The sequence below is a fragment of the Spermophilus citellus genome (genome assembly GCF_964194105.1).
Source record: "Spermophilus citellus genome assembly, chromosome: 5".
In the NCBI taxonomy this organism is placed as follows: domain Eukaryota; kingdom Metazoa; phylum Chordata; class Mammalia; order Rodentia; family Sciuridae; genus Spermophilus; species Spermophilus citellus.
Window position 1 is genome coordinate 98,087,196 of NC_138186.1, and position 278,296 is coordinate 98,365,491.

Here is a 278,296-nt window from a genome sequence, read left to right on the forward strand (position 1 = left end):
AAGAAAAGCCTCAGAGAGACAGTATCAGAAAGGCCTGGATGACACATCTGAGACTGAACTTCAGCAATCAATAAAATGAATATGAATTTTCACTAAAATAAATAAATAAAATATCCTCATCTTAACATGTGATAAAGCTACCTCCCAACACAATGTCTCCCTCCTGACTGCAGTCCTATCTTTCTGTTTCCTTTATTTATTTATTTATTTATTTTAAAGAGAGAGAGATTTTTTTCAGCGGACACAAGATCTTTGTTTGTATGTGGTGCTGAGGATCGAACCCGGGCCGCACGCATGCCAGGCAAGCGTGCTACCACTTGAGCCACATCCCCAGCCCTTTCTGTTTCCTTTAAACAAAACTTGAAGGCATTGTCCATACATGCTATCTCCAATTCTCCTCCCATTCTCTGTTGACCCTATTCCAGTAAAGTTTTTATCCCCACTTCTATTATCAAAGTCACCTGTGAGGTCTGCATTGTTAAATCCAATGCTCAGTTCTGAGTCCACATCTGATTTTCATTAGCTTTTGCCTTTATTATTGCATTTGCCTCCTAACTAGTCTCCTTGATCTAAGGACCTCATCTTAACATGAGAATAGCTGGATGACGCAAGCAAACAGCTAAACTGTATAGAGCTTTGCTAAATTTCTGAGGCTGAATTTGTGATTTTCCTGTCTCAGCCTCCTGAGTCAATGGGATTATAGGCATTACAGCCACACCTTTTTTTTTTTTTTTTTTTTTGTGGTGCTGGGGATTGAATCCAGGGCCTTGTGCATGTGAGACAAGCACTCTGCCGACTGAGTTATATCCCCAGCCCACTCAACATATGCACTTTGAGAGGACACAAACATTCAGATTATATCAACACCTCTTCCTCTAGGTGGTCCTAAGAAGATGTCTTCAAGCTGGGTGTGGTGGTACACTCCTGTAATCACAGCAGCTCAGGAGGCTGAGGCAAGAGGAGTAAAAGTTTGAGGCCAGCCTCAGCAACTTAGTGAGACACTGTGTAAAAATATTAGAAAGGTTATGTGCCAGGGGAGGGGGGCAATAGCTCAGGGATAAAGTGCCTCTGAGTTTGATCCCCAGTACCCCTCTGCCCCCAAAAAGGTGTTTTTTAAGAAGGAAGTGATCAGTTGTGTCAAGTGCTACTGAGAGGTGGAGTAAACTAAAACAGAAAATTATCATTGGATTTGCAATGGAGAAATCACTGAGAAAGAGGTTTCAGTGCAGTGGTGGGCAGACAGAAAGCCTGATTACAGTGGGTTGAAGTGATCAAACAGGCTCAGGATCTAGTAGTTCTAACTAATTACAGGCCTTGGGCGCATAGTTTAACCCCTTTGCCTTTCAATTTTCTTATCTGCTGAAAGGGAATCATAACTTCTTCCTCATAAAAATGTGATACAGATTGAATGTGAAACTAAAAATTCTTAAACTACATGCAAAATTAACTTGAATATTTTAATGTTTGTTATCATGTTTAATGATATATATTTTAAAAATGGGAAAGACTCTAATATGTATGAAAGGCCTTCTGTAAAATCCTTATGTGAGTGTGTTTGTTTGTTTCTGTGGTGCAAGAGACTGAACTCAGGGCCTGGTGCATGATAAACATGTGCTGTACTATTGAACTACATCCCCAGCCCTATATGCTTGATCTTATTTAGTTTTGACTATTCCAAACATAAAAACACTAAAGTGTTGTCACCTCTTCTTTAAAAATATAAAACCATGGCTGGGAGTGTAGTTCAACTGTAGAATCCCTGCTTGGAAAGTAGGAGGCCCTGAGTTTGATCTCCAGAACCAAAAAAAATTAAAAATAAAATAAAATAAAGGGCTGGGGATGTGGCTCAAGCGGTAGTGCGCTCGCCTGGCATGCATGCGGCCCGGGTTCGATCCTCAGCACCACATACAAACAAAGATGTTGTGTCCGCCAAGAGCTAAAAAATAAATATTAAAAATTCTCTCTCTCTCTCTCTCTCTCTCTCTCTCTCAAAAAAAAATAAAATAAAATAAAATAAAAACACAAAGAAACAAAAAAACACCTCACCTCTTGGGCTAGGGATCTGATGGTACCAAGTTACAGGTAGTTAAACAAGTTCTGGTATGCTAATGCACATAGGATAACTATATAAAAAACAATAATGTGCCATATATTAGCTTCAAAAAGCTAGAAGAAAGGTTTTTTAATGTTGGTCTCTTATTTTCTCCTTTTGCGGTGCACATCTACCACCCTACCACTGAGCTATATCCCTGTCCACAAAGGATTTTGAAAGTTTTCAGCATAAAGAAATCATAACTGTTTAAGGAAATACATATGTTTATCCTGATTTAAGCTTTGCACAGTACATTCATGTATGGAAACATTATATGGTATCCCATTAATAAGTACCAAAAAAAAAAAAAAAGGATGAAATTGAAACAAAGAAATACCTCATTTAATTTTCCTTATGCGACTTTGAACATTTCTCTTTTATTATTATTAAAATAATCTGTGCTCAATTTTTTTCTAAAAAGCTTCATGTCTAACTGCAATCTAGACCTCTGATATTCCCGTTAGAGAAAGTGAACACCCCACTTTGCAGGGTGGAACCAAGATTTTTTTTCCAAGATGTGTTAACCAACCTAGCTACTTACACAAATCACACTGGAATCCATTTGTGTACAAAGCGCACACTTGTTTCTGTGACTTTTTTTCCTAGTCAAAGTTCTTGAGAGCCCTCTCCAACTGGGCGGAGGAGTCTGGAGTCCGCTTCTCCTGAGGGGGCGTAGCCTACCAGCTGGAGCAGAGGTCCTGCAAATCACCGTCTCCCTTCCTCAGGACGCAGAGGCTGTGCTTCATTTTAAAATGTAGTCTGTTTTAATCAAGGAGAGAGATCTAATGATCATTGTTTTATTTTATTTTCATTTTATTTAGCGATCCTGGGGATTGAACCCAGGGGCGCTCTACTCAGCTACATCTCCAGCCCTTTTCAAATTATGCATAACTTGGGACATAAAGATGAAACTTCCTCTTGCAACATCTGAGCTACTCTTTGTTCCAAGGCTTCTTTTTTTTTTAATTTTTAATATTTATTTTTTAGTTCTCGGCGGACACAACATCTTTGTTGGTATGTGGTGCTGAGGATCGAATCTGGGCCGCACGCATGCCAGGCGAGCGCGCTACCCGCTTGAGCCACATCCCCAGCCCCCTGTTCCAAGGCTTCTTACAGCTAGCCTCACTTTTCTTTGGCGCCACCCACATGGATGGGGTAGGTTTATAGTTGGGAAACCAGATTGCCCAGGACTGAATCCTCTGAGCCCCACCTCTCACGGCTTCCAGTGTGTGGAAATTGTGCTGGCCTGAATGGCAACTGATTTGGCTTCAAATCCCAGCTCAAAGTCAGTATCCCTCCCATGCTTTTGTGTACTAGTGTAAAAAAAACAGGGACCAGAAGTGCTGCCAAGTTCCCACTAACCTTGTTCCTCAATTGAAGACACTGAGGCATGAAGATGGAAAACTTTAACGACTATGGATTCCTCTGAGGCTGTGTCAGAGGAGAAAAGAGTGGACTGAGAATGATTCATTGTTCGATTGCTCTTAGCAAAGAAAATTATACGTGATGACTAAAAGTCCATCTACTTGGGTCCAAATTCCTACTGAAGCAATCTGCTAAGTATTGAGGATTGAACTCAGGGGTACTGGACCACTGAGCAGCATCCCCAGCCCTATTTTGTATTTTATTTAGAGATAATGTTTCACTGAGTTGCTTACTGCCTCGCTTTTGCTGAGGCTGGCTTTGAGTTCGCCATCCTCCTGTCTCAGCCTTGGGAGCCGCTGGATTTACAGGCTTGAGCCATCGCACCAGGCAAGAGATTTATTGAGAGTCATTTTTAAAGTGGTTATATCTCTTGGGTCTATGATTAATGGGTAATTTCTATTTTATCTTTGTATGTCCTCTCTGCATCTTTTACTAATAATTAGTAATATTAATAGAATTAGTATTATTAATTCTGAATCAGAACAGGTAGTTTTAAAAAAGGTTTTAATTGTGCAAAAGGAAGAGAACAGAGTGAAAGAAACATTAAAAAATTAATGATGAAAATTGACATTTACCGAATATCATGTAATATCTGGTGGACAGTAACCGACTCATTTATTCCCTCTCAACTCTGAAAAAGCTATTATCCCCATTTTATATATAAGAAGAAAAAGAAAGAAGGTCAAATAATTCTTCCAAGGTCACAGAGCTAGTAAGTGCAATCACAAGGACTTGGTCTAGGTGGTAAAGTTCGGGGGCCCTGCTTTTTGTAATAATGCTCTATTGCCTCTGAAATGATCTAAAAAATAATGGGGCTGGGGCTGGGGCCCAGTGGTAGCGTGCTTGCTGAGCATGTGTGAGGCACTGGGGTCCATCCTCACCACCACATAAAAGATAAACAAATAAACGTGTCCATTTATAACTAAAAATATTTTCTTTTAAAAATTTTTTTTTAAAAAACAAGCAAACTTGGCTTGGGGGAAAATATAATTTTTGAAAACAAATTTATCATGCAAACTATATTTATTAGGTTCATATACCTTGAATTTATCTTAATAAAAGACTGGAAGAAAGTACTTTGAAACTGAGGTAGGATTGTGACTTTAAATTTCTCCATGAACAAATAAGATTTGATAAAACAACTCTGTGCTAGGGGTAATTGTTTAACAAGTACTGCTCTATGCTGAGATCTGGAACACTTTGTATAGTATCTCAAAGAAATTTGAAAGAAAAATATGAGAATTTCATAGAAAAAGGTTGGGAACGTTAGGAACTGCTGATTTTTTTTTTTTTTTTTTTTTTTTTTTTTTTTTTTTTTTGTACCAGGGATTGAACCCAAGGGCACTTAACCACTGAATCACATCCCCAGCCCTTTTATTTTATTTTAAACAGAGTCTCACTAGGTTGCTTATAGCCTCCCTAAATAGCTGAGGCTGGCTTTGAAACTGTGATCTTTCTGCCTCAGCCTCCTGAGCAGCTAGGATTACAGGCATGCACCATCATGGCCAGAAGCCAATCCTTAAAACTGAATGTTTCAAAAGGCACTGTCCAAGATTCCTTCAGCACAGAAAACAGAGAAAAGAGGTGGGCACATGAACACATCATACACATCATACACAAATGAGTGAGTGCATAGAGTCACATACATGCTAAAGAAGAGACTCACTGTCACCATTTCATTTTGTATAAAAATAGTGCCTGACCTGCCCTCAATCTGCAGCATCAGCTACTGGCTTAGAAACCTCAGCTACTTTAAGGCTTTTTCCTCTCATCCTGTATTTCCCGACTTTTCAATCAGCTCTCCTTCTGTGGCTGGATCCATTTAACCGCATATTGCATTTCAGGAAATTGGATCAATCACAGAAGTGATTTCAGGACCGAGAACTAAGGGCAGGTCTTATACTCAATAAATGTTTTATGGGTAAATGAATATTTGGTTTAGGTGTGATCCTTCTGCACAAGCAATTTCACCTAATATCCCAGCATGGGGAAGGACATAGACTGCAAGATACAAGAAAAATAACCTACACTAACCAAATTAGGTTTTGACAGGAAGAGGGATGGGGGCTTGAGGAAGCAGGAAAAACTGGTTATACTTCACATCCAGACAAATCTGGTTCTCCTCCTACTTAGCATATGACTTCAGTTACTTTTTTCTTTATTCTTTTTAACCCAGAGGCTCTTAACCATTGCACAATATCCCCAGCCTTTTTCTTTTATATAGGATCTTGTGTTGCTTAGCTGACTTTGAACTCACAATCCTTCTGCCTTAGCCTTTCCAGCTGCTGGAATTATAGGCACACACCACTGCATCCTGCCAATTTCTTTCCTTCCTTCCTTCCTTCCTTCCTTCCTTCCTTCCTTCCTTCCTTTCTTTCTTTCTTAATATTTTTTAGTTGTTAATAGATTTTTAAAATTAACATATTCAATGTGTTTTACTCAATTGCAGTCATTATACTTTTTTTTTAAAGAGAGAGAGAGAATTTTAATATTTATTTTTTAGTTTTCAGCGGACACAACATCTTTGTTTGTATGTGGTGCTGAGGATAGAACCTGGGCCGCACGCATGCCAGGCGATGGCTTGAGCCACATCCCCAGCCTGTTAATAGATTTTTTTTACTTTATTTGTTTATTTATCTGTGGTACTGAAGATCGAACCCACGGCCTTACACACGCCAGCAAGTGCTCTACCACTGAGCCACTACTCAAGCCCCTCAATTTCTTTTTTCTTTTTTTTTTTTTCAATTTCTTTTCTTAACCTGAGACTTAGTTGTTGCATTAGAAATGCCTAACTTTCACGGAATCTTGCTGTTATGGTTTGGATCTGGAATGTTCTCCAAAGGCTCATGTGCTAAAGACTTGATCACCAATGCAGCTATGTTCAGAGGTGGGAATTTTAGGAAGTAATTGGATCACAAGTGCTCTAACTTCATCAATGAATTAATTCAACAGGGGATTCATATTTTATGGCATTATAGAGAAGTGGTGGAAACTATAAGCAGTGGGCCCCAGCTGGAGGAAGTAGGTGACTGGGACAGTGCCCTGTAAGACAAAATCCTGTCCTCAGCCCCTTTCTCTCTGTTTCCTGGTGGCCATAAAATGAACAGCTTTTCTATGCCATGCACTTCGCCATGATGTTCTGCGTTACCTTGGGCCCAAAGAAATGGAGACAGCTGAATGTGGACTGAAACCTCTGAAACTATGAGCCAAAGTAATTTCTCTTCTTTTTGGTTGTTTATTTTGTTACAGTGTTAAAACACTGACTGACATATTTACCAATTTAAGATTCTCATTCTTCTGACTTAAGGTGGTTTTCATTCCCCCTAATAACTCCCTATGACAGCTATTTATCTACTTTTTTCTTTTCCTCCAGATGGTGTTGGAGGATGGTGTTTAGGTGACCTAGTGATGGCTCAGAGCTCATGCTCTTCTCTTCTGGATAGTTGCCAGCCTGTGTTGCTGAGACTGTTGAGTTCTTGTCCCTGAGCTTCCAATCCTAAAGTCTGATCTGATTCTCCTCCTTACTCCACTCTTAGGACTGGAAGGAACTTTTCATCCATCATATCTTTCTCCTTATCAAGAGGACATTTGTGAAAACCCACTTCCCAGAGATCTGAAGCAAAATGGCTCTTGGGGAATATAAATGAGAAACATGAGTAAAATGCATATGTGTGTGTGTGTGTGTGTGTGTGTGTGCGCAAACACATTTATAATCTTTGTCACATTACCTTAATTTCTTTTTTCTTTGTTGTCTGAATATCACTTTTGGTAACCTTGAAGGAAAAGAAATATAGAATTTGCAATTATCTGAAATGCTTCATTAAGTCAAGATCTTACAGATAATTTCTTGTGTTATATCTACATAAAACTTTATTTCCCATTATAATTTTTATGCTTTCCCAGTGTTCCTTAGTTTTTCAGGACTCCCAGGCCATAGTATTAGGACAGAGCCCAGGTTCTCATTCTCCTGACCTCCAACCTTTTCTGCTTAAAATGCACAAATTCAACAATGAATAAAACAGCTGGCAGCCTTGAGCAGTAAGATTAGATAAGAGGCAGTGCTTGGGGAAATATGTTGATTTTAAGTAAAGGGGGGTGGATTTGACCTCCTGGAACAGGGATGAGATAGAGAAAACACTTCATGCATTTTAAATGAGGAGAGACAAGTCAACAAGGTATAGTTCAGAGGTAGAGTGCTTTCCTGGCTTGCCTGAATCCCTGGGTAGATCCCCAGCATTACCCTAGGAAAAAGAAAAAAAAAAAAGAATAAAAAAATTTGTGTACAACTTTGTCCATGCACATCTTTTTTAGTTCTCTTGAGTATACACTAAGGAATGGAAACTGTTGGGTTATTAATAACTGTTTTAACATTTTGAGAAATTGAAAAACTATTTCTGAAATTGCATGATTTTAAAACACACAAATGAAGGATGAGGGTTCTAATTTTGCCACATCCTTACCAACACCTATTATTCTCTGTCTTTTTAAAACTCTAAGCAGCCTACCAGATATGAAGTGGTCTCTCTGTAGTTTTTTTTTTTTTTTTTTTTGGCGGACACAACATCTTTGTTGGTATGTGGTGCTGAGGATCGAACCCGAGCCGCAAGCATGCCAGGCGAGCATGCTACTGCTTGAGCCACATCCCCAGCCCTCTCTCTGTAGTTTTAATTTGCATTTTCCTAATAACCAATAATATTCAGCATCTTTTCCTGTGCTTATTTACCATTGCATATCTTCAGAGAAATGTCCATCCAAATCATTTGCCTATTTTTTAAATTGGGTTATTTATCATTTTATTATTGAGTGGTAGATTTCATTATATATCATGGATATCATATATATATATATATTAATTTCTTTTATTCTGTATGCCAGGTTCTATCCTTAACTCTAAACCTTGGGCAAATTATTTCCCTTTCCTCATCTGGAAAATTTGCCCGTTAAGAAGACCCCACAATTTACAGATTGTGGTTCACATACACTGGAAAGCAACTGTCAGTGACCCAGGAGTATAAGACATCAAGGAATTTATGTAATTTAGCTAAATTGTCAATGTCACTCAAAGATTTGTGGTGTAAACAGAATCTTACTTTTCCATGTGTTAAGGTCTGGAGAAGAAAAAATAACCAGTATTTGTTGAGAAAATAGAAACTTTGATACTTTGAGAACCTAGTGGGAATGGCATTGCTGTGATCCAAACGGCATTACTGTCAAAGTAATTGAGTTGAGTAGGCTTTGGAAAGATAAATTATGCTTGACCCTTGGAACCTGTGAACTTAGCATGTGGCTTAACAACAAGCCTTCAAAAGTGATTTTTTTTTTTTTGATTAAAGAAAACAAGCCAGTGTTTATTTTATGATAACTCAAAAATCATTAATTCATAGAATTTAACTCAATTTCCTGCGGCGAACATTTTATTTACAGATTCTGTTTAGTTCCACTTCCTACCAGTTTGTTAGTTTCCTCAAAACAAAAAAAATCAGGATGGGCATGATGGTGCATTCTTGTAATCCAAATGTCTCAAGAGGCTGAGGCAGGAGGATCACAGTTCAAGGTCAGCCTTGGCAATTTAGAGTCTCAAGCTAAAAAATAAAAAGGACTGGGTGTAGCTCAGTGGTAAAGTACTCTTTTGGTATGTGCAAGGCCCTGGGTTTGATCTCCACCACTACAAAAAAAAAAAAAAAGAAAATCAAAGATTCTGATTTTCCTAATTGGTTTTGATGAACCCAGTCTAACTCTATTTTAAGATTGGGAGCCATCTCATTACAAGTCATGAAAAGTTAATTTCTGTTTTACTATAAATTACTGCGATTTCTAAAATTGCTTGGAATGCCTGCCCATGCCTTAAACTCACCCATGCCTGGCTTTCCCTGACCAGATAACAACCCTCTCTGAAACCTTAGTGGTGCCTCATAAATTCTGGTGTTGGGATCTAAATTTACTCCCTAACTTGAAATGTTGAACCATTTAGATCATTAACCTACTATCTGCCTTTGTATTATGCTTGTCAAAATCCTGTTATCTGTAAGTTCTCAAGACACCTTCCTTTTGCAACTTTTTGTGCTATAAAACCATGCTCCTAGATGTAAGGGTCCGGCGAAACGTCGGAGAAGGAGAGACCACACGAGACTAGCTCCATGCAATGGCAAGGGGGATTTATTAGGGATCCGTTCCAGCGCGCTGGGGCTCCGTGCTCACTCAAGAAGGGAGAGCAGCCCAGAGCCCAGAGCAGAGGTCAAGCAGAGCTTAAGTACACTTTTTGGAGAGGGTGGGGGGCTTTGCATACATCAGAACAAATCATCATGAGGCGCGGGAAAATTGAACAACAATACATACTCTGATACATGATTAGTCCATTCATTGGCGGGAACAGGCTGGGCAGGGGTGATTGGTCACTTCTAAACTGGGTACACATTCAAACTGATTGGTTCGGGCCCTGTGACAAACTGCACAGGGCCCTAGGCTGAATGGCCAGTAGGGCGTTGTCTTAACTATCTCAGGAATCTGGGTGTAACAGAGGAACTTAATAATACCTAATCTTTTACATTTTAATTCAAGCTTTCCAGCTTAGAAACTTTACCCTTTCATAGAGAGCTGGGTTACTATTATCTAACCCAAGGATTTCGGGAGAGACAGTCCTGGCTGGGCGGAATTTACAAGCTTGCTTTATTTAATTTGACTTAAAATTGGAGTTGGTGGTCTTTTCTTTGCGTTGTGGTTTAACACTTTACCACTGAGCTACTGAGCTATACCCCCAATCCAAAGATGAGGTTTCTTAGCCTTGTTGTTACTTGGAATCCCATCTATAGATATTTACATATATGTATATATTCTTTTTTCCTATCTTCCCAGTATGCCATAAGTTTGGATTCTCTTGATATTTGTGTGTACATATAATGAGTTGTACCATGAAGGAGTCTCTTTCTTACACTTTTTTCTTCTTTGGAATTGCTCTGCTTTTTTGCTTGACTTCATTTTTCATTTATCCAACATTTACTTATCCCCAAGCTCTGCCAGAGGAGTACATCTATTCTCAAGACCTTCAAACATCTTTGTTTTTGGAATCTCCTTCTGCCGCCAACCCTCTCAGTATCATCCATCCTCCACTGAATTCTGAGCTGGCTATTCTCTGGGTCACCTGTCTAACTGTTCCACTAAGATCGCCTGTCACCCTTAACCCAGCAATCTTTTCACTTGTCTCCTGAGTGGACTCTCATAATCCCAAGCTTTTCCCTGTTTTGGTCTGCTCTCTCTAATGAAGCACTTTTTCCAGTAACTTCCCATGAAAGATTGTATTTGGGTAAATTTCTTGAGATATTTTCTGTTTGAAATATTTTTATCATATCCTTATGCTTAGTTGATAGTTTGGGGAGGAAACAGACTTCTAAGTTGGGATTCATTTAACTTTAGAATTTTGAACTCATCATTCAATTATCTTGTAGCTTCAGCTGAAATATGGATGCTTTGTGTTGACCTTGTTTTCCCTAGAAACATTTTATTATTTATTTATTTTTAAACTTTTTTTCTTAAAAGAGACAGTAAGAGAGAGAGAAATTTTTAATATTTATTTTTTTAATTTTCAGTGGACACAACATTTTTGTTTGTATGTGGTGCTGAGGATCGAACCTGGGGCTGCACGCATGCCAGGCGAGCGCGCTACCGCTTGAGCCACATCCCCAGCCCACTAGAAATATTTTAATGACCACCTTGTTTTTTAATTATTGCATTTCTCATTGTAGGCTTATTTTCAACCCCTGTGCTAAGCACACAGTGAGCCATTTCAACCTGCAGGCTCATGTTCTTCATGTACTATACCCCTGATGCTCTGAAGTTCTTAATCAAAGGGTGTTAAAGTTTGGATCTTGAATGTCCCACAAAGGCCCATCTGCTAAAGGATTGGCCCCCAGCCTGTGGCACTACTGGGAGATGGCAGAGCCTTTAGGGGGTAGGGCTAAGTGAAAGGAAGTTTTGTCCTTGGGGATGTCTTCTTGAAGAGAATAGTGGAATCCTAGTCCCTTCCTGATTCTCTCTTTGCTTCACAGGCACCTTGAGGTGAATAAGCTTCCTCCACAATGCACTCTTGCCATGATGTACTGTGCTATAACAGATCCAAGGTAACAGGGCAAGCAGCCATGGACTGAAACCTCTGAAACTATGAACCAAAATAAACATTTCTTCCTTATCAGTTGATATTCTCAGGTATTTTGTAAGAGTGATGGAAGGCTGACCAACACAGACGGGCTTTTAAAATTTTTTATTTGTTCTTTTTAGTTAGACATGACAGTGGAATGTATTTTTGACATATCATACATACATGGAATACATACATACATGGAATATAAGGTCCCATTTTTGTGGTGGACATGAGGTGGAGTTACACTGGTCATATATTCATATCTGAACATAGAAATGTTATGTCCAATTCATTCTACTGTCTTTCCCATTCCCATCCCTCTTCCCTTCCCACCACTTAAATTTTTTCTTTTGCTGGTTATATGTCCTATAAGTTTCTTTTATTCCTGCTTGATTTGATTCTGCTGGTTCTTTATTTTTTCTTTTTTAATGATATAACTATTTTTTTTTCAAAGAGAGAGTGAGAGAGGAGAGAGAGAGAGAGAATTTTTAATATTTATTTTTTAGTTCTTGGAGGACACAACATCTTTGTTGGTATGTGGTGCTGAGGATCGAACCCAGGCCGCACGCATGCCAGTCGAGCGCGCTACAGCTTGAGCCACATCCCCAGCCCCCAACCTACTGATTCTTGCCTGACTGCTTACACCTTAGGATAGAGCAGACAGTAGGCTCCGCATGCACGGCATGAATTATAGGCTTGTGGGAGTTATTAGGGATGATCTTTCTGGCTGGGCTGTATTTTTTGTTCTTTTTCTTTGTCTTTTTGGTACCAGGGATTGAACCCAGGGGCTCTTAACCACTGAGCCACATCCCCAACCCTTTTTATTTTGAGACAGGGTCTTGCTAAGTTGCTTATAGTCTCACTAAGTTGCTGAGGCTGACTTTGTTTTTTTTTTTTTTTTTTTTTTTGAGAATTTTTTAATATTTATTTTTTAGTTCTCGGCGGACACAACATCTTTGTTGGTATGTGGTGCTGAGGATCGAACCCGGGCCGAACGCATGCCAGGCGAGCGCGCTACCACTTGAGCCACATCCCCAGCCCGCTGAGGCTGACTTTGAATTTGCAATCCTCCTGCCTCAGCCTCCCAAGCACAGGTGTGTGCCACTGCACCTGGCAGGGCTGTATCTTAAATAATATTAAAATTAAAGAACATAAGAAATTAAATAAATATGGATGTCAATATTTAAGCTAATCACATTATAGGTGCTTGTACATGTTACGAATAACTGTAATAAGCTAACTTACTTATAAGGCTATAGTATCATCCTCTTTCTCCTGAAACTCAAAAAGTTAATGACATCATTTTAGATATAGCATTTACAACAGTGAGTCATATTTGGCTGCAAATCACAATCAATATCTGAAATAAAACTTGGCAAAATATCAACATCATAAGTTCCTCTGAGCCTCTCTCTGAAGGTGGCCATGCTTGTTCTTCAGCTCTGTAAACCAAACATTCTTTTGGTCTTTCTCTGTTGAATTTTTTTAGATAGTGTAATTTGCCAGGCATAGTGGCACACACTTGTAATCCTAGAGATCTGGGAGGCTGAGACAGGAGGATTGCAAGTTTAGGCCAAGCCTCAGCATCTTAGCAAGACCCTGTCTCAAAATAAAAAGTAAAAATTAAAAACGCTGGGGTTGCAAAAATAAAATAAAATAAAACAAATAAAATGGTATAACTAAGGAAATACCAGTTTCATCTTCTTGTACAAACCTTAAACCTTTTTCTTTCTTTTCTATTTTCCCCCCCAGCTTGGGATTGAACCCAGGGATGCTCTACTATGGAACTATACCCCCAGCCCTTTTTGTTTTTTACTTTGAGACAGGATCTCTGAATTGCCTACGCTGCCCTTGAATTTGAAATCCTGTTGTTGGAGTCTCCCAAGTTGCTGGGATGCAGGTATGTGCCATGGCACCTAGCACAAACCTTAAATTTCAAGAATGAAATAAGGACATGTTTTGAGGACATAAATATCCAGAAAAATGAATGAAAATCACTGGCCAACTCTCAGTTTTCATTTTATGTTTTGGGGTTACAAACTAAAAAAATAACAACAACAAAAAAAACCCTCTCTATACAATCTCAGGCTTAAAAATCATAGGCATTTCTCTAAAACAACTATTAATTTTGTAACCTTCTAATATCACATAGTTGAAAGAACCCTAGTGTCTGATATCCAACTTTATCATACCACTCTAAAGTTAAATACTGTAAAAACTGGGGCGCTGCAGTATTTTGTAAAAATGAAATATGCTATTCTCCTTATGGAATTTTAGCTGATTAGAAAGAAGAATTGAATTGACTGTCCTGGGACCTGAAAAATAAATGAGATTTGACAGAGTTTCAATCTGAGGAAAACCTAATTTATTTTAAACTTCTTGGAAGTAATTTTCCTCTTATTTTCTAGAGATGTCAAGTGAAATATCCAAAGATAACTATAACAATTAAGTCAATAAATTTCCATGTTTTTCACTGAACAAGGGTAGGTAGGAAGGACAGTTTTGTGTCAGGGATTCATGTTATTACCTTATTTATTTATTTACTTATTTTTTTAAAGAGAGAGTGAGAGAGAGAATTTTAATATTGATTTTTTAGTTATCGGCGGACACAACATCTTTGTTTTGTATGTGGTGCTGAGGATCGAACCCGGGCCGCATGCATGCCAGGTGAGCGTGCTACCGCTTGAGCCACATCCCCAGCCCCAACCTTAATTATTTTGAGATGCTTTTGTTTTTAAGAAATAAAACATTGCCAGGCACGGTGTAGCATTCCTGTAATCCCAGTGACTCAGGAAGTGGAGGCAAGAGGATCTCAAGTTCAAGGCCAGTCTCAGCAATTTACTGAGGCCCTAAACAATTTAGTGAGACCCTGTCTCAAAATAAAACACAAAAAGGGTTTAAGGGGCTGAGGTTATAGCTCAGTGGTAGAGTGCTAGCCTAGCATGTGGAAGGCACTGGGTTCGATCCTCAGCACTACATAAAAATAAAATAAAAGTATTATGTCCATCTACAACTTAAAAGAATATTTAAAAAAGTTTAGAGATGTGGCTCGGTGGTTAAGCCCCCACCCCCACCCTAGTACCAATAATCAATAAACAAACAAATAAATAAAATTAAAAATAAAACGACTGGGGATGTAATTCAGTGGTAAAGTTCCCCTGGGTTCAATTACCAGTTTAAAAAGAAAAGTGTGTTAATATTCTAAAGTACATTGTGTCACACACAAAAATAGCATGAAGATAGTTTGGTTTTTCTTTTTTTCTTTCTTTCTCTTGTGCTAGGATCAAACCCAGGATGTTGCACTTAAAGAGCCCTACCACTATGCCACATCCACAGCCACAGTTGAGTTTTTGCTGATTTGATCTAGAGTAGGGTATCAGCATGATTGGTGAAGGGCTTCCTCAGTGTTGTAGACTTCTAACTAGGGGCTGGCCTGGGTGTTCCAGCTTTTAAAAGGAGCATAAATCATGAGAAAAACAACTCTCCAGAATCATAAAAAGTTCTGCAACTCCATGCTCTGAATATTTAAGGTAAAGGAGATGAAATAAAGATTATGATGACATTATTAAAAAATAAAAAGATAATGTTGAGTGTGGTGGAACACGCCCATAATTGTGGTGGTTTCAGAGGTTGAGGCAGGAGGATTGAACTCAAAGTCAGCCTCAGCAATACAGTGAGGCCCTAGGTAATTTAGTGAGAACTTGTCTCAAAACATAAAGCTGGACACAGTGACACATGCCTGTAATCCCAGCAGCTCAGGAGGCTGAGACAGGGGAATCATGAGTTCAAATCCAACCTCAGCAATGGTGAGGCACTAAGCAACTCAGTAGGACCCTGTCTCTAAATAAAATACAAAAAAGGGCTGGGGATCTGGTTCAATGGTCGAGTATCCCTGAGTTCAATCCACAGTACAAAACAAATATAAAAAGAGCTGTGGCTGTGGCTCAGTGGGTAAGCCTTTCTGGGTTTAATCCCTGATGCCAAAAAGAGGGGGGGGGGCTAGAAAAAGATATCACAGTCAATGGAGTACATAAAAAATAACAATAATGAGCCATATAAGAATTATACATGGGGGCAGGATTATAGGTGAGGGATAAAATATTTCAGATGGGCATGGCCCATGCTTGTAATCCCAGCTACTCAGGAGACTGAGGCAGGAGAACAGAAAATTAAAGGCCACGGACTGGGGTTGTAGCTCAGTGGTAGAACACTTGCCTCGCATGTGTGAAGCTCCAGGTTTGATCCTCAGCAGCATATATATATATATATATATATATATATATATATAGAGAGAGAGAGAGAGAGAGAGAGAGAGAGAGAGAGAGAGAGATATTGTGTCCATCTACAACTGAAAAAAAATTAAAAGTCCAAGGCAAGTTTCAACAATTTAGCAAGACTCTGAGCAACTCAGGCCCTGACTCAAAATAAAAAGGGTTGGGGATGTTGCTCAGTGGTTAAGCACCCCTGGGTTTAATCCCTGGTATCAAAAAAAAAAAAAAAAAAAGATGAAAAGATGGCTTCAAGAGCAGAGAGCTATATTTTACCTCTGCCTTCACTCTTTGGCCAGTTCCTCATCTGCAAAAGTTGAACCTGCACAGACTTTCTGTATCCCTTAGGAGAGTTTAAGAAATAACCATGTGGTAAAAAAATTACTGCAACTCCATAAAGATGTTAACTATAGGGAAAATGAAGACATTAATTTCAACCTATGGCAATAAAGCTTAATAAACATTTCATCACTATAAAATTTGTGATTAATGTAAAAAGTTGACTTGTGCACACTTGGCTTTTTAACACAAACTTTGTTATTTTAATTAAATGGTTCAAAGTGTGTTTATCATAAAAGTTTTGTGTTCAATGCTTAAATGCTAGGGAAATTATTGTTAAACATTTTGATTTCCTGGTTGTGTTCAATGTTAAAGGGATATTATTTCATGATTGGAAAGATTAATAATTTGAGAATTAAGCAAAATATAAATTGGATTACATGTTCTTTTCATGTAGGTATCCCTCAGACAGACATTGAATATCTAAGCAACAGTAGATATGTTGCCAAAAGCTTGGTCCTTGTGTCTGATGCCAATCCAATAATGAGGATACAGTTTTGATAAAAAGGAAAAAGAAGGTTTACTGCTTTGCTAAAAAAGGAGAAACACAGGAGACTCCTGTCCCAAAGGCTGTGATTCTGCCCATCAGCAGGAATAGGGGGGTTTTAAAGAGGTGTTTCAGAGAAAATGAGATTAGAGAGGAGAGATTAGGAAGGAGAAGATCAGGGCAATGATCAGGGAGGAGGAGGCTAGGGAAAAGAAGATCAGAGAGGAGAAGAACAGGAAGGAGTCGTTTGGGAAAAAGTAAAAAAACATGTAAGTTTCAAAGCCACAAGGAATATAGTCTAAGCATCAAGTGAACCCTGTTACAGGTGTTACAAGTAGAGGATTGGAAATAAAGTCAAGATGGTGGGGGAGCAGGAAAAGAGAATGATGATGGTCAAGGTAGAGAGAGGGAGAGAAAAAAGAAAATGTAAGTGTTGCAGATGCCAGTTAATAAAATCCAGCTGTAAATCATGATTAAATGTATTACAAGTTTTACATAAAGTTATTAGAAGGCATTATTCTAGATATTCAATCTGCCCAACTTTATTATCAATTATAGACACTAATCTTTTTTTTTTTTTTTTTAGGCACTAATCGTTTACCACCTGAAAGCTGAAAAACAGATTGAAAAAGAGCTTTGAAGATAAAGAAGTGTAACTTTATCATGGGTTTTTCTTTCTTTTTGTTGCAATGTTGGGGTCCAACCCAAGGCCTGGGAAATGCTGGGCAAGTACTCCACTGCTGGGCTACAGTTCCACCAGCCTTTGTTGTGGTCTTCTAATAATCTCCAATCTAGTATTACATCTATTATGGATGCTGTTGAAACGCAAGTCTTGCCAGAACTGCAGTTCAAAGTTCTGCCAAGTTACTGAATGAGCTTTGACAAGTCCTTTAGCCTCCGAGTCTCAGTTTCCTCTCCTGTAAAATGGGGATAAAATACAACACCTATTCATTAGGGTTGTTCTTTCAAATGAGATTTAAGAAACAGTTCTTGGGGTGTGTTTGATAACTGAAGGGCACAATTCTCTTGTGTGTTAGCGCTGTGGAGGAAAAAATGAAAGATTTCTCTCAACGCGCCGCTAGCAAAATAAACCGTATATTACAGAGCTGTTTCACTTTCTCCCTTTGAGATCCAAAGCCATTCTTTTGTTGCCTTTCAAGCGTCAGGCACAATGTTGTGATCCCAAAGTATCACAGTCCTTCAAGTATGAAAGCAGTAAAATATCCAAAGTCTATTTATGGAGAACTTTATATTAAGGAATCAGTTTAATCAACAAAACCTCCTTTAATTCTTATTTTGGTCACCAGCGCTAATAAGCAGCAAACGGAGTGAATGAAATTTTTAGTGTTCTTCTAAAAATTTTTTTTAATGATAATGCTCTTAATGTTGGGCTTGAAATAAAACGAATACTTGACAAGGTCAGTAGATGAGAAAGCACCAGTGGCCTTGATATTTTCTAATTCCTCCTTTGCCCTGTTCTGTCCCCCGTCCCCACCCCCACCCAAATCGCCCAGACCTCTTAGCACGACCGTCGCCTACCAGGGCGACGCGTGGAGAGGGGGAAAGGGGGGAGGTGGGGCCGAAACCTAACTTCATTGTTCGCGGTACCGACTCTACCCGAAAAAGCCCGTTGGCAGCGCCTGCGCACTGCGCGCTCTTTGTGCCGGGCTGCAGCAAGCGGCTTGTTTGTGTGTCTCTCTCCCAGAAGCTGTGGAGGCGGGGCCTGAGAGGCGTGGCCTGCCCCTTCGAATTCGGATTGGATTCCCGCAGGGAGGTAGGCGGGCACAAGGTGGAGCTTCCGATAACAACACTCGGAAGCCGGGCTGGGGCTATTTGTTGCTGCGCCGCCTCCGCCCGAGTCATAGTCCGCGCTCTTCTGTGGCTCTCTTAGCAGCAGCAGCCGCCGCCGCCGCCCTATGATCACTGCCTTCACTTCCTCTTTCTCTTCCTGCCGAGCTGCCTGCCTCCTAGCGCTATGACTGTCGTCTCTGTCCCGCAGCGGGAGCCGCTCGTCCTGGGCGGCCGTCTTGCCCCGCTTGGCTTTTCCACCCGCGGTTACTTCGGGGCCCTCCCGATGGTGACCGCGGCACCGCCGCCTTTACCTCGGATCCCAGACCCCCGGGCACTGCCTCCAACCCTCTTCCTCCCTCACTTTCTAGGGGGAGACGGCCCCTGTCTGACTCCCCAGCCTCGCGCTCCAGCAGCTCTGCCCAATGGTAGCCTGGTCGCTGCGGGAGGTACCCCGCGGGCAGCGCCAAAGAAGCGGCGAAAAAAAAAGGTGCGGGCCAGCCCGGCGGGGCAGCTACCCAGTCGCTTCCATCAGTACCAGCAGCACCGGCCGAACCTGGAGGGCGGCCAGAGCCCGGCGACTGGCCGGAGCGGAGCGCAGGAGGTCCCGGGCCAGGCCACCGTCTCGGTCCCGAATCCTGCAGCCGCAACCAGAACTGAGGAAGCGAGCCCAGTCCTCGGGCCGCTGCGGCCCGCGGTACCCGGCCAACCCCCGCTGAGAAAAGAGGTGAGGGCTGCGAAGCGGGTCTGGGGGGCCGTTGGGAGTTTCGGCCCAAGACGGCCACTGGCGGGCTCTCGGGCTTGGGGCTCGGCTGTGAGGGGGTCTGGAGGGTGGGGGCTGGGCGAGGGGCGGCTGTTTACTCGGGAGGGAAGTTTCCGTGACGCCCGCTTGGTTTTGCTGGGGGAAGAGGGGGAAGGGGAGGCATGCGCTGGCGCTGCCGATTGGCTCCCGGGAGTCAGCCAATGAGAGGAGCAGCTGCGCCCCAGCAACAGCCCGATTTAGTAGGCTGGCGGCGTTCCAGGGGGTTTCGGCGTTCCGAGCTCGCGCGGTGGTGGGGGAGGGCAGGGGCCCGCGGGAGGGCTGACGTCAGCGCGCGCTACGTGCCGAGCGCTCCGGCGCTCATGAAGGTGGCGGGGCGGAGTGGGGGTGGCCCGGGAAGGGGTGGGGCCGGCTTTGGGCTTCTACGGGCTCTAACGCCCTGCGTGGGCGCTGGACCCGGGCTGCAAGCGGCTCGATTTCGTTTGGCTGGCCCTTTGCCGAAGTGTGGGACTCCCAGTCCAATTGGGGCTTTGCTTACCGCGAGTCTGACTTACTACTTTGTGGGACTTTTAACGTTTCAAAGTTCGCAAGAATGGCATTAGTTCTTATCTTCTTGGAAGAGGTCAATTTTGTGGGCCACTCTTAATGTTGAACTGAGTTTATTGTTCAGCAGTTCCCATCGTGTACTATGCTGACATTGAGTAATGGCGGGTAGTTTTACTTGTTCAGAAGTTTTCACTAATATAGTTGAATGACGTTATGTTGACCAAGTGCCGTACAGTTTGATTTGGATAAAATATATGAAAATTCATACGGAATTAAATGTCTAAAGTGACTTATAATCTTAGCAAATTATAATTTCAATGAATCATAGTTACGTGGAAACCTGCTCTTGCCCTTGGTTGGACTGAGATTTGGAGTTCATCTAGCTTATCTAGCTTATGCCCTTGGAAAAAGTTGCTAACTTTAAATTATCTTCTCGGGTTTCAAGTTGTAAAATACCACGACTGAAAATATTAGCGATAATATAAAAGAGCCTTTTGTATTTCGTTTGCTGACCAGTAAGATTTCTTTCTTCTGAACGGATATTCAAACGCCCGGGTTTGTTGGGAGTTACTGACATGGAATGTGTTACATTGTACTCTCCTGCTTTGTTTTTGAGTGCTACTTACAAGTGTTGAAAGGACTGTAATCTAATTATACTTTTCCTTGACAATTTTTTATTTTAACCTTTTCCATCACAACTTCCTGGAAGGTCCACTTAAGTTAGGAAATTGATTTGATTGAATGAAACAAGTTCTTGAAATGGTTGTTAAATCAGAAGGAAAGAGGGGGCAGAAAGGAAACATTTTTTTTCCCTCTGACAAACATTTGGAAGAGAGCTATTACAGTTATAGCTAGATGGACCAGAGGTTAGTTTGGATTTTTTTAGTTAGACATTTTAGAACTTGCTGACGTTGCATACTGGTTACAGCGGTGATTAATTGCATAATTTTTAGTGGCAGACAATAAGGTGTATTTGGACATCCAACTGATAAGTGTAGCCAGTTTAAAAGTATATAATCAAAATAGTGAGCTGAAGACTAGGGGGGAAACATTTTAGAAGAAAATATGTAAAATATGTGAATTTTATAAATGATTTTTATTTTGAAACTCTATTCACTTTTGTGTTCCTTATCTTTGTAGGTTTTAAAATCAAAGATGGGAAAATCGGAGAAAATTGCCTTTCCCCACGGCCAGCTTGTTCATGGTATACACTTGTGTGAACAACCAAAGATAAACAGACAGAAAAGTAAATATCACTTGCCACTAACCAAGATCACCTCTGCAAAAAGGAATGAAAATAACTTTTGGCAGGATTCTGTTTCGCCTGATAGAATTCAGAAGCAGGAAAAAAAGCCTTTTAAAAATACTGAGAACATTAAAAATATGCATTTGAAGAAATCACCATTTCTAACTGAAGTGAGCCAAAAGGAAAATTATGCTGGGGCAAAGTTTAGTGATCCACCTTCTCCTAGTGTTCTTCCAAAGCCTCCTAGTCACTGGATGGGAAGCACTGTTGAAAATTCCAACCAAAACAGGGAGCTTATGGCAGTACACTTAAAAACGCTCCTCAAAGTTCAAACTTAGATTTCAGATTTCACTATGTGTGTAAAACAGTTTTCCCCAAATCTTTGGACTCTAAAAAATTGGTACAGAAATGGAAATTTGCCTTGTTGCAACCTATAGGTTCAAAAGATGAGCTTAAAAAGTTACATACAAACAGCTTGTATTATATTTTATATTTTGTAAATACTGTATACCATGTATTATGTGTATATTGTTCATACTTGAGAGGTACATTATAGTTTTGTTATGAAAGTTATGTATTTTGACCTGCCAATGTGGTAGGTGTTTTGTATATATACAGTGGAGAAATTTTAAGTGTGTGCTCTAAGGCACATGGAAGACTGATTTATTTGCACAAGGTACTGAGATTTTTTTTTTTTTCCAAGAAACAGCTCTCAAATCTCAAGTGAAGATCCAAATGTGAAGTTTACTAATGCACTACTGAAGTTTAAATCTGTTGCACAATCATTGTAAACATGGGTTTTGTCTGTTTTCCCAAAATTGATTTCTGCCTTCTGATCTGTAATTACTGGAAAACTATTCCCATTTTTGCCAAACTTAATTTCTGAGTTTTGGTACATAAGCCATTATTCAAATTTAAAATGACTCTAATTTTAATGCCAACAAAATTGGTTGTAATCAAATTTCAAAGTAACAATAATAATAATTTGGCCCCCCCCTTTTAAACTAGTCTTGGTTCTTTATGTGTGACTGTTAATGTTTGTGTGAGATTATTTTGTGGTTGGATTTTGACTTTCCTCTTTGACTTTATGCTCATCCTACAAAATTTTAGAATTTAATAGTAATTTAAGACTTCTACCTCTGAGGAAGATTTACCCATCTACACATCTCACTAGAGGAAATGAGTATGTTAGTAAGTATATAACTTAGAATATATTTTTATGTGTGAATTTTTTTTTTTTTTTTTTTTTTTTTGTATTGGAGAGTTTACCTGGGGATACTTTACCACTTTACCCCATCCCTTCTCCCCTTTTTAAAAAAGTTTTGAGATAGCAGGGTCCTAAGCAACAAAGTGAGACTGAGTTGTTGAGGATAGTTTCAAATTTGCAATCCTCCCTCATACTCATGAGTCTGAAATTATAGGTATGTGAGAGGTTTTATAAAGTACCATTCTACTTAATTGCAATGTTTTTCAGCGAAAGTGATATGATTGGCTTACTAGATTTTGGATTTTTTTTTTTTTAAAGAGAGAGGAGAGAGAATTTTTTTTTTAATATTTATTTTTTAGTTCTTGGCGGACACAACATCTTTGTTGGTATGTGGTGCTAAGGATCGAACCCGGGCCGCACGCATGCCAGGCGAGCGCGCTACCGCTTGAGCCACATCCCCAGCCCCTGGATTGGTTTTTTGAACCAAAATAAGTATTGATGTTAAGATTATTAGATGGAGAAAAATCTAAATCCTAAAGCTTGCTTGAGGATAAATACGGCTGTGCTTGTACTTTGTCAAAAGTAGAGACATGGAACCTTGTTTCCAATAGTGTTTGTGAGTGCATGTGTGTATATTTCCAACTGAGAAATTCGAAAAATGCGACTCTCCCTTATGGGTTTTAGTTAATCTCAACAAAAAGGAAGTTTTTCTAAGTGGGTAGTAATTAAACATGAAAAGGAAAAAAAGGAGCTAAAAGGGTACATGAAAGCCTCAGCAATAGTAAGGCACTAAGCAACTCACTGAGACCCTGTCTCTAAATAAAATACAAAAAAGAAATAGGGCTGCGGATGTAGCTCAGTGGTTGAGTTACCCCTGAGTTCAATCCCAGGTAACAGGAAAAAAAAGTACATGGTTCCTGAAAAATGGTATAGATGAGGAAAGTGTTTCTTGGGAGGGAAGAGATTTCTGGCTGCATAAAGGGTGGAGGTAGTAGTATAGGCATAACTTTAGAATAACTTCGTAAGCAGTGCTGGGAGGGTATGATAACTCTTAGGCTGTCACCACAGAATCTGAGAAATAGCCATAGATCTGTATCACAACCTAGCACATGTGTCATTTGCCACTGGCTGTAACATTTTATATGCAGAGAGATTAGCTATACACAAAATTACATATACCTGGCTTTTAAAAATGCACTTAGAGAAACAGGTGATTAAAGTAATGAAAATAGTGAACCTGGTAATAAGGCTTCCTGAAAGCAATAAGTTAACACTTGATTAAAATTTTGAAAAGAATGGCTTAAGGTTGCTGACTAAGATACTTTAAGATAAAGTATTAAAATAGGTCTTAAACTTTGAGCAAAATCAGTTGAGTTGCACTGTAGATATATATTCAGTGACAATATATTAGTGAATTTAAAAGTTAAATAGCTTTTGGTGTAAAATGCTCTATAGTGGCCCATTATTTTCAGGCACTTGGATTTTTCTCTTGATAGAATGAATGCCTTAACATTTCTTCCCTTGTTTTTGCAATTTGTTTGGTTTTGTGGGTATGTAAAGTGAAGGATGTGTCGCCAGCTTCAGAACTAAATTTAAATTAGTGTCTCCAGTAAAGGGGCTCAATTGCAATGAAGTGAAAAGTTTATATGAGAATAAAAATTGTTAAATTCAGGGGCACGTAGGTATAGAAAAAATAGCAGTATGGTTAGTACTTTAATGAAGTTTCTAGATATTTATAATTTTATACTGAATTTATTCAAATCATTGATTTAGTGGTATTATGGAAAGAGCTTTTTATTTGCATTAATTTTGGTACCAAGCATTGTTAAGTATCTCCTTGTAGGTAAAGGAAAAGGTAGTAAAAGATCAAAGTATATTCTTAAAAGGAGTAGTTCTTTACAAGGTACTTCTTAATGCAAATTTTAGGTTGTTTTATATAGTTTATAAATGAAAACAGTATTCAGGTTTTGGGCATGGTAATTTGTAACCCTTTGCTTCCCTTTATTTGAATGTGAAGCTAGCATGTTGTATAATTATGGAATTTGAGTTGAATCCCATCATTCCATGCTTGAGGAAAATAATTTGAATTTTGTCTAGTACTTGACTTCAAACTACCTTTTAAAAGTCAGTTCTTTCTCTTATCTTTACCTCTTTGTTGAAAAGACTGAGCTCAATTTGTAATGTTGAGAGGGAAGAAAACAAAGACACCCATCCCAGTGTTTCTGCCTCTTAGCACCAGGGCCCAGAATGGACCTGGGAAAGAGGGCACAGCTGGTATAAACTTGGTTAGAGGGTAGAATGAGTACTGTGCATTGCTCTGGCTACAGTGGATTGGCTAGGTTCTTTGATGTCCAGTCACCTCCAGCAAGTTCTCATGTAAAAACATAAAAGTGTTTTTAGATGTCTGAAAGAAGATCTTGGGCCATCATAGCTCAAAGCCACCCACCCCTGCCTTATTCCTAATTATTCCAGAAGTAGTGCTGGAGAGAAGCCTAATTAAGTGGTTTGACTTTACCAAGAGGGGGAGCTGATTTTGTAACTAAGAGAGCTAAAAGGTGACAAGGGAAGACAAATTTTGTAGACTTCTAAGCATTAGGGCCCAGGAGAGAAAGGGAAAGGAAACTGAGAGCTGAAATTCTGCTCACAGATAAAAGTTGTCCTTAAATAGGTGGAAAAGTTTTTTTCTTTTGTGGTGGTGGGGTTCAAATGCAGGGCCTTGACCCTGCTAGGCATGTGATCTAACACTGGCTTTGTCCTCAGCCCTGGAAACTTAGAAGTTTAGATCATAGTTAGAAAATTCTTTAAACTTTTAGTCACCAATTTTACCTTTTTCTAATGACATTATAAGAACTAATGGGTTGGTTTGGGTGAATTGACATTTCCCAAATATCTGAAAATGACACATTCACAGGTTTAATAATTTTTGCACTTGATTATAGAGTTCTTGCAGTTTGGATAATAAACTGCCTTAACCATCCCTTCCCCTTGTTTGCCATTTGTCCAGCAGAATGTCTGCAATTTAGTGTGAGGATTTATTAAGTATGTTCAGGAAATGAAAGGATAAATAAAAGTGAAAGTTCACTGCAGGTAGTGTAGGGAGAAAAAAGTGACTAAAATACTGCATTTTTCTCTCCTACAACTACAAATACCTTAGGAAGTAGTGATTAATTCTGGTAACTAGGAATTTTCTCTTTGGGAATCTGACCCCTTAAAAATAGTATTGAGTTGGGCCTTAAAATAGTCAATAATGAAATAAAACCTAACAAGATTAGCATAAAAGAAAGGAATTCATTACTACTATGCCAGCATTGCAGAAGACACTTAAAAGAATTTTACACATAGAAGATTCAAGACAAACAAGATATCTTGCATAAGAATAAATTAATTAGAAGTGTGGATGAATATGTAACAATTAGGATAGAACAAACGTTAAATGTAAATCAAAATGACAAAAAATAGCACATTTTCTATAATAACGCTGAATATTAAAAGAAAAAAGTCAATAGTATTTGACACAGAAGAGGAAAATATAGAGGTAAAAGTGAGTAGATAATATTAAAAAGATGTAGAATGTCCAGCAGCTCAAGTAGAGAAAAATTAAGTGTCTTTGAAAGGTATATTGGGGTAAGAACACAGGCCCTTGAACGACTTTTTTTTTTTTTTTTTTTTTTTAAGAGGGAGGGAGGGAGGGAGAGAGAAAGAATTTTAATACTTATTTTTTAGTTTTTGGCGGACACAACATCTTTGTATGTGGTGAACCCGGGCCACACACATGCCAGGCGAGCGTGCTACCGCTTGAGCCACATCCCCAGCCCTTGAACAACATGTTGAAGAGCTTCAGCTTTATTATGTAAGCATGGCAGAATCATCAGATTTGAGGAAAGGAATGAGATTCTTCAAAAACAAAATTGTTATGAAAAGGTGGGAAAGGGAACAAAACAGGAAGACCACTTGAACATAAAAGAGAAAAGGGCATTTAGAACATTGTCAGAGGGAATGTAAAGACAGCTTGTTTTGGAGCATTGGAATGAAGGGTGAGGAAAGAAGCCTTTTTAGGTCTAGTGACTAGACAAATTACCAAGTAGGGAACTGGGCCGGCAGATTGGAATTATACAGGAAGATAATTTTGATTTGGTTTGTTGAACTTTTTGGATGTCCTGTAGGTAGTGCACGTGGAAAGGCATAGCAAATAGAAGATAGGTCAGACCTAGAGATACAGCTTAGGTAAATAGTGCACAGAAACAATAATCATAACATTAAAATGGAACTGAAATATGTCTTCCCATATCCTATTTTCTCTCATAAGGCTTAATGTGTTTCCTGGTACTCTTCATCCTTTTCGCTTCCTGTGGCAACTTCAACTATGGTAGTCAATTAGTTGTTGAATTGGAATGTATTATGAAACAGTTTTACACAGGGATTGGTTCTTTACCTACCTGTAAAAGTGACTATTAATAGACCTAATTTAAGTTTTAAATTTGATACCAACTACCTGTTGGTGAAAAGGAGCAACAATGTCACCTTCCTTTTCTGTAGTCAAAGATAACATTTTATTTATTTATTTTTTTTAAAGAGAGAGGAAGAGAGAGAGGATTTTTTTAATATTTATTTTAAACAACATCTTTGTATGTGGTGCTGAGGATCCAACCCAGGCCGCATGCCAGGCGACCGCGCTAACCGCTTGAGCCACATCCCCAGCCCCCAAAGATAACATTTTAAACCACCAACCCAGTATGCCTTGCTGAGGTTTTTTTTTAGGTACTGGAGATTGAGCTACATCCCTGCTGGGTTCAATGCCTGGGACACTCTTCCCCACTCCCTCCAAAAAAAAGTGGTGAAGCAGGTATTCTCGGTCATAAACTTAGTGACATCCACTCCTTCATCTTCCATGCTAAGGCTGGTGCTGCCCTCAGTGATGACTTTTGTCAGGCTCATTTTCTGTTCTGACAGTGAATTTAGGTACAGCAATAGGACGGTGACATTATGGCCTCCAAAGAGTAGGAGCCCCTGGACCACCAGCCCCAGTAATATCTTTTTTTGTTTTTGTTTTTGGTACCCTGGGGATTGAATCCAGGGGTGCTTAACAACTAAGCCACATTCCCAGACCTTTTTATTTTTTATTTTGAGACTGGGTGTCACTAAGTTGCTGAGGCTGCCCTTGAATTTGCAATCCTCCTGCCTCTTGAGTTGTTGGGATTATAGGCCTGCATCACCATGCCTGGCTCCCAGTGAGATCATGAGAGGAAAAGAGAGGCCTCTCTGCTGCTGTGGAATCCCTGCCTTAACTCAGTCATCAAACACACTGAGAACCACCGTCCCCTCCTCCCAGTTTCCATCTCAGATCTTCTGAATAAGGGAAGGGATTAGGGAATCTACTCTTTTAGGTACCATCAATAAAGTCCACTGCACCCATCTCCCTGTGCTCCCCCGAAAAGAGTCGGGGATGATCTGCTTGTTGAACCTAACCCCTTTTCCTTAAATCTCTTGGATTAAATAGTCTGGAATTAATCTTGACAGTTTTCAAATTGTTACTTTTCATATCTTTGTAATTATCTTGAGGTTCTAAATTAAATATACTAAAATGTATCTAAGTAATATTCCCAACACCCAGGAATTGTATTGGCCAAATTTAAGTTGGAATTAAAAATACCCCAGGGCTGGGGTTGTGGCTCAATGGTAGAGAGCTCGCCTACCATGCTCGAGGCACTGGGTTTGATCCTCAGCACCACATAATTGTAAAATAAAGATATTGTGTCCACATAAAAAAAAAACCCAATACAATTTAGCATTTACAAAAGGTGTACATTTACTGAGGGTTCACTGTTAATATTTAGAATTATTTTCCCAAGCAGAGTTTATAATAATGTGTCTAGAACTGGCTACACAAATTTAGAATTCATTAGAGGACTAGTTTTTCATAGATTATGTGGCATTAATTATAGTTTTTGAATTAAGTAATGGTAGAAATGGACAAATGGGAGAACTGGTAGCATCTACATGGGTAATTTTTTAAAATTAGATGCACATTTGTAAAAGAAGCCACTATGTGAGTGTGGCTTTCTGGTTATAAAGGTACCGGGAGTGGTTCTTGAGTTACAGTGGTTCCACTTAACCATTTTCAACTTTACAATGGTGTGAAAATGATTTGTAGTCTATAAAGACTAGATTTGGAGTTTTGAAATTTGATCTTGGGCTAGTGATAGTAGTAAGATGCTTGTGATGCTAGGCATTGATAGTGAGCCACAGCTTCCAGTCAGCCAACAGATCTTGAGGGGAAACAACTAAGGCTGTTCACATATTTGGTAGGTTACCTATGTTAAATGCATTTTCAACGTACAATGGGTTTGTCATGACATCCCCATCACTATCGAGAAGCATCTGTGGATACTGATCACATTCCTCATAGCTGGTTTTATATATATATAGTTTCTCATAATTATGGAGTAATGCTCTAAAATTAGAGCTTGTTAATCTGACTAGTTGTCAAGTCTGAATTATAGCTGTACTCCTGACAGGCTAAAATCTTGGAAAAGGATAGCAGTTACAACACATTTTCCTTTTTTTTTTTTTTTTAAGCAAAATAAGCTAAATGTTTTTTTTTTCTTTTTCATTTCAAACTTTTTATTTAAATAACAAGCTGTTTTTTTCCTTTTAATAAACATTTTGATGCTTTTTGGTTATTTCTAGCATGCAAATGTTTAAATTAAACCCCCAATTTTCTAACAGTAAAGATCTTTATAAACAGGAAGATTTTTATTATGATACTTTTTACCTGGCAACATGGAATAATAGAGGGCTTTGATTCAAAACCTTTGATAGAGTACAACTGGGGGGATTTTTCTGATATAAAACAAAGGCTCACAATCATCCCTTCCAAAGTTGAACAGAATTAACCTTATTTTTCAAATAAACAGACATTTACTACTCTCAAATTTTAGAAGGGACTGATATCAAAGATAGGATATCAATCTTTGATAGGCCAATCTTCCAAGGCTTTAGAGTTGTTATGCATTTATGCCAGTTTACTTAACCCCATGTATACTTCTTTTTTTTTTTTTAAAGAGAGAGAGAGGAGAGAGAGAGAATTTTTAATATTTATTTATTTTTTTAGTTCTCGGCAGACACAACATCTTTGTTGGTATGTGGTGCTGAGGATCGAACCTGGGCCGCACGCATGCCAGGCGAGCGCACTACCGCTTGAGCCACATCCCCAGCCTCCCCCCCCCATGTATACTTCTTAAATTCCTGTAATCGTTTGATGTCTTGAGACCAAATCTTGAATTTCAAGAACAAAACAGTGATGTTTATGAAAGCTGTTCAACCAAGGTCTTCTGACTGCTCTTTAGCTAATTTAGAATACCCAATTATGAACATTCCATTTTTTAAAACTATGTGTTGAACTCAAAATAATTGGGATAGATGGATAGATATGTGATAAGGCAAGTATAGTTTACTGTTACAGAATTTAGATAGTGGATATATGGGTGTTGACCATAAAATTCCCACTGAAGCATTTTATAATAAAATATTGAAGAAAACAAAATTGGAGAAAACTAAGGCTGCTTTACCTAGTTACTCCACTATTATAATTCTAAAGTTCATTTACAAGTAGCATGCAGAACAAATCATCTTTTGTGTTTGTAAATTCCCAATCTCCTTAATGTTTTTCTTTGCACTTTCAAGTATGTTGGTTAGTTGGTTATGTCTAAAACAATAGAACAACTCTAGCCAATGGCTGAAATACCAAAGCTATTAAGAACATTAAGACAAATTAGAGAAAGATTAGAAAAAGTATTAGTTTTGAAAATGTGACAGATGATATTTAATGTTAATGTTGATAAGCATTAATGCTTGAAGAACCTTTGAGGGAGTATAAAGATATAGATGGGGATTATAAAGATTCTGAAAGGGATTTCTAGTTTTCCATGGTTTGAGAGGAAAGCTAAAGATATTAAAGTGGAACTGAAAACAGGGAAGAGATAAGTATATGGGTTTATGAAATGTACGTCTCTAAAGCAATAGTAGCACTTAAGTGACTAGAGGGCAAGGCAATGAGCAACATTTGATTGTTTCCTACTCTTTAAGTCTTTGTTTTGTGAGATCCTGTCTATATTGCCCAGACTGGACTTAAAATGATAACTCCTGATAACTTCTACCTATGCCTCCTAAGTAGCAGGAATTAAAGGCACATGCCACTGCAATTGGCCAAACCAACGACAACAACAACAAAAATCAAACTTTTTTTTTTTTTTTTGCTGTGGTGGAAATCCAATCCAGGACCTCATGCATGCTGAGCAAATGCTGTACCGCTAAGGTACACCCTCAGCTCATTAGAGCCTTTAATGCTGAATTAATACCATTAGAGCTAATGGAAAACTCCAAGTGTTGTTTGAAATTATTCCCTAAATGATGTGGTTCTATTTTCCATGAGACATTCATATAAAATCACAAACTTTTGGTCAAAATAAAGAGTGGGTATGGTGTTGTCAAAAAAAAAAAAAAAAAAAAAAAGCACCAATTTGTTGGGTGTGGTAGTACATGCTTGTAATCCCAGTGGCTTGGGAGGTTAAGGCAAGTTCAAAGCCAGCCTCACCAATTTGGCAAGGTTCTAAAGCAATTTTTCAAGACCCTGTCTCTATAAAAATGCCTGGGAGGGCTGGGGATGTGGCACAAGCGGTAGCAAGGCTCGGTTGGCATGCACAGGGCGCTGGGTTCGATCCTCAGCACCACATAAAAATAAAGAAAAGATGTGTCCACCAAAAACTAAACAATAAATATTAAAAATTTCTCTCTCGCTCTCTTAAAAAAAAAAAATGGCTGGGAATGTGGCTTTAAGTATAAAAATGGGCCGGGAATGTGGCTCCGGGTGTTCATCCTGGTACAAAAAAAAAAAAAAAAAAAAAAGCCAAATTGAATTAGTCACAAGCAGTGCAAGAAGTCTGCTATGTGCTGGTCATATGTTACTTTAGAATAAAACTTCACCCACCATGGTAAGTGGCATTTAAAAGAATCCAATTTAATAGGTTATATGGCAAGAGTAGGGAATCGAAAAAATACTGGAGGCTGGGGTTGTGGCTCAGTGGTACAGTGCTCGCCTAGCATGCACGAGGTACTGGGTTCGATCCTTAGCACCACATAAATGTAAAATAATGAAGTTTTTCTGCATCATTGAAAAAAAAAAGATATTGTGTCCACCTAAAACTAATAAGTAAATATTTTAAAAAATACTGAAAATGGTTAGTACACATATACACACATCTAAAATTGTAATGAAGCCAGCCATGGTGGTGCACACCTGTAATCTCAGTGACTCAGGAGAAGGGAAGATGATCACAAGTTCAAGGCTAGCCTCAGCAATTTAGCAAGCCCCTGTATTAAAAAAACAAAAAGGATTGGGGATGTGGCTCAGTGGTTAAGTACCCCTGGATTCAATCCCCAGGACCAAAATAAATAAATAAATAAAATTGTAATGAATAGCCTAATAAATCATGAATATTAGTATTGCTAATTTATCTACTCCCCCCTCCCCCTTTGGTGCTGGTGACTGAACTCAGAGACATTCTACCATTGAGCCACACCTCCTGCCCTTTCTATTTTTTGAGATAGTGTCTTGTTAAATTGCTTAGGGACTCTCTTAGTTCCTGAGGCTGGCCTCAAATTTGTGATACTCCTGCCTCAGTTTCCTGAGTACCTGGGATTACAGGTGTGTGCCACCAGACCTGCCTAGAAATTGCAATTTTAATTAATATGAGGATTAAAAAATATATCTAAATTTGTCTTCCTTTAACTTTGGCCAATTTTGCCTCTGGCAATGGGATCAGAATAAAAGCAATTCTTATTTGTAATGCAGCCCCATACCTTAGAATAGATATCTCAAGCAAACATTACAAATAAGTTCTGAAATTAATTAACATTGAAAAAATAACAGCATAGTGTCAAAATTAAATCCTAGGCTCCAAATACAAACTTCAGCAAATTCCTCCATCATGGTAACAGCTACAAAATATCAGTTCCTTTTTAAAAATTATTTAGGCCTAATTCATTTGGAGAAAGGAAACAAACAGCTATAGTGGGCATCTTTATTTTCTTTGACCTTATTCTCTATGATCCTGAGAAAACAGTGGTAGGTAGTAATCCTGTACCAAACTTGACAAGTATCTAAGTAAATATATTTTCTCTAAAGGAACTGACCACAGGTGTCTAAAATGAAGATGATTGTTAATAGAGAATCCCTAAGTATCTCTCTTAAATGTCCCAAGAAACAATTCTATGACATAATGAATGCTAGAATAAATATATTCCCAGAAGATTTTCCAAGAAACCCGGCCATCAGTTGTCATGCAACCATTTTCATTGAAGGCATTTCTTTACCAATTCCATTCTTTCATTTCCCTCTAAAATTATCTTAAGCTTTTGCAGAAGACTTTTCTGTTCCTAAAAGACATAGATGGCACAGTAGTCAGGAAGAGGCCTCTGGAGCCCAGCCTTTCCCTAGCTCTTCACTTAGAATGGCTATGTGCCCTTATAACTTAGCCTTTCTGCATCTCAGTTTTCTTCAATGCTATTTACCTTATAAGGTTGTTGTGATGATTTATAGATTAGTAAATAACTTAAAAATTTATACAGCAGTGCCAAGCACATAGTGAAAACTCAAAATAGTTTGAGCTCTTTATCACTCCACCTTTTCCATCAAACCAAATAGTATCTTCCTAACCAGCCTAAGGGATTACAATGGAAAACCAAGTCAAAGGTACACAAAAGAAATATGTTGGGGAATATTGCCTTATTAACTTTTTGCTAAGAGATAATGATTTGTGAATGCAGAGTAAAGACAGTATAATCAATTCCTAGTTGTTATATATTTATTTTTTGCAGTACTGAGGATTAAACCCAGGGCCTTGCAAGTGCTGAGCAGATGTTCTACCACTGAACTACATCCCCAGCCCCCCTAGTTATTATTTAATATGACTGTATATGTTTGGATCCATTTAGAAAATATTTAAAATTACTATTAATATTTGTTTTCTTTTAAATTTTTTATAGTACCACATAATTTTATAACTTTTTATTACAGCTGAACTCTTCAGAATTGTAGTTCTGAGATAAATAAATTTGGAATGATTAAATAGAGAAAAATCTACTCAGAAAGTACAATATACATGAATTTATGGTACCTGTCTAAATATTATTAGCATACAAATTATTTTGTTGTTTCTCACATATAGAATCTAAAATGCAAAGAAAAATGGAATTTCTATTCAAAAGAAATAGAAGCAAGACTGGCTCCTATATACTAAAAATATAAGGTCTTTTTCTTAACCACTCTAGATATAAATATTAACTGTATGGGTTGATAACTTTTAGTTTCAGTAATATAATTCGATAAAGTATACAAGTAGACCTCTATAAATATACCCCCTATAATATGCAAAACCGTTTTATTACAAAGCTACCAAAACCTTCTGAAAAACAAACTACAAACATAGTTTAAAAGAAATTTAGTTATAACAACTATAAAAGCAATTAATATCAACAAAGTTATTTGGCTTAAAAAATGAAGAGCAGTGTAATGTAAAATTTGAATATTATAATGCTGTGTTTTGAAGATGTAGTTTTGAGTTTTTTAATACAAGATACTAAACATTCTTTCAAAAATAATGTTATTTTATATAATCTAGAATTTTGAGCTAGAGCTCTAAAAAGAAAAAAAATTAAGCAGCAGATGAATATAGGTATGTAGAAAGAATGGTGTAAAATATGAATTTTTACAAAATGCAATACTCTTCATATGTGTAAGGCTTAATATGAATATTTTTGGATTGTGAGTGTTGCATACCATGATTTTAAAAAACAAGTAGTCTCAACTCAAAATATAGTATTTCTAAAATGTTTTCACAGTTTTGAAGTGAACATGGTATAGGATACATTTTCACATCAACTTTTTTATACTGTTTTCCTTTTTCCAGTACTGGGGATCAAACCCAGTGGTGCTTTACCACCACCGAGCTATATCCCCAGCCCTTTTTGGGAGTCTTGTTAAATTGTCAAGGGTAGCTTGGAGCGTGCAATCCTCCTGCTTCAGCCTCCCAAATAGCTGGGATTACAGGCATGTGCCACCATGCCTGGCATCTATATTATTCTATCCAACAATTAAAAATACTCTTTGAGCTCAGAGAAGACAATGTGTCTTTTGAATGCTTGATCTTTATATAAATTCTGCTTATGGGGATTTCAGACTGTTCTAATTTGAAATAGTACCTAAACTGACCTAATTTAGGAATTGACCTAAACTTGAACCAAAGACACAAGAGACAGAGGTTTCAAAAAGTTTAAGTCTACTGTATGCAATTATATAGCCATAATTACTTTTTATATGAAAAGTGCTTTAGAGTAAAAAATGTTTTTGTAAAAGGTATTAATATTACTATATTTAATATCCAAGTGGAATTTTCTAAATTGCTTCCATTTTTACCCATTACCTTTGAAAAGTACCCTACTGCTACACTGTAAATAAAAAATGGTCCATAAAATGGTGACATTAGATAGCATAATTTTTGGTGTGGGCCCTTAAAGTGAGACCAAATCTTTATTATTCCAAAGCTAGATTTTATTTCTTCACATGCCCAGAGTAACTAATATCAACTCACATTTTCTATAAGCCTTGAAGAATTTTTATTTAACATAATGAGACGTTTAATAACTTATATTAAAGACTATGTAGTATTCTTCCATTGCTGTTCACCAACTGTTTTTATGACGATAACTCCGAGATCTAGAATGTGACCGAAAATGAGAATGTTTTGCTGCTTGTGCTTTAGTTTCAGAATTGGTATACCCTTTGGGAGATTTACATGGGGATCTTGCTATGGAGTCAGAATGTCTTCCATGTGATCTTGATTTTGTTCCTGAGCTAGTCTGCTTTTGAGGTGAACTTGATTGTGATTTTCCTATTGACTTGGACCTTTTTTGTAAGGACTTGGACCTTGACCGTCCTCTAGAACCAGAATTCCTTCTTGGAGTTCTTGACTGCCTTGCTGAGGTAGACCGCCTTGGTAATGATTTGGAACGAGATTTAGACTGGCTGTAAGAAAATCGCCTGTGTCGAGACCTGCAAACATCCATAAAGTTAGAGCACATATTCAGACAAAACAATAGATTAAGAAACAACACTTTCAGGAACTTATATGCTTTGCATTAACATTAATTATGTTTTTAATTGGTAAGCTACAAGACACAATTCTTTTTTACTTTTGTGATGTTAAGGACCGAACCCAAGGTGTTTTGCCTACTAGGCAAGTACTCTACCACTAAGGTACACCCCCAGTCCTAAAAAAAAAAAAAAGTTCTAATTTTATTATGCATTCTTTTGGTTTAAACACAAGTAATAAATTCATAATGTTTGTTACAGTAGAATATATGATTTTTACTTTGCTAGTTACATCTTACAGATCAGTTCTGAAAAATATCCTGCATATTTAGTCAGGGTAAAACAACTTTTTTTTTTTTTTTTTTTTTTAAGAGAGAGTGAGAGAGGAGAGAGAGTGAGAGAATTTTTAATATTTATTTATTTATTTTTTAATTCTCGGCAGACACAACATCTTTGTTGGTATGTGGTGCTGAGGATCGAACCCGGGCCGCACGCATGCGAGGCGAGCGCGCTACCGCTTGAGCCACATCCCCAGCCCAACTTTTTTTTTTTTAATATTTATTTTAGTTTTCGGCAGACACAACATCTTTATTTGTATGTGGTGCTGAGGATCGAACCCGGGCCGCACGCATGCTAGGCCAGCGCGCTACCGCTTGAGCCACATCCCCAGCCCCTAAAACAACTCTTTAGAGGTATTAAAATCTGAAGGAAAAAAGATGAAAAATAGAAAAAAATAATAATTATTAAAGTTTAACAAATAATGCTCATTAAAAACAAAACCTAGCTGGGCGTACATGCCTGTAATCACAGCTATTCAGGAGGCTGAGGCAGGAAAATCATATATTTTAGGCAACATAGGCAACTCAACAAGATTCTTTCTCAAAAATTTAAAAAAGGCCTGGGGATGTAGCTCAGGCATAGAGTGTGCCCCTTGTTTCAATCCCTGGTATTGAAAAGCAACAATAAACCCTGGATACAGGACCTCTGGGTCCTACCATGATAGAGCAGCTTGTGTTACATCAATTTTGTTATAAAAAACATCTATCAAAATGCTTCACAAGCCAGGCATGGTGGTTCATGCCTGTAATCCCAACAACTCAGGAGGCTGAGGTAACAGGAGGATCAGAAGCTTGAGGCCAACCTCAGCAACTTAGCAAGACCCTGTCTCAAAATAAAAAAGGTCTGGAGATGTAGCTCAGTAGTCAAGTGCCCCTGGGTTCAATCCCCAGGACAAAAACCAAACAAAGTTTCACAACATTTATAAAACAATTATTTGAAGGCACTGGAGAACAAGCCTCAGCTGTTTTACCAGGGCCACTGACCAAATGACAGCATGGGGGAATTAATCCTCAAAATGGCTGTTTGACAAAGCTAATAAGACAGAAGTTAGAATTCAGGACTACCCAAATAGCTAGGATTTGAGAGAGAAAAATTCCAGAAATAAAGAAATTATAGACTAAAAAGAACCTCTAAATCTACCTTCAAATTCTCCTGAAGTCACTGGCTATGATTAAGATATCAGCATGTAGGATGAGGCCAGCCAAAAAAAAAAGCACTTAGGATATTCAAGAACTGAACTGAAATTTTATCAGATGCACACTGCTGGAGAAACAGGAGTTCCAGTGACTAAAAGGTCAAGAATTCTTGCACAACAACCCAGACTTTCTATTTTCTTTTGCAGTACTTGGGACTGAACTCAAGAGTACTCTACCACTAAATGACATCTCTAGCCCTAATTTTGAGATAGGGTCTCCCTGAGTTGCCTGGGCTAGCCTCGAACTTGTGATCCTCCTGCCAGTCTCCCAAGAAGTTGGGATTATAGGTGTGTGCCAACCATGCCTGACTAACCCAGATTTTCAATACTACCCAAAAGGACGACATCCTTAGAGGTAAGGACCATATCCTTGGGTAAATCAAAGCCAAAACAGATTAACTTTCATAATGCTCCAAACCATACCTTAACAGGATCAAGGTGATATGTCAGTATAGTACTCTCAAGAAAGAAGAACTTCTTTTTTTGAGGATGACATGTAATGTCTCTATAGTTTTTCATCCACCATTTCCAACATTTTTTATACACACACACACACACACACACACACACACATACATATATATATGTGGTATGTGGAAAAAACAGACAAAAAGTAAATAAAGTAAGGAAAATAAGACAAAAGAAGACTCAAGTGATTTAGATATTTACATTATCAGACAGGAATTTAAAAAATTACTATGACTCATATACTCAACAAAACACCAGGAAAACATAAAACAGGTGAAAAGATGGGGAATTTCAATGGAAAACTATGATTTATAAAAAGAAAGAAGTGGACTTTTATTTTTTATTTTTATTTATTTATTTATTTGAGAGAGAGAGAGAGAGAGAGAATTTTTTTTTAATACTTATTTTTTAGTTTTCGGCAGACACAACATCTTTGTATGTGGTGCTGAGGATGGAACCCGGGCTGCACGCATGCCAGGCGAGCGCGCTACTGCTTGAGCCACATCCCCAGCCCCGAAGTGGACTTTTAGAACTAAGAATATATGATGCCTAAAATTAAAAAGTCACTAAAATAGACTTAACAGTAACCTGGATATAGCACAATAAACACTAAACCAAAAGGTCATTAGAAAAATTCCTACTGAAACACATTGAGAACTGGGTGCAGTTGTACATTTCTGTAAACTCAGTGACTTGGGGGCTAAGTCAGGAGAATTGCAAGTTTGAGGCTAGCCTGGGCAACAAGAATACCCTGTCTCAAAGTAAGAAAGAAAAGGGGCTGAGGATATATCTAAGAAGTTTATCACCCCTGATTTCAATCTCCAGTACCAAACAAACAAACAAACAAAAAAGAAAACATAATGAGAGAAAATAAATTTTTAAAAATCCAGAACAGAGCACACAAGATATATGGTACATAGACACACGGCCAAGAGGAATTACTCAATAAGGCAGAGCAATATTTGAAGAGATAGTGACCCAGAATTTGCCAAAACAAAGGCATTAATTTGCAATTTCAAAAATTTCTATAAATCCCAGTCAGAATAAATACAAAGGAAATTATGCTATTCACTTGCCAGCGAAAATGCTGAAATCCAAAGTCAAAGAGAAAAATTGGAAAAGCTGCCAGGGAATAAAAGACAAATTACCTTTTGCTCAAAGGAGTAACAATAAGACTGACTGCTGACTAGAGATATCAGAAAAGATAACAGAATGACATTCTTGGGGGAATGAGGAGGGAAAATGTCTGCCCATCTAGAATTCTATCCTCAGCAAAAATATCCTTAAAGTATGTATGTAAAATAAAGATGTTTTCAGACAAATACAGACAAACAATTCTGAGAGAATTCACTGACAGCAGACCTGAACTCTAATACTAAAAATTCTTCAGACTGAAGGAAAATGATCCCAAATAGAAATGAGTAAAGGAAGAAATAAAAATCACTGAAAGTATAAATATAATTGATGAAGAATATATAGAGACTTTCAGAAGTCACTAAATTTCATTCATGTTGTAGACAGTTGTGGAAAACAAAACTAGTACAACTAGTCCTAGGGAAAAAAAATCCTAATATAGAAATACAAAAGAATGCTATATTCGATCTAAAAATAGATGGCTAAGGGCAATTTTAACTTTCTTCAGGCATATTTAGAGTTCTGATATATGTATTGATTGACATAAAGTCAACAAAGATTTATGGAGTACCTAATATGAGCTAGTATTTCTGCTAGGTAATGGGGATATAAATAAGGCGAATAATTCATAGTCTAATAACAGCAACAAACTAGTTTTCTCTATATCTGCTGAAGGCAAAATAAGAGATCTTTTTAGTTCAAGGTAATAGCATATATGTTGTATACACTTACAGTGTATGTTAGTCTCATATATATCCCAATCCATAGACATACATACGTACCACATATGAGTATACATATATACTCAAACACATAAAATCTGATGCTTATGAATAATTTGGGAACTAGACTAAGATTTGCTCTATAATTTTTAAAATAAGAAAAATGGGTTGAGGAGGTTAAGCAATGTTCTTTTAACTAGTACAAGCAGAAAAACACTGTCTTGAAGGATGTGGCTCTTTATACTCTACCCCTTATACTCTTAAGATGATTTGGGACAATTAATAGTCAATTTTGTTATTGTTTTTTCCCCAGCTAAGTGTTACAGACTTTACTTCCACTGGAATGCAGAAAATGATGTCAATATCTGCATATTTAAATTAATCAAGAGAAAAACTAGTTAACCAAGGCTCTAATGCCTTTGGAAACAAATTCTTTTTTTTTTTTTTTTTTTTGGTACCAGGGATTGAATTCAGGGGCACTCAACCACTGAGCCACATCCCCAGTCCTATTTTGTGTTTTATTTAGAGACAGGGTCTTACTGAGTTGTTAAATGCCTCACAGTTGCTGAGGCTGGCTTTGAACTCGTAATTCTCCTGTCTCAGCCTCCTGAGCCATTGAGATTACAGCACCACCTCTCCTGGCTTGCTTTTACTATTTTACATTCTATAAATATAACATTTTATTTTGAATACAGAAGCGATGTATTGAAGTCTCAATCTCAAGTGGCCATCCAGGTTCCTTAGCCATGGGGCAAAATGGATCAATCTGCATTAGATGCAAGGGAGGTTTATAATGTTATTAAATCAGAGAAAGGATAATAATAAAAAAAAAAATCAATCCTGACCTAGATTCTCTTGGCTTATAAAAGGAACTTAAAGCTTCCCTACTTTAAATATCTACTCAAGGATGGGCCAAAATCAAAGCATTTGATTTATACCAGAGAAAAGATACCAACATAGTATGTAAGATTTGAGGGTTCTGACCAGGCCACAATCAAGTGCTGGCGAGGATGTGGGGAAAAGGGTACACGTGTATATTGCTGGTGGGACTGCAAATTGGTGCAGCCAATTTGGAAAGCAGTATGGAGATGCCTTGGAAAGCTGGGAATGGAACCACCATTTGACCCAGCTATTCCCCTTCTTGGACTATACCCAAAAGATAAAAAAAGAGCATACTATGGGCTGGGGATGTGGCTCAAGCGGTAGCGTGCTCGCCTGGCATGCGTGCGGCCCGGGTTCGATCCTCAGCACCACATACCAACAAAGATATTGTGTCCGCCGAGAACTAAAAAATAAATATTAAAAATTCTCTCTCTCTCCTCTCTCACTCTCTTAAAAAAAAAAAAAAGAGCATACTACAGGGATACAGCTACATCAATGTTCATAGCAGCACAATTCACAATAGCTAGACTGTGGAACCAACCTAGATGCCCTTCAATAGATAAATGGATAAAAACAATGTGGCATTTATACACAATGGAATATTACTCAGCACTAAAAAATAACAAAATCATGGCATTTGCAGGGAAATGGATGGCATTAGAGCAGATTATGCTAAGTGAAGTTAGCCAATTCCTAAAAAACAAATGCCGAATGTCTTCTTTGATATAAGGGGGCAACTCAAAACAGAGCAGGGAGGAAGAGCATGAGAAGAAGATTACCATTAAACAGGGATGAGAGGTGGGAGAGAGAAGGGGAATTGCACAGAAGATGGAAGGAGACCCTCATTGTTATACAAAATTACATATAAGATGGTGTGAGGGGGAAGAAAAAAAAGAGAAATGTGTTTATAGTAGATGGGGCAGAGAGAGGTGATGAGAGGGGAGGGGAGGAGAGGGGGGGATAGGAAGGGCAGCAGAATACAACAGACACTAGTATGGCAGTATGTATAAACGTGGCTGTATAACCAATGTGATCCTGCAATCTGTACACGTGGAAAAATAAGAATTCATACCCCATTTGAATCAAATGTACGATATGTCAAAATCATTGTAATGTTTTGAGCAACTAATAAAAGATTCTTAAATATTAAAAGTCTAAAATGTGGATGTGTTTCTCTCTTCTTGTTTCCCTTCCTTGTGACTGGATAGGAGCCATTCTACTTCACAGTTTTGCATTTAGAATTAGAGACTTAAGGCAATCACTAATTAGTTCTTGTATATATACACAATATAAGACTTTTGCTTGTCTCGTGTCTGGGGGTTGAGGAATAGAGGGACTGGAAGTGAAAGTGAACAACCCTGACAACCAGCTTTAATTTGAAAGTATATAGCTTAGATATACTAAATGTGGTCCAGGCCAACCAATCCAGTCAGAGAACAGGATGTTGTTTTAAATGATGATCCTCCTTCTTTTCTTTTGCAATACTACAGATTGAACTCAGAGGTGCTCTACCACTGAGCTACATCTTCCCCAGGCTTTTTTATTCTTGCTAAATTGTAGAGGCTAGCCTTGAACTTGTGGTCATCCTGCTTTGACCTCCCAAGTCACTGGGATTACAGGCATACACCACCCTTCCTGGCTACACTGATCATTCTTTTAGAATTCACCTTAAAATTCCCAAAATGCCCATGAAAAAATTAAAGCATTAAAACTCAAGATAAATGAGATAAATATTCAAGAACTTAAGAATGCCACTACATTTTCAGTTATATTTCAACAGCTTCACCATATAATTAATTTCACTGCAATTTATTATTTAAATTTTTTTTCTTTTAGTTGTCAATGGACCTTTATTTATTTATATGCGGTGCTAAGAATCAAACCCAGTGCCTCTCATATGCTAGGCAAGCATGCTATCACTGAGCCACAACCCCAGCCCCTGCAATTTATTATTATTCTATTAGAAATCAACTCCTAGTTAACAAAATAGATAACTTGCAAATCTTTCTCCCCCAAATTTACTATTTTGTTAATATCTTATAATATTGCCATACTTGGAATTTATTCTTGATAATAATTTATCTTTTGTAAGTAAATTGGTTTATATTAATTTAATTTATTTATTTTCTAGTACTAGGGATTGAACTCAGGGGCATTCTACCACAAGGTACATCCCCAGCCCTTTTTATTTTTTATTTTGAGACAGGTTCTCAATAAGTTGCTGAGGCTGGCTTTGTACTTGTGACCATCCTGCCTTAGCTTCCTGAGTTGCTGGGATTATAGGCATACACAACCACATCCAGCCTATTCATGTGTTTTCATAAACCTCCTTTCACAAGTGGTTGCATTATATTTCTTAAGTCTTTATTAATTTTTTAGAACTCAACATTCTGCATTTTTGGCCTTATTGAGGAAAATTTTTTTTATCTAAAATTCTTCCCCTTGTTTGCCAGGTAAGTATTTTTTATTTTTTGTTTTTTTCTTCAGTACATGGTGTCTTTCTATTTTAAAAGATAAATTTTAAGTCTGTCATGAAAAAAAGAAAAAAAAACACTGAGGTATCCAAGACACCATGGTAAATAACGATATATGATAGAAAAGAGAATATATTTTTTCACAAAAGTTGATTATTTATATAAATTAAACAAATTGGTTCAAGTGGCTTGCTTAAAAAGAAAAAAACTTTTGTTTTCCATCTTCTTGTATTTGATACTCACTCTTTAAGGCTATCTGACCGCCTCCTATTTCTTCCCCATGAAGAACTTCTACTTCTAGTTCTCCTTTGGCTGGGGCTTCTTGATCTCCTATGATCACTTGGAGAACAAGGATGACGTTCTTTTGATTTCATTTGGCCTGGTGCTAGAATATGAAGAACAAGGCTTATAACACAATTCATTACTTGAAAACCATAGTAACAGTCACTCAACTAGTATAATTTTCTGAAAGAATTTTAAATTAAAAAATCTGTCATTGTTGAAACTCATTTTGCTGAATAAACAAGATCTAATGTTTAGTCACACTTACTTTTGCGATCACCTTGTGCAAACTGTATTTCAATTTGACGGCCACATACCCACTTTCTATTGAGGTTATAAAGAGCATCTTCAGCATCTCGAACATCTTCAAATATGACTCGCTGTTAAGGACACTTTGAACATCAGATAGCATGTGAAAATATTTTTAAGGTGTTATTTAAATGTGAAATGAAATTAATCGGAAAAATAAGTTCTAGATATTAAGCTTATCTCTCCCATATGAATAATCAGAAAAAAATACTTTCACTATTTACTATGAAACAAATGTCCCATTATGATTTAGAGTGAATCCAAAGAATAGAAATGAACATGTTACTGTCCTTTTAATGTATACATTAGTTAGCTACAATATGCATTTATACTTTCAAACATTATGAGAAAAAAAATTAATCCAAAAAGGCTAGCATTATAAAATAAACTGTTTAGAACTCATTCCCTTCTTCAGATAAAGGATCCATCATATTTTCACTGAAAATATCAGCTTGCAAAAGCCTTTATTCTGAAATTAAAATTACTTTTCCATTAAAAAGTTTTCCAATTATGACATTTGGGAAAAATTACTTATTTTAAACAAAGTTGTACACATACAAGTGACCTAAAACCCTTTCAAAAATAATATCCAGGGGCTGGGGCTGTAGCTCAGTGGCAGAGCGCTTGCCTAACATGCATGAGGCACTGGGTTCGATCCTCAGCACCACATAAAAATAAACGAATAAAATAAAGGCATTCTGTCCATCTACAACCACAAAAATAAAAAAAATAATAATATCTACCTTTGAATCTACCACTTTAAATAATGCCTTATGTTTACACTACTTGGAAAATAAACAAACATACTTGGAATAGAAATAAAAGAAACATAAAAGCAATTTATAGATATCTGAAATTAAAAATGTTGGTTTGAAATAATTCACTAATCTCCCTTATCTATATAAATTATATAATTTTAAACCTAAACTATAATGAATATTAGCTATATAAAATTATTAAATAGCTGTATTTCAGGAGGTTGTTGACTAGTTTTTTGTTTTTTTTAAATAGCAAACAAAATAGCTCAAGAAATACAATATAAAATGAGACTGGCAATTACCTCAAAGTCACTTGATCTTGAACCTTGACCTTTACTCTTTAAGACTTGCAAGATGGACTTTATAAGAGACGCAGAACCAACAAAATCAGACTTGGCTTTGACTCTGGAACTCTGAGTAAATGTAGGAAAGCCGAAGTCTCAAAGTTGGCTTTGTCTTTTGCTTGATAAAGACTTCCCCTCTTCCAGGTCTTTATATCTGTGTCCACCCTCCCTCTTTACTCCTTGATGCTTGAACTTTAGGTGCCTTTTGTCTCGCCTGCTCGGTTTATGCTTGGATTCTAGCTAACAGGTTGGTTCAAACTGGGGGGCGCTTGCCAGCTACTGTGGACTGCTTTAGATTTTCTGAGATAAAGAAATAAACACATTTAATTAGGCAATGTTAACATCGTAACACAGGCTCCTGAATACATATATGTATAAGCACATGTATGCAATATATTCACATGCACATATTAAAATAAAGGATATTGAACATAAGCAAATCCTCTTGGGCGGCGAGTGTAGAAGTCAAGTGGAATGTAAACGTCTACTATAGGGCCATATCGACCAAACTCACGGCGCAAGTCCTCAGGCCTGAAGTATTTTAGAAATAAGGCAAAGAAATATGAATGGCTGGATTAAAATATTTTGCCTACAGAAATCCAGTTGAAACCTTCAAAAGAAATTACATCATCTAGTCTAGCATTATCTCATACTATCTTTGTTAGAATCAGTCAAAGTTTTGAAAAGAAGAAAAAAAGATAAGGAAAAAAACAGATTCTCGGTCCTCTCTCTTAGAAGCTGATTCAGGAAGTCTGGATTAAGCACTGGGAATCTACATTTTTACAAACACCCCAAGTGGTTGTTATGCTTAGTCAATTTTGAGAAACACTGACCCAGCATATATGCAACTTTGAAAGTCATTCCCATAATAAGGCAGTTTCATTAAGAATACATTCATTTGCCTCACTATAATTTCATGTTTATGTTAATCTTTGTTTTCAGATAGCAAGAATTAGATTCTAAGGAAGTCCTAAAATTATTTCTTAGGCTTTAAGGAAAAATGGATGTTTTACTATTAAACACAAGGCAAAATAACTACTGTATTTTCAAATTTGATGGGTTATTTCAAGTCTTTTTTATGCCTTCTACTGCAATAGTACTCAGGAGGGGATACTAAAGAAATATATAGCATATTTGTCTTCATGGAGTTACAATTTAACTGAAGAGACAAAATATTTAGCAGTAATAAGTTGACTCTTATAATGCATTTATATACAGTCACTATTCATCTGAAGACTACTAATTCTTACAACTCTATGGTTGTTTACAGATGAGGATACAGACAAATTAGTCCTCCTGTCACTGAGCCTGCAAGTGACAGAGGTGGAACCTAACTTCCCATAGTCTGATACTAATCTGTATTCATTTTTTTCTCTCTCTCTTCATTCATTCAGGTGCTTGGGATTGAACCCTGAAGTGCCACATCATCAGCCCTTTTTATTTTGAGACAGGATTTCACTAAGTTGCTTAGGGCCTTGCTAAATTTTGGAGGCTGGTCTTGAACTTGCAATCCTTCTGCCTCAGCCTCCTGGGATTACAAACATAAGCACGACATCCCACTACTAGTCTGTGTTCTTTTTTTTTTTTTTTTTTTGTTAGAGTAGAAATTAGAAGTTTATTAAAGGACAGCAGAAAAGACTTCTCCTGGAGGAAGAAGGGGACCCAAGAGGTGGAATCCTAGTCTGTGTTCTTAATTACTACACCATATTGCCTCATGGAGATCATAGGGATTCAGCATCAAGCATTGAGCATAAAGCATGACTCAGAAGAAATAAAAATACTTCAAAATATATCGTATAACTTCTAGTTTGGGCAAAAGGAAGAGATATGTTGTCAACAACAAAAAATAGATGGTTGGAAAAGACACCTAGAATAAAGAAGAAGAGACAAGCAAAAGAAGCAGCTTTCAGGTTTAGAAATGCAGAATTTAGGATGACAATGGAACATTCATTAAGAGTTTTGTAAGTAACTAAAAATTTTGATTATAGAGATTCTATTATTTTCTCCAAAACTAGAAGACAAGTCAGTGATTAAGGCTAGATATTGGACTTTAGGAGTTAATACATAAAGATTCAACTAACAGTGACTAAGTATCCACTATACACTAGGCAGCCAATATTATGACATACTGTATTTAACATTTACAATAAAAGGTTTGTTTTCCCTGATAGACTATTAGTTTTAAAGGACAGTGGCAATGTCTTTTTTTTTTTTTTTCCACTAATTCATTCAACAAGTACTTATTGAGTACCTATTATGTGCCAGGCTCCAGGAATATGGTAGGGAACAAGAAAAACACAATTCCTATGCCCACAGAACAAACAATGGGAATAAAGAATCTCAATCCCTCTGAATACTGGAATCATTTAATAAGGGGATGTTAAGGAAACAGCTACCCCAGCCTGATGCATTAACTCTGAACCTAATTAGTGTTTCCCATAGTGAGGCACAGTTAATGTTTAATTTTTAAAGACTTTCTTAGGCAATTCTAAAACAGAAAGTTGGGAATCATTGATAAAGCAGGTGTCTTCACCGGTGTACTTCTGGTGTTTAGTTGATGGGCACACAGTAAAACACTTAATATATAGTTGTTTATTAATGAGCAAAGAACACAACTATTATTATCATTTAAGGGTAAATGAGACTTAGGATAACAGAAGTTACATTACCCAGACCAGTACAACCAGTAACAAAGCTAGAATTTAAATGAAGCTCTTCTAAGCACCTAATCCCATCAACCAAATGTGGGTAGGTAACAGGAAAGGGATTCTAGGGGCTGGGGCTGGGGCTCAGCGGTAGAGTACTCGCTTAGTGAGGCGCTGGGTTCGATCCTCAGTACCACATAAAAATAAAGATATTGTGTCCAACTACAACTAAAAAAATTATTTTTTAAAAATTTTCAATATTTATTTTTCAGTTTTCGGTGGACACAACATCTTTTGTTTTTGTATGTGGTGCTGAGAATCGAACCCGGGCCGCACACATGCCAGGCGAGCGCGCTACCGCTTGAGCCACATCCCCAGCCCTAAAAAAATTATTTAAAAAAAAAGGGGATTCTCTAAGTAACTTAAAGAAAAAGGCTGGGCTGGGGATGTGGCTCAAGCAGTAGCGTGCTTGCCTGGCATGCGTGCGGCCGGGTTCAATCCTCAGCACCACATACAAACAAAGATGTTGTGTCCGCCGAAAACTAAAAAATAAATATTAAAAAAAAAAAAAGAAAGAAAAAGGCTGGAGGGCTAGGGTTGTGGCTCAGTGGTGGCTCAGTGGTGGAGCACTCGCCTAGCACGGGTGAGGCATTGGGTTTGATGCTCAGCACCACATAAAAATAAATAAAAATAAAGGCATTGTGTCCACCTACAACTAAAAAGTAAAATAAAATAAAAAATAAATAATAAATAAAAAGCTGGAGCTATATGTGTCACAGAGGCTTAGAATCCTAAAAGCCAAGGGTGATAGTCTAAAGGAACAGATACCCTCAAAAACAAAACAGGACTGGAGATGCAGTTTAGTGGTAGAGCACTTACCTAGCATTCATGAGGCCCTGATTTTAATTCCCATTCATTGTCTCCACTCCCTCACTTGTTGGCTATAGTTTTATCATTATTTTTGCATTTATGGTGTAATTTAGTTCAGCATACTTAGAATTTAGAATTTACTTCAACATTTAGAATTACATATATTATCGAGGAGTGCATTCTATACATTATAGAGGCATGTAACAGAATTTTTGGTGTGATTTACTTCATATTTACAATTATACACATTATAGAGGATTAGAATTATATACATTTGGAGGAATTTACTGCAAAATATTTATAATTATATATATTTTAGAGGATAAAACAAGTACCCAGGTATCCATCAAGATTTATTTTATCTAAATACTTGCCACATTTGCCATAATTTTCAGTATTTTTTGTATTTATATTGCAGTGTTGAGGATCAAACCCAGGGCTTTGTGAATGCTAAGCAAATGCTCTAGCATTGAGCTATCTCTCCAGCCATGTGTGTGTGCTCGTGTACTTATATACTTTTTTCTTTTTTTAGAAATCAGACATTCTACCCTTCTATTTTAGAAATAGTCACTGATGTTCCTCATTACCCTGAATAACTATATTTTTACTACAAATGTTTTTATCCATAAATGTTTATATATATTCATGTTAAATGTTGTACAGAAGTTGGACTTGGTGGCACACGCTGTAATCCCAGTGGCTACAGAGGCTGAGGCAGGAGGATTACAAGTTCCAGGCCTGCCTCAGCAATTTAGCAAGGTCCTAAGCAACTTCGAGAGACCTTGTCTCAAAATAAAAACTAAAAAGGACTGGGGATGTGGCTCAGTAGTAAAATTCCTCTGGGTTCAATCCCCAGTACCAAAAAAAAGTCAGTCTTGTTTTAAATCTTGTATAAATGGTACCAGATTATTTGTCTTGACTTTGTTCCCCTTGAGATTTTTCCATGTTGCTTTAGTTCATTCATTTTTAACTCTTTATGATACTGTTATGAATAAAAACAACTCAGCCACCCCAATTTAATCACCCATTGTTCTGTGGATGAACATTTAAAATGCTTCATTAAAAATCCCCCCCCCCCCCCCAGTATTGGAGATGGAACTCAGGACTTTACACATGCTTACACATGCTAGGCCTGAGCTACATCCACAGTGCTCCTCCCATCTTTTTTTAAAAATTTGAGACATGGTCTCACCAAGGTGCCCAGGCTGGCTTCTTCTTCTTATTATTTTTTTTGGTACCGGGAATTTAGCTCAAGGGCACCCAACCACTAAGCCACACCCCCAGCCCTATTTTTAGTTTTTTTGTGTGTGGGTGTGAGTGGTGCTGGAGATTGAAACCAGGGCCTCATGCAAGTGAGGCAAGCACGCTACCAACTGGGCTATATCCCCAGCCCACCTTATTTTGTACTTTTTATTTAATGACAGGGTCTCATTGAGTTGCTCAGTGCCTAGCTTTTGCTGAGGCTGGCTTTAAACTGTAGATCCTCCTGCCTCAGCCTCTCGAGCCACTGGAATTACAGGCATGGACCATGGCATCTGGCCAGGCTGGTTTCTTGCAATCCTCTAGTATCAGCCTTTCAGTTAGTTGAGAATACAGGAATGTGACACCATGCCCAACTAAAAAAATGTTTAATGGGAAACTGTGCTTCCTAGATTTTGCTAAAATTTTCAGGTATGCATCACTAGCAAAGGAATTGGTAAGTTGGACAGTACGCCCTTCTTCAGCTTCACTACTCCAAAGTGAGTAAACCAATTTATACTCACCTAAGACATGTATTAGAATTCCCCTTGTGCCCACTTTTTCATTAACACCTTTTAATCCCTGCCATCCTGAAGGATATGGAGTAAATGGGTATCTCATCATTTTTATTATTATTATTTTTTAAAGAGAGAGTGAGAGAGGAGAGAGAGAATTTTTAATATTTATTTTTTAGTTCTTGGCGGACACAAAATCTTTGTTGGTATGTGGTGCTGAGGATCGAACCCGGGCCGCACGCATGCAAGGCGAGCGCGCTACCGCTTGAGCCACATCCCCAGCCCTATTATTATTTTTTGAGACAGGTTCTCACTACATTGTCAAGGCTGGCCTTGAACTCACTCCTGGGCTCAAGTAATATTCCTGCCTCAGCTTCCAGACAGCTGGAAGTACTGGCAAGTACTACCACACCCAGCTTTTTTTTTTTTTTTTTTTTGGTATCAGGGATTGAATTCAGGGGCACTCAACCACTGAAACACATCCCCAGTCCCATTTTGTATTTTATTAGAGACAGGGTCTGAGTTGCTTAGCACCTGACTTTTTTTTTTTTTTTTTTTTTTTTTTTTTTTTACTTGTAGGTGGGCACAGTTCCTTTATTGATTTATTTATGTGGTGCTGAGGATTGAACCCAGTGCCTCACACATTGCTAGGTGAAAACTCTACCACTGAGCCACAACCCCAGCCCCAGCAGCACCTCGCTTTTGCTGAGGCTGGCTTTGAACTCGTGATCCTCCTGCCTCAGCTTCCGGAGCCACTGAGATTACAGGCAAGTGCCACCATGTCCAGCACACCTAACTTTTTAAAAATATTAATTTACCTAATGGTCAGTATAGTACAACATCTTTCTGTGTTTATAAACCATTTATTTTGTTTAAATACCTAGGAGTAAAAATGCTGAGTCAAAAGGGATATAAAGAATTAATATTTATGAAATTGTCAACAGTTCTGCAAAGTAGATATATCATTTTATACTCCTATCAGCCAAGTATGAGTTCCATTGGTATCCAACTTTGTCAGCATTTCTGTCAGTCTTTTCAATCTCACTATGGTTTCCATTTTCACATGATGTTGAGCACCTTTCCATGTGTTAATGGCCGCATGTGTGTGTGTGTGTGTGTGTGTGTACTTTGTGAAGTGTTTCAGGTTTTTGCCCATTTTTAATGTCTTTATTGTTGAAGTTTATATATTCTGGTAACAAAGCCTTTGTCAGACGTTTCATGAATATTTTCACTTAAGTCTGTGATTTGAAATTTTAATTTTGGTGCAGTCTAACTTATCAATATATTTCTTTCTTTTATGCAGCTTTATTATTTGGGAGGGAGTACTGGGGATTAAACTCAGGGGCACTTGATCACTGAGCCACATCCCCAGCCCTATTTTGTATTTTATTTAGAGACAGGGCCTCATTGAGTTGCTTAGTACCTCACTTTTGCTGAGGCTGGCTTTGATGCTTCTGCCTCAGCCTCCCGAGCCCCTGGGATTACAGGCTTGCACCACCATGCCTGGCCATGCTGCTTTTTTGTCCTTTAAGAAATCTCTGCCTGACCCAGAACAGTGGTGCATACCTATAATCCCAGTACTTGGGAGGCAGAGGCAGGAGGATAGCAGACTCGAGATCAGTCTTAGCAATTTAGTGAGATCCTGTCTAAAATTAAAAAAAAAAAAAGTAAATAAAGGGCTAGGATTGCAGCTCAGTGGTAGAGTGCCCATAGGAAAAGGAAGGAAGGAAGGAAGGAAAAGGAAAAAGAAAGGGAGGAAGGGAGAGAAGAAGAAGGAAGAAATTTTTTTTGCCTACCTCCAGGTCATGAACATTTTCGTCTATATTCTCTTCTAAAACCTTCCTTATTTTTACATTTGATCCCCCTCAAATTATTATGTGAGGTAGAGGCTACAATTTTAGTTCATTTTTTTCCCCATATGGATATCCAGTTGCTCCTGCACAGTATTTGTTGAAAACTTTTCTTTCTCCACTGGATCACTTTCTTATCCTTTTCAAATATCAATTAACTCTGGGCTGGTGATATACCCCAGTGGTAGAGTGCATGGCTAGCATGCATGAGGCTTTGGGTTCAATCCGCAGTACCACTAAAGGAAAACAAAAATCAATTAACTCTATAAGTGTGGATTATTTAAAGACTTATATTCTATTCTGTCCTATTGACTATTTGTCTACTGTTAGGCCAATATAACATTTTCATTACTGCTACTATAGTCCTGTGTGAGTGTGTTTCATACTGGGGATTGAACCAAAGGGTGCTTTACCAGACTTTTTTTTATTATTATGAGACAGGGTCTTACTAAGTTGTCCAGGCTGGTCTCGAACTTATAATCCTTCTGTTTCAACTTTCTCGGTCACTGGGATTATAGGCAAGTGCTACTGCACTCAACTACTCTAGATCCTTTGCATACAAATCTATATTTAAAATTAACATGTCAGTTTCTGTTTTTGTTTTTTTTTTAATCCTTTGATCAGGACTACCTTGAACTGATTGATCATCTGGAAGAGAACTGTAATAATTTGTCTTACAATGGATGTATATGGTATACATACCAATTTACTGAAGGTTTTAAATTTTTTTCTTAGTAATATGTTATATTTTCAGTGGAAAGGATTTTATTTATTTTTTATTGTTATTGTTAAATTTATTCCTAAGTTTACTATTGTGTTTTGAGATGGGGTCTCACATGCTATGTTACCCAGGCTGGACTTGAACTTGTGTTCCTCCCAGCTCAGTCTCCCAAGTAGCTGAAATTACAGGCCCATCTCCTAAATATACATTTTTTGGAGGGGGACTGAGGATTGAACATAGGGGTCTTTAACCACTGAGCTACATGCCCAATCCTTTTTTTGGACTTTATCTTGAGACAGAGCCTTGATAAGTTGTTTAGGGACTCACTAAGTTGCAGAGGCTGCCTCAGCCTCCCAAGTTGCTGGAATTATAGGCATAGGTTACTGAGTATACTTTTTGAAACTAGGATAATGGGATTTTTTTTTTTTTACTATTTTCAACTGCTTGTTGTTAATATATAGAAATAAAGTTTTTATAAGTTTAATTTGTATTCGGGTAACTTATTTATTAGTTATAGTAGTTACTGTTGATTTTTTGGTATTTTCTATGTAAAGAAAAGAAAAAAACATGTTACCTATGAATAGGGACTGGTTTTACTTCTACCTTTCCAATTTTTATGGTTTTCATTTCTTTTCTTGCAACAAACACTGGTTAGGACCTGCAATAAAATGTTGAATGGAGATAGTGAGAGTGGGCACCCTTATCTTGTTCCTGCTGAGAGGAAAAGCATTTATTCAGTCTTCCACTATTAAGTGGAAGAGATATATACATATATATGTGTGTATATATATATATATATATACACACATATATATTTGTAGTTGGACACAATATGTATATATTGTGTGTATACACACACACACACACACACACATATATATACACACATATATATATTTGTAAAGCATTCATTCAGTCTTCTAGTATTAAGTGAAGATATATATACATATATATGTGTGTGTGTATATATATATATACACACACACACACATATATATTTGTAGTTGGACACAATACCTTTATTTTATTTATTTATTTTTATGTGGTATACGTGCTAGGATAGCACGTGCTAGGCTAGGCAGCGCTCCACCGCTGAGCCACAACCTCAGCCCGAGCTATAGGTTTTTCACAGATGCCATTTGCTAGACTTAGGAAGTTCCCTTTTATTCCAATTTGCTAGGCCTTTTTATCATAAATGTTTTCTTTAATGCTTTTTCTATATCAAAATATACAGTCTCATATACTGTAACCAAAGAATGCCGTTAAACAGTTCCAGAGCTGGGCTGGGGATGTGGCTCAAGCGGTAGCGCGCTCGCCTGGCATGCGTGCGGCCCGGGTTTGATCCTCAGCACCACATACCAACAAAGATGTTGTGTCCGCCGAGAACTAAAAAATAAATATTAAAAAAAAATTTCTAAAAAAAAAAAAAAAACAGTTCCAGAGCAACTTGATTGTTGCTCCCCAACCCAATATGATATTACACATCAATATGGGAATGCTACATTTGAGATTTGAATATTATTACTTTGTTACATTAATTAGGATATTATATTTACCATTTAAAAACTATTCCTCTACATAATAAACAAAGATATTACCAAAGTTAGTATTTTTCTTGATCCACATTTTGTTTCACACCTGAAAGAAACCTAACTCAAAATTTAAAACTTATTTTAAAAATCTCTAACAATTATTGCGTTCAGTGTCGTTCCTATTAAATTTTACACTAACCCTCAATATATTTTTTTTCTTTTTAGGTATACACGACCCACAATATCTTTTAATGTCCTGTGCTTTATAGTTTGTATTAAAATGGCTACTTGCAGCAACTTGAGGCCGGAGGATCACAAGTTCAAAGCCAGCTTCAGGCATTTAGCAAGGTCTGAGGCAACTTACTGAGACCCTGTCTCAAAATAAAAAATAAAAAGAATGGGGATGTGGCTCAGTGGTAGAATATCTCTGGGTTTTATGCCTTGTACCAAAAACAAACAAGAAATCCTAAAATATTCTTAATAAGTGAAAATTGAAAAATACTTAAAAATAGGAAAAATCAACTAAGTCTTACCACCCAAATGAATTTTTTCAAGTCGTATTTTCTATAGTTTTCCCTTTTGTTTTTCATTTAACTGAAATCATACTGCATATAAAATTTTACACCCTGTTTAAAAATTTTATTCCAATTATTTTATTTATAGCTAATACTAAAATATAAAGTTAACTTAAAATATGTCCAGGTATCACAATACTAGTTAATTTACACTATATACCACTTGCACAAAAAGGTTACTGTAGGTTAGATGTAATGACTTGACTGTCTTAACACAACTCACCAGCTATGTACTTTTAGGCAAGATACTTAATCTCTCTAAACTTTATCTATAAGTGTGGTCATAAAAACTTACAAGATTAATACAAAAATTTAATAATATATTAATTTTTTAGTATAGCACATAGCAAATACTTAACAAATATTAGCAATTATTATTTCATTAATACAGTATAATCTCCGAGATTGTGATTGCCTACCCAGTAGCAGTACTAAATTGCAGTGAAAGAATGAAAAAAGGAAATCAGTAAATCTCAAATATCAATCTCAATATTTGATGGTGGATTACCTAGACCAGAAGTTAGTTGTCACATGTAGATGTGTTTTATTTAGAATTTTTTGTTCTCCTCTTTGTGGTGCTGGGGATTGAACCCAGGGACAGATGCATGCTAAGAAAGCTCTTTATCACTGAGCTGCCTCCCTAGCCCTTAAATTATTTTAAAAAGGCTGTCCTTGAATTTGCAATCCTCTTGCCTCAGCCTCCAGAGTTGCTGGGATTACAGGCTTGCCCCATTGTGCCTGACAAAATCTAGATTTCTGATTTCTCTTGAATATTAGATGTGACAACAAGGAGTCCAAATGTCTACAGGGCATCTATCAGCTGGAGTTTAGTAGCAGATGCTGTTCCCTTTAGATGGCACATGTCCTTTTTCATTTGCTTACACCATCCTGTTGTGCCTTTTAACCTGATGGTTTTACTCATTTATATTAACTGATTGGTTCCTGTAGTCATTCCAATTGAAAATCTCTGGGGTTTCTTTGGTTAGTTGGTCGGTTGATTTCGTTTGTTAGTTTTGCAAATATGCTAGAGAGACTTGATTCTTATTCAGGTTTTTTTTTTTGTTGTTGTTGTTGTATATGGACACCAAATCTTTATTTATTTCTATGTGGTGCTGAGGATGGAACCCAGTGCCTCACAAGTGTGAGGCAGGTGCTGTACCACTGAGCTACAGCCCCAGCGCTTATTCAGGTTTTAAGTGGGCTATTTAATGTGTAATGCTTTTTACCTTGCCTCACAAAATTTGCTTTTCTATGTAATGTATGAATAAACAGATAGAGATAAATGTAAACACAGACATCTTTTAAGATGTTAACTAAGATATATTCAATCAAAAGTCTATAGTTGTGACAAATTTTAAAACTACTTAACATTTACTTCTCAGAGGTAAATTATTATTACTCCAGATAACTAGGAAGTCAAGACCGCTCTATATTTGTGGCTGTCTAGCCCTCAAGTCAGTCATTACAACTGTTTCAATTGTCCCTTATGCACAAGATAATATTGCATAACTAGAAAAATGGGGGTGGTCCAATGCAATGAAATGTCTATGTTGTCTAACCCACCCTCCCCCCCCCAATTCCTTCTGGCTCCTATTAGAGGGAAAAGTGTTTCATGATAAGTCATTCAGAAAGGCGGGGGGAGGGAAAAGTCATTTCTTAAGATTTATGTCTGGACACTATGTAGACAAAAATTCTCAAAGGGGGATGGAGGAAACGAGGAGGACTCAGAGCATCAACAGTTAGGTCCATCCAAATCGTTATAAAGGTGTTAGTACTATCCTCAGAACTTTAAATGAAAAAGATGTAAATCTCATTCACTGGAGTCATCTTAAGTATATAGTGTAAAGCTGTGTAAAGGATATAATTTAGCCATAAGCACTATCTGTATGTAGACCAGAACTGGGGTAACGGAAATTGTAAGGCCCAAGGTACGCATTATTATTTTATGATACGTTCTCAATCATCCCCAATTCCTCTTCGTCTAGGAGGGGTGGGCGCGCGGCTGTACCCGGGCACGGCGACAAAGAGGCTGAAACGCAGGCACCCGCCGGGGGAAAGCACTCTGGGCTAGAGGCGGAGAGGGACGCGGCTACCGGGGAGGCGCCCCCTGCGATGCTCTGACGGCCGGGTGCGGTGCGGAGACGCGTAAAACGCAGCGGGCCGAGAGTGCGCCGCGCCAGGGCGGAACGCCCGCGGGGAGGCGGAGGCGCGAGTCCCGCCCAGGCCCCGCGTAGCCCGGGGCTCACGCCGCCGCCTGGCAGGCAGCTCGGCCGGCGCAGGCAGGGCCCGCGAGGAGGCTCCGGGCACGCCCGCCGGGCCTCTGCCCGGCACCGCGGCGCGGCCGTTACCCCGCCCCTCCCCCGCGTCCCCAACCTGCGGCCGCCGCCGCTCACCTGGTGGCGTCCGCGACGTTCCTGACGAACAGGGAGGTGTTGGGGGGCCTCGTGTAGCGAGACATGACCGCTTCCTACGTTCCCTCCGGTCTGCCCGCCGCCACTGGGCCCGCTCGTTCTCTCGCTGCCGCCACTGGGCCCGCTCGTTCTCTCGCTGCCGCCGCTGCCACAGCAGCTCCGACGGCCCCCGGCGCGACCCCCTCCCCTCGGCCTCGGCCCCGCCAGCGCGCAGCCGCAGAGGCCGGCGCGGAGGGGGCGCTGTGCGGCGCGAGCCTGTCCACACGGACAGCGTGGGGCGGGGGCCGCGGGCCGGGGATCCCGGGTAGGGGGCGGGGGTCCCCAGGGCCGAGGGGAGCCGGGACGGCCCGAGGCCCGCGGAGTCCCAGAAGACTGGGGAGGGGACGACGGGGCTGTGCCAGGAGGGAGAGGGTCTGGGGGCCGAGGTGGCGAGCCCGGGCTTGGAGAGGATCCCGAGAGAGGAAGGCGGTAGTGGAGGTGAGAGTCAGCGTCGCCGCCGCTGGGGCCTTCGTTGCAATATTCTCAGGCCCAAACCTGAGCAATTGTTAGGCCTCTCGGCCCTCAGGTTTTCGAGGTATCTTCAGCGGGAGGGAGGGAGGTAGTTCCTCCATCCCCGCTTAGCGTTTTGATCCATTATTCTCTTAGGGCGTTATATTCAGCTTTGAGAACATTTATTCAGATGTTTGAGAGCCTGTTATGCAGCAGGAACTATTGTAGGTGTGGGATAGAGCAATAACCTAGCAGTGGAAGTCTCAGAGATTACATTGTAGAGAGGGGGACGTGGAACAAACGCATACACTGTAGAAAAAAAAGCAGTTGATGCAGTAACAGTTAAACAGATTTAAATGATACTCTCCCCATTCTTCAAAATGTTGTAGTCCATCTCCTTCTAGTTTTCCTCTTGCCTTTTTGTTTGCTTCTATTGTGGGATGGCCACCAGGTAATTCACAATTATTACCCTGTTGTAGGATAGAAGCTCCCAAGGTCTGTGATGCTTCTGGAAAGTGATTATTTATTCAAAAAGGATTGTTATGCCACAGCTGGCACAAGGCTAGACTAGGAATATAATGGTGGGGAGGAGAGGCAGGGTTCCTTTTCATGAAGCTTACAATCTGGTAGAGAAATTTTTTTGTTTTTAAATCAATTAATTTTGCTGTGTGGAGAACTGAACCCAGAGGCTTACTTTTGTTAGCATTCTATCACTGAGCTATTCGGCCCGCCATGAAGACGATAGAATCTGATATACTGGTAAAGATACCAACTACAATAAGGACTATTGAAAAGAACTATATGCTACTGAGAGGGAACCTTATGGTGATGAGCACGGCTAGAAAATCACTTAACTTTTCCCTGAAGAGAGAATTGAATGGAGAAGATCAGTTGGTGCATTGGAACACCATGTGCAAAGGCCCTGAGGCAATATAGGGAATGAAAGGAAAGGCATAGAGCTAAAAATGAGAAAGTAAGGCTGGAGAACAAAGTTTCATAGGAAACTTTGGAGTGCTGACTGTTAATAGTTTGCTGGAGCTGTAATAACAAAATGCCAGAAATTTGGTGGCTTAAAACAACAGAAATTCTTTTTTCTTACAGTTCTGGAGGTTAAAAGTCTAAAATCAAGGTGTCCACAGAGCCATATTCCCCCAGAAGGCACTAGAAGAGAATCCTTTCTTCTTCTTTCAGTCTCTGGTAGTCCAAGACATTCCTTGACAATAGCTGCATAGCTCTAGTCTCTATCTTTGTCTTCATACCACCTTTACCTCTGTTTTCTCTCTTTTTACTTATATGAGGATGCTCGTCATAGAGTTAATCCAGAATGATCTCATCTATAACTTAATTATGCCTTCAAAGACCCTTTTTCCAGACTAGGGATTATAATTTGGACATTCTTTTTTTGAAGGTCTCTATTTAGCCCAATGCATTGACTTTGCACATAAATGAAACTTAATTTGCTGATTGGCCAGTTAGGCTATATATTGTTAAGTAGAGGAAAAATAATTTGCTAGCCTCTATGTAAATTATGAACCTAATTAGTTAAAAGCCTGTTTATCTGTATGTTATGTGTAAATAGAATTTTCATGTGAAAGCATCATAGTTTGATTTTTACTTTCTTTTGCTTACCTTTTGAAACTTTCAGATTATTGCTAAAGTGCTTTTATAATTAGAAAAAAACAAAACAAAACAACCACAAAGTGCTTTACAGTTAAAAAGAAAAAAAAATCTAGGAAAATGTGAAAAGACTGGGTGGCCAGGCCTGGTTTCTTAAGCCTAAATCCCCACAGTTTGGTAGGCTGAGGCAGGTGGATCACAAATTCAAAGCCATTCTTGGCAATTAAGCAAGGCCCTAAGTAACTTAGAGAGACTCTGTCTCAAAAAATAAAAAGGGCTGGGGATGTGGTCCAGTGGTTAAGCACCTCTAGGTTCAATTGCTGGTATAACCACACACATCCCCCCAAAAAAGGCAGTGTAGATGGCATCTCTGATAGGATCTCTGTCCCTATAGATGAAGTATCTGAGGAAAGAGTCAGACTGTGAAAGGAAGTTCCATTAGAAACTTGAAATGTAAAGATAGTTGTAACTGATTTAAAAGTTGTGGAACCATAATTATTTATATTACATTAAAATGTCTGCTCTTCCTATATTCAGATATGATTTGAGGCAAAAAAAAAAAAAAAAAGTTAGTGGGAGCAGCTACAGATGTGGCTCAGTGGTTAAATGTCCCTGGTTTCAATGCATCGAACCTCAAAAACATTCACATTTAGCCTATGTCCTAGAACTTTAAATCCTATTTAGCAGTGTTACTTTATTGAATCATTACTTTAAGACACCAAATGGTACTCTATAGTCTTTCTAAATTCCCAAAGGATTCCCAAGGAATGTACTACTAGAAAATCTGAGAATTATTTAATAATTGTAGCTCTTTCTTTTTCTTTTTGATCCTGGACATTGAACCCACTGAGCACTTTATCACTGATCTATATCTCCAGTCCTTTTTATTTTTTGTTTTGAAACAGGGTCTCACTAAGTTGTTAAGGGCCTCAGTAAGTTGCCAAGGCTGATCAGGCATACTTGTAATCCCAGTGACTCGGGAGGCTGAGTCAGGATCACAGGTTTGAGGCCAGCATTGGCAATTTAGGAAGACCCTGTTTCAACAAATTAATTAAATAAAACAGCTGGGAATGTAGCTTAGTGGTAAGAGCCTTTGGGTTCAATCACCAAGGCTGGCTTCTAACTTGCAATCCTCCTGCCTCAGCTTCCCAAATCACTGGGATAACCGGCGCACCACCATGTAGTTTTATATTTTCTTTTTTTTTTTAATCTTTTTTTTTTTAGTTGTAGACAGACACAATACCTTCACTTTATTTATTTGTTTTTATATGCTGAGGATCGAACCCAGTGCCTCACACATGCAAGGCAAATGCTCTACCAACTGAGCCAACCCCAGATGTAGTTTCTTTTTTACAACAGAATTCAATATATTGTTCTTTGCAGTTACTGTTATCCTTTTCTATTTAATACACTTTAAAAATTACAGCCTATTTCATGCTTCTTAAATTTTTCCCAAAGATTATATTCAAATATATTTTAGGAAAATTGGTGTTCTTTTCCATTTAAATACTGTCATTACTTTATTTCACTATTCAAAAGTAAATAAATTTCATTATTTTCATTGAAACCACAGTTGTATAAAGTGTTGAAAATGAAATTCAGAATCTTTTTTTCTACTTGTTAAAACTTGTCTTTAAAATAGTAGTCTAACTTCTCATAAGAGATATACAAGAGATCAACAAATATATGAAAAAGTGTTCAACATCTTTAGCAATCAGAGAAACACAAATAAAAACTACTCTGTGATTTCATCTCACTTCAGTTAGAATGGCAGTTGTCAAGAATACAAGCAATAATAAATGTTGATGAGGATGTGGGGGGAAAGGTACACTCATACATTGCTGATGGGACTGCAAATTGGTGCAGCCACTTTGGAAAGCAGTGTGGAGATTCCTCAGAAAACTGAAAATGGAACCATTGTTTGACCCAGCTATCCCACTCCTTGGTCTATACCCAAAGAGGACTTAAAATCTGTATACTATAGTGACGTAGCCACATCAATGTTTATATCAGCTCACCTCACAATAGTTAAACTGTGGAAGCAACCTAGATGCCCTTCAAGAGATGAATGGATAAAGAAACTGTGTATATATACACAATGGAATATTACTCGGCATTAAGAGATCATGGCATTTACTGGTAAATGGATGAAGTTGGAGAATATAATGCTAAGCAAATAAGCCAATCTCAAACAACTAAAGGCTGAATGCTTTCTCTGATTAGTGGATGCTGATCTATAATGGGCGGGGCATGCCATGGGAAGAATGGAGGAACTCTGGATTGGGCAAAGGAGAGTGGTGAGGCATTATGAGGATAGGAAGCTTGTGGGATGAGATGGACATCATTAACCTAGTACATGTATGATTGCACTAATGGTGCATCTCTACACCGTGTACAACCAGAGAATTGAAATGTTGCACTCCATTTGTGTAAGATGAATTGAAATGCATTCTGCTGTCTTGCACAACTAAGTAGAACAAATAAAAAATTAAAATAGTAGTCTATGCTGGGCACAGTAGCGCACACCTGTAATCCCAGTGGCTTGGGAAGCTGAGGCAGGAGGATCAAAAGTTCAAAACCAGCCTCAGCAACTTAGCAAGAACCTGTCTCTAAATAAAATATAAAAAGGGCCAGGTTGTGGCTCAGTGGTTAAGCTCCCCTGGGTTCAATCCCTGGTACAAAAAAAAAAAAAAAAAGTAGTCTACTATATTTAAAATAAAGGTACATATGAAGTTATTTTGAATGTTTAATTGCTTAATCTTGAGACCTGTCTCTGGGAAAATTGCTGATAGCAAAATTATTGTCATTTAGAATCCGAGTACTTAAGACCTTTCCTCTTATTCTCTACCTCATTGCCCACATTCTAACACCCCCCACATGGTGGCTTGAATCCACTGACTGTCTCTTATACTCTTTCTGTCACTTACGAACAACTATTGTAAATGTTCAGGACAAATACAACCGTCTCAATTTCATCAGTAGATTCTGGAGAGAAGAGTTTGAGAGTAGAAATGTATTGTTTGGGGGTTCTTAGTAAAGTTCAAAATCCAAGGCTATTCCTATTTCTAATTACCATGGCTAACCAAGACTTGCCAAGCCTGCTTTATAACATTGAGCAACATGTATTTGTTATTCTATTTATTTTTCAGTATCAGGATTGAACTCAGGGCCTTGCACATGCTAGGCACATGTCCAACCACAGAGCTATATTTCCAGGTCATATTTGCTATTCTAAAGCAATCTAAATGTGTGTGTGGTTGTATAATACAACTACCTTTCTTTCATTTCTTAACTGGATCAAAATGGGCTAATTGGTAGGTCTGAAATCAAGGAGTCAAATCATGAAATGCCAGTATATTTTAATTAGGTTAATTAACTAGTTTTGGTTTTGAGTGTCATTATGGGGAAATGGAACTAATTGAAATGTTTTGGGGGTTTTTGTTGTTGTTTTTGGTACCAGAGACTGAACCCAGGAGTGCTTAACCACTGAGCCACATCTTTGGCACTAAGTTGCTTATGGCCTTGCTGAATTGCTAAAGCTAGCTTTGAATTTGTGATCCTACCACCTCAGCCTTCTGAGCTGCTGAGATTACAGAAGTGCACCATCTCTCCAGACTCGATTTGAAAGTTAAATTATGCTTGGATATGTATGAGTGTCTTGAAATTTGTGTGATGGAAAGTACATTGAAGAAACAAAGATCAGGATCCATAAAATCACCACAGTGGATGTCATCTTATGCAGTGAACTCACTCCCCAACAGGTGGTGCTAGCTTTCCTCTAGCGAGAGTTGCCCTGGGCCACCCTTTCCTTCCTCCCTTGGTCTCTTTCTCTCTCCCTTCCTTCCTTTTTGTCCCCTTTTCATTCCCCAAGACCTCCTATACCATTTCTTAACATGTTCCATGACATTGAAGTTGAAAAGTGATGTATGGATTTATATGGAATGATAGAAGTCTCCTCCGCCCCGCACCAATTTATAAAACATTCCACTCAATCCTGTTGGAATATTTACAGTTGTATGCTTTTATGAATTTGATCTCCTATGCTGTGGCTAGAGGAAATGTGTAAAAAGTCATTTTTATGATAATAATGTAAATAGAAAGGAACAAGCTAATCTCTTTCAGAAAGTCAGCTTGGAGAAGACTTGTCACTATACCTGTATATTCCCTAAAATGAAATTAGGTTTTTGAAATGTTGGAGGTGGGTGTTTCTTCTTATTTTGTCAAATGTTCAGTGTTAATCTCCTATTAAACATAGTTCTAGGAGCTAAAATGAAAACAGAAGTTATGCTCTCTAATTCTCAAGGACCTAGTCCAGGGTTTCCCAGACATAAGTAATTTTTATACATTCTCTGAGATTTTCACCATAATGTTGTACCTCTTTACCATAATGTTTACTTAAAATTAGCTCACTTTTATTTTAAAAGCAAACTGTCACCAACATTAATTTTAAATATTTCATAGGCAAAAGGTAGTCATTAGAAAGTATCATGAAAAAAAATGTTTATCTACAAAGTTTCCAAGCTTGAGGTCAGCTCTCTTTTATAAAAGGAAAATTAATTACCCAATAGAGAGATGTTGAAGACATACTGGCTCCCAACTAGAACTTCCTCCTTAATATAATGTGATAAATTAAAAGGAAATAACCCTCACACCATGCAATTCCACACTTAGTGTTGCATCAGTCTAATACATAAAACTGCAGTACCACCACTGGTAAATGTTTTTATTCTGGGAGCCAGTGTAGCTGAAGGTACACTCTCATGTAAACAAATCATCCTAATACAGATTCATTAGTCTACAAAAAGATATTTTAGAGTACTGTGGAGGACACAATAGAAACGAATTAGTTTCTTCTGGGGGAGGGAGACTGGGGGTTATATTAGAGGAAATCAATATTCTAGCTATTTATTGAAGGCTAAATATAAATTCTAAGAATAGAAAAAAAAGCATTTAGGCAGAGTGGAGTGGGTGAGCAAGTACACAATTGCAGGAGCAGCGGGGTATTGCTGAGCTGGGTGGGAAGGAAGGCTGAGTGCTAAAGAAGCTGGAATGGAGGAGGTGCAGAGGCAAGTTTGGAGAAGCCATGAATGTATGTCATGCTAAGAAGATTTGGCTTTATTTTGGAGTAGGGAATGGGAGTCTATCAGACACTTTTAAGCAGAGAAGTCAGAAGATTAGATCTGTGTTTTGTAAGGATGATTCTGACAGGGATGTGGAGGATTAATTGGAGGGAGTAGTGGAGACTGGTACAAACACATCAGTTGAAAGGTTCTTGCATGTGTTATACTTGCTCTTTTAAAAAAAATATTTTTTAAGTTTGAGGATGGAGTTGTAGCTCAATGGTAAAGGCCTTGCCTAGCATGTGTGAGGCACTGGGTTTGATCCTCAGCACCACATATAAATAAATAAAATAAAGGTATTGTGTCCATCTATGAAAAAAATATTTGTTTTTTTCACCAAAAAGGCTTTAAACATGGGTGCCCACCCCAGTAGCATTCAGCATCCCTAAGAGCTCAGACCATAGACTCTAAATGTTATTTCCTCTTAAAAGAAACCATGACTCTTTATAGGCGTGTGCCACTGTGCCTGTACATATCCTTTTACAATTGGAAAAAGTTCCATGTTTTAAACACTTATTACTCAATCTTGTGAGTTTTTTTTTCAAAATTGTTTTCTCTTTCAATCAACTCCCTACTTCATTGTAAGTTACCAGAAGAAAGAACAATGGGATGTTGGGAATTTGATATGAGTACAGGAGGCTAAGGGTATGTTATGGTTTGAATCTGGACTGTCCCTCCAAAAGTTCATGTGTTGAAAGCATGGTCCCCACTATAAAAAGGTTCAGAAGTGTAACTTTTCAGGCAATGATTGGATCATGAACATTCTGCCCTTATCAGTGAATTAATCCAGTTGATGGATTAATAATTTGAATGGACTTAATGGGAGCTGGTAAAACTATAAGCAGGTGGGACGTGGCTGGAGGAAGTAGGTCACAGGGGTGTGACCTTCTCTCCCCTTCTGCTTCCTATCTGCTATTATTCCAGCAACTTACCTCTGGCATGTTGTTCTGCCTTTGTGTCTTCTGACCTTGGACTGAATCTCTGAAACTGTAAACCAAAATAAACCATTTCTCTTCTAACTTGTTCTTGTCAGGTATTTTGGTCACAAGGTCAAAAAGCTGGCTAACACAGGGTAGAATCCATTATAGCAATGTATTTCCCCCTTATAGGCCAATCAATATTTTGTATAAGATATTTCCTCCACATTATACTGTCAGTTTTTAAGAATTTTTGACTTCCATAAGCTTGCTCATATGTCAGAATCAAGGCTTGGTTAAGCTGATTCTCTGTAAGTGAAGTAATTTCTTTGCATACGCATGTCTCAGTTCTTTATATTCGATATATATATATATATAAAATATTGATGGATCTTCTTTTATTCATTTATTTATATGTGATGCTGAGAATCAAATGTTAGGCAAGTGCTTTACCACTGAGCCATAAACCAAGTCCACACAGGTCTCAGTTCTACTGAAGCTTACTCAAAATTCTTTTTCTAGATTGGATAACAAGACAACACAAGTCAACTAACAAGTGCTCACTGAGTTTTCACATTAATTTATAAATATTCAATGAAATTAATGGAAATATTAGTCCTGAAAAGTAAGAAAAGGGACATAAGAAGCATTTTGGAGTCAGAAACTAGAATCTAGATCTAAGTATATATAATTTATTTATTTCACAGCCTTAAATATTTGAAGATCAGCTTCTCTTGGATTAGTAGCTACAGTGGATGATCCTAGAGTGCAATGTAGAAACCCAGTTTTCTATGCTAAATAAAACTATTTAGCCATTAATTGAAAACAAATAAGCTAGTTATGAGTTAGCAATTTGGCCTTTCTATATATTTACTTAGCTAACCTTGTTTGCTTAAATTTTGCCTTTAATATGTAATACTTGTTCTAAAGATGCATGTTGTAGTTTTGTGGTTTATTGTTTAATGTAGACTTAATTTTTAAAATTTAAAATAAAAATATTTAGACCAGACTGCAACACTGTAAAAAGTTTGCAAATGTATGCTTTTATTTCTGCTCTTTTTCATTCTCTCCTTCATACACATTTTGTTATTAGTTTCCTTTGGTAGCTTAATACTCTAAAATTATGTTAATTTAAGTTATAAACTATTGGGTATTCCAGTTAAACTACTTTGATGTTAGGCCTTTGTCTGGTGGGGGCTCAATCTAGGTCTAGGAAGCAAGGTTTGGGGCTCTGGTAGTTGAAAGAAGATGTGAGGCACAGTTGGGATAGTAAAGGTTCTTTATTTGGAGGGGGCAATAGACCCTACTCAGCCCCATTCAGCTGAGACTTTCCACAGGTCTTTTTTATATGCAGGCCAAAGAAGGCTCATTGCCAATAGGTTACATAAGTGGGCACATGCTCACAAGCAAATGTTTATAACTTTGAATGTATACATTGAATCAGGGTGTTCATGACCTTGACTACATAGCCTGCTGGAAGCCTGGGATAGGGAGTCTAAATATAGCTATCATGGGTCTGCCCTATAGACTTTTATTTCCACTTGGAATATAATTTAAGTTCATTCCATTTAAAGGTATACACTGTTGCACAGTTAGCTTTGTCCTGTGCTAAAACCTGATATTGACTGCTAAGTTCAAATCTGGGCTTTCAAACTTTCAAGAGCAATATGATAGACTCATATTGGATGACCTCATGGCTGGAGACCTCTGCATGGTCAAGTGTTCCTGGAGAAAGAAATTGACCTCTCACTTGGCAACACCTTCTGTTCTTGGGTAAAATTATAAACTAATTTTAGACAATGAAAACAACAACAGAACATTTGCTGCCATTTGGTATGAATTAGTAAATAAAATATTTGCCTTTCCTTAATAATAATAAAAGTGGCATTCTAGATATTTTAAAAATTGGCCAGTTATCAAGTTTTTAAAAATAAAAAATAGAGCTGGGGATATAGCTCAGTTGATAGAGTGCTTGTCTTGCATGCATAAGGCCCTGGGTTCAATCACCAGCATCACAAAAACAAAAGAAAACAACAACAAAAAACTATTGAATTAATTATCTGTTATAATTCAGCTTGAATGAACTTTTCTCCTAAGCCAAATTAATTTTTAACCAAGGAAACTGGTTTTAATGAAGCAGCTTATTTTAATGAAAAAAATTTAGTTGACATAAAAAACAAAGTGAGGATTGTTTTAATCTGATTCATATTTATCACTGAGGAAAAAAACATGAAATTTCAAGAAAGGTCTCTCTCTCTCTCTCTCTCTCTCTCTCTCTCTCTCTCTCTAACAGAGATTACTTAACTACTGAGCCACATCCCAAGTCCTTTTTATTTTTTATTTAGAGACAGGGTCTCTCTAAGTTGCTTAAGGCCTCACTAAATTGCTGAGGCTGGCTTTGAACTTGCAAGCCTCCTGCCTCAGCCTCCTGAACTGATGAGATTACAAGTGTGAGCCACCGCATCTGGCTCAAGGAATGATTTCTTAAGAGGAAATGAATGTTTTCAATTCTAATGCTATCATAAGTGTCTATTAAGAGCTTTTAATTTCTCAAGGAAAATATTTGGAAAATCTTCATTAAGAAATTGTTTAGAGCTGGACATGTGGCTCATGTCTATAATCCTAGCTACACAGGAGTTGGGCAGGAGGACTGCAAGTTCAAGGCCAACCTGGATAAAAATGCGAGACATCCCTCCATCTCAAAAACAAGTTGTGTAGTTCTGTGCTTGTGTGTGCCACAGATGCCTCTTTTTTATAGTCTTAGTATTACAGGCTATAATGAGACCTTTATTCAAAATAAATCCTCTGCTTTGCTGATGTGTAATCATCTTGGGCTGCTGCTATTCGGCACATGTTAGGTACCAAATTGTGTCCTCCCTTAAAATTAATGGGTTGAATAAAGCCCTAACCCCTAACATGACTATATTTGGTAATACCTTTAGGGAAGTAATTAAGGTTAAATGAGGTCATAAGGGAGGGGCTTTGTGGGAAAAGAGAAATGTTTGAAGCATTTTGAGGAAATTTTACAGTGCAGAATTAGACAAGATGTTCTCTTTTATCTCTTTTCAAAGCAGTCTGTCAAATCATCAGTGGTGTAGATTTGAATTTAATGCATTAAGTCTGGCCTAAAGATGAAAGGAGGCTGGAATAAGGGGCCCAGCCATACACAGATTAATCTAGTTACATACATGTGAGCATATGCACATACAGAGAGAGAGAGAACATCTGGAAATACATGTAGCCAAATATTAATAGTTATTCATTTGGGCATCACATCTGGTCACTTCTACCTGTGGATGTCTCTGGAAGCCTTGGACTTTGCAGGAACATCTTATCTCAGGCCTTAGACTTTTCTTTTTCCAATTTATTGCTCATCTAGTCATCAATTATTCTTGTAGAACAAAATTCTGATCTTACCTCTCTCCTGCTTAACCACATCCAATAGTTTGCCCATTGTCTGGATAGTTAATATTCCTAAGCACTGAATGTATTTTTTCCATGTCCCTTCACCCCCAATTAAGTTTTGTTTTGTTTTGTTTTTACCAGCTCTTTTAACTTCTTAGCCAAGGCTGATTTCTTAATATGCTATCAAGTGTGAGGTACATGTTATTTTAGCTGGAGAGCTTTCTCAAGATAACTATAATTTCTGGGTGGGATGTGTTTACTTAGGGAGTATTGTAAATGGTCAGTACACTAGAGTGACACAGCATTTTGCTTATTCTGCTTGTTGATAGTAGCAGCCCCCAAATCATGTAGTATGCCCTGATTTATTTTGGAGAAAATTAATCACATTCCAAATATACTTAAGCTGAAAAAAAGTAATCAAAATACAAATGTACTTTAGGAAATACCTCTTATTCTGCATTTTAAAGGTTTTAATTTAAGTTTGTGTGTGTGTGTGTGTGTGTGTGTGTGAGAGAGAGAGAGAGAGAGAGAGAGAGAGAGAGAGAGATGCACTCTCTCCAGGGATCAAATTATTTCATTCCTTTCTCCCCCAATATTTCTTTATTCTTAAAATATCGATTTTTTTCCCTCTTTTAGGTCATACTTTATCCATTTGTGTTGGGAACTTTATTTAATTATTATTTTTATTCAAGGATTATAAACCATATCAAAGCCTGTTGTCACAAGATGGATCTGAAGGCCAAAATGCAATGTACTATATAGTCTTGTACAATACAGTAAGGTACTTAAGCCATGAGTAGTGTTATTTTTCTATGGTAAAGGAAATTTTTTCCTCTCCTCCTTTCACCAAAGCACACAACTAATTTTCATAAATTTCCTGCTTCAAAGTTTTTAAGTCAGTTGAATTATTGTTTGTTTTTTTTTGTTGGTACCATCGATTGAACCCAGGGGTGCTTAACCGCTGAGCCACACAGGATCTTTCTACATGTTTTTTAATCCTAGTAAAAATTACTATAGGCTCTTTAGTAGCAGCACATAGATATGGCAGACAGTTGTAAGAATATTATGGGTAGAAATAAAAGTAATAGTAAGCATTACTGAACTTATTAGTTTCAAAAATACAACATTTCCAATTTCAGCTTTTAGAAGCCATGCTTCCTGCACCCTAGTTCCAGCTAAAGGAATGAGAAGTCTAGGAGGAAGCATGATATTTACATACACAGTGTCTGCATGTAGTTTAACGTAGTTTAGAAGTTAATTGTTACCATTACTCAATTAGCTTATTAGATTCAAGAAGAAAAACCAGTTAACAAATATTTATTGACACAGGAAGGACTGTATCATGAATATATAATGTTAGGTGCTGGAAACAAAGTGGGAAAACAAAAGAGTTTAAAGACTGGAGGAGATGTTATACATTCAACAAGTAATCACAATATACTAAATAAATGAATTAAAGGCTACAGTATACCATGAGCAAGAAATATAGGGAGGGTCAACACTAGAAATCTAATACATACATGCATGCACATGCACACATATTCAAAAGGACCAGAGCTTAGAATTTATCTTTTCTCTACCTTAAGTGACAGCTTTGTTTATTTGTAACAAGTAATATAAATAGAAGCTTGTATATAAAATTTATATGTACCTTTTTTCTGCTGCTGTTTATTGCTGCTTGATGAAAACAAACAGGTTCTACTGATGCTGGTAGACAGAGTCACTGCAGTAAAATCTATTCGAGATGTGTGATTATTGTGAGTTCTAATATAGATGAGTGGTAGATTCACTTATGAAATTTGGATGACTGTTTACCTAAGCAATTGAGCATGGTGGCTAAAGACTCTGGCTTCTGTATAACACTGGCTCTACTACTTAATAGTTGTGTAATCTCAGACTTTAATCTGTAAAATGAAGATATATAATCACATTAACAACCTCAAATTTAGGATAAGGATGAAATGTGCTAATACATGTAAAGCACTTGGAACAGTGCCTGGTACAGAGTAAGTGCTATATAAATGTCATCTATTGTTTTTCTCTAACACAGTCCTGGATTTTTAGCCAACTAACTGAGCACAATAATATTGAATCTCATGGATACAGGAGATTTTTGTCAGGGGTATACCAGAAAAGCTCTATTAAGCACAGCTAAGGGAATCCCGGAATTTAGTACCATATTTATTGTCTTTAATATTGAGTATCAGGGTGTTAAATGATAAAGACAGTGTTTTCAAGTTAGAATATGACATTTTATTCTGTCACTGTTAGATAAAGTAAAAACAGTAGTTGATTGTCTTCACATGTTAGCTTCCTTTAGACTTTTCAAATGATACATTTGGCTTTTTATACAAATATATTGTGTCTTAGTTCAGTTGGACAATTAAGAGCATAGATAGGAAGAGCTGATAGAAGCTTTTAATATGTGAAAAACCTCAGACATAAACCTTTACAATGTTATTAATAGGCATATCATCAACAACAGATTTTCAGATTTTATGCTTCACTCTGGACAAAAACAAGAGCATGACATCTTGAAGTTGTTCACTGGGTAATTTAAAACTCAGTTATAATGTGAACACCAGCTGCACATATCATGTTACTTGAGTTCAGCATCAATTAAAATTGTAAATGAAACTAGTCATATGTTCCCTTTCAAAGATGTTACTGTCCAAATCAACAAACTCAAAGCAACTGTCCAAATCAATAAAGTAGCATGAATATCTTTACCATAAATATTTTGTTTAATTGTGTTTTCTAAATCCATTTTTAGTGGGGGGCAGGTACCGAGGATTGAACCCAGGAGGGTTAACCACTGAGCCACATCCCCAACCCTTCTTAAATTTTTTTTTCTTTTTTTTAGTTGTAGATGGACACAATATCTTTATTTATTTATTTTTATGAGGTGCCGGAGGACCAAACCCAGTGCCTCATACATGCGAGGCTGGCGCTCTACCACTGAGCTACAGCCCCCCCCCCACCCCCTTTAAAATATTTTATCAAGAGGCAGGGCCTTCCTAAATTGATGAGGCTGGCTTTGAACTTGCAATTCTCCTGCTTCAGCCTCCCCAGTCGCTAGGATTACTGTGCCACTGCTCCTGGGCTTAAATCTATTTTAAATTCTGATTTCTATTCTGTTCAAATGAACTATAGTATGATAGCTAATACACATCAAGAGCTTTCTATGTAATCCAGGTGGCTTTATAATTTTGTTCTAACCAGAAAATTATTTAAAGCAGTCGCAACTTTTAGACAATACAGCCTCAAGGAGAAGAAAGAGAGGGCAGCACCGAGAATTGAAACGTGTCGTCTTGAGGACTGTGTTCTTTATACAGCATTTATACTGACGTAATCTTTTAAAAACTAAAAATCTTGTATCACTTATTTAGAAAAGAGAGTGGCGTTTTTAAGATGAGTATCTCCAGCTTGCCCGCCTCCGATGATGGCTATTAACCAAAAGAACGTACTCTTTTGGCGGCTATGGAAAATAAGACGGAAAAGTAAGAATGAGTTTTGGAGTGTAAATCAACCTCCCAGACAGCCAGTAAGACCGTGGATTCCCGGGCCCCGCCTTCTTCACAGCCACCCCCCCCCCCCGGCGGGGTGGAGCACCGGCCAGGGCGCGCAGGGCGGGGTTCAAGTGAGCAAGTGCGGCGGGGCGCTCGGTGCAGTAGAGCGTCCGGGCCGAGTCCTGAAGGGTTTCGGGACCTGGGCACGATGAAACCCGAAGGGGAGCGGCCGACGGTCGGGGTTGCGTGCGATAGCTTCTCAGAGCTGGAGCTGCTGAAACTGCGCGCGGCGGAGCGTATCGACGAGGCGGCTGAGCGGCTGGGGGCCCTGAGCCAAGCCATCTGGAGCGAGCCTGAGCTGGCCTACGAGGAACACCGTGCCCACCGTGTGCTGACGGGCTTCTTCGAGCAGGAGCAGCCGGCCGCCTCCTGGGTGGTGCAGCCGCACTATCAGCTGCCGACCGCCTTTCGCGCGGAATGGGAGACACGGAGCGCCACGCGGTGCCCGCTGCACTTGGGCTTCCTCTGCGAGTACGACGCGCTGCCCGGCATCGGCCACGCCTGCGGTCACAACCTCATAGCCGAGGTTGGGGCGGCGGCCGCTCTGGGATTGAGGGGGGCCCTAGAGAGCCTCCCTGGGCCTCCTCGGTCGGTGAAGGTGAGGTGGGGCCGGTACATCCCTTGCACCTTAGTCCCTGGGCCGGTGTAGGGAGTGCGCTCGACGTGTGGCCATCCCTTTGGCAAAAGGCAGAAAAGAATCCCCGAAAGAAAGTCCGGACTAAACGTGTTGCCGACTAGCGACCTTCTGCAGACTTTTTATTTCCACTTTTGTAGTTATAAACAACTCAGGAGATTCTTCTCTTGGAAAGAATTGAGAACCAAGCCTGGTTTTTGTTACGGGTTATTTTTGGTGACTTGAGAGGCAACTGCAATTTGCTGACAAGTAATTCCTCCAATTACTTCAGGAGAAAGTAATTTTTGTAGGAAAACATATATATATATATATATATATATATATATATATATATATATATATAGAGAGAGAGAGAGAGAGAGAGAGAGAGAGAGAGAGGTGTGTGTGTGTGTTATGATTTGCTTGGTATTTGAATAGGAAATTTTCAGCCATTAGAATCCTCTAACTTCTAGAATTATACTAATAACGGAAAAGCAAATGAACATTTAGTACAAAGATAAGTTCATCCTTAAGTCTTAATTTTTATTTCACAATTTTAAGAAATATACCAATTCCTTAAACGGGAAATGTTGTTTATGTTTGTCTTAGGCAAGTTTAATCTTGTGTTATTCTGTTTTTCCAGATGTTATATTATTCTTCATTCTGTGAGCTAATATTCAATCATCATCACTCAGGTTAAAGGGAAGACAAATGTTTTAATATTATTTAGCCCATTTCCCCCCAATGTCAGTAACTTTTCTCTTTTGTCCTAACAGTTCCATCTCTCTAGGCTTTCTCTTTAGCTACCTTCTATTTTCAGCCGCTGGGGGCTGGTTTTTGCCTTAGATTAGCTTTTTTGTTTTGTTGGGAAGGGGGAATATCCTTTGTCATTGCATAAAACATTGGAGAGATTTAGTTTTAACCAGGTTTATGAAAGACTCGGAGCTGTCAGCAATAGACCATCAATTTTATAAGTCTAGAGTTAAGAATAAAGAGCAGCTTGTTTAAGAGTGTGGACACTTTATGGTTTCTAAAGAAAACTGGAGTTTGAGAAATGTACCAACTTCACATTCCAAATGATTGTTCTCAGTTTCAGCAAGGTTATCTGTTCTCAGTTTAGCAAGGTTTTCTGTCTTAGCAAGGTTATCTGTCTTAGCAAGGTTATCTGTTCTCAGTTTAGCAAGGTTATCTGTGTTATCTGAAAATGGAATTTGAGCTGATTCTCTTTGCAAGCCAAGATTTTTTTTCCAGGTTGTTCTATTGTGTTCAAAGACATGACCTTGAAAGTATGAGTTGTTTATAGATAATTTTCCTTTGCTTTTTAAAATTGAAGAAGTTAAGCTTAAGTTTCAAAGTAAAATGTTTATTCTGTAAAGTTTTCTTTTGTTTAATTAGGTGTTTGGTGACCAGTAAATCTGCCTTGGTTGATTAGTAAGTTTGTGTAGTAGTTGGCCATTTCTTACCATGGTATTAAGATTTGTTTAATGCTCTTTATAAGGGATTAATGAGTTAAGACTTTTTAAGTAGGTATCTTAGTAGGGAATAGTTCAGGCCAGCAGGTTAGGGCATCTAAGGTAATTTAGCTGTACCCGAAGATTTGCTCTTTGACCTGGGGCAAGACACTTTCAAAACCACCCTCCCCAAAATGATGATGCTGGTTACTCATCTACCTCACAGGGTTGTTGTGAGAATGATTAACAAGTCACTTGAAAAATTCCTTACCAGTAAAATGCTGGTGAATAGCTCTATACGTGTTCTGAAAGTCTAAGTCATGAAGAAGCTTTAAGAAATAAGTCCTTGCAAATTTTGAGGAACTAGGTATGTAATATTCAACTTTTTTTCATATTTGCCATTCGTTATACAAATTTGAGTTATTACAAATAACTATTAATAAATATTGGGAAAGTTTCTTATAGTGTCCCTGGTACATACATTACTTCAAATTAGTATAATAATGTAAATTAAATTTTGTGATTAATTTAGCACCATATATTTTATGCCCACTGCATAAATCCTCTGTCTCCATAGTTTAAGAACCTTAATATAGATTGTGAGTACATGTTTGAGGGAACCTGTTTGATATTTATTTTCCTATTAGGACTTTTTGTTGTTTTGCTCTGAAATAGGTATTTCCCTCTAGATAAGTGTCCTGGGAACCCCTGCAGAAGAAGATGGTGGTGGCAAAATTGATCTAATTGAAGCAGGAGCTTTTAAAAACCTCGATGTTGTTTTCATGGCCCATCCATCCCAAGAGAATGCTGCTTATCTACCCGATGTGGCCGAACATGAGTAAGTAATCAAGTTGCAGATAAACTTCTTAGAGGATAACTGACTATAGAATACTTTTATGTCTAAGGGCCCAACACTCCAAATTTTTTTTCATTTAAAAAGTAAATTGATATGTATGAATATGGTATAATGAATCCCACTACTATGTATAATTATAATGCTCCAATTAAAAACAAAACAAAACAAAAACCCAGTAAATTGAGTCAGATGCAGTGGTGTGTGCCTATAGCTGCAGTTACTTGGAAGACTGAGGCATGCGTGAGGAGTGCTTGATCCTGTATGAATTTGGAGACCAGAATGGGCAATGAATTGAAACCCCAGAACAACAAAACAAAAAGTGTATTGTAAGGGCTGGGGATAGAGTGCTTGCCTCCTATGCACAATGCCCTGGGTTCAATCCCCAGCAACCCCCCATCACACACCCACACAAAAGTATATTGTAAGATAATATGATGTCTTAACTTACATTGAATGACATTTGGTAAGACTCCAAAACAAAACAAAAAGTGTATTGAAAGATAATGTGATGTCTTGATTAACATTGAGTGACATTTGGCAAGACTCTTCTAATTGAGATTTATTATAGTATTCATAATAGGGCTGCTAAAATAGTGCCTAAAAAACAGGAGTAGCAAACAGAACATGGTGACATTTATGTTCTGTTTTGAACTCTGAGAGGAATCTGATTTCTGTTCTTTGATAAGGAGTTGCCTTTGCAACTGAAAAGATATGTAAGAGATGGTTTTATTAGTCAGCCTACTTGGCCCCAGGCCTGTTTCAATGTCTGGCTTCTTTGTTTTTTCATGGGTCATCTTTTTAAGATTTCCACAAAAGAGGAACAAGATGAAGAATTTAAAGAAAGTTATTAATTTATCTCTTTAAATTTCTAATAATGAATAAGATAAAGCAAGTTTTTCCTATTGGCCACCTTTCCCATATCCAGTCCATTCTTTGCTGTTGTTGTTTTCTCCAGTGCTGAGGATGGAACCCAGATCCTTACACGTGCTAGGCAAGCACTCTACCACGCAGCTACAGCACTAACCCTCCAGTCCCCTCTTTAGAGGTGTATTTATAGCACATGCATAGGTTTATAGGACATGCATAGGTACATGTATAAATTAAATATTGAAGGAAGGTTGGTTTTTTTTTCTCTCTCTGAGGAATTCAGCTTAACACACACACATACACACATTTTATTTTGTTTTATTGAGGTACTCAGGGTTGAACTCAGGGGCCTTCTACAACTGAGAAACATCCCCAGCTCTTTTTTTATTTTTTGAGACAGAGATTTCCCATGTTGCTAAGGCTGGCCTTGAATTTACAGTCCTCTTACCTCAACCTCCTGAGTCACTGAGATTACAGGCATTCAATATATTGTTCTAGCTAGTTGCAGTGGCACATGTGTGTAATCCCAGTGACTCAGGAGGCTGAGGCAGGAAGATTGTGAGTTCAAAGTCAGATGCAGCAATTTAAGCCCTAAGTAACTTAGTGAAACCCTGTCTCAAGTAAGAAAGGAAAAAAAAAAAAGGGTGGGGATGTGGCTAAGTGGTTAAGCACCCCTGGATTCAATCCCTGTTGCCAATAAATAAATAAATAAGTAAACAAACAAACAAACACACACATTGTTTTGGCCCTATTTTTTAATTTAAATTTTTTTTTTTTTTTTGAAGTGGGTCTTTCTGTTTTGCCCAGGCTGGCCTTGAACTCTTGATCCTCATGCTTCAACCTCCAATAGCTGGCACCAGAGGCAAGTGCCACCATAACTAGTTCAGAGGCCCTTGTTTTGTTAAAACAAAATCAAACAGTTTGTTTTGAAAATAATTTCATATTATTTTGCTTGAAGTATGTTTTTAAAGGCCAAAATATTAATGCTGATATAAAATAACTTTTAATATTTCTTTTCCTGTAGTTTATTGTTCTTTAATTGTATATTTAAGCGCTCAATGGAAGAGCGCTTGCCTGGCAAATGTGAGGCACTGGGTTCGATTCTCAGCACCACATATAAATAAATATATAATGATCAGTCAACAACTGAAAAAAAAAAGAAATGGTACTAGAGCCATTTTCATAAAGGACTTCCTTTTCCATTTTATACTCTAGTTTCAAGGTGATGGTGAAAAGATATATGTCAAGGAAATAAGTATCTTACAATCTTATAAATGTGTTTGAATGTTTTTACTTATCTTTGTTCTGCTAACAGAATGTGAGGAATGACATAAGAATTGGTAGCATTCTAAGAACTCCTGAATGTCCAGAATGGTTTTTTAGTCTAAATGTGAACAATACTAGTTAATTAGGTTTAAAAAGTGTTAACTAAGTAAGTCAATCACTTAGTTACACTATTATTTAGTTATAAAGTTATAAGTATTTAATTCACAATCTGAGAATATGAAAACCATGGAGTGAAGTAATGATAATTTATAGAATTTTAAAACATTAATGAAGTATGGGGATATAGCTCAGTAGTGGGGAGCTTGCCTAGCATGTATGAGGCCCAGGTTTCATCCCCAGTGCTGGAAACAAATTAAGTTAAATAAAATGTTAGCCACCTAAAGTATTTGGAAACATTAAAATATTGCTAGGGTATCTTATGATAAAATTGTGAGTATAAAGTGATTTTCAAAGATTATCTTAGCCCATTTCAAATGTTACTTTCTAATAAAGAATTATCTGAGGTTTTTTTTTTTTTTTTTTTTTTTTTTTTTTTTTTTTTTTTTTTTTTTGTGGTGCTGGGTGCTGGGATTGAACCTAGGGCCTTGTGCATGCAAGATAAGCACTCTACCAACTGAGCTATTTCCCAGCCCTTATCTGAGTTTTTGCAGACTTTTGATAGAGAGCTATCATCATACAGTGTAAAAGGATGCAAGAACTCCTATTTTATAATTGCATCATGTAATACAGTATTGCATATGTGTTCAAGTTGAATTGTGTACAAATTTAATCTGTAGGAGGTTGGTTGAGCAACATTTTCTTTCTCTATTTAGAATGCTTTCTTTGAGTTAAGTACTATGTCACATAATAATAAGTTGTAACTAATGCAAGTAAATGTAGTGCTTTTACTGCAAATAATTTGCAAGTAAAAATTTCAGCAATGTGAATTAATTTTGAATAATAGTTTGGTAGTTCTAACTACCTGCATTTTTTTTTTTCTTTAGTGATACTGGAGGGAGTAATTTTCAATGATTTTTTTTTTTTTTTTTTAGTTGTAGATGAACACAATACCTTTATTTTATTTTTACATGGTGCTAAGGATCCCACCCAGAGCCTCATGCATGCTAGGCAAGTGCTGTATCACTCAGCCCCAGCCCCAGCCCTTTCAATGATTTTTTTTATTTCCTAGTGTGACTGTGAAATACTATGGAAAAGCATCTCATGCTGCTGCTTACCCCTGGGAAGGAGTCAATGCCTTAGATGCTGCTGTTCTTGCCTACAACAATTTGTCTGTGTTAAGACAGCAAATGAAACCAACCTGGAGAGTTCATGGTATTACTGTCATATATTTTGTATAATGGTGCCTAATATATTTCAGTGAAATATAACTAATATTTGATTTTTTAAAAAACTGGAAACATAGTTATGTACTTCATATGAAAATTCTAAAATTTTGAACATTTTCAGAATTCATGTGACAGGGTACTAGGATATTTATATGCGGATAGGAAGATATTTACAACTATTGTACATAAATGGAATGGCCATCTATGAGCAATAGAGCTGAAGTCTTATGTGGGGAACTGTTTTTTCTGTCAGTGTTTGAAAGTAAGAACTTGATTTTCTGGTTATCCCATTGTCTCTTAATGTTAACAACATTTTGTCCATTCCTCAAATTTAAAAAGGTGTAAGGATTACTGGATTTTAATAAAGGTTGTTACATCCTGAAGAACTTCTTTTTTTTTTAAGATGTTGATGGACCTTTATTTTATTCATTTATTTAAATGTGGCGCTTAGAATTGAACCCAGTGCCTTACACATGCTAGGCAAGCACTCTATCACTGAGCCACAGCCCGGCCCCATTAAGAGCATCTTTTAAAATTATGTGTTATCACCATAATATAAATACAGTAATAAAGTATACTGTCTTAAAGGTACATATTTTGTTATAGTTTAATATCTATTTTTTTACCTGTTAATTTTGCTATAGGCTGAAATCAGTTAGTAATTGCACTTTTGTCAATTTCCTGCCTTATTTTCTTTAAAAGGAAAAAAAATAGGAATTTTTAAATAATAGAAATATATATTTTTTAAAATGTATTTTTTAGTTGTAGTTGGACACAATACCTTTATTTTATTTATTTTTATGTGGTGCTGAGTATTGAACCCAGGGCCTCATACATGCTAGGTGAGTGCTCTACCACTGAGCCACAACCTCAGCCCCTAGAAATATATTTTTAAGATGATGGAATGTGCTGGACATTATTATCCAAAGTACATGTATAAAGACAGGAATTGGTGTGAATATACTTTATATACAACCAGAGATATGAAAAATTGTGCTCTATATGTGTAATAAGAATTATAATGCATTCCACTGTCATATATAAATTTTAAAAAAATTAAAAAAAGAAAGACATTTTTAAGTAGGTCATATAGAATTAGATTGTGCATATCTATTTTGTTATTACTTTGGATAAATCTTCATTCTGTGTAGTTCCAAATGTGTTTGTTTTGACAGTTTATAGTACTTAGGATCCTGACCTGAGTGATTTCTTTTTGGTATGAAAATTATTTTCCCAGAGCTAAATACCATTTAGAGGATTTATGGAATTCTTGAAGTATGAGGGTAATTATAGAACCTCAAACATTGTTTTTTTTTTTAATGTCAAAATTTTATCAAACAGTACAACTGTAGTAAAATAATGAAAAAATTTCCCAGATAGCTTATGATATTACCACATTTTTTATAGTTATACATTTTTAATTTTTTTTTAATAATGTAGATTATAATTTCTTTCTGAGGTGCTGGGGATGGAACTCAGGGCCTTGCTTATGTTAAGCTAGTGCTCTATCAATGAGCTATACCCTCAGCCCTGAATCATAATTTCCTAATGTTATATAGATTCCTTAGAATAAAGTACTTATAAGCAATTTTTTCCCTCTTAGCTAGGAAATGTCACTCTCTCAGTAGAAACTTACGCTGTATAACTGTTAAAATGTTTGATTTTGGTATATCAGTGAAGTAAATAGGTTTAGATTATTTTTCTTTATGTACATATTGTCTAAAAAACTTATGGATTATATTTAACCTTAAAGTAATGATCACAGGCTTAATTTCAGTAATTTGATTCTTTTTATAGGTATAATAAAAAATGGTGGTGTAAAACCAAATATCATTCCCTCTTACTCTGAATTAATTTATTACTTCCGTGCACCCTCATTGAAAGAACTTCAAGTTTTGACCAAAAAGGCAGAAGATTGCTTCAGATCTGCAGCTTTGGCTACAGGGTGCACAGTAAGAACTTTTCAGAGTTAATTATAATCAGAGGTATATATGTGGGCTTGGGCTGTTTATGTTAAATTAGATTGAAACCTAACTTGCTTGCCTCCTTCTCATTTGATGATGGTAATATTTTGGTGCTGGGGATTGAACCCAGGGCCTGTACTCACTGGTGATGTCTGGAATTTGTAAAGTGAGTTGGTCTAATAATTAATATGAAAGCCTTTATTAATTCTTATGTATTTTACTCAGTGTCTGAAAAGGGAAGACTACACATCTTTTTTTTTTTTTTTTTTTTGGTACCGGGGATTGAACTCAGGGGCACTTAACCACTGAGTCACATCCCCAGTCCTATTTTGTATTTTTATTAGAGACAGGGTCTCACTGAGTTGCTTAGCGCCTTGCTTTTTGCTGAGGCTGGCTTTGAACTTGTGATCCTCCTGCCTCAGTCTCCCCAGCCATTGGGATTACAGACATGTGCCACCACTCCTGGCTTACACATCATCTTATAGAGTAATTTGGATATTGCTGCTCTAGAATCCCTGCCTTTTGGCAAATTACAACCTTCATTGTTGGCAATTATGCTTTTAGAAATGCTTACAGTAAATGGAACTTAATGTCAAAATCTACAAAAGCTGTTTTTGTTAAAATAGTGATATAAATACTCATAGATGGCTGGAATGGAAGTTAAACACAGAAGTTAGTCAAGAGAATTTGCTGATTTGCATTTAAGTATCAGTCATGTATGGTATAAAGTGGGTGAGTTTTAGGATTATATAAAATAAGAATTTTGCACATAGTCTAGTTGGAGAGACAAGATCTTGACTTGTGCTGCTCAGCCTCGAAACATTATTTGTATCTCTGAGTCTCCATTTTCTCACTTGAAAATAGGGATAATGACACAATATTAGAGTTCTTTTGAGAGATAAATGAAATAGTGTTTGTGAACAGGTAAGAGCATAACCTTCACATGTATTAACATTTTTTCTGTCCTCCGTAGTCTAGTGATGTATGATTTGTTCACATGGTAGCAGTGTTTCATGGTAGCAGTAATTCTCAGACAGTGTATGTTAAGTGTAGTAATAGTAATGTGGATAGTAAGTGTTAGGAAGAATCTGAGACAGGAAATCACTGGCCTGGGGGTGTAAAAAGGAAGATTTTATGGAAGACTATAGATCTGAATGGAGCTTTTAAGGATGATCATACTTTCAGGTATGTGAAGGACAGAGAGTGAGAGTGCACAGATGGGAAATGTGATCAACAAAGGGAAGAATTCTGTAAAAGCTCATGTGTTGTTATGAATAGATAAATAGATACATGGACAATTGTAAGAGAAAGTACATAGCCTCAAATGCCATTACAGACAGTAGGTATAGAATTAGTATATAATTATAAAGCATCCATAGTTTAGGGCAGTACAAACTAAGCTTTTATTCCCTTACTTACCTATAAATATTTAAATATTTGTTTATAAAATATATATGTGAACTCTTACCATTAGCCTATCTCTCAAAGTGTACAATATTCCCTTAGTAAAGTTTATTGTTATAGTATTTAAATCTATTTAAGTGATGTTTTAATAATTTCTTATATTTTGACTGACTTGAAAGATGTGACTAAATTGTCATTGTTTCTACCTTAGATGTTACCAAGAAGAGAAGAAATGTGATCTCTGCTATTTCATGATTGGCATTTGCTATCATTTTTGATATTATATTTAGTCCAAGGGAATTGCCGATTTGAGTTAGTCCTGAATCTATAAATCCACTTAACTGGGCACATACACACCCCAGGCTAGTGATTTCTTGCCTCAGATTCTTCCTGACACTTACTATCCACATTACTATTAGTACACTTAACATACACTGTCTGTATCTTTATACACTTAAATTAATAAATGAGGACCACTGTCAACCCCTTCTCATTGTGAAACTTTGGTATTTCTTGCAGGGTACCTTTCGGACCAGGCAGGGGTATCAGTGTCATTTTGTATGTTGAATGTTAGTGAAGCTCAATTTTTTTTCTTTTGGAGACTGAAACTAGAGTTGTATTCCTCAGACTGTTTTTTTTTTTGGCCACCTGCATCAGAATTACTTGGGGATGCTGGTTAAAATAGTAATTTCTGGGTTCTCCCTACACCTTCTTCAGGTGACTGAAGTTGACACTTGCTGGCTAGTTTAGAGCTTGGTGACATTATGTGGTTTAGATAATTTAAAACATTAGGGAGATAGGGTCTTAAAAACTTTCATTATAAGATACATTTTTTTTTTTTTTTTAAGTTAGGGAATTTGAGTAAGCTTATGTCTAGATGGAAAAGTGCCCCTCTTGGCTGGGCATGGTAACATGCCGAAATCCCAGTGGCTTGGAAGGCTGAAGCAGGAGGATTGCAAGTTCAAAGCCAGGCTCAGCAATTTAGCGAGGCTCTATCTCAAAATAAAATATAAAAACTGGCTGGGGTTGTGGCTTGGTGGTTAAGCACCTCTGGGTTCAATCCCCAGTACACCCCCCATCCCTGGCCAAAAACAACAAATCTGTTCCTGTTAGAGAGAACCCTCACTGGATTGAAAATTAGAGAATTTGCATTTTTTTAAATTTTAAGATTTGTTTTGTAATTTTTTTTATTAGGTAGAAATTAAAGGTGGAGCACATGATTATTACAATGTTCTACCCAACAAGAGCCTATGGAAAGCTTACATGGAGAATGGAGAAAAGCTGGGAATGGAGTTCATTTCAGAAGATACAATGCTGAATGAAACTTCAGGTAATTAAGTTCTTTTATTGTATTTCGAGCTACCTGAGGATGAGTAATGCCATCTTCAATTAAATGGTTTTGGAGGTAAGGAAGGACTGCTGATGTTTTTAATGACATTTTCACAAACTTAATGGTTGGGGGAAAACTAATGGATTCTTCAGTGAGTATTGACTGTCAAGTTAGCAGACTTGTTTTTATAAGTAGCCAACCTAATTTTTGATCTGTTTTCTGAATATTTCTAGTGTTTCAGTTTCCTTAGTTCTAATTTTTGAATAAGCTACTAAAATGGGATGTAGAATTTTAATTTATTCTCAGTTATTATAATGAGCAGGTTATAAAGTATTTAGTTATTTGGGGCATTTTCACATTCTGAAGAGTCACAGACAGCTGTTAGGATTTAAAATATATATGCATGCATTAAATAGCATAATTAATATGTTAAATAATATTTGGACTATTTAGATTTTTTCTTTTTAAAGAATATTATTACTAAAGAGACCTGCAAGTTACAGATGTACCTCCTAAGATAGAAAAATAGATATTGTGAAGTAGAACCAAAAATACATCATAATAAAAATGGAGTACTGATATCATTTATGAGAAGAAGTTCAAGAGAAAGTGTAGAAATTCTGAAGTGGAGCTATTCAGAAGTCTTTTGAATCTGGAACCACAAAAGTTGTCCAGGTAGGAGATTTAGGGAGGTTGTTGTTAGTAAGATTGCCCAAGTATGAAGAGGGAGAAGATGCCCGAAGATGGAACACTGGGGTCAACAGCTTTTAAGAGATAAGCAAGGACACATTGTCTCCTTGATGGAGAACTCTTTCTCCATCAAGGAGACAACATGCTCAGAGAAGATAATCAGGAGAGAGTGAGGTCATGGTAGCCAAAGGAGTAGAGAACTTGTAGAAGGGAAGGAGGAATAAATCATGTCAGGTGCTTATAGAGGTTGAATAAGGTAAGTATAGTCTAGTATTCATTGCATCAGCAATTAGAAATTTGTGGATTGTTTGAAAGAAAATAATGGGTGGCTGGTGAGACCAGATGCTAGATCTCACATCTTTACCCACTACATTGACTGGTGAGATAGTAGAGATAGCAAAGGAAGATTCTTCTTTTTTCAAGAAGGTTAGCTTTAAAGGAAAGCAGAGTGGATGAAAACATAGAAAAGGTTTTTAAAAGAAATAGCTGAGAGAAGTAGATGCAGGTGAGTGTTCAGGAAGGAGGGCAGGAATTCAGAGATGCCCTCCCTAAGAGGTTCTGCCTTCACATGGTAAGCCTTGAAGTGGCAGCTGGAGGACTGAAAGAATTGCCACTGACAGGAGTTGGCCAGGCATCAGTTGTGTGTGTATGTTCTGAACAGCATCAAGAACTCAGCTCAGTATTAAGACCATGAATTCATTGTCAAGGCTACCTTCATGTTCCTGTACTTTTATGCTAGCATGTTTATGCAGTCTAGCTGTGGGAGGGAAGATGCATGGTCAGATCTACCCAGAGATTGGATTTTATATAATAGACAAATAGCATGTGCAGAGATCCTGTGGTATCCAGATTGGATTTTATATAATAGACAAACAGTAGAATAAAGTGGCTATAATTTGGATATGGTTTGCAGGCTCTAGGATCTAGCTCCACAAGTAAGATATTAAAATACTTAGCAGGCATTTGACCATCTTGTCCACTGATGTGCCATCACCATGTATCCTGAGTGTCTGGAGCCATTCCTGGTACTACTATGTGCTCAATGAATGTTTTCCAGTGAATCATTTTTCCAGAGCTCCAAAGCTTGGCCTTGGTCTGCCTTTACTACATAACTAGTAGCTATGAGATTATGGATACATGACTCTACACTTTGGTTTCTTCCTGTGTAAAATAAGAACTTTTCAAATGTTAATGAAGCATTAGAATTTCATTTGGAACATGGTAATTCCAGATAAACATTAACTGCTGTTAAATATTTTGCTTTCATTCTCTTACCACTCATTCTTGTATAGTCTAACTTTGCCAGAAACAGTGTTTGACACATAATAAGCATTCAGTAAATATCTATTGAGTGAACAGAAGGCTTTGTTTTTACTATGATTTATTTAGCAGATGTTAGTGTCAGTCAAGTGAGAGGCTAGAAGCATGGTGATTTAAAATATTGCTTTTTGCCTTAGAGAGTTTCAGAATGTGTTTTATGAGAGACATTAACCAAATAAGCCAATAAATGGAAAATGAAGCCAGGTACCTCTGTGCACACCTGTAATCCCAGTGGCTTTGGAGGCTGAGGCAGGAGGATCGTGAGTTCAAAGCCAGCCTTAGCAAAAGCGAGGTGCTAAGCAACTCAGTAAGACCCTGTCTCTAAATAAAATACAAAATAGGGCTGGGAATGTGACTCAGTGGTCAAGTGTCCCCAAGTTCAATCCCCAGTACAAAAAATAAAATAAAATGAAACCTGGAAAATTTTATGGAGGATTGTAATACAATACTGTGAGAGCCTTTGCTAGAGGACCTTACCAGGGAGATAAAGTAAGAGTTCACTGAAGAAATGATGTTTAAAGCAGGTGGAGAGGGGACTGCATGTGTAGAAGTCCTATAGTGTCCAGAGTGGCTGAGGTGGAGCAGTGGGAGTGTGGTCTGAAACCAGGGTTAGGAAGGTGAATGGAGTCAGACCATATTAAGATTGAAAAAATTTTTTAAAAAATGGAAAAAATATTGGCAAAGTAGATGCTGCTAGACCAATTAGGAGACCGTTATATCAGTTCCAACAAGAGGTGGTAATTATGTAGACTAGGGACAGGTGATGGTGATGGTGATAGTGAAGGGAAAAGTGTTAGGCTTCTGAGGCATTTGGAAAATAGTATTGATGGGTAGGGTTGAAGAACAGGAAGCTTATGAATTTTGATTTTAAAAGAAATAGTTGAACAAGGTGCTGGGTTCAATCCCCAGCACCCCCTACACACACACACACACACACACACACACACACACACACACACACACACAAAGAGTAGTTGAGAAAAGTAGATGCAGGTAAGCGTTCAGGAAGGAGGGCAGGAGTTCAGAGATGCCCTCCCTGGAAGTCCTCCCTCACATGGTAAGTCTTGAAGTGGAAGCTAGGGGACTGCAAAGATTGCCAAACACTTTGGCTGTGTTTGATCTACTTTGAAGACATCCAAGAAGAGTTAACAGTTGGGCTGGGGATGTGGCTCAAGCGGTAGCGCGCTCGCCTGGCATGCGTGCAGCCCGGGTTCGATCCTCAGCACCACATACAAACAAAGATGTTGTGTCCACTGAAAACTAAAAAATAAATATTAAAAAAATTCTCTCCCTCTCTCTCTTTTTTTAAATTTTTTTTTTTTTAAAGAGAGAGTGAGAGAGGAGAGAGAGAGTGAGAGAGAGAGAGAATTTTTTTTAATATTTATTTTTTAGTTCTCGGCGGACACAACATCTTTGTTGGTATGTGGTGCTGAGGATCGAACCCGGGCCGCACGCATGCCAGGCGAGCGCGCTACCGCTTGAGCCACATCCCCAGCCCCCCCCCCCTCTCTCTCTTTAAAAAAAAGAGTTAACAGTTAACAATTGGATGTACAAGCATGGAGCTCAGAAAAGACCAAGTTAGAGTTGGTGGTTATTTGAAGCAATATGTATGAACAAAATCTTGAGCAAGAATATGGCAGGATGGTTGTGAGAGGAATGGGAAAATAAACAAGGAGAGAAATGAATTACAGTAGATGGGGTAGAGAGAGAAGATGGGAGGGGAGGGGAGGGAGGATAGTAGAGGATAGGAAAGGTAGCAGAATGCAACAGTTACTAATGTAAAAATGTGGATGTGTAACCGATGTGATTCTGCAATCAGTATTTGGGGTAAAAATGGGAGTTCATAACCCACTTGAATCTAATGTATGAAATATGATATGTCAAGAGCTTTGTAATGTTTTGAACAACCAATAAAGAAAAAAAGAGAATATGGCAGGATAAGAGGAAAGGGCCTGGAATTGAGACTTGAATAGTAATGTTTCATGGTTGCAGAGAGGAAGTTAAACCTCCAAGGGAAACAGAGGAAGGGACCATCATAGTTCACAGAAGGCAGGAAAGGGAGCAGCCCACTGTGGAGGCTGCTAGGAGGGCAAGTGAGAGTAGTCTTGGTTGGGAGAGAGTAGGTCTTGGGAGACCTTTCTGACAGCTGTGTGGGGACTGATGCAGGTGAAAGGGGAGGCAGTGAGAGCATGAGCCTGTGGCCAACTCTACAGGGTGTTCACTTCACCAGGTCTAACAGGACAGAGAACCATAATCAAGTTCAGGTTACAATTTCATCATGCAAAGTATTTAACCAAATATATCTTTCTTTATGCATTCCAAGGATCTACCGATTTTGGAAATGTTTCTTTTGTGGTCCCTGGAATTCATCCATATTTTTACATTGGATCCAACGCCTTGAATCATACTGAAGAGTACACTAAAGCTGCAGGTAGGCTGTTGAGAGTGCAGGTTTTCACATGTGCTCCCTCTTTTCCTATCAGTAGTGCCTTTCTAACTATTTAGTTTAGCTTGTTATTTCAGAAATAGATTCCATGGTGGGTAGTTGGAGAGGCAACTTAGGGATTGGGGGACTTAACCTGAGGAATTAATAAGTTGATTTTTAATAAACGTAGAAATATTTTAATTCATTTTCTCTGTCCTTTAGGATCACAAGAAGCTCAGTTCTACACTTTGCGAACAGCCAAGGCTCTAGCAATGACTGCATTGGATGTTATTTTTAAACCAGAATTGCTGGAAAGAATCAGAGAGGACTTTAAATTGAAACTTCAGGAAGAACAATTTTTAAATACAGTAGAATAAAAAGGAGACTTAGGAGTGGTTTATGAATCATTAAGAAGTGATGATTTTTTTTTTCTTTAATCTTTTTTAATGAAGAGAACATGCTTGTTTTGAATCTTAAAGGAATCAAATTCTTCTTACCTGATATGTAAGAACAGGGTATGGTGAAAACATATTCACTCATATCTAAAATGAAATTTTTGGGTGAATCTATACTTGATGGAATTGTGATATTTCAGGAGTTGGTAGGTGATACTGCTGCTTAAGATGGATGGTACATGATGTGTCAAAATAATACTGATAAAATCTGTATAATAATTTACAGATTTATATATTATATATTTTAAAAGGTCCAAGAGGTTTCAAACCTTATATACAGAATTGACACCCATGAAATGGTTTTGTGGTACAGAGTGGTAAACTTATTTAATGTAGTTTTAAAGTTCATGGTCTAAATTTAGGTAAAGTTTGTTTCAAATATTTCTGTTTTTGCTTCAAAAAAATCTCTTCATTTATAATAAAAGTAGCTTTTAATTAGAAATGCTTACGGGTAACAACTAGAAACTCAGATACAAAAAATAACTTTAGTTTTACCATTTGAAGAAAAATGAGAATGTTCTAGTTTTTACACATGATCAACTCTGGGAAGTGGCATTAAAGTAATTGGTAATTCAATGTTACAGTAAGAGGGTAAATGTTGGATGGTCAGGATCGGACTCTTCCTTTAAGGAATTTGAACGGTAGCCCTGTGTGTTCTAGGAGAACTCGGGGAGGAGCATTGGCTGGCACCTACTCTGCTCTCTGGAATGTTCAGAATCCTGCACTGCCCCTCCAGCCAGCAGCCTGCTCAGGCTCCCACTCAGAAGCCAGCTTGCCCCACCTGGCTGCACTGAATTCTGAGCCTCCTTAAGCTTCCTGCTAGCCCAAAATTTTAAAAAAATTATTATAGATTTTCCATGATTCTTATTTTAGTGTGAATTTCTTGAACATGCTAAAAAGAATGTGTGAAAAAAATATTTGGTTATACAGATATTTTAAGCTGCGAATGCAGTAAAGCTCCAATGTACTTTATTTTAAAGGAAGTCCTCAGCTTTGAACAAGCATTCCAGAAATGGAAAGGGAAGGAGAGAAAGTGTCCATTTGGCTTTTATGGTATAATAAGCAAGTCACTTGGGCCCTCTGAGCTATCAACTCACTTTTTGAAAAGTTAGATCTTCTACTTACAGTCTTTTGAACCCCTAATTCCTGCTGTATCTGAAATTATTTAAAATTGCAAGAGAGGTGGTTGTGTTTGGGAGAGTTAGTAGTTAAGAACTGCCTTTCTTCTGTATAAGGGTCTGTGGATTATGTGCCTGATTTTGGCATATAGCTGCCTTCTTTTAAAGCCTGCCAAGAATGGGTTTATATTTTTTAAAGGGTTGCTAAACAAAACAAAACAGAGACTAAATAATATGACCTGCAAAACCTAACATCTTTGCTGTCTTGCCTTTTACAAAAAAGGTTGCCAGCCCTGGCTGTATATAACAGTAAAATAAAATCTGTGTCTCTTTGACTTAGGTCATATGGTCGGATCTTCTGGAATAAAACTTCATAAAGAAACCCCATATCTTTTAGCAATGACTTCTAATGCTGTGATTAGAAATAATTTCTTTCTTAACCCTCACATTTCAAAGGTATTTTCATAAATCTTTACTTAACTGAAATTACCATTGGTTGGTTTTTACAACATCAAATTTCTAAATATTTTAAAATGTAAAGAGGGAAGTGTTAAATTATATCTAAACAAAGTGTTCCTTTTAGAAAAGGAAGGATTCTGTTCAGCTCCTCCTCCTCCCTTTTTTTTTTTTTTTTTTTTTGACACCAGGACTCACTAACCTTGAACTTTTAGTTCTCTTGCCTCAGCCTCCCAAGTAGCTGGGTTTGAGGCATGTGTCATAGCACCTAGCTTTACCTCTTTATTCTTACAAGATGAATGTTAATTCTTAGATGGTTAGCAAATAAGACTCATTTTTTTTTTAAAAGACTGAGTGAGAGGGAGAGAGAGAGAGAATTTTAATATTTATTTTTTAGTTCTCGACGGACACAACATCTTTGTATGTGATGCTGAGGATCGAACCCGGGCAGCACGCATGCCAGGCGAGCACGCTACTGCTTGAGCCACATCCTCAGCCCAAGACTCATTTTTTTAAAAAAATATTTTGTAGTTGACGGACACAATACCTTTATTTATTTATCTTTAGGTGGTGCTGAGGATCGAACCCACTGCCTCACCCATGCTAGGCAAGTGCTCTACACTGAATCACAACCCCAGCCCAATACTCTTTTATTTAGAATATTTATATTGTTTTTGAAAAAGGAGATAACCAAGTTTTTGTTCATTAGTTTCATGAAATTTTATTATCACTAACAGATTCTGTGATTATATATAGTTTTCCTTCACTGCCTATATATTTGAAGCTGGTGTGTGCATATTTTAAATTTTATTCTATTTTATTTTGATACTAGGAATTGAACCCAGAGGTACTCTACCTTTGAGCTATATCCCTAGCCCCTGCCCCCTCTTTTTTTATACCAAGGATTGATCCCAGGGCCACTTAATCACTAAGCCACATCCCTTTTTATTTTTTGAATTTGAGACAAGACTTGCTAACTTGCTGAGGCTGGCCTCAAACTTGTGATTCTCCTCCCTCAGCCACTGGAGTATTTAGGATTACAGACATGTGTCACCGTGCTTGGATTCTTTTTAAATTCTTAACAGTATCTAGCATAGTAGTTTACCTGGGAATATTCAGTACTTTTTGTTTTGTTTTGATTGGAGTACTGGTGGTTGAACCCAGAGGCACCCTACCACTGAACTACATCCCCATACCTTTTTAATTTTCAAATGGGGTATCTTTAATTTTCTCAGGCTTCCCTTAAACATGATTCTCCTGCCTTCTGTCCTTTCTGAATGAGAAAGTACTGCATCCTTGCTTGAAATCATTAAAGTTGCTCTGTGGAGAGATCATAGGTACAAAATATGTTTTAATTTTGTGAACATAGCATTCTTTTGTACAATCTGGAGTAGAAATAGATACCTTATATTACCTTGCTTCAGATGCAGGAAAACAAGATTCATTTTTGAAAAAAGCTGCACTGGTTTAATGCAAAGTTTAAAATTAAAAGATTTTAAAGAATTAGTTTCTGATCTAAAATTAGTTTCTTGAGGTGTCTGTTTTGTGGAAAGGTCTTTTATTGCATGCATTTATAATCTTTCATGCTCATACCCTACACTTTAAGCTTTTTCCTCAAATACCAACTTTGGGCTGTGTAAAATTAGTATGCTTTAAAAGATATAATGTAAATTAATGGTTTAAATATAATTACAAACTGAAGATGCTTTTTCTATAGTGACAATTTTAAGCAGGCTTGAATATGGGACCCTGTAAAACAATTATGTGTTATAGGCTGAATATCTCTTATCTGAAATGCTTGGGGGCCAGAAGTGGTATTTTGTTTTTTTGTTTTTGTTTGGTACCAAAGATGCATAGCCACTGAGCCACATTTTCAGCCGTTTTTTGTTTTTTTATTTCGAGACAAGATCTTGCTAAGTTGCTTAAGGCCTCTCTAAATTGAAGAGGTTGACCTTGACCTTGTGATCTTCCTGCCTCTGTCTCCTAAATCACTGGGATTACAGGTGTGTGCTACCACACCCAGCCAGAAGTGTTTTGGATTTGGGAGCTTATTTGGATTTTGAAATATTACATATCCATAATGAGATATCTTGGGGGATGCCACCCAAGTTTAACCACAGAATTTTTTCATGTTTGCACATATATATATATATATATATATATATATATATATATATATATATATATATATTATACACTTGGGCCAAAGATAATTTTATAGAGTATTTTTAGTGTGCCTGCATTTTGACTGCAACCTGTCACATGAAGTCAAGTGTGAAATTTTTTTTCTTTAAATTGGTTGTTCACAACATTACAAAGCTCTTGACATATCATATTTCATACATTAGATTGAAGTGGGTTATGAACCCCCAATTTTACCCCAAATGCAGATTGCAGAATCACGTCGGTTACACATCCACAATTTTACATAATGCCCTATTAGTAATTGTTGTATTCTGCTACCTTTCCTATCCCCTACTATCCCCCCTCCCCTCCCCTCCCATCTTCTCTCTCTACCCCATCTACTGTAATTCATTTCTCTCCTTGTTTATTTTCCCATTCCCCTCACAACCTCTTATATGTAATTTTGTATAGCAATGAGGGTCTCCCTTCATTTCCATGCAATTTCCCTTTTTCAAGTGTGAAATTTTTCACTTGTATAATGTTGGCATTCAGAAAGTTTGGGATTTTGGATCATTTTGGGTTTTCAGATTAGGGATATTCAACCTGTTTTATTAATTATCAAGTTGCTATATAAGATTGAATGCAGTTAGTATTTAGCTTGTCTCTTAAAATTTTGGTCTGCTTTTTAGTCTTGCAAATTCTCCTTATTTGAACTACTCAGGACATTTTCCTCTTTTCATTGCTTCTCTCTGTAGCACTCAGAAGTGCTGGGGCATTTAGGATAAACTAGAACATTTTGTATGTTTATAAATATGTATGTGAACTTAAAGCATTTTGATTTTCCACAAAGTTATTTTCTTTGATATTTTATCTTGTAATCTTGACATTTGAGCTCAATAAACATTTGTTGAAGAGTGCCTATTTCTAAGAACTTGGTGAAAGAATAAGACAAAGTCTCTGCTCAGAAAGCTTGCTATTGGTGGCAAATTCTCACTTCTTAATTCTTTCTTCATCTGAACAACACTGGGGCTGAAGCAACAACTGAAAGCTATTGTCTTGGAATTTTTTGAAAAAGTGTTTCTAAAATATTTTAAAATATCTGAGTTTCCCCAATCTGTTTGAACAGAAGAAATTGATGTGCAAAATTTTTTTTAAAAAAAAGGAATGAATGTCTTGTTTGATAATATATTCTGTAAAAAAAAAAATTAAAACCTTTCTGATAGTTTTTGTGCAGTTCTAACTTTTTACCTTGAGAAGTCTTTTGGTAAATGTCCTACATACACCGGCCTTTGCAGAAATTGTCTAGCAATTTTTGTAAGGCTGCAAGCTATGACAAAATACTTTTTTTTTTTTTTTTTTACTTCAAGCATCTTGTAGTACAATTAAGGTTGAGGGTGGTGCATTTTGATGTGTGAAGTTGAAATTTTCAAGTAAGCAATCACTCTACTACCATCAGATTATGATAATTTTTGTAATATTTTAATATATATTAAAATGTGTATGAAATATAAAATGTTAAGTATGTTTAATAACACTTGTTATTTTTAAAATGATGTATATGAAAATACATGAAGATAAAGCACAATTACCCAAATGCACTATGGTAATACTGTATTTTATTAATTTATCAGTATTGTAGGTGTTAGGTTGCCCTTCAACTGTATAAATGCCACATATTATTCATGTAATGCGATTTTAAAAGGACAGTTAAATCTTTTATTTAAATATGAATGTTTTACTAGTCTCAGCAGCTGAAAAACGATAATTTTACCTGGTAGGAATTGAATACACAGGAATTAGAATTTGAATTTCCATTTTTAAAAAAATTCCACCATGTAATAATGCAATAAGTATCTCATGTGAGTAACATAATATGGGTCCAAATTTATTTGTTTAAGTTGGCTTTTAAAAGAATTCATACTTTTTTTCTTCAGTGATTAAAATGTAAGGTTAGTTTTGGTTAGTTAGTTTGGGTCAAAGCATCCAATAACCTGAGAAATATAGAATGAAAAGAATCTAGATCAGAGTCCTAAATGGACAAGTGCCGCAGTCTGGCTGGGCACAATTCAGGAACCACTTGTCAAAAGAAACGAACTTTATTTTTAGAACCACACACTGGCACCACACAGCTCCTCAGGAAAAACCCTCAGAGCCCAACTGCCACCACCAGCTTCTCCCAAGCCTCTCAACCTCTCCCACTCCTCCTGCTCTTGAGGCCTATTGGCTGGGTCACGTGGGCGGAGCCAAAAAATTCCCCCAATGAGCAGCTCCGTAGTCTGAAAGGGCGGGGAAACAGCCCAATGAGCATCACCTCAGAGGAGCCAATCAGCTAGAAGTTGCTGGGGCTGCTGTGAGCCAATCATCAGCTGGCAGTCTGTAGTTTGCTGGCAGCTGGAAGTTTGCTGGGGCCTCTTCGGCTGTGGCTCTCAACAGACAAGCATCTGTTTAGTTTAAAAATCAAGTAGACATTGCTCCACTGGATGAACAATTTCATGATGTCTATGTGTCTTCCTTTCTTGCAGTGTGGATCTGAGATGTTACAATTTCTTCCCTATATTCTTGTAGTACCCGTGCAGATTGTGTATACCTCACTTTGATGTTGGGCTTCCAGATCCTGCCAGTGTCCTTCAATGTATGCTATTGCATCTAAGGTTGGTGGCAATAGCAGAGGTAACTCAAGATAATAGTTAAGGTGCCCCAAGATGGAAGCAAGACTGGGCCTCACACTCCCTTTGGGAGTGCCTGCTCTGAGATGCTGCTGCTTGTAGGCCCTGTCTGTTGTCAAAAAGTTAGGGGCTACTGTGTGGGGAAGGCTATGGATGACTGCAGTGTCCCAAGATGGAAGTAGGTTAGGCTTAGGCTCCCAGGTGTTGGGGGGTGGTGAACTTGGACCTACCCTAGGCCTGGGTGGGTCCTTCGCAAGTCAGTGTGGACAGATCTGGGCCTGCCTGCAGATCTGGGCCTGCCTGACTCCGCAGTAGTCTGCTGGTTGGAAAGGGTGGTCCTGCACCAGAGGCTAGGCTCTGGCGGGTGACTGACTCGCCGGTGGAGGGGTGGACCAGGGCCTACTATTAGCCTGGGTCCTGCTGTGGGCTGGTGTGGGCGGTCCCCACCTATGGGTTTTTATTTTTTTATTATTTGAGAGAGGGAGAGAATTTTTTTTTTAAAGAGAGAGTGAGAGAGGAGAGAGAGTGAGAGAGAGAGAGAGAGAGAGAGAGAGAATTTTTAATATTTATTTTTTTAGTTCTCGGCGGACACAACATCTTTGTTGGTATGTGGTGCTGAGGATCTAACCAGGCCGCAGGCATGCCAGGCAGGAACGCTACCGCTTGAGCCACATCCCCAGCCCCAAACACCTATGGGTTTTTAAAGAGAAAGTCTCATTTGAAATTGTGTGTGAGTGAGTGTGCGCGCATGCGCACCCACACATTTATAGAAAATCTTGGGCAGGAGATTGCAACCATGATTCTCTTGGGTTTTTATCTCCAGGTATTTTCTCTAAGCACATTTGAATTCATGTTCCTCAATTCTGATGTTGTTACTAACCCAGCCTGCTCTCTGCAATTTTGAAATCTGGCCATAATATAATTTCTTTTGTTTCATTGAATCTAAATTTGAACAAAAAGAATTAAGGCAATCCAGAGGAAAAATTACAAAAACAAATTGATTCACAAAGCACACATTTCTTAACCTAAGATGACAATAATTTGGTTAATAAAACTTACAGTTTGGAACTTGGAACTGGAATGTCCCCTAAATGCCTGTTTTTTGTTGTTATTGCTATTGTGGGTTTTTTTTTTGTGTGTGTGTGTGCTGGGGATTGAACTTGGGGGGGAGGGGGAACTCACCCACTGAGTCACATCCCCTATTTTGTATTTTATTTAGAGACATGGTCTCACTGAGTTGCTTGGTGCCTTGCTTTTGCTGAGGCTGGCTTTGAACTTGCGATCCTCCTGCCTCAGTCTCCTGAGCTGCTGGTATTACAGGCGTGCGCCACTGAGCCTGGTAAGGCCTGTGTGTTTAAAAGCATGGTTACCAGCCCCTGGCACTGTTGAGAGGTAGCGGAACCTTTAAGGTACAGCCTAGTGGAAGGAAGTTGGGTCGTTGCAGTTGTGCCCTTGAAGGAGATATTGAGATGCAGCCCCTTCTTCTCTTTGCTTCCTGGCTGCCATGAGATGAATAGACCACCTCCATCACCTGCTCCTGTCATGATGTACTGTACTGCCACAGGCCCAAAGCAACAGGGCCAACCACAGACAAAACCTGAGATCATGAGCCAAAACAAATCTTTTCCCTTATTAAGTTGATTATCTCAGGTATTTGGCACAGTGATGGAAAACTAACAAAAAATGTGTTTTTAGTTCTTACCTCAATATATTACCACCATATTCACTTGTTTATTTTTTATGATCAATGTTTTTTATTATATAATATTTATTGGTCATGCACGTTCAATCAACAAGATCAACAGAAATTTGTAAATATAGCACAGTATAGCATACATTATTTTATGTAGTACATTAAAATAATTCCTTGTCTTTTATATAATTTTAAAAACTGGGGAATAAATAAAAGACATAAACACACAAGACTATATATGTAAATTTTTTTTTCTTTTTTTCTGGAGATTGTACCCAGGGCCTTGTGTATGCTAGGCAAGTGCTCTGCCCCCGAGCTATATCCAGAGTCCTTTTTTTAAAAAAAAAGTTTATTTTGAGGCAGGGTCTTGCTAATTTTCCCAGGCTGGCCTCAAACTTGGGATCCTCCTGCTTCAGCCTGGGGAATTATAAGTATGCACCACCCCTGGCTGTATTTCTTATTTTTCAATTCTATGCCTTGATCTATGGCTCCATTACCAAAGAAATATATTTTCTGCATATTTCAAAAGCCTGTCCTTCATATTGAACCAGTTGCTGATTTTTTTTTTTTTTTTTTTTTTTAAGTCTGAAGGGTTTCTCTAGTTCTGGCTATTGTTGAGCTCATAGTCAGCTAGTAGGAAAAATCTTGACTGGGTTCCAGTTACTTATTCCTTCTAAGTTCCCTGGAGGTCCATTTATCCCTCTTTCAGCCCTTTAGAAGGCCTACCACAAACTAAAATAGAATTCTGATAAAGGTGGGAGTTAACTCTACTGAGAACTTAGAATTCAGACAGGATCATTTAGGTGATGATGAGCCCTGGAATTCTGAGGTTAATAAGCCTGGAGCTGAATGTTATATTGGAGGAGAGAAGGACAATCTTGAAAGCATAAGGGAATCACCTATCAAGAAATAAAGGAAGGTACTACACAACTATACTGTTGTGGAATCTTGCTACTTTTCATAAGAGCCAGCTGTGCTTCCCTTTAATTCCTTAATTTCATATCTGTGAGACTCTCCTGTCTTCTCTCTTTCTTAAGTGGGTTACTGGCCCATACTATTTATATACAGGTTATGGATTCAACCAACTGCAGATCAAAAATATTCAGGAAAAATGTATTCGTGCTGAGCATGTACAGACTTTTTTTTTTCCTTGCCACTGTTTTCTAGACAGTACAGTTTAGCAGCTATTTACATAGCACTTACATTGTATTAGGTATAATAAGTAATGTAGAGATGATTTTAAATATACAGGAGAATATGTTTAGATTACACACAAATAAAATACCATGCCATTTATAGGAAAGATGAGCATCATTGGATTTTAGGAAAGATTTAAAAAATACAAAATTTGGGGGTCCTGGAACCAATCCCCTATGGATACTAGGGAATTACTGTATTGCTGAGGTATAGACTCATATGGGTTCCTGATTATTAGAGTGTAATAAAGCTGGGAAGCTAGAATTAGACTATTGTAACATAAAGAACTAGATCTCGGTGTTGGGGATATAGCTCAGTTGGTAGAATTCTTGCCTTGCACGCACAAGGCCCTGAGTTCAATCCCCAGCACCACAAAACAACAATGACAACAACAACAACAACAAAAACCCCTAGGTCTCCAATTACCATCCACTCTATGCATTCATTGTTAATATAAGGAAATGGAGTGACAATGTATGCCTCAGATTCTTCATCATAATGCTATTTTTTATCCACTATTAGAGGAAATTTTTGACTTGTATATCCATAGTATATAGTAATTTAAATGGCTGTGATATATCTTGGGAAGTTTAGTAGAAAAAGGTCATGATATGTTATGGAAAAGAATCAAAAGCAATTTGCACAGAAAGCATGATAGCAGCTATATAAAAATTTGTAGACACAAAGATAGGAAATAATACTAGTTACTGCTGACTAATAGGATTATGAATGAGGGTTTTTGTTTGTTTGTTTGTTTTTGTTTTTGGCAGTGGGTTATCAGGAATTGAACCTAGAGTTTTTTGTTGTTGTTGTTTTAACCACTGAGCCATATCCCCAGGCCACCCTCCCTCCTTTTTTTTTTTTTTTTTTTTTTAAGACAAGGTCTTGCTAAATTGCTTAGGGCCTTATTGAGTTGCTGAGGCTGCCTTTGAATTTGTGATCCTCCTGCCTCAGCCTCCTGAGACACTGGGATTACCGGTTTGCATCACCACACTTGACCCATGAAAGAGTTTTTTTTGACTGTCTTCTGTAACTTGATGAACTTCACAAACTACTCCTTCTTTCCCCCCAAAAAGGGATGGGCAGGGAACAAAAGGAAATTCGCCTTCCAAATTAGCACTTACACCCAAGTAACTCAGATGCATACTCTCTCAGAATTAAAACAAGTTTTTAAGCTTGCCTGAGTGTTGTGGCAGAGGAATATTTTAAGAATATTCCTGGACAAACATTTCTTCATATTCTGAAGAGGCATTTGTGTTCTTTCAGCTGGACCTTGAGAGGGTGTCAGGGAGTACTTCACCAACTTCTCTGAGATCAATAAATCAGTTTAAGACTTACAGTTATTATATACATAGCTGAATGGGTAAATGCAGTGCTCATATCACTTTTAGTGAATGATACTGAAAGGTGAGTAGTTCTGAGAACTTAGTTCAGAGCTTTGCTAACAAAAGTGCATATAAATCACCTGGGGAATCTTGTAAAATACAGGGTCTAATTGAGTAGGTCTCAGGTAGGGCCCAAGATTCTGCTTTTTTGTCATGTTTTGGAATTATATTCATCCCTAGTAAGGCAATGCAGAGGTTTTTTTTCTGGGATTACGTCTAGGAAACTAGTTGCATTTATTACAATTAAAAATAGGTGCAATGATGACTCAAAGATCAAAATCCAACTTGGGGAATGCCATGGTAATTAAATCCTGTTATGGAACAGTATTATGAAATGGCAAAATAGTTCTGATTGCTATATTTCAATCTAGTTTTGAGGTGAAACTGCTAGATATATGCAATCATGCCATATTTCACAATTAAAGACCACTTTTCACAGATTTTTGGCAAGAAGCCAGAACATTAAAAAGGATTTTAAAATAAGGATAACTATGTGCAGACGCATAACATGAAAAAATGGTGCACTTTTGGATGAAGATTGAGACATTTTTTTGAGAGGGTTTTTCTTCTGTCATCATGTTTGAACTGTTTCTTTGGGCATACCATTAAATTGGGCAATATAAGTTGATTGCTTTCCAATAGAAGGCCTAAGAAAAAGAAACCGCTGGAAAATTACAAGTGAAATCCTATTAAGACATGCCTGAATAAGATTTGAAACTTGGCCTTTGCCAAGGAAAATTTTGGCATTGTATCAATAACATTTCCTAAATCAACTTTAAAAAAAAAAAAAGAATTCATTTTTTAGTTGTGGATGGACACAACACCTTTATTTTGTGTATTTATTTATTTTTATGTGGTGCTAAGGATTGAACCCAGTGCCTCATACATGCTAGGTGAGCACTCTCCCACTGAGCCACAACCCCAGCACCCCCTAAATCAACTTTTGCTTCTTTAATCCTTTAACCAAGTAATTCCATTGAGCTCTTAGCCTGCAAAAATTTCTTTCCCTTTGGAATCCATTTTTTTCAGGGACATTGTTTTGGAATTACATTCATTTAGGTTTTACATTGCAATTGAAACTTAAGATTATATTTTTATTTTTGTTGCCAGTCTTTTTTTCTTGCTTTAGTAGTTTTTTTTTCCCAGTGTGAATGAGTACTTTTAGAAATGTCAAAAATTTTAAACCAAAGAAAATGGAGGGAATTGGAAAGACTTATTATTATTATTATTATTATTTTGGTTTGCTTTAGTATATTGAACATCTTTCTAAAATAAACTATGAGAAAGCCATTCTAATTCAATGGAAGAGATGCTGAAGGATTCAAGATTAACATCCATTATTAGCAATGTAAAACGGAGGGAAAGATCCGTGAATTGGGCTCGTAGGATTCTGCCCCCATGGGAGACGGAAGGGTCAAGCCGAAAGCCATCCATGGGAAAGATGAAGAAAGGTGGGCTCTCAGGACAGGGGTTTCTGGCTAGAAGCTGTTCCTTGCTCACTGGGTCAATATTTTCTCCCAGCCCCCTCAGGCTGATTCTCTAGGCTAAGATGGTGGAGATGGTGTTTGCTGTAGTCGAGAAAGAAAGTGGCGGGCTGAACCCAGGGATAGTGCTGAAAAGCTTCCTGAGTCACACTTGGCTCAGGCTCCTCCAGGGAAGATGGACAGAGGGAAAGCTTGGTGCAGGGCTCTGGAAAGTTCGGAGGAGCTGGAGGTCCAGGTGGCAGGACACACCTGGATAGCAAGGAGAGAGAGTCTGCAATGCTCATACAGCAGTCCAAACCCTATCTTGCATAAGCAGATGGAGTCTGACAAAGACTTTCCCTAACCTGTCTCCCATGTGGGACTGACCTAGCCCTATTAAGCCCTTGGTGGGCAGCGTGGGAAAGCGGGGGTCACGGTAACCCAGTGTTGGACAGGACACCGTGGGAGACAGACCCCATATGGTTTCTGGCTCATCTCCATCTCTCAAAGCTTTTGGACATGCACACAGCTGAAGGAGGTCTCCCTGGCGGAGAACTTTGGGCAGCGGTGGCAGGGTGGGGGTGGGGACTGCCTTGAGAAAGCAGCTGAGGAATGGAGGGATCGGGATTTTCCAGAGACTTCAGAGATGATGCCTGGTCTGATAGGAACCATGATTCAATGCTCCGACTTGGGGCTAATTTGCCGAATGAGGTAGTTCCATCCTGACCTCTCTGGGCAGGGTTGGTCAGGGAAGACAGAAAACAGGCCTTCCCAAGACCCACGGGAATGAAAAGTGGCCAAGAAAAGCCAGATTTGGGCTCCCAGAACTCAATGAGAAAAATAGAGAGGGGGCCGTAAAGGATTCTAGGTGCATGCTGAGCTGACGGCGCCTGCTATCCATGACTCTGATCCTGACATTGGCTTGGAGGCAGAGACAGCCCTTCCCTGATCTTCCAAAGCCCCGGGAGATAAAGGGACCAGGTGAAGGATGGGCTTTGGGGCATCCAAGGGCACAAGTATTTGACGGCCACGCCTATGGAACTCAGCAGGGACCACAAAGTTCCAGCCTCAGTTTGTTCTCAGAGCAACAAGCACGGCACGGGGTTTGGGGGGGCTTCAGTTTTGGAGACAAGGGCAGGGTTGCAGGTCTGTCTTCTTGGCCTGGGAATATTTGGGATTCCCCAGCTGAGCCATCCAGATCACCCTTCTGGAATTGCCAGCTCTCTCCTCTCTCCTCAGTGGACAGGAGAGTGGGTGGGAGGACAGCTTCACCAAGCGGGAGCCACCACCCCCTCTCCACGGGACCCCCAGCCCCTCTCCTGGGCAGGACCCCCAGTGCCGCACAGGCGTGTCTAGATCTCCATGTCCACGGGGCGAATGTTGCCCGTTTTGTGCTCTCTGACCCACAGCTCTCTGTCTTTGGCCGGGTCCACTTTTCGAAGCAGTTGGTCCACAGGCTCGACTGTGCTTTGGTTGAACATGTCTGTCTCATGCCGCAGCTGTGTGTACTGACACAGATGTTGCCGGATCATCTCCACCCTCTCCACCTCCAGCTGCTCCAGCTCCAAAGTGGTGGTCACCATCTCTTCAAACCACTTGGACTGCGCCTGGTTGTAGAGGTCCACACAGCGCATGAGGTCATCACCAGCCTGTGTGGACTTTCTCCGTGCCTTCTTGATGTCCTCCTCTGTCTTGTTGCTCAGCTTGATCTCCAGCTGCTGAGTCTTCATCTCCAGGTCTCTCTGACGCTCTGTGAGGGCTTTCCGGGCCTTCTCCACCGACGCGTAGCAGCTGGCGAGCTGCTTGTGGAGGTCAGCGATATGGTGGTCACACTTTTTCATGTCTTTCTTGAAGTTCTCACGAAAGTTCATTAGGGGCTTCTCTACCTCGCTGTGAAGCTTGGCGGAGAACTTGAGATGAACCTCTGCTTCATCTGCCAGACTCTTCTTCACCTGGGCCCAGGCTTCTCCCAAGGAGCCTTCCTCCTGTGCAGCCAAGGAGTTCTGAGAGAGCTTAGCCAAGTTCTTTGCATATTCTTCTTCAATCTTTATCCTCTCTCGGACGAATTCAGACATTTCTTTCTGCATTTGTTTGCCCTTCAGTTGCTTTTGGAGCAGCAGTTCAAACCCAGCCACCGTGCCATTGCCTTGGGGATCCTTCTTATCAGCCCAGAAGTAGTCACAGTAGCTCCACTCGGTTGGCTTTAACAGTTGCTGTTCAGGCATGGTGTCTGGGTGAGGGAATGTTACGCAATTTATCATCTTCTCTGTGGGGTCAACTTTATTTTCAAGATTAAATATTTTGTCTTCATTGCCTGAGGTTCTATCTTCCAAATGGTCTTGTCTGTGGGTGATACTTTCCATTGAACTTTTAAGTTGGTTTAGTGATTCCTTCCCTTCAATGATTTCTTCTTTGTTTCTTCTCAGGACCTCTAATATATCTTTACAGAAGTGATCTTTCATCTCCTGAAGAGATTCTGTTATTTTACTGCAAAACTCCTGTGCCTGCTCTCTTATATAATTCTTTAAGTCGTAGAACATTTTTACTAAATACATCCAGAACTCCTTCTCTGACATTTCTTCGATGGATTCTCTTATGGGAATAGCTTGGTTTGTTTGGAGCACTTTATTCCCTTGTTTTTTCATTTTGTTTGTGCGTCTTCCCATCTAGCCATGTGGTTCTGAGGCAGGATAGTTTCTACTCTGTCGATTTGAAGTGTCCCTGAAGGTTTCCAGAAACTCACAGATCTAGGCTCCGGTTTCAGCAGACTCTACCACACTGCAGGACCCAGAAGGCTCACCGACCGAGGGCGATGGATGAACTCCGGGAGAGAGTCTGCATTTTTAAAATAGCATTCTAGTCCTCTTATTTTTGCTTTTCAGGATAAATTAGATTTATCAGTTTAAAAAGGCTCTTATTTATTGGAGAATCACCAGGTTTAGATAAAGTCGCAAATGTACGATCTTTTTTTTAAAAATATCTTTATCTTTATTTATTTATTTTTATGTGGTGCTGAGGATCAAACCCAGGGCCTCATGCATGCAAGGCAAGTGCTCTACCACTGAGCCACAACCCCAGCTCCCACAAGTGTACAATCTTAAAAATGCCACAGCAACCATTCAATTCAGCATACCAGTCAAACTGTTGGGCATTATTATAGACTGAAGAAATTGTTTGCAGTTTATCTTGCAGTCATTGGGGGGTTGTGTTTAACTCACATTTGGCCCCAAAATGGAAAGTGTTCCCCCCTCCCCCTGCCTCCCCCTCCAGTAACCAGCTTTAAGATTTTCATCAAGAGTTTTTATTTAACTTCTTCCTTAACATCTCAGTCCATGTTTCTTAATATGCATTCTCCAGTCCATTATTATTAAATGAAAGGTTTCTGTACTTAAGGGTTGGAGTATCGAAACATGGAAGTCATGGAAAATGAAAAAGCTAGAAGCTTCTCCTTTTCTTCCTCCTGTTATACATAAAAAGTATCACATAAATTAGCCTCACTTTGGCATGGATTTGATTCTCAAGGAGACCCAGTTACCTTCATTCAGTTCTCATGGTCAAGACCTGTGTACCAGCCAGGCACCCTACAAATGCAAGTTATGTACAATAGCATCCAAGTTTCCAAAAACACGCTAAATTCACCAATATGTAAATTGTTTTTTAGGTAAATCAAAGGGCACTTATAAAATACTTTGGTCTCAAAAAGGGTAAAGATGTCCCCTTCCACCCAAAGGTACCAGCAAGAATTGAACAAAAATAGATTAAAAGTAAATTTAGGGGGCTGAGGTTGTGGCCTAGAATGTTGCCTAGAATGTTGCCTAGAACGTATGAGGCACTGGGTTCAATCCTCAGCACCACACAAAGAAATAAATAAAGGTATTGTGTCCATCTACAACAAAAATAGATTTTTTTTTTAAAAGTAAAATTTAAAATAAGGAATTAAAAAGTTGGAGCATCCACTTTTTTTTTAAAGTTTCTGACAATATTGAAGTGAAATAACCAGTGTACTTTAAAGTTTTTGATTGAGTATAGGATAATGTGCTTATTACTGCAGGTACTGAAATTTATCATATTTATAAATTTATCATATAAAAATAAAATTCAGTTGTAATATAGTTGTTCTTAACTTCAAAATGAAATATTTCTTGCTGTACATGGTTTATTGTGATAAATTGTGATTATATCCACATACAGTAGCAAGCTCCATAGTTGAAACTCATAAATTCATGTTCCTAGAGGTAGAATGCAGGTGCAGAACTGGATCATGTTAGGGAGTGCACTTCAAAACACTCATGATGTAAAAGCTGATGGGTTGAAAAAAAAAACTGGCCCTTTAGTGCATATAGTTTGAGAAGCATTGGTCTAGAATGTTATTTACTACATAATAGGTACCATACATTACTTGATGAATGAACAAGATGGTGCCACTGCTTGGTAAAAAATATTTCCTTGTATCAGTGCAATGTAATGTGTATGATTATTTGCTTGTCCAGTGGTCATCTATTATATGATAAGATGAATAAGCATTGGGTTAGGAGTCTTTTACTTACTAACCTTGTGATCTGCCTCCTGGTCAGCCGGTCTTTCTCAACTTCATTCAAGTTTGGATGAAACAGTGAATGTGAAAGTGCTTTTTGTAAAAGTGAATTTACAAATGTTAGCTTTTATTGTTCCTAACATTTTTTATTCTTCTCCATAAAATATGAATTATGAAAAACTAAAGAATACTGATTAGGAATACATAACACAGAAAGAGAATATAGTCATTAAGTAAAAGTTGGTTTGACTTAAATCCCAGTTCTCTCCTGGCTAACACTTCTCCACATTATTGTTATTTTCACATTGTATTACAACAAAATCCTGAAGTACCTTCTGAACTATCAGGTACAGACTACATTACTTTTAATATAGTTTTAGTCAAATACTTTGCAGTATTTTAATTTTTTAAAAATTATTAAAAGTGGGGCTGGGGCTGGGGCTTAAAGATAGAGTGCTCACCTGGCATGTGTGAGGCATTGGGTTCAATCCTCAGTGCCACATAAAAATAAAATAAAGGTATTGTGTCCACCTACAACTAAAAAATTTATTAAAGATTATAAAAATGAATATGGTCACATAATATCAGACAATAATATTAACCAAATCTTTCTACTCATACCAATAAAAGTTTAATAAGTACTATAGATGCCCACATATATGATGTTTTCTCCAAAATTATCCACTAGAAAAGAGGGAGATGCTTTATATTTCTTACCACATCATTTCAGAGCTCTCTTTCAATTACCTATCTTTGACAGCAAAGCATTGCCTGGAGGAAAAAAAAAAACAGTAGCATGGTAATTATCTCAATCAATGCTAGTCTTAGATGCTTTAAAGGTCACAAGAGAATTGCTAGAAAAGGTACTAAAGAGGGGCTGGGATTGTAGCTCAGTGGAAGAGCACTTGCCTAGCATGTGTGAGGCACTGGGTTCGATACTCAGCACCACATACAAATAGATGAAATAAACAAATAGATAAAATACAAGGTCCATCAACATTTAAAAAGTATTAAAAAAAAAGAAAAGGTAGTAAAGAAATTTAATATGACAGGGACACAAGGTTGGTTCAACATAAGGAAATCAATAAATGTAATTCATCACATCAATAGACTTAAAGACAAGAATCACATGATTATCTCAAAAGATGCAGAAAAACCATTTGACAAAATACAGCATCTATTCATGTTCAAAACACTAGAAAAGCTAGGGCTAGTAGGAACATACCTCAACATTGTACAAGCTATCTATGCTAACCCCAAAGCCAACATCATTCTAAATGGAGAAAAAATGAGAACATTACCTCTAAAAACTGGAACAAGACAGGGATACCCACTTTCATCACTTCTACTTAACATAGTCCTGAAAACTCTAGCCAGAGTAATTATACAGAAGAAAAAAATTTAAGTGATAAGAATAGGAAAAGAAGAACTCAACTATCCCTATTTGCCAAAGACATAATTCTATATTTAGAAGACTCAAAAAATTCCACTGGAAAACTTCTAGAACGAATAAATAAATTCACCAAAGTAGCAGAATATATTAGCGATTAATCAACTGAGTGAGAAATTAGGAACACTATCCCATTCACAATAGCCTGAAAAAAAATCTTTGGGAATCAATCTAACAAAAGAAGTGAAAGAATTCTTCAATGAAAACTACAGAACATTAAACAAAGAAATTGAAGAAGACCTTAGAGGACAGAAAGACCTCCCATGTTCTTGGATAAGCAGAATTAATATTGTCAAAATGCCCATATTCAGTATGTAAAAATGTGATGTGTAGCCGATGTGATTCTGCAATCTGTATTTGGGGTAAAAATGGGAGTTCATAACCCAATTGATTCTAAGCTATGAAATATGATTTGTCATGAGTTTTGTAATGTTGTGAACATCCAATAAAAAAAAATTAAAAAAAAAAATTTAAAAAAAAAAATGCCCATATTACCATGGGGCTGGGGTTGTGGCTCAGTGGTAGAGTGCTTGCCTCACACATGCGAGGCCCTGGGCTCAATCCTCAGCACCACGTAAAAATAAATTAATTAATTAAATAAAGATATTGTGTTCAACTACAATTTAAAAAAATGCCCATACTACCTAAAGTCTATAGAGATTTAATTAATCTTATTAAATCTATTAAAATTCCAATGACCTTCTTCATAGAAATAGAAAGAGCAGTCATGAAATTTATTTGAAAAATAAGAGGCCCAGAATAGCCAAAGCAATCCTCAGTGAGAAAAGTGAAGCTGGAGGCATCACAATATGACCTTAAATTATATTACAGAGCTATAGTAACAAAAATGGCATGGTATTGGCACCGAAACAGACATGAAGACCAATGGTACAGAATAGAAGACACAGATATAAACACACATAAATACAGTCATATTAGACAAAGGCGTCATTAACATACATTGGAGAAAAGATAGCATCTTCTGTAGCAGAATGAAATTGAACCCTTATCTCTCACCCTACACAAAACTCTGGTGGATAAAGGAACTAGGTATTAGACCAGAGATCCTGTACCTATTAGAAGAAAAAGTAGGCCCAACTCTTCATCATGTTGACTTAGGAACCAACTGCCTCAACAAGACTTCAAGAAGTAAAATCAGGAATCAGTAAATGGGATGGTATGAAACTAAAAAGCCTTTTTTAGAGCAAAGGAAACAATCAAGAATATGAAGAAAAGAACCCATAGAATGGGAGAAAATCTTTGCCACCTGCATCTGAGATAGAGCATTAATCTCCAGGACATATAAAGAACTCAAAAAACTTAACACCAAAAACCAAATAACCCAATCAATAAATGGCCAAAAGGACTGAATAGACACTCTATGGAAGAAGAAACATGAATGGTCAACAAATATATGAAGAAACGTTCAACATCTCTAGAAATTAGAGAAATACAAATTAAAATTACACTGAGATTTCATCTCACTTCAGTCAGAATGGTAATTATCAAAAATAAATGTTGGCAAGGATGTGGGGGGAAAGGTACACTCATACATTGCTGGTGAGACTGCAAATTGGAAAGCACTTTCCACTCTGGAAAGCAGCATGAAGATTCCTTAGAAAATTTGGAATGGAACCACCATTTGACCCAGCTATCCCACTCCTTGGTTTATACCTAAAGGACTTAAAATCAGCATACTACAGTAACACAGCCACATCAATGTTTTTGGCAGCTCAATTCACAATAGTTAAACTATAGAACCAACCTAGGTGCCCTTCAACAGATAAATGGATCAAGAAAATGTGGTACATATACATAATGGACTATTACTGAGCCTTTAAGAAGAATGAGTTTATGGCATTTGCCAGAAAAAGGGTGAACTGGAGACTATCATGCTAAGTGAAATAAGCCAATCCCCCCAAAACAAAGAATTTTCTCTTTGATATGCAAATACTGACTCACAATAAGGGGCGGGTGGATAGAAGTTCACTGGATTAGACAAAGAAGAACGAAGGGAAAGGAGAGGAATGGAAATAATAAAGACAGTAGAATGAATTGGACATAACTTTCATATGTTCATATATGAATATATGACCAGTGAAACTCCACATCACATACAAGCACAAAAATGAGAAGTTACATTCCATCTGTTTGATATGTCAAACACATTCTACTGTCATGTATAAATAAAAAAGAACAAATAAAAAAATTTTAAGAAAAGAAACAAAATATAAACAAATAAATAAATAAATTTAATATAAATTTAATCATTTATTCCTTACAATGGCTAGCATGGCTATCAGTGTAAACAAACTTTTAAAAAATAATACTGTATGTACTTGTGTTGTAAAAGTCAGGATAAATATCTATAAGATGTATTAGAGGGCTAGGAGTGTAGATCAGAGGTAGAACACTTGCCTAGTACATGAGTGAGGGAGTGAGGCCCTGGGTTCGGTTCTCAGTACCACACACCCTTACCCACACACAAAAGCATCAGATGACTGGGTGTGGTGGCATATGCCTGGGCATATGCCCAGTGGCTCAGGAGGCTGAGGCAGGAGGATCATGAGTTCAAAGCCAGCCTTAGCATAGTGATGCCCGTGGTAACTTAAGGAGACCCTGTCTCAAAATTAAAAAAAATAACAAAAGGGCTGGGGATGTGGCTCAGTGGTAAAGCACTCCTGAGTCAATTCTTGGATACCAAACAAAACAAAATAAAAGCGTCAGATGTATTACTGAGCAAACAGATAATTTCCACGAGCATGTTATTTTGTCCTCCTGCTCCCAAAAGTTATATGTTGAAGCCCTAACCTCTAATGTGTCTGGAAACAGGGACTTTAAAGGTGGGCCCTAATCTAATGTGACTAGAGAAAAGGAAATCAGGACACATGCAGGTACAGAGGAAAGACCTAACAAGGAGGTAGCCATTTGCAAGCCAGGAAGAAAGGCCTTTGAAGAAAACAGATCTGTTGACGCCTTGATCTTGGACTTCAGCCTCTAGAACTGTGAAAAAAAAATTTCTCTAAGTCACCCAGTTTGTAGAATTTTGTTATGGCAGTTTTAGCAGACTAAGAAATCATTCTATATGCTGGTTTAAACGTGGAGTATCCCGAACAAGGTACATGGAAAGTCAGATGGTCTGCCCTGGAAAACTTCTAGATGATTTGGTGGCCCTCCTGATGAGGAAGAAGACAGTGGCAAAGATGTCTGTGAAGGATTTGACTGAAATTATTTCATAAAATAAGAGTAGAAAAAGCAGTGTTTTAAAAATAATGTTGTTAAATATCAAATGTTAACGTTTTTTTCCTGGCGCTGGGGATGGAACCCAGAACCTAGGGCCTTGCTTATCGTAAGCAGGCATACCACCACTGAGCTACACTTCTAGCCCCCAAAGTTAACATTTAACAGTTTCATCTAGATTTAAGTTTACCATTTGAGTTTGCCAAAAATCTTCTGATGAACTTTTATTGAGGGGAATAGAGATTTTCTTATAATTAGGATATGTGCAAATAGATTTTTTTTTTCAAGTTAGAATAGGCCTACGGGGGAAAAAAATAACCATGATGCTATTTAGTGTCAATCGGTCAAATTAATTTAGAAATGAAAATGACAAAGGAAAGAATCACTTTTTAAAGTGAGTTTCAAATACGACAAGTGTTGTTTGGGTGGTGTTGGTTGGAGTTGATCTATACAGTTTATAGATACATAGCGTAAAGAATGCCTTTTGAATAAAACATAAAATGAACCCACTCCTTTATCCTATGTCCTGACATCAGTTTCTACTGGGTATCCTTCTGCCGGGTACAGAGGCTGCCTAACCTAAAATCTAAATGACAATTGTTTTGTGGTTCTTAGAAAATGTTGGTATCCTAGCTGGGCGTGGTGGTATATACCATAATCCCAACTACTCAGGAGGCTGAGGCAGGAGGATCACAAGTTTGAGTCCATCCTGGGCAAATCAGTGAGACTCTGTACCAAAATAAAAATTTTAAAGGCTGGGATATAGCTCAGGGGTAGAACACCCCTGGGTTCAATCCCTAGGACTAAAAACAAAAAAAGAAAATGCTGATATTCACTGAATGTAAGTGCAGACATCCAGGGATGTCTTCCCACTTCTTTTGATTTTTGGTGTTCTTTTCTCTTTAAGAAACCAGGTGAGTACTTCTCATTCTCATGAGTTATATGTAGTCCTGAATTTTGCATTTTCTTTAAATGCTGTTTATTTAGTCTCTTCCCAAGTTCCTCAGTGAAGATACCATGTTACTGAGCAGTCCTTCGTTTTGACTGAAAACCTGCCCCAAGGCTTGAAACAATGATTATGTAAAGGGAACAATTAAATACAAGTGAACACTTAAATACAAGTTTTCTAGCCTAGTTATCTCTATGACAAAATAGACAAAAGGCATGCATACATCCTCATCTTCAAAATTTCCCTATCAGAGATGTTTCCACCAGAAGCTATTAAGCTATTGCTCCAATCTAAAGAGCTTGTGAAGAGGCAAAGTCTTATGAAGTGCAACTTGTAAATAAACTGAACATTGAATATTATTGCCTTTTATTAAATACAAGGAGATGCATAAGAAATAGGTAATAGACTATAAACTGAAGCATGAGTTTCTGTTGAAGTAGGGATTTAGGTGCATGTGGGTTCCATGCAAGTGAACTGTAAGTGTTTTCCAATTCCAACTAGCCCAAAGAATATAATGACATTCATTCCAAGGAAAGCATTCAGGTGAACAAGCATCTGGGATCTAAAAGATGTTGAACTACAGTGTCCACCACACTGGTACTGTGCTTTTCAGGGAGACCAGGGTAACAAATAACATCAGTTGCTGTAGCACCTAATATGATGCTTTGTATACAATAGATGCTTAATAAATGCAAAAACTATCTTGCCAATGAAATTTTGGAAAGCTGGAGAAGGGATAGTGAAGATGGTACTGGGAATTTTTTAAAAAACCAAAATCTTAAATCTTTTTTCATCATACAGGTATTTCTGTAGTACATACCATGAAAAAAAATGTGAAATTTATAGAATTACAGGCATCTATGAAAAAATAGACCAGTATATTAAATTGAATAAAATATATGCTGCTGGAAAAATGATCCTGGAATATTTATCAATAGCGTGGGTGTTGATCTTCATGCTCACGTAGCTGCTTCTTGGACTTTTCCTTTGGGGAGAGCTCCTCTCTGAGGCCAGGGTCAGCTGCACCATCATCCTGTCGGGCTTCTCTCCATTCTCTGGCATGTAGTTGCCCAGGTCGTTCACTTCGCCATCACTGTAGCTGCCATCCAACATCACAGCCCGCGACTGCGGTAACCCACAGGCGCAGGGGAGCTGCAAACATAGCAAACACTCACTGGCTTTCGAGCTCAGTGTCATTGCTCGGAAGGAAGCCCTACCAATGCAACTGCATGATGATGTTGCATTTCTCCAGTTTCTTTTATTCCCAGTTTGGGGGAAAGGTGGGAAAACGACAGTGTTTTCACTATCAACAGTCTAAAAGAGCAGGTATTCATTTTTGTTGAATCAAAGTCTACAAATTGACGCTTAGGAAACAGTGCTGTGTCATGCAACAGACTATCAAGAAGGTTCACGATTAGAAAAATCACCCTGTTCTCTGTGAGATTATAAACATACTGAGCCTGTGGTTAAAAGTGTTTATAAAATCACATTATTATGTGCGTGTGCACGCACGTGAGTGGTGGAGGTAGGAATTGGAAAGACGTGGCAAATAGGTTGTGGAAATAGGTTAGTACTGTGTGGTAAGATTTTTCTGGAGGAGATAACTATCAATTTGCAGACTGGATGAAGAAAGGAAAGCCAGACTGGGAGGAAAGATAACCTGGGAAGGGGTATGGGACATGTATGAGGTCATATGTGAAGGAAAATTTCCCAAAATGGAGGAGCTTCATCCCTGGTGTGTTCTTTTATTCCTCCTCTGCATTCATAATTTGTTCCATGGTGTTAAATTGCCATTTATTTTTCTCCTGGGATTCTCTCATTAAACTCTGAGCAGCAGCAAGATTAAAGAAACCATGCCTTAGTTAAGTTGGCTTAGTGGCCCATGGTGAATGGTAGCTGCTAAAGAAAAGTTTCAGTGAATGAAAGATGTAGTCGAGTAAATGTTACACTGTTATGATACACATCAATTTGTTTGTTCTTTACTACGACCTTGTGAAGGAGGAGGGGGAAGGGGTATCACAACCCCATTTTACAAAGAAAGTCTGACTTACCCACAGTCCCACAGCCAGACCAGGCTCCACCCTGACCCAGCCCCATTATGTACATGGGAAAGTCACCTTCTCTCGCAGCTTCAATTTCCGTTCCTTGCGCTCCTGCACCGTGGTCAGGTAGTTGACCGCTGCATACTCCAGCACCGAGAGGAACACGAACACAAAGCTGACCCAGAGGTAGATATCCACCGCCTTGATGTAGGACACGCGGGGCATGGAGGCGTTCACGCCCGTGATGATGGTGGACATGGTCAGCACCGTCGTGATGCCTGAAGCAGACATTGAGAATGAAGCACATGGCTCATCTTCACCAAATACTGGATGGCTCTGTGCCTCTGCTTCTTTGTCCCTACTGCTCCCTCAGCCTACAAGGTCTCCATCCAGACCCTCTGTCTAGCAAACACCTACTCATCTTTCAAGATTTAGCTTTTATGGAAGTTTTCTTTTCCCTCATCCCCACCTTTTCTCTCCTCTGTGTACCTTACAGGTTCATCTTAGCCCAGGATCACTTTATCCTTTTGCAAAGAATCCCAGACATTTTGGCATTGAGACATTTCTTTCAATTCAATTATTAAAAAGAAATTGCCTACTTAAGCAGGTATGTACATATGCTTCTTGTAAGTACCGCTCAATCTAGGCAATGAAAGTGCATGGGATTTATTTTAATATTTTTGTCCTTGCTGCTATTGTAGAAACCTATGGTCCTGAACCTGCCTTATCAGCTATTAGGCATCTCTGGCAGCCCCTTTTACACTGGACCTGGCTGCCCACTTGAGAATCTAGAAGTCAATTTTATGAAGTATGATGTTGTTAACTTCATTTATAGGAGACACATTTAAAAGCTGGAATGTATATTTGTTTAACACAATAACAGTTTTAGCTACCCAACAACCATTAGAGGACAGGGCATCTGTCTGTGGAAATTTGCCCAGGATTTCAAATTAAGCTCAGAACATTTGCTTGGCAAACATCAAATCACAGGGGATTGGGGTCATCCTAGAGGCCATCTCCAATCCATTTTCACTAAAACCTGGTGGGTCACACTGTCCCTAGCAGCCCCTGCACTGTCTGCACAGTGGTGGTGTGTGTGTGGTTAAATGGGTCCAGTATTTACTTGCCATCCATGGAATGCTTATGGAGGGGGGATTTCTAGCCTGGAGAATATACAAGCTGGGATAGCTTGTTAAAAATGCAGGTTCCTTGTCCTTGTTCAGAGAGTCAGATTCTTTCAATAAGATAATATTCAAAAGTTCATTTTAAACCACTTCCCTCAGAGATTCGGTCACAAAGATCCCTTAGGCCACCTTTTGAAAAAAACTTCTTGCTATGTAGAGTCTTAATTATGAAACTTTGCCTGTGAATTAATACCTTGAAGTATTTTCAAGCACCCAAAGGAGTATAGGACCAATTTGAAAAGAATGATTTTATCTGGAATAACTTGAATTTTCAGATGCTTAAAATGTGCAGTTGAGATGTTCCTTACCTAAGGGGACTCTGGCAGGCACCGCTCTACGGTCAATCCAGAAGGACACCCAGGACAGCATGACCATCAGGGTGGCAGGGAAATAGGTTTGGAGCAGGAAGAAGAAGATGTGACGACGCAAAGTGAAATTAATGTATAGACGATTGTACCAGCCTGAGAGACATAAGGAAGAAAAGAGCACACGTCATAGCTACTCGGCAACATCAAAAAAGATTTTTTTGGGGGGTAGCTGTGTTCCTTTTTATTCCTTTTCTAAAATTGGTGCATTATAATTATATATAATAGTGAGATTCATTTTTATGTATTTGTACATGCACACATGTAACAATATAATTTGGACTATTTCATTCCCCAGTACCTCCCCCTTCCCTTCTGCCCGCCATTTCTTCTACTGGTCTCCCTTCTTTCATGAGATTCCCCACACCTATACATACACCCCTCCCTTTTTTTCTTACTAGCTTCTACATGTCAGAAAAACATACTTGATTTTCCGAGTTTTGCTTATTTTGCTTAACATAATGGTCTCAAGTTCCATCCATTTTTCCTGCAAATGATATAATTTCATTCTTCTTTATGATTGAATAAAACTCCATTGTATATACATACTGGGTTTTCTTCATCCATTCATTCACTGACAGATACCAAGGCTAGTTCTGTAATTTGGTCTTATGCTGCTAAAGACGTTGAACATTTGTTTTCATATATTTGACCATTTGTATTTCTTCTTTTGGGAAGTGTCTGCTTAATTCATTTACCCATTTATTGATTGGGTTATGCATGTATTGCTATAGCATGCTGACTTTATCTTTTGTTTTAGAATATTTTAATCACATAAAACAAGATATATTTCATATAGCTATTACTCCACAATCTCTAATCCCATTAAACATTTCAGGTCAGAGAAACTGCCAAATTGTTTTTCAAAGAGGCTGCACAATTTTATATATTAACCAGCAGTGTGAGAGCTCTGTTCCCACATCCTCATCAGCATTTCTTATCTGTTGTTTTGACTATAACTATCCTCCTAGGAATTAAGCAGTATATCTTGGAGACTTTGATTTGCATTTCCCTGGTGATTAATGATGTTGAACATCTTTTCACATCCTTATTATCAATTTGTACATTTTCTCTGGAGAGATGGCTGCTAATACCCTTTGATAAAAATTTTTCCCACATTTTTATTGGTGCATTGTAGTTGTTCATAACGGTGGGATTTGTTGTTACTTATTCATAGATGCACATAATTTAACAACATAATTTGGCCAATGTCATTCTCTAGTATTTCCCTTTTTCCTCCTTTTCTCCTTCTCCCTTTATTCTATTGATCTCCCTTAGATTTTCATGAGATCCCAGCCCTCCCATCTTTCTTTTCTTTTTTCTTCTCAAGCTTCCACATATGAGAGAAAACATACAACCCCTGACTTTCTGAGTTTGACTTATGTTGCTTAACATAATGGTCTCTAGTTCCATCCATTTTCCTGCAAATAATATAATTTCACTTTTCCTTATGATTGAATAAAACTTCATTGTGTATATATACCATGTTTTCTTTATCCATTCATTCGTTGATGGACATCTAGGCTGGTTCTATAGTTTGGCTATTGTGAAGTGAAACGTGCTGCTATAAACATGGGTATGCAAGTGTTACTATAGTATGATAACTTTAATTCTTTAGAATAAATACCAAGGAGTGCTATAGCTGGGTCATATGGTGGTTCCATTCCTAGTATGTTGATAAACCTCCATACTGATATCTGTAGTGGTTGCACTAATTTACAACCCTACCAACAGTGTAAAAGTATTCCTTTTTTTCCACATATTTTCCAACATTTATTATTGTTTATATTCTTGATGGCTGCCATTCTAACTGGAGATGTAGTTTTGATTTGCATTTCTATCGTTGCTAATGATGTTGAAGAATTTTTCATGGATTTGTTGGCCATTTGCACTTTTTCTTTAGAGAAGTGTCTATCTAGTTATTTGCTCATTTTAAAAATTGGGTTATTTGGGCTTTTGGTGATAATTTTTTTTGAGTTTTTTATATACTCTGGATATTAATCCTCTGTCCAAAGAGTAGCTAGCAAAGATTTTCTCCCACTTTGAGGTTCTCTCTTCACATTCTGAATTGTTTCCTTTGCTGTGCAGAAGCTTTTTAATTTGATGCCATCCCATTTATTAATTCTCAGTATTCATAAAATAAATTTTATTTAGGGAAACATAAATGACTTTGGTATTCCTCTGGAACCCTATCATCCCTTTACAAGGTGGAAGTACACAAAATCAGGGAACAGAGGATTATGTAGTAATTCATATCATCTGAATCCATGTCAAGAAATCTTTGGACTTCATCCTAAATGCAAAGAGGTCTTCTTAAGAAGGTCATATAAAGGCTGGGGTTGTGGGTCAGTAGTACAGTGCTTTCCTAGCACATGTGATGCACTGGGCTCGATTCTCAGCACCACATAAAAAAATAAAGATTTGTGTCTATCTATAACTAAAGATATTTAAAAAAAAAAAAAGAAGAAGAAGAAGGTCACGGGGCTGGGGATGTAGCTCAAGCGGTAGCATGCTGGCCTGCCATGCGTGCGGCCAGGGTTCGATCTTCAGCACCACATACAAACAAAGATGTTGTGCCCGCCGAAAACTAAAAAATAAATATTAAAATTATAAAAAAAAGAAGGTCACATATAAGCTTTTCTTACTCAAAATATGGTATAGGGCCCAGCACCAGCAGCCTCACCATCAACTGGGAGCTTGTTAGAAATTCAGACTCTTAAACCACAGCCCAGATCTACTAAAGCAGAATCTCTACTTAACCACACTCCCTGCATGATTCACATGCATTACGAATTTTTGAGAAACACTGATTTAAATAACCCCCTTTGCATTTCTTTATGAGGAAATGTGTTTTAAGATGAGATAAAGCTAAACACAATATTGTATTTAGGAACAGAGTGCACAATCCTTGGTCCAGCTATGCTTTACTTTGCTTTTGTGTTCTTTACAAGGAAAAAGTATGCAAGGAGGAGGTGAAGGGAATGGAAGGGTGATAGAATGAAAGGGAAAGGCAGGATGAGCATGACATGCCCAGGACTTGGTAGGATTAACTTAGAATTTAGCATCCTGGGTAACTGTGATTCAAGGAATGTGCCTCTTGGCCCCAGTAAGTTATTGTGGAAGAACTGTCAGAAGGCTGAGAGTCAAAAGAACAGTTCCCATCCCCTCCCATGAAATTGGGCTTGTGGGTGATGGATATGGAAGATATGCTTAAAGGATTTTGAATGTCTTCACCATAAAGGACTGGTAAATGTTTCAGGAGATAGATATGTTTGCCCTGATTTAAGCATTACTCAATGTATACATGTATTGAAACATAACATGGTAACCCACAAATATGTACAATTTTATGCTTTATGTATCAGTTAAAATAAATTTAAATGAGAGAGAGAGAGAGAGAGAGAGAGAGAGAGAGAGAGAGAGAGAGAGAGAGAGAAACACTACACTGGAATTAACTGGTTCTCTTGTTTGCAGATTAGAGAGAACACTTAAAAGGCCACACTTCCCCATACAGCCAATAATCATGCAAGGTTTTAGCAATATAGACTGCATAAAAATTTGAGCAAAACCATCCTGAAAGGTGATTTTGGTCAAAAGACAGGCAAAGGATGGAGAGTTGACCTCAGCTGATCCAGCAATACAGGCTGGCAGCCCAGAGGAAGGCCACAGAACATGCCCTCAGGAAGCAATGAGGGGGCAGACCTGTTTGCCTGAACTCCAAAAACAATGACCAGGCCCATAGGGGAATGACCAGAGGTTCCTGCACTGCAGTTCAGAAGAAGATCATCCAGAAGAAACATGTAAGCCATGTAGCAAGAGGGGATTGGCCAAGAGTGGAGCATCACATGGGGACTGACTGGAGCAGGGAGAATGTGAATGGAAATCAGGGCAAAGCGAACTTCTTTCTTGCTGTATAGGAGAATTCTGGTGAGTATATTGGGGGTGATATGCCATCTACTAATCTGGCAATGTGAAAGTCTCAAATAAAACTACTTACATGTTTGAGTCCTTAATAGTATTTTCAAGGTTATCACTTTTGGTGCATTGGTGGTATTAAAAAAAAAATCACCTCCACCCAATGCCTGACACCCACTAAACTTCACTTAGGACTGTCATCTTTAGTTTCAAATGCAAGTGAAACAGGCTCTGCTTACTTGACAAGCAAGTCACACCTTTTCTGAAATAAAAAATGAACCACCACAGCCAAACCAAAGCCTCCCCACACTCAGCCCCCACCCCATGCTCACCTGTGCTGCTGTAGAAGGCTAGTTTAGTGGTGGTGTGGAATTCTTGAATGAGGAACTGGGAGAGTGAGATCCGCTCATCTGTCTTTAAGGAGTCATTGCCCTTTTTCCAGTAGAGCATGAGGTCATCTTCTGTATAGGCATCTGAAAAGATGGGAGCCAGCATCAGGCAGGAGGTATGGCAAGGCAGGTCTGCCTACCAGGCTACATGGAAACTGTGTCCTGATCTCCCACACAAATCTCTAGGATTGTGCTAAGATAATTTGAATAAACAAACTGCAGTATAAACAATGCAAAAAAAGGCAAAAAGACAAATATAATTCTCTCTAGCCTTCCAAAAGTCTTCAGAGAAAAATACTCAAGCTTAAGGCCTCCTGATTCCTGCAGAAGGGCTCACACCAACAACCCAGCCTACCCTTATAAGATTAAACCAAAAGAAATTGCTATTTTGTGGTCAGAAATGGCTAAATACTGGCATATTTTCACATGGTTCAGCCTCATAAGCCAGGAGTGCTGATCCTTTCCTTCTTATCCTTGTTTTGGGGGGTGGGGGGAGGCTGGTACTGGGGACTGAATCCAAGGATGCTTTATTGCTGATGCTTTATTTCATCCTCAGTCTTTTTTATTTTTTGTTTTGAGACAGGGCACACTAAATTTCTAAGGCTGGCCTTGAACTTGAGATCCTCCTGCCTTAGCCTCCAGAGTCACTGGGATTACAGGTATGTACCACTGCACCCAGCCCTATGTGTAAACCATTCTTGCTGGGTCTCCCGACACCATTTTAGTCCCATTTTCTAACCCTTGATCTGTGATCATAGATTTCTTGTGTTCGCTTAGCTTGACTCTAGTAGACAGTCATTCAATCAGACACTAATCTGTGAAGGTATTTTATGGATGTGGCTAGTATCTACCACCAGTGGATTTTAAGTAAAGAAGATTATCCTAGATAATCTGGGTGGGTCTGATCTAGTTATGTGAAAGGCCTTAAGAGTATAACTGAGGTTTTCTGAAAGAAGAACTTTGACCTGGACTGTGGCATCTGCTCCTGCTAAGAGTTCCCAACTTTCCCTGCAGACCTGGGAGAACAGAGGAGCCCCTATAATCCTTCGAGCCAATTCCTCACAATGCATCTCTTACCATATGTAATGGATTGGTTCTGTTTCTCTGGCAGGACCCTGACTGCTACAACCTTGAAGAAGCTACATTTACAGACGGAGGCAGAAGCTGCCTAGTATAGTGAGGGTAGGGGAAGCTCTGGAGCCAGCAAACTTGATATTTCAGCCCAGCTTTGCCATTCATCTCTGTGTCCAAGGCACAGGCCTTGTGCCATGAATGATGGAGATAACATTCTTGTAGGGATTTTGTGATGGTTAAATGACAGCACAGAGATAAAGACACTGTGCACTTAGTAGCCACTAAAGGCTACTAAGGCCTCGCCCTTTTCCCACATTCAGTGCCTAACAGAGGGTCCATTTGTCCCAGCTATGTGTGGTGTCAACATCCCCACACTCCCAGGTTTCAGTTAATTACAGTCAGGAGCCACTTGATCCAACACCATAAGCCCAGATTTGGCTTACAAAGGGGCCCAAGATCAAAACAAGGCCACACTAGGACTTGGATGCTGCAGGGATTGCCAGTGTTCAGGAGGAGTGTGCAAAGTGGAGTGATGGAGGAATCCAGACTATGCCCATCAGAAGGAGTGCTGTGGCAGAGAGAACAGAGCGGGAGAGTAGAGAGCAAGGCGTGTGGTGGCTAGCTTGGCTATCCTGCCTCAGCCTGGCTCTTCCCGGTGCCTGATTTGGGTGGTTGTTTTATTGTGGTAAAACAAGAATAACATAAAATCCTCTTAACCATTTTTAAGTATACAGGTTAGTGACATTAAATATATTTATAACGTTGTGAAATCATCACCACTCAAACAGTTTCTCATCTTAAACTGAAACACTGCACCCATTAAACAATAGCTCTTTGTTTTCTCTCTCCCCCAAGATCCTCACAGTCACTATTCTACCTTCTATCTTTATTATTTTGACTACTCTAAGTACTCATAAAAGTATAATTGTACAGCATTTATCTCTTTGTGATGGACTTTTTCTTATTTAGTACGATATCCTCAAGTTCGGTACATGTTGTAGCATGTCTCAGAATTTCCTTGATTTGTAATGCTGAATAATATTTCATTGCATGTATACAGCACATTTTCCTTGTCCATTCACCTATCACTGGACACATGGGTTGCTTCTACATTTTAGCTATTGTAAATAATACCTTTTCAAGGCTTTGCTTGCATTTTTTGGGTATATGCTGAGAAGTGGAATTGCTGGAACCTATGGTTATTTTATTTTTGATATTTTGAGGAATTGCTGAATTGTTCTCCACAGTAAGTTGCACCATTTTACATTCCTATCCCCAATGCACAAGGGTTCCAATTGCTTCACATCTTCACCAACACTTTTTTGTTGTTGTTTTTTTGATAGTGACCATCCTAATAACTGCAAATGGGTCACTCACTGTACTGATTTGCATTCTCTAATCATTAGCCACGTTGAGCATCTTTTCATGTACTTCTTTTTTAAAAAAATTATTTTTTAGTTATAGTTGGACACAATACCTTTCATATATATATATATATATATATATATATATATATATATATTTTTTTTTTTTTTTTTTTTTTTTTTTTTTAATGTGGTGCTGAGGATTGAACCCAGAGGCTTGAGCATACTAGGCAAGTGCTCTACCGCTGAGCCATGACCCCAGCTTCTTCATGTGCTCCTTTGTAAAATTACTCTGGACTCAGCTTCAATCTAAAAAATCACTTTAAAAGCATAGCCATGAATGAGGAGCACATACTGTTCCTGCTACTCTTTAGAATTACTTTAGGAGCTGTGTGCCGACGCCCGGGAACAAGTCTACTCACAGCTTTCAATTTCAAGCGAGCACGTTTGTGTGTCCAGGGGAAATCGGCTGAAGTCCATGTTGCACATTGCAGTCACTGTAACCCTAGAAACAAAAGACAAACACCCAGTTTTCAGAGCTTGCAAAAGACAAGTGCAAAATGACAAAGCAAACAGAAAAGGTCTTTGCTTCCTTGCAGTATGATAACTGCCTCTTATAATTCATAAGCAAAGTGTTGGGATTTAGATAAGAAGCTTATGAATGACACCTCTGGAAAACTCTTAGGTATTTATGTCTAATCTTAAGAGCAGTGTGAGGCACATAGAATGTCTCTAACTGCTAGCACATTCAAGCATTTTAAAGAAGCAATGGTCTCAATCAAATAGCCATGTGAAATAAAAACTCATTCAATATGATCTCTTAAAACAAGCTTTAGGAGCATATATTATTTCTCATGTTTTAGATAAATTCAAGTTCTTCTGTTCTTTTATTGATTGTCTTGATGTTCAACATTGTTTACAATGTTATGTATACTTAACTCCAGTTGCCAAATTTGGCATTTAAAAAAATATACTAATATTTTTATATTGATAATAGTGTTTATAATTCTATGGCAATCATAGTGACAGAAAAACACTGAGAGAATTGTTATATTAATATGAACACATTAGCTGGCATTGAATGGTTCTGTTCCAGAGTTTACACAGCAAAAGTGGCTTCTGCATCAAAGAACAAACAAATATAGGTCATTAGTCATAGATGAAAATCTCCTAGTCAGTGGGAAATTTCATGGCAGGATACAATACTGGTTGTTGGCTCATGCTGGATGTACCATTTTTCCTCCAACCATACAAAATCTGCTCTGCATAAATTGTGGAAATGATTTGGATAATATATAGCTAAAAAGAAAGAAGTACTATACATTTGAAATTTAAATAGAAATTTCAAGGAAGAGTATTCAAGAAATGCAATTATCCAGATATTTGCCTTATTTCCACCCCACTCCTTTATATATGGAATGGCTGTGTTCTACAAGGTATTTGGGATCATGAGCAGCTAGGTAGTCTCATGACCCCTGGAAATTCTAATAAACAGGGTATATTAGAATATTGACGGGAGCGAGGATTCAGGCAGCAGTTGCCGGGGACACCTAATGGGTGGGCTTCCATTTCTGTGGTTCCGTCATCAGCATAACTATGCCTAATGGCATCAGTAGTGAGGAAGAAATAGGAAGTTTGGGGATACTTGGAGCTAACTTTAAGAACTTAAAATATCAGATGCAGGATTTTTTTTTTTTTTTTTTTTTTTTTTTGGTTATGAACAAGAGGACTGAATATCTCCTGTCTTTTTACTAGCCAGTACAGAAGCAGATCTTTTTAGAATCACAAACATCATCAGACTGGCCCCTCCTGGCTTGATGCTTTTCCATTCAAAACCTTACATCACACAAGCATTTGTGGTGTAATCAAAACCCATGTTTATCTTTGTTTCTCCAAGTCTTTTTAATTAGTTCATGGAAAGGGATCTTCCCTTGCCCTGGATGGAATGGGTAGAAACTTAGCAGGTCCTATTTTGTTTATTTGTTTGTTCTCTGCTCAGTTTCACCTGATAGTCAAAACTCTTTTGGGTCACAAATTATGTCTCAATTCAGAAATAAAGCATTTTAGTCTGAGATCTTATTAATCAATGCTTCAAACTTCATTCAAATTAAGATTTCTGCTCCTCAATGAAGATACAAGGCTGGCATTTGAGTGGTTGGTTTCTACCCATGTCTAGTGAGAGAAGAGCAAGAGGGCAGGATGGGTCTCAGGCTGAGTGGCTTCATGGCTCTAAGGACCTGCTATCTGGTGGAAGCCACTCTGATCATTTGGTTCCGTGCCTGTCCTGTGGCCATTAGCCTTCAATCACACTAAGGACAGTGGTTTTCTACCATTCTCAGTAATTTAAGCCTTAATCTTTTTTTTCCATTTAAATCAAGAAAACCCATGATTTTATTTGTAATGAGAAATCAAATATTCTGCTTTCAGGCACAGAGATGGAAAGAACGTGTTTCTGCTGGTAAGGCTGATTGAGGTTTCCTGAACACACAGGAGGTTTTCCATTCTGTTTCCTTTGTTCTGCTTCCTGTGGTCACAATCAGCGGTGTGCTGGACTAGCTGTCTATAAGCTCTTGAGAGCTGATTGTTAGATTTTCAGAAAGTTTGTGAGCCATTTGTTAAACACAGCTATTAATAAAAATTAAAATTAAGTAAGTTCCTGTTATGGTTTGAATATATGTGTACCTCTGAAATTCTTGTAATGGAATTTAAATACCAACATGATAGTTTTAAGAGGTGAGGCTGTTGGCAGTGGGTCAAAAGGCTTTGCCCCCATTGATGTGATTAGAGCCCTTAAAGAAAGGAATTGAAAGGAGCTAGCCTTTTCTTGCCCATGTACCCTCCCATCATGTGAGTACACAGCAAAAAGTCACTGTATGAGGAACAGGCCGTTACTAGGCACCAAATCTCCTGACCCTTGACCTTAGATTCCCAACTCTAGAACTATGAGAAAATAAATGTCTGTACTTTATAAATTACCTGAACTGAGGTATTTTGTCATGGTGGCACAAATAAATTAAGCCAGTTACACTAAAAACAAAAATAAAAAATATTCAAAACTCACTCCTACTTATGTTATTACATTTTACTATTATCTGTGCTCCTAAAGTTCTTTATGCCTGTGTATGTGTCTGTGTGGTGGAAATACTGCCAAGTGGTGTGCTGCCTGCTTGTGTCCCCAGCTCCCCATTCAGCAACAACAGGTTGGAAGCTTGAAATCATCCATGATGGGAGTATTTGCAGAAATTGAGGCTTCATTTATTGTTTTGTTGTTTATTTAGACTGAAAAAGTAGATTAAACTAAAAGTGTTTTGTGTCCAATGCTATTCATTTTTTAATAGTACAACATATTAAGGACATATTCTTCCAACATTTGAAAACTATTATCTAGTTTAGCTAGGAGGTTGCTTATTTATTGATGAGTGAGTAAAGTTCCTGCTTAGTTCTTCATAGTTTCACTTTGTCTCACTAATGTAGCAAAAATATCACCAACATTCATCAACATTCATTCATCTACACTAATTTGACAGTTATATAAGGGATCAGGTATTTACAAACACTTATTCATTGCTGACTCTGTAGAATGATTATTGGTGGTTGAATTATAAAAAACTGACGAAAGTTTTAACAAGAAAAAAATAAGAAATAATGCTCAAGTTATATATACACAAAACTTACAAAAATAGTATAAAGTTTTATTTAATTTTATAAATCATGTGCTATACATACTTTCTAACAGTAATGTTCATAATAAACTTACATAATGCATGTCTGCATACTATGTCTCAAGACAAGTAGTCATTAGCACACCAATGGTTGTATGTGATTTGGTCTAGTTTTCTGCAGCCCTGGTGTATTGTGAAATTGTATTTTTGGTGGATTTTGAACCTTAAGATACCTTCACAACCCTTCAAAAATGAATATTGCAAGGAGAACCTGAGCAATGTGGCTTGGGAAAGAGTTGTCTGTCCTTGATCCCTCAAGTACTTCCTATAAGAAATGGCATTTTAAGCTTTGGAGATGAAAATTCCATAACCCCACTCTCAGTTTGGAACCTAATTGCTTAGATTCCAAGTCAAGATGAGTATTACAAATATTGCTTTTGAACATGGGGCAGAAATTTAGCATTGACATTTCTGGCTCTAACTTGTTGTCACTTAATGGGGAGCTGGAGAGAAAAGTGCTCCACTCTGCAGAGTGTGCCGGGCATGCCTGTAATCCCCACTACTCAGGAGGCTGAGGTAGGGGGATGGCAAGTTTGAGGCCAGCCTCAGTAATTTAGTGAGAAACTGTCTCAAAATTTAAATAAATAAATAAATAAAGGGCTGGGGATATAGCTCATGGTAGAATGCCCCTCTACCAACCTGTAAATCTGTGTGTGTGTGTGTGTGTGTGTGTGTGTGTGTGTGTTTCTTAGATAATAGAATGTGGATTCATCTTTACCATTAATCAACATGTGAACCAAAGCAAAGTTCACAAACTTGAACTGTACCATCTGCAGAGTAAATTACGGAGAACTCAACCACAGCCAATAACCATGTCCCTCTCCATGTCCACCTCCTGGGGAGGTGAGCACCAGGACAGAAGCGGAGGCTGTGTGCTGTGTTTAGGAAAACCTTCCACAGGTCAGTGCTCCATGAGCAATTAAAAACTTCTAAGGCATTTGAGCTCATGAGAAGAAAAAATTTTATTCATTAATTTGTAAAAGTTGTAAAAGTGATATATTCAAAATGTCATTGAATGTCACAAAGTAGCCCAGAAACCCATAGTTTCTCAAAACAGAAAATATGTTTGTGGCCTGCAGGTGGAACAAAAGAATTTTATTTTTTTAAACGAGGTTCTAAAATTTACCCCCCAATGGGAATCAAACAGATCAGAGGAGGCAAGACTTGGAGAACACATTATCTATTTCTCTGACTCCCACTTGAGGAGTAAGCATTTCATTAAAGTAAACTTTTTTGTTTTTTCTTTTTTTGCAGTGCTGGGGATTGAACAAGGCCATGTGTGTGAGGCAAGCACTCTACCAACTGAGCTATATTCCCAGCAGTCACCTCAAGTAAACTTTTGAAACTTAAAATATAACATTCAAGATGCAGCATAAGCCACAACTGACCAGCTTGAGAAATTTCCCCAAATGTATGTTCAAAATTCCATAAAATTTCTACTCATGTGTCAAGTTAGGTTTCCTTGATGTTGATAAGTTTGGCAGCTATGGAAAAGTTAGAAGTTATTCAGAGCCCAAAAGCAAAATTACTGATGCACAATCCACGCTTGTCCAGTGAGCTACCTGTCTTCCTACCTGAGGCTGTAGAGCACCTTGCCATCCGGCTGGACCCGCAGCATGACATTGTCTGTGGTGGTATCGTGGATGAAGGAGCGCTTGGAGTGCACGAAAAACATATCCGGGACCCAGATCTTCTTCACCAGCCGGCCATCAAATGTCATGCTGAGGTTATTGGTGCTCGGAAAAGACAGCCTCTCATCCTTCCAGTAGTGCCTCAGGTAGAGGGTCATCGTAAAGTCCTGCGGGCAAAGAGAGAAAATCCAGACACACACCCACCTGCTGGAATGTCAGCAGGAGATTCTGTACCCCTGGGGAGCAGTCACCTTGCTGGGGAATGAAACTGAGCCAGGTGAGGTCTTGCTTTTGCTACAGCAGGAGAACACTTTCAGGGAGGGGGAGCCCAGTAAAAGACCTGTGGCAGACAGTGTCCCTGAGTCCCACCCTGTCTCCAGCATTTACATCTGTGCTGGGGAGGCTGCTTCACCAACTTGTGAATTAAACAGAAACGTGGCCTCAGAGTTGATGCCTTCGGGCTTCCCTCAACCAGAGAGGAGGGTGGTGGGTAAATAGTCCAGCTCTCTCACCTTTCGGATGGGACAACCCTGGGTCTTTTCTGATTCCTGAAGAACCACAGTGGGACTGAGTCCTCCAGGAATGACTGGTTTGAGAGCACAGTCCTTTTTGCACCCTTCTCCTTCCCTGTCTCACCTCTCCACTGTGTTCCTGTGTTTCCCAGGATCAGCTCCCCAATAAACTTATGCTAGAATGCTTGATTCCGACTTTTTTTTTTTTTGATACTTAACTCCTCATCCCTTTTTTTTTTTTTTTTTGTATTTTATTTGGAGACAGGGTCTCATTCAGTTGCTTAGGGCCTCACTAAGTTGCTGAGGCTGGCTTTGAACTCATGATCCTCCTGCTTCAGACTTCTGAGCTACTGGAATAAAGGTGTGCACCATCATGCCTGGCTCAGGTGTGCTTCCTGAGGGACCCAAACTAAGATAACATCCTAAAAAGTTCTGTAAGTTAAGTGCTGTAAAATGTTCTAATATTTTATCAGAACCCACCAATAAATAAGTTAATTAATTCAAATTAAATGAAATGGAAGGGCACTCTTTTGCTGCTTCTGCATTTCTGGAGCCAAGCATAGAATCTGCAGGAGTAAGATGTGTTGGGCTACTTGGCAGCTGCAACCTTAGACCCTGCAGTTTATATTTGACAGTCTTTGTCCAGAGAGTGCATTCTGGCCTCAAGAGACTATGTAATAAAGGGAGAAAGGTCAAGTTTGTCATACCAATGGGGTAGCCTTGGGCAAATGTCACAATCTTCCTGATCCGTCAGTAAAGTCAGCTTGGGAATGCCCACTTCCCAGGAATGCCCACCTCCCAAGGAAGCTGTGAATTCAGGTCCCTGTGAATGTCCTTGCTCACATTCCTGGTCAGAGAAGCACTTACCATGTCGACCTCTGAGATACTGTCCAAGCTCTCCACCTGCACATCCACGCCAACAGGAATGGCTGGGCCTGGGGACAGGGCATAACAAGAGCATTTATTCTTTTAACTTAAACTTTTACTATGCAATAGTTAAGCAAAAGAAATATTTTCTCTGGATCTTCAGAGTCAAGTCAGATTTGAAGGTCTGGTTATGCCAACCTGAAGTCAAACCTGAGATAAAAGGAAGAAATCATGGGCTGGTTCCCCATGATATTCCAGAAGGAAAAAAAAAAAAAGGTGGGGGGTTGGGTCTGAATCATTCAGGTGATTCTGAAATGATGAGGTTAACCTATAGAATTTTTCTTTGGTACATGCTCATCCAAAGCTATGATAGACCCAGGTCAAAGGCTGGGTCAAACCTGAGAAGTAAGTGATTTACTCCTTAGCATGAGGCCACCCACTTTATTTTCTATATGCACTTCCTAATTTTGCATCATCATAGAAGCCGGTAGTTCTTGTCTGACCACGAGAAAGGCATAGCCTGGAAATAATTCCCAGAACTGAAGTAATTTTCAGATCATTTATTTGTCAGATCCACAGATCTGCATCTTGGCTACATGGAGTAGCTTTTAGGGGAACAAGATATACCAGGATGGCCTTTGAAACATTAGACTTGTTATCATTTCTGAACCATGAAAACTTAATATTGATCAAGAAAGCATAACAAAGGGGATAGGTGGGCTGGGGTTGTGGCTCAGCGCTTGTCTAACATCATGAGGCACTGAGTTTGATTCTTAGCACCACGTACAAATAAATAAAAAGTCTGTCAACAAAGAAGTGTGTCACATTAGATTGAGTAGAGAGAAGTGATGGGAGGGGAGGGGAGAGGGAGGGGGAAAGAAAGGAGAGCAGAATAAAATAGACATTATTATTGCTGTGTGTATATACGTGACTGCATGACCAATGTGATTCTGCAACCTGTACACTCAGAAAAATGAGAAATTATATCCCATCTGATTCAAATGAATGATATGTCAAGATCATTGTACTATCATGTGTAACTAATTAAAACAAATAAAAAATTATTTAAAAATAAATAAATTATACCATGACAGTAAGTATTAAAAAAAAGTTTGTCAACAACAACAAAAAAAATTTTTTTTTAAAAGGGGGAAAGATTTCTACCTCTTTCCTCTCTGCAGGATGTGGGTCAAGCAGAGAGCCCACTAAAATTATCACAGAGTAAAAAGGTAGACTTGAGTCCAGGAAGGTTATAGAGATTATGGAAAAGGTAGATTGTGGAGTGAATAGAAATATCTTTCTAGAACCTGCAGAAGAAATAAAAGGAATAAAAATAATTTCTTTTTAAAAAAGCTTTTTTTTTTTTTCAGGAGAAAAGCCTATTTGTCAAAGAGGAAAACTCTATTTGTCACTAAAAGGGCTGAAACCGGCAGCTGCAGGCTAAGCTTCAAAGGGCTTTCGCATTCTTCTGCACTACATCATTAATTTTTAAGCTATTTTCATGTAATTAAACCAAGTAGACCACACTCTTCCCTCAGATATGTACTCAGAGTTCATCTGCCAGCTCCCAGATGAGGACAAATTTAGTCAAGGTTGTTGGAATAAATCTCAGAGCATTTTCAGAAGGCAGCTTTGGGCTGCAGCTGCCCCCACCTTAAACAGCCAGCTGTTGGCCCCACTGATCCTGAGCCATCCTTTTCAGGAGCAGTGGCCCAAGGACAGCTGGCTGGTCTAGCCTGGCTACCCACTAGCAGGCGTTCCTGAGAAGGTGTTCAGGAGAGCCCCGGGTGGGGAGGGTGGATGCTCAGAAGATGCTGTGAGCGTGGTGCTTTATGCCAACACAGCTGAGGCCAACTCAATCAGGACCTGAGCAAAGCCCCTAGGCTTGGTTTCCTGGATAGAAGGACCCTAGAAAATAAGACACCCCGCAAGAGGGCTCATTTCATACCTCCAAAGCCAGGTCTCATGCTGAAATCGTGGTCATCTATCCTCAGCAGCTGCTCCGACTTTGTCAGAGGTGATTTGGTGATGTCAGGGCTGCGTTTCAGAATTGGGCTGCTGAGGGGAAGAAATAGGTGGATCACAAATCCTAACCAAGGCAGGTAAAAACTATTCATATTCTGACCATATTGACAGGTTTGATGGGATGTGTTATTTCTTCTTCTAGTCACTGGATATCCCCTCTTCCATTCTCCAGCTTTTTGGGTTAAATAAACTGACCCTGAAGGTCTAGGACAGTGGTTCTCCAAGGAGTCATGGTAAATAAAGCTTGGGCCCTGCCTCAAAGATGCTGATTTGGATGATCTGGGAATAAAACCTTCTCAAGGCTGGAAATATTGTTCTGTAGTAGAGCTGTGTTCAACCCCAGGCACCACATCACCACATGCTCTCTCTCTCTCTCTCTCTCTCTCTCTCTCTCTCTCTCTCTCTCTCACACACACACACACACACACACACACACACATACACACACACACATACTTCCCAGATGATTTTTATGTGTAACCACGACTGAGAGCTTCTGTCCTGGTCTTATTAAGAAGCCTAAACTCCTCCCAAAATACCCCAGTCTTCTTGGGGGAGATTAAAGCCAGTGGGTGTGATTGAGCTTCATGTCCTTGACCTTTTGTTGGACAGTGCTGGGAGGGTGGACTCTCTTGAAAATTAACCACCCTTTATCCATGGCAGGCAGCTTCTGAATTACATCTAAATTTTTATTTATTGTCACTTTCTAAAAAATAAGTAAGATAATTGCAGAGTTTTGCAATTTAAAAAAATGCAACGAAAAGTTGGTTCCTACCTTTGCCTCTACCCATCCCTTCCTACATCCACAGGTACTTCTCTTATTGGTTTCTTGTATTCTTCTAGATATAAGTAAATAAATACAGATATATATTCTTGGTTCTCTCCCTCTTTTTTTGGGGAAGGGGGGACAAGGTTTTCACTAAGTTGCTTAGGTCCTTGCTAAATTGCTGAGACTGGCCTTGAACTTGCCATCCTCCTATCTCAGCTTCCTTAGCCATTGGAATCACAGGTGTGCACCACAGCGCCTATCAGCTTTCCCCTTCTTTATACGATTTACATTATATAATCTCTTCTACACCTTGCGTTTCCCTTATTTAATATGTCTTGGATTTTTTTCCACGCCAGAGTGCCCCAAGCTTCTTGTTCTTTTTACAGAGCATAACATTCCAAAAACAGATGCACCATAATCCATGTGACCAGTCCTCTACTGGCAGACACTGAGTTACCCCAGTCTCTTGCCATTACAAGCAATGCAGCAGTGGCCTTCACTATTCTTCATTTACCCATCAACACCATCTTTAGAATCCTCAGAAACAATTAACCATCTTCCTAGCTCTGTCTTATGCTGTGTCCTCTCTAGGGGACCATCACACACACTTCCTTTCCATGGCATTTGCAGGTAAATGGATGCAGCTGGAGAATATAATGTTAAGTGAAGTTAGCCAATCCCAAAAAAACAAATGGTAAATGTTTTCTCTGAAATAAGGAGTCTGACTCATAGTAAGGTAGGGAGGAGGAGCATAGGAGGAATTGACGAACTCTAGATAGGGAAGAGGGATGGGAGGGGAAGGGAGTGGGCAGGGGTTAGCAAGGGTGGAGGAATGTGATGGACATCATTATCCAAAGTACATGTATGAAGTCATTAATTGGTATGAACATACTTTATATGCAAACAGAGATATGAAAAATTGTTCTATATGTATAATAAGAATTGTGATGCATTCCGCTGTCATGTATTTAAAAAATAAAACCAATTAAAAAAAAAGAAATTGTCATGCTGCTGCTTTGCAGCCAATAAAAAATTTTATGTATGCTCTGGGGAAACACACACACACACACACACACACACACACACACAATTAACCATCTTCCCAGCTCTGTCTTATGCTGACACCAGGTTGTGTCCGATCTAGGGGACCATCACACACACTTCCTTTCCCCAGTGTAGACTCGGGCATGAGTCAGCATCTCCTGGAGGGCTTCCTAAAACCTAGATTCTGGAACCTTCACCCCCCCCCCCCCTGCAGTTTTGATGCAGTAGGTCTGGGCTGAGGCCCAGGAATTGCATCTCTAACAAGGTCAGGGATGCTGCTGGAGCTGCTGGTCAGGAGAGAGCAGCTGGAGAGCTCTGCCCTGGTGCCTGTTATTCTCAACCCACGTGGGCTCCTCCCTGTGACTGGCTCGATCCACCTTTCAGTCCGGTTATCGGCTTCCCTTAAGAAACCTGCTAACATTGAGGAGGAAAAAAAAAATTAAGGCTGGGAGTTAGAAAAAACAGGACTCTGTCCTAACCGCCTACTGGGTGCCTCTGGGGAGTCTGTTTGCCTGATTGATAAAGTTTGGTTCCTGATTGCTAAAAGGGACAGGTGAGAGGGTTGAATGGGATAAAGTGTGTGAAAGCTTTATTAAACTATAAAGCGACACACAGAGGCAAGGAGCCTTTGTTCCCATTGTCAGCTGAGGAGGGAGTGTCCCTTAAAAGGAAAGGACGGAGTTTGTAGCAGAATTGGCCCAGGAAAGAATCTGAACAGGGAATCAGGACTGCGAGGGAGGAAGCTGGAGCACAAAGGGAGGAAAGCCAGTCCCCTCTGTGGTGAGTCCACCCTCACCCCCCACCTCCTGGCCCCTTACATCCAGGAGCCACTGCCATTTCCTTCTGGGCTTCCCTTCTTCTGGTCCCACCCTCTGCTTCCAGGTCCTTGGGTGGCGGGTGGGGTGGGGCAGTTGAGGTGTGGGAAGAAACCTCTTTAGAAGGGTGCGTGTGCTTTTATGACCATACCCGCCTTGCTTGTGGACATCTTCATGTGCTTCCCGTCTCTGTCTTTGAGGCCGACTATGAAAATAAAAAATAAAGACATTCTAGAGACAGTCTGGGTACTCAAATCAACCAAGCCCCCCCCCCCCCCCCCGCACACTTCAGATTGCTTCAAATCTAACCAGAATCAAATATGGGGGAAAAAAACTGAGATTCAAAGCACTAATTTAGGCTTTCAATAAGCTTCTTCCAAGTACCTACAGGGACTGAAAGATTAATTATTTTAAAGAAGTGATTAAAAAAAACTGACTTAAAATCTCTCCCCCTCTGGTCTACCCAAGGCTGAAATTGATGCCATTCTTTCAAAGGGTTCTTCTTCTTCTTCTTCTTCTTTTTTTTCTGATACCAGGAATTGAACCCACAGGCATTTAATCACTGAGCCACATCCCCAGCCCTTTTTTATTTTGAGACAGGGTCTTACTAAGTTGCTGAGTCTGGTTATGAACTTGTGATCCTCTTTCCTTATTTAGATTGCACATTTTTTTAAATTTTTTTTATTATTAGTTGTTCAAGACATTACAAAGCTCTTGACATATCATATTTCATACATTTGATTCAAGCAGATTATGAACTCCCATTTTTACCCCGTATACATATTGCAGATTCACATCGGTTACACATCCACTTTTTTACATACTGCCATACTAGTGTCTGTGTATTCTGCTGCCCTTCCTATCCTCTACTATCCCCCCTCCCATCCCCTTCCCTCCCATCTTCTCTCTCTACCCCATCTACTGTAATTCATTTCTCCCCCTTGTATTATTTTTCCCTTTCCCCTCACTTCCCCTCACTTCCTCTTGTATGTAATTTTGTATAACAATGAGGGTCTCCTTCCTTTACCATGCAATTTCCCTTCTCTCTCTCTTTCCCTCCCCACTCTCGTCCCTGATTAATGGTGATCTTCTTCTCACGCTCTTCCTCCCTATTCTGTTCTTAGTTGCTCTCCTTACATCAAAGAAGACATTTGGCATTTGTTTTTTAGGGATTGGCTAGCTTCACTTAGCATAATCTGCTCTAGTGCCATCCATTTCCCTGCAAATTCCATGATTTTGTCATTTTAGTGCAGAGTAATACTCCATTGTGTATAAATGCCACATTTTTTATCCATTCATCTATTGAAGGGCATCTGGGTTGGTTCCACAGACTAGCTTTTGTGAATTGTGCTGCTATGAACATCGTTGTAGCAGTATCCCTATAGTACGCTTAGATTGCACATTTTAAATTGGATCCACCATAAATAAAACTTTGGAGAGTAATACATTGTCTGGTAAGCTGTTTTCCCTTGGTCCTTACCCTCTAGCTATGGTTTCAGTCAAATGACTATGGGAAATGATGAAGAAGAAGGAGAGAGAGATCAGAGTATATGTTACTCCTTTCTTTGATGCCACGAACTAGCAATGCCTGCGTTGTTCTGCCTGGGGGTAGTCAAAGCTTCCTGCTCTTCCTAGTTCTTGGGAACAGGAGGATGCCTGGTTAGTTCCCTGAACCCTACCCATGTCTCTGTGAGTATTTCTTTAATTCCTTTATTATTGTTTAAGCCCTTGGTGAAGGCGATCCCCCGCTCACTGTCTTGACAGGGTCACAGTGAGAAAAAGTGTTGGCAAAGCCGCTCTCCCACTGTCTTGACAGGGTCACAGTGAGGATGAATGCTGGCAAAGCCACACTGGTTGGTGGGTAACCGAAACCATGAGACCCTTTTTTATGTAATTGGGACTTTGCATTTTCATGCTTATGTTTCTCACAGGAGGCATGAGTATGTTAAATGCCAAACAATTAAATTTCAGATGGCTAGAACAGAACAGGTAGTACATGCCTTGGAAGCTGTTCTGCTACCCACCCCTCAGCATATCAAGGACAAAATAAAAGGCTATTCTTCTATCTTAGTACATTGTGGACAAACCTAATAACAGACAGCAATCATCCTCTGAAAAACAAACTCTTTGAAAACTAGTACACCTTGACTGAGAAACAAACTCTTTGAGAACTAGTGTACCTTGACTGAGAAACAAATTCTTTGAGAACTAGTGTACCTTGACTGAGAAACAAAAGAAACTCTCTGAGAAAGCAGCTCAACCAGTTTTATGAAAATAAATTTAGAAATTAATTAAAATAGCTTTATAAGACACAGTTTTAGAATAATGTTAAAAATATTATTTAGATTCTTAAGTTTAGAAATTATTAAGTCTTTAGTTATATAGGTTTCTGATATACTTTAAGGATGATTCATAAACTTTAGGACATTTTAAATATAAGATTTAAAGGGACTTTTTTAGATGGGAATTTTAGATTAAAAATAAAGTGCAGGTGTACTTTAGGTTAATGATTAATTAGGAGACTTAGAGTCTGGTTACGTAGCTTGACGTTAGTTAATAAGGAAATAACATCTTGGGAAAAATAGTAAATCTTGGGAAAATCTGAAGGATGTAAATTGGTGACATGTTTTATTGATGAATCTGTACTTTGATGATTGTATGGCTGGGGGTCATATCCTGGAAGAATGTAGATCGGTGTGCTCTCAATCATGGTTAAGGAAATGTCATGTCTTGGCAAAGTTTTAAGTTATATAATCAATGACGTATTGTGAATCTATAATGATGAGAAAAATTGTAATAAAAGGGGGACCCAGAGAAAAGCTGCTTTAGCTCTCTCTCTGAAGATTGCTCAAAGGGAACGACTCCTGTCTCATCATTTCGCCGACGCCACTCCTCCTTCGGGACTCCCTGGACCCCGCCGGGGCTGGCCCCCGGCAATTGGCGCCCGAACAGGGACCTTCATGGAATACTCCTCAAATACGAATTATTAGGAGCGTTCCACTTGAACCCACAGATAAATGGTTCACAGATGGATGGATTGCCCCTTTATATTTTACTAAAATTAAACAACATTATCAGATTTATACAGAACTTTATAGATTATTGGCTTCTTTAGACATAATATATATGAGTAGGCCTTCTTTAGTATCTGAGAGTCATTTTGTTACAGCTTGTGTAGGATCTCCTTATGCAATATTACTTAAAAATCAAGGAACACTAAAGATTTCAAAATTAGAAGATGAAACTTATGATGTTGTTTGTAAAGGTTGTACGTTAACAAATTGTATTGATTCTAGCATATCAACATCCAACCATATTTTAATTGTACATCAACCTTCTTATGTTATGTTGCCTGTTAAATTAGATTCTATTTGGTATGATGATCCTGGGTTACAAACATTAGATTTAATTAATCAAGCCTTAGTTAGACCTAAACGTTTTGTAGCTACCTTAATTTTAGGAATTTCAACATTAATTGGTATAATAGGGTCCATAGTTACTTCCACCACTGCATTAGTTAAAGAAGTTCATACTGCTCATCATGTAAATCAGTTGTCAAAAAATATTTCTACTGCACTTAGCTAACACTTTTGTTTCCAAATTAAATTCTTTAGTCTCCAACAAAACTTTATTTTCCATTTTAATTAATAGTGGCTTAAGTATTTTAATTATTCTTGTCCTTATTTCCGTCCTTCCAGTCCTGTTCAGATTGCTGAGTCGTGGAATTCGTTCAGCCCATCTGGAACTAAAGTTACTTCATTTAAAAAATAAAAGAGGGGGAATTGGTGAAGGCGATCCCCCGCTCACTGTCTTGACAGGGTCACAGTGAGAAAAAGTGTTGGCAAAGCCGCTCTCCCACTGTCTTGACAGGGTCACAGTGAGGATGAATGCTGGCAAAGCCACACTGGTTGGTGGGTAACCGAAACCATGAGACCCTTTTTTATGTAATTGGGACTTTGCATTTTCATGCTTATGTTTCTCACAGGAGGCATGAGTATGTTAAATGCCAAACAATTAAATTTCAGATGGCTAGAACAGAACAGGTAGTACATGCCTTGGAAGCTGTTCTGCTACCCACCCCTCAGCATATCAAGGACAAAATAAAAGGCTATTCTTCTATCTTAGTACATTGTGGACAAACCTAATAACAGACAACAATCATCCTCTGAAAAACAAACTCTTTGAAAACTAGTACACCTTGACTGAGAAACAAACTCTTTGAGAACTAGTGTACCTTGACTGAGAAACAAATTCTTTGAGAACTAGTGTACCTTGACTGAGAAACAAAAGAAACTCTCTGAGAAAGCAGCTCAACCAGTTTTATGAAAATAAATTTAGAAATTAATTAAAATAGCTTTATAAGACACAGTTTTAGAATAATGTTAAAAATATTATTTAGATTCTTAAGTTTAGAAATTATTAAGTCTTTAGTTATATAGGTTTCTGATATACTTTAAGGATGATTCATAAACTTTAGGACATTTTAAATATAAGATTTAAAGGGACTTTTTTAGATGGGAATTTTAGATTAAAAATAAAGTGCAGGTGTACTTTAGGTTAATGATTAATTAGGAGACTTAGAGTCTGGTTACGTAGCTTGACGTTAGTTAATAAGGAAATAACATCTTGGGAAAAATAGTAAATCTTGGGAAAATCTGAAGGATGTAAATTGGTGACATGTTTTATTGATGAATCTGTACTTTGATGATTGTATGGCTGGGGGTCATATCCTGGAAGAATGTAGATCAGTGTGCTCTCAATCATGGTTAAGGAAATGTCATGTCTTGGCAAAGTTTTAAGTTATATAATCAATGACGTATTGTGAATCTATAATGATGAGAAAAATTGTAATAAAAGGGGGACCCAGAGAAAAGCTGCTTTAGCTCTCTCTCTGAAGATTGCTCAAAGGGAACGACTCCTGTCTCATCATTTCGCCGACGCCACTCCTCCTTCGGGACTCCCTGGACCCCGCCGGGGCTGGCCCCCGGCAAGCCCTTTTGAGTGCAATGCTCTTTTCTGCTAGGACTTCACTGATGCAGTAGGGCACATTAGGATGGACATGCAGGGATTATGTTGCTAGGAGCCACAAGCAAATATACGATGTATGGCACCTTTGGTTGTAAAGTGACGCCAGCTAGCCACTGAGATATGATTATGTTAAGATTTACATTCATATGGAAATTGGACTCCCGCTGTTCACCCTGGCCTGCTACTCATGTTACGGGACTCATGGAGAGTTCCCATTGGTTGGGGAAGGATAGTAGGAGGAAATTCCGGGGGAGGTCCGGGGGACCCCTGGTTGGGGGAGACGGGAGGTTCCGGTAGACGCCCGAGTGGGAGGACCGGGTTTGGCTTGCCGGCGCCTACAGAGTCTTGGCGGCTTTTTCAAAGTAAAGTGGAGCAGAGGCAGGTGTGAGCTCTGCAGAAGGGCGAAAAGCTAAGACTGGAGGGCAATAGGCCAGGAAGGGCAGAATCCTCAGCACATCAAGCACCTTGGGCAGAGCTGGTCCCACAGGTTAGTTGAATAAAGGAAGGCACCATCCCCTTTACATGGGCACCCGGAAAAAGAGATAGGCAGGACTGAACACAGGGGTCACAACAGAAAACAAGTTTGGTCCAGTACTGACTCCGACTTTAGGCCAGCCTGCAGAACTGGACACTGCCCAAAAGGAGGTTTGTCACACTCTGAGATGCCACCAATGTTGCCTCCACGAAGCTCAGGGTCTAGCGTAGGGAAGACTGATAAACAGGACCCTTAAAGTCTTTTTATTGTTGATTAATATTTTTGAATACCCGTGTAAGAAAAACTGGAAAGTAGGTTAAGCATAAAGAAGACGAAAGCAATTCAGAAATAACCTGTCATTCTGTAAATATCTTTACAGTCCGCAGAGACAGATGGCACTGTAACTTGCTTTTAAACTCAAATTATAACACCATGAAATACTTTCTCATGTCATAGACATCTTTTTACTGGTTGTGGATATGATTATCAATGTTGAAAATAGTAGGAACACAAAATAGTGGGAACAATGAACACTGCTGAGCACTTAGGACCTGCTAGGTACTATTGTGATTCATATGACATGTATTCAGCTCACATATTCCTCTCAACACTCTGTGAGGCAGGCCTTATCATTACCCCCCAATTTAAATATGATAAAACTAAGACACAGAGGGCTTACATAACTTAAAATGATGGCACTAGGAGTCAGACACAGGGGGTCTGATTCCAAAGGTTGGAAGCAAAATTGGTCACAGTGTCTTTTTGAAAGATCTGCCTCCCCACTGCCAGGAATTTGGGTCAGAGGCGAAGGTCTTTCTCTCATGCAGAAGTTAGCATGGACCTTACAAAAAATTGGTGCCCAATAAGTTTTCATTGAATGAGCCCTCAGGGAGGGCTATGAAAAAAGAATATACATGTTCCAAGTTACTTTTTTTGAATGCTTATTTTCATTTTGGATAGAATAAAATTCCCACCTATGAAACTTGGTGTCTGTGTGCTATAGTTTCTAGTCAGCTAGTGTGTATTTTTTCCCACAATAGGTCTCTAAAACTTCTCCCAGGTTGACTGGGTGGTGGTGGTGGCGGCAGGCGGGGGGGGGGGGGGGGGAGGGTGGAATGGGAGACCTTTGATGATGGAGGACTATGGAAGGCTCAGCCAGCGCACAAGAGTGCACCTGATAAGTTGATGACATCCTCTCTGAGAAGATAGGGAAATTAGTTTTGACAAGGAAGCAAAAATGAACTAGCAAAAACAGTCCTGCTTTCTTGGCATTCGTCAAAACCAAGGAAAGAGATGCTTGTTTGTGGTCCAAATACTGGGATATGGTCCTGACTTCTCTCCCTACTTCCTCACTGTGGGAACAACTGGGCATGTCCAGCTCTAGCTGCACTGTTTGGAGGTAGGTCTGGCTGTAGAGATACCCTTTTCTGATGTGCAAAAAGTCTTTGAATAGACCAGCTGGGGCCTTACCCACACCACCCATCCCACCAATCCTGAACCTCTTCCAGATTTCTTTCCCTGCCCTGCTCCCACTGCCCTATGCATCATTCTTTCTCACAAGGGAGGCAGCAGGCTTTCTTGCTTTTGCCTTGCCTTTCTCTAATCCAACCATCATATCAACACCACATAATGAGAATTGTAATCATCACTCCCCCTCTTAAAAACCATCACCCTCAAAGTCAAATCCATAGACATTGGGCATGCACAGCCCATAATAAGTCTCTACCCTCTGCCTTGGCTCCCACTCTGGTCCAATTACTTACAGTTTGCAATTATGTCTCTACACTCTGCTCCTGATGTCCCAGGTGTCTGCAATGTCCTTCCCACCATTCTTCACCCCCTCCCTGCCCAAACAACTCCATGTGCTCCCAGGTAGAGTACTACTGCCTCTGGAGGCATTTCTGGGCCTTTCTCTTTTCCACTGAATTCTCTACAGGCTTTTGTTAGGATGTGTACCATCCTGTATGGCAATGAGCTTTCTGACCACCTCCCTCCACTCTGAGCTCAGTAAAGGAAAGCCTCTTCCTTATACAACTCGTAGGCCCTTAGCAGTGTGCACAGCTTATTTTATGAAGACTTAACAGAATGCGGGAGGAGAAGCACAAACCCAAGGGTGTGTTCTAGAGAGTTTAATGAACCTATGAGGCCTCCTTGGTGCACAGGAGCAGACACACCTCCAAGCAGTGGAGCTGGACTGGACATGCCCAATTGTTCCCACGGGTGAGGGTGAGAGACAGGAGGATTCAAGGATAATATCCAGGCATTTGGACCACAAACAAGCATTTTCCCCCCTTGGTTATTACAAATGCCAAGAAATCAGGATTGTTTTTGCTAGCTAGTTCTTACTTCCTTGTCAGAATTGATGTCTCTATCTTCTCAGAAATGATGTCATCAATAGGACTCAAAGACATGATAAAGTAAAGCAAAATTTTATAAAGTTGAGTTCTAGCTGGGAGAGTCCATAGAAGGAAAGAAGCTGCTTGAAGAAGGGACCATGTTAGTAAAAGATTACAGTGAGGCTAAGGTTCTGCTAACAGAATCCTGCTTTACTTTGATATTCTCCCACAAAGAGAACAGCCTTCAATCTGGAAAAAGTGAAGAGAATTCGTTGCTGCCCAGGAGAGTGAACATGACAGCATGAGATCAACCAACTCAATGATTCAGCCCTGCTTGTGCATCCGAGGAATCACCTAAGGAGTTAAAAACAAACAAACACACCATATCCCAGAGCAATTAAACCAGAATCCCTGAGCATGGGACCCAGTCATCAAGTCATCAAACCCCATATTTTGAAATTCTGATGTTGTCAGAACATCAGAGCCTGGTGTTATGACAACATCAGAATTTCAAAACATGGAGTTCAAGTCTGCAGACCCAGAGGAATGACATCTCCAGAAATTTAAGGATAGTGTAGCAAAGAAAACCTGGAAGATGGGAGAGTGGCCAGACAACTAAAGATGGGGAAATGCTTTCTCGATATTCAAAAGATGGAACAGGGTCCTGTGGAAACTGCTAAGGTTATGTTCCAGGTTGATTCCTGACCATGTTCTAGAACTTTGGTTACAAAAGGACTTAGGAGCATTACTGCATTGGATCATGTGCCAGTAACATAAACCAGTGTGAGTTCAATCAGAGCAAAACATCCTATACTGATCTCATGTCGCTAGGTGGGGCCTCCAGGTTAGCAGACCAGGGAGCATTACTGGGTGCTGTTCATAATGTGAGTAGGCCTCCTCTAATCAGTTGAAGAGAAAAAAAAAGACTGAGGGTTTCCAAAGGAGAAGGAATTCTGCTTGCCAACTTGCCTTTGTACTTAAGACTGTAGCATCAACTCCTGCCAGAATTTCCAGGCTGCTAACTAGCCTGTCCTACAGATTTCAGACTTGGCAACCCCTACAAATGGTCTTTTTTTTTTTATTAATTTTTTTTAGTTGTAGACGGACACAATACCTTTATTTTATTTATTTATTATTATGTGATGCTGAGGATCCAACACAGTACCTCATGCATGCTAGGCAAGTGCTCCACCACTGAGCCACAACCCCAGGCCCCTCTACAAATGTCTCGAAGCTGATTTCTTAAGTCTCTCTTCCCTTCTCCCTCTCTCATTGATGGATGGATGGATACACACATGCATACATACATACATATGAACATGTACATATGCATGCTACTGGCCTGTTTCTCTGGAAGGAAAGGGATATAGGTATGCAACTGAGGAGGGACAGAGCACTACTAGCTGGAGATCCCTCAATATACAGTGTGAACACTCCTTGGCTTCTGAGGTCTGAGCTTGGAGCCAAAGAATAGCAAGGGTTGTGGGTGTGGGCAGAACTAACCTGCCAACTGTATTCTATCTTGGGGTCATCAAATCAAGCTATCTTTCTGCCATCCATCACTGACTTTTGTTCTGCCAACCTGGTGGGTCCTTGACTCACAGACTTGGCCTGCATTCGTCTTCCAGGGAGTGAAAAGGGCACTTTTGTCAACTTGCTTCTCAGGCAAAATCTCAGTCTAGCCCATTCCTTATTTTCTTGTAAGTTTGGACATAAGTTCCCTGTGCCTTTCTCCTTGAAGGCACTGGTTCCTTTTAGGAATTTAAAGCTCTGAATTTCTTCCTACCTATTCTCTTTGATAGATTCTCAGATTGTGCTTTTCCTATTTATTATAGAAAAGACTACTTTCTAACTTGTAGATCTGAAACATGAAACAGCTGACAGTGAACCATTTTTGACTTGCAAAAGCATTTCCTCATGATTCGACTTGAGGTTTATATTTGTCAACATAACTTTGGGTTTTCATTTTATGATGATGAGAGGAGAACCCAGGAAGTGGAAAAAAGTAGGCTATGGGACTCAGGGTAGGCTGTGGGACTGTAACATAAGATTTGTACCTTTGGGGACCTTACCCTTCTCATCTTTAATATGAGATGGTTTCTAAGGTCCTTGAAGTCTGAGATTCTGCAAGATTTATTTGATTAACATCCACCCTGCCCCCAGACTGTGATCACCTTGCGGGAAGGAGCAGGTCCATGTTGCCCATCATTGTCTCCCAAGCCATGGGCATGGTGCCTGGAGCAGAGGGCCCTACATACATATTTGTTGGATGGATGAATGAAGAAACTAATGAAGTACAGGAATAGCAAAGGGCAAGAGGAGCCACTTATTTATTTATGTCCAGCATTTTTTAAGCATTCACCATAAATCAGATGTTGTACTTCAACATGAAGAAACAAAGATAAATGGTGCAGGTTGAGAGGAGGCGATAGCTCTTAAATATTTCAATGGGCCGAAATCAGAAGAAAGAGAAGGGTGTCATGAGCATGGGAGCAGCATGTGTAGAGGCCTCAGGAAACCTTAGAGAAGGGCAGATCTTAGGCAGAGAGAAAAGACCCAGAAAACGCAAGGTGGGGACTTAACAGTCCAGGCAAAAATTTCTGGAGAACAAAGGAACAAGATGAAGACAGAGCACTACTAGTTGAAGAGAAAAATCAAAGTTCAGGGTATTTAGGATGATCAGAGAGATCTATCTCATAATGCATTGACTCCCACTTAGTCATGTGTGACAGAGATTTGATAGCAACATCTGATGCAGCAAGGTCAAAATCTTATTGTTGCGCTCTTATGGCTTCTACCCTTCATCGTCTGACCCTGTCCAAGTCTCTCCTAGTTTAAAATTCTTGCCTGGTTCCCTGTCTTGTCTTCACTCAAGCTTAATCTTTCAGTTCATGGTCAAGTTTCTTGTAAGTGTTGTCTATAGTCATTCCATTTTCTCCTGTCCTTGCTACACTCTATTGACACCTGTCTCTTCTTTTTAAAGTATTAACGGTATTTAATTATTTTATCCTATATCTTTTTAAATTATTTTTTAGTTGTGGTTGGACACAATACCTTTATTTTATATATTTATTTTTATGTGATGTTAAGGATTGAACCCAGTGGCTCACATGTGCTAGGTAAATGCTCTACCACTGAGCCACAACCCCAGCCCACTTTATCCTATATCTTAAGGCTCACTTCTTACTCCTCTGCCCAATGGATTTGGACCTTGGTGTGATCTGACCCTACTGATCACTCCCTCCTGGAAACCCTGGACCCCTCACTGGAATTCCTCCCAGTCTGTAAGCCTCTTGAGGCTGTATCTGATTTAGTCATTGGTGAAGAACCCATTGCCCAGGATGTTAACTGCCATTAGAAATATTTAATAACTGTCAAATAAATGCCTTTCTTAGTGCCTTTCTAATCCAGCTCTGTACCTATTTCTCTGTTCTCTTTTTACTAGTTTCCTCCACTGAGTCCTCTTCCTCTAATTTCTCCTTAAATATTGTTCTTCCCTAGATTCTAACCTTGATCCTGCTCTTATTTCTTGCTACATGCTCTCTCTGGATACTTCATCCACCATGCCTATAGAGACTACCTTGGAATCCATATCTCCAGCCCAATATCCCTCCTCAGTTGCATACCTATATCCCCTCCTGCTACTGGAAAGGTGTCTGTTGGTATCTTGCAGGTACATCCAGATCCATATGTTCTACTGAATTTATCATCTTTACTCCTGAAACTCCTCCTCCTGTTTGCTAGTTCCCACACCACCATCTACCCAGTCATACAATCCAAATACCTAAACTTCTCTCTCACCCTGAAGCCAATCAAATTCTGGAAATTCTTGCTCCATAATATTTCTCATCTCCACCTCCTCCATCCTTGTTTATTCCATTATTATTATCCTAAATCATTCTCTCTCCAAATGGAAATCTACTGGTCAGATCCTCTTTACCTTCATTGTATAATAATTGTTCTTCTGGCTTCTGGTATGGTCAGTTTGCTCTCCTAGAGCCTGAGCTGTCATTTTTCCTGGAGCCTGTGGTATGAACAGGTTATGTTTCCTTTCCTTCAGGGAGGAGGAGAGACAGTAATGTTGAATCATTCTAGAAACACTTTCCAATGCTGTGGCATTCTGATCTTTACCATCTGATTTGTGAAAGTGAGCCCACCTGGATATGCCTTCCCTGGAGATTTTGTGAAAACATATGAGTTATTTGCCAGAGTAGAGACTAGAGTTAGAAAAGTGAGGTGCAAAATCTAAAGAGACAGTCAAAAGTTAGGGCAAAATTGAAAGAGACAGTCATTGTCAGGGCTATGCAAGCACCTCCCTAAATTTTGCACCCTAGGAACCTCAGCTTCCTCACCCCAGGTATGTCTGTGTTTACCTTGTTTCCTACTTTATTAGCATGAACCATGAAAAGAAGACAAGCATGAATTATTATCAGCAGCTTGTGGGTTTAGAGTCTGGGAGAAACTAAGTGGGCCATTTAAAAGTTTAGGCTACATAAAATAAAATTTAACCTGTCTGATGGGTTATAAATTGGGTCCACTTGACATTTTGGAAAGAAATTTGGCCAAATATACCTAGAACTTTAAATGTTCTCATGGAATGAAAGCCATCAAGAATACAAATAATAATAAATGCTGGAGAGGGTGTTGGGGGAAAGGAATACATTTCAGTCCAGAACATACCCAGGAGTCTCTCCTAATTAAATATTCATGTATACAGATAACTACTTTTATGTGCAAAGATGTACATACAGAATATCTATAGTTTCAACTAAATATACATAAAGGAAAATGTTTAAGTAGTGGCACATTGTGTATTATTATACGTATTTTACTTTATTGTGCAGCCAATCAATTGAGAATTCTATAGACTTTTAAAATAAGCAAACATGCAGGTAGTATATTAGATACAAAAAGGTTACAAAACTATAGACATAGAATAACCCCAAACCAGTCTATATTCAATATATGATTAGAAAAAAGACCAGGAGAAAATACACTAAGATGCTAACAAAGTTCCTTCCAGGATTGAGGATTATGGGTAATTTGTGTGTTTTAAAGTTGTTTTCCCATAAATTATCACTGTTGGCATATGATATGATCCTATACTTAGAAGATCCAAAAAGTTCCACTAGAAGATTGATAGAGCTAATAAATTAATTCATCCAAGTAATAGGTTACAAAATCAGCATACAAAAATCAAGTTTTCCTATACATCAATAGTGAGTCTGCTGAAAAAGAAATCAGGAAAATAATTCCATTCACAGTAGCCATTAAAAAAAAAGAAAAAAATACCCTAATAGTAATCTAACCAAGGAAGTGAAAGACCCCTACAATGAAAACTACAGAAAATTGAAGAAAGAAATTAAAGAAGACATTAGAATATGGAAAGACCTCCCACGTTTATGGATTGGAAAAATCAATCAATATTGTTAAAATGATAATACTACCAACAGCAATATATAGATTCAAAGTATTCCTTTCAAAATACCAATAACATTCTTCTCAGAACTAGAACAAATAATCCTAAAATTCATTTGGAAGAATAAGAGACCCAGAAGAGTCAAAACAATTTTAAGCCAAAAATGAAATGCTGGAGGCATCATAACTCCTGACTTCAAACTATACTACAAAGTTATTTTAATAAAAACTGATGGTACTGGCATAAAAAAATACATAAACCAATGGTACAGAATAGAGGACACAGAGACAAACCCACACAGATACAGTCATATCTGATCCTCAACAAAGGTGTTAAAACACACTTTTTTTTCAATAAATAGGGCTTGGAAAACTGGTTATCCATATATAGAAGAATGAGACTTTCACCCTATATAAAAGTCAACTCAAAATGTATAAAAGACCTATGAATTAGATCAGAGACTTTGCAACTCCTCAAAGAAAACAGGGTCAGCACTCCAATATATAGGTGCAGCCAATGACTTCCTCAATGGGACTTCTACTCCTCTGAAAATATTATTGAGAATTAATAAAAGGGGTGGCATAAATTTTAAGAATTTCTGCACAGCGAAGGAAACAAGAATAAGAGTAACTATAGAATGAGAGAAAAATCTTTGCTAGTTACTCTTCTGACAAAAGATTAATATCCAGAATATAAAAAGAACTCAAAAGACTTAACACCCAAAACAAAACCAAGGAAACCAAATAACTCAATTGATAAATGAGCAAATAAATTGAACAGACACTTTTCAAAAGAAGAAATAAAAATGGCCAATAAATGTATGAAAAAACATTCAACTTCTTTAGCAATGAGGGAAATGAAAATCAAAGCTACTTCATCATTCCAGTTAGAATGGAAGCCATCAAGAATACAAATAATAATAAATGCTGGAGAGGATGTTGGGGAAAAGGAATACATCTCACTCTCAGTGGGATTGTAAATTAGTACAACAACGATAGAAATTAGTATGGAGTTTCCTCAAAAGACTAGGAATGGAACCATCATACAATCCATCCATACCATTCCTTACTGTCTATCCTAAAGAATTAAAGTCTTCATACTATAGCCATATATGCATACCCATGTTTGTAGTAGCACGATTCACAATAGCCAAGTTACGAAATCAGCCTAGGTGTTCATTAGTGGATGAATGGATAAAGAAACTGTAGCATACACACACAATGGAGTTCTATTCAGCCTTAAAGAAAAAATGGCATACACCTGTAATCCCAGTAGCTTGGGAAGCTATTTGAGGCAGGAGGATCACAAGTTTGAGACCAGTCTCAGCAATTTAGTGAGAGACCCTACCTCAAACTAAAAATTTTAAAAAGGGCTGGGGATATTGCTCAGTAGTTAAGTACCCTAGATTCTCTCCCCAGTACAAAAAAAAAAAAAAAAAGGAGGAGGAGGAGGAAGAGGAAGAAGAAAAGGAGGAGGAGGAGAAAATTATGTCATCTGCAGGAAAAATGGATGGATCTTGAGAACCTTACGTTAAGTGAAACAACTCAAACTCAGAGTCAAGGGGCGTATGTTTTTTCTCATATGTGGAAACGAGATAGGAAAAAGGAAAAGAAAGGTATGTGTGTGTGGAGAGAGGGAATCTCATAAAAATTAAAGGAATATCAGTAGAGTAGAGGAAAAGGAACCAGGAGAGGAAAGAGAGGAGGGAAAGCAGAATTACTAGAAAAGATACTGAACAAATTATATTGTTAATTGTGTGCAAGTACAAATATGTAACAATGATTCTCACCATTATGCCTAAGGCACCGATAAAAATGTGGAGGGTTTTTGGTTATATGTGTTGACATAATAAAAAAAAGAAAATTTGAAAAGTAATATTTAAAAAGGAAGTCTATTTCACTAAGATCAGAAATAAGAATGTCTACTCTCAGTATTTCTATTTAACTATAGAACTAAAAGTCCTTGCCAGAGCAATTATACAAGAGAAAGAAATGAAAGATATCCAAAGAAAGGAAGCAAAGTATGAAATTGTTGCTATTTTCTGACAATGTGATCTTTTTTCTTAATTTTTTTTAGTTGTTGATGAACATAATACACCCATTTTATTTACTTATTTTTATGTGGTGCTGAGGATTGAACCCAGTGCCTCATGCATGCCAGGCAAGGGCTCCATCACTGAGCTACAACCCCAGCTCCAATAATGTGATCTTACAAATGAAAACTTAGATTTCATCCCCAAACTGTTACATTCAACTACTATTTGAATGTATTAAGTTGCAGGATACAAACCAACACACAAAAATCATTGGGGTTTCTATATTCTAATAATGAAGTAAAGAAAACAGCCCCATTTATATATTCTAATAATTAAATACAGAAAACAGCCTCATAGCTAAATTGAAACATGAATAAAATATTTAAGAATAAATTTAACCAGGGAGGTATCAGTTACACTAAAAATTATAAAAACTGATGAAAGAAATTGAAGAAGACACAAGTAAGTAGAAAGATATTCCACATTCATGAATTGGTATAATTTTTTTTTTTAGAGAGAGAGAGAGAGAGAGAGAGAGAGAGAGAGAGAGAGAGAATTTTTTAATATTTATTTTTTAGTTCTCGGCGGACACAACATCTTTGTTTGTATGTGGTGCTGAGGATGGAACCCGGGCCGCATGCATGCCAGGCGAGCGCGCTACCGCTTGAGCCACATCCCCAGCCCCATGAATTGGTATAATTAATATTATTTTTTTGGGGGGGTTGCTGGGGATTGAACTCAGGGGCACTTGACCAATGAGCTACATCCCAGCCCTATTTTGTATTTCATTTAGAGACAGGGTCTCACTGAATTGCTTAGCGCCTCACTTTTGCTGAGGCTGGATTTGAACTTGCAATCCTCCTGCCTCAGTGTCTCGAGCTGCTGGGATTATAGGTGTGTACCTCTGTGCCCATCTAATTAATATTATTAAAATATCCATAACTACTCAAAGCAATATATAGATTCAATGCAATTCCTATGAAATTTCCAATGGTATTTCTCACAGATATAGAAAGAACAATCCAAAATTGTTCATGGAAACACAAAAGACCCCAAATAACCAAAACAAAATCTTAAGCTAAAAGAACAAAGCTGGAGGCATCATACTATTTGATTTCCAACTGTATTACAAAGCTATCGTATTTAAAACAGCATGATCTTGGCATAAAAATAGACACATCAACCAATGGCTCAGAATATACAGCATTTCTAGTTGTGCATTTATAGTCAGTTGATTTTCAACAAAGGTCCCAAGAACACAATGATGGAAAAATGACAGTCTCTTTAATACAGGGTGGTGGGAAAACTGGATCACATACAGAGGAATGAACTTGGACTCTCATCTCACATCCTATGGGAATCAACTCTTAAAGGATTAAAGACCTAAATGTAAGACCCGAATCTATAAAAATATTAGAAGGAAGCATGCAGTAAAATTATAAGACATTGGTTTAGGTAATGATTTTTTAAAATCTGACTCCAAAAGCTGAGGTAACCAAAGCAAGATAAATGGGATTATATCCAACTAAAAAGCACAGCAGAGGAAACAATTTGCAGAGTGAAGAGCTAACTTATAGACCAGGACAAAATATTTGCAAGGTGTACATCTGAGAATGAATTACTGCCCTAAATATATAAGGAACTCAAACAACCCAATAGTAAAAAAGCAAATAATTAGATTTAATTTTTATGTATTTTTTGGTGGCACTGGGGATGAAAAACAGAGGTGCTTTACCACTGAGCTACATCCACAGCCCTTTAAGTTTTTTATTTTGTTTTGTTTCAAAATGGAGTCTTGTTATGTTGCTGAGACTGCCTTCAAACTTGTAATCCTCCTGCCTCAGCTTTCCAAGTTGTTGGTGTTACAAGAGTGCACTACCATGCCTGGTGAATAACCTGATTTTACAAAGGGCAAACCAGAAACAGCAATATATGCTTATAGTCCCAGCACTCAGGAGAATGAAGCAAAAGCATTGCTTAAGCCTAGGAGTTTGAGACCAACTTGGACAATACAGTAAGACCCCCTCTCCCCAACTATTAAAAAAGGGCAAGGGGCCAATTTGTTTTTTCAAAAGGAGACATAAAAATGACCAACAGATAAATGAAAAAAGAAAAAAGCTCAATAACATTAATCACCAGGGAAATGCAAATTAAAACCACAATGAGATATTACATCACACCTGTCAGAATTGCTGTTATAAAAAAGATAAATGCTAAGCATTAGAGAGGATGTTAAGAAAAGGAAATTTTTGTACATTAGTGGTAAGAATATAAGTTAATACAGCTATCATGGAAGACTGTATGGAGGTTCTTAAAAAAAAAGAAAAATAGAATTTCCATAAGATCCAGCAATCCTACTTCATAGTATATACCCAAAGGATCCGAGTTCAGGATGTTGAAGAGACACCTGCATTTCCAGGTCCACTGAAGCACTATTTGCAATAGCCAAGATATGGAAGCAACCCAGGGGTCCATTGTTGGATGAATGGTATGTATTCTCAATGGAATACTATTTAGCCTCAAAAAAGAAGGGGAGTCTGTCATTTGTGACAGAATAAATGAACCTGGAAGATATTATTCTGGGTTTAACAAGTCAGGCACAGAGACAAATACCTAAAGCCAATGACTCTGTCTCCTTTCTAAGCTCCAACTCCAATAGACTAATTGTTTCTAAATGCCTAAAAGAGATCTCCACAGACTATCTGACCACTTTCTTAAATTTAATGTCCAAAAATAGACCTGTCTAAATACCACATGGTGTCACTTATATGTGGAATCTAAAACAACTGAACTTTTTGAACCAGAAAGGAGAATGCAGTTTCCAGAGGCACATGGGGAGAGGGATTGGGAGGAGATACTGGTCAAAGGGGACAAAATTTCAAATAGACAGAGGTATTAGTGGGTTTTTTTGCAATATATTTCACAGCATGGTTACTATAGTTATTAACATTACATTTCAAAATTGCTAAGAGAATACATTTCAAATGTTCTCATACACACACAAAAAAACCCTGAAATGTATTTGAGGTGATGAATATGTTAATTAGCTTGATTTAATCATTTTGCATTGTGTATGTATTTATACACATATAAATATATGTAATACATAAAAATAGCATGACTTTATACCCCATAAATGTATAGTTATAATTTATGAGTTTATAATAAAATAAAAAATTAATAAATAAAATTAAAATCTTTACTTTTAAAAAATTTTTTAAACAAAAGTCTAATTAACTGTGACTTCTTAATCACCAGCATTTGCTAATAGGTTTTTACTCTAACTTGGGAGAGAGGATGAGAAGTTTTTGATGACAACCAATATGGTTCATTGCTATTGTTACTTTTAATTCCTATGAGCATATTTGGTTCAAGCAATCTCTATGGTTGTTTCACTCCACAAATTACACTGTTTGCCAAGCTGATCCTGGTGGGCACAGTGGGCTTTCTCAGTACACCAGGGCTCATGGTAGCCTCTAGATATTTAAGCTCCTAGTTTTATGTTGTTGCAAAGCAGCTTGAAATAAGTGCTATGAGCTATACTGGCTGTGTAGGAGCCCATTCGTATAAGTGTCTCTCAAATCCCAAGAGGCAGGGCACTGAGAAGCAAGACAGCCCCCAGCCCTAAACTTCCAAAAGCTCAATTTCCTTTCATATTCATTGGTGTTTCCAGCTCTTCTATAAAGCCAAAATCAGACTTGGAGATAAGGCTAAGGATCAAAAATCAAAGATGCCCTTACTGACTCCATTTCCTTATCAGTCAAGAAAGAGTGCTGGACTAGGTTGTATCCACAGTCCTGCTTTATTGACTAATGGCATCCAAGCAGGTGGGCAGTGCACATACATGCAACCTTGCCATCAGAGCACCCAGGTGAGGCCAAGCGCAGAAGGCCCAGTGAGGAGTCGCTCCCTGTCTAAGCTCCATCTGCACAAGCTGGTACAGCTGGGGCGGCACGTACTGTGTTGGCAGCTCCATCCCTGCCCCCTCCCAGTTTACAGGTAGGCAATGATCAAAGGGTCCTTCAAGTCACACAATCTACCTTTTTTTTTTAAGATTAAGAAGGGACCCACATATCTAATAGAAATAATAAAATAATTCTATGAGATTAAAGGTCCAATAGGTGATTTGAGAACTCACAGATTTGTTCTAAACCTAGGATACGGATATCAAAGAATTGCCCTTAATATTTTAGAAAATGTGCATATATTCTTTTTTCCAGAATCTCTGTCACTCAGAACAATTATTAGTTAAGAGTTTAAGAATATAGGATGATAATATCATCTAATCTAGCATCATTATAAAAGAAAAGGGGAGAAATGGGAGAACAAAGGGAAAGGGCATCCACACAGAACACAGAAACTGAAAATGATGCTCGGTTCCCAGAACAATGCCCAAGCTTGCTCTGCACACCCTCGTTCCCTAAAATCCTCTGTCGCTCAATGTTCACTCACCTGCCTTTCTTAGACATCTCGTGCACTTCTCTTCCTGGCCAGTGCACTCTGCTTTCAGTGGCCAAAACCCATCCCCACCACAAAAGGAAGATACCAAATTTCATATTCTGGACAGCCAACATGGGTTTCAAAATCCAAACACGTCTCTCAAGAAACCACAAAAAGGAAACGGATGTTCTTTTCTCTCTTAAGACATTATTGGTCTGTTCATTATTGGAAGGATGTTTACTCATGCAAAAAGAAAAAAAAAAATCAACCAGCAGTATGTAATCTGGCAGGCAGGAGAAAGCAATTTCCACTAAACCTATAAATCCTCCTACGTCAGATGTCAGGGATTTTCTGAACTGAGGTTGAATTCCTGTGTCCCTGTGGAACAATTATTTTGGCTGGTCTAAATTAGTTCATCATCAAATGGGGCAAATATGTTAGTCAACGTCTGTATTTTCTTGTCCATTGCATAGAAGGAAGTAAAAATGGACCACAGCAATTTCCAAAATGAAAAAGTCCAGAGGTGCTGAACTGCTTCATATGCCATGTTAATAGCTCCTCCCCAGATCTATTTTAAGCTTCCAGCCATTACTATTTGCTTTGCTGAGGGCTGGATTTGGACAGCTCCCGGCCCCCACTCCTTCTTGTGGCTGAATCCCTAGGACCTCAGACATTGATCAGCACCTGGGCAGGTCATCTCTGTAGATATTGGGAGGGTGAGCAGAGTTTTTAAAATCCTTGTTCTGCACAGAAAGAACTAAATTTCCTTGTCAGTTGCATTATTCTTACTGCAAACCTCATTGTACTTTTCACATTTGAAAAATGCCAGTAATAAATGAACTGTAGCCATCAAGTCTGTGTTAGCTACAGATAGGTTTTCTTTTCCTTTGATGCTTGCTCAAAGACTCTGCTCTAATCTGTAGGCCTGAGTTTGTGTCTTCATCAAAGGACAGTCTCAGAGCCTTGCGGGAGAGGACTGTACTCTGTACTCCAGACCACTGCCTCTTCAAAGCTGAACTTTGAGTCTGTATTGGCAGACTTGAGTCACGATTCCCAGAACTCTGTAGTTGAAAAGCAGACAGTTTCACAAAACTACTAACCCAAGATCCAGCAGAACAAGAATTAATTGTTGTGCTTTGGATACGGTTTGAACATGTTCCCCAGTGGTTCGTGTCCTGGAAGTTCAGTTCCCAGCATGGTGGTGCTGAGTGGTGGAACTCTTAAGAGGTGGGGCCTAGTGCAAAGTAATTAGTTCATATGGAGGTTCTGCTTTCAAAAGGAATTAAAGGGACCCTATTAGTGAGGGAGTTGTTATGAAAAGAGCAAGCCTGGCCCCTGATTCATTCTCTCTCTCTCTCTCTCTCTCTCTCTCTCTCTTCTTTTCTTTCTTTTTTTTTTTTTTTTTTTTTTTGGTACTAGGGATTGAACTCAGGGGCACTCAACCACTGAACCACCTCCTCAGCTCTATTTTGTATTTTATTTAGAGACAGGGTCTCACTGAGTGGCTTAACGCCTCACTTTTCCTGAGGCTGGCTTTGAACCCACAATCCTTCTGTCTCAGACTCCCGAGCTGCTGGGCTTACAGGCATGCTCCAGCATGCTGGGCCTTGATTCCTGTCTCTTTGTATGACTGCTCTCTCCCTCTTGATATACTCCCAAGATACCATCTGCCTGACTTCCATGTGATCAGACCTTCACCAGAGGCTGAAACAGTGAAGACAGCTGATCATGGATGCTTAGCTTCAAAAACTATGAGCTAAATAAACCTCTTTTCTTTTTACATTACTCAGGCATTTTGTTACAGCAACAAAAAATAGACGAATAATTACATAGGCTTATGTAATTGATGAGGGAATTTTATCTAGATTGTTTGGATTATCATCAATTTGTTTTAGATTCCTATTTCCTAGATATGTAAGAATTTTTTTCTTCCTTCTTATGCTATCTGTAATTAACAATAATTTTTAAAATTCTGCTTTTGTAAACCATGATGAAGCATTTTAAAATGATATGTGATTCCCACTGATATAATTCCCCTCCTTCAAGTTCAGAAACATTCCATCCATTTACATTTCATGGCAGTATAATTGTTTGCTTAGGTTCAGTAAAAATCTGTCTTCTTTTGTGCCAGGATATAAGTGGAAGAATCAATTATGCAATCAAGGCCTTGCCCTGGAATGTCTTATTTGAGACTGATGTTCACTTAACTAATGTGGCAAGCCATTTTAAGGAACAAAGTTTAGATGTACTTATGAAATCAATGTCTGCAAAGTCCTCCCTAGAAAATTGATCCTGGGGCCAATTTATAGGGTCCAGGCTTATCGCTTCCTGGCAAGTTCTTGGGGTAATGACTTTTAACCTGGTACTGAGATTAAATTCAGGGCCTCACACATGCAAGGTATGTACTCTAACACTGAGCTACATCCCAGTCACCTTGGGGTAACTTTTTAAGCCTCAAGAAGAAAATAATTCACCCAATGTACAGGTACAGGTGGAGTTTCTTGGGCTTGGTTTCTTAGTCTCAGTAAATAGCAAGTGATAAATGCTTTTAAAAGTCCAGTCTAGGATTCCTTATGGTAACTTCTAGACAGAAGCTAATTTGGAATTGTTCAAATACCTATGGTTCTAGATTTTACAAAACAAACTGAAAGAGGTCTCCATGGTAAATAATACTCTCATGAATTTATGAAAGTAATCAGCCAAATCTAAAGAGACCAGCCTTTTTTTTAAATCAAGAATAACCTTTCTTTGAAATGATATATAATCAGTCACAATGAAAATGAAACTGGTCAGGAAAAACTGTCATACGTTGAGTGGGCAAATGAGATTACTGAGTGTCCTTTCAATAGAATGCTGAGCCCTGTCCAGTGAATCCCCAGGGGATTATCTGATTTTATAGGATGTGTGTCTCTGATTGTCTTTGACTAGGCTATTTTATAATTCTGTAAAGGTAGAAAACTGATAACATGTAGAAAACTGATACTGATGAATATCTTTCCTGTCTAGAGCTATACAAATTATTGTTTTTGTCTGGCAGAAAATATAAATCTCTGTAAATCAAATTCTCATTTGAACTACTTGTAGCATCTTATTGGTCCCCTCACTAATTGAGTTAAATAAATCTTTGATGTCTATTCATATGTTAATCGTCTTTTCATCATTGTTACAAAATACCTGAGATGAACAACTTAAAAGGAAGAAAGGTTTATTTTGGCTCATGGTTTCAGAGGTTTTGGTTGACTGATTTCATTGCTAAGGGCCCACAGTGAGGCAGAGAATCATGGAAAAGAGAGCATGGTGGAGCAGAGTGCTATCTCATAGCAGCCTGGAAACAGGGCAGAGGGAGGTGGTAAGAGGCCAGGCACAAGTTATAATCCAGAAGGCACACAGCCACGGAAATACTCCCTTCAACTAGGTCCCTCCTCCTATAGTTTCTACCACCTCCCAGCAGTCCATTCAAATTATGAAGCCATTAATGATTAATCCACAAATAAGGTTAGAACCCTCGTGAGTGAACTAATCATTTCCTAAAGTCCTACCTCTGAACCTTTCTGCATTGGGCCAAGCCTTCAACATATGAGCTTTCAGGGGGCATTCCAGAGTCAAACCATATCAGTGCCTTTTGTAGGTCTATGAGAGTCTTGTTTATATCCTGGTGTATAAATCATCCTTCAACAGCACTGCCGATACATAGATGTTGAAAATAATCCAACACATAGAAATAAAGGCAGAGCATGTGTTGTCTCCAGACTCTGTGTAACTCAGCATGGTTAGATACTTCTTTGTCGTGATTTGCTGATCTGGAGAACCAAGTGGCAAAGAGGAGATATTCTGGGGCTAAGCACATTGAAAAGTCCAGGACAATAAGGCCTTAAGTTGGGGGGTAGGGGACATGAATGAACCTTTGATACCAGATTGGAAAATGCCTCTCTTTCTTGTTTAGAGGATCTGGACTATCTCCAGGGGCCAGAAACCTGGGCATGACTAAAGGGAGCAAATTCAGAAAGCCTCAAACATGCATTTCCTGCCCTCTCTTAGCAGAGCTGGCTCAGCAGGTTTGAGTTAGACCAATGGGAGGACAGGCTAATAAAGCCTTTGCAACAAGGCTGCTTCTTCCACCAGGAAGCTCCCAGGCAGAGGCTTGAGGGCAAGTGCTAAGAGCCACAGCCAAGTACTATGATGCATGGCATTTTTGGTTGAAAGGTGACGCCAGCAAGCCATTGAGATGATATGATTATGTTAAGATCTGCATTCATATGGATATTGGACTCCTGCTGTCCACCTTGGCCTGCTACAGGACTCCTGGAGAGTTCCCATTGGTTGGGGAAGTGTGGTAGGAGGGAATTCCGGAGGAGGGACTTACTGTTGGGGTCGGAGAGATTTTTACCTTGAGATGGAGTCTTATTAAGTTGCTAAGAACCTTGCTAAATTGCTGAGTCTGGCCTCAAACTTGTAATCCTTCTGCCTCAGCCTCTTGAGCCACTGGGATTACAGGCATGTGCCACCACGCCCAGGCCAGACCAATTTTTAAAACAAGGCATTTTGACCCAACTCTCTCTTTCCTTTGCTCAGTGTAGCAGTTTCTTCTGTCTTCTCACTTTTTATTCTTCACCCATCATGGCCTTCCCCTCACCAATGCGGGGTATGCAGGGTAAAAATTCCTTCGGTTGGGGGCTGGGGTTTGGCTCAGTGGTTGAGCACTTTGCTCGCATGTGTGAGGCCCTTAGTTCCATCCTGAGGGAGGGAGGGAGGGAGGGAGGGAGGGAAGGAAGGAAGGAAGGATATTGTGTCCATCTACAGCTAAAAAAAGAAGGAAAGAAGGAAAGAAGAAAGAAGGAAAGAAAGAAAGATATTGTGTCCATCTACAGCTAAAAAAAATTTTAAAAACAACCCTCCTTCCGTGGAGGAAAGACCAGGCAATTATTGACTCTAACTGACTTTTGCATGGCCTTTGAGTGTCCCTTCTAGCCCTCCCAACCAGCAGAACATGACACACAAGACATAATGACTGATAGAGTTAACTTCAGATACCACACTCCACCTGCTCCCAGACAACGGCCCCAGGTGCCCATGAACTGTTTTCACACCCGTGTTTTTTTTCTGACTCTGAACTTAGTTTTTAAACATGGTCTCTCAGCATTGGACTGAACCTTCCCAGGCAGGGAATTAGGAATGAGTTAGAGAAAAACAAAGGGATTTGATGAAACAATGACCAGAGGAGTCATTCCTGAAGCGGCTGCATCACCGAAATGACTAGCATATAATTTAAGCTGCTGCTATAATCAAGGCATTTGTGCTAGATTTCCATTATCCTAATAAATACTTGAGATAATCAACTTGTAAAGGGAACACAGTTCATTTTGGCTTAGAGTTTTAAAGGGTTCAGTCCATGATCAGTTTTCCCCGTTACTTTGGGCCTCTCATGATACATCATGGTGGAAGAACATGTTGGAGCAAAACCACTCCCTTCATGGTTAGGAAGCAAAAGAGAAAGAAAGAAACTAGTTTCCACAATTCCCTTCAAGGTCACATCTCCATCTATCTAAACCTCCCACTAGACCTCAACCCTTAAGAGTTCTGCCACCTCCCAATAGAGCCATGTGCTGAGAACCCAGCCTTTAATACATGGACAAATACTTGAGATATTTGGTATCTGGGAGATATTTAAGATGCAAACTATCACAACAAAGATCAACAAATAAGATAGAACATTGTTTATTTTTCATTTTCATGGGTAAGTAGTCCAGGCTAATAGAGATACCTGCTCCAGGGTGAAGTTCTTTCCATCTTGTCCCTTCTTAGGGCACGATTCTTATGTAAATAGTTAGAGCTGGCTGCCACCACAGCTGCAGCACAGGCCATGGGAAGGAAAGAGCAGAAATAAAAGGCAAGCAATTTCCTTAAGCAAGGGATACAGGAGCTACACTCACCACTTCTATTCACACTCATTGGCAAGAATTTGACCTCATGGCCACTCTTAACTATGAAGGGTCTAAGAAATGCAGTTTCTAAAGTCACCTGCTGCCTGTCTAAAACTCTATCACTATGAAATAAAGGAGAATAGGTTTGGGGGCACAATCATCAATCTGAAAAATTCTCCAATTTTGTTTTCCTTCCTGATCAGGCAGCAGTGACTTGAATCCTAGATTCTGTTCCTATAAATCTCCTTTGCTTGGTTTTTGTTCCCTTTGCCTCGTTTCATGTCTGAAGCTAAATTCTCAGGTCAGTGAGAACCTCCAAATTAAATGAAGAGAGGACAAAATGTTAGTTAGACCATGCATATCAGGCAAGGCTGTGGTACTTATAGTGTGCTTCCAAAGTAGCCACCCCTGTTCCATCTCTGCTATTTTAAGTCAGGTCAGACTCCGTGATTTCTAGGTCCTTTAATGCCCATCTGTAATGTACTCTCTTTATCATTTCCCTGTCACCCCTTCCCATAAACCAGCCAGTGTCACACTGAAAGCACTTAACTTATTTAACTCAAGTTATTGAATATGATGATGATGTGAGGCTATTTGGAGACTGATCACCATCTGTACTGAAATTTTCATGGTGGATGGGAAATACAGATGAAGGAGAAGATGCAATTAGCTTCTATTAGCTTTTTAAAGTCTAAGCCTTGTCTGAACACATCAAGCCTAGTGTCTAAGACTGCTCCAATCACAACTACAGTGCCAAGGATCAATAGTCCATTAGACTAAGACCTTTTGATAACAGAGCCTTAATTTTATCTGCACTTTTTTTTTCATTATAAGCACCACCACCAGCTTGGTGGAAATCAATAAATATCTGCTGCATGACTAAAAGCGCATAGATTTTAGGTTTGCACGTGGGCATGTGGGTATCTGGTTGTTCCAACACTGTTGAAAAAAGAAATAAACTTTTTGTATTAAAATTGCCTTTGTTCCTTTGTTAAAGAGAAATTTCTAAGTTTATTTCTAAGATCTCTATGCCGTTCCATTGATCTACTTCTGCTACCCAGTATTACACTGTGTGGGCTCTCATAGCTTCATTGTAAGACTTGAGGTTGGGTAGTGTCAGTTCTACAACTTTGTTCTTCAGTGTTGCATTGGCTAGGCATTCCCCCCCCCCACTTTTTTGTTGTTGTTGTTGTTTTTAATATCTTTTATTTATACATGGACATAATATCTTTATTTTTGTTTATTTATTTTTATGTGGTACTGAGGATTCAACCTAGTGCCTCACCTGCGCGAGGCAAGTGCTCTGACCCTGAGCCACAACCCCACCCTGCATTTCCCCTTTTTATATAAATTTAAGAATCAGTTTGTCAATATTCATAATATAACTTGCTGAAATTGTGATTGGGATTGGATTGAATCTACAGAAAGCATTGAAACTTTAACAATATTGAAACTTCTTATCCATTAACAAGAGCTATCATTCCATTTAATTAATTTTTCTTGATTTCATAGTGAATGAAATAAATGAATAAATGAGTTAATTATACTGCCACTAAGATATCATGTTTGAAATTATTTGTGGAAGTTAAGAGCCTGAGTCCTACCACAGAATTTTCTTATTTTCAACTTATCTTTTAATGAATGATGAAGGAGGCAAAATAACAAATTTCTGAGTACTTATGTCCAATAAATAATTTCAATGAGCTTATGTCTTCAATTGCACTGATTAACTCTCATCCTGACCCCATCAATTCCTCCCTTGACAACCACATTAGCTTCTTTTTGTGTGAGTGTGAGATGATCATTTAATTAGATTTTCCCATGAGAGTAGGAATGACATCATCAATCACAATATAAATAACAAATGTAAGGTTACATATTGCATACTATTATTTTTTTTCTCTAATACTGCTTGGTTATTAGCAATCTCCAGGATTAACACACACATACAATAGCTTTTTTTTCTTTTTTTTTTTTTTTTTGAGTACTGGGGATTGAACTCAGGGGCACTCTACCATTGAGCCCTATTTTGTATTTTATTTAGAGAAAGGGTCTCACTGAGTTGCTCAGTGCCTCACTTTTGCTGAGGCTAGCTTTGAACTCAAGATCCTCCTGCCTCAGACTCCTGAGCTGCTGGGATTATAGGTGTGTGCTACCGTGCTCTGCCACAAATACTTTCTTACCTGTCCCCCCATCCCAAGTCTACCCTTGACTCTGCCAGTTATCAGCTTATTTGCTCTCCATCCACGCCCACTTTTCTTGGCCCTACTTTGTGATACTAGAGCTGACTCTGTAAACCATGTTTTCCTTAGTCAGCCAACGTGGTGCCAGGCTCTTCCTATAGAGGGTGAAAGTCAGAGTTTGCCAGGCTGGCAGAGAGAAAGGAGAATTTTCTTCTCACTGTTTTAATTTTTTAAAGGGGGGATAAAGAGCCCATGTGCAATGGCTTCCTTTTCCCCAAAGAGGTTGGGGTTCTTGGGGTTCCAGCAAGCAGCTCCCAGGGAGTTCTTTCTTCTTCCCAGTGTTGGGCAGCTTGTTCCTGCAGGAGCCACATTCTTGTTAGAATCTGGGTCTCAGACCTTACAGGACTTCCTCCAAGTTCCGAAGTTCCTTCTCTGTTTGTTCCTCAGCCCTAGAAAGGCTCCCTGCGGTAGCTACCTTTGCATACCTCAGGGTCCTCTGCAGTCCCTTACAGGTCAGCTCCTTATTCTAGTTAACAACTCATATTTCAATGTTCCCTGTTCAAATTGCTGGTGTTGTTTTTGCCTTTTGACCAGACTGTGACTGACACACTCCCTATGCTATTTTTTTTTTTTTTTTTGATCCACTGAGTGTCTACTGAGAAAATTAAAATACAGTTTCTGTTTGTTTTAAACAGGGACTCACTACATTGCCCAGGCTGGTCTTCAATCTCCAGGCTAAAGCAAGCCTCTCACCTGCTGGGACTTACAGGCCCGTGCCACCATGCTCAGCTTGAAAAATAGATTTTTGGCCATAAGGTGACTGTGCCCTCCGCTCCTGCTGATATACTTCTGTGGTTGCTTTGAATTAAAGCTAAACTCTACCTTAGCTTCCAAGACCTCTGCCAAGCTTCCCAAATGTATCTGGTTTTCTTGCCCATCTTACTATTCCTGATGCAGTAGTTTCACATGCCAGGTGGCAGGCCATTGTACCCAGTTATTTAATCAGGTCCTAATCTAGGTTTTGCTATGAAAGTGTTTTGTAGATGTGGTTAACATCTACGATCAGTTGCTTCATGTAAAGATTACCCCTGATGATGCAGGTGGCCTCATCTAATCACTTGAAAGCCCTTTAGAGCAAAACTGAGGTTCTTGAAGAAGGATTTCTGCCTCAAGACTACGGCACCAACTCCTTACCAAGAATGGCAGCCTAGAGGCCTGCCCTGCACACTGCTGATTGGCAGCCCTAGCAACCGCACACTAAAATAGGCTATGCAGAACATATAGGATCTGTATCTATGTCTTGCTATCTATTCTACATATATACCCTAAGACCTCAAACCCCTCTGGCCTTGCCTGGAGTTTCACTCCCCACTTTGCAGGGCTGGTTCTGCTCACGCTTTAGGTCTCTACAAGCATTGCCTTTTTGGAGAAGGCTTCCCAAATGACCCCTACATAAGTGAACCTTGTAGATATTCAATGTCTTCTTCTCCTGGGCTGGGGATGTGGCTCAAGCGGTAGTGCGCTCGCCTGGCATGCGTGCAGCCCAGGTTCGATCCTCAGCACCACATACAAACAAAGATATGTGTCCGCCGAAAACTAAAAAATAAATATTTAAAAAAAAATTCTCTCTCTCTCAATGTCTTCTTCTCCTTTGAAGCCTTTCAAACTACTACTTTGTTGTTGGCCTCCCCGATCAAGATGTTAATGGTCAGTAAGGCATATCTGTTTTGCTTACCACTTAGAACCTTACCTGACTTATAGTAGTTGCTCAATAAATGTTTAGTGAATGAATAAATAGACCTATCAAATGCTCACAGCTTTTATTTCCTTTTATTCATTTTATTTTTGTTTAATAAAACTGTAAATAAGCAGCACAATTCACAATAGCTAAACTGTGGAGCCAAACTAGATGTCCTTCAGTGGATGAATGGATAAAAAAATGTGGCATATACATACAATGGAATTTTACTCAGCATTAAAAAAGAACAAGACCATGGCATTTGCAGGTAAATGGATGGCGTTGGAGAAGATAGTGCTAAGTGAAGTCAGCCAATCCCCCCCCCAAAAAAACAAATACCGAATGTTTTCTCTGATATAAGGAGGCTGACTTATAGTGGGATTGGGAGGGAGATCATGGGAGGAATAGATGAATTCTAGAGAGGAAAGGTGGGTGGGAGGGAAAAGGAGCGGGCAGGGGATTAGCAAGGATGGTGGAATGTGATGGACATCATTATACAAAGTACATGAATGAAGATTTGAATTGGGTGTCAATATACTTTATATACAGAGATACAAAAATTGTGGTATATATGTGTATTAAGAATTGTAATGCAAAAAAAAAAAAAAAAGAATAGCGTTACCTTAGATGATTAGGTAGAGGGAATGAAAGGAGGGGAAGGCAGGGGATGTGGGGATAAGAAAGATAGTAGAATGAAACAGACATTATTACTGTATGTATGTATGTGACTGTATGACCAATGTGATCCTACAATATGTATACTCCAAAAAATGAGAAATTATATCCCATCTATGTATGATATATCAAAGTATATAAGTGCATTCTACTGTCATATGTAACTAATTAAAACAAATAAAAATTTAAAAAAGAAAATGCAAAAAAATCTCAAGATTAAAGATGGATTATTTACAATATAAAAAAACTGTAAATAAATAGAAGAAAGACCAGTAAAGAAAAGGGAACAGGGGAGGGAGGAGGGGAGAGAAAGGGGAAGAATTAGGAACTGAATTGGAGCAAATTATATTCCATGCTTGCGTAATTATGAACTCCAATATTCTGTATGTCTATAATGAACCATAAATACATAAGTAAATAAATAAACAAAATATAGGAGATGAATGTCCGTGTGTTACTTAATATATTTCAGAAAAAATTCAACAAAGTCTAAATAAAAACTGTTTCTGATTAGCATTGATCTTATTTTTAAAATATCATACCATAATTACTCTAATTTTTCTCACCTTGAAAAGTCTGTCCAAATCTTAGCATCATGTGAAGCTCCTCCTCTACAAAACAAGCTCTCCTGACACAATAGCCCTTCCTTGGTGTAATGATGGCACTTACTTACTATGTACCACATAACTTTAGCGTTCGATTTACTGCTGCTTAAAACGGTTGGCTTCTGTTTCGCATACACAAGCCTCTTTGTCGAAGCACAATGTAAATATCATCATTGTGTCTTATTTGTCTTTTCATTACACACAGCATCCAGCACAAGATTGTCTACTATTGGATGAAATTTTGATTTGTTTATGATTCATTATTTCACATAATTGTGGTCAAATAATAGATCTTTTATGAATCCTGAAACTAATTATCTAGTGATTCTTTGAGTAATTCATTAAACACTTGGCCAAAATCCTTGTTGGCAAATTGGGCACTGTGGTCTACTTTCTATGAGTCAACCCCTAATCCTTGATTTTGCAGCTCTTTCCACGGAGAGCCCAAAGTGGCTTTAAAAATGTGGTCTCTACAAAAGAAAGTCTAGCAGACTAGAGGAGAACAGGGGAGGGGAGGGTGGACAGGAGAGAAAAGGGAGGATGGGAACAGTAATCAAATTGCATGCATGTATGATTTTGTAGGATGAACCAAACTACCATGTAAAACTGTATTTTAAAAATAAAATGTGATCTCCTATCTGGGCACAGTGGTGTATGCCTGTAATCCCAGCAATTCAGGAGGCCGAGACAGGAAGATTACAAGTTTGAGGCCAGGCTCAGCAACTTAGTGAGGCCCTAAGAAACTTAGCAAGACCTTGTCTCAAAAATAACAAGGACTGGGGATGTGGCTCAGTGGAAAAACACCCGTGGGTTCAATTCCCAGTACCCCCCCAAAAAAAGAAAGTGGTTTCTAGAGTAAGTTAATTAGAGGTTTTAAATGTGAACTAGCAATGAAGGAAAAACTGATATAGTCCACCTGAGGAGAGAAGGAAGACAGAATCAAAGATTTCTATTTACAGAAACTTCCATGACTTGCTATCTTAAATGACTTGATTTTTCCCCCTCCATCAGGCTAGAACTAGAAAAGAGAGGAGCATTTATGAAGGACATGGTATTTCCAGCACTACCATGGGCATCTTGGGTGATTCAGGGTAAGTATTGACTTTCTGTACTATAACCTCTTCACTTGGAAACAATCCTTCTGAATTATAGTTCCATCTAGGATGATGCGTAAATAGTAACTATTCGTAGAGGGCTGTGTCAATGAAACAGAACACCACAGAAATGATATGAACCTCATCCTCAACAAGTGAGCCATGAGAAACAACAGGTAGTTTAAAGTGAAAAGTAGCAGGACTGACAACACTGGGTAGTCAGGGAAATGGAAGGGGGACCATCCATGCATGCAGGTGCTGTATCTGCAAGATACTTTTATCTGTAAAAATAAAATAGAGGCTGTCCCAAGGAACTCCACTCAAACTGTCTTAAACAGAAACATATTCTCTCATACAACAAGAATTTCCGGCTACAGAACATGTAACTCTGAATTCAGATTCACCCTGTCTTCAGAATCTCTGTATAGTGAGTCAGTGGTGTCATAAAAAAAGCACAGGCTCTTTCCTTTCTTCCTTCTTCCATGTATTCTCTTTTCCCCTCCGGCCATTTTGCAATATGGCTGCTAACAGTAACCATTTCCTCATTTATATCCAGTGGGAGAGGAAGGGAAAACCTCTTCCCACAGCATGGAAGACAAGCCCTTCCCCTCAGTCTGACTGGGTCTAGTAAGGTCACAAGTCATCTCCCTACCTTTACCAGGGGGAAATGTGCTCCGATTGGCCTGTGCTAATCAGGATCTCACTCTAGACCAGGAATGAGGCAGATGTAGAGCAAAACTTGCTCTGATCAGGAAGAAGACAGGGTGGATGACTAGTCAATCACGAGTGGAACCCATCACAGGTACAAAGCATTGTCTGTAGGCCGAACATGTAACATGTGCTGCTGTTTTCAAAGTCCTAGTGTGTTTATGATCAACAACATGCAAACCTGTTTTGGAAGTCCTGCTGGATTTGTCATGGCCTTTAGCCATGTGCTTTCTCAACCAGGAGATATTTAAAATATGGCTACTATCATCTGATATGGAAGAAAGGAAGCTTGTTTCCTCGTAATGTCAACTTTTAAATTAAATTGCATTTCCAGTGGAAAAGTGCAGCCCTGTCTCCCTCTGCTGGAATCCTAGTGAAAATCTCTAAGGCAACCTTTTATTTATTTCCAACTCTGACTTTAATTGAAACCCATAGGCTTTTAGGCTCAAATATAACTTCACAAAAAGTCCCCTGATTTCTCATTGATGGGGTTTGGTATGCTTGTCACATCTCCAGGGAGTCCCTGTGGCAGATATTGTGGTGAAAAGAGGAAATGCTGTGAGATCCAGCTGGTTCGTGGTGCGTGACTGAGGAGCCCCCCATGGGGTTGCCGGAATGAAGAGGGGGTGCTGAGGCGGTTCCTCTCAGCAGCATTGCAAGTTGTCTGAGGACCGAATGCAAAACACAGACTTCTTTTCTTGTCTCCCAAAGAAACCCAACTGCTGCTGAATAATTATAGCTTGCAGTCGAATGTTTTTTTGGCATTTCACAAATTGTTTTCACATCCATGATTCCATTCGGTCCCAAGAACAAACCTTCAAATGAGGCATAGCAGGTTAGCACCACCACTTCATGGTTAAGGAAGCTCAGGCCCCAAGGCATGAAGATATTTGCCCAAGACATATGATTAATAAATAGGAAAATTGGTAATTTCCGTCCCAGAACTGGTGCTTTTTCATGGACTCTATACTCCCTTCCTGAGATGGCTGATCTGTAAAATGATTTTCTTTATGACAGTCTTCTCACTTACCATGTTACCCAATAAGGTGCTTTGATGACAACCCAAATCTTTTAGTTAATTAATTACAGATTATTCCCTGCTAATTAAAGGAGCTGATTCATTTGAATGAAGGAGAGGCATTTTGGCAATGGTAAGAATGAATTCTTTGAATAAAAAGCCATATTTGGAACTGTCAACTCTTGAAGAAAAGATTATAGTTTAATTTCATGATAACAAACAACAGATTTAATTGGAGTCAGGTTAATGTACAATAGAAAAGAACCACATAAGGTAAGAACAACATAACACAGTGTTAAGTTGTGCAATTTAATGTATGACTATTCAACTTTTAGAGTACAGAGTTATCTTGACTCATTTAATAAATTTGTCAATAATTTTTAAAAGTTGGTCAATTTAAATTCCACTTTCTCTTCAGATCTCTTGGAACGTAAAAACAAAAAAGCAAGTCTCTGAGTGTTTTTATTAGTTTCTAATTTTTCAGATGACTTGGTTCTTCATTTTAAGGGAAAGAGAAAACATTAGGGATATTTATGAGCCAGTGAAAGTAATGATTTCTGTAGATTTGTGCCCACTGAGGCTTAGGGTGAATCTCTCCCTAAAGAGAGGTGTTACCTAGCGGCTTCTGAAATCACCTTTCTGCCATCCTGGGGGACATCCAGGACACCCATGGACATACATTGCAGGCTTTGGGAAGTTGCAGGTAGTTGATCACTGGTGGCTAGAGCTTACCTTAGACATCCTATAGAATCATGACTATTTTAACTAGAGAAAATTTTGAGATTCCCCAGGTTAATCTATTTTATTTACCATCAGAAAACTGGTCTAGATGGGTTACTTGATTTTGGTTGCTTTCTCCAAGTGCACAGGAGGTTCTTGTTTTATTGGTTCCATGTAGATACAATAGGTAATTTCCTGTCTGTTTAGTCAATGCTGGAGATAGACTTGGCTGATCCCTACTGATGTGATCTTTAAAGCTCTAACTTCTGCATCTGATTGTTCTATAGAAAGCTAAAGATAGAAGCACAGGTGGTTTTCTCAGTTGGTTTTTCTTGAGTTGAATACCACGGTTCCTGCTTTGAAACCTCAGTAATAGGAACATGTAATTTTTTTTTTTTTTTAGTTTACTGTGATCATTTTGCTTAAAAACTGTGCTTATTTAAGTCAATTTACAGGTGTTACTTAGTATTCCCTGGTAATTTTTAGATTAAAAAAAAAAGCTACTGTGTCTGTCTTACCTGCCCCACCCAGTCATGTAAGGTGCCTCTTGAACTCAGTCATACATCACATTTCAGAAAAAGAGGCAATCCTGAGGCAGTAGAGAAGTTACTAAAGAGCAAGGCCAAACTGTCCAGGCAGTGAGGACAAAGAGATTTGAGTCAATGACAAGTCCTCGGATGTAGGAATGCTCCTTTGTTAGCATTCCATGCCAAGAGGCATTTCCCACCTCAGTCGGACATGACACTAAGTATCCTGGGAAAGACAGCCATATGGAGGAAAGACAGCCATGTGCAGGGGCCCATGGAGTCTTTTCCATCATGCTGGTGGTTCTGATTGTCCTATAGGCACAAAGGTTGTCATGGTGTGCACAAAGAATACGCCTGACTCACTAATCTCACTACAAACCTCTGAGAGGACCAAAATGGGAAATCATTAAGATTTTAGGCAAACTTTCAGCTTTCTTCTGTTATGTCTAGTGGATAATACTCCAGAGGGTGTGAATATAGCAACCCTCCCACGATTAACAAAGGTGGAGGGAGTTACTGCAAAGTGGGGATGCTAGGAGGAGAAATGACATCATCTTAGAGAAGCAGATGGCGTGATAGTAACAGCTCAGCCTAAGCCAGTTCCACCCACTTCCAGATCCCAGTTATGTATGCCATTTACAGCTGTGTATCCTCTGGGAGATAAGTCTGTCCAGACCTTAATTTCTTTATCTGCAAAATGGGAATGATAGTGACAGTACTGATTTCTTAAGTAGGTAAATTAGTTAATACGTGTAAAATCATGCATGACACATGTAAAATGTTTGCTATGGACTGAATGCTTGCAACACCCCCTGCCAAATGCCCCAACACCCTTCCTCCTCCTCCCCCCCTCCTCCTCCCCCTCTTCCTCCTCCTCCTCCTCCTTCATTTGTACCAGGATTTGAACTCAGGGACACATAACCAACACTTTTTGTATTTTATTTTGAGACAAGATCTTGCTGAGTTGCTTAGGGCCTCATTAAGTTGCAGTGGCTGACTTTGAACTCAGGATCCTCCTGCCTCAAGTTCTTCCAAGCCATAGGGATTACACAGATGCACCGATACACCCAGCCAACAGATGCTCTTCTATGCATTCTCTCATTTGCTTCCCACAAAGATTCTGTGAGGTAGGTGAGGCAGGATCAAGTTCCCCATTTTACACATAGGAAAACAGATTCCAAGAATATTTTTTAATATAAAATGGAGCAATAATAACCAACCAGGAAGGGACAACTAATTTCTAAATTGTAAACATGCATCTCAGACTAAACCCATTTTCTTCATTTGATTGCAATTGGTATTTAACAACTTTTAAATACTGCATGGATTCATTCTGGGAGAGTTATTTTGTTGTTGTTGTTTCATGCTATTACCTTCTTGCACAAATTCCTCACTCAACCCAGTATCCATCCAAAGCAAGGTTCAAATTTTATGTTTGCTGCATCTGAGCTTCAGTCAAGAGTATTTATCTCTATTGGGCATGTTTCTGTGCTAAACAACTCACACATACACCTGCTAGTTTCTTTAGAAAGTTAAATTTACACCTGACTTAGATATGATCTCAAAAGCACAAAGAAAATAGATAAATTGGGCTTCATCAAAATTAAAAACTTTGGTGCTTCAGTGGGCACCATGAGGAGAGTGAAAACAGAGTCAACTGATTGGGAGAAAATATTTGCAAAGAACATGTCTGATAATGGATTTTTGTCTAGAATATATAAACAATTCCTACAACTCAATCATAAAAAGAGAAAACCAAATTTAAAAATGGGTAAACAATATGAATAGACTTTTCTCCAAAGAAAATATATAAGTAACCAATAGGCAGATGAGAGATATTTAACATCATTGTCACCAAAGAAATGCAAATCAAATCCACAATGAGGTACCACTTCACACCCCATCATAGGTTGACTAAAATAAGGACAGACAAAAGTAAGTATTGGTGAGGATTTGAAGAAATTGAAACCCTCACCTATCAACTGGTAAAAATGTAAAATGAAGCCTTAACTTTGGAAAATGGTTTGGCAGTTCTTCAAAAAGTTAAACATAGTTACCATATGACTCAGCAATTCTACACTTAGATTTATACCCAGGAGATATGAAAAATTTGTCTACACTAAATCTTGTGCATGAATGTTCATAGACGCATGATTCATAATAGCCGAGAGTAGAAATAAACCAAATGTCCATCAACTGATGGATGGATAAAGAGAATGTGGTATATTCATATAACAGGCAATTATTTAGCAATTAATAAGGAACCAACAACAACATAGATAAAACTTGAAGACATTAGACAAAGTAAAAGAAATCATCACAAAAAACCACATATTGCATGATTTCATTTATATGAAGTGTGTGGAATAGGCAAGTTCACAGAAGCAAAGTTAACTAATGGTTGCCTAGGGCTGGGGTACGGCAGTAACAGGAAAATTAGGGATAATAAGACAAGGAGTTTCTTTTTGACTTGATGCAAATGTTGTAAAATTGATTGTTTTAATAGTTAAATGATTATATGATATACTAAAAAGAATTAAATTGAAAACTTCAAGTAGGCAATCTGTATGGTATGTGAATTGTATGTCAATACAAATATTTCTGAGGAAAAAAGTACTTTGACTTATAAACAGGTATAAATACTCTGATCTTATACCCATATGCCTAGGAGAAATGACAGCATTTGTTCATACAAAGTCTTGCACACAAATGTTTGTAGAAACTTTACATATAAATTTATAGTTTATTTTTACTAGTTATAATTTACTATAAGAAACTTAATTTCCCCAAATGAAAACAACCCTTCAGGGCTGGGGATGTGGCTCAAGCGGTAGCGCGCTCACCTCGCATGCGTGAAGCCCGGGTTCGATCCTCAAGCACCACATACCAACAAAGATGTTGTGTCCCCCGAGAACTAAAAAATAAATATTAAAAATTCTCTCTCTCTCTCTCTCACTCTCCTCTCTCACTCTCTCTTTAAAAAAAAAAAAAAGAAAAGAAAACAACCCTTCAACAGGAGACTGGATTAAGAAACTACGGTTATTCATACAATAAGATACTACCCAGCAGCAAACAGAAAGACATTACTAATATATGTAAGCACATAAATTAATCTCAAAATGTTGTGTTGAGTAAAAAGAAAAAAGCCAAACACAGAAGAGTACACACCTTATGATTGCATTTGGATGAGGTTTCGGAAATGGCAGAACTAATCTGATAGTGACAGAACTAAGAACAGTGGTTGTGAGGTAAGAGGGAGGTAAAGGGAAGGACTGACCTGAGGCTTGAGAGAAGTTCATGAGGTGTCGGAAGTGTTCTGTCTTGATAGAAATAAGGATTAATGGGCATATACATTTTTAAAACTCACACTTATGTCTGTGGATTTCCTGCATGCAATTTACCTTAATAAAATTATCAGCTGTAGATAGTTATACAAATTATCTAATAATAGTTTATTAACTTGTAGCTTTTTCGGAAACACAGATATGACTACGCATTTCATCCCATATTTGTGTGGAACGTGCACATGATATGCAATAGGTAAGAGCAGAGTAATACTATGGAAAACAAGAGATACTTTTGGGGGCTGGAACATGGCTCAGTAGTAGAGCTCTTGCCTTGCATGTACAAGGCCCTGGGTTCAATACCCAGCACCATAAATTTAAAAAAAAAAAAAAAAAGATCTTTTTTCCTGGGTATGATGACCTTAAGTCATCTCACATCTCAGGTATACAAATGGTCTAGATTACTAACCCATTTAGTGACACATTATTATTCACATTCCTTATAAATGTCTATTTCTTTTATAAAGAAAGAATATCTAGAACTTTAAACTCTAGCTATCTATCCCTGTATTCTTCTCTCCTAATGTACATATTTCATATGTGTATAGTGACTCAACTTCTTCAAGATATTCAAGCTCGGGTGAGCTTCTCTGCGGGCATTGACATCCTTTTAAGCACATGACACTTAACAACACTGCACTATTATTCACTAGGAGGATGAGGCAACTCAGGGCAAACTCCTCACCCCTCCCAGGAAAGCAACCTAAGACTTGAATCACACAGGAGGTCATGAAAGTATTACTCTCCGTGTCTTGCCCTTTCCCATTGGTTAGTCAGGGCTCCCTAAGAGTGTGGGGAGGACAGCATAGTTCAGCCTCAGGAAGGCTGTGTGGGGCAGTGGAATAGTTAGTGGAATGGCCTTCACAGTCTACTCCAAGGAGAAGACTTTGGGCTATCACCATCTGTCCCAAAGAAAACTGTCCTGAATTCTCTGACTCCATTTGATTGCTCCTAAATAGGCAGAGTTGAAGGGAGAAAGAAAGAAATTCTGTGCTCTTTTTGGAATAAACCGTGGCCAGGATTCAGTACTCAGGCACAGAAAGGTTCTGAGCCTCTGAGTCCAGTTGCAGTAGGCTCCAGGCATCAGTGCAATGCTTTAGAAAGACCCATTCGTCTCTGACCTGTCTGCTTTACACTTGAGATAGGAACAGGAAGGTATCTGAGTGAGAGGAATGGAGGAAGGAGGTGATGGCTGACCACCTTGTCCTTAGACCTGAGCTTCCTAATAGGCCTCAGATGGTGAGTGCGCCATAAAAACAACTAGCTGTGTTCTTGGATGCTCTGTCAGGAACTGCTCCTTCCTCCACTGGATGATTTTCCTTTTCTTCCAGCATCCCCTATTTTTATGTAGGTATAGGCCTATTGAGAGCAAATACTTTCCCCAGCATTCTTTGCAGCTGATGTGGCTGAAGAGGAGTGTGGTGGCCGTGGAATTTCACTTGAAAGTTAGTTGGCATGCTCCCTTTGCCCATCTTTGTCTGTTTAGCCACAGTGCTTTCTCAAATGCAAAAATGATGACTAGAGCTGCTGCCACCCTCTTGGATCACAAGGTCAAGGACAACCTAACCTTCTGGGGCAGGAAGTTGTGAGCTGGTAAATGCCTGAGCTTTAGGCCCCTGAAGACTTTGTGGAGCAGAACCACTGTACCACCCTCATTTGTCCAATTCCAGACTTCTATTTGATTTAACCGTGTGTGTGTGTGTGAGTGTGTGTGTGTGTGTGTGTGTGTGTGTGTGTTGTAGTGTGCCAGCGATTGAACTCAGGGCCTGGCCAAGCTAAGCAGGCACTCCACCATTGGACTACATCCCCAGCTCCCTCATGTTATTTTTATTCCATTGTAGCTGAGTCTAATTAAAACTGAAAAGGGGGTCATTCAGCAAGTCACTGAAAGCAACTGCAAAATCTGGTGACACTGGATGACATCAAGCAAATATTTCAAAGGGTTTTTTTCCTAAGGTCAAAAATATGCTTTAGTTTACTCAGGAAAAAGAATGATTCAATGAAGAATTTTGAAAGCTGATCCATCTTTAACATTTCAGCTTCCGAGAGAATACTCACAGATGTCCCAGTGGGTCTGAGGCTGGGAGAATAAAATCTCTAGCCAAACCAAGAAGTCCCAACCTAGCTCATGTGCAGTCACCAATTTCAAGTAATTTCAAGTATAACTAATTTTAATCCTAAAAAAGTAAATGGCCGAGGAGGGTAAATGGGAGAGTACCTTTCCTTTAAAATCTAGCAGTCTGACTTTAGATAAGTCACTCAGTCTTTCTGGATCTATTTTCTCATTTGCAAAACAAAAAACAAGTCCTTTGTTCCATAGGTGGTCCCCAAAAGTACCATGGGTCTGTGATAAAGATTTCCTCTGTGCTCTTGATGGAAATGTCAGGGATAATGCTGGGGCGTAGTGGACACATGCCTATAATTCCAGTGGCTTGGGAGGCTGAAGCAGGAGGACCATGAGTTCAAAGTCAGTCTCAGCAACTTAGTGAGGCCCTAAACAACTCAATGAGGCCCTGTCTCTAAATTATATATGTATGTCTCTAAATTATATATGCATGCATACATCTGAGCTACAACCCCAGCCTTTATTTTTTCATTTTTACAGTCTGAATATGATAATTTATTAACCTTGTCTTCAAGTCCTGATATCTTTTTTTCTGCTTGATCTGATCTATTAGTGATGATTCCAAATTAGGTTTTTATTTGAATTTTCATTTCCAAAATTTTTGCTTGGTTCTTGTTCAGAATCTCTCTCTATATTGAATTGCTCTTCCATATCCTGCATATTCTTCCTTAATACATTCAGCTGTTTATTTGTAACTTTTTCAAAAATTCATTGGTCACTTTTAATGTCATTCTTCTTAATTACTTGTCCAGCATTTCATCCACTTCACTGTCTTTGGAGTCAGTTACCATATAATTTTTTTGGGGTACTAAAGATTGAACCTAGGGGTTTCATAACCACTGAACCACATCCCCATCACTTTTTATTTATTTTTAATTTTGAGACAGGGTATTGCTAAGTTTCTTAGGGCTTTGCTTAGTTGCTGAGTTTAGTCTTGAATTTATGATCCTCCTGCCTCAGCCTTCAGACTTGCTGGGATTACAGGTGTGTGCCACCATGCCCCACAAATACTATAAAATTTCTGTTGTTTTGAAAATGATGACAAGGTCAGGTGTGGTGATGCATACCTGTAATCCCAGCAACTCAGGAGGCTACAGAAGAAGGATAACAAATTTGAGGTCAGCCTGGGAAATTTAGCAAGGCCCTCAGTAACTTAGCAAGACCCTGCCACAAAATAAAAAAATAAAAAATAAAAGGGCTGGGGATGTAGCTCAGTGGCAAAGCATCTCTGGGTTCAATCCCCAGGAAAAAAACCAAAACGATGGTGATAGAAATAGGAGTACTGTTTTGAGTTGTGGATAGCTTTAAATGTTTTTATTAGGCAACCGTTGCCCCCACCCCCCACACGCCATCCCCAAGATGCTTCTTTTATCTCCTATTCTTCTCCTCCTCTTTTCTTATATTCCTCCTCCTCCTCCTTCTTCTTTTTTTTTTGGTGGGGGGGGGTACCAGGGATTGAACTCAGGAGCACTCAACCACTGAGCCACATCCCCAGCCCTACTTTGTATTTTATTTAGAGACAGGGTCTCACTGAGTTGCTTAGCACCTTGCCATTGCCGAGGCTGCTTTTGAACTCACGATAATCCTGTCTCAGCCTCTGGAGTCGCTGGGATTACAAGCATTCATCACCGCACCTGGCTCTCCTCTTCTTCTTATACTATGTATTTTCTCATGACCAGGCACAGGAGTGAGTAATTTAGACATATTAACTCACTTATTCCTCACATCCACACCAAGAGGCAAAAATTACCATCCTTATTTTTTTTTCAGATGGAGAAACTAAAACTCAAAGAGATTAAGTAAACAGCTCAAGATCATATAATTAACAACGTACATTCTCTGGCTCTCAAGGCTCCTGCCTCCAGATTGAACATGAATGAGATATTTTAATAGCTAACAAGAAATGACATGATATAAGCATCTAGCATTGTGTATAGTACTTACTAGGCACTTATATACAGGAGTTGTTCATTCATTTCTCTCATAAATATTTACTGAGCATCTACCATGTGCCAAGCACTGTTACAGACCCTGAAATACAGCAATTAAGAAAAAAACCACCGGCCATGATGGCATACACCTATAATCCCAGCAACTTGGAGGATGAAGCAGGAGGTTTGCAAGTTTGAGACCAGCTTCAGCAACTTAGTGAGGCCCTAAGAAACTTAACAAGACCCTATCTCAAAATGAAAGGGTGTGGGATGTAGCTCAATGGTAAATCTTCACTGGGTTCAAGCCCTAGTACCAAAAGAGAAGAAAATTCTTCTAGATCTTATTTTACATCTGCAATTACATCATCTGCTTTAGCTTCACCCCATACATCCTCCCTGATCTCAGGGGAATGAAAAAGGTCTGTAGCCATACTCCATGCTACAGCCCCTCAAATGCACAGCAGAACTCAGAGGAGAGTAGGAGGAATGGTGTCAGGGACTGCCAGCTTCCTAGTGGAGGGAGTGGTGCTCTTTGATGAGAAAGGAAAGGTAGAAGGAAAAGGAAGAAAGTGGGAAGGGTTAGAGGCCTGAAGAGGACAGGCAAATAGAACCAGGACCCTGGGCTGGAAGCTTCTTCAAGCACCATGGATGGTTGGTGCCTACCCAGCCCTCATACCCTGACTCCTATTTCACCCATGTCACCAGGAACTCAGGTGCCTTCTGAATTGATCTGAGGATCATTGATAATAGAGGACTGAAACTTCCTTTTGGCCATTTTTTTTTTCTTGATCTCCATAGCTTTCTTGTAGAAAACCATGAAAATTGAGAAGGACTTGGGGCTAGAAGTCCCAGTTGTAGTCTAGCCCTGTAACTTGCCATCTTTGCCTCTTATCTCCTACTTCATTAGGTTCTCGAAAGGATTAAAGGATTAGGTTTCTGAAAAAGCTCCTGACCATTGTAGCTAAGTATTTTATGTCGGGGCCTACGCTTTGCTTAAAATCAGCATGAACAAATTATTGAGAAAAGAGGAAGGCTGGGATTCCCCTCCTCGTCTTTCTATGTCTCTGCCTATTTTTTGTCCCCACCCCATGCTTTGCTCATTTGTGTTCTTCCATCTCTTTCATCCCTGTAGGAGACCCTGAAGCAACCCCCCTGATGACTCCTTGGGTCCCAGGGAACATTTTGCAAAATATGTCTAGACAATGCTCTCTCAGAAAAATGTATTTCACACTCTGTGTTTGAAGCTCAGGCATTTAAAAAAAAATGTTTCCAGATGACTCATGTATAGCCAGGGCTAGAAACCACTGATCAAGAATAATCTCAACATAAAGGAAGTGCTCTGATGTGCAAAGGCACAAAATGCTTTTGGTACTTTCTTCCTGTCTGCTATTGGCAGATGTTTTTATGATGCAGTTATAGGCATTCTGCAGATGGTCTTGGAGATTGGTCAGGTTGGACCACAGGCCTTCCTGCCATGAATTGTAGCTCTCGGTAGGAATAGTCTAACACACTCATTGTTATGGTCTGGTTCTAGAATGTCCCCAAAACTCATATGTTGAAGGCTTGTGTTTTAGCTTTTTCATCTCTGTGACCAAAAGACCCAAATGAAAACAATGAGAGTAATAAAAATTTATTTGGCTCACAGTTTCAGAGGTCTCATGCCACAGAAAGCTGACTCTATAACTCTGGGCCCAAGGTGAAGCAGAATACCACGGCAGAGGAAAGCAGCTCAGGACATAACAATCAGGAAGGAGGGAGGGAGAGAGAAACAGAGAGATAAAACTCTGCTTACCAGGGACAAAATATAAATCTCAAAGGCCTGTCCACAGTGACCTATCTTCTGCAGCTACACCCTACCTGCCTATAGTTACCATCCAGTTAATTCCCTATCAGTGGATTAATGCACTGATTAGGTTAACGTTCTCATAATCCAATCATTTCACCTCTGAATATTCTTGTATTATATGAATTATATGTATATGAATTATATGTATTATAAAATCTCACATATGAGATTTTGGGGAACGTCTCATAATTAAATCATAAAAACTTGTTTACCCGCACAATAATGTTCACAGGTAGGGCTTTGGGGGAAGTGATTGGATCGTGAGAGCTCTAATTTCATCAGTAAATCAATAGATAGATGAATGGACTACTAGGAAGTGGTGGAAAATATAGAAAGTAGAACCCAGCTAGAGGGAGCTGGGATCTTGCCCTTGAGGACGCTGTCTTATTCCTGACTTCTTCCTTTCTCTATCTCTGCCTGGCTATCATGAGCTGATCATTTGTCTCCACCATGCCATTCTTCCATGTTGTTCTACCTCACCTCAGGCCTAGAGCAGTGAAGCCAGCTGACCATAGACTGAAACCATTGAACCATGAGCCAAAATAAATCTTTCTTCCTTTAACTTGTTTTTCTCAGATATTTATCACAGCAATGAAATGTTGACTAACACACTCATCCTCAGACTTATGTGGGGTACACAGTCTTCCTTGTGGGTGCCATTTTGAATCATGCCATGTTTCCTAGAGGTCAGCAGGAATGAGGAAATCAGCTGCTTCTAATCAAATATTAATGCTCTGGGCCATAGCCATCCATTGTTTTGCAACAAAGTAGAAAAGGGGAAACATTTCCGAGGGTAGTGAAGATGAGGACTATGAATTCTGCATTCATTAAATTAATGGTACCATTTAAAGAGCATTGGCAGTGGAAACTCATAATGCTTCTGCCCTGGCCATCTTGAACATCTGCATATCTCACAAAGCACACTTCCAGCCACAGGGGGTTAACATTTTATCCTAAATGCCAAGTCTCCACCAGAATGTAAGTATATTTCTGTTCCAGCATGTTTCAGCACAACCTAGATCAGTTTGAATTCTCTTTCTACTCTTTCCAACTTCTTCTTTGTCCTTCTAAGTAAGGAATGAGTCACCCTTTCCTTGAAAATATGATAAATGGATTGTTTCATGCAAAGTCCACCTGCCTAGATGTTTTGAATACAGCTATTAAAGGCAACACAGCTTACTGGTATGTAGTAGGGGGAAATCCTTCCTATTACAATGGAATTTATGTGAGAACTGAAATAGGAACCTAGTCTTTGAACATCTAGCATTTACCATGGTGCTAAAAGCAGAATGCGTACAATACTTGGCTCTTTGTACAATGTTGTTACTTTAATGTCTGTTCTATCTTTTGTGATGTCTGAGGCAGTGCCCACCCCATTGGTGTGGGGACGGAAGACAGCATGAATACTCCCAAACTCTGGTCCACACACCTAATGATCCAGTTGTAAGTACTATTCTTGTACCACTCCCCCAAATTCCAGTACAATAGTACTGGAGCACAACTCTCATTCAGGTTGGGAATACCTTCATGTCATTTTTAAATCCTCCAAAAAATAAGAATTCATAACAGTCTTTCCATAAAAAACAGTATTAATTCTCTGGACATTCTTCTTTCTATTCATCTAAATCACTTGTGGTTGAGAGAACGGTTCTCTTCTTTGTCAAGGACAGCTGTCCCCTTGGGGATTGCTCCCATTTAGCCTCCTGACTACATCTTGCCACATCTGTTCACAGTTTCTATTCTTCTCAGTTTTTATGGTTATTAGTTGTCCCCAGACTCAGCCTCCTCCACTTCCTCCCAGTTTCTGGAATATAACATTCTTCTGTTGACTGATCTATTTCTCTAATCAGTTCCCTTCCCACCTAAATACACACTCCCAAGCACTTGTCCACAGACCTCCTCCTCTGCTTTTCTCCTTCAAGCATTTCATCCACTTTCATAGTTTCATTGAGAATATCTAGGAGTCCCAAATCTATCTCACTCCCAGCCTTAGACCAGCATTTAAAACTTTTTATGTAACTTGTCCACTGTTTGACCAAATTCAAACTCCTCATCTTCCATGAATAACAGCTCTTCCTCCTGTCTTCCCAGTCTTGACTAACAGCATATAGGCTACTTCTCTCACACATAACTGGACTTAGCGTGAACTTTCTCCACTACCATTATCATTATTTTCCTTATTCATTGTTTTTTTTTTTTTCAAACTAAGAATTCCTGCATTTTTCAAATTCATGGTATCTCTTCTGCATATATTTACAAAAAGATTGAACCAAATAGAAGTGGCTTTGAAGGGTTCTTTTAAAACTTAAACAGAGCATAGAACTCTCATCATCTTCAACATACATGGCCCAGACGAGACCACTCAAATTCTTTCCCTAAGTTTATTTTCAAGTAGAATGAACTTCGAATCATAAAATCAGAATTATAGAACTCTAAAACTGTATGGCCAAGACTGTCATGGCTGCTGCCTTTTCACCTCCTAGAACCACCAGGTACGGAAAGCCTATCTGCAGTGGCTAAGAATAAAGCAGAGAAATGGATGGAGAGAAGATCCTGGAGGGACGTTATTGAGCCTAATTCCAAACACTTAAATTCCCGGAGCTTCTCTACTTTTAGTGAGTTCTTTCTTTCTATGAGCCCTATGGGCTCATAAATCCCAATTTTACTTGTACCATTTTTAGTTGGATATCTGTCAGCAGCAACCAAAAGGATTTGAGAATATACCGTTCATATTCTGTTCACAAATGAATCCATTTTCCATAATATTTGCTGAGGGCCATTGCCAAGTAGGAATGACACATCGAAATTTCCTTGCCAGCATACCCCATGTTAAATGGACTTGCCTTGGAAATTCGCTGTGACATTGCATGTGTGTTTGAGAAAGGTGACCCTGCTCAAGGACGAGGGTGGATCCAGGTTTAGGGTGTATCCTGCAGGTTTTAGGAAGTATCCCGGTTTAGGATAATTTGGGTTTAAGGCGTTCCCGGTTTAAGACAACCTGGGTTTAGGGAAGTTCCAGGTTTAAGGTTATTGCTGCTGGGAATAGGGCGTATCCTGCTGCCTGAGTTCCCGTTGAGTTCTCGTGGAATTAAAAAAGTATTTGGGATGTGAATTGTGCGGCAGAACTGGGATTTCCCCAGAACGTGTGTGGAGGCCGGTGTGAGTTCGGGAATAAAGAATTGCTGTTTGAATCTACAAGGTGTGTGGTGGCTCGTGATTCTGTGCCCAGCCAAGACTGTGGCAAATATTATTTCTTCCCTCCTCAAAACTTCTTGCTCTTACTTTCCCAATACTATATTTTTGTGTGTGTACAACCTAGAAAGTGTCTATTCACTGTCTCATACCTGAGCTTTCCTTCTTCAATGTTGTCATTCTCTCTTCCTCTTTTCTAGAAGTTGAAACTATATATATCTATCTACTGCTCAAAATTCACCACTTACAGGACTCCTCAACTTCTGTGATCTGTACCTCTTTTGAACCACATTTACTATGGTGTAAGCTTCTCATTTGTTGAAGGATATTTTCCATCCATGTGTGTATCTGCCACCACTTCATCCCCCAGCACAAGACCTTGAAGACAAGTGCTTGATAAATTCTGATTCCTTAGTCTCAATAAGAGTATGTCCAGCCACCAATTTTTGATAATATGCATTTCTTTTATTCTAACATGTACATTTTTCACAATTTAATATTGGCATAATCAAGATTCATCTTATAATCATCAACATGCCATAATTTAATTAACATTTTTCCTCTCTTAATGGTACATAAAATATGAGTGCATCTTACATTTGATAACATTTTAGATTATGTAAAATAAAATATTGTTCCAGCCCTGATAACAATTGCATTTGATTCTCTGTCTTCCTACCTCTAGGGTAAATCATTCCACATTTTCAACATTTCCTTGGTTCCCTTTTCTATTCCTACTATTGTTGTTGTCTCTAGTTCACCTCCTTTAATTTCACTTTCTGAAATAGAATCAGACCACTATATTACAATCAGTCAGTGCTACCATTGCATCATGGTCCCACATGACAAAACAGTGTATATGATTCTAAATATGTTTGCTATAGAGTTAACTCCAGTTAAATGTATAAACTAGCAAAAATACTCTATTTGTTTTAAGTTATGAACAGGCAACCATGTTACATGAATCATACTTTATGAAAACAGCATAGTTAGAAGCAAAATAGTGTTGAATTTAAATAAGACTTACAACCAAAGCAATATGACATATTTAATGGTAACATAATTATTATTTTTTGAGCAGCATTGTGGCCTGGGAGAGTCTCAAGATATGAAAGATTTCTCAACAAGTCCAGAGCCCCGTATCATCCAATCATTTTTGTTTGCACATTTTCATTCTTCACTGATTTGTGAGGCTGGAAAATCCAGTGGTCTTGAGCAAGGCAAGTCCATGGTGGGGAAGTTGTCCTCATTAGCATCCGCATGATAGGGAGCTTGCCCTACAAACCCTATTCTCCATACTAGAATCTTCACTTCCAAACTTTCCTCCCTCCCTACATACCTTTGCTCAGGCCAATCCCTTCATCTAGAGTGCTAACAGAACTTTCTGCCATTGTGTAAATGTTCTACAGCTCTGGATTGTCCACTGCAGTAGCCACCAGTACTTATGGCTATGGAACAGAGCACTTAAAGTGTGATTAGTGCAACTGAGAAACTGAGTTTTCCGTTTCATTTAACTTTAATTTAGACTTAAACAGACATGTAGATAATGGCTACCATATTAGAAAGAATATACCTAGCATGTTTTTTGCCCCAGTTTTTCTCCTTAAAATTCCTGACCTTCAAGGGGTATCTCAGGGGCTGCTTTCTCCATGAGGTCCCATCTTCCAGTCTTCCAAGTGGAATTCATTTTTTTCTTTTTTCAAGATTCTCAGCATCCATTGAACCATTATGTGTTAAGCACTTTTTATGATTTGAATGCATCCCTCCAAATTTCATTTGTTGGGAACTCGATTGCTAAATTAATATGCTAATAATATTTGGAAGTGGAGCCTTTGGGAGGTAGTCAAGATCAGATGAGGTCAAGTGCATAGGTTTCTATGATAGCATTGTGACTTTATAAGAAGAGAAAGAGAGACCCAAACCAGCACACTTGCTCTGTCTTGCCAGATGAGTCTCTTGTGACATGAAGAGCAAGAAGGCTCTTACCTGATGTTGACATGTTCTTGGACTTCCCAGGCTCTAGAACTGTGAGCCAAGTAAACTTCTATTCTTCAGAAATTACCCAGTGTTTGGCATTTTTGTTATAACAACAGAAAATGGACTAGGACAACACTTTTTTAAATTTACAGGTATTTATCTGTCATTTCCTCTGCTTATATCCTCTTTGAGAGCTGTGACTACTCTTCTTAATTTGGACCCCACCACATCCAGTGCAGGGATGCCGTAAAATGTTTATTGCTTGAATATATAGCAGTAGCACAGCAATTGACAATAACAGTAAGGAATTGGCAAAGATTGTCATGTAGTAAAAGATTAACCTTGTGTTTCAAAAAAATGTTTGCTCCTTGGATCCTAGCTCCCAGGAGATAGCCTCTAAACCCTTAAAATGTCCTGCTTCGTAGTAGGGCCTTTGCCTGGATCACAATAGGTAGTTTATGCTACTAATGTAGTTTATGATGGCACCATGGGCCACCAGTGTTAGCCCAACCTCTAGAAAGGCTGGAGGCTAAAGTCAGCCATGTGTGTGATCAGTATATCTATGTGGCCCATCTCCAATAGAAACTGTGCACCTTGATGAGCTTGAGTTTCCTTGGTTGACACTATTCCATGCACATTGTCACACATAATTGATGGGAAAAATAAGTGAAATCCAAATAGCTCCAATAGATAAGAACAATTCAGAGTTCTGCACCTGTCTCTCCTAGACCCTCCCTTTCCCTTTGATGATTTTAGTCCATATTCATTTGCTGTTATTAATTGTGACCATAATGGTATTGGTTTTTCTGAGTTCTGTGAGTCCTTCTAGAGAATTATTAAACCCTAAGATGGTATTAGAAACCTACTGAACTTGCAGTCTCCCAAGATAAAATATGTCATTACAGTGCCGGGAGCTATCCCACCTGAGAGTTCAGCTCCTTGAGTCCTGCCCCATCACACAGCTTCTGGACTGGTGGGCAGAAAGTCACAGGAAGATCAAGGCTGGTGGCCTGATCATCCAAAATGATGAGTCTGTGTCTCAACATGAGCAAGAGACTGATGAGACAAGTGTCTGGGACCAGATTTATACAAGGAGTATATAAGGTGACAGAGGGAATCAGTAGATGAATGACCCTGGGGAAGAAACGGAGAAATGGGAATGAATAGGGCAGCCACACAGTCAGTCCAAGTGAGGGAGTAAAAGGACAGGTAGCCACAGGCCCCTGACTTAAAACTCCTAGAGGTCCTGGTATTCGTGTGCACTGCAGTCCTCAGAGCTAATCCCTACCCCCGACAGTCATGAACTGTGGAGCAGACTCCACAGGCCAGATTTGTTTTAAGACAGGGTGTGCCTTGTCTTTTGCTGATCATATTTCTACTCTTGACTAAACACTCAGACCCTGGGAAGAAGCTGGCAGGAGCAATGAGGAAGAAAGCAAAACAATGTCCTTCAGTGAGCAAGGAAACATGGGGTGGGTGTTCCTTGTATCTCCCCCAATTTCTGACTCCCAGTGCTGTAATTTAAAGGAAGAGCCCTCTTAGCAAAGTCATATCCTTTATACCACCTAAAATTCCACTAGTTAGAGATCCACTCCAGTTTTTTAGCAATCTCCTGAAACAGGCTTCAGAGAAATGACCCACAACTTAGTACAGATTCAATAAATCAGATTGCTTTCCTAACTCCGGACTTAGCTGCATTAGAGGAAAGGTCACTAGCTTGTGGAAGTAAAGGATAAATCACTCCAGAGTGTGAAGCTCTTCTGGTTAGAGTAGGTGGGATCACTGGGGTAGGGGACCAGACTTAGACACAGGGATTATAATTCTCATCATTATTTACACTATTCTGCTGGAGAAGAAGGAAAAGAGCCCAGAAACAGAAGATGATATCTGAAACTGGTTTCCACACAGACCCACACCCCTTCTCCCTAAAACCAAGTTGTACTCTCCCTAGTTCTCAAGTCCCCATCCTTCTCCCAGTCATAGGCTCTACCACATGGAGATTCCAGGAGAGAAACATAGAGCTGGCTTCATGAGGATATCACCGGAGACAGAATTGCTTTTGTAGATAAACCTGGAGTAAAATCACCAGTAAACAAAATGGGTCTGTGGGGTAGGGTAAATAGGGTTGAGGGAGCAGAGGGGCAGAAGCACATTATGATGAGTGTCGAATAAGCACAGCTTAGAGAAGTTCAATGGGGAAAGAGACTTTGTTCATTTCCACAGTTCCTGGCACAGGGTGGGACCTTAATATTTAATGAAAGGTTGAATGGATGGGTGAATGTATTACAAAATCACATGTGTTACCAGAGTGACATGGGCTAAATCACTTCCTATCTAGGATCCAAGTTAGCTAGCTAGTTTGTTTGCTTGTTTTCCTTTCTAGGCACTTAATCCAGTTGTATGGGTTCACAAATATTTTGTTCCCTATTTCCTGTCTCCTACCTAGAATACTCGTAAGCTTGCCTGTCATTTTCCCTACCCTTTCACAGCTGAATTCTAGGTTTATGAGGGTCTTGGAACATCTTGGAGGCATTAGAATCACTTTCTCTCTCTCTCTCTCTTTTTAACAGGAGGGGATTTCTTGTGAACAAGTTCTCATGCAAGAGCAGAAGACAGTTCTGTTCAGAAAGGTGTAAAGAGTGACACAGACACAGTGCAAACAAGGAGTAAACCCATGAGGTCAGGGTGAGGGCAGCCAGAAGGCCCCCAGGCTCTTCTGAGACGGGGGTGCTGCTCATGGCGGTCCAGGAGCTTCTGATCTATGTGTGTGTCCACCAATGGATGTCCATGCCTTACATAGGCATGGCCTTGGAGCCCCTAGGAAAACACTGACCAATAAATTAAATTGAAAAATATGTAGGAGGCAGGGAATATCAACCTGGAGTATTTGTCAATGGCATGGGTATTCTGGAAGAGGCGGAGCCCCACCTGGCCCTTGAGAAGCCCCCTTTTCCTGGAGGAGCTAGACTCACTGCCCAGGGCCAGGTGGACCACTATTTTATCTTGCTTTTCTTCTTCTGTCAGAATATGGTTTCTTGGGTACCCAGCCAGGCTGTTGGCCTCAGACTCACTGCAGCTTCCATCCAGCATCATGGTTTTGGAATGAGGCATTCCACACATACATGGGACCTAAGGGCAGCAAGCACAAAGGACTTGGTTAGTCCTTGAGAGCTGGGCAGAGATGGCCAGGCTTGAAAGCAAAGCCCCAGTGCTACTCAGAACCACAGAAAGAACTAGAAGGATCTCCAGAGAGCATTTAGTCCAATGATTTTCTATCCTGGCTGCATATCAGAATCACCCAGGCCAAACCCAGGCCCCATTCCAAACTAATTAATTTAAAACTCCTGGTAATTCTATTGTGCTGCCAGAATTGAGAATAACTGATATAGCCCAATTGTAAAAGCAAAAACCCAGACCCAGAGAGGTATACAATTGTCCTGAGCTTCCACAGGTAGTTTCAGAGCCAGGAATTTAAACCCATAGATTCTGATTCCAGTTTTTTTTTTGTTTGTTTGTTTGTTTAGTACTGGGGATTGAACTCAGGGATACTTGACCACTGAGCCACATCCCCAGCCCTATTTTGTATTTTATTTAGTGACAGGGTCTCACTGAGTTGCTTAGCACCTTGCTTTTTGTTGAGGTTGGCTTTGAACTTGAAATCCTCCTGCCTCAGCCTCCTGAGCCGCTGGGATTATAGGCGAGTGCCACTGCACCCAGCAGGATTCCATCTTTTTGTACATGAATCAAAAGATGATTAGAGGGCTGCAGTTGTGGCTCTGGGGTTGTGGGTAGAGTGCTTGCCTAGCACATGTGAGGCACTGGGTTTGATCCTTAGCACCACATGAAAATTAATAAATAAAATATTGTGTCAATCTACAACTAAAAAAAATTTTTTAAAGATGATTAGGTAGAAAAGTGTCCTTACTCCAAATAGTTAACATTTAAGAGTAAAGGGTCATGATGCACCAACAAAAATATGTTTAAATGGGGAAAGAGCGCTCATAAAAATAGCAAATTAATGACGTTAGATCTGGTTGTGGAGTATATAAATGTAGACTATTCTATTCTTTAAATTATTTCTGCAAGTATGAAAATGTTTATAAGGAATTCTAAGTTGGAGGGAGGACATGGTTTCTCTTGTTTTCTCCTCACAGCTGGAGTCAGTAGTGAGCAGGCTCCAGTAGGCATCTGGGCTGGTCCGTGTTGGCCAAAAGCATGAGGCCTACTAGATACAGCCAACTGGCCATGGGCTTATTCTTCTCCATCTTTTGACTTTAATTATATTTCTGATCTGGCTCTCAGCCCTTTACTGCCTCTGTCTTTACCATCTGGTAAAGTGAAATAATGACATTTCACAACCTGCCTCCTACTATTATAGGTCTTGAAATGCTCAGGTGAATGTCATGAAGCTTTCAAATGCAAAAATAGATGAATGATTTCTTGCAAAATTAGATTACTTGAACTATTCTTATGCTTGAAGAGATACCTTCCTGAACAATTAACAGACTCATAGGATCAAAAGGTCAGTAAGCGATCATCTATCCAACTGTGCGCACTTAGGTATAATCACACCGAATCCTTAATAAACTTGTGAGGTATTGTCATGGGGGTCTATTTAGGTACTTTCTTAATAAATGCACAGGCTTTTACTTTGCTCAAACTGAAATTCTTTCTGCTAAAATGAAAACACTTTTCTCCTAGGGTTTGGAGTTAGAATAGGAAATGCCAAAAATTATGAGAAATTCCCGTTTTTCATACCAGCTTGTTTCTCAGAAAGGGCAAGTGGCCCTTAGCCTATTAGGTCTGGATAATCAGCCTGCATATTACAGCCACTGAGGGGAGGCCATCCCTGTGCCTCCCGCATGCTCCAAAACAGCAGTGGCTCCACATTGGAACCAGGGGTGAGCCTATCAGGCCCCAGGCACGAAGGCTTTGACCTTTATGCAGACAAAGTCAGACTCCAGCTTGTTATAAGTGCAGATCCATGATGCCATCCTCAGAGACTCTGAATCAGAAAGTTTTGGGGTTTGGCCCTGGAATCTTTTTATTTATTTGTTGGTTTGTTTGCTTTGCAGTATTGGGGATAGAATCCAGGGCCTCATGCGTGCTAGGCAAGCACTCTACCACTGAGCTACACCCCCAGTCAGGAATTTTTATTTTTAACAGACATGGGAGGTGATTCCAGGGCAGGTCCTTCTTGGCTCAGATTTGGGAACCTGGGCTTCTCTGGGAGTCCGTTTAATGATCATGAAGTGTGCTTTCTCTGTGGCGCAGCAGAAGAGAGATTTACTGTCTTCCCACCACTGCCTGCCCTGCAGCTACTACCTTTCCATCTTTAATTCACACACTGACCCCAGTGGAACAGAAATTGTCATACTTTCCCATCCCCCATCTGTTCTCACACAAACAGACAGATGTAAGGGCCCAATGACCTTTCCCTATTACTCTGTAAACAGAGTCTTATAAAAATCACTGACAAGGATCATGACCTCATAGTATTAATGAACTGCCTGGATGGACGTGTGGTTAATGGTTCATGAACCTGTATTTGTCAGATGAAAGCTTTGCTATTTTTTGAACAGGTAAGTCTAATGGATTATAAATCAAAAGCATTTAAATATAATCCAAAGGCATTTGATAACAATGTGACAATAATTGAAAACTCAAGTATGCAAATACTGATGTAAAAAATTTGAATTAAAAATAAATTCTTAATATATTTGAAGACAATGTGAAAAATTTGATAGGTATTATGTGTGTATTGAAAGGCTATTTTTTAAAATTCTTTTATTAGTTGCTCAAAACATTACAATGATCTTGACATATCATACTTGAAAGGCTATTTTTTAAAAGCAAACATTTCTTTTTTTAAAATTTAAAGCTCCCTTGTGCTAAGGGACAAACAGTCACCCAGATGTGCACAAATGTGTGATTTTTCATGTTCTCTGATCTCTATAGCTTTTAGGTGATTGACATTTTGATTAGTGCAGTGATTAGTAATGACTTGGTAATAAGTCAGCATTTTATTTCTTACTGTGATTAACAAGCATTAGAATATGAATGAAATAGACTTTTCTTTCTGTGCTAAAGGCCCATGAACATTGCTTTGTAAGATTTCCCATTTGCCTTCTACCTCACAGTGTGGTGTGGTATATAGTGCAGTGTAGACCCTGTAGTATTTCCAGTGAGGCTAATGGCTAAAATATTAGCCTTTATGTTTACTGTGCCTAAATTTTCCCAGGGTCAAAACACCTATCAACAAAGCAGCTTTAGGGCTGGGGTTGTGGTTCAGTGGTAGAGCACTTGCCTAGCATGTGTGAGGTACTAGGTTCGATCCTTAGCATCACATATAAATAAATAAGAATAAAGGCCCATCAATAACTAAACAAAATTAAAAAAAAAATAAAGCAGCTTTATGTTCTAGAATTCTCCTTTCCTCTGGTCACAGAACCAGGAAGTATTTTCCCTGACATGTTCAATAACATTGGTGATATTTTGTGTATCTAGGACCCTACAGTTTCAAAATAACTTTTAGATATTGTCTTATGTGACTCTTACAACAGCCCTGGGAGGAAGGTAGAAGTGGGTTCTGTAATCCCCTTTTTACAGATGAGGAAACAGGCCAGGCTCAGATGGCAGAATTGTGCCTAAATCTGTTTTCTTTTTTTTTTTTTTTTAAAGAGAGAGTGAGAGAGAGAGAGAGAGAGAGAGAGAGAGAGAGAGAGAGAGAGAGAGAGAGAGAGAGAGAGAGAGAGAGAGAGAGAATTTTAATATTTATTTTTTAGTTCTCGGCGGACACAACATCTTTGTTGGTATGTGGTGCTGAGGATCGAACCCGGGCCGCACGCATGCGAGGCGAGCGCGCTACCGCTTGAGCCACATCCCCAGCCCCTAAGTTTTCTTTTTCCTAGTTTTTGATCAAAAACTATTCTCTGGGATCCTTTTTTGTAGAAGCTAGAACCTATTCTAACACAGGACCCTCTTCCTTGGGTATAAGCACCTCCTTTTTCTACCAACCACCTTCTCACTCTCATCCAACCAGAAGCAGCAGCTATAAGGAAATGAAGGGGCCACCCTCACCTTCTCCCGCAGCTTCCGTTCCTTCCACTCCTGCACCGTGGTCAGGTAGTTGACCGCTGCATACTCCAGCACCGAGAGGAACACGAACACAAAGCTGACCCAGAGGTAGATGTCCACCGCCTTGATGTAGGACACGCGGGGCATGGAGGCGTTCACGCCCGTGATGATGGTGGACATGGTCAGCACCGTCGTGATGCCTGCAACACCCAGACCGGTCAGCTGGCACAAGGCTCAGAGCTTCAGAGTCACCGTTTTACATTCTCTGACTCTTAGATGGAATGAGAAATTCCCTGGACATGTTTTTACCTTGTGGGGGTGGGATGATCTGCTCCCCAAGCAGCCAGGCACCCCAACCCCTTCCCCAGCACACCTCCACCCAGCCCCTTCTCCAAGTCCCCTCCACTAGCTTGGGAGAGTGGGTTTCTATGACACAGCTGACAAGGTCAGAAGTGATTAGGAAAGGACCTATTCTGCTGTGGAACTGACAACAATGACTGGAGGGCACTTTTAAAGGAACTTTCCCAACCCTGAAAGAATGGGCATACTCTCCCTCATCTGAGTCCATTTATTAAGCCCAACTGTGGAAATGCTTGGAAGCCTACCATGCTAGTTTTTTCTCTATTGTGCTTTGCTGGTTAAACCCTCCCATTCCTCAGGGTCCAACCTGATTTTGTCCACACTGGGATGATGGGTTGTAAACTCTGACTGTGGAATTTAGGGTCTGGGAAGGGGTACAACCAAGGCCCCAGGAATGCAGCTCTTCCTTTTCCCTAAATTATATGATATGATCCCTGCCTCAAAGCCCTATCTAAACAAGACCAGCAAAAGAAACTTTTGTATTTATAGAATAACTTTGGCATTTGCAGAATCATTTTATTCATCTAAATATTGAGCTCCAATACAGCCAGTTGTAGAAGTCTATGCCCCAGACAGGCTATATCCTTCTGAATTGGTGCAACCCAAGTTGATATAGTTCTAGCTCCCTGTGGTTTTCATAATGTTGTAGAGGAAACAGAGGCTTCATCTAAGAGGCAAGTGGAATGGTTGCTTCTTCTGATTCCAAGAGGTAAAAACCTCTGAATTGGTTTTAAAACCTCTGAATATGGTTTTACTTTTCCTTTGCCTAGTGATCTTAAAAAAAAAAAAAAATAGCCACCCGACCACACCGTATCAAATGCTTTTACCTAGTGAAACTCTGGCGGGCACAGCTTTGTGGTCAATCCAGAAGGACACCCAGGACAGCATGACCATCAGGGTGGCAGGGAAATAGGTTTGGAGCAGGAAGAAGAAGATGTGTCGATGCAAAGTGAAGTTAATGTACAGTCGGTTGTACCAGCCTGGGGAATACAGAAGTCAGTGAGATTTTGAGTACTTTCCTTTCCACAATCTAAGCCCTTTCTCCTATGAATAAGATCTTGACAATATTATCTAACTTCATAGCTGTTTGGAGAAAGGTAGAGCAAAACAGATATGTGTTAGTTGTTGGTTTGGTATGTGTTATTTGCAGACCACAACCATATTTGCTGAGTGATTGGCTGCTCAGGAGCATGAGAAGTTGGAGTGGTTCTATACCACCAAGGCAGGAGCCAGGACAGCTGGGTGCTCATCACTGTCCTCTTTATTGAGAGATGAGTCATTCGTTCCACCCCATCACAAGAAGAAATAGGCCACCCGTTCTACAGTCTGACATGAGTTCTATTCCTGACATCCATCCTCCTTATGGAAACCTGTTACCTCATGGGCCACTGCTCAGAAAAAAAATGGCAGCATGCATCTATTTCATTATGGAAATATGAGAATCACTGATTAATGGTTTTAAAAAGTGATTGACATTGTTAGACTTCAAATGACCCACAATCACTGAGACCCAAAGTGGGGCGAAGGACAGTGTGAATGTGAAAGCTGCCTGCACACCTTCATCTGCCTTCTGGTTCAGTCCAGCCTCCTCCAAGAACACCACAACTCACTGGTGTCCCAAAGTGGAGAACACATAACAGCAGAACAAGATGACTTGTGAAGTTCAGAAGAAGGTATTTTTTTGTTTGTGTTCATTATTAAAATCATCTTCTGTTATCACAAATGATACCAGTTTTCCACTGATTTCTTTTCAAAATAAGGTACAAAAGGTGACTTATAGAAAAAAATTAAATCCATGACCACATGCGTAACCTACCAAGTAAGACAAACATGGCAGGAGTGTTATGCAAGTTTGCTGAGGTCTGGGAAACCCAGATTGAATCTGTCTTATTTGGGACATGGGGAGATGAGACTCTCAGAGGCTTCTCCAAGAACTCAACCTTAATTTTGGATGAGCTTGGGTCAATTGAGTTATCTACAGGTCGGGCTCTTCTCACACAGTGTCCCTTTAATTGAGCAGGTGGTCACATGCTGGGGCCTGAGGGGCGATCATAGAAGCCCAGCTCTTGCTTTCTTCCCTCAAGGATTTATAAAGAATTGAGTGGAGGTCCCATGAAGTGGAAATGCTCGCTGACATACTCAAGGTATGCAACCATGCATATCTAAGTGCTAAAATGTCCATCTGAAGTATAAACAGGAAAATCTTTAGGTTTTGAGACACAGAGCCCAAATTGCCCATTGGCTATAATGACTAAGGAAGGCTTATAGAGGAGTTGAGTGCACACGGGATACGTCAGCAAGGAGGAGAGATTCAGAGACAGAGTGAGCAATACGGACTCAGGACTGTGACTTAACTTGGCTGCTCTTAAGGTTGATAGCATTCCTATCCTTGACCTTTCCCAGAGAGATTCTGATTTAGTCCATCTGGCTCAAGTGGAAGTTAGCAGAGTCAGGGTAGGTTGTGGGGGGTGTCCACAGGACCAGGCTGGAGCCACCGGGTGAGTCCTGACAAGTTTGCCACCTGGATATGGGTAGATTCCTGAGTTGTTGAATGGGATAGGTGCTTTTAGGGGAATAAATAAATAGGAAGGGATCTTCAACTCTAGTGAGACAACTAATCATTTTTTCATCTAACAGCTTTTGTTCAATCTTGTTGGCTTTATTTTCCCTACTCAAATTGACATCTTTGAAGCAAATCACATTGATCTTTAGGTTTGCACAGGACCTTTTATAGGACCAATAGATGCTTTTATTTTTATTAGACTATTAATTCTAATTATCCTCCCTTCTAAGAAAATCAGAACAAGCTTTCCAGAAAACACTGGGAAGGATCCAGAAGCTTTGAACAGGTATACTCTGTGTGGCAAGCAGAGCGCTCCTGGGTGGCATCACCGCTCCCATGGCAAGGAACACAAGACCTTGCTTGTATGGTACATGGTGAATAATGGGAGTGAAGATGCATTTTAATCTTTACTCTAGAAAGACTTGAATGGGGAACAAAACAGACAAGCATGCTATTCCAGTAAAGAGAATATCTAAGAGGAGTACACATGGGAATTAAGGAGATTACATGGCCACTTACCAGCTGTGCAACTTCAACCAGTAGCTTAATCCCTGAGTCTCAGTTTTTTCATCTGCAAACTGGAAGTGATAATATCTACACCACAAATTTGTTGGGTAGAAATAAGTTAATTAACATGAAGGGCTTAAAACAGTGGCATATAATAGGAGTTATATAAGAAACTCTCAATAATGGCTTTGTTGATTTGAACTTGGTGAGAACAATGAGAAAAGAAAATTGTGTGGCACACATCATCAGAGTGAAAGTGGAGAGATGGAAGAGGATGAGTGCCATGGCCATAATCAAGCAGACCTGAGTTGCCCTGACACCAAAACAATCTTTTGCTATGTTTGATGCTATGAACCCAAGGGTGTTGTGGAGGCAGATGCTGGCCAGCAGGAGCAGGAAGTCATGCTAAAACCTCCTGAAGAAGGGATTAGATTTCTCAGTGCTGGGACAAAAGGGAAATGATGTGAAAAAGCTGCTGGTGTCCCAAAGCCATTAGGGAACTATTATAGGTTGAATTGTGTTCCCCCCCCCAAAATGTTGAAATTTCTAGATACATATGACCATCCAAATTGAACCAAGAGATATAGAAAACCTAAACAGACAATAACAAGCAATAAGACAGAAGCAGTCATTAAAATCCAGGACCAGATGGATTCTCAGATGAATTATGTCAGACTTTTAAAGACAAATTAATGTTAATGATCCTTAAGTTATTCCATGAAATAGAAAGGGATAGAACACCTCCAGATACATTCATAAAGTCAATATCACCTTCATAACCAAACCAGATAAGGACATATCAAGGAAACAAAACTACAGACCAATATCCCTGATGAATTTAAGTGCAAAAATCCCTAATAAAATATTAGCAATCTGCATTCAAAAATACATTGTACATTACAATCAATTTGATTTCATTCCAGGAATGCAAGATTGGTTCAATAAATGCAATTCATCACAAAAATAGAATTAAGGACAGAAACTACATGTTTATCTCAATAGATACAGAAAAAGTCTTGGACAAAATTTAACACCCATTCATGTTACATACAAACACTGAAGAGACTAGGGATAGAAGGATCTTATCTCATCATCATAAATACTATGACAAGCCCAAAGCCAACACCATACTGAATGAATGGGGAAAAGTTTAAAGAATTTCCTCCCAAATCAGGAACAAGATTCTCAGTTCACTCTTACTACTGCTGTTTTGAGGTATGTGGGTGAGAGGCATGGGGATTGTACCCAGGGCATTTAACCACTGATTCACATCCTCAGACCTGTTTGTTTTCTACTTTGAGACAGGGTCTCTCTGAGTTGCTTAGGGCCTCCCTAAGTTGCTAAGGCTGGTTTTGAATTTGCAATCCTCGGCCTCCCAAGCCATTGGGATTACAGGTGTGTACCACTGTGCTGGGCTCACCATGGCTATTTTTTTATATAGTTCTTGAAGTTCTATATAGAGCAATCAGGCAAGAGAAAGAAATAAAAGGATATGAATAGGAAAAGAAGAAGTCAAATTATCACTGTTTGCAGATGATATGATCCTGTACTTAGAAGACTCAAAAAACTTCACTAAAAGTCTTTTTGTCTTGATAAATAAATTCAGAAAAGTAGTAGGGCATAAGACCAACATATAAAAATCAATAGCTTTCCACTACACCAATAACTAACCTAATGAAAAAAAGTTAGGCAAACAATTCCTTTCACAATAGTCTCAAAACAAAAGAAAACAAAACCTGGAAATCAATCTAACCAAGGAGGTAAGAGAGCTCTACAATGAAAATTATAGAACACCGAAGAAAGAAATTGAAGAAGATATTAAAAGATGAGGAAACATCCTATATTCGTGGATAGGCAGTATTACTATTATTAAAATGGCCATATTACCAAAAGCAACCTACAGATTCAAATTCACTCTCCATTAAAGTTCCAATGACATTCTTCATAGAACTGGAAAAAGTAATCCTAAAATTCATATGGAAGAATGAAATACCCAGAATAGCCAAAGAAATCCTGAGTAATAAGAACAAGGCTGGAGGCATCACAATACTTGTCCTCAAATTGTATTACAGTAGTAATAAAAAGAACATGATACAAAGCCCAATGGAATAGGACAGAGTAGAAGACAGAGAGATAAACCCACGCAGATATGATCATCTCATCTTTGACAAAGGTGCCAAAAACTTAAGGTGGAAAAAAGAAAGACTTTCTAACAAATGGTGCTGGGAAAACTGGATAACTACTTAGAGAAGAAGTAAACTATTTATCACCCTGCACAAAACTCAACTCAAAGTGGATGAAAGACCTAGGAGGTAAATCAGAAACTGTGCAACTGAGAAAAGAAAACATAGGGTCAACACTCCAATACAGGTGCAGGCATTGACTTCTTTAATAAGACTTATAAAGTGCAAGAAATAAAACCAAGAATAAATAAGTGGGATGGCAGCAAATTTTAAAAGCTTCTGCATAGCAAAAGAAACAATAACATGAAAAGAGCCTACAAAATAGAAGAGATCTTTGCTGGTTACTCTATGACAGAGGATTAATATCCAGAATATACAAAGAACTTAAAATTTAACACACACACCCACTCAAACTAATCAATAAATGGACAAATGAATTAAACAGACATTTCTCAAAACAGAAATGCAAATGGCCATTAAATACATGAAAAAAAATGTGCAATATCATTAATAGTCAGGGAAATGAAAGTCAAAACTACATGAGATGTCATCTCAAAACAGTTAGAATCACAGTCATCAAGAATATAAATAATAATAAATGCCAGCAAGAATATGGGGAGAAAGAAACAATTAATGGTGGGACTGTAAATTAGTACTACTGTGAAGATCATTGTGGAGATTCCTCAAGGGACTAGAATGGGACCACCATATGATCCGGCTACTTTACTCCTTATTATTTATCCAAAGACCTGAAATCAGCATACGACCATGATACGTGCGTACCAATGTTTATAGCAGCACAATTCACAATAGCCAGGTTATGGAACCAGCATAAGTGTCTGTTGACAGATACATGGGTAAAGAAAATATGGTATATCTACACATTGTAGTTCTACTCAGCTAGACAGAAGAATGAAATTCTGTCATTTATAGGTAAATGGATGAACTGGAGAACATCATGCTAAGTGCTCAGAAAGTCAAGGTTTGAGGGAGCCTGAGTGGTGTGAAGAGAAAGAGGCGAGAACGACCTCTGGATCAACCAAAGCTGCACTCTGCTGCATCCCTGTGTCCAGTACCTGTGTCCTGCGACCATCACCATCATGCCCAATATCACTATGCTGAAGGGTATGCCAAAGGAGATAAAGCCAAGTGAAGGACAAACCACAGAGAAGATCCACAAGGTTGTCTGCTAAACCTGCTCCTCCAAAGCCAGAGCCCAAGCCTAAAAAGGCTCCTGCAAAGAAGGGAGAGAAGGTATCCAAAGGGAAAGGGGAAAACCTGATGATGACAAAAATGGGAATAACCCTGCAGAAAATGGAGATACCCAAACACACCAGGCACCGAAAGTTAACGGTGCCATTGCTGCCAAAGGAAGTGTATGCATTTTTGATAACTGGGTCCTTCTGGTGACTGTACAGTTTGAAATACTATTTTTATCAAGTTTTATAAAAATGCAGAATTTTGTTTTACTTTATTTTTTAAAAAGCTATGTTGTTAGCACACAGAACACCTCATTGTTGTTTGGGAGGGAGGGAGCATATGTCACTAGTAGAATGTCTCCAAAGCTGGATTCCTGTGGGGAACACCTTTCCCTGCCATTTTGAGAGACTTTCTCTTGGCTCCCAAGAGAAGGGGCTTCCTGATATTGGCACACATAGCCACCTTGGCACAAATGCCTTGCAGTATGGAAAAACTGAAATTCATCTTTATGTCCTCCTCTCCCTCTCCACCAACAGCATAGACTTAATGTCCCTAAACTCAGACAAGTTGGGACCTGACTCCCAACAATTGGTTTTACCAATGTGTCAGGCAATCTGGACTTTCCAGTGACATCATTGAGATAGTGTTCCTCAGAAAAGCAGTAGTTCCTTTTTTAGATTGTGGACCTTAAGACTGATAATTCTGTCATTTTCTGAAAGTCAGGGTTAACTCATGAAAAGTTGTTAAACAACATGCTAAACGTGAAATGTCAACACTCACTCTAAACTTTCCCTATTCAGAGCATCAAATGAAGACTTAATAGGGCTTTATAGTAGCTTTCTAATTTTGGTGTCCATCCAAGAAGGGAATTTGAAAGTTGTTGTATACTGTTAATGATTGTCTGCCTGAAATACTATAGCTGTTTATGAAAATTATCTTTAATAAAGCTGGATACAGTTTGGATTAGAAAAAAAAAAGAAAGTCAAGGATTGAATGTTTTCCCTCACATGTAGAAGTTACAGAGAAGCATAGAATTTTACAAAGGTGTGATCTCATGAAAATAGAATGAAGATTAGTAGAGGAAGGATAGTGGATCAAGGGGGATGGAGGAAGGAAGGGAAAAGGGGAAGAACTAGGGAATAAAATCAATCACCTTATGTTATATGCTTGCATGAATATACAACAACAAATCCCACTTTAATGTGTAATTATAATGCATTAATGAAAAAAATATACACATATACTTGGAAATAAATAAAAAGAAGACCAGAAGAGAAAATGAAGGGACAGGCAGAAGGGGCAAGGAGAGGAAAAGGAGAAGTACTGAGGAGTGAATTGAAGCAAATTATGTTATGTGCATATGAATGTCACAATGAGCTCCACTGATACATATAATTATAATGCACTAATAAAAACATTAAGAAGGGACCTCAGGAAAATAGAAAGGAGACCAGTTGAGCTGAGGAAAGTGTTTGGGGGAGTAAGGAGGGGAGGGAAAGGGGAAATACTGAGGAATGAAATTGATGTAATTATGCTATGAGCCAGTACAAATATGTCACAATGAATCTCATTATTATGTGTAATCATAATGCACCAATAAAAATATAAGATCATAAAAATTCTTAAAAGTACATTATTACTCTGTCTCTTCACCAGACTCACATGATATGGCAATAAACTTACAATATTAACCTGCAAAAGAAATTTTTTTTAAATTATATGTATATATATGGAATTTCTAATTCCCAGTACCTGTGAAGGTGACCTCCTGCCCTCATTTTGATATAGGGTCTTTGCAGATAGAATTGAGGTAAAATGAGATTATAATGAGATTATAATAAATGAGATTATATTATAATGGATTAAGTTAGGCCCTAATCCAATAGCTGGTATCCTTACAGAAGAGGGAAATTTGGGCCTACACACACAGAGGACACCTGGTGAGTATACAGAGATAAGGGGGCGCCACGTGATGGCGGAGGTAGAGAATGAAGTGTGGCTACAAACCATTCCCTGATTTGTCAAGAACTGCTGGCAACCACCAGAACCTGGGCATAGGCAGAAAGGATTTTTTCCTAGACAAGAGCAGCAACAGATAAATTCCTATTGTTTCAAGCATCCAATTATGGTGCTTCATTACAACGGTCCAAATAAAGTATCCCAAGAGTTAAATGTGAGATCAGAGAAGAGCTGACAAGTAGTTCTCTTAAACTTTCAAACATAGCCCAGGATCCAAGAAGAAATTAAACATTAAAAAATGTTTCATTGGAGCTGGGGCTGTAGCTTAGTGGTAGAGTGTTTGTCTAGCATGCATGAGGCCTGGGGTTCAATTGCCAGTACTGCAAAAAAGAAAAAAGAATCAATGGTCTTGATATGGATAATAAGTATATGTGCTTGGAAAGCTATCTGCCCATCTTACTAAGTAGGATCACAAATCAGGTTATAGAATAGCATGTAGAATAGGACCCAGCCCTTGTTAAATTACACAGGTAAAACTGGAAGTCTTGAAGGATAAGTTGTGTTGCTACTGCTGATAGAGTCTAAGAATATAGCAATTTTGTTTTATTCTCTGCCTCCTGATTTTAAACACAGTTTATATTTTAGAACTATGGATTCTCTCAAAAATCAAAATTTATTTTCACTGAGGAGAGAAAAGACTAAAAAATTCTAATGAGTTTTCTTTCACATTTGAATCAGGCTGTGACAAAAAGGTAGCTACCGGTGCTGCTGTAGAAGGCCAGTCTGGAAGTTGTGTGAAATTTCTGAATCAGAAACTGAGACAAGGAGATTTTCTCATCTGTTTTCAGGGATTCATCCCCATTCTTCCAATACAGCATCAGATCTTCATCTGTATATGCATCTTTGGGGAGAAGAAAATAAATTAAATCGGATGCCTTTGTTTCTGGGTGGTGTGCACCAATAGAGTAGTCCTGCACCTGCCTGGGCAAACAGTTCTTATCACTGGCAGGCAGTGCACAGATTGGGTAGGGAATAAGGTGTGGAATAGAAAACATTGATACTTACAGCTCTCCAGCTCCAAAGAGCAGGTCTGGGAGTCCAGGGGAAAGTGGCTGAAGTCCATGTTGCACATGGCAGTGACAGTAATCCTGCACAACCCAGATATGACAGTTGACTTGTGCAGCAAGCTATTGGCTTATGCACCCGCCCAAAGTAAGGAAGACACAGAACATGACCAAGAGCAGCTGCCTCCTTGTGTTTATTTCAGAAGTTTGGTTACATAGATGTCTAACTTAAAAAACCTTAACTTCTAGAGTTTGGTCTTCTCTGACAGAGAAGTGCTCTGCTGGATCCCCTTTATTGGGCTGCTGCACCCCTTCTCTAGCCAAGAGGAGGGGTGTTGACTACTAGTGGCCCACACCTGCACCCTTCTCTGGGCACTGCCCTCAACCAGCAGGGATGCCTACCCCAGAGGAGCCTGGGAGATTAGCATGCCCCCTCCTTCACTCAAGACCAGGAAGTATCTAGTTTTATTATTTAATTCTGGTGAACTATAAAATCAGGCAAGTAAGATATGGAAAAAGATGGGTTAGTTAATCCAGAAGCCAATCTATAATGGCACTCAACAAACAATAGTCTTTGCTATTATTAGTATTTTATTATTTATTACCAATCAATTAGAATAGTACACTCTCAAGGATGGAATGTACGTAGGTCATTGTCTCCAACAACTCAATTAGACCAGAGTAGTTTTCTAAGCCATGCTTAAGACCCCCAGTGATATGGAGGTCTCCACCTACTGGGTGGCCTTTTCATCTTTGGACAATTCTGCCTGGCATCAGAAGGCTCATGCCATCCCACAGATCACAGCGACAAACTCTTCCAGGCCAAAGGAACTGATCATACATAGTGGAATGGCACTGGACAAGAAACCATGGCCCCATGGACACTTGCCTCATGCTGTACAACACATGACCATCTGGGAACACCCTCAGCATGATGTTGTCAGTGGTGGTGTCGTGAATGAATGACCTTTTGGAGTGAACAAAGAACACATCTGGGACCCAGATCTTCTTCACCAGCCGTCCATCAAAGGTCATGCTCTTGTTGCTGGTGCTGGGGAAGGCCAGCCTCTCATCCTTCCAGTAATGCCGCAGGTACAGGGTCATGGTGAAGTCCTATGGGAGCCAGGGGCAAGACCAGACTGAAATGGTTCAGAGAGCTTCCTTCCTTAGAATTCTGTTGTTCTCCACTGTATCAGCTTCCAGAGTCGGGGGGACAGTTCCACAGCCCTGGGCACCATAGCCAATGTGATGGTGCTGCTGCAGATGAGAAGGGCTCATTTTTGTGCCTTGTAAAGTTGGAGCCCAGGAGACAGAGCAACCCACAAAGAAAAATTACAGCTATGATGCTGTCATCCTGTCCTGCTGGCCAGGAGCAGGAATTTCCTCCAAAGCTCGGTTCTCACTCACTAGACCCTGAGTACATGGCTTTTAACCTATCTGGCTAACCAGTTCATTTTGGCATGGTGGCCTGTTTCAGAAACCTAAACAGTCAAGGGTTCCTCTTAGAAAGATTTCTACCATTAGATTTCTCCCATTATTGAAGGCAGAATTGTGTCCTGACTATCACTGAATCCCTGTTCATCATTAGATGTAATGTCTGGAAAAGCATATGTTAGGTACTCAATAAATATGTGTTAGATGGAAAAATGGGAAGATGAATGGATGAGGACACAGGCAACTGCACACCTACTATAATTTCAATTCTAAAGCTTATCCTGTTAAAAATTGTCTCCTTGGGCTGGGGATGGAAGTCAGTCATAGAGCAGTTGCCTACCATATGCTGGGCCCTGACTTTGGATTCCCATCACTACAAAAATAAAAATAAAGTATCCCCTTGTCTGTATAATTGATGGTCAAACCCAAGAGTTTGGTTCTTATACCATGGCCAGAGATAGGTCACAAGATGCAAATGGAAGCAAGTGGACGAAGGATAGAGAAGAGAGTGAATGATGGTGGGCCAAGAAGAAGCCCTAGGAAGGGAAGAAAGAAAGAACAGGCACAGAGATTGGGCTTACATGAAAGTCTGTTCCTAGACTGACCATCACTTGCCACAAATTCTTCCATACATGAAGAAACAGCCAATTATGTGAGGAGGAGATGTGAGCCAAATGTCCCTTCTGTGTCCCACAGCTAGAGACCATGCTCTGAGGGACATTGCTCAGGGGGAGTGCCATATTGTAAATTCACAAACATGTGCAAGGCCAGCTTGGACAGTACCTACCTACCATTTTCTTTGTGGTAGAGCAACTGGTGGATTGTTCTAAGACAAGCAAGTCATTTTGGACACTTCTCTCTGAGGTCCTCAGTCACACTTTCATAAGAGCCTTCACATCCAGAGTGGACATCTGTACTGATTCAGATTTAAAGCAGCCAGGCTGGGCCTAAACCCAAATGGTTCTGGAGCTGAACCTAACTGTTGGATATCCAAAGGATTTGGCAGTGTGCACTGTAGCATCTTGGAGACTGTCACATTCATACCTTTCACACCTGGATACCCTCCTTTCCAGATGCTGGAGCTATGAGGGTGCACAGCATCAGTATCATATCAGCCTTGCTGTGCTGGGTCCAATAATAGCCAGGGAAGGGATGGGGAGTAGTGGTAGAGCACATGCTCAGCAAGTGCAAGGCCCTCAGTTTGATCCCCAGCACCAGAAAAACAAACAAACAAACAAAAAGGGAGCCAGGGAAGCCTCCTCCCTTCATGGACATATGAGGAAACCCTCCCTCCGTTTCTTTCATTCCATACATGTGTTGAGAGCCTCCATAGGTCCCACAGTGGGCTAGGCTTGGAGATATGGGGGCAAAAAACTGAAAGACAAGTTCCTGTACTTGTGGAGCCTATAGTCAAATATAGGGGATGACCGATAAACATGACATCTCCCCCAAAATAAATTGATAGCACAATTTAAATGAATGATGTGAACTAGAGGGAAAAACAGGAAACTTTTAGACCAGGTGGTCAGGGAAGCCCTTTAGAAGAAGCCTTATCTCAACTGAGACCTAAAGGATAAAGAGATGCCTGAGAGAGCCAGAGGGGGAACGTGTATGAGGAAAGAAGTAGTTTGCAAACTAGAAATGCAGAATGGAAAAGAGATAAGGTCGGACACTGAAGGGAAGGCTCCTCTCCAAACCAAGGTCTTGCAAACAGCCGGGAGGTGTCTGTATGGGGTTAGTCAAGAAATACAGTGGAGGGCATTTCTGTGGAGTGCGTGGGGAAGCTGTACACACAGAAGGAACTGAAAATCTAAGAACTACAGTATTTCAATCAAAATGGGTCATCTGACCATTCTCAGCATTTGAGAAGTGTGTTCAAAAAGCAAAGTCCTGGGCCTCAACCCAGAGATTCTGAAACCAGGGAGTATGTAGTGGGGCCCAGAAACTATAAGCTATTTCTACCCATAAAGCTCGAGAGACTTTACTGCATCTAGACCAATGCCCAAGCCCACATTTGGTCACTTCCAGCTCTTGCCCTGCCCTCTCAGGCACAGCCTGCAATATCAAAGCTACCAACCCACAGGCTCTCACAGTAACTCAGCTATGGATCCCTCCCTGGGGGCTACTGGCCCAGGATATTGCATACCATGTCCACTTCAGAGATGCTGTCCAGACTCTCCACCTGCACGTCCACACCCACTGGGATGGCAGGGCCTGCAGAAGAGCAGAGAGAGCTGGTTAAGGCACACTCCTGGTGGGAGACGGCTCCCACCCACCTCCCCGGGGAGCCAGGACTGCAAAAGTAATGAGGCAGTGGTTCAGAATCCCCTGTGGATTTTCGTGCTAGTTCCAGGTATGTTAGAGGCTGAGCTTTCTCCACTGAGGCCTGGGACTGTGTCTGCTTTAGGTGCCTTTCTTGGTCCAAGCTTGGTGTTTAATTTATGCTTGTTGGGTGAATCAATGAGCTGAATCACTACCTCCTGTATCCTAGGGATGTCTCTATGGAGTGAAGGTAATAAAACAGCTCTAGTGTCTGAGTGGAGACCCTGGTCATTTGTCCTCCTGTAAAAATCCAAGAAGGATAGAACAAGTCCTGAGAGCCTCTGACCTGAGTTTGGTTTATCTGTGTGCTGGGATTTGGATTCATTCAACTACTGAAATTCTACCTACAGAGAATCTAGCAAGTAGTTGAAGTCCTGCCTTCTGGAAACTTTCAATCTAAAGTGAGATAAGGTCTCTATGCAAAGTTAAATCACAGGGAAAGACAATAATCTACGTGATTCTGAAATCTTTTCAGGTGAGATAACATAGCACCTAAATGAATATTCAATTTTATCTGGATCCTGGAAAGATTTCTAAATCCATAAGTCTATGGATTTATCTATGAGGTCCTGTCCTTTTAGTTGAGCTGGATGATGGGCACATTGGTAAATTCACTTTGTGACAGTTTAGTGAGTTGTACACTTATAATTTGAGTATTCTTCCTTATGTCTGTTATGCTTCAGTAAAGTGGTTTTTTTTTTAGATCTTAACATTTAAAAATTTAGATTTTAAAAAAACCTCAAAACCTGTGTCTGTCAAAACATATGAACAAATGTCATTATAAGTCACAGTCAAAAACATATTCCTGGAAAGAGTCAGTGGCAGCTTGTGGGAGAGGCTTTTGGAGAGAGGAAATTGTCTGGCAGCCAGTCCAGCTGCACCCAGGACCTTGAGCTCTGACCAGGAAGTGCAGGAATAGGACATTTTGACCTGAGCTGCTGTGATCTGAGCCCAGAAAACCTTAGGGAACAGAGGAGTCTGGGTCTCAGGGAACGAGAAGAATTGGAAGGGACTTCAACTGAAGCCAGGGAAAGAGATCAGAGATACTGACAAAGTAAGATTTAAAAGGTTCATTCCTCAATTCCAGCCCAAATGCAAGAAGTAGCCCAGGGCATTGGATGGGCTCACTGACTCTCTCCTGATCCCACCAGACCCCATAGGTTTGCTAATATTTGAAAAACCACTATTAAAATTTGGGATTTTGATTGAGGCTGATGGAATGGAAAAGTATTTCAGTTATTACTATGGGATTGAGAGAATATTTTCTGTGATCTTAAACATGAAAGCACATGAGTGCATTGCTTTGTTCTCTATTTTTCTTTTTCCTTCTCATATAAATCTGAATGTAAACTGATCTTTCTAGTTTACCATGTTCCTCAATTTATGGTTTAGGTCAGGGCCCATGAGAAAGCCCTATTCCAATAGCCATGTTCTCTACTTATTCCAGGCTGCAGGGGTGCTTTGAAAGTTCCAGAAGTGGAATGGTAAGGGTGGGAGGAGCCCCTCCTCAGGGCCAACCAGCCGGCACCCACTCTATCCCCCAGGAGGGGGGATACTTACAACTGGAGGCCAGCCTGACACCTGGACCCTCTTCCCCAGTATTCAGATCTCCACTCAGTGTTGAGGTTCCCAACATTGCCATCAGAGGACAGGGGCTGGTTAATTACCTCGTCTTCTGATCCTTCCTCAGTCTGAGATATTAAAACACCACTGTGCTCTGTGCAAAGTGTGCTACACTCTCTATCTGGTCTCCTTTACCCTCTCATTCCCTTCCTCTGGAGTGCCAGGTGACCTGCTACATAGTTCCAAGAGCCAAAGGGAAGAAACAGGATAGCAATTGCCTTCTTTGGATAAACTTTCAGTGACCGGGTTTTCAGATAATGTGCACAGTGTTTGACCAGGAGCTGTTTGGCTCAGGGCATTTTCCAGATAAAATACATCAGCAGGCACACTGACTCTTCCTGTGCCTCTCTGTCTCATGACCTAGCTCGCTCCCACACCTCCAGTTGCCCTTTAACTAAGAAGTTTGGCAAAACCTCTCGGGAAGATTTCAGTATTCTCAAGATAACGCCCACATGGAGCAGGTCAAGATCTCATGTGCCCTGGGTTGTTGTAGGCAAACCACCTTAGACCATGTGTATTCAGGAGACTTGAGAACTGCTTTGAGTTTAATCTTCATAAGAATTTAGAAAAAGATACCAATGTCGCTGCCCTCCATGATTTAAGCTTTGCCTCTAACCCATACAACAGCTGGGATTGTCTGAGTTTTCCACTTGTGGCCCTTCCCAGACTACTTTGGGAATACAGTCTTCTGAATTAATGTTTTTTCTTCTTCCATTAACAATTTTATGTTTTGAATTGGGCTGAGTCCTTTCAGAAGGAAAGTAGTCTAATTAAACTAGGTGTTCATGACTTGGTCACTTAGCACTGTTATGGGTTTTTTGTTGTTGTTGTTGTTGTTTTTTAAGTTGGGTTCTAATGAGCCAACTTGAAGTCCATGGGATTTCAGGTAGGATAACTAAAGAGGTGGCAAATTCAAGGCAGCATAAGGGAAATGCATAATTAGCAAAGGGCTCTCCTCAGTTCCATTCTTTCCCACCATTATTTTCTTCTCATGATCCTAGAAAGCACTGTTAGGACTCAACTTGTGAATGAATATTTATGTCATTGACTCTTCAAGAATCTACATGAAATAGAATTTTCAGGTAAACTAAAGTGAAAATTTGCCAACAGGCATCCTACCCCAAATGAAGGTGTCTTTCAAGAAGAAGGCATGTGATCTGAAGGGGAAAGCTAGACATGTGAGAAGAAATAAAAAAAAACAACACAAATAGTAAATATATGCAAAATTCTAAAAGAACATCAATTATGCAAAACATTACTGATAATTTATTGTGCAATGGAAAAGCCTGAACTAAAATACATTACAAAAATAGCTTTTAAGCAGACAAGGACATAAATGGCCTAAGAGTGTTCTGAGGTCTTTGCATTGTCCAGAACAGTAGAAGCAGCTGATTAACATACAAATGTGATAAGCCAAGGACTCCTCATTCTGTTTTCAGGAGAACCACCAGGTAATGGTAAGAGTTTTTACCTTCTAAACAAAAATAGGAATAATAATAATAATAAAAATGACCAGTCAAAAAGGAAAAAAGACAGAGAGAAAAAAATGAATATAGAGTTGGTTAGATAGTAGAAAGGACAGAGTAGAATAAAAATTTATTATATATTGTGCTATAAAGCAATTTCAACAAATTTCAAAGCACTAGAATTTATATAAGGTGTTATCTCAATATTCATTAGAAAATTAAAACATAGTGAGCTTTCAGGAGCCAATCTGGAAATACACACCCTTAAGTCCTGAGAAAGAGATACTGAACAATTATCGCACCCCGGAATGATTTGGACTTTAGCTCCATTCGGATAATGAGGTGTGACTCCAGAAGTAAGCGTTACCCAGTGGGGTTGAGTTACACTCACCTGTTCCTTTGTAATCCTACCCCTTGCCTCATTTAATAGCTTCTCCCCAATAAAACCGGGTTCAAGGCATGCTCCTTTTCTTGCCTGCTTTGCCTCCTTTTTTGGGAGCTGGGTCAGAGGAGCAATCACAGAACCCAAAGGAAAAGGTATTTCTCTGTGTGTCATTATTTCGTGAGTGTGTGTGTGTGTGTGTGTGTGTATTTTTTTCCATACATTTGGGAATAAAGAAATATACTTTTGGGGCTGGGGATGTGGCTCAAGCGGTAGCGCGCTCGCCTGGCATGCACGGGGCGCTGGGTTTGATCTTCAGTACCACATAAAAATAAAATAAAGATGTTGTGTCCACCGAAAAACTAAAAATAAATATTAAAAAATTCTCTCTGTCTTAAAAAAAGAAAAATATACTTTTGAAATACCCATGGGTCAATGAAGAAATCATAATACAAACTAGAAAATTTTAGCTAAATTATTTTTTAAAAAAACATACTAAAATTCATGGGATGTAGGCTAAGTGTTTCTTACACAGAAATTTATATCCTTAACTGAGAATATCATAAAAGAAGAAATGATTCGATTTCACAAACTAATCACCCTTCATAAGAAGTTAGGAAAAGAATAGCAAATTAAAGTAGATGGCAGGAAATTATAAAGGTAGAATAATAAGCACCGAAATAGAAATAAATATACAACTAAGAGGATTGATAAAGCCAAGTATTGGTTCTGTGAAAGAATAGATAAAATTCTGATAAGATCAATCTTCCAAGAAAGAAGAAAAGCAAAAATAGCAGGTGTAGGGAATAAAAAGGACATCACTGTGCAGAAGCCATAAAAAAAGACAAAAAGAGGTAATTCTAGACAAGTTTTTGTCAACACTCTTCAAAATGTGGATGATATGGACAAATTCCCAGAAACATACATTTATTAGTTCTAGTAGTTTCTTTGTAGATCCTTTTGGGTCTTCTAGGTATAGAATCATGTCGTCCGCAAATAGTGATAATTTAAGTTCTTCTTTTCCTATTTTTATGCCTTTAATTTCTTTTGTCTGTCTAATTGCTCTGGCTAGTATTTCAAGGACTAAATTAAATAGAAGTGGTGAGAGAGGGCATCCCTGTCTTGTTCCAGATTTTAGAGGGAATGCCTTCAACTTTTGTCCATTCAGAATGATGCTAGCCTGAGGCTTAGCATAGATAGCTTTTACAATGTCAAGGTAAGTTCCTGTCTAATGTTTTGAACACAAAGGGATGCTGTACTTTGTCGAATGCTTTCTCTGTGTCTATCGAGACGATCATACCAGAAACATACAACCTGTCAATCGACATCAATAAGAAGCCAAATGTAAAAACCTGCAAAGTCCTACGACTATTTTAAAAATTGAGTCTATAATTAAAAATTTCAAAGTAAACAACAGGGCCAGATGACTGTTTTGCACACGGACCCTAAAGTGAAGGTAGATAGGCCCTTGTGCAAGATTTAGAAAACTTTGAAACATGAAAAGAAACTAAAGAAAACCTAAATAAGTGGAGAATACATCAAGTTCATGGACTAGATATTCAATATTGTAAAGATATTAATTATCCAATATTTATTATCCAAAAGGCTCAGGGCACTTCCAATCAAAATTCCATTAGACTTTCTTGTGACAAAGAGATCATTAAGAAATTAAAATGTCTAAGAGAAATCTTCTTGAAGAAAAAGAAGGTGAAGCTTTGTTCTACCAGATGTCAAGATTTGCAATAAAGCTACAGTAATTAAGATAGTAAAAGACTGGCATAGAGATGGACAACTGACAAATGGAACAGAGTGGAGAGTTCAGAAACAGACACACAGCCTCAAGGATGCTTAAGTGTGTATCACGGCAGAGCACTGCAGAAAAATAGTGTCTGTAATAACCAATTCTGGGACAACTGGCTATCTGTATGAAAATTATCCAAAACACAAAATACCTCCAAGTGGACTATAGATCCAAATGTGAAAGGCAAAAACAAACTCCAGAACATAACACAAGAAAATGTATTTCTACCTCAGGCTTATAATATATCCATATACTTATTAATGAGGACCCAAAAGCATAACTATGAGGCAAAGACCAATGATATAAATTAAAATTCAGACTGCCTAGCAAGGCCTGGGGTTGTAGCTCAGTGGTAGAGCACTTGCCTAGATTTGTGAGGCACTGGGTTCAATTCTCAGTACCATATAAAAAATTATAAACAAATAAAAAAGTTATTGTGTCCACCCAGAACTAAAAAAAATGTTTTAAAAAAAGAGTACCTACCAAAACTCATGCTTGTTGTTAGGAGTCAGGATAACAGTGAGGGGATGTTGACTGGTAAGAGAAGGGGGCTTTTCTGGAGTTCTGGAAACAGTATTTCTTAACATAGGTATTGTTAAATGAATGTGTTCTCTTTTTGATAATTCACTAAGCTATACATGGTCACTTTTCGGTATGCATATTATGGTTCACTGAAAATTTTACATTGAAAAAAATCAAGAATTTTATCAAAAGGCACCATGAATAATTTAAAAAGCAAATGATAGAGTGAGATATTTGCAATACCTAACTGACAAAGGGCTTATATACAGAAGACATAAATAACTCCTAAGTGTTCTCTTAAGAACAAGTCAGAAAACCCAATACAAAAATAACAGAAACATAAAACATATCAAGACTTGAACAAGCACTTCAAAAAATAATAAGTACACAATAAACATATGAAAAAGTGCTCAACCTCATTAATAACTCCATTAAAACCGCAATGAGACATAATTACTATATGCCAACAAAACTGGCTCAAATGCAAGAGTTACACTAAGTGTTGACAAGGATGTAGAGTAATTGAGACTCTCATACACTGCCAACAGGGGTGTGAATTGGCACAATCACCTTGGAAAACATTATCCAGCAAAATGAAGGACATACATAACCCATGACCCAGGAATTCCATGTTTAGAAATACATGTGAATAAGCACCAGTAGACATACACAAATTATTCACAAAATAGTATTTGTAATAGTTAAGAGTTGAAAATTTCCATAATGTCCATCTATACTATAGGATAAATATACTCTGGTATAGTCATACAATGGAATATTATAGTTACATGCAATGATGTGGATGACTCATCTCATGGATGAATGCATAGTATGATAAAATCCCAAAACATACCAAACTAAATAATGGGGTTGAAGCTTGCACACATTGGCAAGAAGATTATAAAGAAAAGGGAGGAAGCTATGGAATAACTGGAAGAACATGTGGAGAAGTTGTGGATCTATGGGGAAGTATAATAGGGTAACCAGCACCAAGACAGAGCACCGTCCTACTCAGGAGGTGTGAGCTGCCTGAGGAAATACAAGGTCTGAAATAATCAGTAAGAAATAAGACAAAGCCAAAGATTAGATTTTAAAAAGTGGAGCATCTGATGGTCTTCCAGTCCTAATAGGAACTGGAACTAAACAACTGAAAAAGGCCCCAATTCTTTATCTAAAGGGGAGTACATCAAAGGCAGGGATAAGGTTTCTATGAGAGGAGTCTTGCTTCGGTGCTTGTTTCTCAGTGTGGCCAGAGGTCTTGCAGTAAGCAGATTGATTGGTGTTTGGCAGGCTACACCCATCTCTAGGAGTCTATCTGACCTAAGGTTGTGAGCTAAGACAGGGGCCAGAATGATCCCTGGGCATTCTTAACTCGGGAATTTCAACCCAGGAGTTCCCAGAGGAGTGGCCTCCCTGCCTTAATGGCTCAAACAAACCATAATTTATATATATCCTCCAACAGGGAAGATAAATACTTTCTCTGGATCTGAGTGTTGGTTATCTGGTGTTTCCTTTATTTTAAGCCATTTCTCTGTGCACTTATTTAGAGCCCCCTTTTTAATGCTGATTACAGCTCAAAGTAATAAGAAATAGTAAAAAAAAAAAAAAAAGTAACACCTATTAATATTTTAAATTTAAGCAGTGGCTTAAATTTTTGTCTGAGCCAATGAGGGTAAGAGGGCTTAAGAAACTCTTCAATCTAGTCAGACTGCCCAGGTCTTAGCTTACATGCTATTTTCTTCCCAGAGGCTTCCCTGACACTCTAGGTGAAGTTTCACAGCCCCACACCATCCTATGTTCTTTTCCTCATGTGCTAGTCAGTTTCCATCACTATAACCTGTGATATTGCCTGTGATAACCTACTTATGAAGAGAAAAGGGTGGTTTTAGCTCCCAGGTTTGGAGGTTCCTGTCTATGATTGGGAAGACATATTGCTTTTCGGCCTCCAGTGAAGGGACAGCACATCATAGGGGGGAGCCTGTGTTACAACAAAACCATTCCCCTTAGAGCTAGGGAGAGAAACGAAGAGGAAGAGACCAGGGGCCCACAGGGCCCTTCAAGGGCATGTTCCCCTCCAGGGCCTCCCAGTAGGCCCCAACTCTTAAAGTTTTCTCCACCTCCCAATAGCACCCAGCTGAGGAATAAGTCTTTAACACATGGATCTTTGTGAGACATTCAAGATCCAAAGAATAGCACCCCATAATACTCATCCATTTCCTTCATCAACCTCCAGAAAAGGCTGTCCCTCTAATTTGTCCACCTCCAAAATCTGTACTCATCAGAACCTCCTCTCTACCCACCCGCCTGACTTCCACCGGCACACACCAGGGAGTGGCAGGCAGTTGGCATGCCAATATTGACAGGACCTTAGGCCAATGGTACAGAATTCCTCTAATGATGTGGGAGGGGGGACGAAGGACATGTTTCAGGCTCTGTGGTCCCACAGGTGGAGAAGAATGAGGTCATTCTCAGCTCTAAACTAGACCAAGGAAGCAGGCCTTTGAATTCACCACTCCTATCTTCCCCAACCAGTTCCTCAGTGGGGCGAGGAGACTCTGTTATAAGAACAACCAAAAACAGAGAGTGAGAAACAAGCCCGTGAAAGTTATCACGTAGGCTGCAGAGCAGGATGGACCATCTCTCTATCCCTCAGGCCCCCACCTGACTTTGTCCTTTCCCCTCCCCTAGACGTCCTTCACACCACCTCCCACCTGCTCCTGACTGCTAGTCGGTGCTGTTGCCATCCACCCATGCCCCCACGTTGAGATCAACTGTGTAAGGCAGGTGGCCGCGAAGAGGGGTGGGGAGGAATGTCCTGAGTCCATAGAGCTACCAGGGAATGGTGCAGGGATTCCACATGTGTCTCTGTGTGCTCACCATGTGTATGTGTGACAGAGACAGAGAGAGTGTGAATTGTCCTTAATCTGGGAAAGAAATAGACTTTCAGAGAACTCTATGATTCAAAAATTTAAATAAATAAATCACTTATTACACTGCCTGGTCTAAATTTCATCCCCATCATTTCCTAGCAGTGTGATCTTTGGCATACATTTTTCTCTGTGCTTCAGTTTCCTGCCTGAAAAATAAGGACAATAATTATACTGTCCTTATATGATTGTTATGAGGATTAATTGTGCTACTCTGTGTAAAGCCTATAGCAAGTTTTGCTCTATAGGATGTTCTCCATAAATAATTACATTATCATGTCGTTATCACCGTGACCTATCTTACTTACTAGAAGGTAAAGCCTGAATCTTACTCCTTCTTAATCTCCCTTTGCACTTACTGGGTAGAGGCGCTAGCCTCAGAGGGCTTAATCCACGCTGGAGAGAAGAGTGTCTCTGCCAACCTCTCAGTACTGGTGTCCACATCACTAAAGGGCCATACTCTGCAAATCTGGATCCTGAGATTGCAGGTGCCTGGGGGGACCCCTACCACACCAGCATACTGTCCACTGTGCCTGGACCTCACATACCCAGAAAAAGGTCCTGGGCCATCACCTGGCCCTGGGCTCTTAGGCTGCTGCCATGGTGAAGTGCAGGTTTGCTCACCTCCAGCAGAGTGGGCAAAAACAGAGGGCAGAGGAGTAGTGAGAAATTCCAGACTGTGTCACGGAATAAAATGAGGAAGCCCAGCAGCAGCAAAATCTGTCTGTAGGCCACAGTCAAAGAAAGGTAGGTAACTGTTAGCCATGCATGCTCCCAGCTACTATGGAGAGTTTTAAAAAGACTGTATTAGTCAAGGAGAACTTGCCACATTAAATTGAACAAATAAATCATCAAGGGTTTGCCAAAGAAAATGCTGCGGTCAGTGAATTCCTCATGTTCTTTTACAATGTTTCTTTTTATGATGTCATTTTCTTAGAAAATTAATTGAAATGAAAAATAAAACTGCAATAATGATTTCTTATTATTCCTCTTAATATAGTATTTAGGTATTGTAATATTTTAAGAAAAAGATCTGCCTGGGGATTGTGCATGGAGCCCTGAGTTCAATTCCCAACACTTAAAAAGAGAGACAGAAAAGAAATCAATCAACATGGCAGGCTAATTTGAATAAAACCTTACATATATGTAGTGCTTCCCAAGGTCCATACATCTTCATTTACTATTCCTTTGCTCAGTCCTGTAGTGTCCACTAGACCAAGTCCTGAGCAATGCAGCCTGGGATGTGGAAGTCAATAAACCTGGTTTCTTTCTCCAAGAAGGGAGACAACTAGCTCTATCTCTTCTATGTGATATCACAGAAGAGATGACAGGAGCATTCACAGATATAATAGGAACTAGAGGAAGGCTCAATTAATTCCAACTGAGGGCATTGGAGGAAATTCTACAAGAAGCAGTTTTTGATGAATTTGGGTCACGGACACTGGAGAGAGCATCAACAAACGGCCCCATCTGGGTAGGGCTTTGGAACACTCATCACTCCTAACAGGTGTGGGAGAAAGAATGCATTTCAGGTTGTAGGAAGAACAAAGCATAGTATAGCAAGGTGGATCATTAACCCACATTTCTCAGATATGCAAAACAATAATTTGTTTTAAAAGGCAGCTTTGATCTTTCTCACAAAACCCTGTGCGTCTTAAGTGTGGGAAATTTTTATTTACCAGTTAACAGCAGCTCAGTCATCTCTAGTTAATGAAGCCTTTCATTTCCTTCCACCTTAGTTGACTCTGTGTCCTAGAGGAGAAAGGAACCCCACTAAGCACTTGCTCTGGATTCTTATCAGCTGAGCAACAACGGCTGCCATCTGTGGTGGCAAATCCATGGTCCTCTGGCCTCTAGCAGGGAAGTCCTCCAGGCCACAACCTCTGAGCGCAGACCTGAAGCCCGTGCTGGTCTGCTGTTCACCTCATTGCTTTTATTTGCTCATAGGCCTATGTGGGCTTTTAGAGGCTCATCATACCCTTGTAAGACCAGGGATGGCCAGGAGCTGGACCTTGGCTCTTCTGTGTAGTTACCTCCCTACACCACAAGTACATCACCACTCCTCACTCATGATCAGTGTGGCAGCAAATGATACACACACACACACACACACACACACACACACAATCTCCCCATGCTGCACCCAGGCAGTGGGCTGCCAGCCTGCAGGTCCCACCACACCCACAAAGTTCCCAGGCCCCCTCACACATGGATATTACCACTGAGCCCCATGCTCTGCAGAGAGAGGTATACTCTGCCATCTGTGTCCCCTTGCCCCCACAGGGGATAGCTTCCCATGTCCTCTTCATGTCTGTCAGGAATTCCTCATCTAGTTCCCAGAGACATTCCGTCTCCCATTGCTGCTTTGAGGAGAAAAGTGGCATCTATCCTCACAGTGAAAACTCAGCCTACTAAGTAGTTTTGGCTCTTGATATGAGAGCCTAGAATTATTTGGATTAGATGTTTGGTGGATGAGCCAGGTACAAGGCACACACCTTTGATCCCAGCAACTCAGAGGCTAAGACAGGATTGCAAGTTCAATACCAGCCTCAGTAAATTAATGAGGCTCAGAGAAACTTAGTGAAACCCTGTCTCAAGATAAAAAATAAATAAATAAAAAGGGCTAGGGATATAGCTCAGTTGTAAAGTAACCCTGGGTTAGATCCCCAGTGCCCCTCAAAAAAAAAAAGATATTCTGCAGATGAATATACATTGCCTCAATATTCATCATTATCCTTGTCACAGTTAAAAACAATCTAATGGTTTATTGTGCTTGGAGAACAGGGAATAAAAATATATCTGAGTAGCACAGGGCCTGTGAAAGTTTGTTTTGGAAGAGAAAGTGTGGCAGGTAAATTTTGATGGGATCCTAGAAAGTTCCTCTGACCCACCACCAGGCCCTCATAGACAGCTGCACAAGTGTGCCTTCCTTCAAAGTCAACCTGCCTACCCCAGCAGGCTTCAGCCAACCAGTTGGTGACTGTTTTCTGCTCTCCAATCTCCCCCTGTCAGACCCTTACTTTCCCAGCTTTTTCCAGATGCCTTACATATTCAAGATCCTGCAACAGCTCTGTGCTCTGAAGTCAGGTAGATCTGAGCTCCTGGTGACTATGGTGCCTACACCACCAGTGTGCCCCACGTGACCCTGCTCACTGGCTGCTCACAAGGGCTTCATGTGTCATGATCCAGCCTTCTAATATTAGCCTCTCTGATGTGTATAAAGTTCTTTCTCAAGAACTCTGTTGCCCAAATGTCTTCTTTAATATAAGGAGAGCAACTAAGAACAGAGCAGGGAGGAAGAGCATGAGAAGAAGATTAACATTAAACAGGGATGAGAGGTGGGAGGGAAAAGGAGAGAGAAGGGAAATTGCATGGAAACGGAAGGAGACTCTCATTGTTATACAAAATTACATATAAGAGGAAATGAAGGGAAAGGGAAAAAAAGGGAGAGAAATGAATTATAGTAGATGGGGTAGAGAGAGAAGATGGGAGGGGAGGGGAGGGGAGGGGGGATAGTAGAGGATAGGAAAGGCAGCAGAATACAACAGACACTAGTATGACAGTATGTATAAACGTGGATGTGTAACCGATGTGATTCTGCAATCTGTATATGGGGTAAAAATGGGTGTTCATAACCCACTTGAATCAAATGTATGAAATGTGATATGTCAAGAGCTTTGTAATGTTTTGAACAACTAATAATAAAATTTTTTAAAAAGAATCACACAAATTTATATAAAAGACAAAGCAGATATCGGTAAATGTTTTCCCTAGAAATGAAAACCAAGTTTATGACTTGTATTTCTAGCAAGAAAAGGCAGAAACAAGCAACCTCTTAAGGACATAGCCTGCACTGATAAGCAAAGCAGAATCATGTTCCTCATAGTAAGTCCCAGCTGAGAGAACAGTTAAAAGTGTCTGGTCAACATGTGACCTACCTCTCCTTTCAAGAGGAGCAATTAAACAGGTCATACAGGTCTGGGGATGCATTTTAGTGATAGTGTTTATTTCCCTAGCAGCTAAGAGGCCCTGGGTTTGATCCCAGTACTGGAAAAAAAATCCTTAAATAAATCACACACATTTTCTGGCTTATAATAAGTGAAGGGACAAATATAAGTTAGCATAGTTTCATGACGGTTGCTATCTGTCTAAAAGGAGCATCAGAACCTTGTCTTCCATATCTCTTGCAAACCCTGCACTTCTCACCCCAACTCTAAGGTACTGTTTTATAAAATACTTTAAGTTAGTCTTTTGATCTGAGTTTATCAGGTTCCTCTTGATTCACATATCCAAATTCAGTATCTCATATTCACTTTGAGTACAAATGGGACTGAATAATGTTGGAAATAGAAAGTCCAGTTTTCCATTTTCAAAATATAGTGCTTAGTCTTAAAAATACAACAGTTCTGAATATGTAAGAAATTACTGAATATGTAAGAAAATCAGTAGAACAGGAAATAGAACGAATGGTTAGGAGGGGTTTACACCCAATTTGTCAGATTCATAGCCCCTTGACAAATAGGAGGGAAGGGGAAAGGATGGGCTTTGTTTGCACTCAATCCCAGAAAGGCTTTCCTGCCACCAGAGAACAAAGGAAGGTGGGAATAATTAAAAGTATATTTCCTTAAATAATCCAATAGGAGACAGTAAAACCTAGGTGACAGGCAGGGAGATTGAGAAACCCATAGTACTCAGTGAGGAAGTGAGGGAGGGACCTGGCACTCTAGGGGATAAAATGCAAATTGTAACAGCCTCAGGGGTGTACCTGCTCCCCGCTCAACACCTGATCTTGCAAGATTCTCAATAAAGCCTCACATTTTGCCATTAAAAAAAAAGAGAACTCTGTTGCTTTAACTTTTATTTTTCTAATTACCAATGAGCTTAAGCATTCTTATGTATTTGTAACCTCAAGGAGTCCATCTCTTGTATTGGCTGTTTGTCTTTTGCCCATTTTTTCTACTCCATTTTCATTCTTTTTGCTTGGATCAGGAGATCCTAGTTTGCTAAGCATTCTTGTCTTCAATAGATACTGTTCTTTATCAAGGAATTTTTCTGTATCTTTCAGAGAATCTTATCAATATCAGAATTAAAAATACATAAAATACAAAAATGACATATTTACATATCATTTATGATAGCAAAATGTTTGAAATATTTTGTCCTTCAATAAGACATTGATGAAATGAAGAATTATATGTCCATACAATGGAATATTAAGCAACCATTAAAAGTATGAAAAAGTTCTATATAAATTGATAAAGATTTCCAAGATATATGTTAAGAAAAAAAGTGCATAAGAATATGGACCATAGAACAACAGAGTATGCATAGCTATACAAGAGAATGTATAGCAAAATAGTCTAAAAAGTGAAGTGGGGGGAATATATATGCTTACTTACTTGTATGCATAAAATGACTTTGGAAGGACATGAAAAAGATTCCGTAGGCTTCTAGAAGAAGAGAAGAAATGACTCCATTGGCTCTGCATGAGGCAGCCTCATCAGGAGGAATTGTACTTGGAACCTGAAGCATGAGTGCAGGCACACATGCACACACACCCTGTGAGCAGCACAGACCCAGGGAGAACTGCAGGGCATGGGTATATTTGCATATTTATATATTCATGGCCATACAACATTAGCAAATGTTGAAGGGCATAATGTATAGATTTTATAAAAATTAAGTCTTTGAGGGAACAGTCTTCAACTATTTGAAAGAGACTTTCAACTATTGGAAGAGACTTTCTGAATTGCACTATTGTTATGTCACAAAAGATGATATGTGTAGAAACCTCAGAAAGACAGATTGACATTGAAAATTCCAATAATGGACCAGGTTGCTTCAGGACAGAGTGTCACACACTGTCTTCTTTCTTTCTTTCTTTCTTTCTTTCTTTCTTTCTTTCTTTCTTTCTTTTTTGAGAGAGAGAGAGAGAGAGAGAGAGAGAGAGAATTTGTTTAATATTTATTTTTTAGTTTTCGGTGGGCACAACATCTTTGTTTGTATGTGGTGCTGAGGATCGAACCCGGGCCGCACGCATGCCAGGCGAGTGCGCTACCGCTTGAGCCACATCCCCAGCCCCATCTGTTCTGTTTCTTAAAAAAAATAAATTTACTTTTTGCTCTTGCCTCAGGGTTTCTTGAGTGTTCCGTCTTCAACACTGGAGGGAACAAGTACCTGATCCTGATCTTCAAGACCGGGTTCAGTGGTGCATGTTTGTAATTCCAGAGGCTGAGACAGGAGGATCACGAGTTCAAGACCAGCCTCAGCAATTTAGCAAGGCTCTAATCAACTTAGTGAGACCCTATCTCAAGATAAAAATCAAAAAAGGTTTGGGGATGTGGCTCAGTGGTAAAGTGCCCCTGGTTTCAATCCTGGGTAACAAAAACAAAAACCGGAAAAAAAAATAAAAAAGTAAAAACTTATTCATGGATCAGAAAAATAGTCACTTCTGCTCTCCAGTCTCCTCCTGTCAGATCCTCACTTTCCCAGATTTTTCCAGATTCTTTACATTCCCAAGATCCTGCAACAGCTCTGTGCTCCTGAAATCAGGCAGACCGGGGAACGGTTAGGGTAGGGCATGAGGAAGCCTTCTGGGGAGCAGGGAATGTTTTGCATATTAATCTGGGTAGTATTTTCAATCATCAATGTTTGTATATGTAGAAATTCAAGCCAGACACGTAAGAGGGGTGTACTTTACTGTATTGTTTATAGTAGGCAAATAATGCCCACCCCACCCCCCATTAAAGATGTACATCCTCATCTCCAGAACCTATGAACATGTGAGGTTACAGGGCTAAGGGAATTAGCATAGCACCTGAACATAGGTTGCTAATCAGGTGACCTTAAAATAGGGGGTATGTCCTGGGTTATTTAGTGGGGGCGCCCTTGGTGAACACACACGTCCTTAAATGTGGATGGAGAGGGGCAGGCAAGAAAATCAGAATAAGGTGAAGAACATGTAAGAGCTGACTCTGAAGACAGAGGCAGAGAGCCAGGGCCAAGGAGTGTGGCAGCCTCTAGATGCCAGAAAGGACATGAAAACCATTCACCACAGATCCTCTAAAAAGGAACACAGCCATAACTGATACCTGGATGGTAACTAGTGAGAACCACTTTGGACTTCAGAATGCTTGAACAGTAAGGTAACATCTGTGTTAATTTAAGTCCTTGAGTTTGTGGTAATTTACTTTAGAACATATAGAAAATGGATGTCATACCTAAACAAAACAAATTAAGAAATTAAAAAATAAAATAAAATAAACAAATTAAGGACTGAGAGTGTAGCTCAGGGGTACATGCTTACTTAGCATGTGCAAGGTCCTGGGTTCAATCCCCATCACTTCCCCCTACCAAAAAAGAGGAAAAGAAAATAAGAGATGAGGTGAAGAGAAGGTATTATCTGAGGTGGATGGAGAGAACACTGGATCACGTGTCCTGGGCCTGCATAAACAATGTTAATGGAATAACAAAGGGAAACTATGTTCATGGAATTCCCCAGGGGAAGAGCCTTGTTCTCTGTAAACACACACCACCCTGTGAGCAGCCTTGCCCTTGCCACCTGCCTCTATGCTCCATCTCTGAAGTTCTTTCTCCTCCCTGAGATGTTAGGAGGCCTGAGCATATGTGGGGGACAGGCTTCCAAGTGAGGAGGTGCACTGTACCTTGCCTCTGTAAAGATGAAGAACTAATTGTCATCTCTCCAGACACCCTGAACCAGCCAGGCAGCTGGACTACCCTGCCCCCATGGCCCTGAAGTGACCAGGCTTGTCCTGGATATTGCTGGAGCAGAAGCATTTTCTGTATTGGTGCTTGTATGGCTTGGTTTTGCATTTTTTCATGTTCCTTCCCGTTATGGGCTTCTTGTAGGGTCTGAGTGGATTTTAAATAAAGACCATAAGATCTTTTCCCTTGTTAGCAGATTTAATCATGAATTTCACTTTTACCAATAAGCCTGACTTTTCTGGTGGTGAGTGCTGCCTTCTCCACTTGGTGGCAGGCGTCTGACTATTTAATTGCAGGGAGCTGGGGATGGTGGTGAGACCCAGTGGCTCTCCCCTCCACCAGAGCATCAGCATAAAGGGTACCTGTTAGAGATGCAAGTTCCTGGGCCCCACCTAAAGCCTACTGAATCAGACCCTCTGGGGTTGGGACCCAGGAGTTGGTTGTAACAAGCCCGCCAGGTGGGCCTGATTCACACTCCAGTTTGAGAACCAGTGGACTACTTCAAGAGGTGGCTCAGTCCTGGTAGCCACCTCCGTAAACTTCCACTAGTCCATGGCCTCCAGCGGTTGGGATTTCCACCTCAGTCTCCCCATTTCCCTGCCCAGTTTCCAGGCTCTCCTGGGCTCCAAACCTCTCCTCACTGGGTGGCCTTCTCTTTGAAAGTTCCTGTTCTGCTATCTCTGGGTCACAGCTCTCCCAGACTCCTCCTTTCCCTCCTGAAGCCCTCAGGCCCCTATCTTCCTGGCAGACACTCAACCCCTCCCACAACAAGCTCTCTGACAGCTCACGTCTTCTCCTGAGCCTCATCTCTGACCCAACTCCAATTACCCAAATTGTTTCTAAATGCCTAGAATAGTCTCCACAGGGTATCTGACCAATTTCTTAAGTTTCATGTCTCCAAACACACCTGTCTGAGCAGTGTATGGATCTAAAATAGTCAAACTCACAAAAGCAGAGAGAAGAAAGGTGATTGCCAGGGGCTGGGGATGAGGGAAATGAGATGTTGGTCAGAAGGTATAGTGAGTGGTACCCCCCTCCTCCACAGAAAAATCTTAACTAAGCTTCTCCAGAAATCTTCACCATAATTGATTTTAGGAGTATCAGCAGAAGAGTCTCTACAAAAGAGTTCAGTGTAGGTAAACTTACTATTTTTTTGTTGCTCTATTTTACTTGGCCATTGGCCTGGAAGAAATTAGCACTCCAGGTGCTGAATGCCCCTTTATTAGCTTTTCACAAACATGTATCCAGTATAGTAATTTGTAGAAGTGTGTTTGCAAATGAAAAATGTGATAAAAAATATAAATCCTTTAACAAGGCCTCTGGCCTTGAGCTGGGGCTTCACAGAGATGTCTACATTTCTAAGATAAAAGAAGTTACCAATTGGGCTCCATGGTAACAGCTGGCAGGGGAGATAAGAAAGGGAAGAAGAAGCTCTCCCCTTCTCAGGTGTTGTCCTTAAAAGGTTAACTTGCCCAAAATAGTGAAAGAAAAAGCTGCTTTTATATGAACTTCTGTAGACTGTGAACTTCTGAGCCCCTCTTCTTATATGCAGGGTATAAAGTTCTGAAACTACCTGAACTCGGAGTTCAGGGGATTAATCGATTATAGCAAAAGCTGTACCCTTTGAACCTGGCTGCAGCCAAATAAAACTGTTTCTTGCTATCTTTGGTGTCATGCCTTGTCTGTGCCCTACAATAAGGGTACAGAGTTTCAGTTATGCAAGATGAGTAAGTTCTGGAGCTCTGAGGACTTCTGTGAACTGTACCTCACAGTTAGCATGTGTGTGTATGTGTGTGTGTGTGTGTGTGTGTGTGTGTGTGTGTGTGTGCAGTGAAAACACTCAAAATCTACCCTCTTAGCAGATGTCACATATTCAGTACAATGATGAATGTCAATGAGCTTGAGCATTGTGCTTTGTTCAAAGTATACATTTGTATCAAAACATTAATTGTATACCTTAAATTTTTGTCAATTATACTTCAGCTGAAAAATTTAATTGGGGAAACACACACACACAAACACACACACACACACACACACACACACACACACACACACACCTGTCTAGTGGGGGCCCAGACCTGCCCTACTGCCAACATTCTTTCCCTCAGAGCATGGTGACCTCATCAGTCTCTCCCTCAGACAGAGTCATGAAGCACAGCCAAAAAAGGGGGGGCTGCAGAGGAGGGGCTATTTTTGGCAAAGAGGAAGAAGGGACATGAGTAGGAGCAAGACATGGGTGGCAGGTTGGGATCTGTGCTCCCAAGGAAGGTTCCAAGGAATCTCCTCCTCCCAGGGCAGTATCTGCTGGGAAGATGCCCGCAGAAGCCACAGAGGGCCAGATCCTCCCTTGCTTCACTCCCACACTGTTTATTCTAAAGAGAGGCGCTCACCTCACCCAGTGTGGGGACAGGGAGGCAGAACCAGGAAGTCCAAGAAGCACTCAGAAGAGGAGGCTATAGTCCCCAAGAGAGAAGGGCCACTATGTTCTTGCCTTTGTTGGCTCTGTGGGCCTTACGAGGCCAGATTGTTGAGTAGCAGCTAGACATGAGCTGTGGGTCATGGTTTAAAAAAAATAGTATACAGCAAATCAGTTAATCCCCAGTCCCGTCTCATCTTGCAAGATCTGACATGATAGCTATTCCAGGACCCTTGACTGATCTCAGCCCTATAAACCGTTCCTCTAATAACAGGAGGAACATCAAGTCAGGAGGTAAGAATCAAAGGGAAGGGTATGAAGTGGCACCCCCTTTCTCCACAGAAAAGCCCTCTTCACCATGGCTGATTTTAGGACTGTCAGCAAAAGGGTCCATTGTAGATAAACTTCCTATTTTCGTGTCACCCTGTTTACTTGGCCACTGGCCGAGAAGATACCAGCACTCTGGGTGCTGGGCACCCCCTTATTAGTTTTTCACAAACGTATCCAGTATGGTACTTTGAAGAAATGTGCAAACAAGGCCTCTGGCCTTGAGCTGGGGCTTCACAGAGATGTCTACATTTTTAAGATAAGTTACAAATGGACTCTATAGGAACAGCTGGCAGGGGGAGGAAAGAAAGGGGAGAAGAAATTCTCCCTTTCTCAGGTGTTGTCCTTGAAGAGTTAACATGCCCAGAACAGTGAAAGAAGAAGCTGTTTTTATGTGAACTTCTGCAGACTGTGAACTTCTGAGCCCCTCCCCTTACATGCTGGGTATAAAACTCTGAAACTCCCTGAACTGGGGTTCAGGGGATTGATTGATTACAGCAATGCTTACTCAAAAGGGCCCATTGTGAAAATATCTTTGACAAATCCTTGTCAAACAGCACAGCAAGATGATTAAGACCAGACCCACCTATCAATTCTATAAAACAAGTTCCAATTAGGACCTCTTGGCTGGGTGAGGATGACCCAGGATGCCTGAGGCTGTTAGCATAGCTTTATGTTATCATTATAAGCTGTAGCTTTTCTCCCCTCCTGGGGAGCAGTATTCCACTTAGATACTTACAGATAAAGGAATGAGTAATAGAGGTTTAGAAATAGAATGGAGGCTGTCAATACAGAGCCTGAGGTGATGCTTGGACAGGACTTTAACAACCTTCCTTAGAAGCCCTAATAAAACTGGAGAATAAAGGAGTGAGTGGTCCTCTCCTCTTTGAAATCACCCAACTCTCCCTTGGGGTACTTTCTGTACCTTCTTTCTTGAAACATTTTCCTATACTTTTACTACATTTCATGTCTTGCTTGAAATGTTCTCCTGCAAAATGTAAATCTCCAATAAGATGAATGATATTTGGGACTTTGTGGCCAGAATCCTGTGGCTTGGAAGTCCAGGGGTTGATTCTCTCCTAGAAAGGAGACCACAGACTAAATCACCAGGAGAACCACAGGGACCTGCGGGGAGGGGTCTCCACTCACAAACTCAGGGCACATTACATGAGGTGGTTCTGAAGTAGTAAGCAAGATTTTAAAATCATGTGTCAAAATTACCCTAGGAAATTACTTAGGAAGATGTCTCATTGGATGCAGTCCAGCTAGGGAAGCAACTGGACTATAACTTGAGAAGTAACAGAGCAGTATACACCCTCACTCCCAGAAAGGTCCTAAAAGATCTGTGAGATGCATCAAGAAAGTGTCCCCCGCTGCTCCTAGTCTTTTGCCACATGCGCGGAAGAGACTTTTGTACAGATAGTAGAGTTTTTGCAACAGTATCCTCCTGATATAGTCTATGCATTAAATTGATCTCAAAGGACATCCCAGGTTCAAGGGGAAGGGAATGCAATTGTCTTTTCTAGGAGTGTTAATGAAAACCCCCACGCTGGGCTGTACTGCCTGGGTGCGAATTTCAATTTTTCCTTTCACTGGCTGTGTGAACTTGAGCCAGATCCTGAGCCTTACTGCTTCTTAATTACCCAAGGTTACATAGTCTGTGTGCAAAGACGGGGAGAACAGTGCAGGGATCTGACTCTAGGAGACGACTACATTGCATCCTGTAGAATATGGAAACCCTTGAGTCTTGGAGGAAGCAACACCAAGGAAAGTATGTTCCCAGAAGGTGAACATGGCCAGGAGAAGGGGGGAGCAGGGTGACACTAGAGGATCAAGGCCAAGGTGTTGCTATAAGTCAGTACTTTCAACTTTCATATTATTATTGTATCCTAAAAAGAAATATATAATTAAATTTTAGTTTATTAATGAATTTAAAATTAAATACTAAGGAATAAGATTTTTCTGGGGAGGGTTTAGCCACTGAAGATTGCCTGGATAACAGGTATATAAGGGGATGAGGGCCTGGGGCCTGGGTGGGGAGGGAGTAGCAGAGCCGAAGGGTGGATTGATTCTAGAAAGGGGAAAGGGCAAGGAGGAGGCAAGATCAGAAAGGGGTCCAAGTTCCCAGTAGAGTCACCTGAGGAAGAGCTGACAGGTCACTAGGAGGGCTGGAAGCTCTGGGCTTTGCAGTTATCTCAAGAAAGCTCGGGAGCTGATGTTTCTTGCTTTTTCTCCTACGTGTCTGCCCTGTGTTGTGTGAAGTTGGTGCAGGAAGGGTTCTATGTTCTAGAAGTTGATCTGGGGAAGGTGTTACAGGCCCAGAGGGGCCCCACTTGCCCGGCTCAGGGCTGGTTTCAGTTCCCCTGGTCTTCCCTGACAACTGAATCTACCTGCCCAAAGCTGACCTCAGAGTCTGTCTTGGCAGCCTCAGTTTCCCCTCCAGTCCCATCTCCACCTACCCAAGCAGCTGACCTCCAGGGACAGCCCCTCCAGCATGCTCCATGCAGGCCCCCAGTGAGCTGTCTAGGACACAAGCCTGAAACTGTCATTCCTCAGTCTAGGCTGTGTTGTTGAGAGACAGAAGGCAGCACAGCCTTCCTGGAGCTGCCCCTGCCCATCACTGCCCCAGCCATTCGAAGCTCTCTGTGCCCCTGCCCTGCCCTCCCTCCTGGTCTAGACATGCCCACCTGGGAGTAATACAGCCTTGCGGAGCTGCTCCAGTTCCATGAGCGCTTTCTCCCTGGATTATCTCCCCACTTTCCCCTGGCCCTCAAGGGCTCACCACTACACCTGCTCCACACTCCTTACAGGTGTCGCCTCCTGAATGCAGGCATTTCAGGTCCTCTCTCTAGGCAGAATGGGCCACACCCTCACTTCACCGACTCCATCAGCTGGGACATCCTAGTTGCTTTTGCGGTGCATGGGTACAATTAAATCCCCAATGTTTCCTCAGGAGGCTGTTAGCTGCTTGAGAATAATATGTGGTTTCAGATAAAGAATGTAAAAAGGACTCCAATAATGTGAGCTTCCCAGGCAAAAGTGGCTCTCCTCAGAGCAGCCCTTCCCTATGGTACCCCCACAGCTCCAGGACTTTCTTTCCTAGCAACCCTCATAATTTGTTCCCACATGAGGATTTCATTAACCCTGGATGAAATGTTCTGCTCCCCTGAATAGGACTCAGGAGTAAGCAAGTCAGGCATGATCCTTAGAGTTTATGCTCAAACAGATATTTGTATTCCCATATTTCTGGCAACATTGTTTGTGATATCCAAAATATGAAAACAACCCATATGCCCACCCATGGATGAATGGATAAACAAAATGTGGTATAAACATACGAGAGAATATTATTCCACTTTAAAAAGGAAGAAAATCCTGTCACATGTTGTAACACAGATGAACTTCTAAGACATTATGCTAAGTGAAATAAACCAGTCACAAAAGTTAATTGAAAACTGTACCTCGAATAGTCAAAATCATAGGAACAGAAACTAGAATAATGGTTGCCACGGGGAACAGAGAGTTTTGCTTAGTGGCTCTGGAGTTTCATTTTGGGAAGATGAAAACATTATGGAAATGCTGACAATGGTTACACAGTAATATAAAGGTACTTAATATTGCCAAATGTACACTTAAAAGTAGTTAAAATGGTAAATTTTATGTTACATGTATTTCACCAAAATTTTATTTATTTTCAGCTCTACTGAGTTATGACTAACAAAACTACATAAATTTAAAGTGCACAATATTTTACAACTTGTAAAAATTAAAATTTAATTTTTAAATTTTTTCCTAACAAATGGAGGAGAAACCCTGGGCCTCTGGAAGTTCTAACCAGGGCACACAACTGCATCAGGCAGCTGGTTGCTTAAACAAGGTATTTTTGTTTCAACTGATCCCTGGGATTATTAGGAAGCTGCTAGATTTTTAATCTTTTCTCTTCCCAGACTGAAAAGGTTATCCAAGGGTATCTTAGACAATTTCCTCTCCTCAATTACTTTTAAACATCAATCCACAAGGAAGTCCTCTTTGGTAATAAGGATGGGAATGAGGACACACCCACAACAATGTGCTATCTGGGGACATCTTGGTTTAAATGCCCTGCTAGGTGTGCATGGTGCTAGAGGAGGGGGTATTGGGCTCTGTTGCTAAACAGGAGCCTGTCACAGGGAAACTTTTTGTTTGTTTGTTTTTGGAGGGGGATATTGAGAATTGAATCCAGAGATACTTTGTCACTGAGCTAAGTCCCCAGCCCGTTTGTTTGTTTCTTTGTTTGTTTGTTTGTTTTAAGACAGAGTCTCACTAAATTGCTTACAGTTTCACTAAATTGCTGAAGCTGGCTGGCCTCAAACTTGCAATCCTCCTGCCTAAACCTTCCAAACCCCTGGGATTACAAGCATACACCACCACACCCATCAGAACCTTGTAGAGTTGCACAGCGTCACCTATGTGCTATCTGCCCAGCCTTCTTTCTCACAGCTCCCTTACCCTGAGCAATGCTGATAGAGACCCAGATAGAGGCATGGGTGGAATGGGGACTCCTGGGAGGAAGATTCCTTGGCTCTAAGCCATCTCTAGATGCCCCCAGGAATTATAGGTTATAAAGACCAATTGAAGCCACAGGTAGGAGGCCACCTTATGGGATTTTCCTGTCTTACCTGCTTAGCCAGGATTCCCAGCACAGCAAATTTTACTTATGGGCTAAAAGTGGCATGGAGCCCCCATATGTGTGCTCCCCTCCCTGTTTCACATCCAAGTGACAACTGGACATCTAGGAAAGGAGGGATGTCCCCACTCTGCTTTGGTAACTGCAATCTTGACAGTTGATGTGTCTTAAAGTCTTAAAGCACTCGGTGGGAGGTGAAGCCTCCTTCCCCTGCAAGGGCCTCCCTCTCCCAGGTCAGAACCCTTCCTGAGGGTCAGAAGCTTACCTAGACAGGGGTAGAGGACTGTCCTGACCCTCCCCATTCTGGGGACCCCCACCAATGGGCCCAGCAGATGCAGTGATCAGGGCACAGAAAGTCCAATGTGCTCTTCAAACGGGGCTTGGGGAAGGAGCCCCCAACTGGGGCTGCAGCTGGTTACATGGCTCTGCTCAGGGCCAGGTTTTCTGGGAATGAGGCAGGCAGTCCTTCACCTGCCATTCCTGAGAGCTGGCTCCTGCTTTCTCCCAAAGGAGAGACTGTTTTTATAAGACTTTCAGTTTTGCAGCAGAGGTTACAGAAAAACCCAAAGTTCTGCCACCAACTATTAGCCCCCTGTGCCCCAGTATGCTTTAGTCACAGGGCTTCTATACCACTCACACCCAGGCACACTCGCCCCACAGAACCTCCATGAGGCAGGTCCACTTAGGAGTTTTGAGGACCCTGGGCACTTTTGCCTTCAGGGACCTCTTCCTGTATGCAAAGTATATAAAATATAAAAAATACATATATTTCAACATTGCATGGATATAAAGATGAATATGTTAATAGTATATAGTAAAATGATTTCTTCTGCCTAAAATTTCGGTTTCCTTCTGATTTTAAAAGAATTTTGGTGGTTTTCTAACACCAGCGCCACCTCTAGCTCCCTGGCTCCTACTAAAGAAGAAGCCAGGTAAATAAGGAGGTCTTTCTACCATGGCTAAGCTGCTCCCAAGGGTGCACCTTCTACTGGAGGGGTGAAGACACCTCATCGTTACAGGCCTGGTATTGTGGCATTTCGTGAAATTAGACGTTATCAGAAATCCATTGAACTTCTGATTCGCAACTCCCCTTTCAGCGTCTTGTGCGAAAAATTGCTCAGGACTTCAAAACAAATCTGCGCTTCCAGAGTGCAGCTATTCGTGCTTTGCAGAAGGCAGGCAAGGCCTATCTGGTTGGCATTTTTGAAGACACCACTTGTGTGGTATCCATGCCAAAGTGTAACAATTATGCCAAAAGACATCCAACTAGCACACTGCATATGTGGAGAACATGCTTAAGAATTCACTATGATGGGGGCTGGGGTTGTAGCTCGGTGGTTGAGTGCTTGCCTTGGGTGGGTGAGGCACTGGGTTCAATCCTCAGCATTACACTAAAAAATAAGTAAATAAAATAAAGATATTGTGTCCATCTACAACTAAAAAAATATTTTTAAAAAATTCACTATAATGGGAGCTGGGATTGTGGCTCAGAGGTGGAGTGCTGGCCTGGCATGAGTGAGGCACTGGGTTTGATCCTCAGCACCACATAAAATAAAATAAAAATATTGTGTCCACCTGTAACTAAAAAATAAATATTTTTAAAAATTCACTATGATGGGAATATTTCATTCTCAAAAATTTTTTTTCTCTTCTTCCCATTATTGGTAGTTCGGAAGTTAGATGGTTTTTTTCCAAAGGCTCAAAAGATACCTAAGTATATGATTGTGAATGGAAAAACAGGGGACAGAAATCAGGTATTGGTTGGTTTTTCATTTTCATTGTGTGTAAATTTTTTTTCTTTTCTTCTTTTCTCTTTCTTTTTCTCTTATTTTATTATTTATTTATTTATTTATTTATTTTATTTTGTGGTGCTGGGGATTGAACCCATGGCCTTGTGCATGTGAGGCAAGCACTCTAACTACTTAGCTACATCCTCAGCCCTGTGTGAGAATTTTTAATATAAATGCAGGGATATAGAGCATTAATGAAAGTCAAAATTTTTCAGTGAACAAGTTTCAGTAGTTCAACTTTATAACAATTATAAATAAAACTGTTAAAATTTTCTGGACAATGCCAGCATTTGGATTTTTTAAAACAAGTAAATTTTTTTATTAACAGGAACTAAATGGTGTTTGTAGCATTTTTATCACAGTAGATGCCACCCATTCACGAGACTTTTCTGAGTTGTCCTACATGCAAGTACATGTTTTTAATGTTGTCTTCTGTGCTGTTTCTGTAAGTTTGCTATTAAAATACATTAAACTATAAAAAGAAAAGAAAATAGGGCTAGGGATAAAGCTCAGTTGGTAGAGTGCTTGCCTCACATGCACAAAGCCCTGTGTTCAACCCCCAGCACCACCAAAAAATAAAATAAACTTTTGGAGGGAACCTTAAAAGTGTTGTGGCTAGAGCCTCCCCTGTCTATTGTCTATTCCAGTTCTGCATCAAGGGACATTCGAGTAGAGACAAGAGACATGGCTAAGTGGGAGGGTTCAACCTTCCCAGTAGTGTGACCTGGGCCACTCACTTCACCTTTCTGTGCCTCAGTTTCCTTACCTGGGAATTATAATATTGTCTACCTCAAAGAGTTTATGAGAGGATTACATTAAAACTATATATGGGGAGGGGAAGATCATATATGGGCTGGGGACACAACTCTTTAGTAGAGGGCTTGTCTTGAATGTATGAGAACCTGCGTTTGATCCCAGTGCTTGGGGTGGAGAGTTACATTATATAAGTACCTTGGTTGAAGTGATGCCTGGCACCGATGCTCTCTATAACAGAGTTAGCTATCATTTACATTCTTGCTGTGGTTGCTCCTAGCCACCTTGCTAACCCTCTGAACTTTTAACCAGCACTGTTCTAGAAAAGCAAGGTGGTGCTTCCAGTTTATAGGGATATCTCACTTAGATTCCTTGGAGCAGAAACAACCATTTTAAAGCTGGTCATACAGTAAAAGGAATTTATTATAAAATTCCTTGGCAGAATTGCCCATGGTGAGCCCCGAGGAAATCTGAACTACCAGAAATCTGGTGGTGTCCTCTTGACCTGAGAGGGTAAATGAGGTTACCAGTGGGAACGAGGAATCACAGGACTGTAATCTGCCGCCTACTCTTCTCCATCTGTTTAGCAGGTGCCAGAACTCAGGGAATTTAGTGCCTTTTAAAATGTAAAGGCCTCTGGGATAAATTAATTTCTTAATCCCTTAACAGTCACACAAGAGGAAGGTCTGACAGCTGGGTTTTCTGAGGGGACAAGAACGAATATGTGTCAGGGTCTTTACATACATTATCTTGCTTAATCTGGACAACAGCCCCATTCTTAGGGATTACTGTCCCCATTTTATAAACAAGCAAACAGAGGCTCAGAAAGGGTTGGTGACCTGCCTAAAGGTCATCCTACTCCTTCCTACTGCCCCCAGAGAACCATGAGTCCTGAGAAAGGATCAAGGGCAGAGAGAAAGGCAAAAGGAAAGCAGCCTGCCTGGGTCTGTATCTGCCGTAGCTAATCTGCTGAAACGCTCTGGGCTTCAGTTTCCCCTCATGGACAAGTAGGGAGTCGACCCAAGGATCCCATGCAACCCACTTTGCTTACCCTCTTCCCTACCTGGCCAGACAGCAGGCAGCTGCTATATCTGACTGTGTATGTCCCCACAAAATGCATACATTGAAATCCTAACCCCAAAGGTGGTGGCATGGGGAGGTGAGACCTCCGGGAGGTGATCGGGCCTTGAGGGTGGGGCCCTTTCACGTATGGGATTTGTGACCTTATAAAAGAGACCTCAGAAACGTCCCCCACCCCTTTCCTAATGTGAAGTGAGAAAACGCTGTCTATGAACCAGAAAGTGGGCCCTCCCTCATCAGACCCAGAATGTCAGTGCTTTGATCTTGAACTTCCAGCCTCCGGAACTGGGAGAAGGAATTTTTCTATTGTTTCAAAGGTATCCAGCCTGTGCTAATTTGTTATGGCAGCCCAAACTAGGATGCAGGGTCTCCTGTGGCATTTCTTTAGTTCCTGAGGAGTCACCAGTGTTGCCTCCCCTCCCTGACCTCAAAAGCAGCATCACTCCTTTGGGGGCAGGTGTGTTGAGGGGTCTTTATAAAGTGTTAGATTGCTCAGAAACCTCCAGCTAGCCAGAGCGGCCAAGCAGAGGAACTGTTTTGTATCCAGATCCTCCCTGCCTGCTGGTTTTTTTTTTTTTTTTTAGCAAAAGAAAGCTGGCAGCAGCAGCTTGTCTCCTTTGTGAAGGTAAACAGCTGAGTCACCCACTTCTACTTCACTCAACAGCTCCACCACTTCCTGCCCGCTCTCTCAAGGAAGAGTGATTCCACAAGCTGGGTTGGGCTTCTCTGACTGTGAGGGGGAAAATCACCTGCCCCCAGGAGGGACTGTGGCTGAGAGAATCAGAAGGGGCAGCATGTGCAGTGGCCCTGGGGACAAGGCCCTACCCAGCAGTGAGGGGAGGACATGGTCCTACCTCCAAAGGCTGGCCTCATGCTGAAGTCATGGTCATCCACTCTGAGAAGCTGCCGAGGTTTTCCTGTTCCGATTTTGGTCATGTCAAGGTTCTTTTTGTAAGAGTTACTGCAAAGAAAAACCAGAAAACAGGATCTATCTGTATGTAGGCAACTTTTCTCCATCCTGCCTTGTTCTTCTCAGCCAGGGAGAGGGAGGGCTGAAAGACCCCACCACCACCACCTAGAACCCTCACAGGAAGACCACCCTGAGGACCAGGCCTTCCTAAGGTGGATGACCTCCTGGGCAGAGCAGCATTCTACCTGGCACAAGGCTCCTAAATGTCTTGCCGAAAGTTTTGATTGAATGAAAATAGTGGGTTTGAGTGTTGGGGGATGCTTTTTATTTTATTTTTTTTTTTAATTTCTCATATGTTATTATAGTATTGGTTTTGTGATTAATATGCTTCTGAGGAAAATGTGGTCAAAGTTTTAAAATAATGGTTTTTGGGGCTGGGGTTGTGGCTCAGTGGCAGAGCTAGCATGTGGGAGGCCCTGGGCTCGAATCTCAGCACCGCATATAAATCAATGATTAAAATCAAGGTCCATCCACAGCTAAAACAAATATAAAATAAAATAATGTTTTTATCCAGCCAGACCTGATGCTTCTTCCATCAGTCCCAGTGGCAGGTTTGCAGAGGCCCTGGGGGGCCTCCATCCCAGGACAGACAGGCGAAGTCAGCAAGTCAGGGCCAAGAGTGGATTGAGTTGCTCTGAACACCCAGCAAGATGGTGACAGCCAGAGCTGCCACCCAGCACTGCAGGCCCTGGTTCTTTCTAGACCCTGGTCTTCACCTCAACCACACACAATCCCAAAGCAGTCAAATCCAATACACTCTACAGCAATTGTCTACTGACAAGGTTATCACCAAATGAGGAAAAGAAAAAGAGAAAGAAAAGGATAGAAAAAAAAGAATGAAGAAAAGAAGAGGAGGGCGGGAGGGGAAAGAGGAAAAGAAGGGAAGAGGGGAAACACACAGCCAACCCAATCCACAGCATCTCGTCTGCTCTTCCTACAGGCTCACTGGCTTGTGCCTAACACCTGAATTATTTTACATGTGTCTCACTTAACCTTCTAAAAGGGTTGGGTCTGAGTTCAGCTCTGTGTCTATCATACTAAGCACAATGCCTGGTACACAGTGGGTATTCAATAAATGGGATCAGCATGACAGGACAATGGCTTCTAGAAGGAATTTTAACCAGTTTCATTTTAGCCTATTTGGTCAAAATTATCCAGATGGTTCTCAGGCCTAACCACATATTAGGGTCATTCTTGGAGCTTTCAAAAATCCTGGTGCTCTGGCCACAACCCAGACTAATCAAATCCATATCTCTGAGTGGGACCTGAGCATCAGCATTTTTTAAAGTTCCCCGGCTAATCCCCAGAGAGCCAAGGCTGAAGAGCACTGCTCTAAACTAAGCATTTTTAGATCGTGCAATCCCTTGCTACAATAAGCTCTATCTGGCTTTGTGTCTTGTTGGTTAGACCAGTGATTTTCAAACCTTGCTACTAACAATAATCACCTGGGGAGGTTGTCAAACTACTGAAGCCTACCCAATCCCAAGCCTAGAGATTTGGATTTAATGGGTTTGGTCACAGCACTGAGAGGTTTCGAAACCCCTGGTGATTCCAAGGTACAGCCATGTTTAAGAACCCCTAGGACACACTTGAATCCAATATCTGTGAAAGAGTCCAGGGAACTGCCTAGAGCTCCTGTTCATGCTGATGATTTAGGTGTAAAAAGGTGAGAAAACTAATTCACATGCGGAAAGAACTTGATTGCCTCTCAGGGACTGTGATTCTGCTACATGCAGCATATAGAAGATTTTCAGAAATAAACGAAGAGGTTTCGAGTGTTCATTTGTACATACCCCAATTTCACTCTCCATGTCATTACACCTTATTTGCTTTTGAAACAAATGTGCGTGTTTCCAATTTAAACTATAAGAGGAAGGCAGCATGTTTCCCCTCTTGGGATCTTTGAGACCTCTCCCTGTGAAATTCTTAATTCATTCTCTACCAGCTCTGCCTCAGATGGTGTGATTCAAAGGGAAATCAAAGCTGTGCTGATCAATAAAGTAGCCACTAGTCACATGTGACTGTTTAAATTTTAATTAAAATTAAATTAATATTCAGTTTCTCAGTTATACGAGCCATATATATGTGCTAGTGGCTACTAATCTGAATAGTGCAGATATATAACATTTCCTCAACATGCAAAAACCCTTTGTTAGTTCTGCACTAATTGGTTGAGGTTGGGTTGCCCGGGCCCCAAACAGATTCCACTGTAAGCCCCACTCTGGGAACCGCCTGGCCCCCTTTTACAGCCCTAGACCTCCCAGTCATTCCCCCACTTCCGGTGAGGGTTCTGGCACCACCTGTTTCTCTTCATTCTGTCCCTCCCAAATGTCGACATACATATAGACTGCCCTTCCACACTCTGGTGGCACAGTTCCTAGATTCCCGGTCTCCAGTTCATTTGCTCAACATGTTCCAATGCACTACTGTTCGGCCCATCTCTGTTCCAGTCATGGGGAGGGCATATACCCTGTCCTCACAGGGCTTATAACCTAGTGGGAGACATGACAATTGAACAAGTGGACAGATAAATAAAGTAACTCCAGGAAGGGCCAAGTGCCATAAAAAATGACAAGCAGAGAGATGGGTTGGGGTAGAGAGCTCATTAGAAGGTGGCAGAGAAGTGTGAGACCAGGAAGGAGTGAGGGAGGGAGATGGGGAGCTTGAGAAGATCTGAAGGAAGAGAGAACAGCATGGGTGGTGCCCTGGAACAGTCTAGCTGTGAGCAGAGCCTCCTCACCCAGCTCATTCAGTTTCATCTAGTTTCTAATGCACTCACCCTCTACCCCTTGAACCCTGCCTGTTTTCACGTTCTTCAGCAATGGCGGTTCTGAAGGACCTGGGGGCTCAGCAGACATGCCTGACCCTCCTCCCCACAGAGCCCTTTGAGTTCTGCCCTCAACCCCCCAGCTCCTCAGCTTCTCCCTCTTTCCCTATGCACTCCTGTCAGCATTCAATCTGGATTCCAGAGTCTCCCCTCTTGAACCTTTCCTGCACTGTAGGCAGAAAAACTGTCTATACCCCCTGTTCTCCTCTAACTCATACTTCATGCAAAATTTATTGACAGTGATAGCAATATAGGTGTTATATTCTTCTTCGACTCTTTCCTTTTTAAAAACAATGTTTGAAGACCTAACCTTTCAAGCAGTCTTAGGTTCACAGCATGGCTGATTCCTACCTACCTCCTGCCCTCCCAGGTGTACCTCCCCCACCACAGTGGTGCATTTGTGACTACTGATGAACCTGCACTGGCATATTTCTCATTTGTGCTTACATTAGGGTTCACTCTTGGTGACGGATGTCAGTGAACATGGACAGACCCATAAGGACATGCAGCCACCACGACAGCATCATACAGAACAGTTTCACCATCCTAAGGATTCTACCCAAAACAAACAAACAAACAAACAAAAAAGGCCCCACAAAAACTGATTCCCTCCTACAAGAAACACTCATTTCCCAAAGATGAGCTCCAACACTGCTGTCACCTCCTCACTCACCAGCACTTCTCTCCCAACTCACGTCCACCCGCAGGTCTTGCAGTACCCCTGCTAGAACAGGCAGAACCTGGCTCCATTAAAAACTTTGTCTTTTAGGACAAAGCAGTAGGACATGCTCTCTCAGTCTCCATTGCTGCCTCCCCTCCTTCTCAGCCCATCCAGGGTCCTCAAGACCCTGTCCTAGCCACCTTTTCTTCTCTCCCTGCACTCATTTCATCAGGGTTACCTATGCCAGTGGTTTATATTGTCATCAATATGCTGATGGTTACTAAGTAATCGTCATCTCTCTGCTCTAGCCCTTTACATCTGACAACTACCTAACTGAACACCTGCAGTTGAATGTCCTAGAGGCATTTAGACCACACATCCAGCGCAAGTGTGTAATCCCAACAGTTTAGGAGGCTGAGGCCAGAGGATTGCAAGTTCAAAGGTAGCCTCGCAACTTGGTGAGGCCCTAAGCAACTTAGTGAAACCCTGTCTCAAATTTTTTAAAATTAACAATAAAGGGCTGGTAATATGGCTCAGTGGTTAAGCTCCTGTGGGTTCAATCCCTGGTAGAAAGGAAAAGAGGGGAGGGAGAAGAGGGAAGGAGAGGAGGGGGAGGAGGGAAGGGGGAGGAGGGGAGGAGGGGAAGAGGGAAGGGGAGGAGGGGAGGAGGAAAGGGGGAAGAGGGGGAGGAGGGGAGGAGGAAAGGGGGAGGAGGGGGAGGAGGGGAGGAGGAAATGGGGAGGAGGGGGAGGAGGGGAGGAGGAAAGGGGGAGGAGGGGGAGGAGGGGAGGAGGAAAGGGGGAGGAGGGGGAGGAGGGGAGGAGGAAAGGGGGAGGAGGGGGAGGAGGGGGAGGAGGGGAGGAGGAAAGGGGGAGGAAAGGGGGAGGAGGGGGAGGAGGGGAGGAGGGAGGGAGGAGGGAAGGGGGAGGAGAGGAGGAGGGAGGAGGAGAGGGGAGGGAGGGAGGGAGGGAGGAAGAAAGGAAGAAAAGACAAACAACACATCCAGCTTGATGTGGGACTTATTAAGTGTGAAGTGACCTCTGTTGGAGGATGAGTGGATGATGATCAGAAAGAACTGAGAGACAGTATGGCTGCAGGGACACACAGGGGCCAGGTGGAACTTTGGACGTTACATGAAGAAGTCTGTCTTTATCCAAAGGCAATAAAAAAGCAACCAAAGGTGTTGAGCAGATAGAGGAAGAGGCCACAATCAGATTTGCTTGTAGAAAGACTCACTGTAGCCACACACACCTGGAGGGAAATTTCAATTGAACTTCATCCCCTAGAGCTGGATGTGCGACTTGGAGGGTGTGTGTGGTCATGGCCAGGAACTTCCTCACTCACTCATCTCTTCCCCAAGCCTGGCCTCCAGGAGTCAAGTGGGACTAGGCCTGGTTCTCTGGGCAGTGACAGTGTGAAGGGCCGTGACCATAAACCCCAGCAAAGGCACGAGGGAAGGCGGATGAAGAGCTCAGCCAGGGGCTTAGCAGATCATAGACATTAAATTGTGAGTGCAGCCGGCTCACTGCCCCTCTGCCTCACAGGAGCAAATCCCTCTTGTCAACACAGTCTCCACGTCTATTTAGAGAAGGATTAAGGAACCGGAAGTCCCAGAATGCCACTACCCCAATGAGAGAAAGGAGATTTAAATCCCACCACCATTAAGGGCTCAAAATTTTTGTAAGGGACCAGTTGTTTGATAACTCAAGTCACCAAGATCCTAGCCTTGGGCTCTTTGCCCGAGCAGGGGGCTCCATTCATCCTCTCACAGATATGACCGCACTCACTACAGGCAGCCTTAGCCCTCAGAACCACAGCAGGTCAGCCAGACCTCCACAGGACTCAAACCCAGCCTTGTAGGGGGAGGTGAGAGTAGAAGAAAATGTGATCACCATGCCTTTGGAAGCAGGGCTGGGTCATGTTGTTGTGGTCTGTTTGGCAACAGTAGTTATCATGATAACCATGCCCTGGCACATGGCACCCCTTCTCTGTGCAGGCCCTGGCTGTGGGTTTAGACACACCTCACCCCTTTCTCATATCTCCTCTTCAACAGGAGAAACTGAGCAGGAAGATTAGGAAACACAGCCACATGGCCAGAGAGTGACAGAACCCGGTCTCAACCTGGCTCCCTTAACATTTTAACTCCTTTTCTTTCCCCAGACTCTTAGCAATGGGTCACGGTCCCTGGGTGGCCAGAGGGTGAATGTGTTTACTGGTCCAGCAAAACAGAACATGATGAAAACCAAGAGAAGGCAGGTGTCCCAAGGAGGCAGTAGATGGGAACATAAAACATGAAGAGGACTCCAGGCTCTGAGACCAGAGAGGACAAAGACTCCCACGGTCCAGAGCTTGGTTTATATTTTCAGCTCTCAAGGGAGAAGGAAAGCCAGCATGTGGTCACGAGGCCAATTTGTGCAGTAGTGGGGATAACATGGAGAGGAAGCAGGAAGAATAGAACAAAACAACAGCTGAGAGCAAGCACTCAGGGAGCTGCAGTGACTCAATAAGTAGGGACATGAAGGATCAGGAAACTGAAAGCAGTCATCGAGACAGCCACTGCTAAGTGGAATAGTTGATTTGCATGAGCATCTTGGCCAGGGTAATGCCCAGAAGGCTGACAGGATACAAGAGGTCTTGACAGTGTGTGTGAGTGTGACCATGTGTTACATGGGAGTGACTATGGGTGCAGGACATCTGTGGGGCATGTGACTGTGACCATGTACACTGTGTGTGTGACTATGAAACCTTGTGTGTGGTGTGTGATGGGTGTGTATGACTGGGTATGCATGTTAGTGTGTGATCAGGACTTCTAAGAAGTAATGTAAGACTAAACAGAAAGAGTTGGTCATTTGACTAGTAGAGTGTACCTCCTCTGTGTCCATAATTACAGTAATTTTGGAAACTTAAGTGTCAGAGGCCTGACTGAAAGTTGTCACAGGGAGATACAGCTATGTAATTTTCTGACCATGTGCATTCCCAGGTAGATTCAGAAATGCCCAGAACTGTGTTCGGTATCCTTTTCCCCAGCTTTGGATCAAGAATTATTTTATGTTCTTTGAATATGTATGTTCATCTCTTCCCACTTTTAACACTTCCTGGGATGAATTCAAGAAAATGTCCTGCCCCTAAGAATCAGATTCAAGCTGACCTCCCTCCATGCAGGTGCCTGGAAATGAGACTCTTGGGTCTTCTGAGAAGTGATAGAGATGCTGCAGCTGAGGTCCCTGAGAATCCCAGGGCTCCTGCTGAACCCCAGTACCATTCTCAGGATAGACAATTTCAGATGATACTTTTCCTCCAGTCTTAGTGCACTGGGAACCTATGTTCTAGTCCTTGGAGCCACCAGCACACTGTGTAACTTATTCATGCTCCTGAGTCACTGTTTATGCTCCTGTAAAATGAGCCCCTGTGGGCAATTTCCTAATGCATGTTCTATGGGACAGGAATTCCACAAGACAGTTGTTGTTGTTTCTAAGAAATACTGCAACACTTACCCCCCCCCTTCAAGTTTCACAATGTCTATTTGCATAATGAAGTTTTTAGAAGTTCTGCTGCAAAGACATCTATTTAAAATGACCTACACCAGGATTTCCCAATCCCCTTTGACCCCAGAACCTCCTCTTCACACATCACCTGTTCACATGGCTTAAAATTAGAGCTTGGGGAAGTGGCTGGACCACGTGACCTCCAAGGTCCTTCCAAGCCTATGATTCTAGCCACGAAACCAGGATAAGCCCTCCAGGGTGGGCCTCTTTCCTCTCCTTCTGGAAGATTTGATCTGTTTGCTTTCAGGCTGAGTACAAATAGGCCTTACAGAATATTTATGTCTCCTAGAAAAGCAGTCTCTACGGGGTGCCAGAGATAGAGATTATAACTCTTATTTGTATTTTTCCTAAAAATAAGGAAGCAATCAAATCTTAATTTAATGTACATATGTATAAAAGTACATGCATATAATCTGTAAGTAAATATACACTGTAGGCATCATTTCAAATATTATACATATAATTTTTTAAAAATGTTTTTTAGTTGTTGATGGACCTGTTTTATTTATTTATATGTGGTGCTGAGAATTGAGCCCAGTGCCTCACACATGCTAGGCAAATGCTCTATCACTGAGCCACAACCCCAGCCCTACATTTTTTTCCTAGGAGTTCAGGATATATAAATATATTTTTTCCCTCATGCCAAAATATTTGATTATAATTGTTTAGCAGGCCTCTATGGTTCCTACTGGACATAATCCTGAGAAACAAAGCAGCACAATCTAAGAAGGGTAAAGAGATTTTTACCCATCATCTACGCCTATCTGCCTTAATTCAAAATGCTGTGGCTGAACAGAGGCATCTGAACGCAAGGCTCAATCTAGTCCAGCTTCCTTCTTGCTGTGCGACACAGTATTTGTGCTTTTATTCTGGCTGGGAAAGGCTTCCAATAGGACATTTAAGGATGTGTCCCCCAGCCCTCCTCCCTGTGCCACAGCTGCTACTGCAGAGTGGCCTCCTTCCCCTCCCTCCTGACCTTACCTTGGCTTGGGCATTTCCAGCTGTCCTGTCCATCTCTTCCTCCTGGGCTTTCTGCTCTCCACAAGAACCATCAGGCAAAACAAAAACAAAACGAGTCTTGTAAAATAAGGCATTTTGTCTACATCTACGATGCAACAGCCTGCTTTCCAGTGACCTTCAATGGGGCAGGTCTTCCCTGGCTCAACCATTGATTCCGTCTTCAGCCTCCTGACGGTGCTGCTCCGAGGGGCTGCAAGGGCATGGCTGGTGAGACTGATTTCCCGAGTCACTATTTGATTCTGGTGCCTCTTCCACCCACACACACCACCCACCAGGCCATGACACAAACACCAGGCTTTGCCTTCCGTGCTGTTAGAGATTGGCCATTAGTCAAGAAGTTTGCCCTCCTGGGAAACTCTGCTTCCGTTCAACCCTAGAACGGCTTTGGCTAAAACTGTTATATAAAAAAAAAATTAAATCTCTTGAACATGCCAGCTTTTTTGCTGAGATCATTAATCCATCTCTCTGGCGGCATAAAACCAGTCTGTCACATCAGCAGGGAGTCAGCGTGGATTTGTGCATGGAGAGGAGTGCACGAACATGTTCAGGAGATGCTGAGAAACACATGAATGACCTGTTTTCAGAATGTTGCTTTCTTTCTTGGTTTAAGAATGTGCTTCTCTGATGGAGAAGGATTCCTGCTTTTCCCCAGATAAACTTTTTTGTTTGCTTGTTTGTTTTCAGTGAAAACATATTTTATCAAATCAAAACATATTCTTGTTTTGTAACGCATAAACCAAATGCAAATTCATGATTATGTAAACTCTTTTTCCTATCATGGGTGTTAAATTAACTTTGGTCTCTGACCCTGAAATGTGTGAAGTCAAACATCATAAATTAGGTTTGATTCCTGTCCTGCAATATGGAATTATGTACATTAGAGGTGCAGAGATATATACAGTTAGGTTTAACTGCAGAACAAAATAGTGCATGTTTAAAAACTATTTATTGCTTGCTTCTGTGTCCTAGAAATAGAGAATCTAGTGTGGTAGGAATGTAGGGAGATGGGAACAGAGGCAAGGAGGGAGAGGCAGAATGGAAACAGAATTGTGGTTTATCCTGTAGGGAAGAAAGAATCGAAAGCAGCAAAGCAGGACAACACAGTCCATTTCAACTTTTTAAGGAATCCCTACTTGGGATAAGTTGGAACAGGAAAACTATAAAAAGTAAAATGGATGAGATCCTTCTTGAAGGGAAGGAGAAAAGAAGAGGAATGAGATTACCAAGTTAGTTCGGAAGTGAAGTACATTTGGTGACTCCTACTCTAGGTGATGAGAGAATGGGAGAGAGAAATCAACGACAGCAAAATTCTCATTTGCAGGTAGGTCTGGAAGTTTAGTTGGAGGGTACTACCAATAACTGATGATATCCATTATAGGTGGGCAAGCGTGGTGGTGAGATGAGATAAATATTGACTAGTGGAAGTTTGAGGAGACATCAGACTTCTATATGGCCAGCAGCAGCTGGAGTCTGAACCTGAAGCTCAGGAAAAAGGCATGGAATGGAGAAATAGTTTTGGAGTCATTAGGATAGGATGGTAGTTTAACCCCAAGAAAGAGTAAGATCTTTCAGGGGCATAGAAAAAGCCCATGTTTCAGCACAGGATCTTGGAAAATCTATGCTTTTTTTCTTTTCTTTTTCATTTTATGGATTGAACCTAAGGGTGTTTTACCACTGAGCTACATTCCCAGCCCATTTTATTTTATATTTTAGACAGGGCCTCTCTAAAATGCTAAGGCTGGCCTTGAACTTGTGACTCTCCTACCTCAGCCTCCTGTGTTGCTAGGATTACAGGCATCTGCCACTGCACCCTGCAGAACTGATACTCTTGAAGGATCCATAGGGCAGCCAGAACAAAAGGAGAGAAGAACAAGAAGTTGGCTATGAAACCAAAGAGGGAGAGTTTCAGGAAGAAGATAGTTAACAGTCAGTGCAGTGAAGAGGTCAAGCAAGGTGAGCGCAGGAGACAGCTACTGAACCTGCCAACTTGGACATCATTCCTGACATGTGCAGTTTCGGTTGTGGGATGTGCTGGGAAGGCAAATTACAATGTAATTACAAATTGTAATTATAAATCACAATGGGAATGGGAATGCATTTGTACAGGGACTCTCTTTCAGTGGTTCCCCAATCTGGCTATTTCTCAAAATTATCCAGGGAATTTTTATTTTATTGCTTACAGTAATGGGGATCAAACCCAGATCAGAAATTTTAAAATTTAGCAGTGAAATATGAGAACAAAGTTCTTTTTTATGGGTTTTGTTCAAAAAGATGTTTTTCCTTTCTTCCACTTGTAATAAGTCTCTAAAGGACCAACTGGAACTCTAGAATTGTGCCTGGATGTTGTTAATTTTCAAGAAATAGTTGTTTTGTTACTATTCTTATGAATAGTTCATAAGAACTATTGTGATAACAGTAGAGAGAGAACCACAGATGGATGGTATAACTTTTTACCACAACTTTATTGAATTATCATTTATATACCATAAAGTCATGCTTTTAACGGGTGATTTTTAGCATATTCAGAATTGTGCAACTATCACCACTAATTTTAGAATATTTTAATCTCCCACAAAGAAATTGCATACCCAGAGGCTGGGATTATAGTGCCATGGTAGCGTGCTTGCCTAGCACGGGTGAGGCACTGAATTCAATCCTCAGCACAACATAAAAATAAAGTATTATATGTCTATCTATCAAAAAAAAATCCCACACCCAGTTACAGTCACTCCCCATTCTCTTTTCCTTAGCCCCTAGCAACTACAATCTTTCTCTCTCTATGGATTTGTCTATTATAGAGACTTTAAACAGAATCATACAATATGCAGCCTTTTTATACCTGCTCACCATGTTTTCAAGGTTCTTCTATATTTAGTATGTTCCATCACTTCATTCTTTTTTATAGGCAGATAATATTCCATGGTTTAGATAGAACATTGATCCATTCATTAGTTGGTCATGTAGGTTTGCACCTTTGGTCTATTAACAATGCTGCTATGGACATTTGCATGAGTTTGTGTGTGACAATGTTTTCTTTTGGATACATTTGTGGGAGTAGGATTACTGGGTCATATGGTAAGCTTGTTTTCTTCTTTGAGGAACTACCAACCCATTTTCAAAGGGACCACATAATTTTATGTTTCTACCAAAAATGTAGGAGTGTTCTAATTTCTCGGCACCCTGGCCAAACACTCATTATCTGGCTTTTAGTCTAGCCAGACTTGTGAGTATGAAATAATATGCATTTCCTTAATGGCTAATGATGTTGACCTTCTTTTCATGTGGACATCGCCCATTTGTATTGCCATTTTTAAAGTCAGGTTGTGTTTTTTTTTAACTATTAAATTGTAAGTATTGTTTAGATATTCTCAGTGCAAGTCCCTTATCAAATGCTTGATATGCATTTTTCTCCTGTGTTATCTTTTCACAAAATAGTGTTCTTTGGAAAAAGTTTAATGGAACCTTTTTTTTGGTTGTTTGGGCTTTTTTACTTGTATCTAAGAAACTACTCCCTAGCCCACCCAATGAAAATTTAGTTTCCTTCCAAGAGTTTTAAAGTTTTAGCTCCTACATTTATTATTATTATTTAGCTCTTCCATACATTTTGAGTTAATTTTTGTCTATGGCACAAAGCTATGGATGGTATAACTCGTAACATTTGCTCATTTCTTTGAAAATGAAGGATCAACCAGTCCCACTGGTTGAAGCTCAGAATTGTAGGAAGGACCCAACTGCACTTGCTGAGGTCTAATTTACGTCAAAAAGTTAGGCAGGACTGTTACACACAGCAATATCTTACAATTAGGGCTTAGTTCAACCTTAAGAACACTAGGAGAGGATCAATTCTGTGTATTAGAGAAGACTCTGACTATGGGATGAGGAATGGTGCAAGACTGAAGACCTATGAAGAGGCAATTGCATTGATTTTGAGGGGGTAACAGCTAATTATGGTAGTGGCAAGAGAGCATGAAGAGAAGTGGAAAATATGAAAAAAGATATGGAAATAGAATAGACAAGTGATCAGACTAGATGGCAAAGAATAGTCTTTGGTCAAAAACAAGGTATGAATAGTCACCGGTTTTATTGAGCATCTCAAACTAGTTCTGAAGGCACCTATTCAAGAGACATTCCAAACAGCTTCTGAGCAATGCACAGCTTCCCATGAGGGTTTCAATGGCACACATGATAATGTACACATTATTCTTGGTTAAAGTAAGGTTCACTAAATGCCTTCACTTTATACTTACTTGCAAGTGATAAAACAATGTACGCTTTTCAGTACTTCACCCTAAGTTTCTGCTCAATTAAGTTCAAGTGTGTGAGGTTTACTTGTTTACTGATTCTGATCTACAAAAACAGGCAAGCTTCAAGATACCAGAATGTTTATTCATAAACCGAAAATAACAAAAAGAGTCCTTTATTCTCCTGAAATAGGAAACTGTATATTTCCGTAGTCAAAACAATAAACAATTTAAGATTTCTTTAAAAAATTAGTTGAGAATCTTGATGAAATTCATTTATTTCAGTAGAATAAAACAATAAGCAGCATGAAAATATAAAGTGCTACATAAAAGCCCCAATACATAAAATTTGAAAGTTCATTGGCTTTAAACAGTTACAAGTGAAACAGACAGATTTTTATCAAGCATGCTATTTTAACTACCTTAATAAGTAGTAATGTGCTATGTTGGTCAATGAAAAAGCCAAGAGTTACCTAAATCTGAGAATTGGGGTAATAAGGAGTCCTTTACATCTTTATATTCCAGATTATACTTCTAGTTTGGCCTTATGCTTGAATTAAGGGTTAAAGTGGGGCTTTAAAATAACAAGTTTTCTGAAGAGGCCCTTCAGTGGGGTTTTAATAAAAATGGCCTCAAAGATCAATTTAATGTGGTTTATTAACCACACAATGGGGATCAGATTGATAATTTCAGGATTTTTAGGAAGACCATTCGAGGTGAAAGAGGAAAAACGTGCCACTTCTACATGTCAAGTGCTAAAAGACCCTGAACAATCAGGCAGGTGTCCAGTTCCTTGAGGGGTAAGGGAAGAGACACAAATCAGATTAAAGAAGGATCTGCAAAATGCTTAATTGTAAAGCACAGGTACAGCCTGTAGAAACAGTCAAGATCACATACATCCAGAGCCTGGCTCAAGTTTGAGAGGAAATAGAAAGAAGATTGTTCCTAGCGCATGATTAATCTCAGCATAGGTTGAGGGCATGGGATTTATTTCTTAGGTGATGCCAATACCTGGTCTTCCCAGTTGGGTAGACAACTGACCCAATATTTCTAATATCTTGGGTTATAAACCAAGACTTCAGGATGTATTTTCTCATGGCAATAAAATTATAAAATGGAATCTATAATTTTCCTGACATGAGGTCTTCATAAGTCCTTAGGCTTTTCAGACTACCAACTTCAGCTAGATATAACAGAAAAAAAAAACCTGAACAACTTTAAAATGCTAATTTATTAAAGTTTAAGACAACTCTATATTATATAATAGTATGCAATATGTTCTTATTTTAGATGCAGACTTAATGGAAAACTGGCCATCAAGTAAAAATAGAAATTATGCCTGATGGTTAGTAGATCCAAAGTCCTATGTTAGGAGTAAAAATTAAATTTGCTTTTAAAATTATTTTATGAATTGCTTTTTTCTAGCCCATAATTTCAGTTAGTTAAAACCACATAAGGACTTCATGAATACCTTCCCCCAAACTATCCAAATATATATGGGCTAACTTTCATGGACTGGTTTAGAACTTAAATATCATTTACATTGAGTTGTACCAAAAAAAAAAAGTTTACAAATGCACTTTTAGAGCAAAAGTTGTTTGAAGGCTGGGGACTATATTTAAAAATTAAAACTTCATTAACCACACTCCACGAGTAGTCAACGCTGCTAACCGCACATGCCAGAGGCAATATTTTCTGAGTCTATGGTCTCACCAGGCATTTTGATGACAAAATTCTCCACCAGCATCCGTGGAGCTGACTAGCATTCAGTGATATACTGATTTTTTTCACTGAAAATCTTTCTTGGGCTTTGATTAGGTGGACTATTATAAGTAAGTTTTTCTAACTTTTATCACTAATACTTGGGCCCTGAGGTTTTCTATTAAAATGGTACATGAAATATTTAAACATTATGCATATTCCTGAAGTAATTAAAATTTATAGTGATTACAAAGCTAGGTATATAACACATTTCAAAATATATACAATTCAAAGCAAAGCAAACATTCAAATCTTAAGATACTCCCACTGAACTTCCAGAAGAAAATCAAATAATTTCTGGCTTGGACTCTTTCTTCCTTAAGACAAAGACCTATGAAGAACTGTTTTCTTTCTTTTAAAATCTGTGTGTCTATTGGAGAAAAAAGGATGATAACAGCATATCAAAGTGGTTACAAAGTACTTCCTCTTCAAGTAACATCTGATAACAATGATGTAATCTCATTTCCTCATAAACATTTGATTGAAATAAATTATATTAGAACAGTTACAGAGTGGACAGTCCCAGTATGAATGACACTTTAAGGAAGCTACTTGAGTCTTGTTTTCCCTTTTCAACTCTTCTGTCCCTAGATCATTCTGCCTAGGTAGAAATAGCACTCAATAAATGATATTGAGTAACTAGTAATACTCAGGGGAACTTAAAATACCATCATTTATCTGAAAAATTCAAAGGACTAAACAGAAAAAAATATTTCAAATTTACAGAAGCTGAGGCATTAGAAACAACAATAAGTTATTTCCCTATGAAGCAGATCAAATAGTGCGACAAGAAACTGACTTCTAGTCCTTTACATTAAGCAGGACACACTGCTGGATATAGTCTAAATATCTAGCCATATTTATATTGAATTTATAAGGATCAAAAAAGGAATGGAGGATAAATACAAAATAATCTTTTTGTAAACAATTCTTAGATTATACCCAATGCAGAATGTTTAATGAAGCAGTTGAGTCACAGCTCTTAAGTTGCAAAACAATATTATAACTCAAAGTCAAATATGTACTCATTGGCCAGATATATTCGTCGGAATATAAGAGCTGCCAATGCCAAAGTCAGAATGACAATCAGTACAGCTGATCCACCGTGATCAGTGTGGTTGTCTCTTGGCTGCTGGCCCTGGATTACATCTGGTGAGGTGGATGACCTTCTTTGACTCTGCTGCTGGGCCCGGCGCTGTCGAGGGCTCATGGAGGTATTCTTAGCTGCAGGTTGGGTAGGTTGTTGAAAGGATGCTGCAGATGGATTCTGGACTCCATACTAGAAAATTTTAAGAAATTTTGTTTAAAATTGGCAAAAAAAAATTTTTTACATATGCTTGTTATCTATCCAAGAAAACACAGAATATCTGAGTATTAAACATGACCAATGACAAAATTACCAACAACTATCTGAATGCTGAAACTGGTAACTCACCCTGTTGAAAACAAGTAAAGCAACTTATTCTGAGCACCCAAAAAGTGGAGGAGGAATTTAATAGCAATGAAATTGATAAGGCAAAATTTACCCATTTTGCCCATAGATGGCGTTCTACTTTGCCCCAAGATGCACCTCCAGCAGTACCTGCTAAGCATCCGGCCATGATTTTCTTTCAGGAGATCCACAAAGGAAACAGTTTTATTAACACTTTCTGCTTGAAAATTACCCATCTTAAATGGGCAAAAAGGACAGTTCTCAACAGTGTGCCATCATGAACCAGGTTTTTTCCAATATTATCTTATTATAATCAATATTCTTCCACCAACAGTAATGGAGCACAGGAAATAATTTCAAACCATAAATTCTTTATACAAATATTTTTTTTAAATCAGGTGCAATTTTCAGACCAGTCTAATCTTGTTCACAATTCCTGGTAAGTGAACTGAACTCAAGTCCAGAAGTATCTGTTACTTAGTACTGAACACTCTGTGCTATGTATAGAGTTCCCTGGGTAAGTAAGTGCTAAGAAAAAATTTGGAAGTAGTAATGTGACTCAGTGTGTCCTCTCTTCCGGCACATGGGTTGCTCTCCACAAAGTACTGTATAGTAACTGCTTTTTATCATTTCATTGACTGGTCAGTCAGAGCTTAACTACAACGTGATACCAAATGGTTCCAAATACTAAATATAGTTAATATATAAGAAAAAAATGGTGATGGTATGTTCAAGTAAGCTGTATAAAATACAAATTCCATTTAATTTATACAGATACTTTAACCCTACCTCTACGGTCTTGAATTCTTCTATTAAAATATATTATTTATTGTGTACTGGTTATACATTATCATCAGTACACATTCTTTCAAAAAAATAAGAATGCATGTTTTATTCAGAATAATGCAAATATTTTAACTACAAAATGTTTAAAATGCCTCATTAGATAAAATGTAAATATTTAGAAGAAAAAAATCAACATAATTCAAAAACTTTTAAAAGGATGGGCTAGGCATGCTGGCACTTGCCTGTAATCCTAGCTATTTGGAAGTTTAAGGCATACAGATGGGCAAGTTCAAGGCCAGCCTAGGCAATGTAGCAAGACCCAATCTCAAAATAAATAAAAAAGGGTTGGGGATGGAGCTCAGTGATAAAGTGCCCCTGGATTTTAATCACTAGTACCAAATAAATAAAAGGTTAGAGAATGGGCTCTGGGTTGGCAATAGCTTTAAACATTAGGGGAAAAACTGCTAAGTTACCTACAGAAGAATTTCTATTTCAAATCTAACATTTATCTCAATATTGAAAGGCTTAAATAATCTGAATTTCTTACAACGTCCTTGGGCATCACTCAAATGCAGTGTGACCCACAATACAGAGGTTAAAAGGAACTACAAACTTTGACTTAAACATAAGTTAGTGCTAGGGCTAGAATGTAGGTAGTAAGGTTGGAGCTCAGTAGTAGAGTGATTGCCCAGCACCTGCACCTAGGCCCTGGGTTTGATCCCTAGCACTGCAAAGAAAAAAAGTGCTGATAACAGAATTAGAGTTGCATGAACTCAGACCTCCATAATCCAGGATGCCAAGGAGCAATCTGCTCATTGAAGAGTGCTGATACAGAAAGCTCAGCGTTTTTATGTCATCACAAGTGTCGTAAAATGAGTTAACAAATACTCAATAGGTTGAAATGAATTATAATAGCCTATATAAAAACATTCCAGTTGAAATCTCCCATTCTTCTGATTGCTCAACCCCAAGAAGATGAAAGTAATAGAGCCAAAGTATTCAAGGCTCAAAGGGAAACAAGTTCTTAAGGAAAAGAAAAAACATGGTGGTAATATCAATCTAGAAATTAGCACTAGAGATTGAGTCAGATTAAAACTTTTATTTTTACACATTACTTTTTCCATTAATTTAAGAGAACATTATCCTGTTCATAATCCTGACCAAAACAGAAAGCTTTATCATTATTAGCTTGGCTTTGTCGCTTAGTAGTTGCGTTATCCTAAGCAAGTTAGTTAACCTAAGTCAATTCCCTCAACTGTACAAGGATAGAAACCAATTTAGCAGTTATGAGGATTAAATGGCATAATGATAATAAAGTGCTTAGTATACATAATTGCTTATTAAATGTTATTATTAATATTATTGCTATCAATATATCTCTTTGGAGACAATAAAAAGTTGTGAATTTACTTAGGACAGCTTTTTGACCCCTTATTAGTATGATTACTATATTTAGAAAAACAATCCTTTAAAATATTGACTATAGATGATATTTTAGTACATGTACTTAATGGAAATATTTATATGGATATCATATTTTAATTGGGTTCCTATGTTTCAGATGTCTTTTGGATGCTAGATCGCTAACTAAAACCTAGTGTTTTGATACTATAAAATTCTAAAATTTTTCCTATTTAAAATAACCATAGTCAAGGTTAAGTAATATAATATCAACTTTTCTATAATAACCTATAAAAACCAGTATCTACTTGAACATAAAATGAATCACTTATTTGGAAACTCAATCCCTGGGAAGAGCACAAAATCTGACAGATCAGAACATGAAACTCCATCATTCTACATAACTAAAAAAACTGCATCAGAAACCAATAAATGGCCTGATGTTACCTGTTGTATTTTAGAATTTGGGCAATCTCTAACTCCAGCAAGGTATTAAAAAAAAAAAGTAGTTTATCAGGAATTTGAGGTATAACATCTCAGTGAATTTATATTATGCTTGCATGTGAAGCAGATATGCCTAGCTAAAACCAGGTTTCAGTCATTCCCATAGTGGTCAAATTATATAATCACACTTTGAAATAGTTTATATGTAAACGTAATTAAAAGCCCCATTTGGCAAATATAGACAATTTAATTTTTATGGTAATTTTAACTAAAATTGTTCTCAATTAATGATCTAATATATATTGAAAAAAATCTAAGTTTTATGAACATTAAAATCAAAATGGGAAATACTCTAATAATATTATTGCCATACAGTCTAATTACTTAAATTTCTTGATTTCTTTGTCTGTATTCCTAGTATTTTTTTAAAGTGTCAATCCTAAAATTCATTCAATCAACAAGTATGTATTAACTACTTACTATATACAAAGCATTAAGCCAAACACTGGGATTAGTCAAAAGAGCCTTGACTCTCAAGAACTAATGCTCAGGGACATGAGATAGGCAATAAATAATTAATAACAAAATAAATTACAAACTGAAAAATGTAACAAAGTCAGTTTATACAGATTTAAAATGTACAAAAGATAGATTTAGATATGTCACAAATATTAAGAGACCATCCTAAATAGGTTTTTAAAAAAATTACCAACATCATCTTAGTAATAAAATAATTTAAAAAGTTATTTACCAAATAAAAACCAATTAGAATACTAATGATAAAACCAATTAGAATACTAATCAGACCAGGTACAGTGGTGCACAACTGTAATCACAGCGGCTCAGGATGCTGAGGCAGAAGAATCTTGAGTTCAAAGCCAGCCTCAGCATGGTGAGGTGCTAAGCAACTCAGTGAGACCCTGTTTCTAAATAAAATACAAAAAACAGGGCTGGGAAGTGGCTCAGTGATTGAGTGCCCCTGAGTTCAATCCTGAGTACCCCACAGCCCTCTCAAAAAAAAAAAAAAAAAGAAAGGAAAAAAAAGTAATAAGGAAGTTTTAACACTTCAAATTGACTTTAATTCATTATATTCCTCTGCAATTCATAAAATTACATTGGGATCATATAAAAACAATTTAAATTCATCCACATATACTTTCTTCCCACACCTCCATCTTCAGTCCCCTAGAACTTCCCCTAGAGGACGCTCTCCCTTGCTTTTCTCCAACTCACTTTTCTCTACCCAGCTCACTCTGAGTAAGAGAGAGCCACTCACTATTCACTTCTACATTAGAGTAAGTTATTCCTGATTAAGGGGCAAATATGCATTTGCCCAGCTTTTTCCATTTTCCTGACCCTTTAAAGTCCTCTATAAACTGATGGGGAGATATGAACTTAACCAAACAAACCAAAAAGACCCCCAAACAGTTCATCTTTTCTATATAGAAAGGAAAGTCATTATTTTCCCTCCTAATCCTAATTATTTAGCACTGATCCAGTCATACTTTTTAAATCAGTCTCTTTGATTACTTAGACACCAATTTTTTAGACAATAGGTCAGGGCACATCTAGCAATACACAAAGAATTCATTCATTCTTTCATCCAAAAATTATTAGACACTTACTATGTGGAAGGCAGTACTATCCAATAGAACTGTGAGTAATAATAAAGATCTATATCTATACTTCTAAATATGGTGGCCACTAGCCATATGGAGCACTTGAAATGTAGTTACTGTGAGAAATTAAGTTTCAAATTTTATTTAATTTTAATTACTTTAAATCTAAATTCAGATAGCCACATATGGCTTGTGGTTAGTGTATTGGACAGAACAAGTGTCAAACTTTCAGTTCCAGATATTTATCTAGTCAGTGCCTTTATGGCAGTTTAAAAAACCTGTCGAGAAAGTGTCTATTTAGAAAGTGGCTAACATTTTATTTCATTCAGAGTCTAGAACTACTAGTTACTGAAAGTAACTTAAAATTTTGAGTACTCACAGAATTCTGGAGGGACAAAAGAATTTAAAAATTATTTAGTCAAGCTAGGCACAGTGGTGCATGTCTGTAATCCCAGCAACTCAGGAGGCTGAGGCAGGAGGATAGCAAGTTTGAGGTTAGCCTTAGAACCTTAGTGAGACCCTCAGCAACTTAGCAAGATCCTGTCTCAAAATAAAAAATTAAAAGGCCCGAGGATGTGGCTTAGTGGTTATATACCCCTGAGTTCAATTTCCAGTACTAAATATATTAATTTATTAATTAAATACCACTTAACAAAGAAGAAAACTAAAACCCAGAAAGTTTCATAACTTGCTTGATAATATATGTAATTCATTAAAGGGACAACTGGGCTAGAATCCAACTATTAGAATGAAAATTTTCAGATATTTGATCTGGGGTCTTCTCTTTCTATTCCAAATAACAATAATAATATAGATACACATATATATTAAAAGATAAAAGTCATACCGATGTGCTGGCCGTAGCACCCTGGAATGTTGTAGGAACATCATCTTGTATATCATTTAGTGAAAAAGAGTGGTTTAAGTCTGATTCAGCAATAGTCTTTCCAGATGAATTGACTTCTGCCTATATATGATAAGACCCAAGAGTAGAATTACAAGAAGAAACATACAGAATAACACACAATCTACTAAATTTCTCTCTTGGGTTTATTTTAGTTGCTAGTTTAATATCTACTACTAATAAGTTATAAGCTTGAGCACTCATGTGCCTGATACCATGGCTGAATATTAGAGGAAGAGGCATAGGCAATCCATGTTCTTAAGGAGAACAATATCAGCACCCATGTTCACCCATGTTCATAATCTACAATTTAAATTTAAAATTTCATAATCTACAATTTCAAAACATCTCAAAATTGAAGTATTTTGGGTAATTTTTATGTGGAGCTGACCTGAACTGATGTCAGTGAGACTAGTAGTCTTTCTCCTACATTAGTGTAGATATTCCCAGACTTGCTGAGTAAATATTAATGGATTTGATTATAAGCTGCTACCTCAGATTCTACTAAATGTTAGTTAATATATAGCATATGTACTATATTTTCTAAAATCTGAGAAATTCTGATGTATAAAACATACTTGGCTTTAATATTTTCAGATAAGTTATTTTAAGTGTTAATAAGCATCATAAGAAGGAAGAAAATATAACTGACATTTATACCTCCTTTTCTAGGCACTACAATAACATAGAAGGGAAAACTTCCCAAGAACTGGACCTAAAGGACAGACATCATGCAAAGAAGTAGAGAAGAAGGAGAAGGCAACATATTGTTTAATGAAGGTTAACATTTTCTTTTCTGGAGCTAATTAAATTCCAAAACATAAGTGTAGCCAAAGTAAAAGTACTATATAAATCCTATGGTTGGGGGGGCTGGGGATGTGGCTCAAGCGGTAGCGCGCTCGCCTGGCATGCGTGCGGCCCGGGTTCGATCCTCAGCACCACATACCAACAAAGATGTTGTGTCCGCCGAGAACTAAAAAATAATAAATATTAAAAAATTCTCTCTCTCTCTCTCTCTCTCTCTCTCCTCTTTCACTCTCTCTTTAAAAAAAAAAATAAATAAATAAATAAATAAATCCTATGGTTGGGTAAAACATGTATAAAAAAGGGATAAAAGGGAGATATGTCAAAATATTAGCAGTAGTTATTTCTTGGGGATGGGATTATGGATGATTATCATTCTTTTTTATTTTTTGTTTTTAAATTTGTTCTAATCAGTTATACATGACAATAGAATATATTTTGACACATTGTATACAAATGGAGCACAACTACTTCTTCCTCTGGCTGTACACAGTGCAGAGCCACACTAGTAGTGTAATCACATGTATGTATAGGATATAAGTCTGTCTTATTTCACTGTCTTTCCCAGCTTCTCCCCTCCTCTTACTCTCCTCTGCACAATCCAAACTTCCTTCATTCTTCCCTACACCCTCCCCCCCAGTATGGATCAGGATCTGCTTATCACAGAAAACATTTGGCCTTTTTGATTATCATTCTTATTGTATCTATATTTTCTAAAATAATAGCTAGAATTTTTAAGCACCTGGGACAGTTCTAAATATAATGTATGTATTACATGTATTAACTCACTTAATCCTCACAAGAATCCTAGGGGATATAGGCTAGGTTCCATTATTATTTACAGATAAGAAAAAAGTATAAACAGCTGTGGAGTCTGAGGCAGGAGGATCATGAGTTCAAAGCCAGCCTCAGAAAAAGCAAGGTGCTAAGCAACTCAGTGAGACTCTGTCTCTAAATAAGATATGAAAGGGCTGGAGTTGTGGCTCAGGGGTAGAGCACTTGCCTTGCACGTATGAGACCCTGGGTTCGATCCTCAGCACCACATAAAAATAAATGAATAAAATAAAGGTATTGTGTCCAACTACAACTAAAAAAATAAATATTAAATATATATATATTAGGAGAGGGGCTGTAGCTCAGTGGTAGAGTGTCTGCCTCGCATATGTGAGGCACTGGGTTCAATCCTCAGCACCACATAAAAATAAATAAATAAAGACATATAAATAAATAAATAAATAAAATATGAAATAGGGCTGGGGATGTGGCTCAGTGGTCAAATGCACCTGAGTTCAATGCTTGGTACCAAAAAAAATAAATAAATAAAGGGAAAAAAAGGCCCACAGTGGTTAGGTAACACATCTGGCATCACCTTACTATGAGCAGTGAAGTTAAGATAAGAACCCTGCCATTCTAATTGTATACCAGAATCAAAGTTAACTGCCATGCTATAATGCTTTTATGAATGTAAACCATGAGTTTACATTCATAAAAGTAATACCATCCAAATAAGAAAAAAATTATTTGTAAAATCTCATTGCAATCAAACTACATTGCCTTCTTTTTATCCAGAATTCAAGAGTAAACCAAAAAGGGTACCTAAATAGAATTTATTTAGGGCGTATGGTTGTGGCTCAGTGGTAGAGTACTTGCCTAGCATGTGTGAGGCACTGGGTGAGATCCTCAGCACCACATACAAATAAATAAATAAAATAAAGGTTAAAAAATACAATAACTTTTTAATAGTACTCTCACCCTAACAAAAAATGAAATACACAACTTACAGTACCTTAAAACTGATTTGTCTAGCCAGTTCCTTGGCTTCTTGGTCAGCCTGGCTTGAATCACTTCCAGATTTTAAAGGCAAGAGGACATCTTTCATGGCAGAGCCACATCCTTCACAGCAGAAATCTTGTGACCTGGCAGGAAATAATTATGTGCAATGAGTATAAGTCAAATAGTTGAATGTTGAACCTTTTTTGTTAGATATTCAAATACTGAATGATTAAATTTAAAAGAGTACTGAGGCTGTCTCTGCCTTTGGAGAAGGCCCACATTCTCCCTTTAAGGCATATTCCTTGCTTTACCCAAAGCCTTGCCCCTATTCCTCCTTGAATATGACTGCTCTTGGTTACACAGACAAAAATGCTCCTGCAGAGGGATGTAGCTCAGTTGGTAGAGTGCTTGCCCGCATACATGAAGCCCTCGGTCCAATCCCCAGCAAAACACACACATACACACACACACACACACACACACACACACACACACACGCTTCTGGAAAAAAACAGAGAAGGTAACACTACTAGGCAATCACAACTTGATAAAATCTCCTGAACTTTATTCTAGATCATTTAGTTAGTTGTTGCAATGAGCTATATATTACAGATGCAAAGATGGATAGAGGGGATTCCCTCCCCACCCTCAAGAAATTTTGAACCTTGTGGAAAGCTACATGTAAATAATTGCTCTGGTTCTTTTCCATCTGTAATACCATCCAAATAGAGACAAATGGTCAGTAATGTTTTCCAGGAGAAAAATTATATTTCACTGTAGTAAAATAAATCTTAGTGAAATATTATCAACTACTTTTTAAAAACAAGACAACATGAATGCAACTTTTTTAGTTTCTGGTCACTCCAAAGAAATTAGAATTGGATTTGTACAGCAGCAACAGGAAGACCAGATCCTGGGGGCAAGGTCACTCACAAAGTTAGAGACAGCCTAGTTCCTAACGGTCATCACCCACAATAGTACTCTCACCCTAACAAAAAATGAAATACACAACTTACTTTTTGGCAAGTGCTTTTCTTTCCTCAGGTGTGTAATCAAGAGAACCTATGGCTCCCTCTCCTTTTGTTGGCATAAACCCAATGATGGCTAGTAATGCTGTTCTTACTGAAATAAAAAAAATTAAACATTAATTCTGAGTTTTTTTGCAAAAGGAAAGAGAGAGAGAGAAGGCAGCTTTCAAGTAGGGAGATTGTATTACAATGCTGACAAAAATCCGACATGGATTTTTATTATTATTCAATGACACCAAATTATTTATCCAAAAACAGCTTCAGTCTCAAGAGTCTTTTGTATTGTTACTAATTGGTTGAAGTCATATGAGATTTATATTCACTATTAATTAATACTTACTACTCCATGAGGGCTGCCAAGTTTCAGGATGATGTCCTGAGATGCTCAAGCAGATTTTCTTGCCCACTTCAAAGCGTCCATTAGCCTTAGAAATATAGAGTACATTTAAAAAATTAAAAATTATATATGTGTACCTAATGTTTTATACTTTCTAAATATATTTTATCTTTATATTGATATGTAAATAATAAAGATATTTTTTAAAATAATATAACTAACAGGAACACACATTTTTGTCTTCTTATAGACATTCCAAAAATACAAAAATACATGTTGGATGCCAAAATAATAATAAAAGCTGTTCTTAAGGGGAGTTCATAACCCACTTGAATCAAATGTATGGAAGATGATATGTCATTAGCTTTGTAATGTTTTGAACAACCAATAAAAAAAAAAGACCAAAAAAAATTTTTTAAAAAGCTGTTTTTAGAAGGTGTATTAGCACCTTTTTGAAACTGAGTTGTATAATCTAAATAGTAAACATACAAAGAGATATTAATGCCCTACCCTGTACCTCAGATAAAACTAGGGTAAGTTAGGTCCTAAGATAAAATCTAAGGCCTCATGTCACCTAACTTGGTATTCATGAGTAAAAGCACAGAGAAAAAGGCTTTGAGATAGGAATGATTTGCAGAAAGATGATGCCATTTAATAAGATAGGAACACAGAAGAAGAAAATCAAAGACATTTCAGTTTTGGACATGAATCTGCCATATTAGTTGGAAAGCTACTGATAATGTCCTGCAGGCAGGTAGAAATGTAAGCATACTGAAGTCTATAAAGAACATACAATACCACTGGTATCTCTTCCCAGAGGTAAACATTAGGCCATTTCATAGAAATAAAACAAAAAAGACAGCTACAGTGTAAACCTGCAGAACATCCATTGTTAGTTCTCCTAAATAAGAAGCAGCAAGAAGTTAGATATAAGTTCCATTTTGGCAGAGACTTATAACTTACTCTCTGCTGCACCCACTGGGCCTGGCACAAGACTTACATTTAATAAATGTTTACCAAATTAAAGTTAAAGAAGACTTTTCAAAACAGAGGAAGTAAATAAGAAGGAGTGCAACACTGAATATCAGGAGGTCAGGGCCAGTTCTCAGTGTGGTAAATCTAACCATACCATGAGGTAACTATAAAATATTTCTGTACTTGTTGGTAAAGAGCTGCTGCCGACTACCCCCACTAATGCAAACACACACAAACCAAGTTTCCCTTCACATCAGCTTCTCCCTCAAGATTACTTGGCTTTTCCCAAGATCTAGCAAACTAAATGATGTAAGTCCTGACTACATAGTAGGGTACAGGAACCTGCTTCAGCCCTACGCCAGCATTAACAATTTTCAGAATCACTCACTACTTGTTAAGTGGCTTTTATACACCAGGAATTTTACTGTGTGATTCTATCGCAACAGATTAGAACACTGAACTTCAAAGACAGTACGTAACCTGCACACAGTGTAATGGAAACAGTGTGGGTTTATAGATTCTAAAACAAATGCTGGCTGGACATATACCTGTAATCTCAGCAGCTCAGGAGACTGAGGCAGGAGAATCTCAAGTTCAAAGCCAGCCTCAGCAACTTAGCTAAGTTCTGAGCAACTCAACAAGATCTTGTCTCTAGTGAAAATATAAAAAAGGGCTAGGGCTGGGCACAATGGCACACACCTGTAATCCTAGCCACTTGGAAGGCTGAGGTATTAGGATTACAAATTCAAGGTCAGCCTAAGCCACTTAGGGAGACCCTATTTCAAGAAATAAATAAATAAATAGGACTGGGGGTGTAGTTCAGTAGTTCAACACTCCTGGTTCAATCTCCAGTATGAAAAAAAAAAAAAAAGGATACACTCTAAATTCCAGATCATCTCAATGAGGTAGGCATCATTATTCTCATTTTGAGTTATGTGGAAACCAAGGAAAAGAGTATTAAGATGGTGGGACATTAAAGGGATGATATAACCATGATATACACTAACATTAGCAGCCCTTTGTTGAGCATTTAACATGTGCCAGACATTGTGCCTAGCATTCTGCATATATTAATTCATTGAATCCTAACAACTTGCTATGACATTTATGCATTCATTAATAGCACTTCTCAGACATGTCAGCTTCCTAGGAATTATTTTGAGGGAATAAATGGCAATCCCAGATCTAGATGCAAAAGGTAAAATTACAACTTTATCTCTTAACGAAAATGAGTATGCTGACTATATTTTGCAGCCCCTGGGAAGTGTTAAATCACAATCGTTCCCAAAAGCCAAGAATTCTTACCGTTAGGAGAATAATGCTTGGTGGCTTCATGGGATACTCTGGTGGCAGTACTATTCGTCCATGATAAACTCCTCCATCAAAATCAGAATCTGGGGGCCCTCTAACTGTGAAGTGCCATTCAAAAAGGTTATCCTGAACAAAAAAATAATAATAATAATAATAATAATAATCCAAAAGGAATCAATAACATTAAAAAGTTTGATAATTATGAATATTAGAAATACTGCCAGGTGGGAAAAATCAAATGTTTTATATCATTGCTAGGCTAGTTTCTAATGCATGAAAATCTGAGAAATAAAAGTTAAATAAATGTTATAAATAAAATCTATAATGTAATAAATGCTTTATGTCTCATAAAAGCTAAAACCTTTTTAACAAAATGCATTTAAAAAATTCTGAATGTTGGGCTGGGCTCAGTGGTAGAGCACCTGCCTGCCACATGTGAGGCACTGGGTTCCATCCTCAGCACCACATAAAATAAAAAATAAAATAAAAATAAAGCTATTAAAAATTTTTAAAAAAAGTTTGCATAGACATCTGAAAGATGTCTATGTAAAAAACCCAGGTCAAGGCACTGAGTCTTCCAAACTGTAAAGTGTCTGAGGTTCTTTTCACTTTCTTTCCCTCAGTCTCAAGACCTAACACAACTTAGCATCTAAGATCCATTTAGACAAGAAATCTGCTCTGTCTAAAAGTCTGATTCTGAAGGCTAGTGAGATATGTATGAAATAAGGAATAAAATAGATCAATAACCATATCACTCACCTGTAATGACTCAAAACAATAAAAAAGCAATTTTAAAGAACTTATTTTAAAGATTAAAGTATTTAATTCTTCCATATGAAAAATATGGAGATAGAAACTAACCTCCAAAGGCTGCGCATGGTAATGGTCTGTTGGATCTTTCAATTCTGCAGCTTCTTTCATTAAACGTTTAACAGCTAAAATAAAATTCATAAGATAGAGATATTTAAAATATGCTTTTCTGAGTGATTAACACACACTATAAGCCTAATGAAAAAGTTCCTACTTCAATGAAAACTGTGCAATTCAACTAAATAGACAGTAAAGGTTTAATTATGGGGTAACAGTAATAAACAGCCCGGTGGGGGATGGTAGCTAGACATTATAAGAATGGCATACTTTGGAGGCTGAGGTTGTGGCTCAGTGGTAAAGTGCTCACTTAGCACATGTGAGGCACTGGGTTTGATCCTCAGCACCACATAAAAATAAATAAACAAAAATAAAAGTACTGTGTCCATCTACAATTAAAAAGAATTTTTTTAAAAAAGGAATGGCTTACTTTGGAAGTTACATATTAAATTAAACATATAGGGGAGATACTACTTTTATCTTGTAAATACTTACATATACTTTCTATGTGATAGCATTTACCTAAGTTCTTTAAAAGTATTAACTCATCAAAAAAAGTTATTAGCTCATTTAATCCTCAAACTACTAGACTGGCATTATTTTTATCCTCACTTTCCAGTTGAGGAAACTGAGACACAGAGGGGTTACATAACTTATTTAAGTTCAAATAGCTAGGAAATGACAGCTGGGATTCCAACACAGGCAGTCTGACTCTACTTGTTAAAATGAATTTATTAACAAAAATGTGCCCTCTGCATCTTGTGCCCAATGAAAAGTAAATCCCTTTATATCCTCAATCTTTTGGGTCTTTCCACCATTATTTTGCATTAACTTAATAGGGCTGTTCTGGAAATCCAGTGATTCTCCATAGCCCTAATTAAATTTCTTTTCAAAAGAACTCTTCAGGCCTGGGGATGTGGCTCAAGCGGTATCGAGCTCGCCCGGCATGCGTGCAGCCCAGGTTCGATCCTCAGCATCACATACAAACAAAGATGTTGTGTCCGCAGAAAACTAAAAAAAAAATAAATATTGAAATTCTCTCTCTCTCTCTCTCTCAACAAAAATAAAAACAAAACAACAACAACAAAAAAACTCTTCAGCTTAATTAAAACCTCCAATGCACTGACACAAAACTATTCTCCACCTTACCTACACTTATATTCATTTCTATTTTTATCCTCACCCTCCACCATTGAAAGTCTCTTTCATGCTCCCTAATACATTTCAAGTCTGGCTAACCCAACCCAATCATCTTATTTGGTGTATCTATCCAAACAGCTAGGCATGGGGCTAAGGCAGAGGCTCAGCAGTAGAGAGCTTTCCTGGTGTGTATGAGGCACTGGGTTCGATTCTTAGCACCACATATAAATAAATAAAAATAAAGGTCTATCAACAACTAAAAAAAATATTTTAAAAAAATAGCTAGGCATTGTTGAAATGGGGGGGGGGAGTCACAGACAATGGCACATTAATGCCATTACAGAATCATCACCAACAACTTCCACTAGGACACAATGCCACCTAATGTTCCTACATTCCCTGGTAAGATACCAGCTTACTCTCTTCACCTAGCACACTAAGACAGTTACACACCTATCCTTATCTCTCCTCTCTCACCTCTTTCGATTAATAACAGCAGCCTTTTATCTCCAAGATAACTGCCTTAGCAGGAGCAGAATTAAAGTCTAGCACCATCTACAATCCTATCTCTATCTGTACCCTCTTTCCCTCTCTATTGGCTCTCAAAAGTTCAATCCTTTGATATGTGCTCTGAATCTCAATCCTTCTCACTTCAGGTGAGAATCCCTAAATTAATGACAAAGTCAGAGGGAGGGCTTCTCAAAACGTTCCTCAAAACCACTAGTTCAATATGTGCTACAGAGAGACATGCACAAGATGTTGGGAGGGCTAAGTGGGGATCTAACTTTAGAGCAGACAGAAGAGAAAAGGAATCAGGTACCCATATTTGAAAAAATAAACAAGTAATTACTCATTTGGGTATGACTAGGCAGAGGGAATAATAAAAGTAAAACGTGTAGAAGATAGGTTGGAATGTTATAGGGAAAGGGGTTAACCAAGAAGCACCCACATATATATAATCAGAGCAGTTTGGGATTATGACTTTTCCACAAATTATCATTTGAATCAAAGGCTCCTAGGCTTTAAAAAAGCTTAAGTCACTATCCTAATTCATAATTATTAACATTCTTTTCAATCTCCTATTCTGAACTAAGCCCCTGTAGGCAGAGACTTTGTTCACTTGACCATCAAATATTCACTGAGTTCTCAACTAGGTGCTACAGCTACAATCATAAACAAAATATAGTTTGGTCACCAAGGAGCTTATAGTTGGGAGACAGTCAATAGAAAATGGCATAATAAATGCTATATTAGAAACATGTGAGAACTCACGGGAACTCCAAAGTAGCAGGTGCCCAAGGCATCAAGAGCCACCCTATTGCCCGACAGTAAAGGTCAAATATACAATACAATCAATCCAGCATCACAGCAATTATATATAGCTTGATTCAAATCATCATCTCAATGGCTCCCTGGCATCACCTTTCAACCATTCCCTCTGGCAAATGCCAGGCATCATTCTGACTGGGCTGTGGCTCTCAACATATAGTATGTATATTAAGGGACTCAGCCTAGTCTCTATAGCAGTGGTTTCCAAACCTGAGAGGCCATTAGAATCCTTTGGAGAGCATTTCAAGTCTCTACTCCTGTTCAGATGAGAATCGCTAGTTACCTCTCTGAGGGGAAGACAAAGGAAGGTGCCAAGAAAATCTTCCTGAGGAAGTTATCTCAAGATCTTAAAAGTGGGAGCCAGTCCAGATGATGATGGGAGTTGGAGCAACTTTGTAAGCTGAGGAAACATTATGTAGGAAAGCCTGAACTAGAGAGAATGTAGAATGTGTTTAAAGAATTGAACAAAGCCTAGTGTCTAGAACTTGGAGAAAGCCAAACAGAAGGTAAGATTTGTTTAGTGTTTATATAATTTATTTTTATAAATGCTTTCATGAAAAAGAATATTCTGGATTTAGAACTGCACTAAATTTTTTGCTCTGACATTTTGCAGCTCTAAGTCTTTGAACAAGTACTTAATCTTACTATAGCTCACTGTTTACATTTGTCAAACGAAAGTCAATAATTGCTTCATATCATTCTCCTTTCCTTTTCACCCCTACCATTCCCCCAGGTCATGTATCCTAAAGGTTAAAAAATGATCTTGGATAAGGCTGGGGGTATAGCTCAGTGATAAAGTGCTTGTGAAACCCTTGCGTTGATCCCGAGCACTACCAAAAAAAGAAAGAAAAAGAAAAACTGAGATATAAAGCCTTCTCAATGATTCTCTCTGGTTCAAAAATCAGGCCTTGGCATCTGCAGATGGCCTTATGGCATGGCTCCCTGGGCTGCTGCACAGAACTACCACTACTATAGGATAGTTGAGGCTCCACTGCTATAGGATAGTTGAGGCTCAAAGTGCTACCTGGCAAATAGGGCTAGAGCAGAGTCTGCTCTTCCTTATACCCCATCACTTGATTTCTCATGGCTAGTGGAACTTTTTCACTCTAGCTACTCTCAGTTCTTTGCAAGATTATTCTATGGAACCCTCCTCTTATGTGGTGAGATAAGCCAAGGAAGGGAAGGTTGAAACCTGCATACCTATTCTTCCTATAGATACCACCCTGGACACTCTGAATCAAAGCTCTAAGCTCCTTGAGCCCCTGCATTAGCCCTCTTCACATGCCCACTCTAGCTCACTGGGCTTCCATTGAGTTTTGGAGCCAACATCCTGCTAGAAATAAAGGGACCATTTATAGAACTCTGTGTCCCAAATATTAATTTCTCTTGTAAAGCAAATATCTTAAAATTATTGGTTCCCAAAGCATGAGTGAAATGCAGAAGGCAGAAATATTGAGGATGTGAATCCAATATACCAATTGCCTTTTCCTGCTCCCATAATAAGTAATATTTAAGTAAATGTTTAAGGACTGATTTTTAGCATCGAAAGCTCCTGCAAAAGTATCCATTCAACATACATTTGAAGAGTGTCTGAGTGCTGGAGGCAGAGAATGACCAAGACCTGCTGCCTGGCCTCAAAAGGCACACAGTTAAAATTAGAAGGACAGAAAAATAATTACAACACACTGTGGCAATACTAACCAGGTACAAGGACTACCTTGAGGGGCTGGGAAAGGCTGAAGCTTTAAAAAGCTTGAAAAATAAAAAGGAATTTTGGATGTTTTAAATGAAAAGCATTTCAAGCAGAGATTCCAACAGGAACCAGCACATGTGAGAAAAATTATTCCATCTGGAGAGTAAGTAGTTCAGGCAAAATGAATGGATGGTGAAAATATAAAGGAACACAAACATAATGGGCAAAGAGGCTAGTGAAGAAGGCAAGGGTCAAGACTTAAGCAGCCCTGCAGGCCAAGCTAAGCAGTTTATTTGAACTTTATCCACAGCTAGCAGTATGCTATTGAATATTCTGTAACATTCAGGCATGATCTAATCAGTTTTTATTTCCTTTTAATTGATTTGGTGACAATAGTGACTGAAGGCTGGGGGGAGGGGAGTTATGTGTTTCAGGATAGGGATAGTACAAAAGAGTTGACCAAGAAATCAATAATTCCTACTGGAGCCTGAGTGCGGTCAAATCCCCGAGATGAGAAATACCAGGATAAGGAGCAAGTCTGGGGTCTGCGAAGGAGAGAAATCTAATGAGTTTAGTTTTTATACCTCATCATTTTTTTCAATCTGTAGAAAATCTGAGTGAAGATGTTGAGTCATCAGTAAATTCTATATATTTACAGCTTAGGAGAAGGGTCTGAGTTGGACAGTAAAGCCGGGAATGATTAGCATGAAGGTAAGGTCAACACCAGCGGCATGAATAGAACAGTGAAGGTGCGGGGCATCTTTGGACCAGTCTCTCATGTTCCCATCACCTTCTGCACGTGTCCACAGCCTCCTTCTGAGGAAAGGTGCTAAGGAAAGTTCCTTGTATATAGGTTTCCCTACTTTGAATTACAAGACCCTATCACCTGGGGCAGAGGAGATCCAAACAGGGATTAGAGAGCTTGATCCAGAGACAACTGCAGGCTAATCAGAAGTTTATGAGGTACCCCTACACAGAGCTCTGTCCACAATCCCAAGCCCATTCCAGAAAAAAAAATCATAAAAATATTTCCCCCTATGAAATGAATAAATGGATACAGGCCTTTAACCAGCTGTCTGTATTGTTTTCATTTAATTTTCCCATCTAATACAACCCCACATCAGATAAAAAGGATGTGTGTTTTTAATCACTTGCTTTCACATAGGCATTACCCTAAAATATCAAAGGTCTGAGAATAAAACTAAGGAAAAAGACAATTTCACTATGCCTTTCAGCATTTTTAGTAAGTCCCATACCTCATCTAATTCATCCTTCTCCAAGAACTCCAAATGATCCAGACAATCAATCAATCAATAAAAGATTTTTTTTTTAAGAGAGAGTGAGGGGAGAGAGAGAGAGAGAGAGAGAATTTTAATATTTATTTTTTAGTTTTCGGCGGACACAACATCTTTGTATGTGGTGCTGAGGATCGAACCCAGGCCGCACGCAAGCCAGGCGAGCACCGCTACTGCTTGAGCCACATCCCCAGCCCCCAATAAAAGATTTTTAAAAAATACTTTTTATAATGGCAACAACATCTTTGAGGAAATAAAACCAAAAAGAGAATGGAATTTTTGACACAGCTACAAGGATGTCAACCAAAGTGCAACCAACTGGTAATAAGCTACATACTTTGGAAATCTACAGGATTCTGGATAATTTTTAAAGTTGGAGAATTTTTAAATCTTAGCTATGCTAGCTAGCCTATCAAAACTGAACAGAATCCCCTAACAACTCTTGGGACCCAAAAAGTTTCCATTCTAACCTTCACTACTACTCATACTGCATTATTCTCTGGACATTGCACTAAGTATCCCAGCTGTCCTTATGAACCATGCAGCTAGGGAGTCACGACACTATTACATATGTAAGTTTTTTTGGGGGGGGTTATTTGTTTGTTTTGGTACTGGAAATTGAATCTTTCCTTCCTTTCTTTTTTTTTTTTTCCTTTTTTTTGAGACAGGGTCTCACTAAGTTGCTGAAGCTGGCCCAAACTTGTGATCTTCCTGCCTCAGCTTCCCGAGTTGCTAGGATTGATTATAGGCATTTGCCACCATGCCCAGTTTCACCACATAGTTTTCTTTAAACCAACTGCTATCTAAAAAATTCAAACATTCTACCGTTGAATCTCAAAAACTAAACTTAACTTTTATTCTTTCTCTTTGATATTTTTTTCCTATTCCTGAGATTCTTAAGTGATGAGCTTTATTTATTTTTATTTTTTTAATTCCTGAAATTCTTAAGTGGTTAACCTACTGAAATTGAATCTATGTCTTAAGACATTCTTACAGAGGTCATAACCTTCAGCAGACTATAGTCTATAATGCCCAAAATTTATTGACTGATTTTACACAGTTGGTCACCTAAAGACCTTTTTTTAGCCTGACAGCACTCAGGCCAATAAGGCTGTTCAAGCAATATTCTAGAGCTTTTTTGCATATTCTGAATTTTGAGGGGTGGTGTGGGGGGAAGGGTACTGGAGATTGAGCTATGTTTTTATTTTTTATTTTGAATATTCTGAACATTTTTTTTAATGAAAGATTTACACCTGGTGCAGTGGTACATGCCTCTGATCACGGTTACTAAGAAAGCTGAGGCAGGAGGATGGCAAGTTCAAGGCTACCTGGGCAACTTAGCAAGAATCTGTCTCAAAGTTAAAATAAAAGGGCTGGAGATGTAGCTCAGTAGTAGAATACTTACCTAGCATCTGTGACAACCTGGGTTCATTACTCAATACAACGAAAAAATAATTAAGGATCCATAATGTCAACTCTTTCTGAAAAGACGATTTCTAATAGGTAGCAATCTTGGAAAGAAAATTCTAAGCAGCAGCAAGAATTGGTCAAACCATCAGTAATATCCCATGATTTACCATTCAGAGCTGAACTGTAGGTTCTTTCTCCTGACAAATTTATCAAGGTACAGACAGAATAAATACCTTTTATGGAATCCACTGATTAGTTAAGTTCTGTCTTAATCTGAGAGAGCTGGTTACTTTTCTTGCATTTTTTTTTAATGCACCAGAAAATAACTGGAGATAGGGTTGTTTGAGCTGCTTATGAATGAAGCAGGGAAATTCAATGCGGGAAAGAAAAATCTTTGTGACTGAAATCAGATATATATCTTATTTAGCTAGTTTGACAAAAATCATGGTTAAGTCATGACAGAATCATCTCAAGTGCATGGCTCAACTAGTTTTTTGGCTCTTTGGTTAAACATTTTAGTTACAGAACATTTCCTTCGTGTGTGTAATTCTATTTGCTCCAAACGCTGCAAATAGGATATTTAAACGACCAACCCTCTAATGTGAGTTAATCAAAAAACTATACCAAGTCCAGCAGCGGCGGCGCGGAGGGGGAATCACTACGGTATCAAGGATGCAGGTACAGCAAGGGGCTGTTGACTATTACCCATGGACATCACCTTTACACTTGTTCTTAGGCGCCAGTTTATGACCCGGCTCTAAGGGGCGAAAAGGGGGAAAGGAGAGGCCGGGTATTAAGGGGTTCTGGCGGTTCCCGGGGAGCCGCGGCGAGAGCCCGCCCCGCCCTGCGGCCTGCACCTCCCGGGCAGGCGGCGGTCTCGCGTAGAGCGCGGAACCGCGAGCGCAGCCGCGAGGAGTGGAGGACACGTGAGGCCGCCTGCGCCGGGCCCTAGGGCCGGGGGGTCACTTCGCTCTCCCCGCCCACCGCCCTGCTTACCCGGGCTCTTCAGGTTGTAGCGGGTCTCCATGGCGGGTCGCTGGAGCGGCTCGGGTCTCCCGGCCGCTGTCACCTCCTCTCGGCACTGCCGCTGTCCGGTCTCAGCGTGGCTCGGGCCGACAGGGTCTGGCCGAGGGGCCTCCGCAAACGCCGCCCAGCCCAGCAGGGACTGCGGGCGGGGTGGCGAGGGTGCGGGCGAGGCGCGGGCTCCGCGGTGGCGCCGCCTCCTCCGCTGCTCCCCCGCCTCCCTGAAGGCCGGGCAGGCGCCGGCGCCGGCCGGGGCGTCGCTGAACCGGGCGCCCGGGGTGCAGGTCAACCTGCTTGTCTGGCCGCGGGCCCAACCCCGCCGCGGCCGCCGGCTTGCGTCACCCGCCCTCGCCCGGGTTTTGTGAAGTTGTCCTGACGTGGCAGTCGCTTCGTGGCGGCCCGGTCACCCAGCGGCCGCCGCCCGCCAGGCACTGCCCTTCGGAGATCTGCAGGAATGGGCGGCGCTCTCGCAGTCTGTTCGCCGCAGCCCCCGAGGCTGACCTTCGCGGGCCACCCGGGGTCCCCAGGCGGTGCAGCGGAAGCGGCGCTGCGGGCGGGTCCGGGACCTGGCCCGGGAGCGCTGGGGGTGGTGAGGGCCCACGGGGTCGATCGCGTGCAGTGCTTCTGGGTCCAGTAGCTGTTTGGGGTGGGGTATGGACTTACGTGGGGGGGAAGCCAGCGATTTTATAACGATTTCCCCCTCAGACTTGATAAGATGCAAGACACCGTTTTACGCAATTCGGGGAATTTAAAAAATAAAACTTGTCCAAAAATCAAACTGGGAGTCGCATTGAATTTAAGTGAAAGAATACGAGTATGAAAGGTTAAAACTCAAGAGACACACTTCATACTTCTTTGTGGAAAGAGTGGGACCGAGAAAAAGGAGTGTGGGTTCATAAGGCCTGTGAGACCTCAGGAAAGGAGGGTGGAAGGACCCTGGGTGGTGGGAAGACTGAAGGGAGGATTTCTAGGTGGGATGAAGAGGGTTAATCCGGTTGGGCAAGTTTTTGTTATATAGAAGAGTCTTAAATTTGATTTGTTTTATATTGTTCATCTAAAACTATAAGTGAATTTCTTGGTGTCTGGATTTCACGAGCAGCTCTTTGGTTTTGCAGTACTATGGATTGAATCTAGGCAAGCCTTCTACCAGCTCCCCTACCCCACCTCTCTCCCACCCACCCAGAGGGTCTTGCTAAATTGCCCAGGCTGGTCTCCAATTTGCGATCCTCCTATTACAGGTACATGCTACTGCCAGAGTGAAATTGTGAAGAATAAAGAAGTGAACTTTATTTAAATCAGATGGTATCTTTTAGACCATTCCATGGTGGTGTTTCTTGAATAGTAAACTGATAGTCTGGTTGAAATAGGAAAATAAAACCAGATTCAAATGTGCTGCTTCATTCACTCATTTATTTTTTGTTTTTAATCTTCAGATTATCTTAACACTTTACACCCTCTCCTGCCACAGATCTGTAAAGGCCCCTGGTTTGTGCAGTAGGCCTTACAATAGCCAGGCCTGCCAATTCGATTGTTGATCAGATCATCAGCCTCTGGGTTCAATTTGCTTCTGGGGCTCTCCTGAATTTTCCTCTCCACAAAAGGCTGGGAGGAGGATGTTTTACTTTTCTTTCATTGTGAAAGCCACCAGTACCTAGTCAGCCTCCTGGGGCTCTTTTCCCCACAATACTGGATTAGTAGGAGCCTTCTCCATCCTTGGGTAAACACAACAAATCTATTCGGACAGTTTAGTTATGGGTATATGTCAAAACTTAATTTATAATCTTGCTGCAAGAGCAAGGCCAATTTTAAATTTTCTCTAGACAGAGACATTTACAGAGAAAAAAGTACTTAGGTACAAAAAGAAGAGTAATTCTATTTAAAAAGTCAATAGATTCTTGACAGTCAGCTGGGAGGGAAGGAAGCTAGTTTCCCCAGAAAATTTAAATTTATCCAAAATTGCTTATATTTTATCAAGAACACTTATTTCTTCTTAGAAGGAAGTTATAAACTACATCAGGCAAGTAAGTTCTAACCCATATGAAATTTGGTATATTGGTATAATTTTTTTTTTTTCCTTTCCCACCTCCATTTGCACTCTAGAGCAAGGTCTGGACTTAGTATCTACTGTGTAGTGTATCAGGCATTCAACATAGATCAACTTATTTATTCTTATAACAGGCAGTGGCACAGATTATTTATACTCATTTTACAGATGAGGTCTTGGAGGAATCAAGTTATTCACTTAAGTTTTCAGTTTTCAACTACAAGTTCTTACCCTTCTGAGGATTTCTTTTTTTTAGATTTATATTTATTAATTTGAATACTTTGAAATCTATTTCATGAAGATTCTTAAAAACTTCAACAACTGTCCAGAAATTTAGAACCCTGATTCAAATGCAGGTCTTCAGACTCTGAAATCTGGATTGTTTTTTCTAAACTGAGAAGGAATCAGGCCATCTGTGTCACACCAGAGCTTTACCCCACTATTTGAAAAGAGAGATATGTTTCTTAAAATTTCAGTGCTATTTTGGGGTCACACATTTTAAGATAGTTATTCTTCAGCATTAGCAACTTATTTTTAAAATGACTTATTTCCTGATCATCAAAACAATGTGATTATTGTTCAGTATTTGGATTATGAACAAAATTGAAATATCCCACAATCCTCCTGATCAGAAATGGCTGTGATTAATATTTTAGTATATTTATCTTGAGCCTTTGTTATAAAGCATAGATATTTTAAGAGTTGAAATCCCATTTTAGATACTTTTCTATAATAAAGATATTTACAAACAACAATGCTGTTATCACTTAGATGTATAATATGAATTGTCTAATTTTACACAATATCTTACTAAAGTAAAATTTTAAAAAGAGAAACAGCTTGGAAAGCTATATATGGTCTTAACTATAAACATTTTATTAATTATTTTGAATTCTTAGAATTTTTAATTTTTTTTCAGAAAAAAAAGAAGAAATAAAACCTGCCACAGTTGTTTTCTTGTTTTCCCCCTAGGATTTCCTCTTTGGATTGGTTAATAAGAAACATAAGACATATTCCCACCGTGATGTGGCTGGTATTGTAATAGAGATGTTGATTATATTATTATCAGGGAAATGAGTTTAAATTCTGGTTACCTAAACAAAATATCAGCTAGGAAGGAGTTCTTTGTTTTTACCTGCGCCCCCTCTTACTGCACTGAAGGTTTATTACCTGTGCTTTTGCTTAACATCTGGTGGTCAGTGGAGAGATCCAGGGGACAAAAATCTCTTCTTCTTTTTTTTTCTGTTTCTGTAATACTCATGATATGCTTTACCTGTTTATTCAATTTTAACATTTTAATAATAATATATTTCAGAGAAAATATCAAGTGAGTATATTTGAAACACAGTAGGGACCCTCCTACTACTAGTTTAGTAGGTTCCTTCGATCAGATAACTTATAGGACACCATTTCTCATTTTAAAATTTTTTTTCCTATGAATAAGCAAGGAAGTGTGTTCTAAATACAATAGCAAATCGTTGTTTACAATTTATTTATTTATTTTGTACTAGAAATAGAACCCACCCAGGGTTGCTTTACCACTGAACTACATCCCAAGCCCTTTTTATGTTTTATTTTGAGACAGGGTCTTGCCAAGTTGCTTAGGGCCTCACTAAGTTGCTGAGGTTGCCTTGAGTTTGCAGTTCTCCAGTGGCTGGAATTACAAGCATGTGCCACCACACCAGGCTATGCAACACTATTTTAAAAATTTTTTACTATAGCTTTTTTATTATACAATTTGCTAGTATAGCTTTGAATTTCCTGACATCTCCAGAATTATAGCTTTTGGTATCAGGGATGAGGAAAAAGAAATTCATAGGATTATGCTTTTGCTTTATTTGCATGGATTGCATTTCTTTATCTTTTTCCCCATAATTTAAAATTAGTAACAAAAATTACAATACTTATCTTCCTTGGTCTTTAGTCCTGATGAACCCATGAGTTTGGCAAGAGTGATTTCATTTTCTAAGTTTAGCTCTAAAGGAAACACCTGCAGTTAAGATAAAACTTTCAGTTCATGGGTGAGAAAACAGGCACTTCAGGGTGTGCTAGCAGACCTCTGGGGCCTTATTATGTCTCCCCTCTCCTTCTGAGTTCCCTCCTAATAGCTCTTTGGGGCACTGTCCCTCTGCCACTCTACTCCTGCCTTTTTTTCTTGTGCCTCAGTCACCCCAATTTTTCATTTTCTGGACCTCTTTTGGCCACTTGCTGAGTGATGAAACTAACCTGAATACCTTAAAACTTAGTTCCCCACAGTGAAAGCAGTTGATTTCTATTCATGAGGAAAATGCAAAATGACAAAAAAATTTCTGAATTCAATTCTTTTAAACAAATTGATATTTTATTCACCACTATAGCATCCACAAACTTCAAAAAAAGATCATTCATAGATACATGAAACATTCTTTATAGACAAATTTTGGAACTTCTTATAATTCAGCCACAAGGCATTTGGGGCAATATTACTAATGTCAGAATAATCAAACAACCCCATGCTGCTTCCCATTAAAATGCAATTTACAACTATAGGCAAACTTTGAATAATAACCAATTCATCAACTTCTAAAAAGCAGCCCAGGATTTTTCTATGGTTTATTCTTTAGCCCTACGCAACCAAAAGGTGCTGGTATGCCCCAATCAATCTCCCTTCTAGCATCCCATGAGAAAATACTGGGGCCAGTTTAACTTCCCTGGGGGGATTGGAAATTAGGTTTAGGTGCAGATGTTCTTAAATAGTAATATATACAATGTATGCCAGAATAGGAAGTGAAATTTTTCCAAAAATATAATTTATCAGAAAAGCTGCTTTATATTTTTGTCTTTACTTTGTCCTTTTTAAACCAAGTACTCTTCAGGAAGACATGATGTCTTGAAAGAACCTGAAGTGATGGCAGTTTTCAGTTATAAAACTCACCCAACAAAATAGGGGGAAAAAGGCAAAAACATGTTTACTAATTATTCCTGAGGGTAGGAGCTTGTCAAACACATATTGGAAATTAGTAGGCTTTTAAGTAATCATCAAATAAAGAAATATGAGAAGTACTCATTTGTGGAGATGGTAAATATGTAGTAAAAAACAAAAAACTGTCCGGGGTTGGGGGGAGCTTGGTAGCCAAGTACTTGCATAATGTGTACAAGGTCCTGGGTTCAATTCTCAGTACTGGGGGAAAAAAACTGTCTAATATTTAAGGAAGGGTACATGAAATTCAGTAAAATCTCCACTAACAACAACCTACTCAATTTAAAGCTTGTTCTATCTTAAATAACTGGAAGGAACTTGTTAGATTGAAACCAGGGCAAAGGACAGATAGCGCAGATATATAATGAATGATTGGGTTAGGAAGATGGGGGCTGATTCAAAATAAAATGCTGATACCTCCAGAACACTTCCTCCTCCTGGAAACCTGTTGCCATGTTTACCTGGCTTCCAGGGAATTGTTCTTCCCAGCAAGGAGCTGTTAATGAGTACCCGCTGGGGGACTCCTTTCCTGCACTTTTGGTCACCAGTAGGCAGGATGGGAGGAGGGAACACTAGAAGAAAAAAACCAAAAATCTATACAAGGGGCAAGACACCCCACTCAGGCACCAGCTCTGGACCCCCTTCTCTCCAGAGAAGTCTCTTTTTCTCTGTTCCATCCTTTAAAATAAAACTTTTTGCTCTTCCCTGGGTATTTCTTGGTGTTTTATCTTCAACACCAGGGGAACAAGGACCAGATCCTGGTTTTCCATACTGGTTTCATGATCACAAAAAATGTTGTTTCAAAGATTGATAAAGACCCCGCTGTAGAAGATGCATATGAAGAGTTTGAATAGAATTGTTTGAGAAAAAAACAATTTTTAAAATCAGTACAAATTTGTGAAATCTGATATTAAATATGAATGAGTATTTAAGAATGCAAATTAATAAATGATTTTAAATAGACTAAATTATATAATTTACAACTATAAGTTTACATTTATTTTTTTTAGTTGTAGATGGACACAATACCTTTGTTTTTTATTTTTTATTTATTTATTTTTTAAGAGACAGAGAGAGAGAGAATTTTTTAATATTTATTTTTTAGTTTTCGGCAGGCATAACATCTTTGTTTGTGTGTGGTGCTGAGGATCGAACCCGGGCCGCATGAATGCCAGGCGAGCGCGCTACCGCTTGAGCCACATTCCCAGCCCTATAAGTTTACATTTAAATTGTAGCTCAAATAATGTAGATTTTCAAATCTGCACAATCAAATTGGAAAAAGACACTAACACTTGAGATGCATATATATGTATGTGTGTATACATTTATGTATATATGCATATGTATACGTAGGTGTGGAAGATTGAAGAATGCTGCTGGAAGTGGGGATGCACACCTATAATCCTAGGAAGGCTGAGGCAGGAGGATTCTAGTTCAAAGAGTCTCAGCAACTTAGGCTCTAAACAACTTAGCAAGACCCTGTCTCAAAAAATAAAAAAGAGCTGGGAATGTGGCTCAGTGGTTAAGTGCCCCTGGGCTGAATCCCCATTATAAAAAAAAAAGAAGAAGAATGCTCCTCTAGGTGATTCCAATCCTTATCCCAGACCATCTCCCTTCCCCATCCCTTTAACTTGGGAAAATAACATCTCTCAAATTAATTGCCTAGACTGCTCATTTAAAATAGATTTCTAGACCTTTCCCTTGATATTCTTAGTCAAGAAGAGGGGGTAGGGATGGGATTCTGCATTTTGAAGCATATAGATGATTATTAGAGCTTTAAGGTAAACAGTATTTGAATTAGTGTCACTTGCACCCTATAAACCCCGGTTGAATTCCTTCCCCTGTCACTGAGATGGAAAGACATACATGACAGGTTTCCCCATGTTAGCCCCTTTCCTGAACTGCTTTGCAGGGAGGAGAAACAAAAACCTAATTACTAAAGGTACTTACAATGGTCTAAGTTCAGTATTAGTTCCAGGTTATTTTCTAGTGGCAGAAGGCAGAGTACTACAGGGAGGGCTTAGCTCTCTACAAGGACAAACAGAAAATAAGTAGCAGCCTGAGGGACATGGGCCATAATGGAAATAGCCAAATAGAAGTAGCTTATAGGAATGGAATTCTCCACCTAGGTGGTGTGGTTAGCATGGGACTGAGGTCTAACTTACTCTATTGTAGTTGAGCAATGTCTCAACAGGGGGCCTATTCACAAGAGAGCCCTTAGTTTTATGACTCAGTTTGGGGATGGAATCATCCCACTTACCCCTAGGACCTTATTAGTAAAGATTGAGGGCACAGGATATTCAGGTGTCAGGCAGCTGGACACCAGTTAATGTCCTCCTCCCTTCTGAGGAGCTTGATCAGCTTTCTTTCATGTGGAAGAGGCTTGCAGGTTCTTGGGGGTGTTGAAAGCACAAACTTGTGGATTATTTATTTATTTATTTTAGTTTTGGTGGATTCTTAATACTAAATAAGACCAATGTCTTCTGAATTAAGAAAGGACCCGTAGGAATTAGAGATGAGCTCATGAGTCACTAAACTCTAAATACAGTTAATTATCATAATATGGCCATGTATCCATGTATCCATAATATGGCTATATCCATATAGCCTATAGCAAGGATGATCTCCTCAGGACTACAACCCCCCTCCACTTTTTACCCCTAATACTACTCAACATACAAAAATATCCAAGGATGCACATGAAAAGTAAAAATGCTCTAGTAAACACTGTAGAAACCCTTCATCAAGTGAAAGGAAAAAAGCCAGACTTATTCAGAATTTTCCATTTGTTAAAACTTTAAATATAAGGGAGAACAAAAATATTTTAGGCTGGAAACAAATCCTGGGGTATCTCTGATCCAGTCAATGTGTTCACTGTAGCACTGTTTTAAGAACTGTGGGCTGTAAATCGTTTGTAGATTGTGAGATCTTTTTTTTTTTTTTTTTTAAAGGAAATGGAAGAGAAAATGCCAGATGCATTGCATGTGGATATGGTTTTTCATGAGATTTTTTAAAAATAATGTGTGTGAGTTTGCAAAGTGGACTATATTTATTGTACAACAGGCTTAAAATAGATTTCATGAAGGGTCAACTCCTACAGTTCTGTCCCAGGGAAATGTTACATGATATATTTAAACATTGCTTCAGATATGAGTTCACAGTTCACATAAACATTCTTCTTTTTGAAAATATTTTATGTGTTTTTAAGATTGAGGAGCTGGGGATGTAGCTCAGTGGTAGAGGACATGCTTAGCATGCATGAGGCCCTAGATCCAATACCCTGTATAGCCAAAAAAAAAAAAGAAAAGAAAAGAAAAAAAGAAATAATAATATAAAAGAATATAACTGGTATTTACTAAGATAGTCTTAAAGATGTTATTTTGATTTTTTTTAATCATGGAAATGAATTGTTCCTTGGGGAATAACATGACACATTTGAAGTATCTTTAAAACTACAAAAGGGATCCTAAAGCCTGCATTTTCACTTTATCATGACTGTTAAGGAAAACTGCAAAGATACTAATATAACTGAAATAAGATAGCAGCCTGAACTTATCTATCATTTCTGATAAAAGTAGACCTTTTAAGGATTCCCTAGGCTAAGTCTGGTACAAATTAAAATTACACCCAGGCTTTCCAACTTCTAAATAATCTAAAAGAGCTCTGTAACTGCCCTATATCCTATCATCAGATTCTTCTCACATACACTATTCCTCATATCAGTATATTAAGAGAATGTAGGCTTCCGCCTTAGGCGATACACTCTGCTGGTACAAACAGATCAAAAAGACTAGAAACTAATAAAATTAAATTATTAAATCTAATTCTGATAATGATAATGATTTTATATATTTGTTAAATTAGCAAAGTACGAACATTAAGATAACTTTTAAAACTTCATTCCTTTAAGATAATTTACCTCTTAACAAAGAAAGGCACTAATTCAATAAACATTTCTTCTTTTATGGCCTATTTCTTATAGTATATTTAGTCTTAACATTAAACTCATATTAAATATAGCTATTGATCTGATATAGATTGACTCACTTCTTGGGTACTAGTTGTCTCTGTCCTTGGTTTCTGCTGGAGAGTGGCAAAGTCCTAAACAGCTGCAATTCTACAAACTGACATTTATGTCCATTTGATGGTGCCCACCTGTAGTCCCAGCAACTCGGAAGGTTGAGGCAGGAGGATTCCAAGTTCAAGGCCAGCCTCTGCAAGTTAGCAAGGCCATAAGCAACTTAGCAAGATCCTGTCTCAAAACAGAAAGGGCTGGAAATGTAGTCCAGTGGTAAACCACCTCTGGGTTCCATCACCAACACCCCCTCTTCAAAAAACAAAACCCCCAAACCCAAAGACTGACCCTTTCAAGGACATAGCTAAAATTAGGTTATTTTCTATTGTTTTTAGATATTAAAATCCTTTTCATCTCTGGTATCTATTTCATATCTGGTACCCTTAGCTATTTTACCACCAGTGTTTGGCATATAGTAGGTGCCCTATTAAGAATTTGTTGGATAAGAGAAACTGTAATTTCCCTAAGAAAATGATATATAAGAGGAATAAAATTCATGGTTCCTTCTACTTGCTACACACTATATGGGCAGTTTATCCTGCTTTGTGGAGGCAGGATGGGGCAAGGCTGGAGAGGTCAGTAAGGAGCAGGGAAGCAGGGGCTTGCTAATTTTATTAAGGAGTTTAGACTGGTACCTGAAAGTAATGGAGAGCTACTTCAGGTGTTAAGGGAGTGAAAAAGTCAGCAATGTTGTGGTTTAGAAAGGTCTTGTGTTGTGGATCTTGTGTGGAGAATGGAAAGGATGGTGAAGTAGGCAAACTGGTGAAGAAGCTATTGAGTTCTAAATTAGGGGAAATGGAGAGAAAACAGATTCAATAGACATTTGTTAGGCTGAACTGAGGGAGTGGAGTGAGTGATGGTAGGTGAGCAGGAAGGAAGAGTCAGGTACAAGACTCAAGTGTCTGGCAGGGGCTCTAGGGAGGACCCATCTTCACCCTTCACTGCAGGAGATTTAGCAAGAAGGAAGCCAAGTTTAGACACAGAATGAGATGCTTCTTATAGAAGATTCCAGCAAAAGTAGGCTAGAGACAATTTAAAATACGGGTCTGAATTTGAGAAAAGATTAGGATTGAAATGAACGTTTTTGAATTTTAATCCCAGTGTTTCATTTTCTCTAAGTGGTTTTTACATATGCTGTAAACTCAAGGTAAAATATCAAATGCAGTTAAAACCAAAGATTTATTCTTTCTTGATTTTTTTTCAGTTCAATATGCCATCCCCTTTTAGAAAACCAAATAGTTATAAAAGGTATTTAAATTTCCTCTTGATATTTAAACAATCTCTGTTATCTTGGGCACTAGTTATTTAATGTATTAAGAAGAAAGATGCATAATCCTGGTTGAATATCTTCTGAGTTAAGTACATTTAGAACTTTTCTCATTGGTTCTATAAAAATGTAAGAAGGATGCATGTAAGAATAGGTATTTCTTTTTAAATATCATAGCACGTTAACTCATGCAGCAGTAAATCCTAATCATCAAATGCTCCCTTCATATTTGTGAAAGGAAGGCTTTTAAAGTGATATTTATAAAGCTGCTTATAGCTGTAGTTGAGTGGACTCCAGGGTCAGATTCCTGGCCTTGTATCTTAATAGCCAGATGATCTTAACCAAGTTGTTTTACTTCTTTGGTCTTGGTGTCCTCATCTGAAAAATTGAAATGGCAATAGTACTCACCTCTTGGATTTATGAGGGTTAGTCACATAATAGTTCTTCAAAACAGAATTACTCTATTATTAAGTAATTCTGTTAACGACATTTTCCTCTTAAATTCAACATGATCATTGACTTAAAATCTTGGAAATAATTATTTCATATCAGGTTTTCTACTAAAAAACAGAATTTTATATTTAAGATATAACATCTAGCCCTTTCTGAGAACTCTCAGGGGATCTGTGAAGGTCATAGTAGAATGGAATTTCACTAATAAGCAAAGTAAGGTGTGATAAATTGGACTGTTAGGAATGTAAGGGACCGGAGAAACGTCGGAGGAAGAGACCACCAAGAGACTGCCTCATGCAACAGCAAAAGGGTTTATTTGGGGACCAGCATGCTGGGGCTCAGAGCTCACCTTAGCAAAGAGAGCTAGAGCCCTGAGAACAGCTTAAGCAGAGCTTATATACTTTCCTTGGAGAGGGCAGGGAGGGAAGTTCATTGACGGGTCAGGGCGAGTGGGCAGTTTGCCTGCAACCGAGTGAGGGAGTGCATCCTGCAGTTTGGCAGTTGGGGACAGCACATTTTGGGAACAAGATTAGCAAACAGTTCACAGTTGGGGACAACACATCCTGGGAACAAGATTTCAACAGTGTTTTGTTAAACATATAGAAAAATTGAGTGACAAGTACCTATTTTATTAACCTTTCATTCCCCACTTTTTCTTCTGGCTATTTTTAATCATAAAAGTGATCATTGGGGGGTGTCACATTTTATGTCTGTTAGTGGAGTATATTATTGTCTGATTACCATAAGTTTGACTTGTTTAATTTTGGGCTTGGAGAAAGGAAACTACACGGTTGAGCAAATAGGGTCCTAGAGTTAGCAACAATATAAGAATTATTAAAGGACCGGCCAGGGCTGATAAAAGCGTAGTTAACTAGGGGGACTGTGTGAACCAAGACTCATACCACCCTTTTTGGGCCTTTCTCTCTCATTGATGCTCTTTAAGGCGTCTTTTTAATTTATTTATAGATTTTTTTTTTATAACTCCAGTATGGTCGGCATAAAAACAACATTTTTCCCTTAATGCAGCACAAAGGCCCTCTTCTCTCATGAAGAGGAGGTCCAACCCTCACCTGTTCTGTAAAACAACTTCAGAGAGAGAGGTTAAAGATTCCTGCAAAGCTGTGATGGAGGTTTTTAATATCTTTAAGTTTTGGTCCATTGCTGTTTCTAATTGGGTCATTTTGTGTCCCATGGACCAGGGCAGTGGTCCCTGTGCCCACCCCTGCAGCAATTCCCATTCCTAATAAGATGGCTAAAGTGAGGGATACAGGTTCCCGGCGGAACCGGGTTGTATGTCCCCTTATTTGATCTTCAAATGAACCTGCGTCATGATAGAGCACTCTGGGAAACATCTGCACTATTATACAATTAATCACATCTGTTGACCATTTTATGAAAACATAAATGATGTTTAAGTATATAGAATTATACTGTTGTAGGGACGGACAAGGCAAGGCACCTAAGATAGCACTGAAGACAGGGAAACAGTCCTATTTGGTTGCAACCGGATTCAGAGGGCATTGCTTCTGTTGTAATCCATTAATCCCCTGAACCCCAAGTTTAGGTAGTTTCAGAATTTTGTACTCAACATATAACGGAAGGGGCTCAGAAGTT

The 278,296-nt window shown here is 39.3% G+C and overlaps 7 protein-coding genes and 1 long non-coding RNA gene across 12 annotated transcripts; 2 read left to right on the plus strand and 6 right to left on the minus strand.

The window, feature by feature from the left end:
* The first annotated feature begins 18,532 nt into the window (after window positions 1–18,532).
* PNRC1 (proline rich nuclear receptor coactivator 1) lies at window positions 18,533–25,452 on the plus strand. The gene is made up of 2 exons (XM_081294309.1): window positions 18,533–19,260; window positions 20,980–25,452. Exons 1-2 carry the CDS (start codon window positions 18,721–18,723, stop codon window positions 21,421–21,423), a joined length of 984 nt encoding a protein of 327 aa, XP_081150435.1. The 5' UTR covers window positions 18,533–18,720; the 3' UTR covers window positions 21,424–25,452.
* A 5,670-nt stretch (window positions 25,453–31,122) lies between these two features.
* Window positions 31,123–56,821, minus strand: SRSF12 (serine and arginine rich splicing factor 12). Of its 2 annotated transcripts, XM_081294311.1 has the most exons (6): window positions 56,687–56,813; window positions 52,761–52,844; window positions 44,771–44,877; window positions 43,204–43,305; window positions 42,897–43,038; window positions 31,123–35,400 (listed from the first exon to the last, which is right to left on the minus strand). In XM_081294311.1, exons 2-6 carry the CDS (start codon window positions 52,811–52,813, stop codon window positions 35,031–35,033), a joined length of 774 nt encoding a protein of 257 aa, XP_081150437.1. In that variant the 5' UTR covers window positions 52,814–52,844; window positions 56,687–56,813; the 3' UTR covers window positions 31,123–35,030. The 2 variants fall into 2 exon arrangements, with proteins under 2 accessions (XP_081150437.1, XP_081150436.1); XM_081294310.1 differs by lacking the exon at window positions 52,761–52,844 and having other exon boundaries at window positions 56,687–56,821.
* Window positions 56,822–70,486: 13,665 nt separating this feature from the next.
* On the plus strand, window positions 70,487–90,982 carry PM20D2 (peptidase M20 domain containing 2). The gene is made up of 7 exons (XM_081294459.1): window positions 70,487–72,419; window positions 74,575–74,723; window positions 78,064–78,206; window positions 80,018–80,172; window positions 82,783–82,918; window positions 87,252–87,359; window positions 87,576–90,982. Exons 1-7 carry the CDS (start codon window positions 71,970–71,972, stop codon window positions 87,728–87,730), a joined length of 1,296 nt encoding a protein of 431 aa, XP_081150585.1. The 5' UTR covers window positions 70,487–71,969; the 3' UTR covers window positions 87,731–90,982.
* On the minus strand, window positions 90,187–93,081 carry LOC308649103. The gene is made up of 2 exons (XR_014021996.1): window positions 92,038–93,081; window positions 90,187–91,670 (listed from the first exon to the last, which is right to left on the minus strand). It is a non-coding gene; the product is annotated as an uncharacterized lncRNA (long non-coding RNA).
* A 6,609-nt stretch (window positions 93,082–99,690) lies between these two features.
* On the minus strand, window positions 99,691–102,144 carry LOC308650203 (growth arrest-specific protein 7-like). The gene has a single exon (XM_081296207.1). It carries the CDS (start codon window positions 102,133–102,135, stop codon window positions 101,263–101,265), a length of 873 nt encoding a protein of 290 aa, XP_081152333.1. The 5' UTR covers window positions 102,136–102,144; the 3' UTR covers window positions 99,691–101,262.
* An 8,797-nt stretch (window positions 102,145–110,941) lies between these two features.
* GABRR1 (gamma-aminobutyric acid type A receptor subunit rho1) lies at window positions 110,942–151,668 on the minus strand (the record flags this gene model as incomplete). 4 transcript variants are annotated; one of them, XM_081295909.1, is made up of 10 exons in its annotated part: window positions 110,942–111,235; window positions 112,201–112,403; window positions 113,618–113,770; window positions 117,922–118,062; window positions 120,839–120,921; window positions 125,713–125,936; window positions 127,149–127,216; window positions 129,097–129,203; window positions 131,953–132,006; window positions 151,547–151,668. In XM_081295909.1, 10 exons carry the CDS (start codon window positions 151,666–151,668, stop codon window positions 110,942–110,944), a joined length of 1,449 nt encoding a protein of 482 aa, XP_081152035.1. The 4 variants fall into 4 exon arrangements, with proteins under 4 accessions (XP_081152035.1, XP_081152034.1, XP_081152037.1 ...); XM_081295908.1 differs by having other exon boundaries at window positions 129,097–129,206; XM_081295911.1 differs by lacking the exon at window positions 131,953–132,006.
* Window positions 151,669–179,710: 28,042 nt separating this feature from the next.
* Window positions 179,711–238,596, minus strand: GABRR2 (gamma-aminobutyric acid type A receptor subunit rho2). Its single transcript, XM_081295275.1, has 9 exons — window positions 238,273–238,596; window positions 230,143–230,249; window positions 201,632–201,699; window positions 198,941–199,164; window positions 198,053–198,135; window positions 197,748–197,888; window positions 189,403–189,555; window positions 188,219–188,415; window positions 179,711–184,267 (listed from the first exon to the last, which is right to left on the minus strand). The coding sequence occupies exons 1-9, from the start codon at window positions 238,458–238,460 to the stop codon at window positions 183,956–183,958; spliced, it is 1,473 nt and encodes a 490-aa protein (XP_081151401.1). The 5' UTR covers window positions 238,461–238,596; the 3' UTR covers window positions 179,711–183,955.
* A 4,209-nt stretch (window positions 238,597–242,805) lies between these two features.
* Window positions 242,806–266,638, minus strand: UBE2J1 (ubiquitin conjugating enzyme E2 J1). The gene is made up of 8 exons (XM_081293715.1): window positions 265,858–266,638; window positions 257,989–258,062; window positions 257,122–257,253; window positions 254,845–254,929; window positions 254,493–254,598; window positions 253,490–253,619; window positions 250,843–250,962; window positions 242,806–245,592 (listed from the first exon to the last, which is right to left on the minus strand). The coding sequence occupies exons 1-8, from the start codon at window positions 265,886–265,888 to the stop codon at window positions 245,314–245,316; spliced, it is 957 nt and encodes a 318-aa protein (XP_081149841.1). The 5' UTR covers window positions 265,889–266,638; the 3' UTR covers window positions 242,806–245,313.
* Window positions 266,639–278,296: the final 11,658 nt, after the last annotated feature.

What these genes read in the sequence shown, in the direction of transcription:
- PNRC1 (XM_081294309.1), top strand. Translation starts at nt 18,721, where the DNA reads ATGACTGTCGTCTCTGTCCCGCAGCGGGAGCCGCTCGTCCTGGGCGGC. An exon ending in AACCCCCGCTGAGAAAAGAG is followed by an intron (nt 19,261 to 20,979) that starts GTGAGGGCTGCG and finishes TTATCTTTGTAG; the next exon opens with GTTTTAAAATCAAAGATGGG.
- SRSF12 (XM_081294310.1), bottom strand. Translation starts at nt 56,751, where the DNA reads ATGTCTCGCTACACGAGGCCCCCCAACACCTCCCTGTTCGTCAGGAAC. An exon ending in AACGTCGCGGACGCCACCAG is followed by an intron (nt 44,878 to 56,686) that starts GTGAGCGGCGGC and finishes AAAATACTTCAG; the next exon opens with GCCTGAGGACTTGCGCCGTG. An exon ending in AGGATTTGCTTATGTTCAAT is followed by an intron (nt 43,306 to 44,770) that starts ATCCTTTATTTT and finishes AGCGAGTCATAT; the next exon opens with TTGAAGATGTTCGAGATGCT.
- PM20D2 (XM_081294459.1), top strand. Translation starts at nt 71,970, where the DNA reads ATGAAACCCGAAGGGGAGCGGCCGACGGTCGGGGTTGCGTGCGATAGC. An exon ending in CCCGATGTGGCCGAACATGA is followed by an intron (nt 74,724 to 78,063) that starts GTAAGTAATCAA and finishes TTTATTTCCTAG; the next exon opens with TGTGACTGTGAAATACTATG. An exon ending in CTTTGGCTACAGGGTGCACA is followed by an intron (nt 80,173 to 82,782) that starts GTAAGAACTTTT and finishes TTTTTTTATTAG; the next exon opens with GTAGAAATTAAAGGTGGAGC.
- LOC308650203 (XM_081296207.1), bottom strand. Translation starts at nt 102,135, where the DNA reads ATGCCTGAACAGCAACTGTTAAAGCCAACCGAGTGGAGCTACTGTGAC.
- GABRR2 (XM_081295275.1), bottom strand. Translation starts at nt 238,460, where the DNA reads ATGGTTGAGCCAGGGAAGACCTGCCCCATTGAAGGTCACTGGAAAGCA. An exon ending in CATGAGGCCAGCCTTTGGAG is followed by an intron (nt 201,700 to 230,142) that starts GTAGGACCATGT and finishes GCTCTTCTGCAG; the next exon opens with GCCCTGCCATCCCAGTGGGT. An exon ending in GCATCTCTGAAGTGGACATG is followed by an intron (nt 199,165 to 201,631) that starts GTATGCAATATC and finishes TGGCTCCCATAG; the next exon opens with GACTTCACCATGACCCTGTA.
- UBE2J1 (XM_081293715.1), bottom strand. Translation starts at nt 265,888, where the DNA reads ATGGAGACCCGCTACAACCTGAAGAGCCCGG. An exon ending in CTACAACCTGAAGAGCCCGG is followed by an intron (nt 258,063 to 265,857) that starts GTAAGCAGGGCG and finishes ATTTTATTTTAG; the next exon opens with CTGTTAAACGTTTAATGAAA. An exon ending in AGAAAAGCACTTGCCAAAAA is followed by an intron (nt 253,620 to 254,492) that starts GTAAGTTGTGTA and finishes ATTTCCTGCCAG; the next exon opens with GTCACAAGATTTCTGCTGTG.